A 288,358-nucleotide genomic window follows, 5' to 3' on the forward strand; every position below is an offset into this window, starting at 1 on the left:
TGTGAAATAAATGTAGAAGAAATGGCTGTAAAATTGAATTTCTGAGGAAAACTTCAGAAATGAGATTTAAAATGTTCAATGAAAACAGAATGGTTGAAATTCTTCTCGTGTCCCTGGGTTACCTCCAAGAAAATGCCCTTCAAGAAAAGTCACCATAAAGGGATAAACATGATCACTATCAGCAGATAAAATTTCCTGAAGTATAAGAAGGGCTTTGACCACAGCTAAGAGGTAGCATGATTATTGTTTAAAAAAAAAGTTAAGGGCTTTGTAGTAATGGGCCAAGATTAAACTCTGAACCCTCAGTTTGCAGCTGTTTGGGCAAACTATTTAAATTCATGAAGCCTATCTTTTCTATCTCTAATTTGAATTCCTGACTACCTCATAAACTAATTGCTAATTCATTTGTGGAATTACAAGTGTTTATCTATTGAGCTATTACCAGAAACCAGATGCCACACTGGGTGATAGAGATTCAGTAATAAGATACTGTGTTTTCCCTTAAGAATGTCATTTAATAGGAGCAGAGATAGTTGAATAAGTAAAATAATTACAATACACTGTGATGTCTGCCTTAATACCAGTAAGTTCAAGGTAGTATAAAGGAAAAAATGATCAATCCATGTCGGGCAATCAAGGGAAACTTTGAAAAAGAGATGAAGTTTAAGAATCATCTAATGTTTAACAGAAGAGTGGAGGTAGGAAATAGACGCTGAAGGCAAACACAAGAGAACGCTCCATGGCATAATGAGAAAAACTTAGAAACTTCAAGAGTTTCAGAAGCATCAAGTGACTCAGTGTGTTGATATATTTAAGAATCAGGAGAGGGCTGATGACCAGAGGTCTTAACAAAGAAAGGATGACACCCACGTCTCTGTATCAGGTGACTCAGTTGAGGTTGATGTCTTTCTGAGTGACTTCAGAGGAACAACATTAAGAGGAAGAGATGATAAAGACAAAGAGGCAACTTTGGGACAAGGCAACTGTGAGAGTTCTGTGAATGTTAGATGAAATGTTTTATAAACAGTTTAATGTATTGGTCTGGGGCTCAGAAGAAAGAAATGACTTGACAATTCAGGTCTGGAACCCGGAGCCTCATATGTAAGACCACATGAGCACTTGGATCTTTTCTTCCACAGAGCTTGGCCTCAAGAGAAAATGAGGACATCTGAGCTGTGGGATGTTCAGGGGGAATCGGTGCTTCAGTTTGGAGACTTGTGGGGAGGAGGGGTATACTTGGGAAACCCTGAAGCCCATCTTTAGAGCAAAACTGCCATTAAGGAAAATCTGCCCAAACCCAAAAGTACTATCCAAACTACTCAAGTTATTCACTTTCATTTCTATAATATTTTGAATGAACATAACATATTTTGAATATTTTGAATGAACATAGACCACAGTAGTACCTCTTAAAATCCCCGTCTCTTTCCAATTTTTGTCTCACTCCCATTTCTGTCTCTCTCTCATCACAAACTCCTTCAACCCTCATACACATCCTGAAAAGCCTTCCCCCACCCCAGTTCCTGCATCTCCTGTTCCTATCTCCCTCCCACTTCCTCCTGACTCTACATCACAAATTCCCCAAAGATGAGTCTGGTAAGGCAGAGGAGGTTTCTCTGGGGGGTGAGGGAGGAGAAGAAATGAAATCTGCAAAGTCAGGATCCTTTTAGAGGACAGAAGGAGGTGAAAGGTTGAATGGATTCATGCATTAATAATTCTGTTCTTGTTATAGTAGACTCAAAAGCCAGGGTGATCATCTAAATAAGTCATGCATGCAAAGAGGCTTTGCATGAGCACAGAGCACAGGGATCCTATTCCAGGGAGTGGGATGGAAACCAAACAAGAGAAGAAAGTTCTAAGTGGTGGGTGAAAGGTGTTGCCTAGAGAAATTCCCTGGGCTGTAGGGAATTGTTGCAGATAAGTTCTAATTATCTCTGCCACTGGAATGAAGGTATCATTAAAGGTCCTGGTAAGGCCTGGACATCACTGGAAGAGGTACAAAGTGAGAAGAAAATAAGAGTCAGGATAGAGCCTGGGGAGCAGATGGAAGGAGAAAGTCAATGAAGGGTTCTGGTTAGAATGAATCTCTCAGGAGGTGGAAGAGAACCAGGGCTGTGTGTTGTCCTGGAGATTAGGAAGCACTTTTTTTTAAGGAGACAGGGCCAGGTGTCCCATAATCATGGGACATGGGAAAGCAGGAGGTGATCAGCCAGGATGTTGAGGGAGTTTCTGTCTGATGACCTTCAAGTTCTCTGCAAGGGAGTTGGCAAGTTTGATAAGGAATGGAAAATATCCATTGGATTTGGCAATTGGGAGGTCACTGGCAACCTTAGCAAAAGCATCTTTAGTAAAATGATGGAGGCAAAAGGCAAACTGCAGTGTGTTCATAGATAGGGAAAGATGAGAAACTGGAGACATGAGGACAATTGTCTGAGGACAGGAGGTGGAGCAACAGCTAGAGGAGTTTGTCCCCTCCTCCTTCTTTCTCCTCTTCCTCTCTCCTTCCCTCTCTTCCTTGCTGATGGGCAAACCTTGGACCTCTTTATAAGCTCTTAGGTAGGATCTTATGAAAAAAGGTCTACAATTCCAGAAAGGAAATGATAGAGCAGAGGGGTGGGTGAGAACAGATGGAGGGATTCACATGGAACAAGAGAAGAAGGGATACTCTTTGACTTCTGAGAGTAGGGGAAGGAAGGTAGGAAAGTCAGATAAAGGAAAGTTTTAGTGGGAAAGTAGGGGGTGATCAGCCAGGATGTTGAGGGAGTTTCTGTCTGATGACCTTCAAGTTCTCTGCAAGGGAGTTGGCAAGGTCACCTGCTGAAAGTAAGGTGAAGAGGCTGGAGCTGGGTAGAGGGACATAGTGAGAGGTTTGGAATAGTGAGACTGGGATGGAGACAAGAAAACCACAAAGGGCTCAAGTGTGTGGGACCACACGGTGAAGATGCCTAGGATCTTTGAGATTTAGAGTCTATTTTCCCCCCCAGCTGCCCCTGGATGAGGTGCAGAGATGCTATCATGAGATGTATTTAAGGATGCCAGGTGGGTAGTATATAAAAACAGGCAGTTGTGACTTTTCAATGGAAAGAAAAAAAAAAAAAAAAGTAAAAGTAATGTTTTCACTTGGTGCCATTCATGTCAAGGCCATGAAGGTCTTCTAAAATGGTTGGTTTCAAGTTTGGACAGATAACTGTAACATCGAGGGGTGCCACTTGGTTTTTGGACTGTGACTGCCCTTATCATGAAAACCAAAAGTGGTAATCAACTCGCTTTTTGTCCTACTCAAGTCATGGGAGACAAAAGAATTCCAGCAGGTCCAATCCTCTTGCCCTTTTGAAAAACCTTCAATATTCTAGGAAGCAGTAGGACAGTGACTTTAGGGGAATATGCTTACAGAGTGTCCACACACAAGACCATTTCTTACAATTATTTCATGAAGGCAGAAATACTTTTTTTTTAGCAAAGAGATCTGAATTAAGATGAGGTAGGGAAAAGATAACAGAGCAAGAGCCAGAATCAACCAATGTGTCCTCTTTTGTCTGGCTAAGAAAGTGAACCAAACATCCAGCAGATAGGAGTCAGAGCAGGAGAGGGTCATGGTGGTGAATTAGACACACCCCCAGAAGGTGCTGAAGAGACTTAAAAGTAGGGCTGAGGCCATCAAAAAGAATGAAATAAGGCCATTTGTGGCAATATGGATGCACCTAGAGAGGGTCATACTGAGTGAAGTAAGTCGGACAGAGAAGGAGAGATATCATATGACATCCCTTATATGTGGAATCTAAAAAGAAATGATACAAATGAACTTACAGTACAAAAAGATACTCACAGACTTAGAACATGAACTTACAGTTGCTGGGGGGAAGGGATAGTTAGGGACTTCAGGATGGTCATGTACACACTGTTATATTTAAAATGGATAACCAGCAAAGGCCTATTGTATAGCACAGGGAATGCTGCTCAATGTTGTATGCCAGCCCGGATGGGAAGGGAGTTTGGGGGAGAACAGATATGTGTATATGCATGGCTGAGTCCCTTCCTTGTTCACCTGAAACTATTACAACATTGTTAATCAGCTATACTCCAATACAAAATGTTTTTAGTGTTAAAAAATAATAAAAATAAAATTAAAAAAATAAAAGAGTAAGGCTGAGGCTTCCTTGAAGCAGAAGAAGGTCTACTTGTGGACAGCAGTTATGTTTTGTCCCCAAACCCCAAGCTACACTTCCCTATGGATTTTGGATTCTCTAGTCAGCTCCCCAAATCATGTAAACCAATTGCAACAAATCTCTTTTCAAAATTGAAGTATAGTTTCAGGTGTATAGCACAATGGCTCAGTATTTTTATAGGTTCTACTCCATTAAAATGTATTACAAGATAATGGCTATAGTTCCCTGTGCCAAGCAATATATCCTTATTGCTTATCTATTTTATAATAGCAGTTTGTATCTCTTAGCCCCATCCCCCTAGTTTGTCCCACCCCCTTCTTTCTCACCACAGGTAACCACTAGCTTGTTCTCTATCTGTGAGTCTGTTTTGTGTGTGCATTCATTTGTATTATTATTTTTTAGATTTTACATGGAAGTGATATCATAGTGTATTTGTCTTTCTCTGACTTATTTTACTAACTGTAATATTCTTTGGATCAATCCACATTGGTACAAATGGCAGAAATTCATTCTTCTTTATGGCTGAGTAATATTCCATTATATATGTATATGTGTGTGTGTGTGTGTGTGTGTGTGTGTGTATCTACATGCCACATCTTTATCCATTCATCTGTTCATGGTCATTTGAGTTGCTTCCTTATTTTGGCTACTGAAAATAATGCTGCTCTGAACATTGGGGTACATGTATCTTTTCAAATTAGTGTTTTCATTTTCTTTGGATACATACCCAGGAGTGGAATTGATGGATCCTATGGTAGCTCTGCTGCTGCTGCTGCAGCAGCTAAGTCGGTTCAGTCGTGTGCGACTCCATAGACGGCAGCACACCGGGCCCCGCTGTCCCTGGGATTCTCCGGGCAAGAACCCTGGAGTGGGTTGCCATTGCCTTCTCCAACGGTATCTCTAGTTTTAGTTTTTTGAGGAACCTTCATAATGTTTTCCGCAGTGGCTGCATCAATCTACATTCCCACCAACAATGTACTATGGTTCCCTTTTTTCCACATGCTCACCAACATTTGTTATGTGTACACTTTTTGATGATAGCCATTCTGACAGGTGTGAGGTGGTATCTCATTGTTTTGATGTGCATTTCTCTAAAAAACATATTTCTTGATATCTGTCTCCTACTGGTTTTGTTCCTCAGGAGGAACTCTGGCTGATACAGTGTCTCCTTCAGATGGGTTGTGAAGATTAAATGAAGTAATGTGTTACTATCTAAGAAGGATCTGGTACAGTTCCAGGAACAATAAAAAGAGTTTGAAAAATGGTTGCTATCATAATGATTTGGAAAACACAAAGTTGAATCTAACCGACTCCTAACTTGACTCTTCATCCAATAACTTGGTCCAGAACTGTAGTTACTGGTCTGGCTCATATTACTAGTTCAAGGTAACCTTGAGCAAGCCACAGCCTCTAAGGACCCTGGTTTCCTTTTTGTGAAATGTGGACCGAAAGATTTTTGTTCGAACTGTTTCAGCTTTGATGTTCTTTGGGTTAGGTTGGACTCAATTCATTAGATTTTTATTAGGTTGCTCTACTTCCTCCAGCCACCAGACAAGATCTTTTTCATTGCTGTTACATTTAAGGCTGCTTCTCTACAAATGACCCTCTAATTACTGAGTGGTTTATGGACTGAGAATGCAAACTAAGTTTAATATTAACCTGAGCAAAGCATTTCTGTTATTTTAGCCTGTGATTATACAGCTCCTGTTTTACCCCAGAATTTAGGCCATAGGGGATGTAAAAAAGCATTCAATTTGGCCCTTGCCAGGAAGGAGCATAGGGGGACACCTAAAAATCAGATACATACTGTGAGAGAGCGTATATAGTCAGGTCTGAGCACCACAGGTTTTGAGAGAAAGGGGATGATAAGATCATTCTGATCCGGAATGGTCAGAAAGGCTTAAAGAGGCAGGGATTTAGACAGATGAAATGTCTATGAAAGAGATAAGAAGTTAAACCTCCCTCCCTGGCTGTGTGTCCTTATTCCAAAACTGAACGTATGAAGTTTGAGGAGCTCTTCATATCGTTGTTTGCCTTTGTCAGCACAGGTGATGGAAAGACTGTTGCTTCGTAACTTTAGGCTTTCTCTCCTACTCTCCCTGGAGTGTCCCATGCAAGAATGATCAGGCAGTGGGTGCAACAACCTGCACAAATTTATCTGTAGACCCCATGGCAACCCCATCATCCATGTATTCGTTTGGTCACTAAGTTGTGTCCGACTTTTTGTGACCCCATGGACTTCAGCACGCCAGGCTTCCCTGTCCTTCACTATCCCTGGAGTTTGCTCAAACTCATGTCTATTGAGTCAGTGATGCCATCCAACCATCTCATCCTCTGCTGCCCTCTTCTCCTCCTGCCCTCAATCTTTCCCAGCATCATGGTCTTTTCCAATGAGTTGGCTCTTCGCATCAGGTGGGCAAAGTATTTGGGGATCCTCTACAGGAGATTTTTCAATTAAAGTGGGGTCCATGCTTCTCTTGTCCACTGCATAAATATTTATGGACTGAATCACTAAAATCATCGCTCTCTAGACTAAAGGGACATAAAAGGGAAAGGTTTCCTATATGAAACTTTCAGTGGCATTAAAACTCTAAAGATAGTGATTCTTATATTTTGGAAATTCTTTGATTTTCAGTGTCAGAGCAATCTGGATTCCTGCTCTCCCTCCCTGCAAAATGTTGCTTAGACCCTACTGGTAGGGTTTCTTATCCCAAGAGCCATTGACAGAACTACTGCCAAAAGTTTACTGGAGCTGAACAAGAAAATCAGTGGGTGTGGATAGAAGAAAAGTTATGCTTGAATGACAAGCAAACATCAGAAGAATTAATTTTACAAGCTCACCTTTGAGATCAGATAAAGGCAGTTTGACTTTTTAAAGACAATATTCGCTTTTTATCAGCTTAACAAATAGCTCTTAGCAACACTGACAGTCATCTTTAATGGGCAGAAACAAAGAAGCCTCATTAACAGTTAAATTTAAACTATTCACTAATCTTAGTTTACTGCCTCTTTCATGATGATCTTTTGCTAAATGAGTCTTAGAAAAAGTACTTTGATGATGTGTGTAAACAAGCCAGAAATTCTCAAGACTGTGGTCTAATGAAAAGAAATAAACAGGGTTTACAAAATAATTCAGATCACTGAGTAGAGGCAGTGTTTGGGGTGTAAACACAGATTTCTACAAACAAGAATACTCATATAAGGATGGCTATAGAGACTGGAAGTGGAAAAAACATCCTCTGGATTCAGAAATGCCCCCTAGTCATTTGCAAAGTAATTCTGTCCATAGGTTATGAGGGGCTTCCTACGTGGCACTTGAGGTAAAGAACCCACCTGCCATTGCAGGAGACATAAGAGATGTAGGTTCGATCCCTGGACTAGAAGATCCCCTGGAGGAGGAAATGGCAACTCAATTCCAGTATTCTTGCCTAGAGAATCTCATGGACAGAAGAGCCTGGAGGGCTACAGTCCATGGGGTCGCAAAGAGTCAGCCACAACTGAGCAACTTAGCATGCACGCATAGGTTATGAACATTTATAGTCCATCAGATTTTTGCAAATGTTTACTGACCTCTGACTATCTGCAATGAATTGTTCTCAAAACATACTGCATCCAATCAATGCAATTAGTCATTACATTTTTACTGAGGGCTGGCCTATGAATCATCCGGGTACTGTAGTGCTCATCGGCTGTTCTCACCTGTCTAGACTCTGTGTATTCCCCCTTCTTCTGTTAACAACATCTGAATTTTCCTTTGGGGAACTATGCTCTCCCATTGGATACTACGTGCTTCTATGGGATTGATCCCACTCTCACAGCTCTAGGGGTATTTGGGTGATCACAACCTGCTCAGCTGTCCTTTGGCCACAGTGATTGAATTAGAGACAAACTGGGTGATATAAGCAGGCTAATGAGACTAAATTCTGGGCTTCTGGAAAACTTGTGCAAGAGAAGCTTTCTTCCCACAGATTGAAAGTTGTAAGGGTGTTGAGCTGAGGCCCTGCCCAGAAAGATACCAACAGAGAAGATGAAGAAGGAGACCAAGTGCTGTTAGTTATCTTCCACTTGCCCCTAGATCTCTCTCCTTCTCTCCACCAGCTGACTAAATGGACTCTGTCCAGCTCTCTTCCCCTCTGGCTTCAAGATGGGACTGTTGTCAGGAGATCAGAGATTAGGTTATTTATTTCCCAGTCTCTTTATGTAGGATCCTCTCAGGTTGGCTATCTCTACTGAAGGCTATGGCTCTATCAAGGGACCTGTTCCTACAGCTAAGTGGCTTCAGGTTCCAGTATCTGTACTTGCTTCACTTTTGTGGGCCTAGAGATGGTAACGAAGTCCCACTGTTAATTGTTACTTGCTCTGCTACTTCAATATCCCTTGTGATTAAATACCTTTTTTTTCTTTCTTGCTCAATTTCATTTCCAAAGATTCAAATGTTTCCAATTTTTTTAAACATGTTTTGTACCAAAAAAGGAATCAATACTTTTCATTCCACTCTTGTTAATGTGAGTCAAAGCCTTCTGAACTGTGGCCATTTTGCTATTTTTCTTTAGAGTCTTCAAAACTTTCAGTTTAGTTCAGTTCAGTTGCTCAGTCATGTCCAACTCTTTGCAACCCCATGAACTGCTGCACGCCAGGCTTCCCTGTCCATCACCAACTCCCAGAGCTTACTCAAACTCATGTCCATTGAGTCAGTGATACCATCCATCCATCTCATCCTCTGTTGTCCCCTTCTCCTCCTGCCTTCAATCTTTCCCAGCATCAGGGTCTTTTCCAATGAGTCAGTTCCTCCCATCAGGTGGCTAAAGTATTGGAGTTTCAGCTTCAGCATCAGTCCTTCCAATGAATATTCAGAACTAATTTCGTTTAGGATGAACTGGTTGGATCTTCTTGCAGTCCAAGGGACTCTCAAGAGTCTTCTCCAACACCACAGTTCAAAAGCATCAATTCTTCAGTGCTCAGCTTTCTTTATAGTCCAACTCTCACATTCATATGTGAATACTAAAAAAAACCATAGCTTTGACTAGCTAGACAGACCTTTGTTGGCAAAGTAATGTCTCTGCTTTTTTAATATGCTATCTAGGTTGGTCATAGCTTTTCTTCCAAGGAGCAAGCGTCTTTTAATTTCATGGCTGCAGTCACCATCTGCAGTGATTTTGGAGCCCAAGATAATAGTCTCTCACTGTTTCCCGTCTATTTGCCATGAAGTGATGGGACCAGATGCAATGATCTTAGTTTTTTGAATGTTGAGTTTCAAGTCAACTTTTTCACTCTCCTCTTTCACTTTCCTTAAGAAGCTCCTTAGTTCTTCTTCACTTTCTGCCATAAGGGTGGTGTCATCTGCATATCTAAGGTTATTGATATTTCTTCTGACAATCTTGATTCCAGCTTGTGCTTCATCCAGCCCAGCATTTCACATGATGTCCTCTGCATATATTAAATAAGCAGGGTGACAATATACTGACATACTTGACATATTCCTTTGCTGAGTTGGAACCAGTCTGTCATTCTATGTCCAGTTCTAACTGTTGCTTCTTGACCTGCATACAAATTTCTCAGGAGGCAGGTAAGGTGGCCTGGTAGTCCCATGTTTTTAAGAATTTTCCACAGTTTGTTGTGATCCAGACAGTCGAAGGCTTTGGCATAGTCAATAAAGCAGAAGTAGATGTTTCTCTGGAACTCTCTTGCTTTTTTGATGATCCAACAGATGTTGGCAATTTGATCTCTGGTTCCTCTGCCTTTTCTAAATCCAGCTTGAACATCTGGAAGTACTGTTGATGCCTGGCTTGGAGAATTTTGAGCATTACTTTGCTAGCATGTGAGATGAGTGCATTTGTGCAGTAGTTTGAACGTTGTTTGGCATTGCCTTTCTTTGGGATTGGAATTCAAATCTTTAGGGTTAAACTTAGTGTAATCTTTTGTTTCTATGGTTCATCTGATAACTTTGCTTTCTGAGGGGTCCAGATCACTTTGTTTTCTGTCAGAGATGGGGTGTCAGAATCATTGACAGTGGCAGAGGTAGAGAGTCGGGAGTAGAAGAAGGCGGCAGCCCTGTACAGTGGATAAAACCTGATTGGATTGAGCCATGTATGTCCTGCCAGGATCCTAACCAATCAAAGGATGTTATCTGAGTTCTGGATTCAGATGTACTTAAAGTTAGTGACACTTCTGACTTCTCAGTTGCTTGCGCCCTTTTTCCTAAAAACTGTTTGAATTGGGTTTTCTGCTGATTACAACAGTGCTAATACAGTTTGTTAGGTTCTTTTCATTGTATAGACTTAGTCAGGACTCGGCAAAAAACGGGAGGTGGCATTGGCATGGACTGAATTGGGTCTCCTCGCATTTATATATTGAAGTTCTAACCCCAATACCTCAGAATGTGACTGCATTTGGAGACAGATCTTTAAAGAGGTAAGTAGGTTAAAATGAAGTCATTACATGAGCCCCAATTCAATCTGACTGGTATCCTGGTAAGAAGAGATTAGAACACAGACATGCACAGAGGGAGAGTTCTGTGGAGATATAGGGAGAAGACAGTCATCTATGAGCCAAGGAGAGACCAAACTTGCCAACACTCTGCTATGAGACTTCTAGCCTCCAGAATTGATACAAAATAAATATCTGTTTAAGTCACTCAGTCTGTGGTGCTTTCTTATAGCACCCCTAGCAAACTAACACAGGCACCTGCAAACTAGAATGAGGCAAGACGGGTCTAGAGGCCAGTGACTCTCTCCACCTCTCTGAGCCAACATGGTCTCTTAGCTAAGGTATCTGTGTCCCTCTGTAAACTGGTCCCATTTACTTTTATCACTCACTGGCCAATATTTCCATATTTTCCACCATCCAGAGGAACCTAAATTAACTGGATTGACTAACTACCATTGAGGGTTTCTCTGGTGGTTCAGTGGTAAAGAATCTGCCTGCAATGCAAGAGATGCAGGTTCAATCCCTGGGTGGGGAAGATGCCCTGGAGAAGGAAATGGCAATCCACTCCAGTATTCTTGCCTGGAGAATCCCACGGACAGAGGAGCCTGGTGGGCTGCAGTCCATGGGGTCTCAAAAGAGTCGGACCTAACTTAGCAACTAAACAACAACTACCATTGATACTACTGGGACAAGACCTTTGCGGTGACCCATCTCATGGGTTTCTGGCCAGCAAGGGGTAAACTGCTCTTGGATCACATAACCTTATCTGGTTCTGCCAGCAGCTGCCATGTGTAGGGAACAAGTTCATGTTGGTTTCCCGCATAGAAAGTGGTGGGAAGGTCAGTTTCAGGGAGAAAGAGAAGTTGGATATAGCTGGTATTTGACAAGTCTAGAATTTGGTCTCCTGGACTACCGGCATTAAAAATTATAGGAAAACATAAATACCAACACCTACTGCTCAGATTTGGCTTCAGTTTTTACTATAATAGCCAATTCCTCATTTTGGTTACTCACAAGACTCACTTTCTTGACTGTCAGCTTTATGAGATACCCCAGAGTTCTTATTTAATAACCATGCTGCTTTGTTTGAGCTAGTCTGATGTGTTTATGACTTGAAGATAAAAAATTAAAGACTTGATTAAAATAATTTCCAAAGAGAACAGTAATTCTGTCTGGGTAAGAGGGATCTGTTAAAGAGTAAATGTGACTTTTACAGATCCTAACAGCCTATCAACTCTGTGACTATGCTTGGGTCTCTTCGCTGCTCTATACAAGAACGAGAAAGGATACTGAAGGACAGCTCCCACCTCCTAGTCATGCTGCTGGAGAATCGTAAGAAGGTATCTCATGAGGAAAAGACCCTGGTGCTGAGAAAGATTAAGGCAGGAGGAGAAGGGGACGACAGAGGATGAGATGGTTGGATGGCATCACCGACTCAATGGACACGAGTTTGAGCAAACTCCAGGAGTTGGTGATGGACAGGGAAGCCTGGCGTGCTACAGTCCATGGGGTTGCAAAGAGCTGGATACATCCGAGTGACTGAACTGAACTGAACTGACCTCATGAGGCCGTCTACACCCACCCCAGACAGGAACCGTTTTCTTCTAGTTTCTGGATGCCTAAAGAAGAGAATTTTTCCCCAATTTCCTGAGAGATTAACTTTTCCCCCTTCTCCACCAGCTTCCCAGCAGCTGTCTTTACTCACTTCCTGACACCACAGGGACAGAATCAAAGGGCTGCAGACTTCAGTTTCACAATTTGTAGAGCTGACACCATGTGTCTGGCAGCATGATTGCATTTCTGTCAGTAGTCATTTCCCTCTCTGGGGAGGTCAGAAGTGGTGTATGGGGGCTGGGCAGGGTGCAGGGAAAGCTTTCGGCGCACTCAGGCTCTCAGCACCACCTTTGCTGCCCAGGAGGCCCGCCTGGCAGAAAGGACACCATTCCCTTGTATCAGGAGCCTGAAGGTGTGGGAGTCTGAGAGGATGAGAGAAACTTGACCCTTTACCAAAGCCCAGTATTCTGGGACCAGCTGGTGGGGGTGGGGGCGGGCACACGTGCAAAGCTGTTTTATTTACTAGAGACAAAAAGTAAAAACCTTGAGAGACTTATGCTGAGAGAGCCACAAGATGAAATTTCCACCCTAGAAAGATTACTCTGGATTACTTTGAATGGAGAACGGTTTGGAGATGGGCAGGCTGGAGAAAGAGCCAGGCTCAAAGGTTGTTGTAGGAAGCCAGGCTAGAGGTGATGATGACCCCAAAGAACTGCAGTCCATGGGGATGAAAAGAGGAAGGCCCTGAGAAAAATGTAGCTATTCCAAGTGTGGCTAGGTCTGCTGTCCAACATCCCAGGAGGAGTGTGTGTACTGAAGTATATCAGTGGGGCCAGGATCCTTGGCTTTGGTATGAAGGGATGGGAGATCAAACCAGTCAATTCTGAAGGAAATCAACCCTGAGTATTCATTGGAAGGATTGATGCTGAAGCTCCAATACTTTGGACACCTGATGTAAAGAGCCACCTCTTTGGAAAAGACCCTGATGCTGGGAAAGATGGAAGGCAAAGGAGAAACGGGATAACAGGATGAGATGGTTGGATGGCATCACTGACTCAATGGCTGTGAGTTTGAGCAAACTCCAGGAGACAGTGGAGGATAGGCAAGCCTGGCCTGCTGCAGTCCACGGGTCGCAAAGAATTGGGCAAACGACTGAGTGACTGAACTGAACTGATATGTACAAAAATTCTCCGAACTATATTTTTACCCCTCCCGTTCCTGCTCCCCTCCATTTTAGGGATCATCTGAATGATGAATTCTGGAAGCCAGACTTATGTCTGGTGAGGTAAAATGTATTATTTGCATGTAAGAATTTGCTTTCTCCTCTCCAATACTTTGGCCACATGATGTGAAGAGCTGACTCACTGGAAAAGTCCCTGATGCTGGGAAAGATTGAAGACAGGAGGAGAAGGGGGGTGACAAAGGATGAAATGGTTGGGTGGCATCATCAACTCAATGGACCTGAGTTTGATCAAACTCCAGGAGATAGTGAAGGACAGGGAAGCCTGGCATGCTACAGTCCATGGGGTTGCAAACACACATAAAACAGAATAATTAAAATAGAATGTTTTCCTTTCGACATGACAGAGCAACTGAACAAAAACAACTCCTCCCTCCATTGATATTAGTGTGACTTGTTTTGGTCAATAAAATGTGAGCAAAGGCTTAAATTCTGCATGTATGGTTTGGTTCAGCCTTTTGCATTCCTGATTTTTGCCATATAAAGAGCCCTCTCCTTCCTGCGTCCTAGATAGGAGCAGAGAAGCAGATCTGAACAATCTGCAGGCTGAGGGCAACCAAGCTAAAGATCCATGAGCCAGAGGCCTTTGTTTTAGAAATCACGGACCTCTGGGGGATATTTACTACATAGCATTATTGCAGTAAAAACTGACTAACACAGAAATTAGTCCTTAAAAATGTGATGCTACTAAGATAAAAACTTGAAATACAGGGGATAAATAAGTAAATAATAACAGATTAAAAAAAAAAAAAAAAAAAACCTAAAATAGGTGTCTTTGATCTTGGGAATGAACCAGGAAGTAAGAAAGTGTTGGAAACTGGAAAAATGATGACCCATCTTATGAAGCAGTAAATATTCGGTAAAACTGTCAACCAAGATAACTTGAAGACAGAAAGTATATCTCATGAATGCATGGTTTTGGGTTGAAGAGATTTCAAGATAAGACTGTTATTAGCATGAGTTGGTTGCTTCTTTTGATAAGTCAGTTTTAAGAAGAAACTGACCTGCCTGCAAGCAGGAATGAAAGAGTGAAGAGTGACTCCATAAATTTCAAAACTTGCAACTTTGAAAACAGAACTGTTTCTTGTTTTCCAATAGAACAAGAAAAACTGAAAAATGTTTAAAGTCACAAAAGCTGGTTGAGATGCTAATAAAGACCCAGTCTCATGACAAAGATCAAATAAAAACTCACCATGATACTCTCTGTAAAACCTCTGAATGGATTAAAGTGGCCCCCAATACATTCTTTCATCTGAACAAAAGAGCTTATCGGAAAGAAATAAGGAGGAGGTTTCACAAATTTGATAAACTATCTGTAGTTAATTCTAGAGAGAAGGAACCTTGAAAATGATGTGGATATGGCTGCTGCCCTTGGAGCTGACTCAAGTCACACACTCAGAGTTTTAATAGGCTCCGAGAGAAATTTAAGTGCCAAAGCAGACTTGCCTGGATTAAAAGAGACTGTGACTTTTTTCCCCCCTAAATGATACTGTGACTTTCTGAACCATAATAAAAGATCTTAGGATAACAATAACATATCAACATAGGTTCATTAATTGTGAAAAATAGACCATATTAATGTAAGATGTTACCACACAGGAGAAACAGGGTGTTGAGTAAATGGGAACTCTCTGTACTAACTCAGCATTGGTGTAAATCTCAAACTATTCTCAGTTGGGCTTCCCAGATGGTGCCAGCGCTAAAGAATCCTCCAGCCAATGCAGGAGATGAAAGAGATGCAGGTTCAATCCCTGGGTCGGGAAGATCCCCTGGAGGAGGGCATGGCAACCCACTCTAGTATTCTCGCCTGGAGAATCTCATGGACAGAGGAGCCTGGCGGGCTACAGTCCATGGGGCTGCAAACAGTCAGACATGACTGAGCACACACACGCACTTATATTCTTGGTTAAGATTTGATTTTTTTAAAAAAGACCTTAGGGTCTCCAACATTCTACAGGCAAATAGTAGGAAGAAGCAGCTGCTCAGCTGCCAGGGAGGATGTATACTTCTTTAGATATGACCAAAAAGGATGATGGAAAACTACTCCCAGAAGGTGGAGCCAATAGCCATGAGAACAATGGAGAGAAGCATTAATTCCCAGGGAAGAGAACTGGAGCCTGATCCAGGAACAATCCCCACATTCAGGTTGGGAACTTGGCAACGTATGTCCAGTGATTTTAGAATTTTAGAATTAGGATCCAGATACAATCCTAGGATACAGTCCATGGGGTCGCAAAGAGTCGGACACGACTAAGTGACTGAGCACAGCATGGCAGCAAAGGTGAGAGAGTAGGTGGAGGAGAAAGTTGGAATGTCCCTCTAGATAATGATCAGCTCTATTTCCAAAATCAGGTTCAGTTCAGTCGCTCAGTCGTGTCCGACTCTGCGACCCCATGAATCTCAGCATGCCAGGCTTCCCTGTCCATCACCAACTCCTGGAGTTTACTCAAACTCATGCCCATCGAGTCAGTGATGCCATCCAGCCATCTCATCCTCTGTCAGCCCCTTCTCCTCCTGCCCTCAACCCCTCCCAGCATCAGCGTCTTTACCAATGAGTCAACGCTTCACATGAGGTGGCCGAAGTATTGGAGTTTCAGTTTCAGCATCAGTCCTTCCAATGAACACCCAGGACTGATCTCCTTTAGGATGGACTGGTTGCATCTCCTTGCAGTCCAAGGGACTGTCAAGAGTCTTCTCCAACACCACAGTTCAAAAGCGTCAATTCTTCGGCACTCAGCTTTCTTCACAGTCCAACTCTCACATCCATACATGACCACTGGAAAAACCATAGCCTTGACAAGATGGACCTTTGTTGGCAAAGTAACATCTCTGCTTTTTAATATGCTATCTAGGTTGGTCATAACTTTCCTTCCAAGGAGTAAGCGTCTTTTCATTTCAAGGCTGCAATCACCATCTTCAGTGATTTCGAAGCCCAAAAAAATAAAGTCTGACACTGTTTCCACTGTTTCCCCATCTATTTCCCATGAAGTGATGGGACCGGATGTCATGATCTTAGTTTTCTGAATGTTGAGCTTTAAGCCAACTTTTCCACTCTCCTCTTTCACTTTCATCAAGAGGCTCTTCAGTTCCTCTTTACTTTCTGCCATAAGGGTGGTGTCATCTGTATATCTGAGGTTATTGATATTTCTCCCGGCAATCTTGATTCCAGCTTGTGCTCCTTCTAGCCCAGCATTTCTCATGATGTACTCTGCATATAAGTTAAATAAGCAGGGTGACAATATACAGCCTTGACGTACTCCTTTTCCTATTTGGAACCAGTCTGTTGGTCCATGTCCAGTTCTAACTGTTGCTTCTTGACATGCATATAGGTTTCTCAAGAGGCAGGTCAGGTGGTCTGGTATTCCCGTCTCTTTCAGAATTTTCCACAGTTTATTGTGGTCCACACAAAGGCTTTGGCATAGTCAATAAAGCAGAAATAGATATTTTTCTGGTACTCTTTTGCTTTTTTGATGATCCAGCAGATGTTGGCAATTTGATCTCTGGTTCCTCTGCCTTTTCTAAAACCAGCTTGAACATCTGGAAGTTCACGGTTCACGTATTGCTGAAGCCTGGCTTGGAGAATTTTGAGCATTACTTTACTAGCGTGTGAAATGAGTGCAATTTAGAGTATTCCAAATATGACATCCACAACACATACCAGAAATGTTCTCAAATGACTAATGTCCAGAATTTTATATCAAAGTTTAATAATTATAGTCCCAAATAAGGTTCTGTTATTAAAAAATTCCTTGGGAATGAGACTGAGATATAGAATGCCAAGGAATATTAGAACCTCTTAGATAATTTTGTTTTTGTTTTATTTTTTTACTTTTAAAACCTCTTAAATAATTTTTATGCAGACCACACAAATCTTAATAATCATATCTCAACAGCATTTTTCTAATAAGCATCTTGAAGGCAATTATTAAAATAGACATCAGAGACAAAAATTAATTTTTCTATTTATATAAAAGATTAAAAAAATCACTTGTCCATTTTTAGAGCCATCAACTTGCACCCATTAAGGTGAATATAGAAAAAATTAAGACTCTTATTGAAAAATTATTTGAATAATTGCTAGCAATGGATAAATTAGTAATAATAATGATATTTATTTTGCTCTGATGTAAACTTTATATACTTAATTTCATGTTAAGCAATATTTGATACAACAAAACACCAACATAAAATAATTCAGACTTATCCATGGAGTTTGTTTTAATGGGAACAGACTTGTGTTCAATGACCACAAACCACTTTAACAGATTTTACTTGTTTATATAAGAGACATTTTTTAAAAGACATTTATTTTTCATTTTTCCTGGCATTAGCTAGGGACAATCTTGCCACAATTCTACTTTATAAAACTGGAAGAAAGGAACACTCAATTTGATGTTCATGTGAAATATAATTACCCACTTTTCTTCCTTTACAACATGTACTCCATAGACAGGATGACAAGGCAAGAGGTACATAATACACTGCCTGTCATTAATAACAAGTGTGCTCTTTTGAAATTATTTTACAATAGCATTTATTGAAAATACCCTTTACTTGCTTTTTGGACTACTATGGATATTATAGAACTTTAACAAGAATTGCCTGTTTCAAATCAAAAATATAAATAGGAACTTATTAAATAAATGAAATGACCAGGTACAGTCATAAACAAGTATTGTAAATTTCAATACATACCAAGTTTCATTTTTACCCATGACCCTTAAGGTGATGCCATGGGCAGGCTCTGGGTCCTATGCCAGGACTGCAGAGAGACACAGCTCCTTCACCTTGACCTGAAGAAACATTACACACTCTCCAAGGTTTTTCCAAAAGGCTGCCTACTAAATAAATCTTTCTTCAGTCTCCCAAGCATATGTGATCTCTTCTTCCTTTAAATCCATACAGTATCTGGCTTATCCCTACATAATAATGATAAAGCTAATAACAGCCCAAATCACACTGACTTATCCTTGGCAACTTCAAATATGCTTCATCCATGCTAAACTTACATTCACTATTCATCTCATTTCTTCCTTGCAGGCTCCTGCAAAGTAAGTACTGTTATTTCCACTATATAGATGAGGAAACTGGGCAAAGATTTGAACTTAGGATTTAACTCCAAAAACGGTGATCTTAACAACTCTTGGTCTGCATTTGAATTGTATGTGATTTCTGTCTCCTTCCCCCCATCAGCTGGGGAGTTCTTTGGGCAGGTACCACATGTGACCATCTCTGTATCACTTTATGTATCTTCACAGTGTCTTACACAGTAAAAAAAAAAAAAAAAAAAAAATTCAATTCTCTGTCTTCTAAAAAGCAGCTATTCTTTCCACATTTGTCTCTTAAATTGGAACATATGCTCAGTTGGTGTCCTGATTTACATGGTGATCTCTTCATTCTTTTCCTAAAAAGCTGTTACTAGCCCTTGGGTGTTTCCTACCAATATTATCTTAGGATCAATTAGTAATCAAACTTGGGTAGAAGTTTAACTACTGCAGATGCTTTCAAATTGTGGTGCAGAAAGGACTCTTGAGAGTTCCTTGGACAGCAAAGAGATCAAACTAGTCGATCCTAAAGGAAATTGACCCTAAGAGTTCATTGGAAGGACTGATGCTGAAGCTCCAATACTTTGGCCACTTGATGCAATGAGCCAACTCATTGAAAAGGACCCTGATGCTGGGAAAGACTGAAGGCAGGAGGAGAAGGGGACGACAAGAGAATGTGATAGTTAAATGGCATCACCAACTCAATGGACATGAGTTTGAGCAAACTTGGGAAGATAGTGAAGGACAAGGAAGCCTGTTGTGCTGCAGTCCACGGGGTTGCAAAGAGTCAGACATGACTTAGCAAATAAACAACAACGAGAAGAAGTTTAACTACTCAGAGAAAAGATTAGGTCACTGTGGAGTCACTAAATTTCTTTAGATTTCTGAACGCCATCTGAGTATTAATCAGAAATTAATCAGAAATTCAGAGGAGAAACCATCTGAAAGTGAAGGGGAAGGCAAACAGAGATAATTAATAGCATATTAGAAATAAAACATCATGAGTTCAATAGGTTTCTAGGGAACATGCAGATTATACTAAGGTCTTATGAGGAAGGGAAACTGCTGAATGCTTATATCTTTGTGATTCCCACACTGAGGTAAGACAGAAACACAGACGGTGGCCGACCAGGAGTCCAGCTCCTCCTGACTCTGTACATACTCCATCACCACATATCCTGGCAATGGCATGAGAATGCGAAAAATCACGTGAAAACGCTATAAACAGTCTTACAGGCAGGACATGAGTAGCCTGTCTACCAGCTGTAGCTTGAAGGAAGTCCTAGGAGAGTTTGGGAGTGATGTCATGAAGGAAGTCGTTATGTATAAAATGATATCAAGCCTGGGTACTTTTGTATCCTCTCTGTTTTGCTTTGGACATTGGTATTGTGGCCTGAAAGGTGACTCTGTAGATTATTCTTTCCACTAGCTTGGCTCGGCAAAGGAGGAAAGAGAACTGAAAGTAGCTGTGTTGGGGAAAGGGGTCTGAGTTTAATAGAGGGTTTGTATTTTTATAAATAGAAGAGACTTAAGAATGTTTTTATGCTGGGAAGAGAGAGTCAGCATAGAGAGAGAGAAGAGACTTGAGAATGTTTTTATGCTGGGAAGGGGGAGTCAGCACAGAGAGAGAGAGAGAGAGAGAGAGAGAGAGAGATACAATGTTAGAAATTAGCTAAAGGGGTAATTTAAGGAGTAAGTTCCTTGAAGTAGCCCCTGAGTGCTATATCAAGTTTTTGCTAAATAATTATTTTAGCCTGAATGGGGCTCAGGGCACAGAGGTATCAGCACTGATCTGGAGGAGGGCTGGGTTTACAACTGAGCTGAAGGAAGGAGTGAAGAGAGGATGCAGATATGGGTGTGTTCAGAGAGGTGTGGGGTTTGAGTTGGGAGAGAGAACACAATGACTTCTGAGTTCTTTACAAAGGAGATGAGGTTCACTGCCTAGACTGAGAGGGAAATAGGTAAGGCAGAGGGCTTCTGGAGATTGGGGAAGGTTAACAATAACTGTGAAATGAACAATAGAAGAGCTGCCTTGTGTTGAGGGCATAACTGAGGTTGCAGACCACTTGTAGTGTGAGCAGCCTGTATGGTGTTAGGATTTTCTTTACCTGGGGTAACTATTTGCGGTAAAGAAAGGGGAGAAGAGGCAGATTTACCAAGAGCTGAGCCATTGCTGGGCTTCCCAGGTGGAGCTAGTGGTAAAGAACCTGCTTGCCAGTGGGTTCAATCCCTGGGTCGAGAAGATCCTCTGCAGAAGGGCATGGCAATCCACTCCAGTATTCTTGCCTGGAGAATCCCATGGACAGAGTCTGGCAGGCTACAGTCCATAGTGTCACACAGAGTTGGACATGACTGAAGTGACTCAGCATGCATGCACATGTAGGCATTCCTATATAATTTTTTTCTTTTTTTTCCATTTATTTTGATTCGTTGGAGGCTAATTACTTTACAATATTGTAGTGGTTTTTGCCATACATTGACATAGTTTTTAACAATCCTGTTATATGTGTGGGTTAATCATATTTTCTCTCAAAGACTTTGGGTGGATACAAATAAATGAATATCCTGAATTGCATTTTGTAGCACTAAGACTTTGACTTGATTAGAATTATTGATAAGACAAGCTCTAACTCAGCTGTGCCCAGAAATTCCTTCTCACCTGTCACTCTCATCTTACTTATCAGGAAAGTACTCATCCTGGACTTCCCTGGTGGTCCAATGGTTAAGAATCCACCTGCCAACGCAGGGGACACAGATCTGATCCCTGGTCCAGAAAGATCCCACATGCCACAGGGCAACTAAGCCTGTGCGCCACAACTACTGAGCCCACACGCCATAACTACCAAAGCCTGCATGACCGAGAGCCTATGCTCTGCAACAAGAGAAGACACTGCAATAAGAAGCCTGAACACCGCAACTAGAGAGTAACTCCTGCTCACCGCAGCTAGAGAAAGCCCTTGAGCAGCGACAAAGATCCAGCGCAGTCAAAAATAAATAATGATGAATAAACGAATGAATAAAATAAACGAATGAATAAAGTACCCATCCTTTCACTCATTTCATATGTCTTCCACTTCATGAAGCTTTCCTTGACTGCCAGACCTAGATGTCAGTTCTCTCTCCTTTAACATCTCATGGCACTTTGATGATAATTCTCTTACGATACTTATACACCGCTTTCTGTAGTAGAGTTATTTGTTTGTTTGTTTGTTTTTGCTATTTAACTCCTGCACCATTAGGCTCTAAGCTCTCTGAGGACACTGTATTCAATGCATCCCTGTAGCATCTGGCAGCTGCCTTGTGCACCGTTGGTTTGAAATGAACACTTGAGGAAGTGGATGGATTATGAAGAGGAAATTCCAACTTTACAAAGGAAGTAAGTTAGGATGTGAATATTCTTTTTTTTCAACAAAGCTTCATGTTTTTGCTAAATAATTAGTTCTTGTAAGGCATTTAACGGGTTTCCCTAAGTGGCACTAGTGGTAAAGAACTCCCTTGCCAATGAAGGGGACATAAAAAATGTGGGTTCAATCCTTGGGTTGGGAAGATCCCCTGGAGGAGGGCATGGCAACCCAATCCAGTATTGTTGCCTGGAGAATCCCATGGACAGAGGAGCCTGGTGGGCTATAGTCCCATGGTGTCGCAAAAGAGCTGGACATGACAGATGCGACTTAGCATGCATGCACATACAATGCATTTAATATATAATTTACAAAATTTCAATTGAACTAGAAACACTTCAGTTTCAAATTTTTAACTGACCTAGAAACAATTTCTTTGTACAAAGTACATGTATGAAACCACTAACTTTGGATTATTTGCTAGCGCTCATGTTTTCGTTAACAGAAATTGTTGAAACTAAAGAGCTTTGTTTAGACTTTTCTCGTTCTCTTGGTTATTTGTGCTCGTCTTGGAAACTCTAGCTCAGCTTTTAAGGCCAAACATAATTCTCCAGAGTAGGAGAAGGTGTAAGCAACAGACCTCATTTTAGGATGATTCAGTCTGGGCGAGAGAGCACAACCTCTGGAGTCAGGTATTCCTCAGGTTCAGTCTCGTCTCCACTCACTACCACGGAGTTCAAGGAAAATTTTACTTCTCTGAACTGTGTCCTTACAAATTAATGGCAATAACAACACATCTAACTCACAACTGAGTGGTGAGAAGAAAATATATGTTAAGTACCTAATCACAACGCTCAATAAATGATATATTCCTTAACTCCTGAGCCATGATTGTGTCTGCTTCTTTCATGGGTGTAAGCAGTAGTGAAGAAGGAAATGGCAGCCCACTCCAGTCTTCTTGCCTGGGAAACCCCATGAACAGAGGAGCCTGGTAGGGCTGCAGTTCATGGGGTCATGTGACTGAGCACACACGCATGAGGAGGGTGGAGAAAGATGTGTTGGTAATAATGTGCTGGCAGTACACAGGTAGAAATGAAAAAAAAATTGGAAAAATGTTCTGAAAAGGTGCCTTGGTGAGAAAATTAGATCAATATCAGCCCTAGTCTTTGGAGATGTAGATCTTCACAGTGTGGCTTTATATTTGGCTTAAAGCATTTCTGAAAGAACAGGCTGTTATGCCAAAATGGGATTACACAAAGACATTACAAAACAAAACATACATTTTAAGAATTTCCTAAGATGTCTGTGTTATTGGTCCTGTATATAACTTTCTGTTCTTCAGAAAGAGAGGAGTCACATAGCAAAGGGGGTCCTCAAAGGATCACCTTACAGGATCTACACTGAGGAGTCCCTACAACTTTAGTTACGACATAGTAGAAAATGTCTCTGCTAATGACTTGAGCATTTTATTTCTTGGATCTGTGATCACTTATTATTTTAACCTTTCAAACCCAGTAATTTTAAAGCATTCGACTCAGCTGCGGTACTTTTATTGGCCTGGAAACGTTTTATTGCAGCTTGGCTGACATTTTCCCTTACTAATGTCATTAGCACTACTTAAAAATGAATTATGTAGGGGTGTACAGTACTACCTTTGTTTTGAGAAAATATTACGATTTTTATGAGCACATGAGGTGGGTCTCGTGGGAGTAAACATTAGCAACATATATCTTTCTGATTCTCCAGGCATGCTTACATTTCTAATAAGCACAAGTAGTTTGGCTTGGAAAAAGGCCTGGAGTTAGATTTATTTTTTCAAGATCATGTTGATTCTCATAACATCCCTTAAAGAAAAGTCCAGCTTCAGAGTCACTAAAGCTTAATTAAAATCTCCAGCACACAGTGTGTTAATATCCCTTACCTATTTTGGAGTTTTAGCTCCTGGTAATTATATGCTAACACGGGTGTTCAATAGGTCATTGAAACCAAATAAATGCAGGCATCTTTAAAGTCAGATATTATGTTCATCTACAACATTTTCATACTTAAAAAGTACAAAATAAAGGAAAAGGGATGTTGTTTAACCTTGGAGAACCCTGAAGGGATGGACAAAAACAAGCATTTTCACAGGAAAATAAACATTATCTGTGGAAAGAAATCCTAATTAAAGAAAATGGAAAAGCAAAGAAAGAACAAAATTCCTTAATATACAAATGCTTTGCTGAGTCTTTAATAGGTAAAGACTCAGGGTCCCAAACTGTGTTTCCTGGTTCTGTGAAAGTGCCTGTAGAACTTCCAGTTTCTGGGCGGGATTCTCAAAGCGACGTCCTGAGGGCAGGTCCATCTTCATCTGGGAACTTGTTAAAAATACAAAGTCTTGGGCCTGCTCAGGGCTCAGAACTGGGGTTCTTGAGGGCAGGGCTGGTGATCTGTGTTTTCACAAGCCCTTCAGACTCTCTTGGGCTTCCCCGGTGGCTCAGCTGGTAAAGAATCTGCCTGCAATGCGGGAGACCTGGGTTTGATCTCAGGGTTGGGAAGATCCTCTAGAGGACGAGATGACAACCCACTCCAATATTCTTGCTTGGAGAATCCCATAGACAGAAGAGCCTGGTGGGCTATGGTCCATAGCACTGCAAAGAGTAGAACACGACGGAAGCGATGTAGTACACACCACGCACTATATAAAAATGTTATAACATTTCTGGCTCAACTGCGGAAAATTTGATACTCATTCACAATATTTACAAGTGTATTCCTTTCAACATTTTTCTGTTTTATTTTCTGCTTTATTAGATTTTTAAAATATTAATAGCAAAAGTCATAATGCTTGTTAAAGAAGTCAGGCACTACAGAGATGTATATATGAATATAAATGTGCCATATCTCTGTTTCAAATAGCCTTTTTTCTTAATTTAAGTACAATATGTGTCCATTCTAAAACATTTAGAAAAGGTAGCCAAGCAAAAGAACTGAATCACGCACAGTCTCCCATTCTGAAATAACCCTAACCCCTGTTAATATTTTGGTGTAGCTCTTTCAATTTTCCCAATACTTGTATTTATTAAAAATGGTACCTACTTTTTTGCAATGGATCTTTTTTGCTCACTACTGTCTTCTGGGCATTCCTCTGCATCATTAAAATGGAAAATCTTGCATTTCCTAAAGCATGAAATCATGTATTTCCTAAAGCATGATATGTAATATGTGCCATAGTTGATGCATAAAGTGTTTTTTTTAGTGTTACATAAACACAGTTTAAACATTTTTAATGGTTACACTTTTTGTTTGTGAGTAACTGAAAAATACAACTCGTACATTGAGCCTGTAATTTTGCAGATACTGTTGCCTTTAGTAAGGCTAAAGAAGGTAGCACTGTGATCATCGACTCTTATGAAGATTATGTGGATTACACTGAGATCCTTAGTTGTGCCCATGAACGTTTCAAGCAACTTCTTGGACTCGATGACAGTGAGGCATTCATCCTATCAGGCCCAGTGTTCCCTTTCAATGACAAAGTTTTAACTCGCCTTGTCCAATCCCAAAATGAAAATCAGAGATAGCCTATCTATGTAATTTAATAAAAATCAGTATAATGCTGTATCCTAGATAAAAAGGAGAAACAAGAGAGAATAATTTGTATATAAGAATATATATTTTAGTGAATTAGGTGGCTGGTCTTGACTACTATGGTGGACCTAATGGGAGATTCAATGAGAATGTGACGTTGGGAGTACAGACACAAAGAGGCGAGTTTCAAGGTAACTCAAATACTGTGAGTGGCATGGCCATTGGAGATGCTGATTTTCCAAAATTGTGAACAACTTTTTGTAAAGTTCTGAACAAGATAAAGAATGGTCTTCCCTGATGTACAAAGTAGCTGCATTTCTGGAAAAATCAGTATATATTATATGAAAGCTGGGCAAAAAATTTTGCATTTACATGTTAAATGGATTTAGGTCTGGCAAAGGTAATTATGGGGCTTCCCTGGTGGCTCAGCTGGTAAAGAAGCCACCTGCAATGTGGGAGAACTGGGTTCGATCCCTGGGTTGGGAAGATCCCCTGAAGAAGGGAACGGCTGCCCACTCCAGCATTCTGGCTTGGAGAATTCCATGGACTGCATGGTCCATGGGGTCGCAAAGAGTCGGACACGACAGAGTGACTTTCACTTTCACTTTCTGGGTAATTATGGGCTCACACAGGAAGGAATCTGCCTGCCAATGTAGGAAGCCTGGGTTCGATCCCTGGGTTGAGATGATCCCCTGAAGAAGGAAATGGCAACCCACTCCAGTATTCTTGCCTGGAGAATTCCATGGACAGAGAAGCCTGGTGGGATACAGTCCATGGGGTCACCAAGAGTCAGATACAACTGAGTGACTAACACTTTCACTTTCTTTTTCAATCATTTCTCTAAGTTTTTATGAAGACATTTAGGGGGTTAACAAAGAGGTATTTATGTTCCTTGGGAAAAATTTCTTCTTCATTTCTCAAAGGACTGCTTAATGGAATTGCCCTCAAGTGTGTTCGGTGACCAAAGGACAATTCCTCCCATCCCCGCGGAAGCCCTGTGGTGGGGGAAAAGTTTGGTTGGAAGATCTGGTTTGTAGTTAATGTTACCCTTTTCACATAATTAGCTTTGTGATCTTGTGCAAGTCACAACCTCTGTAAGCTATAATTTTCTCACCCATAAAAATGTACTAAAAATACACTACCTCACCGAGCTGTGAAGATGAAATGAAATGATGTATGTGAAGGTGGCTTGTAAATGCTAAAGCATGATATAAAACGTCAGTCGTTGGTATTATAAGAGTGCAATATCTAGTCCCACCTTGAGAGATTTCAAAAGCACAATTCCCTAGCTTCACAGATACAAGTCGTTTTGTGCAATGAATGCAGGTAATTTTTGAATACCATATGGGGACAGTATCTAGAGAAAGTGAAGAGTATGAAAGGAAAGAAATGAATTCCAGTGAGAGTCTCTCTGTTTACAGCTCATTCCTTCCTGTGCCCTCCTCAGCAAACACTAGGGCCTGATTTGGCACTGCAGCAGCACTAATCCTGGGCTTTTGAGCTTTTCTCCTTATCATCAGATCTCACAGACAACATCAGGTTACCCAGAAGTCACATTACTGGTTAATCTAGGATTGGTCTGCTAGCTCAGGATTTCTGAGTTCAGGCTAGGACGAGAATTTGCTATTTCTGGCAGCCTATACACTGTTGGAAAAACGAATGATTTTCACTGAGACTCTGTTCTCTTTCCATATTTCAAATGATTCAAATGGTCTCTTTCTGTGAGTGGATTCAGGTGAGAATTACCCCCATGAGGTGCTTATCAGAAAATGGCGATGCTGACAAGACCCAGAGAGTATAGCCTAGAGTGAAAACGGCATGTTCAGAAGGGTAGGGGACAACGCTGAAGGCACCTGGCTTGGAGACGTATCTCTGACACTTAACCACCCTGGGCTTCGATTTCCCAGCTTCAAAGTCAGGCAGTTAGACCAAAACTGAGTCATGAGGTCTCCTACGTCTCTGCCCACATTTAAGATTCTATCATTCTGTGGGTCGGTTTAGAGATGAGGGGGTGTACCTTCCCAACCTCCTGCCATGGGCAGGAGAGGAAGTACTCCACTGGAGGGTCCCAGATGGGCCTTTGGGAGGAGTAAGGATTCCACTCTGTGACATCACAATGTCCAGCCCAGGCTCAACCCTGGCTACTGAGGAGAAATTATCTGCTACATTAAAGGTGGGACGCTACCTGATGGAGCTAGAAGGAATCAGCCAGCCATGACTCTGGTTCAGGTACGTGACATTTGCTAAACTCAGAACAAATTTACTATGTCTAAAGGAACAAGGGGCTTCCCTGATGGCTCAGACAATAAAGAATATGCCTGCAGTGCAGTAGACCTGGGTTCAACCCCTGGGTCAGGAAGATCCCCTGGAGAAGGGAATGGCTATCCAGAGGATAGGACTACGAGATAGGCGTGTCTCCAGACTTAGGAGTAACAGGGTAAGCACAGAGATGATGCACCAGTTACTTTCGGGCAATGTAAAGGATCCAAATGAGCAGATCAAATGCCACAGGAGCTCCCAGCAGAAACACAGCTGTGGCATCTTCTCCAAACAGCCAGATTGACTACTATGAAGACAGACCACAAGGACATTTTCAAGACGGTTGGTGCCTAGTCCTTTCCCCATCCATTGAGGGGTGTAAAAGAGGCAAGAGAACCTCAAGAGATCAGTGTAAAACTGCTTTCTAAAACAGTCTTCAATTAGTGCCTGGTGATGTCTATTCTTTTATCCAGGTATTCTTTTAATAGCTTCTCCCCAGAATGGGGAGAAGAATGATGGGAGTGAGTGCTAACTTGCTTCAGTCGTGTCCGACTCTGTGTGACCCTATGGACTGTAGCCTTCCAGGCTCCTCTGTCTTTGGGATTCTCCAGGCAAGAATACTGAAGTCGGTTACCATGCCCTCCTCCAGGGGATTTTCCCAATCCAGGGATCGAACCCGAGTCTCTTATGTCTTCTGCATTGGCAGGCAGGTTTTTTACCATTAGTGCCACCTGGAAAGCCCCAAATGAGTAAGATACTCTTTGTGACCCATGGACTATAGCCCACCAGGCTCCTCTGTCCATGGAATTCTATGGGGGAAGAATAACTAAATGAAAAACAAGTTAACTGAAAGAAGTATTTTAATAGAAGGTTGTATAAAAAATGCAAACAAAATAAAAGGGAGGGAAAAGATATTATGGATTAGCAATCAATATTGATTTTCAAGTCTGCTTTTGAAGTTTCAAGGCTTAAAAGGCAAAAGGTCACCCCTAGAAACAGTGAAAGAGAAGGACCTTCTGGTTGAGGAGAAAGTAAAACAGTTCAGTTGAGACTGTCTACTGCTCCTCCCCCTAAAGAACTCCCACTAGTGAAATTATCGCTGGGGAGGCAGACAGTTCTGTTTTCTTTACCTTGCCTTGGGGTTTTGGCTTCTAACTTATTTGTTTCTTCCTGGAGTCTCGAGGCCCTGGGAGCCTCTGAGTGACGGCAAATAGCTGCTCTGTTTACCAGGAGGGCGGAGGGTGGGGTGGGTGCCAGGCTCTGACTCATCTACATTGGCTGCCCTCGGCACACCACGACCCCAGAGCCAAGTGCAGGACTGTTCAGGCAGGCACGCTGAGATCCGCCTGCGAGATCCAAGTTTATTGCCATGTTCCTTTCCCAAGTGGAAGCAGCAGTCCAATGTTCTGACAGGTGATTAGTTGCCCGCCAGGGACCCCAAGAGGAACAGACAAGGCGGGGAGACCCAGTCTCTATCCACAGCACACAATTTTAACACTCTGGCCTCCAACACCCTGGGAATAAATATGTCCCAGCTGCAAAGCCAATATTCACTCGCTCTATAAAAGTAGTAATAATCTGAAGCATGTAAATAAATCCAGAGGCTCAGATAAAAACAAAATGTGTTTGCACATTGACTCTAGCACATATTCAACTTCCATCTAGAGAAGCCACTATGATTTTCACAATTAGATTATGACCCAACCTCAAGTCCTTGGAAAGTAAAAGCTCACTGGTCCAGTGTTTAGACTTTATTCATTTTATAGTCATTGAAAACTACATTTGTGCTGTGCAGTTGTTAGTCGTGTCCCACTCTTTGTGACCCTAGGAACCATAGCCCACCAGGCTTTTGTCCATGGGATTCTTTAGGCTAGAATACTAGACTGGGTTTCCACGCCCTCCTCCAGGGCATCTTCCCAACCCAGGTTTCAAACCTGCAAGTCTTACATCTCTTGAATTGGCAGTTCTTTACTACTGGTGGCATCTGGAAAGCCCTGAAAACTATGTTTAAGTTTAACCTAAAATAACATTCACAAAACACAGAATATTCTAACTTGTCTACATTTACATTTATTGACTATAATGTTCTCTGACCCTTGTGTTAGTCACACACCACAGACTTTTAGAGCTGGGGGGCAGGTAACTAGAAGATCATCCATTCCAATGTCCTAATTTCCAGTAAAGGAAACCAGCACAGAGAGGTTAAATATCTTGACTTAGGCCATTGAGCTAGTTAGTGCTATCTTGAGCCTAAGGCTTAAATCCTCTCACTCTCAGCCTGGCGGCCTCTTCAGTACTCCCTGCCCCAATTCATCCTGAAGGAATTTACTGGCTCCTACTTGAACTATTTTAATTTCTAAGTCAGGATATTCTAAGATAAGGAAATCTCCTTTTATCACCTTAGTGTGGTTATTAGTAAACTCAGGTACTCTAGGTAGGTGACACTATTCACAAAAGCTCTCCCAACCTTCAGCTCCAAACAAAACAAGCTTTGACCAAGCTCAAGAGAAAGCACCTAAGACCTCATTCAAAAGGCTGAGAATACAATGAAAATGAATCCAGGGAAGTGGATTGCCTACTCTGCCTTCTGACCTGATTCAGTTCAGTTTAGTTCATTTCAGTCACTCAGTCATGTCTAGTACTTTGCGACCCCATGGACTGCAGCACACCAGGCTTCTCAGTCCATCACCAACTCCTAGAGCCTGCTCAAACTCATGTCCATCAAGATGGTGATGCCATCTAACCATCTCATCCTCTGTTGTCCCCTTCTCCTCCTGTCTTCAATCTTTCCCAGCATCAGACCTGATTAGAAGTAGTCCATTTTAAAAAAAAAAGGCATTTATACAGTTAATGACCTTTTTGCTTTATAATAAATATACAAACTTACTGTGGCCTTTTCCAGTTTAGGTAGATCACTTTTCTTATGTGTAGTAGTAATAGTTGCTCAGTCATGTCTGCCAGGCTTCTCTGTTCATGGAATCCTCCTGGCAAGAATACCAGAGTGGGTTGCCATTTGCTATTCCCTTCTCTAGGGGATCTTCCCGACCCAGGGATTGAACCTGTGTCTCCTGTTTTGGCAGGCAGATTCTTTACTGTCTGAGCCACCAGGGAAGCCTTTGCTTATGTGTATGCATGTGTATCCTCTGTGGTATGTATGTGTGTACTCTGTAAATGCATGTGTGAGTAAACTTAATCTGGCAGGCATGGAGGTTTACACCATCCGTGGTAACAGACCTATCTTTATTACCTAGTTTGTCTCCTATATGAGCCTTTCCTGACTTAAACCATGAATTGACATTTTGTTTAGAGTTATTGATAATTTAGGAGCAATCTAAGGCATGTCCAGAGTTCGTTTTATGTAGAATTATCTATGTTTTGCTGCTCTAATTAATCTGTAAGTTTGAGTCCAGGCACTCCCTGATACAGATACTCAGAGTTTCCTCCAACTGAATTCATTGCAAGTTTATTAACATCAGCCTAAAGTCCCAAAATCTGAAAGAAAATGAAATGAAGAGTTGTTGAATATAAGCACAGACCTCATTTGTATAGCCACCAGCTCCAAAGACCCGATTAATATTTTCTAGGTCACTAGCTTGTTTTTTAACTCACTGAAATGCATTTATCCCATAAGGATCTTCCATAGTTTTCTGATTTTCCAGATTAACTGTCTTTAATAAAAGAGAATTATGAAATGATTACCAACAGGAAAGACGATTCCATCATGGCATAGGGTTTAAACAAAGCTGTGGTAGTATCTTTCAGCTTCCATATTCATTTCAAAAGTTGTGCAATAGATTGAGTAATTTTATACATCTTATCGCATCAAACGACAGGAGAAAGCTTGACTATGAAAAATGGAGGGATAAGAGGAGCTTTCGTTTCAGATTCTCCATTGTGGGTTCTGAACTTTCAAATGTCTCCAGCAAGCTGAAACACAGGTATGCTGACTGTACTTTTGAAAAGCTTTCCACCTGAGAAATGCATCCTGACAAGTGTTATTAACAGCCGTGGGAGAGAAAAAAGAGAAAGGAAATCTACCTCACCAGAGATCCTGAGACATTTGACTCTCTCCCTCTCTCTCTCTCCCCCTCCTTCTCTCCTCCCTCTCTCAATGCCGCCACCTGGGGAGCCTTGGCAAACGGCCACGCCTGGATGGCTGACACATGCCAGACACTCCCCTTCAACTTAGCCCAGCCCCCATACCCACTCTCCCAAGAATTGTGCAACGAGCCCTTTGTAACCCAAGGTCTGTGAAGTCTGGAAAGGAATGTGACCCAGAGCCAACAGGCGCTGCTGCCACCAGGGCCAAGAAGGAACTCTCCTGCTGTTTACCTCGCCCTTGGGGGAATCGCAGAAAGTGCAAGATGTGCTCTACAAGGAAGGAGAACGGAGCCCTTGGCAGGAGTGAGAAGCAGACACCCCAGGGCCCTCTGCCCTCGTCTCTGCCAGTGTCCAGAGGCGTGCTTTGGGCTGCTCTTAGGAGAAGACTCTGAATCAGTTTTGAGTCATTCCACTTCGTCCGGTTGTGCCTCTACTGAACGTTGTGAGTGGTAGGGCCCATTCCTCCAGTTCCCCAGTGTAGGATGAAGGGTGATTGTAATGGGTGTGTGTGTGTGTGTGTGTGTGTGTGTGTGTGTGTTACTCAGTCATACTCAGCTCTTTGCAAACCCATGGACTGTAGCCCACCAGGTTCTTCTGTCCATGGGATTTCCCAGGCAAGAATACTGGAATGTGTGGAATGTGTAGCCATTTCCTCCTCCAGGGGATCTTCCTAGTGCATGGATCAAACCGACATCTCCTATGTCTCCTGCATTGCAGGAGGATTCTTTACCCGCTGAGCCATTGGGGAAGCCCCACAATGTAGTATAGTTAACTATTATATTATTTTACCAATACTGTTTATAAACAAAAGGTGGTCCAAGAAAAACAAGACTTGTTAGCCAGTTGAGAAGACCACTCACTTGACAACTAGAATGCCAGTATTCTTCTGCTCCTTTCAAGCATGTTTAGAATGCAAAGCCATTTCTATCAGCAGAGGTGAAAGCTTTCCTTTCAGGTTAGAATCAGTTCTTTGTATGCTAGGAACTGACACTATCTTACTCCTCTCACCAGCATAAAACTACTTGTATCCTGTCCTTCCAAGGTGGTTATTACCCTTTCTTCTTTCTACCCCAAATGAATTCAGTGTCAGTTTCAATCAAATCTGTAGTTTTTGACAACGGACAATGTACTAGTATACCAGGCACAGTGGCAATAACAAAATACAATGTTTGCCATAAATTGGGTTCTTTTAACAATTAAGGATTTAGGTGAGGAGACGAGATATACACCTGTGAAGAGTTCAAAAGCAAAGAAAGAACTGCATAACCATGTGAGAAATGCTCTTGTGGACTTCAGAGTGCCCAGGACTTCAGAGAGCCCAGGGCAGAGGCAAAGTTGTCTCCAGGGTTTAGGTTGCTCATCACAGCACAGTTAGGACTTGAGAGAACTTTTGAAGAGAAATAGAACCGTGACTGATGCAAGCTTGGGGAGGAAGACAATTTTCTGGCACAAATTTTGGCCCCGGCCCAATGGGTCTTGTCCCGCTCAGCCCTCATCTCCACCCTCTCCCTGTGCTTTCACAACGCCTTCTTTGCATGTGATATGAACAGTTCACAAGGTTGCTTTGGGACAAGGAAACTGGAGTCCCGGAAACATGACACTCCAGAAAGGATGAAACCCACCCTCACAGGTGTTGTCTGTGAAAGGGCCCACCTGCCGTAACCTGAGTTGTGTTGCACTTTAATTATGGACCTAGGCTTCCTGACTTTATGCCCCAAGTCAACATGTTCTAAATCTGATTCATTATCTTCCCCCAAATCTGATCTCCTTTTGTGACTCCCATCTTGGCCCATGACCTCAGCACATTTCCAGCTATTCTGGCTAGAACTGTGGGCCACCAGGCCCAGGAGGTTATGGCTCCACATCTCTTTGGAATCCATCACTTCCTGCCGGTTCTGCTGGCAGCTGCCCTGGACCACCCTGTTTCCCATCATGTTTCCCGGGGTAAGTCATCTCCCCAGCTTCATTCCTCTGCACTCTGCTGGTCACACCTTTCTAAAATAAACACTAGAGTTTGTCACTTGCCAGTTTTAAAACAGTTTAGGTTTCCCACTATTTAAAAAAATGAGGACTGAACTCATCTTGGGCTTCCCAGGTGGTGCAAGTGGTTAAGAACCCATTGACCAATGCAGGAGACGTAAAGGACGCGTGTTCGATCCCTGGTTTGGGAAGATCCCCTAGAGGAGGGCATGGCAACCCACTCCAGTATTCTTGCCTGGAGAATCCCATGGACAGAGGAGCCTGGCAGGCTACGGTCCATGGGGTCACACAGAGTTGGACATGGCTATGGGGACTTAGCATGCATACACAAACTCATCTTGGCTTTCAAGAGGTCCTTCACTTTCTCCAGCCTCCCTGAGCTGCGCCTCTCCCCGGCCACCTGTTCACCTGGTCCTCCCCACCCTCTGCACCGGATGGATCCCTTTGCTTCCCTTTCTCCAGCCTGCCCAGAACTTTCCTACCCTCTGTTCTTTCTTATGCAGGTTTATTCTGATAGCTAAACTCCTGCACGAATCCTCCTCAAAGCGGTGACCACTTTCTTCCCCCATTACTTATGATCTTCTCATGACATTCTTATTATGTATGACCCTTTATGCTGAAGGAGTAAGCTGGGTGTGGTTGGAACACCAGGGAGAAGGGAGCAGAAGAATTTTTTAAGACAGGGATTAACATGTCAGAGAGGATTCCCAGGTGGTGCTAGTGGTAAAGAATCTTGTCTGCAAATGCAGGAGATATGCATTCAATCTCTGGGTTGAGAAGATCCCTTGGAGGAGGGCATCGCAACCCACTCCAGCATTTTTGCCTAGAGAATCCCTGGTGGGCTACAGTCCATGCGGTCACAGAGTTGGACATGCCTGTGCAACTGAGCACATAGCATGTCAAAAACTCAGAGGAGACAACCTGTCTCCTCTGACCAGCTCACAAGAGTTGGTGGAAGTCGAGTCTGAGTCAAGGGGAAGGAGCCGAGAGGAGATGGCTCTGGAGAAAGATGCAGAGGCTAGCCCTGCTAAGGAGCTGGGACTTTAGCTTGACATCAGCGGGCCACTCTAAAGGGTTATAAGCAGGGGAGGGATAGGATACTACCTGCATTTTAAAAGAATGTAGTGTCCAGAGAAAAGATGGGAATGAATAGAGCCTGGAGAAAGGAGTCTCAATTAGAATGCTGGCAGGGTAAACTAAGGAGGTGATGAACTGGGTCTAGATTAGTGACAGTGGGAAGAGAGGAAGACTGGGCTTCCGGGAGCTTTAGAAAGGAAGACTAATGAGGTCTGGTTGATTGACCAGGCCTGGATTACTTGGAGGAGAAGTGAAGAAAGATAGCCAGAAAAGGCCCAGCAGACACTGTCCTAGGTGCAGTACCACTTCCTGGTAATGCCTCACACCAGGGAGACTTCACATTATCCTGAAAGAAACAGGAGGCAACAAGGATTTCCTGGCCTGGGTAACCCTACCTTTTTTTTTTTTTTTAAACTTATTTTTAATTGGAGGATAATTTCTTTACAATACTGTGGTGGACTCTGACATGCATCAACATGAGTCAGCTCTAGGTATACATATGTCCCCTCCCTCTAGAACCTCCCTCCCACCTCCCACCCCATCCCACCTACGTTCTTGAAAGAGAAAACTGGAAGTGGTGTGGAGCATGGCCAGAAAGGAGAAGACTGGTCACAGACAGACTAGACAGCAGAGCTACTGAGGTGGGGTGTTAAATGCTGACAGCGCACAGCTGCTCAAGGCAGGGGGCCCTTCTTGGTGCTGGCAATTCTTCCTCAAACATAGTTTAATGGAAAAAAAAAAAGTGTTTTAATTGAAAAGTTATATGTGCTTGTTGTAAAAAAAAAAAAAAAAAGAAAAGAAAATTAAACAGTGCTACGCTATGAAAAACAATTCTCCCTCCCACCCCAGGCCCCAGTCCTTTTCCTCCATGGAGATTTTGCAAGTTTTACATACTCCCCAGAAAGGTTTTGTACATATACAAATGTGTCTGAGTATGTATTATGTGCATGCTCTCTGTGTACATATGTGTATATACAGATACACAGATCTACTTTTTAAAATGAGATTACTATACAGAAGCCTTGTGTGTGTTAATTGCTCAGTCGTATCTGACTCTTTAAGACCCTGTGGACTGTAGCCCGCCAGGCTCCCCTGTCCAGGCAAGATTTCTGATTCTCCAGGCAAGATTATTGGAGTGGGTTGCCATTGTCTTCTCCAGGGGATCTTTCTGACCCAGGGACTGAACCCTGAACTGCAGGTCTCCGGTACTGCAGACAGATTCTTCAGCATCTGAGCCACCAGAGAAGCCGAAACATAGGCCTTCCTTTTTTTAAAAAATGGGAAACTGTATTTCGTTATACCATTTTTATGTCAGCCTCATTCTCTTCAGTGTCTACTACGGCAATGCTCCTATGGTGATCTCACAAACCCCCTGCTGATTAACATCAAAGTCAAACTTGTTTTTTTTTGTTTTATTTATTTATTTAGTTAGTTATTTTTTCAGTGGGTTTTGTCATACATTGACATGAATCAGCAATAGATTTACATGTATTCCCCATCCCGATCCCCCCTCCCACCTCCCTCTCCACCCGATTCCTCTGGGTCTTCCCAGTGCACCAGGCCCGAGCACGTGTCTCATGCATCCCACCTGGGCTGGTGTCCTGTTTCACCATAGAAAATATACATGCTGTTCTTTCACAACATCCCACCCTCACCTTCTCCCACAGAGTTCAAAAGTCTGTTCTGTACTTCTGTGTCTCTTTTTCTGTTTTGCATAAAGGGTTGTCGTTACCATCTTTCTAAATTCCATATATATGTGTTAGTATGCTGTAATGTTCTTTATCTTTCTGGCTTACTTCACTCTGTATAATGGGCTCCAGTTTCATCCATCTCATTAGAACTGGTTCAAATGAATTCTTTTTAACGGCTGAGTAACATTCCATGGTGTATATGTACCACAGCTTCCTTATCCATTCGTCTGCTGATGGGCATCTAGGTTGCTTCCATGTCCTGGCTATTATAAACAGTGCTGCGATGAACATTGGGGTGCATGTGTCTCTTTCAGATCTGGTTTCCTCGGTGTGTATGCCCAGGAGTGGTATTGCTGGGTCATATGGCAGTTCTATTTCCAGTTTTTTAAGAAATCTCCACACTGTTTTCCATAGTGGCTGTACTAGTTTGCATTCCCACCAACAGTGTAAGAGGGTTCCCTTTTCTCCACACCCTCTCCAGCATTGATTGCTTGTAGACTTTTGGATAGCAGCCATCCTGACTGGCGTGTAATGGTACCTCATTGTGGTTTTGATTTGCATTTCTCTAATAATGAGTGATGTTGAGCATCTTTTCATGTGTTTGTTAGCCATCTGTATGTCTTCTTTGGAGAAATGTCTGTTTAGTTCTTTGGCCCATTTTTTGATTGGGTCATTTATTTTTCTGGAATTGAGCTGCAGGAGTTGCTTGTATATTTTTGAGATTAATCCTTTGTCTGTTTCTTCATTTGCTATTATTTTCTCCCAATCTGAGGGCTGTCTTTCACCTTACTTATAGTTTCCTTTGTAGTGCAAAAGCTTTTAAGTTTCATTAGGTCCCATTTGTTTAGTTTTGCTTTTATTTCCAATATTCTGGGAGGTGGGTCATAGAGGATCTTGCTGTGATTTATGTCGGAGAGTGTTTTGCCTATGTTCTCCTCTAGGAGTTTTATAGTTTCTGGTCTTACATTTAGATCTTTAATCCATTTTGAGTTTATTTTTGTGTATGGTGTTAGAAAGTGTTCCAGTTTCATTCTTTTACAAGTGGTTGACCAGCTTTCCCAGAGTGTCCTTTTCCTTGCACCCCATCCTCAGCTCCTCCTGCGCTGGCTGCTTTAAACTCTTCCTGGCTCCACCCTGGGGCACTCTCTCCTTTCACGCAGCTTTTTTCCAATCTAAAGTAAGAGAACTCCCTCTGCAGCCACACGAATTTAGCACAAGCTAAATTTTCTTCCATCACAGAGTCAACTGGCCAACCTGGCTTATCAGATCATATTTCTTGGGCAAAAAGATCAGTCTTTTCTCTAATCTATGAAGTGTGCTTCGAATTGTACTGATACAGGTGCAGCAAGGCGGGTTATCAACTCTAAAATGTCAGAGCCCCACTGCCAATCAGAGTTAAGCTCAGAGTAGTGGAGATTTTTCTTCTCAGAGATGATGCTTTGAATAAGGCTGGCAAAGGACTCTCCAGACACTTAGCTTTTAGAGGACACTGTAGTTGATACAGGCTCCGATCTCTTTCATTCGGTTGCTAGAGTCCCCAGGGCTCATAGGTATTCAATGAACCTTGGTGAATAGACATCTATGCCTGTAAGTATTATTCCTGATGGTCTTCATGTTATTTTGATTTTCAAAGACTTGGTGGGCATTTTATCCTCTTCTGCCCTTCACAGTGTAAACAGTAATCAGACCCTTTTTCCTCCCCAACTTGGATTTCAGTTGCTAAGTCACTTCAATCATGTTCAACTCTTTGCGACCCCATGGACTGTAGCCCACCAGGCTCCTCTGTCCATGGGATTCTCCAGGCAGGAATGCTGGAGTGGGTGACTATACCCTCCTCCAAGGGATCTTCTCAACCCAGGGATTGAATCCTTGTCTCCTGCATTGACAGGTGGATTCTTTACCACTAGTGCCATGTGGGAAGCCCTTCATCCTGTTCTACCCATCCCCAAAATCTGCCCATAAAGCCAGGATAAAATGCACATGAATAAAAAATTCTACAGGTGTGTCACCTGCTGATTCACCCATGGGACAGGCCTGGGCTTTCCCTTTGTTGGGTCTGCTCCTCAGCCTACAAGTTGCTGCTCCTTACTTCCTACCTCCACCAGCACTGTCAGGAAACACTACTGGGAGCCCCTAAACCAACCTTGTATAAAGGGGACTCCTCTGTCCCCTCTCTGGGCTGCTTCCTGTGAGTCCCCTTCTTTGGGACAACATAGGCAGTCCTAACAGTGTGGCTGAGTTGGGTAGGTCACAGCAAGCCTCGGTTCCTAGAGAAGAGGAATCAGAGGTTCCTCTTATGTCTTACCCAAGTTTACAGTCACGGGCTGAGTCATCTGTCCCCCAGGCCAGCGTTCCCCAGAGATATCAGTTCTGAGGGGGTGGGGGCAGGGCTGCGGGGGCAGGTGAAGAACAGTTTATCTCCAAGGCAGCAGCTGAGGGGCAGAAAGACATGCAGGCTACGCCAGATGACAAGGGAGGTCAGCACCCCTCTTGCGTGTCTGCCTCCACATATACTGATGTATGATAACTGGACCGTAAAGAAGGCTGAACGCCAAAGAATTCATGCTTTCAAACTGTGGTATTGGAGAGGACTCCTGAGAGTCCCTTGGACAGAAAGGACATCAAACTAGTCAATCCTAAAGGAAATCAACCCTGAATATTCATTGGAAGGACTAATGCTGAAGCTCCAATAATTTGGCCACCTGATTCGAAGAGCAGACTCATTGGAAAAGACCCTGATGCTGGGAAAGACTGAGGGCAGGAAGAGAAGCGGGAGACAGAAGATGAGATGGTTGGATGGCACCTTTGACTCGACGGACAAGAGTTTGAGCAAGCTCTGGGATTTTGTGATGGACGGGGAAGCCTGGCATGCTGCAGTTCATGGGGTCGCAAAGAATTGGACATGACTGAGTGACTGAAGAACAACAAAGAACAACAGCACAAACAAAGTAAGTGTTGCTAGAGATGCTGGAATGGGGTGGACCTTTCTTATGAGCAGAAACAGAGTCCCTTTAGTCTTCATGTTTCACTGGAAGGGCCTGGAAAGGGCTGAGATTTCCATCTGTCTGGAATTGAAGTGAATGACTCACTATGGACCCCATTCCCAACGGAAGTGGCTTTGGCTTATATCATGTATTCACAGAAACTCAGCTTCACTGTTAGTTTGCAGGGATCCACCCAGAGGATTCTCCACGGCAGGCCAACAGGCACGCATTTGGGCTGCATGGGATGACATTTCTAGATTAGATCCCTGGTCTGGCTCCCTTTGTTTTGTTGTTGGTTTGTTGTTTCCAGAGCCTGCAAACCTGATGACAAGAGCTGAGGGCAGCTGTGCTTATGTCAGGCAAGGCTCTGAGGACATTGTCAGATATTTACACAGAGAAACAGTCCTTGGTGGGAACAACTTGAAAAAAAAAAAAAACGTAAAATAACATTGCTTATTGTTTTCAAGATCATTCTACTTTAAAATTTTTTAAACATAAAAGGGGGGCTTCCTCAGTGACTCAGATGGTAAAGAATCTGCCTGCAATGCAGGAGATGCAGGTTTGATCCCTGGGTGGGGAAGATCTCCTGGAGAAGGGAATGGCAACCCACTCCAGTATTCTTGCCTGGAGAATTCCACAGACAGAGGAGCCTGATGGGCTACACTCCATGGGGTCACAAAGAGTCGGATACAACTGAAATGACTTAGCACGCACTCTCGCATGCACAAGCAACTAACACACATACACAAACATAAAGGATAAATGAACTTCAGGTGTTTTGAGAGCAATAGAGCCATTGTTGTGAAGGCAGCACACCCTAGAGGTGGATAAAGAATCTGGAAGGTACACAGAGACATGGTTGCTTGTCCTGGCTGCCAAGGACTCACTCATGCCCTTGGACAAATATCCACTTCACTGCTTGACTAGGGGATCTTGGAACCTATGCACCAACCGAGGCTTTGCTAGTAACTGTCCAGTGTTAACATGAAGCTCCTCTGAGCCTCAGAGGAGTCTCTTGGTTTATGAAATGGGAATAAGAACTCTTTCCCTGCCTGCCTGCCCCAGCTTCTGTGGCAGTCAAATGAATCTATGTGAAAATACTTTATTAACCGTCGAGTACTCCATGTTTCTTTCCCAAGTAGGGCATAATGTCTTTCGATGGAATTGAAAAAGGAGTTTGGGATGAGAGTGATGGAGAATGGTGAAAGGATTAGGGTTCCCCTAGGACACACAGGCAAACTCTGGGAGATAGTGAGGGAGAGGGAGGCCTGGCATGCTGCCTTCCATGGGGTCTCAAAGAGTTGGACAGAACTTGGCAACAAGACACACAGAGGGTATGGGGCATGGTTGCAGCTGGTACCAGAGATAGTGGTTCTGTGGTGCTGACATCTGCCTTAGCCATTGATGCACAGCTGGATGTTGGCTGGGGTGGTAAAAGGAATTGGGAGCATGGACAAGGGAATATATATTATAGTTACAGTATCTAAGCTGAAAAGGGAGAGGATGGAAGAGAGGAACAAGCTGATAGATTTGGGGAGCTGGGGGTACTAGTGAGATTGTTAGTACCACGAGCACAGGGAAGTGAGGTGGTGAGGTAGGCAGTAGTGGGTGAGGCTAGAGTTCAAGGTTTGTGACCTGGAGAACATCCAGGTATCTGAACAAGGGGTCACAAGGGAGGGTGGGCTGGCTGGGAGGACTAGGTGGGAGCTGAAGGACCTTCAGTCAAAGGTCAGTTACAGGACTTGGGGTGGAGAGAGTGAGAGCCGAGTGCCACGATCCTGAGGAACACGAGTGAGTTGATAGATCTGGGGACAGCCATGGGGCAAACAGGACCTGTGGACGGTAAGGACATCAAAGGTTGGGGGCAGAGTGTCTGGAAGGCTGGATGGAGAATGCTGCTGCAGCTGCTTCAGGGTTAGGGAGGCCCAGAAAATAGAATGGCCCCAAGGTGTGCTCAGATTTAAAAGTTGATATGCAGTATACATGAATTGGTCACCTTATGTACAGATAATCAAAAGTTGTAGGGGCACCTTGGCCTCAACAGGTAAACTAATATGTGTGTGTAGTCAGTCGTGTCAAACTCTTTGCAACCCTTTGGACTGAAGCCCTCCAGGCTCCTCTGCTCGTGGAATTTTCCAGGCAAGAATACTGGAGTGGGTTGCCGTGTCCTCCTCCAGGGATCAACCCTGCATTTCCTGTACTGGCAGGAAGACACTTCACCACTGTGCCACAAGAGCAGCCCGTGTAAACACACAGAACAAACTGTTTTGGACAACTCCTTTTAGCCATTGACATTGTAAGTTATTGTAGGCTCAACAGCATGTGGGAGTTGGTTCGCACCAGTGGATGAGGGATGCACATTGTCAAATTTTCTGGAATTTTGGCAAGCTGGGTGTTATGTTGGTAGCTTGAAGCAGACCTGGGAGGGAACAGTTATGCCAAGAAAATTTTCAAACACTTCACCACTAGGGCTTTTTCTCCCCTGGAAATCTGGTTGTTGAACATTTTCCAGTACACCACTGAATAGGCCTAATGAGAACCTCCAATCTGCCCAGCCTTACAGTCCTGTTGTGGGTTTAACTGTGTCACTAAAGGAGAAATGTCATAATGCCCAGCGTGTGTGGATGTGACCTTCTTGAAAGTAGGGTTCTGCCCATGTAATTAAGATGTCAGTTAAGATGAGGACATCCTGGAGTAATAGTTATTGTTGTTTAGTCGCTCAGTCGTATCTGACTCTTCTGTGACCCCATGGACCGTAGCTGCCACCCGCCCCCCACCCTCCTCTGTCCATGGATTTCCCAGGCACGGATACTGGAGTGGGCAACGTGGGTCCTTAATCCCACATGACTGTAGTCTATAAGAGCAGCCGCAGACACAGACACACAGAGAGAGGAGCACCGTATGAAGACAGAGCAGGGAGGACACTGTGGCGATGGAGGCAGAGACTGAGGCATGCCAAGGATGGCCCAGTGCCAGGAGCTAAGAGGATGCCATGAGCTTTGTTCCCTCGGAGCCACCAGAAGAAACTGACCTGGCCCACAACACCTTGATTTCAGACTTCAGCCTCCCAGGGCTGTGAGATGATACGCTTCCGTTGTTCTAAGCCATCCACTTTGTACTAGCTTGTTCAGCATGGCTAGAAACCGACACCTGCCATGCCATCCAGTCTGGGCACCAGACCGGTGGAAGTTCCCCAGTGAGAACTATGGAGGGAAGATCCCTGTTCCTGTGCTCTGGCTCCCAGGGAACCCCCCCTTCCCCCTCCCCCAGCCTGGCTGTCCTGCACTGTCATCTGCTCCTCCTTGTCAGCTGCCTCGGATTGTCGAGTGTGCTTTTTAAAAAAAAAAAAAAAAATTGTTTATTTTAATTGGAGGATAATTACTTTACAATATTGTGACAGTTTTTGCCGTACATCAGTATGAATCGGCCATAAGTACACATGTGTCCCCCTCCCACCTTCCTCCCTATCCTATCCCTCCAAGTTGTCACAGAGCACCAGCTTTGGGTGCCCTGCTTTATACATCAAACCCACACTGGTCATCTATTTTACCTATGGTAATACATATGTTTCAATGCTATTCTTGCAAATCATCTCACCTTCTCCTCCTTCCATTGAATCCAAAAGTCTATTCTTTATGTCTGTGGCTTCTTTGCTGCCATGTATGTGGGATTGTCATATCATCTTTCCAGATTCCATATATATGCATTAATATATGGCATTTGTCTTTCTCTTTCTGACTTACTTCACTCTGTATAATAGACTCTAGGTTCATCCACCTCATTAGAACTGACTCAAATGCATTCCTTTTTATGGCTGAGTAATATTCCATTGTGTATATGTACCACAACTTCCTTATCCATTCATCTGCCGATGGACATCTAGGTTGCTTCCATGTCCTAGCTATTATTGTAAATAGTGCTGCAGTGAACACTGGGGTACAGGTATCTTTTTCAAGCAAGGTGAAAAGACAGCCCTCAGAACGGGAGAAAGTAGTAGCAAACAAAACAACTGACAAAGAATTAATCTCCAAAATGTACAAGCAGCTTATGCAGCTCAATACCAGAAAAATGAACAACCCAATCAAAAAGTGGGCAGAAGAGCTAAACAGACATTTCTCCAAAGAAAACATACAGGTGCATAATAAACACATGGAAAGATACTCAACATAGCTCATTATTAGAGAAATGCAAATCAAAACCACAATGAGGTATCACCTCACACTAGTCAGAATGCCCACCATCAAAAAGTCTACAGACAATAAATGCTGGAGAGGGTGTGCAGAAAAGGGAACCTTCTTACACTGTTGGTGGGAATGCAAATGGATAGAACCACTATGGAGAACAGTATGGAGACTCCTTAAAAAAACTAGGAATAAAACTAGCATATGACCCAAGCATCCCACTACTGGGCATACACCCTGGAGTGTGCTTTTAAGTGTAGATGAGTTGTCTCCTCTTCTAACTGGTAACCAGAAGCTATAAATTCAAGGTAGCTGAGTGTGAGGCCAGAGCAGCCCTTTCAGACTGCAGTGTGCTCTTGCCTTTAAAACACTTACCCCACCTTGCTGGTTGAGGAACACCTGACTGAGATCTGGTGTTTCGGGACCTCCTGTGATGTGCCAGAGAGAGAGAGAGAGTGAAAGCGAGAGCGAGCAAGAGCGCGGGAATGGCTCCTGGCCTCTGCCTCCCCCAGCAGCAACCAGTAGGCACTGATGTGTTGGTTGTGGATTCGCTGCCTGGAGCTCTTGGGTCTTCTGCTCTGGCCCAGTCAATGGGTGTGAGACCTCTGAATTGCAGTAACTGCCCCTAAGTTTCCCCCTTCAGACAGAAACTTCAGAACAGATTTTTATAAGGTTATGTTTTAAACCCCCCAACTGCCTAGCTACTCGACACTATTGCAAAACTTCAGCTTCAGAAGAATGCAGCAAAAGGGTGGTGTCCCCTCTAGCCATGGCTTGCCCCACCCTGATATTTCCATGAGTGTTTTTCTTGGTGATTCTCAGAATCTCAGGTAGCTGAGGGAGCCGCGTCAGCGATGAGTATCTGTCTGTGCTTGTGTTCAGTCATGTCCAACTCTTTGTGACCCCGTAGACTGTAGCACGCCAGGCTTCTCTGTCCATGGAATTTTCCAGGCAAGAATACTGGAGAGAATTGTCATTCCCATCTCCAGGGATCTTGCCCATCCGAGGATTGAACCCGGATCTCCTGCGTCTCCTGCATTGGCAAGCAGATTCTTTACCATTTTGCTAGCTGAGAAGTCCAGGGATATTAAACAGAACTGGTGATTTAAGGTGAGGACTGTTTAGAAGCTGAAATTCCTGTTTACGGTTCATTACATTTTGAACACCAGAGGGCGATACAGTCACAGGGAATAGATGCTCGGCTGCATTTTCCTAATGTGAGATCAAATGTTGAAAATTATTCTTTTGACTGTTTTGCTCTGTCCCTAAGAAAGATACAGCAAAGGCTTTTGAGACCACTTTCTGGATGTCCAAGTCCTGACGCTGGGTCCTGGGACACCCACCAGAGGGTGCTGGGCAGGGTTACAGCTTCCTTTGTGGGGAAGCCCTTGTCACTGACCCTCCCACCCCATGCTGAGACTGTCCAGTCTGCTCTGCTCTTTGGGAGGGTGTGGATTGTGTCCCAGGTACAAGCTAATTCGTGTGGGGACCTGGCTTGTTACTTCCAGGGCCAGTCATTTAACTGGTTTCCTGAGTTCTACACTTAGTATCTGGCCCTGAAAGAGTGGAGAAGCCCGATAGAGGAGGCTAAAGGACTGCAGGGGTCCTGTGGCTCCCCTGGAGGCTCAGACAGTAAAGAATCTGCCTGCAGTGTGGGAGACCCAGGTTCGATCCCTGGGTCGGGAAGATCTCCTGGAGAAAGGGAATGGCTACCCACTCCAGTATTCCTGCCTGGACAATCCCATGGACAGAGCAGCCTGGCAGGCTACCCAGTCCATAGGGTCACACAGAGTTGGACACGACTGAGTGACTAATGCTCTCACTACTTTTACTTCATTAGTTGTTGCCCTGACAGTTGGTGGGACTTTGGTGGTGGCCAGCTGGTGATCCAGCTGGTGACCCAGGGTCTGTGGCCCTGGATCAGCTCTCACCAATCGTCTCTGGCTGCGAGGATGTTCTGGCAGAATGTTCATGGCTTCTGGAGCACTCTGGACAGTGGTGCAGGACTCATGGAAGAGTCTGGGAGAAGCAGGTGTAGAGCAGTTGGGAATGGCCCAGGGGAGGTTTGACAGGGGTGGTGAGGGCCTTGGAAGGGGTGACAGGGCTCAGCTTTGGGTCTCTGAGGCCTGTGAAGAGAGCCCGAGCTGCATAAGTGCCCACCTAGGCAGACAGGAGGGAGACAGCATCAGAGCCTATCTCATCCTGCAGGCTTAGAAGCCATGGATGTGTGTATGTGTGCCCCTGACTATATATCATTCAGAAAGGAGACTGTCTACTGGTGGTCCAGTGGCTAAGACTCTGAGCTTGCAATGCAGGGGATCGGGGTTTGATCCCTGATCAGAGAACTAGATCCCACATGTCTCAACTACAAGTTCATGTGCCACAACTAAGACCCAGCGAAGCCAAATACATATAAAAAGAAGAAAAAGAAAGGGGCCTGTCTACTTCCACCCACTGGGAGAGGCATCTCAGCTTTAGCTATTCAGTCTGTGCACCTTCCAAAGGCATTCAGCAGACAGCGAGACTGTGCTTAGCAATGACATGTTGTCAACTGTAAAGCACAGCTTACTCCACAAAACAGAAGAAGGTCATGCAGAACAAAAAACTAATGAGTTGATTACAAGTTAGTGGGTCCTAGCTGTTCATCTGAAAGACAAACCTTTAGCAAACAGAGGGGGAAATGGGTATTTACAATGCTGTTGCTGCTGCAAAGTCGCTTCTGTCACGTCCAACTCTGTGTGACCCCATGGACCATGGCCTGCCAGGCTTCTCTGTCCATGGGATTCTCCAGGCAAGAATACTGGAGTGGGTTGCCATGCCCTCCTCCAGGGGATCTTCCAGGGACTGAACCTGTGTCTCTTATGTCTCCTGCATTGGCAGGCAGGTTCTTTACCATTGTGCCACCTGGGGAGCCCTGTACCTACAAGAGAGGGCACAAAGTCATAGCCATTACCCCAGTGAGTAAGTTGAAATGTTCCTCTGCAAAATCCACTGTGGACACGAGAAACTGGTGCAAGTTCAGAGGACTGCCCTGCTTCCAGGCCTGTGGTTGTTGCAGGAGCTGCTTGACCACGTGCAAGAGGATTCTTGGCTATTTATGATTCGGTTTCTCAATTGAGCCTTTTAAATTAACAAGGATGTAAAAGGACAGATTTGGAAGTAGAGTACTTAGGTGGGGCCCTCGTTCCAGCTTCCTGCCCCTCAGGATTGATGTTCATGCTTGGGGAAAGTGACATGACCACAAGTAGTCAGTTGGCTCTTCCTTAAAACAGACACTGAGTGTCAGATAATGTATCTAACATGTGGAAAACCTTAGGAAATTACCAAGTATGATATAAGGGCAGTTATTAATCTCTAGAAGGAATCCTTAAGTATTTCTTTCTCTTTCAAATACATGTGTGTTACCTGTGCTGGTTGAGGCTTCATTTGAAAGTGGGTCTTATGGTGTTAGTGGTAAGGAATCCACCTGCCAATGCAGGAGATGCAAGAGACGAGGATTGGATCCCTGCGATGGAATGATCCCCTGGAGGAGGAAATGGCAATTCACTCCAATATTCTTGCCTGGAGAAGCCCATGGACAGAGAAGCCTGGTGGGCTACAGTCCATGGGGCTGCAAAGAGTTGGACACGACTGAGCAGTTAGTGGGTTTATTAGCGTTAAAGATATATCTATAGGCCAGTGCTAATGAACTACTACTTAAATGCAAAAAAAAAAAAAAAAAAAGGAATGACTACTATTCTGATAGCTGTGTACTCTGTTGGCTTTGTAGTCTGTTTGGTCACATTTATATGACAATGTGCAGAATAATCACTATACTGGAAACCATATTGAAGGGAAATTTTGCCTTGAGTAAAGGTTTTTATTTTTGTTTTTGTCCTCGATCTCTTTTAGCTAATTAACAAAAGAGACATCTTGAGCTAATGTGAATGGGGAACAACTACAGGCAACATCAAGGATCAACATTCTGCTTAGAGACATTCTGTCAAATAAACACTTCTGTTGGACTTGACGTCTCCTTGGTTTATCACAGCAAGTGCTTACTGTAAGTAAGCGACAAGGTGTTTAAATTTCACATCTGTGAAGCCCATGTTATGTTTCCTAGCAGGGTACAAGACACAATCAATACTTTTTCAGTAATACAGGTCTCAGATTCAGAGTTTTATTTAACCAAACAGATACTGTCCTTGACACTGAACTACATATTGAACCTCACTAAGGAACGGGCTTATTGATACTTCCTTGTTTAAAGCCATTACTCCAATTTTTTTTTTCATGAACTTTAAAACATACACCATCTGGCTCATTCACAGATTGATAAGCAAGGGAATATATTAATAGACCGTGAACTCCTGAAGCAAAGCTCTCTGGTGAGTTAAGAGCCTGGGATGTGACATCAAAGCCCAGGTCCACGGCTTAATAGCTGGTAAATTTGGGCAGTTCATCAGCCTCTCTAATCTTATATTCCTCCTCTGTAAAATAAGGATAGGAGTATACCCTCCTCATACTTTTGTAGGTTTCCAACAAAAAAATCTAACATGTAAGTTGCTGGCATCACCAGCACCATTACTACCACCTCTAAAAGCGTCACAACCCCCAGTACAATGTCTTGCACTATATGCATAGCATAGCTCATTCCGCTTACTGATAAATTAGAGATTTGGGGTGAAATCTACCAGGATTACACATTCAAATTATCAAAGCACTTTCAGCATACTCTGTTTCAATTTTAGGGGGCAGAGAGAAAGCCAACGATTGTCTTAACTGCTCAAACCCCAACCCTAGAAAATAATCATTAGATTTGTGTTTATGAAAGTTCCTAGTGTCATTCTTGGCACATCTATACTAGACATTTTATAAAAGTTCTAAGAGATAAAAAGGGTTCATATTTTAAGACTGTTTGTAGAGAAGAAAAGTGGATTAAAGTGACTTGCCCAGAGTCTACAGGAATGTTGTTTTTGGATAATTTTTCTTGATTTAAACTATGAGAAGCCAAATTTTATTTTCTGTTGAATCACACAGATGCCATTATTTTATCTAAGTGTTTTCTTAGGAAACCCAGGCAAAGGAAAATTCCTCCAGACAGCTGCTTGGTCAACAAGTGCTTCTCATGTTACTTAACTAAAGTTGTCAGGTCCAATGAATCTGGGAACCAGTCAGCACTAGCTCTTAATGCAGGCAACTCTACAGAACCACCTGGAGCCCTAAAAGTGCCTGAGCTGGGTCCACTGTGCAAGCTTTTGTGTTAGGTTAAAACTAAGAGATTTTTGCTTTGGGACACCATGGGTGGCACCTACACATCAGAATTCTTAAAACCTTTCCCACTGATTTTAGAAAGAGTTCCTCTCTAGTTTTTCCCTCTTTAGGTCTTCTATGGTTCTTTTTAAAACTGAAGTACAGTTGATTTACAATGTTATATTAATTTAGATGTATAGCACAATGATTAAGTATTTTTATAGACTATATTCCATTTCAAAGTTATTAAAAATAACATATATATTTCCCTGTACTGTACAATATATCCTTATTGCTTATTTATTTTATACATAGTAGTATGCATCTCTTAATCCCATACCCTTATCTTGTCCCTCCCCTTCTCCCTCCCTACTGGTAGCCATTAGTTTGTTCTCTATATCTGTGAGTCTGTTCCTATGTTGTTATATTCCTTTGTTTGGTTCATTTTTTAGATTCCACATACAATTGAGTAATTGTATTTATCTGGCTTATTTCACTAATCATGACACTCTCTAGGTCCATTCATGTTGTTGCAAATGGCAGAATTTTATTCTTTTTACAGCTGAGTAATATTCCATTGTGTGTGTGTGTGTGTGTGTGTGCACGCACACACACTACATCTTCTTTATCCATTTATCTGTTGATGGACATATAGATTGCTTCCATATCTTGGCTATTATAAATAATGCTACTATGAACATTGGGGAGAATGCATTTCTTAGAATTAGTGTTTTTATTTTCTTTGCCTTGCAGTGGAATTGTTCAGTCATATGGTAGTTCTTCTTATACTGTTTATGGGGTTCTCAAGGCAAGAATACTGAAGTGGTGTGCCATTCCCTTCTCCAGTGGACCACGTTTTGTCAGAACTCTACACCATGGTCTGTCTTTGGTGGCCCTACCTGGCATGGCTCATAGTTTCATTGTTAGACAAGGCTGTGGTCCTTCTTAGATACTAAGAAGCCTTAAGATATTAAGACACCTTCTTAGATATCTATATTCTTAGATATTAAGCCTTAGAAGAGCCAAGGCTGTGGCTCTTCTTATATATTAAGAAGAGATGGCAAGAATACACAGAAGAACTCTACAAAAAAGACCTTCATGACCCAGATAACCACGATGATGTGATCACTCACCTAGAGCCAGACATCCTGGACTACGAAGTCAAATGGGCCTTAGGAAGCATCACTACCAGCAAAGCTAGCGGAGGTGATGGAATTTCAGTTGAGCTATTCCAAATACTAAAAGATGATGCTGTGAAAGTGCTGCACTCAATATGCCAGCAAATTTGGAAAACTCAGCAGTGGTCACAGGACTGGAAAAGGTCAGCTTTCATTTCAATCCCAAAGAAAGGCAATGTCAAAGAACGTTTAAACTACTGCACAATTGCACTCATCTCACATGCTAGTAAAGTAATGCTCAAAATTCTCCAAGCCAGGCTTCAACAGTACATGAACTGTGAAGTTGCAGATGTTCAAGCTGGATTTAGAAAAGGCAGAGGAACCAGAGATCAAATTGCCAACATCCACTGAATCATCGAAAAAGCAAGAGAGTTCCAGAAAAAACATCTACTTTATTGACTATGCCAAAGCCTTCAACTGTGTGGATCACAACAAACTTGGAAAATTCTTAAAGAGATGGGAATACCAGACCACCTTACCTGCCTCCTGAGAAATCTGCATGCAGGTCAAGAAGCAACAGTTAGAACTGAATATGGAACAACAGACTGGTTCCAAATAGGGAAAGGAGTACATCAAGGCTGTATATTGTCACCCTGCTATTTAACTTACATACAGAGTACACCATGCAAAATTCTGGGTTGGATGAAGCACAAGTTGGAATCAAGATTGGCAAGAAAAATATCAATAACCTCAGATATGCAGATGACACCACCCTTATGGCAGAAAGTGAAGAGGAACAAAAGAACCTCTTGATGAAAGTGAAAGAGGCGAGTGAAAAAGTTGGCTTAAAGCTCAACATTCAAAAAACTAAGATCATGGTATCTGGTCCCATCACTTCATGGCAAGTAGATGGAGAAACAATGGAATAGTTGGAGACTTCATTTTTGGGGGCTCCAAAATCACTGCAGATGGTGATTGCAGCCATGAAATTAAAAGACACTTGCTCCTTGGAAGAAAAGCTATGACCAACCTAGACAGCATATTAAAAAACAGACATTACTTTGCCAGCAAAGGTCCATCTAGTCAAAGCTTTGGTTTTTCCAGTAGTCACAGATGGATGTGAGAGTTGGACTGTGAAAAAAGCTGAGCACCGAAGAATTGATGCTTTTGAACTGTGGTGTTGGAGAAGACTCTTGAGAGTCCCTTGGACTGCAAGGAGGTCCAACCAGTCCATCCTAAAGGAGATCAGTCCTGGGTGTTCATTGGAAGGACTGATGCTGAAGCTGAAACTCTAATTTTTTTGGCCACCTGATGCAAAGAACTGACTCATTTGAAAAAACCCTGATGCTGGGAAAGATTGAGGGCAGGAGGAGAAGGGGATGACAGAGGTTGAGATGGTTGGATGACATCACTAACTCAATGGACATGAGTTTGAGTAAGTTCCCAGAGTTTCTGATGGACAGGGAAGCCTGGCGTGCTGCAGTTTATGGGGCTGCAAAGAGTCGGACACTACTGAGTGACTGAACTGAACTCAACTGAAGTGATGGTAGTTCTATTCTTATTTTTTTGAGCAAACTCTGTACTATTTTTCATTGGACTGCACCAATTTTCTTTCCCACCAACAATGCAGGAGGGTTCCCTTTTATCCACATCCTTGACAAAATGTTATTTGTCAACAGCCATGTAGACAGGTGTGAGGCAACATCTCATTGTGGTTTCAATTTTCATTTCTCTGATGATTAGTGATATTGAGCATATTTTCAAGAGTCTGTGGGTCATCTGTATATCTTCTTTGGAAAAACATCTCTTCAGTTCTGCCCATATTTTTCATCAGGTGTTTGTCTTTTGATGTTCAGTTGTATAAGCTGTTTATATATTTTGGATATTAACCTCTTGTCAGTCACATCATTTACAAATATTTTCTCCCATTCCATAGGTGGTCTTTTCATTTGTCAATGGTTTCCTTTGCTGTGCAAACATTTTTAAGTTTAGTTAGGTTCCATTTGTTTATTTTTGCTTCTGTTTCTTTTGCCTTAAGAGACAGATCCAAAAAGATATTGCTGTTATTTATGTCAAAGAATATTCTGCCTATGTTTTCCTTTAGGAGTTTTATAGAATTTGGTCTTACATTTAGGTCTTTAATCCATTTTGAGTTTATTTTTGTGTATGGTGTTAGAGAATGTTCTAATTTCATTCTTTTACATGTAGTTGTCCAGTTTTTCCAGCACCACTTACTGAAGAGACTGTCTTTTCTCCATTGTATATTCTTTTTTTTTTTTTTTTCCATTGTATATTCTTGCCTCCTTTGTTGTAGATTAAATGACCATAAGCTTGTGGGTTTATTTCTGGGCTCTCTATTCTGCCCCATTGATCAATATATCTGTTTTTGTGCCAGTACCATGCTGTTTTGCTTACTGTAGTTTCAGAGTATAGCCTGAAGTAAGGGAGCTTGATACCTCCAGCTGTGTACTTTTTTCCTCAAGATTGCTTTGGCAATTAAGTGTCATTGTAGTTTCATGTAAGTCTTAGAATTACTTGTTCTACTTCTGTGAAAAATGTCATGGGTATTTTGATAGAGAGTGCATTTCATCTGTAGATTGCTTTAGGTGGTAAGCCCATTTTAACAATATTAATTCTTCCAATCCAAGAACATGGAGTATCTTTCCATTTTCTTTGTATCATCTTCAATTTCCTTCATTAATGTTTTACAGTTTTCAGAATATAGATCTTTTATCTCCTTGGTTAAGTTTATTCTTACATATTTTAGTCTTTTTGATGTGATTTTAAACCAGATTTTTAAAATTTGTCTTTCTGATAGTTCATTATTACTGTTTCAAAAAGCAACAGATTTCTGTATATCAATCTTGTATCCTGCAAATTTAAAAAGTTATTTATTCATTTCAACAGGTTTTTTTTGTTGTTGTTGTTGGAGACTTTAGGGTTTTCTAGAAATAGTACCATGAAATCTGCAAATAGTCACAGATTTAGTTCTCTTTCAATCTGGATGCCTTTTATTCCTTTTCCTTGTCTGACTGTTGTGGCTAGCATTTCCAATACTATGTTAAATAGACGTGGTGATAGTGGGCATCCTTGTCTTGTTCCTGACTCTAGAGGAAAGACTGTCAAATTTTCACAGTGATTATGATGCTAATTGTATTACTGGTCTTTTTTATATAAATGCTCTGTATTTTGTTTGAATTTTTGTTGTTCAGTCACTAAGTCATGTCCAACTCTTTGGACCCCATGAACTGCAGCATGCCAGGCTTCCCTGTCCTTCATTATCTCCCGGAGTTTGCTCAAACTCATTGAGTCAGTGATGCTATCTAACTATCTCATCCTCTGCCACCCCCTTCTCCTCTTGTCCTCAATCTTTCCCGGCATCAAGGTCTTTTACAGTGAGTCGGCTCTTCCCATCAGGTGGCCAAAGTATTAGAGCTTCAGCTCAGCATCAGTCCTTCCAATGAGTATTCAGGGTTGATTTCCTTTAGGATTGACTGGTTTAATTTCCACACTGTCCAAGAGGCTCTCAAGAGTCTTCTCCAGCACTACAATTTGAAAGCATCAATTCTTCGGTGCTCAGCCTTCTTTATAGTCCAACTCTCACATCCACACACGACTACAGGAAAAACCATAGCTTTGACTATACGGACTTTTGCTGGCAAAGTGATGTCTCTGCTTTTTAATATGCTGTGTGTAAGGAGAGACATCACTTTGCCAACAAAGGTCCATCTGGTCAAGGCTATGGTTTTTCCAGTGGTCATGTATGGATGTGAGAGTTGGACTGTGAAGAAAGCTGAGTGCCAAAGAATTGACGCTTTTGAACTGTGGTGTTGGAGAAGACTCTTGAGAGTTCCTTGGACTGCAAGGAGATCCAACCAGTCCATCCTAAAGGAGATCAGTCCTGGGTGTTCATTGGAAGGACTGATGCTGAAGCTGAAACTCCAGTACTTTGGCCATCTCATGCGAAGAGTTGACTCATTAGAAAAGACCCTGATGCTGGGGGGGATTGGGGGCAGGAGGAGAAGGGGACGACAGAGGATGAGATGGCTGGATGGCATCACCGACTCGATGGGCATGAGTTTGAGTAAACTTCAGGAGCTGGTGATGGACAGGGAGGCCTGGCATGCTGCAATTCATGGGGTCGCAAAGAGTCGGACACGACTGAGTGACTGAACTGAACTGAACTGAACTGCGGTTGGTCATAGCCTTTCTTCCAAGGAGCAAATGTCTTTTAATTTCATGGCTGCAGTCACCATGTGCAGTGATTTTGGAGCCCAAGAAAATAAAATCTGTGGCTGTTTCCATTGTTTCCTCATCTATCTGCCATGATGTAATGGGACTTGATATCTTCGCCTATACCCACTTTGATGAGAATTTTTATCATGAATGGATGTTGAATTTTATCAAATGCTTTTTCTGCATCTATTGAGATGATTATGTGATTTCTTTTAGCCAGGTCTTAATGTGGTGTATCACACTGATTGATCTGCAAATACTGGACCATCCTTGTATCCCTGGAATAAGTCCTACTTGATCATGGTGTATAAGCATGATTCTTTTAACATATTGTTGAATTCAGCTTATTAATATTTTGTTGAGGATTTTTGCATCTATATTCATCAGAGATACTGGCTTTAATTTCCTTTTTTGTAGTGTCTTTGTCTGGTTTTGGGATCGGGGTAATAGTAGAATGAATTTGGGAGTGCTTTATTCTCTTTTTTTTAAATTTCTTTGGAATAGTTTGAGCAGGATAGGTATTAGCTCTTCTTTATATGTTTTGTAAAATTCCCCTATGAAGCTGTCTGGTCCTGGGCTTTTGTTTCCTGGGAGTTTTTAAATTATAAATTCAATTTCACTACCAGTGATCAGTCTGTTCAGATTGTCTATTTCTTTCTGATTCAGTCTTAGAGAGTTGTATGTTTCTAGAAATTTGCCCATTTCTTCTAGGTTATCCAATTTATTAGACTATCATTGTTCATAGTATTCTATGATATTTTGTATCCTTGTGATATTATTGGTTGCTATGTTTTCCTCTATCATTTCTTATTTCATTTATTTGGGTCCTATCTCTTTATTACAAGCCTGGCTAAAAGTTTATCAATTTTATATTTGTCTTTTAAAAAGACTACTGTTGGTTTCACTGATATTTTCTTTTGTTTTTGTATCTACTTTATTTTCTCTCTGATCTTTATTATTTCCTTCCTTCTGCTGACTTTGATTTTCTAATTCCTTTAGCTATTAAGTTAGGTTGTTTATTTGAAATGTTTTTTGTCCTTGAGATAGGCCTAATCACTATAAACTTCCTTCTTAGAACTGCATTTTCCTGCATTCCATAGGTTTGGGAAGTTGTGCTTCCATTTTCATTCATCTGGAGGTATTTTCTGATTTATTTCCTCTGTAATTTCTTCATTGATTCATTGTTTTTATGTTAGCATGTTGTCTAGTCTCCATTTTCCCCCTAGTTTTCTTTCTGCAATTGACTTCAAGTTTCATACTACTGTTATCAGAAAAAATTCTTGATATAATTTCTATCCTTTAATATTTCTTGAGACTTATTTGGTGGCCTAGATGTGATTGATCAAAGAGAATGTTCCACATGTACTTGAAAAAAATGTATATTCTGTTTTTAGATGGAATGCCTTGCAGATATCTATTAAATCTAGTTAGTCTAATATCATTTAAGACCACCATTTCCTTATTGATTTTCTGTCTGGATAATCTGTCCATTGATGCAAATGGGGTGTTAGTCTTCTATTCCTATTGTAGTTTTGTCAGCTTCTCCCTTTATGTCCATTAATATTTGCTTTATATATTTAGGTGTTTCTATATTAGGTACATATATGTTGATAAATGCTATATTCTTTTCTTATATTGATCCCTTTATCATTATATAATGCTCTTCTTTATCTTTCATTAGACTTTGTTTTAAAGTCTGTTTTTTTCTGCTATGAGTATTGCTATCCCCAGTTTCTTGTCATTTCCATTGTTTAAATATCCATCTATTAAATATTGAAATATCTTTTTCCATCCTCTCATTTTCAATCTCTGTGTATTTTTATTTCTGAAGTGAGTCTCTTATAAGACAGATCCTGTTTTTTTCTTTTTTTCTAATCAGCCACCCTATATTATCTTATTAAAACATTTAACCCATTGACATTCAGAATTATTATTGCTAGGTGTTTACTTACTGCCATTTTGCTTTTGTAGTTCTGTTATTTTCTTCATTTAGTTTCTTTCCTTGTGGTTTAATAATTTTTTTTAGTGATGTGCTTGTTTTCCTTTCTCTTTAATTATATATCTGTTGTAGGTTTTTGATTTGTGGTTACCATCCCTCTTAGCCTTCTGTGATTCTATGCTTTCTTCATATTTATAGATTTAGGCACTTTATAATTTCCATCTTCTTTGTAACCTCTTTTTAAAAGGGACATTTTTTAACTTTGAAAAATTATGACATGTAATAGGAATTAACCAATTTGCATTCCGAAACAAGAACACTTGGTTTTACAGAAATGCCAGAATTGTTCTGTAATTTTGTTTGAGGTGCTGCTGGACTGGTAGCCAATAACCTCTTAATTTTACACAGTCAAAGGAATAACTTATCTTTTCCCTTTCTAAATTCACTTAACTGAATGAATTTCACCCAGATCACTTGTCCCTTTGAAAAGTGACCTGAATTCCATATAATAGCAATAATAACAGCAACAAAGTAGTAGGGTGATAATAACAGAGAGAGCAATAATAATGCCTTTGTTCATTGCACTGGGTTCTTTAGATTGGGTTCTTCAGATTTATTTTAGATTAGGCCTTCCCTGGTGGCTCAGATGGTAAAGAATCTTCCTGCAATGCAGGAGACCTGGGTTTGATCCCTGGGTAGGGAAGAGCTCCTGGGGAAGGAAATGGCAACACACTCCAGTATTCTTGCCTGGAAAATTCCATGGACAGAGGAGCCTGGCTCTGGGATCATGGGCTACAGTCCATGGGATCTCAAAGAGTCAGACATGACTAAGTAACTAACATTATTTGTTGCAACTACGTGCCCTTGTATATCACATGTTCAAAAAGAGTGGTGTTTGCATCTGCTGATATACGAAGCTTACATTAAACACCATGTACCCTAATGTTTATGACTCTTAGGTTATTTTGATTGAATATTAAAATTCATCTAGTACCTGTTGCAGATTCTGTGCTGATGATTGATACTAGCCATTTATTATAATAACCCTAACCCTATGTGGCAATTGAGAGAGGTATATAAAAGGTCTCCAGGAGCACCTAAGGGAATAGTGAAGACCCCATAAACAGAATGCACGTCTATGAGTGCTAAGTTGCTTCAGTTGTGTCCCGCTCTTTGTGACCCCATGGACTGTATACTGTCAGGCTCCTCTGTCCATGGGATTCTCCAGGTAAGAATACTGGAGTGGGTTGCCATGCCTTCCTCCAGGGGATCTTCCCCACCCAGGGATTGAACCCACATCTCTTTTCGTCTCCTGCACTGGCAGGTGGCTTTCTTACCACTAGCGCCACCTCGGAAGCCCATAAATAGAACACACAGGGAAAATGTAGTGTCCCATCCCCCAATACAAATACACACACATAGACTTCTCTCTCCAATTTTCTCACTTACAGAAAGGCCACATTGCTTTGTCTTGTAATATTTTCTAAATTCCCCTCTTCAAACTTCAATGATTATACTGCTTTTACAGTACATTTAGTGCATTTTGCATCAAGGAGTTATTGATGTGCTTCTCATGAGTTATGTCCTTTAACAAACATCATTTAAACTTCGCCATTTCTAGAAAGCCTCACTTGTTTAAGCGGAATTTCCTGCTATATCTTCAGATTATATATCAGAAGCCATACATATATAGGCATGTGCTGACATTCTATGTGTTAGAGCGCACCTCAGCATGAATGTTTTACTTCTTCAGTTTAAGTGCCCAGGCCCATTGAATATGCTCTTCCTCCTGCCTAGAGTATACTTGCTTCTCAAGTATACTTGAGAAGTATATGAACCCAGTCATTTGGTTCTTTTCAGATATCTGCGTGGCTATTTTTGTTCAGGGAAGCTTTTTCTGATCTTCCTTTGTACAGTCTTTTAACATTTACATGGTCTTGTAACACCTCTCCAAATTCTTATATTTATTTGAGCAATCATTTGAATAATATCTGCCTCTGTTAGTAGGCTGTAACTCTGTAAACCACAAACCCAGAGTCTGTATTTTTGTTTACCAGGGTATTTCTAGCATTTAAGCAATGACTGGATCTAGTAGGTAACCAACTGGTGAATGACTAGATGAAGAAAAACTATGTTTTCTCTCTGAAAAACAGCTACAGTTCTACTTCACCTAAGAGTTGCACAGTACTTAAAAAATTATAAACTTAGAGCTTTTGTCCTTGTAATTAAATGTTTCTGCCAGCAAAGGAAACCATAAGCAAAAGAAAAAAGACAATCTATGGACTGGGAGAAAATATTTACAAACAATGCTACTGACAAGGGCTTAATTTCCAAAATACACAAAGAGCTCATACAGCTTAATGTCAAAAAACAAACAACCCAATCAAAAAATGGGCAGAAGACCTAAATAGACATTTCTCCAAAGAAGACATTCAGATGATAACAGGAGCATGAAAAGATGCTCAATATTGCTAATTACTAGAGAAATGCAAATTAAAGCTACAATGAAGGATCACCCCAAAGCAGTCAGAATGGCCATCATTAAAAAGTCTCCAAATAATAAATGCTGGAGAGGGTGTGGAGAAAAGGGAACCTTTCTATATTGTTGGTGGGAATGTAAATTGGTGCAGCCACTATGGAGAACAGTATGGAGGTTCCTTAAAGAAATAAAAAGAGTTACCATATGATCCTGGGCATATATCCAGAGAAAACTCTAACTGAAAAAGGTACAAGCACCCCAAAGTTCATAGCAGCACTATTTACAACAGCCAAGACATGGAGGCAACCTAAATGTCCACTGACAGATGAATAGATAAAGACATGACATATCATATACATACATATGAATATTACTCAGCCATAAAAAAGGAATGAAATAATATCATTTGCAACAACATAGATGGATTTAGAGATTATCATAATAAGTGAAGTAAGTCAGACAGCAAAAGACAAATATCATATGACATCATTTAAATGTGTAATCTAAAAAAGTGATACCAACAAACTCATTTATGAAACAGAAATAGACTCCCATAGAAAACAAATGTATGATTACCCAAAGGGAATAGTGGGGTGTATGGGAGAGAGATAAATCAGGAGTTTGGGATTAATGTGCATACACTACTATATGTAAAATAGACAACAAGGACCTACATATAACACTGGGAATTATACTCAGTATCTTCTAATAACTTATAATGGAAAAGAATCTGAAGAAGGATACATACGTACATATGTATGTCTATATTGGCTTCCCACATATATATATGTGTGTATATATATATATGTATCTCAATACACACACACATCACTATGCTATACACTTGAAACTAATGCAATATTGTAAATTAATTAAACTTCATTTTTTTTTTTTTAAAAAGGACATTGTTCTTAACATGAAGTCATGCTGGAACTTCGGTATTTATTTCGAAATGTCTTTAGTTCCACACCACCCCCTCCCCCACATCCTCACCTAATTTCTTTGCATGATGATGAGCTGCTTCCTAAACTCTGGCTGGAAATCAGGATCTATGAGAAATAACCATTGTATCTGAGGAAAAAAAAAAAAAAACAGTGCTATCTAGAAGCGAGAGTGCTTTGAAATATTTGCACAAAATAGCACTAGGATTTGTTGTGTGTCATGCTAAGAAGCAAACTTAAACTCTACCTTCAATTTCAGGAGCAAGATCCCATTTTGTAAAATTCAAGAGTAACACCTGTCTCCTTTAACCCTTTTTCAATCTTTATGATCTTACTCAAAATCATATGGAACTATTTTATCATGTGATCTTTTTATGTTATATAAGAGTTTTAACAAGAAGTCTCTAATTCTTAAAACCACCTCAGTCAGCTCAATGCTTATTAACTAAAATTAGAGCAAAATGTTCAGATATGAAAATTGTTGGATTAATGTAGTGAAAAATTGTAGTTTTCCCCTTATTAATGTTACATGGTCCTTCCAGTAATCTTAAAGCAATTGATTAGCATTAGCCTTAGACCAAAGGCAAATAAAATTTAAAAGAACTCAACTTGACCCTGAATATCCAAAGCAACCTTCAGAAAGAACCACCAAGCTGGAAGTATCACACTCCCTGATTTCAAACTATATTATAATGCTATAGTAATCAAAACAGTATGGTATTGGCATAAAAACAGACATACAGATCAGTGGGACAGAATACAGAACCCAGAAATAAAGCCAGGCTCATATGGTCAATTAATCTATGACAAATGAGCTAAAAATATACACTGGGGAAAGGATAGTTTCTTCAATAAATGATGTTGGGAAAACTGGACAGCCACATGCAAAAGAATGAAACTGGATCACTATATTATACCATATGCAAAAAAATCAACTCAAAATGGATTAAAAAGATGAATGTAAGACCTGAAACAACAAAACTCTTAGAAGAAAATGTAGGTTTGGAAGTACCTTTTGACATTGGTGTGGGTGACAATATTTTGGATTTGACATCAAAAGCAAAGACTAAAACAAAAATAAGCAAGTGAGAATACATCAAGTTAAAAACCTTCTATGCAGCAAAGGACACCATCAACAAAATAAAAAAGCAACCTACCAAATGGGAGAAAGTATTTGCAAATCATACATTTGACAATGGGTTAATATCTAGAATATGTAAAGAATTCATACAAATCAATAGCAAAACAGCAAGCAAGCAATCCAATTAAAAGTGGGTAGATCTGAATAGGTATTTTTTCAAAGAAGGCACACAGGTGGTACATGAAAAAGTGTTCAACATAACTAATCATCAGGGAAATGCAAGTCACAACCACAGTAAGGTGTCACCTCACACCTGTCAAGCTGGCTATCATCAAAATGTCTATAAATAACAAATGTTGATGAACATGTGGAGAAAAGGGAGACCTTGGTGCACTGCTGATAAGAATGTAAATTGGTGCAGCACCTATGGGAAACAGTACCTCAAAAAACTAAAAAAGAACTACCATATGATTCAGGAGTTTCACATCTGGGTACTTAACTGAAGAAAATAAAAACATTAACTCAAAAAGACACCTGCACCTCCATGTCACAGCAGCATTATTTGCAATAGCCAAGATATGGAAACAACCTAAGTGTGTATCAGTGGATAAAGAAAACATGGTAGATAGCACTTAACCATAAAAAAGGAAATCCTGACATTTGTGACAACATGGATGGATGTTGAGGGTATCATGCTGTGTGAAATAATTGAGACAAATACCATGTAATCTCATTTACATGTGGAACTTGAAAATAACCTGAGCTCACAGATACAGAGATCAGATTGGTGGTTGCCTTAAGCAAAGCAGAGGCGGTGGGGGGGTAATGTAGCAGTGGTGACAGTTGGAGGTACAAACTTCTAGCTACAAAATAAATATAAGTCATGAAGATGTAACGTACAGCATGGTGACTATAGTTAATAATACTGTATTGCCTATTGACAGTTGCTAAGAGAGACGATCTTAAAAGTTTTCATCACAAGAAAAAAAAATTGTATGTATGGTGATGGATGTTAACTAGACTTGGTGATCTCTTAACAATATATACAAACATTGAATCATTACATTGTACACCCGAAACGAATTAAATATGTCAACTATATCTCAATAAAAAAAACTTAAAAGAACCCAGTTTGCATGTCAGGGGATAGCCCATTTTCTTGAGTGGAAGTTCTGGTGGAAACCTGGAGGCAGATTCATACCAGCATTTGGTTGAGCCCAGCACCAGCTGACTGATGATCCGATTAGATATACAGATACAGCATGTATTTTGGTATCACTGGATATGCCTTGTAATGGCAACCTTCAAGTTCATGCATGTTTTATTCTCTCTTTGTTGTGTCTTCCAGAGGGATAATCTATTGGCTGATAGAGTAGCAAATCAAAAGTAACTCGACGCCATTGATTCACTTAAGCTCGTGTGGGAACAATGGAAAGAGGCAGCCGTTTCCTTTGAAAGAGCAGAACAGGTATGAAATAGTTCCTTTCGTTGCTGCATTTCTTTATCTCTTTGCACACCTATTTCCAGACCAGTTGAAAACAGCAAGTGGTTCCTGTTTGAAAACACAGGATCAGAGTTATACGAACAGGTACTGGGGGTTATTTGCGACATTCCGAGTTGTCTCATCTTCAGGACACTGTTTATATAAGTACCAGTGCAGTCAAGAGGTAATTATTTTTCAATAACAAATTGTAATCACACTAGGGAGAGTTTATACTTTAAAACATAGGCTTAGCATTTTGGATGTGTGTTTAGCTTTAAGATACAATGCTCTCTGAATAAGATCTTGCTCCAATAAATGGATTTCTATAGAGGGTTTACAGATGTAATAAAAAATGGTATAACGTGTTGGTTTCTCCCATCACAGCCATCAAAAGTGTTTTTACTGTTTAATGATCTAATCTCCTTTGCTCAAATTTTACTTTCTCAGCAGTGAAGGGACACTGCCAAGAAAGGCAGAGTCTGATTTTTTTTTCCATTTTCAGAATTCACATATTAGATAGAGGTGAAACTTCTTTTATTCTGAAGGAAACATTTCATGTAAGCACGAAAATTTTAGGACAGCATTTGTAGGACTCCTCAAGTTAGTACCTTTAAAATATGTGCTTATTTTGAATTGGATGTCTGTCACCATTGGAGCATTTTAGCCTTCTTTCAATTGTATCTTTATCAATAGACAGGTGAGCTGAATGTGGTTTGGTAGTGAATGCTCAGTGGTCAGTGCTTTAAGAAATTATGATATTCATGGATTGTAATGCAGCTAGGTGACTCAGATGGTAAAGAATCAGGCTGCAATGCAGCAGACCCAGGTTCAACCTCCTGGGTGGGAAGATCCCCTGGAGAAGGAAATGGCAACCCACTCCATTATTCTTGCCTAGAGAATTCCATGGACAGAAAAGCCTGGTGGACTACAGTCCATGGGGCTGCGAAGAGTCAGACATGACAGAGCGACCAACACAAATGCAGCTAGAAAGTAATTTAAGTTCAGGAGATTAAGTATCATGTACCTATCATGATCAAAATTAAATTAATAACTTTGCATAACAATTTTTTCTTCATTGGATAGTATAGATGAGAGAGTATGAATAAATAATAAAGACTTGAATTTTGCATAGGAATATGAGCATTCAAAAGGCTAAGAGAAAGAACTCATAAAAATTATATTTTATATAAGGCATTAAACAAAGGTATGGCTTCATTATTTAAGTTTAAGGAGAGTTTTTAGCAGATGTTTGGACTATTGCCCTGTAGTCAGTAGGTTCTTAGCATAATGTCTTTATTTTCACAAATTGAAACAAATAAAGGTTCCAATGTATTGCTCTATTGAATTTGACACTAAATGTTATCTACATTAATAATATATGAAGAGTCTGGTTTCTAGCTTATCAAGGGCACAGAAACATAGCAGGTTGTTGCTTGACACAAAAAAGCAAACTTGCCGTCTTTGTGTTCCTTTATGTTTCAGTTGGTAGAATAAGCCAACTACTAACAACCCTGACCAACTATTGACCAACTATCTTTTCTTAGATGTTGTCTAAAAGAAAATAGTTTGATCTTTTGGGAATAGGGCAAAGAAGGTGAAACAGAAAATACACAAATTTCAAACTCTCTGTAACAACTCATTCTCAGTATTAATCAACCCACAACATAAAGCCATCAGCTACTGGATCTTTTTAATTTCATTTATTTTTTTAATTTATTTATTTTAATTGGAGGCTAATTACTTTACAATATTGTAGTGGTTTTTGCCCTACGTTGGCATGAATCAGCCGTGGGTGTACATGTGTTCCCCATCCTGAACCCCCCTCCCACCTCCCTCCCCATCCCATCCCTCAGGGTCAGCCCAGTGCACCAGCCCTGAGCACCCTGTCTCATGGATTGAACCTGGACTGGCGATCTATTTCACATATGGTGATATACATGTTTCAAAGATATTCTCTTAAATCATCCCCCCCTCACCTTCTCCCACAGAGTCCAAAAGTCTGTTCTTTACATCTGTGTCTCTTTTGCTGTCTTTCATATAGTGTCATCATTATCATCTTTCTAAATTCCATATATATGCGTTAACATACTCTATTGGTGTTTTTCTTTCTGACTTACTTCACTCTGTATAATAGGCTGCAGTTTCATCCACCTCATTAGAACTGATTCAAATGTGTTCTTTTTGATAGCCGAGCAATATTCCATTGTGTATATGTACCACAGCTTTCTTATCCATTTGTCTGCCGACGGACATCTAGGTTGCTTCCATGTCCTAGCTATTGTAAACAGTACTGCGATGAACATTGGGGTACATGTGTCTCTTTCAATTCTGGTTTCCTCGGTGTGTATGCCCAGGAGTGGGGTTGCTGGGTCATTTGGCAGTTCTATTTCCAGTTTTTTAAGGAAAAACTGTTCTCCATAGTGGCTGTACTAGTTTGCATTCCCACCAACAGTGTAAGAGGGTTCCCTTTTCTCCACACCCTCTCCAGCATTCACTGTTTGTAGACTTTTTGATGGCAGCCATTCTGACCAGCATGAGATGGTACCTCATTGTGGTTTTGATTTGCATTTCTCTGATAATGAGTGACGTTGAGCATCTTTTCATGTGTTTGTTAGCCATCTGTATGTCTTCTTCGGAGAAATGTCTGTTTAGTTCTTTGGCCCATTTTTTGATTGGTTTGTTTATTTTTCTGGTATTGAGCTGTATGAGCCGCTTGTATATTTTTGAGATTAATTCTTTGTCGGTTGCTTTGTTTGCTGTTATTTTCTCCCATTCTGAAAGCTGTCTTTTCAGCTTGCTTATAGTTTCCTTTGTTGTGTGAAAGCTTTTAGGTTTAATTAGGTCCCATTTGTTTATTTTTGCTTTTATTTCCATTACTCTGGGAGGTGGGTCATAGAGGATCCTGCTGTGATTTATGTCAGAGAGTGTTTTGCCTATGTTTTCCTCTAGGAAAACAACACAGATTACAGTGTGATTATGTTTCTCAACAAAGAGATGATTTGAAAAAAAACGAAATAGCCAGCTACCATGTCTTCTTGGGGGTGAGTTTCTATGTATGGAACTATTCGAGAGATGGAATCCGCCTTCTTTTTTCCACTGGCGAGAGGAGTGCACAAAGGGATGGCTGTGGGGCAGGGAAGGATGAATCCCAGATTGTTTCCAGGACTATTACAGCCCCCAAGTTAATCCCCTCTCTTGTTCCACACCTGGAATAATTTTAGGGGGCAACCTTGGGGGGAAAAAAAGGTCCAGTCAAAATTGAGAAATTGTGCATATTTGTGCTTTGTTGAAACTGATTTTAGGACAGTCTGTTGATTTATGAGCCATGGCAACTCTCTTATTTCATGAGATAGACGATGAAGAGTGAACACATTTTATTCCCTCAGTTGAAACTCTTTCTTTTGAGTACTGAATATAGAGAAAAATACATAAAGCAAAGGTATTTCTTTTATTTCTTCTTAGCTCTCTTGAATAGCTCTCTATAAATTTCCTTTATGAAAATGTCTTAACTCAGATTTACCACTGCTTCTTTTATCCATAGTAGTAATGTCTACATAACTGAATCTGTTTGGTTTGAATATCTTAGTGTGCGTGTGTGTGTGTGTGTGTACGTGTGTGTGTGTGTGTATATATATTTTGTTTGTAGAATAAGCCAACTACTAACAACTCTGACCAATTACTGACCAACTATCTTTTCTTAGATGTTGTGTAAAAGGAAATAGCTTGGGGGGAGGAGCCAAGATGGCAGAGGAGTAGGACGGGTAGACCACTTTCTCTCCTACAAATTCATCAAAAGAATAACTGAACGCAGAGCAAACTTCGCAAAACAACTTCTGATCGCCAGCTGAGGTCATCAGGCGCCCAGAAAAGCAGCCCATTGTCTTCGGAAGGAGGTAGGACAAAATATAAAAGATTAAAAGTGAGACAAAAGAGCTAAGGACGGAGATCCGTCCCGGGAAGGGAATCTTAGGCGGCATTGCTTGGAGTAGGGTCCGGGCCTGAGTGCCCTGAGGACAATCGGAGGGAGCTTCTGTGAGTTGCCAACTTGAACTGTGGGAGACCAAAGGAGAGAGAGTAAATTAACCGGCCCGGACACACTGCCAGCCGTTCGCAGAACAAAGAGACCGAGAAAATCCAGAGAAGAGCTCGCAGGCTGCGGACCGGCCCAGCCCCGCCGGAGGCAGGAGGCAGGGGGGAGGGGAAGGTCGCGGCGAGACACAGGGTGCAGGCACCCGACCGGCGCGGGCGGGGACTGGGGCTGGGGGCGCGGAGGGCAGAGGGCGCAGGCACCCGACTGGCGCCAGCGGAAACTGAGACTGGGTCCGTGGAAGGGCGTGGGCGCGCCACACCTGGGGAGAGTGCGCCCACCAAGCCCCTGGCTGCCTGGACCGCTCTGACAGGGAAGGCACAGAGAGCAGGCGCAGCTTTTCGTTCCGTGCTTTTGTGGAACACCCGAGGGCTGGAACCTCGCGCAGCGCGGGGCGCGCTCCCTATAGAACAGCCAGGAGCCTGAGCAGCGCAGACAGAGAAAGCAGCGTCAGCCCCTCCCAGCAGCGCCAGCCCGTCCCCGCGGCGCAAGCCCGTCCCCACAGCGCCAGCCCCTCCCCGCAGAGTGACGGAACTAGCTACCTGAATAAGAGTCCACCTCCGCCCGCCTGTGTCAGGGCGGAAATGAGGCTCTGAAGAGACCGGCAAACAGAAGCCAAATAAACAAAGTGAACCGCTTCAGAAGGGACTGGTGCAACAGATTAAAATCCCCGTAGAAAACACGGACTACACCCGAAGGGCCCTATAGATATCGAGAAGTGTAAGCTGGAACGAGGAGCTATCTGAAACTGAGCCGAACCCACACTGACCACAACAGCTCCAGAGAAACTCCTAGATATAATTTTACTTTTTTCTCTTTTTTTTATTTTTTCTCTTTTATTTTCCTTTAAAATCCCCTATTACTCCCCCATTACTCCTTAACTTTCATTTCCATAGATTTTTACGATTTTTTTAATTAGGGAAAAAAAATTTTTTTTTCTTTTTTTTTTTCTTTTCTTTTTCTTTTCTTTTCTCTTTTTTTTTCTTTCCTTTTCTCTTCTATTTTCTATTCTTCTTTTTCTCTTATTTCTTTTAAAGTCCTCTAGTACTCCTCTACTACTCCTTAATTTTCATTTTCAATACACTATAACCTTACAAAAAAAAAAAAAAAAGAAGAGAAGCCCTATTTTTAAACCGAAGATTATTCTCTCCCAATCTTGACTCTCTGTTTTCTACCTCAGAACACCTCTATTTCCTCCTTTCCCCTTCTCTTCCCAATCCAATTCTGTGAATCTTTGTAGGTGACTGGGCTACAGAGAACACTCTGGGCACAGACAGCTGCGTAGATCTGTCTCTCTCCTCTAGAGTCCCCCTTTTTCTCATCCTGCTCATCTCTATCTCCCTCCTCCCTCTCCTCTTCTTCATGTAACTCTGTGAACCTCTCTGGGTGTCCCTAACGGGGGAGAATCTTTTCACCATTAACCTAGAAGTTTTCTTATCAGTGCTGTATAGTTGGGGAAGTCCTGAGACTACAGGAAGAATAAAACTGAAATCCAGAGGCAGGAGACTTAAGCCCAAAACCTGAGAATACCAGAAAACTCCTGACTACATGAAACTTTAAGTAATAAGTGACTGTCCAAAAGCCTCCATACCTACACTGAAACCAACCACCACCCAAGAGCCAATAAGTTTTAGAGCAAGACATACCATGCAAATTCTCCAGCAACGCAGGAACATAGCCGTGAACATCAACATACAGCCTGCCCAAGGACACACCTAACACATAGACCCATCTCAAAACTCATTACTGGGCACTCCATTGCTCTCCAAAGAGAAGAAATCAAATTCCACGCACCAGAACACTGACGCAAGCTTCCCTAACCAGGAAACCTTGACAAGCCAATCGTCTAACCCCACCCACGGGGTAAATCCTCCAGAATAAAAAGGAACCACAGACCTCCAAAATACAGAAAGCCCACTCCAGACACAGCAATCTAAACAAGATGAAGAGGCAAAGAAATACCCAACAGGTAAAGGAACATGAAAAATGCCCACCAAGTCAAATGAAAGAGGAGGAGATAGGGAATCTACCTGAAAAAGAATTTAGAATAATGATAATAAAAATGATCCAAAATCTTGAAAACAAAATGGAGTTACAGATAAATAGCCTGGAGACAAAGACTGAAAAGATACAAGAAATGTTTAATAAAGACCTAGAAGAAATAAAAAAGAGTCAATTAAAAATGAATAATGCAATGAATGAGATCAAAAACACTTTGGAGGGAACCAAGAGTAGACTAACGGAAGCAGAAGATAGGATAAGTGAGATAGAAGATAAAATGGTGGAAATAAATGAAGCAGAGAGGAAAAAAGAAAAAAGGATCAAAAGAAATGAGGACAACCTCAGGGACCTCTGGGACACTGTGAAACGCCCCAACATTCGAATCATAGGAGTTCCAGAAGAAGAAGACAAAAAGAAAGGCCATGAGAAAATACTCGAGGAGATAATAGCTGAAAACTTCCCTAAAATGGGGAAGGAAATAGCCACCCAAGTCCAAGAAGCCCAGAGAGTCCCAAACAGGATAAACCCAAGGTGAAACACCCCAAGACACATATTAATCAAATTAACAAAGATCAAACACAAAGAACAAATATTAAAAGCAACAAGGGAGAAACAACAAATAACACACAAAGGGATCCCCATAAGGATAACAGCTGATCTATCAATAGAAACCCTCCAGGCCAGAAGGGAATGGCAGGACGTACTGAAAGTAATGAAAGAGAATAACCTACAACCTAGATTACTGTATCCAACAAGGATCTCATTCAGATATGAAGGAGAATTCAAAAGCTTTACAGATAAGCAAAAGCTGAGAGAATTCAGCACCACCAAACCAGCTCTTCAACAAATGCTAAAGGATCTTCTCTAGACAGGAAATGTAGAAAGGTTGTATAAACGTGAACCCAAAACAACAAAGTAAATGGCAACAGGACCACACCTATCAATAATTACCCTAAATGTAAATGGGTTGAATGCGCCAACCAAAAGACAAAGATTGGCTGAATGGATACAAAAACAAGACCCCTATATATGCTGTCTACAAGAGACCCACCTCAAAGCAAGAGACACATACAGACTAAAAGTGAAGGGCTGGAAAAAAATATTTCACGCAAACGGAGACCAAAAGAAAGCAGGAGTCGCAATACTCATATCAGATAAAATAGACTTTCAAATAAAGGATGTGAAAAGAGACAAAGAAGGACACTACATAATGATCAAAGGATCAATCCAAGAAGAAGATATAACAATTATAAATATATATGCACCCAACATAGGAGCACCGCAATATGTGCGGCAAACACTAACGAGTATGAAAGAGGAAATTAATAGTAACACAATAATAGTGGGAGACTTTAATACCCCACTCACAACTATGGATAGATCAACTAAACAGAAAATTAACAAGGAAACACAAACCTTAAATGACACAAAGGACCAGCTAGACCTAATTGATATCTATAGGACATTTCACCCCAAAACAATCAACTTCACCTTTTTCTCAAGTGCACACGGAACCTTCTCCAGAATAGATCACATCCTGGGCCATAAATCTGGTCTTGGAAAATTCAAAAAAATTGAAATCATTCCAGTCATCTTTTCTGACCACAGTGCAGTAAGATTAGATCTCAATTACAGGAAAAAAATTGTTGAAAATTCAAACATATGGAGGCTAAATAACACGCTTCTGAATAACCAACAAATCATAGAAGAAATCAAAAAAGAAATCAAAATATGTATAGAAATGAATGAAAATGAAAACACAACAACCCAAAACCTATGGGACACTGTAAAAGCAGTGCTAAGGGGAAGGTTCATAGCATTACAGGCTTACATCAAGAAACAAGAAAAAAGCCAAATAAATAACCTAACTCTACACCTAAAGCAATTAGAGAAGGAAGAAATGAAGAACCCCAGGGTTAGCAGAAGGAAAGAAATCTTAAAAATCAGGGCAGAAATAAATGCAAAAGAAACTAAAGAGACCATAGCAAAAATCAACAAAGCTAAAAGCTGGTTTTTTGAAAAAATAAACAAAATTGACAAACCATTACAAGACTCATTAAGAAACAAAGAGAGAAGAACCAAATTAACAAAATTAGAAATGAAAATGGAGAGATCACAACAGACAACACTGAAATACAAAGGATCATAAGAGACTACTACCAGCAGCTCTATGCCAATAAAATGGACAACTTGGAAGAAATGGACAAATTCTTAGAAAAGTATAACTTTCCAAAACTGAACCAGGAAGAAATAGAAGTTCTTAACAGACCCATCACAAGCAAGGAAATCAAAACTGTAATAAAAAATCTTCCAGCAAACAAAAGCCCAGGACCAGATGGCTTCACAGCTGAATTCTACCAAAAATTTAGAGAAGAGCTAACACCTATCTTACTCAAACTCTTCCAGAAAATTGCAGAGGAAGGTAAGCTTCCAAACTCATTCTATGAGGCCACCATCACCCTAAGTCCAAAACCAGACAAAGATGTCACAAAAAAAGAAAACTACAGGCCAATATCACTGATGAACATAGATGCAAAAATCCTTAACAAAATTCTAGCAAACAGAACCCAACAACATATTAAAAAAATCATACACCATGACCAAGTGGGCTTTCTCCCAGGAATGCAAGGATTCTTTAATATCCACAAATCAATCAATGTAATACACCACATTAACAAATTGAAAGATAAAAACCATATGATTCTCTCAATAGATGCAGAGAAAGCCTTTGACAAAATTCAACACTCATTTATGATTAAAACTCTCCAAAAAGCAGGAATAGAAGGAACATACCTCAACATCATAAAAGCTATATATGACAAACCCACAGCAAGCATCACCCTCAATGGTGAAAAATTGAAAGCATTTCCCCTGAAATCAGGAACAAGACAAGGGTGCCCACTCTCACCACTACTATTCAACATAGTGTTGGAAGTTTTGGCCACAGCAATCAGAGCAGAAAAAGAAGTAAAAGGAATCCAGATAGGAAAAGAAGAAGTGAAACTCTCACTGTTTGCAGATGACATGATCCTCTACATAGAAAACCCTAAAGACTCTACCAGAAAATTACTAGAGCTAATCAATGAATATAGTAAAGTTGCAGGATATAAAATTAACACACAGAAATCCCTTGCATTCCTATATACTAACAATGAAAAAACAGAAAGAGAAATTAAAGAAACAATACCATTCACCATTGCAACAAAAAGAATAAAATACTTAGGAGTATATCTACCTAAAGAAACAAAAGACCTATACATAGAAAACTATAAAACACTGATGAAAGAAATCAAAGAGGACACAAACAGATGGAGAAACATACCGTGTTCATGGATTGGAAGAATCAATATTGTCAAAATGGCTATTCTACCCAAAGCAATCTATAGATTCAATGCAATCCCTATCTAGTTACCAACGGTATTTTTCACAGAACTAGACCAAAGAATTTCACAATTTGTATGGAAATACAGAAAACCTTGAATAGCCAAAGTAATCTTGAGAAAGAAGAATGGAACTGGAGGAATTAACCTGCCTGACTTCAGACTCTACTACAAAGCCACAGTCATCAAGACAGTATGGTACTGGCACAAAGACAGAAATATAGATCAATGGAACAGAATAGAAAGCCCAGAGATAAATCCACGGACCTATGGACACCTTATCTCTGACAAAGGAGGCAAGGATATACAATGGAAAAAAGACAACCTCTTTAACAAGTGATGCTGGGATAACTGGTCAACCACTTCTAAAAGAATGAAACTAGAACACTTTCTAACACCATACAGAAAAATAAACTCAAAATGGATTAAAGATCTAAATGTAAGACCAGAAACTATAAAACTCCTAGAGGAGAACATAGGCAAAACACTCTCTGACATAAATCACAGCAAGATCCTCTATGACCCACCTCCCAGAATATTGGAAATAAAAGCAAAACTAAACAAATGGGACCTAATGAAACTTAAAAGCTTTTGCACTACAAAGGAAACTATAAGTAAGGTGAAAAGACAGCCCTCAGATTGGGAGAAAATAATAGCAAAGGAAGAAACAGACAAAGGATTAATCTCAAAAATATACAAGCAACTCCTGCAGCTCAATTCCAGAAAAATAAATGACCCAATCAAAAAATGGGCCAAAGAACTAAACAGACATTTCTCCAAAGAAGACATACAGATGGCTAACAAACACATGAAAAGATGCTCAACATCACTCATTATCAGAGAAATGCAAATCAAAACCACAATGAGGTACCATTACACGCCAGTCAGGATGGCTGCTATCCAAAAGTCTACAAGCAATCAATGCTGGAGAGGGTGTGGAGAAAAGGGAACCCTCTTACACTGTTGGTGGGAATGCAAACTAGTACAGCCGCTATGGAAAACAGTGTGGAGATTTCTTAAAAAACTGGAAATAGAACTGCCATATGACCCAGCAATCCCACTTCTGGGCATACACACCGAGGAAACCAGATCTGAAAGAGACACGTGCACCCCAATGTTCATCGCAGCACTGTTTATAATAGCCAGGACATGGAAGCAACCTAGATGCCCATCAGCAGATGAATGGATAAGGAAGCTGTGGTACATATACACCATGGAATATTACTCAGCCGTTAAAAAGAATTCATTTGAACCAGTCCTAATGAGATGGATGAAACTGGAGCCCCTTATACAGAGTGAAGTAAGCCAGAAAGATAAAGAACATTACAGCATACTAACACATATATAAGGAATTTAGAAAGATGGTAACGATAACCCTATATGCAAATCAGAAAAAGAGGCACAGAAATACAGAACAGACTTTTGAACTCTGTGGGAGAATGTGAGGGTGGGATATTTCAAAAGAACAGCATATATACTATCTATGGTGAAACAGATCACCAGCCCAGGTGGGATGCATGAGACAAGTGCTCGGACCTGGTGCACTGGGAAGAACCAGAGGAATCGGGTGGAGAGGGAGGTGGGAGGGGGGATCGAGATGGGGAATACGTGTAAACCTATGGCTGATTCATATCAATGTATGACAAAAAAATAATAATAATTAAAAAAAAAAAAAAGGAAATAGCTTGATCTTTTAATTGAGGTACATGACACTAAGCAGTGTTGGTTGACCAGAATCTAGCTAAGATATGCTCAAAAGAAAACAATGTCTATAAATTTGTGCATAGGGAGGAATTTCACTGGCTCAATCCAAGGAAGAATTAATTGACAAACTGTGGGAGACGAGGAGCTGCACATGTACCTGAACCCCATCTAGGTTCTATCTCCGTCTCTTGCCACGGCTTGTCCTCTGCAGGTCTGTTTCAATCTCTCTCATTTCAGGCCAGCCAACAATACCCAAAATTTACATTTGACAGATTTTTACCATGAGAGATTGTTCTACATCCAAAAAAAAAAGAAAAGAAACAGGGAAGGACTCTGACTTGGCTTGGGTAAGGTACCTACTCTTGGCCTAGTTGACTACAATGATCTCTGGTCAGAAGGCCTCAAAAGGCATTTGTTAAGTCAGCTTGTCCTGTGCTGTGCTTAGTCGCTCAGTCATGTCCAACTCTGTGACCCCATGGACTGTAGCCCACCAGGCTCCTCTGTCCATTCTCCAGACAAGAATACTGGAGTGGGTTGCTATTTCCTCCTCTCAGGAGATCTTCCTGACACAGAGATCAAACTTGCATCTCTTGCATTAGATGACCACCTAAGGTCATCCAAGTTGGCTTAGATGACCTATAACTCCATATTCTATGGTCTTAGGATTTGAATCATAGTCTTAGTGACTTCGGGATCTTGCTAGACAGTGAGATCTTACAATCTCAGAGACAAGTATAACTACTGTGGTTTATTCCTTGCCCACCAAGTCACACAGAAATCTCTACTTTCCAAATCCCATTCATTTATGGCAAGTAGTGTGACCTGTGAGAAGTCTGTCTGCCAGTTGTCTCCATTTCTGGGAGCAGTTAGGTGAAGTGTAGGGCAGAGTATCAGTGTCCTGAGTTTATATGTGAGGTGGCAGCAGGAGAGAGGGGACAGGAAAGGAAGTAGGGAGGGTGTCAGGCAATTTTTCCTTCAATTGTGAATACTCAGCTGGGCTATGGTTCCAAGAGAGGGCTGAGCTGCAGATCTGGAACACAGGGATGAATGACCCAGCCCCAAGTCCTGAATTATTTATCTTCTAGGGAAACTGTGATGGAAGGTGAGAAAGGTAAGGTGGAACAATAACTAGAATATGTGCTATGATTTACTGCATGGCTGCCAGTCAGTTTGAATATCAGCTAGATTTTGTTTGTGTGTGTGTGCTCAGTCGTGTCTGATTCTTTGAGAACCCTTGGACTGTAGCCTGCCAGGCTCCTCTGTCCATGGATTCTCCACGCAAGAATACTGGAGTGGGTTGCCGCTTCCTCCTCCAGGGAATCCTCCTTACACAGGGATCAAACTTGCCTCTCCTGCATTGATAGGTGGATTCTTTACCACCTGTGTGCCACCTGGGAAGCCCAGATTTTGTTTAGTGGCAGGCAAAATTAGAATTCCTCCTCCTCCTGTCCTTATGTGTACCAGACACTAGGGACCAGGGCTTCTCTGGCCTCTGGAAGCTCGACTTGCATGGACAGCTAACTGAAAGGAGACAGCATAGTCATGCCACCAGATAAGGCTTTATCCTTGGGTTGTTGTCCTTGCTAAGTCAGTTTTTTCCTCAGTGCCTTGGGGTCTACAGGATTTTTGCCTGAGGTCTCACTTTCTTCAGGACTGGCTTCCTTTTCTCCTCTCAAGAAGCTAGATGCTCACAAACACATTTTGAAGTTCTTCACACTGTTCTTAATTGAATTACTTAGGACCACAAGTGCTCACTGTGCCATGTTGGAATCTCAAGGGCCTCTAAGATCACTGGAACCCACCAGGCAACATCCAGAAGGCTCTGTTCTTATCTGTGTTGGTTCAGTCTAGTCTGGTGGGAGCAGAGCTTGAAGGCTGGCTTCAACCAAGCCCACCCTGGGATGTGCCTGTTTGGGTCTGCAGCTTCACTGTGGTCACCAGGGGGTCCTTGTGTTGAACATGAGAGTCTCCCCAGCCCTGACACCATCTCCTGAGCCCTGGCACATTCATTCATCCACATTTATTCACTCTTACAGCACTTGATGCACAAAGCCCAAAGCCGGAAGACAGACGATAATTTTCAAGGAACTTCTAGTCAGAAGAGCTTGCAATCTAAGTAGTTTTTTTTTTTTTTTTCTTGTTTTGTTTTTGTGATAAAATATAACAAAGTTTAATATTTTGTTTTAAAGTGCACAATTCAATGACATGAAGTAAAATCTCTGTGATATTTAACAATTACCATCGCCTGTTCTAGGTATTCATATAAGGGAATCATATACAATATTTGTCCTTTTGTGACTGCCTTATTTCACTTAATGTTTTCAAGGTTCATTTTATTGTAGCATATGTCAGAATTTCATTTCTTTTTATAGCTGAATAATATTGCATTGTATGTATATACCACATGTTCATTTATCTTTTATGAATAATGCAGCTATGAACATTGGTATCTTTTAAATACATTAACTCATTTAATTGTTATGACAGCTCTATGAATTTAAGTACTTTTTTGGTCTCCAATTTATAGATAGGGATAGTCATGTAGCTGGTCATGGCAAGACCTATATTCAGACCTATAGTCAGAATGCCGTGCATACTCTGAATTCTACACTGTGCCTCCTTTAATAGAAATAGTTCTTTAAAGTCAATATGTCCTTGGTACATTATCTGCATTATTTCTAAATCCTTAAGATAGCCTTATGATGTGGGCTTTATTATCCTTGTATTCCGAGTGAAGACATTAGGTTTGGCAAGACGACATGGTGGATGCAGGAATGCCCCAGCGTGCTTGCTGCTCCGTGCTTTCCCCACAGCCAGAAAACAGCAAAAGGTGGCTCCATGGGACATGGGGCAGCACAACCCCTCTATATAGACCACAGGGAGAGGAGCTATCTTGGATATAAACCCATGAGCACTGTGGGGGGACTCAGTACCCCATAGTTGCAGAGATGGTCTAACCAGGCTCTCAGATGAGACTAGGAACGTTGTGTTTTGTTTTGTTTTTGATACTTACAAAATGTTGGGTTTTAGTTTTTTGTTTAAGAACTCACACTCTAACAATGGCTACTCCAATAGTGTCAAAGTAAAGTAGATGATTATTTCCGTTGTTGGCTACATTTGGAAAAGATATTCTAAAAAGGACAAATTCTAACCAAAAAAATTTTGACAGAAAAAAAACTACATATGCCCGACTTGGGAGGATCAGTTTTTAACAATTCTAAGTTAGCTGGCTATTTAGATAACATCTTGCTTCTGTTTAGCCATGTGGAAAAGCCATATTCTATTTGCATGACTGCGTGTTGCCCTGAGGACCCTGACCTAAAGCTCTAGTGTTGGCTTTCCTAATCCTTTTCTCCCCTCCTTTTGCAGCTGACTTCAGAAACAATCTTCCCTTTAGAGATCTGGCATGCATAACCTTCACAGCCATCTCCCTCTTTGATTTTGCAGTTTGAGAAAATGGCATGTAACATACCTAACCAACGACAGCGGACAATGTCAACATCTGGAAAAGCTCTATATGAAATTCTTGGTCTGCATAAAGGAGCATCAAATGAAGAAATTAAGAAGACCTACAGGTACACAGGAAGTTCAATGATGGCATTTCCTGTACTACTAGTGATAGCTATGTTGTGATTGGTGAGTTTCAGAGACATAAGCTTCCTGCTGAGGCCTGGTAATCAGAGATTTGGAACTCATGTTCCATTCCCTGTTCTACAGCTGAGCAGTTGGGAACATAGAAGGATGATGCTGATTTTATGAAAGAACTCTCCTGTGATGCTGGAAAGGTAGTCTTGTGTTCTAGGCCTGTGTTATTAGAGAGAGAGAGACAGACAGACGGACACCGCGAATGACCAGGAGTTGTGGTTAACTGACATGAGATAGCACCACCAAATATGGCAGAGGATTTTAAAAACATAAAGGGGGGTTTCTTGCAATTGCTGTATTATGCTATGCTTTTCAAGTCTTCCATTTTGATCTTTCATATCTGATCTAGTTCCAACTCAGCTGTTTTGGGAAAAACTGAAATAACTTTTTCTTAAAAGCATCAAGGAATTTAAAAAAGGATTAAGTATAATTGTTTTGCAAAATTTGGAAATTACTAAAAATGAAAATAATAACATTTATCCATTATTTTACCTCTCCTGACGATCACTGAAATTTTTCTTCCAGTCTTTAAAAAAAAATCTAGATAATACAACCCCTACATTGTCCCCCCTCTTGGCCTCTGGTAACCACTAGTTTGTTCTCTATATCTGTGAGTCTGCTTCTTTTGTGTTATATTCACTAGTTTATTGTATTTTTTCATTCTTAAAATTTTTTCCAGATTCATGCCTTTTATATTTTAGAAAAACATATTTTTTTCTCTGTTCTATTTTTTATTTTTATACAATTTTTAAAGATTACTTTCCATTTACAGTTACTACATATTGGTGATATTCCCTGTGTTGTACAATACATATAGCCTAAGTTAAATTCAGCAGTTTGTACCTCCCACTCTCCCACCCCTATACTGGGTGCAAGTATTTTTTTGAATTAGAGGTTTTGGTTTTTTTTGGATACATACCCAGGAGTGAAATTACAGGGTCATATGGCAGTTCTATTTTTAGTTTTCTAAGAAATTTCCATACTGTTTTTCACAGTGGCTATACGAATTTATATTCCCACCAACTAATTAGCTTTCTTTTTAAAGAGGATCTATCATGAATATAGGTGCCATTTAATATTGTGATTTTTAATGCCTGTAGCCTAGGCTATTCTGTAACTTAATTAATGAGCCATTAAAAAAATATTTTAACTTATTTATTTGGCTGCATTGGGTCTTAGTTGTGGCATCTGGGATCTAGTTCCCTGACCAGGGGTTGAACCTGGGCCCCCTGCACTGGGAGTGCAGACAGTCACTGGACCACCAGAGAAGTCCCATGAGCTATCTTTTAACATGTAAATTCTTTTAGTTTACCCTATACTTAATATCCTTGTACATAAATGGTAATGCATATTTCCAATTATTTCCTAACTTACTGAAAAATAAAACTGTGCCTTTAGAAGAAAAATGAATCAAAAGACAAATGAAAGTTTCAGATTTTAATCAGTCATTTCTTAATTTGGCCTTGAATTAGGAAAACTTTTTTTTTTTTTTTGCTGTATGGAAGTTTAAAATCTTTAAGTAGGCAAATTTGTTAGTCATTTCCTTTATGGCTTTTGCATAATCTGTTGTGGTTAAAAAGCCTCTCTCTACTATAATATTATAAAAATATTTAACCATTATCTTCTTATAGTACATTTATAATTTTCCTTTTATATTCAATCTTTGATCCATTTGGAGTTTATTTTGGCATGAGAAATGAAGGTAGGATTCCAAATTACTTTTTTCCTAAATCACTAGCCCACCAAAATTTATTGAATTCTCCATTTTTATCTACTGATGGAAAATTCTTTGACTTTGGATTAGAACCTTCACCATGTGGTAAGCTGTGGGACCTGAAATGCCTTCAAGAAGCACATGTTGAAAAATAAATGACAGCTGTGAAAACTGCCATTTGGAACCAAATAGTTCTGTGAAATGGTATATTTCAATCAAAGTCAATATCAAACTTCTAATTTACTTCACTTAATGTGCTAGACAAGTCTTTGCTGTTTCATTGCACCCTAGAGCTGCCCAGGAGTGTGGCTGGAAGCTGTTCGGCTTCCTGTGTGTAGATGTCCTTGGTGAAGGTCATTAAACTTGACGTTTAAGGCTGTGGGCTGAGACATTGTGCGGGGGGCGGGGGGTGAGACTAGGAATCAAAGTAAATGCACAATAAGCATAATACCTACAAAGATGCTTCCCAAAATGAGAAAAAAAGTGATGTCTAACTGTAAGTTCTAGAGCTCACTTTACAAATGTGACTTTTAATTGCCTTTATTTTGTAAGCTGAAATTTCAGGTCATATCCTAATTAAGGCACTAATTATGCTGAGTAGTTTGCAAGTTTAATCATTACAACCTAAAGTCTCTTCATGTAATCAGTGTCTTCCTATTAATTTTGTTTTAATGTCATACAAATATTATTTTTTCAGCTGATTAGGATACTAGTATGCTGCCAAAAGTCTCTCCTTCTAACTAAATTACATATTTGTATTCTGCTTGTTATTCAAAATGTATGAGCAGGCTGAAAAATCCACTGAGAATAGTATTCTTATATTCAGGGATCTGGATCAAAGCAGTGACAATACAGTGAAATTAAAAGTCAGTGAAGTTTAATAAAATTACCAACTGTTGAATCTATATGCTGCTTCACCTCTGTTGTAATCCTTGGCTGTGCTCTTGAATAAGATTGAGCTAGAAATTTTACTTTGTTTTTGAATACATAATATATTCACCTGATTAACATGAGATCACGTAAAATGAAAGTGTTAGTTGTTCAGTCGTGTCAGACTTTTTGTGACTCCATGAACTGTAGCCCATCAGGCTCCTCTGTCCGTAGAATTCTCCAGGCAAGAATACAGGAGTGGGTTGCCATGCCCTTCTCCAGAGGATCTGCCTGACCCGGGGATCAAGCCCAGGTCCCCTACATTGCAGGCAGATGCTTTACTGTCTGAGCCATCAGGGAAGAATACATAAACAGGTATGTAAGAAAAAAGTCTCCTTCCTACCTCATGTCCCCCAGGTTCCCTACCCTGGGAAAACAATTCCTTGTGTACCCTTCTACAGAGAGATCTTATGCCTATATAAGCACATATAGAGACCTTCTGGTCTAGGCAAGATGGTATAGGCTTGTCTCTCCCAGTTCCTCATGCTAACCATGACAAAAAGCTTTGGAAATAACTCAAGAGACAAAAAAAGAGAACCTTCGAAAGGTAGAAGGAAGAAGAAAAGGTGAATTCGTTAGGGACCACAGGAGCAAAGGAACAACAGTGTGACGAGGCCTCGGACAACTCCACATCTAAGCAAAGGTAAGGCGGGCCTGGCCTCTCCCAACACCCGCCGTAGCAATGGAAGGCAGCCAGGTGGTCCTTCACTTCCTCCAAACCGAACGGGAGCCCTGCCAACAGCTCCAGGCAACCCCCACAGAAATGGCCAAGAGGACCCACTGAATGTCTCCCTAACAACAGCCAGAGAGAGGACTTTCCCACCCGCCTGAGACTCCTCTCTCTCACCAGAGACCCCACTTTACAGGGGAAATTACCACCAAGGGATTCTGCCACAACAAACACCCAGCCCAGGAAGTGTTTTTGTCCCTGCCCCTGGGGATTCTCTTTCCCCACCTAAAGACATGAAGGCACCCAGCCTGGAGAGGCCCCTTTCACTTCTTCATCTAGAACTGACAAGCACCAGCAGCGGCCCCAGAAGCAGGAGACAGACCAAGCTGACCAAAACAACACTATAGGGTCTGAAAATTAGATTGTCATTGGAACCACCAACCACAAAAGTAGGCTAGGACCTGCAAGCTAAACTCTAACAAAGTGACTGTCTGTTAAAGTAAAAAATTTAAATAGGACCCAGAGGGGCTTCCCTGGTGGTCCCGTGGTTAACAATCTGCCTTGCAGTGCAGGGGACTCCAGTTTGATCCCTGGGCTGGGAAGATCCCACATGCCACAGGGCACATAAACCCATGCATCACAACTACTGAGCCCATGCCCTGGAGACCACGAGCCACAACTGTTGAGTGAGTGCGTGGCAACTACTGTAGAGCTGGTGCTCCACAAGAGAAGCCACAGCAATGAGAAGCCCGCACACGGCACCTAGGGAGTAGCACCCACTCACCGCAACCAGAAAAAAAGCCCGGACAGCAACAAAGACCCAGCACAGCCGAAAATAATAAATAAATAAATAATGTTTTAAAACTATAGTGTTTTATTTAAAAAAAAAAATAGAAACCAGAGTCTCATAACACAATAGCCAAAATGTCTACATTAAAATCACTCATGGTATACAAAGAAAAAAGGAAATCCCAACTTGCATGAGAAAAGATAACCACCTTACTCCCACACAGAGATGAACCAGTTATTGGAGTTATCTAGGCATCCTAGAGTAACCATCAAAAAAGATTCAGTAAGCAATTGCAAATTCTCTTGAACCAAGTGAAAAAAAAAAAAAAAAAAGAAATCTCAGCAAAGAAATAGAAGTAATAAAAAAAAGAACCAAATGGAAATTAAAGAACTGAAAAATTATAGAAATAATACAACTAACTGGATGAGCTTAGTAGTAGAGTAGGATAACAGAGAACAGAATCAGCAGAGGACAGATCGATGGAATATATGCAACCTGAACAGCAGAAAGAAAATAAACTGAAAACAGTCACAGGAAACTGTGAGGCCATTAACAAAAGACCCAACTTTTATAGCACTGGTGTCCTAGAAGGGGAGGAGAAAGAGTGGCACGGAATGAGTATTCAAAGAAATAATGACTGAAAATTCCCCAAATTTGGCAAAATATACAAACCTAGAAATCAAGAGGTTAAGTACATCTCAAATAGAATAAATCTAAACAAGTTCATGCCAAGATATACCATAATTAAACCTTTGAAAACTAAAGACAAAGAAAATATCTTAAAAGCAGACAGAGAAACGACATAATACCTATATGGGAACAGTAATTCAAATGACAGCAGATTTCTCATCTGAAACAATAGTGACCAGAAAGAAGCGATACGACAGTTTTCAAATGCTTAAAGAACTGTGAATTCTATGTCTGGTGAAACTATCAGTCAGTCAGTTCAGTCGCTCAGTCATGTCAAACTCTTTGCGACCCCATGGACTGCAGGTGGCAAGGTTTCCCTGTCCATCACCAACTCCCGGAGTTTACTCAAACTCATGCCCATCAAGTAGGTGATGCCATCCAGCCATCTCATCCTCTGTCGTGCCCTTCCCCTCCCACCTTCAATCTTTCCCAGCATCAGGGTCTTTTCAAATGAGTCAGCTCTTCGAATCAGGTGGCCAAAGCACTGGAGTTTCAACTTCAGCATCAGTCCTTCCAATGAACACCCAGGACTGATCTCCTTTAGGATGGACTGGTTGGATCTCCTTGCAGTCCAAGGGACTCTCAAGAGTCTTCTCCAACAACGCAGTTCAAAAGCATCAATTCTTCAGTGCTCAGCTTTCTTTACAGTCCAACTCTCACATCCATACATGAATACTGGAAAAACCATAGCCTTGTCTGTATGGACCTTTGTTGGCCAAGTAATGTCTCTGCTTTTTAATATGCTGTCTAGGTTGGTCATAGATTTTCTTCCAGGGAGCAAGTGTCTTTTAATTTCATGGCTGTAGCCATCACCATCTGCAGTGATTTTGGAGCCCAAGAAAATAAAGTCTCTCACTGTTTCCACTGTTTCCCCATCTATTTGCAATGAAAGTGATGGGACCAGATGCCATGATCTTAGTTTTTTGAATGTTGACTTTTAAGCCAACTTTTTCACTCTCCTCTTTCACTTTCCTCAAGAGGCTCTTTAGTTCTTCTTCGCTTTCTTCCATAAGGGTGGTGTCATCTGCATATCTGAGGTTATTGATATTTCTCCCAGCAATCTTGATTCCAGCTTGTGCTTCTTCCAGCCCAGCGTTTTTCAAGATGTCCTCTGCATATAAGTTAAATAAGCAGGATGACAATATACAGCCTTGGAACCAGTCTGTTGTTCCATGTCCAGTTCTAATTGTTGCTTCCTGACCTGCATACAGATTTCTCAAGAGGCAGGTCAGGTGGTCTGGTTATCCCATCTCTTGAAGAATTTTCCACAGTTTTTTTTGGCATAATCAATAAAGCAGAAGTAGATGTTTTTTTGGAACTCTTTTGGTTTTTTGATTATCCAGCAGATGTTGGAAATTTGATTTCTGGTTCCTCTGCCTTTTCTAAATCCAGTTTAAACACCTGGAAGTTCATGGTTCATGTGCCATTGAAGCCTGGCTTGGAGAATTTTGAGCATTATTTTACTGGTGTGTGAGATGAATGCAGCTGTGTGGTAGTTTGAGCATTCTTTGGCATTGCCTTTCTTTGGGATTGGAATGAAAACTGACCTTTTCCAGTCCTGTGGCCACTGCTGAGTTTTCCAAATTTGCTGGTATATTGAGTGCAGCACTTTCACAGCATCATCTTTTATTTGTAAGAGCTCAACTGGAATTCCATCACCTCTACTGGCTTTGTTCGTAGCGATGCTTCCTAAGACCCACTTGACTTTACATTCCAGGATGTCTGGCTCTAGGTGAGTAATCATACCACTGTGATTATCTAGGTCATGAAAATCTTTTTTGGACAGTTCTTCTGTGTATTCTTGCCACCTCTTCTTGAGATCTTCTGCTTCTGTTAGGTCCGTATCATTTCTGCCCTTTATTGTGCCCATTTTTGCATGAAATGTTCCCTTGGTATCTCTAATTTTCTTGAAGAGATCTCTAGTCTTTCCCATTCTATACTTCAGGAATTAAGGGGAAAGAAAGACATTCTCAGAATAAGGAAAACTAAAACAATTAATCACTAGCAGATCTACTCAAAGAATGGCTAAAGGGTGTTCTTCAAAAGAAAGAAAATGATAAAAGAAGGAATCTTGGATCTGAAAGGAAGAAAGAACATGAAGGACACAGAAATACTGTTGTTGTTCAGTCGCTCAGTCTGATTGTTTGCAACCCCAGGGACTACAGAAATACGGGTAAATACAATTGACTATCCTTCTCATAAGTTTTTTAAATTATATATGATGATTGGTATAAAAATTATGTGTTCTTAGCCATTCAGTCATGTCCAACTCTTTGCAACCCCATGGACTGTAGTTTGCCAGGCTCCTCTCTCCATGTGATTCTGCAGGGAAGAATACTGGAGTGGGTTGCCATCCCCTCCTACAGGAGATCTTCCCAACCCAGGGATAGAACCCAGGTCTCCTGCATTGCAGGCAGATTCTTTACTGTCTGAGCTACCTGAGAAACCCCATAAAAATTTTATAGCACCGTCTGATATTCAAGACAATGACATTTAAAGTGGAGAGGATAATGGGATCTAAATGGGAGTAAAGCTTCTGCACATCACTCAAATTGGTAAAACACTGTTATCAGTAGACTGTGATAAATATATACCCAACCACTAAAAAGAGTAGACAAATTAATATATTGCAAAAAAAAAACCAAGTAAATCAAGATGGAATCATTAAAAATGTTCAAATAACCCCCAGGAAGACAAGAAAGGGAAATGGAGAAATGAGAAATAGAGGAAACAAGCAGAAATCAAATAGTAAAATGACAGACTTATGTATTAGTAATTATATTAAATGTAAATGGTCTAAGTGTGTTAAATTTTCCCTTTCTTGTTATACAAATGGTAGTGTACTATCATTCCTATCTTGTGTGTTGTATTCTTTTCTAATATATCTTGGAGATCATTCTAAGAAATGGTCAGTTCATAAAGAAGTTTCATTGTTTTCACAGTGCTGTATAGCCGTATGGTGAATGAATCATTTCTCTGTCAATGGATATTTAGGTTGTTTTCCATCAAGGCTTCCTTTATAAACCAACTTAGAGCTTCTCAGAGAAGGAAACAGAATGTTTTACATAGTCCCATAAAGGTAGACAGAGGTGGGAAGAGGAGAACTATTTTGGTTCTTATCCACTTTTCAGCTTTGCTAGGTCCCAATTCTCAATTCCTGAGCAAGTAGCTAATGGACTCAGCTAGGTCAGATGCTCACCCATGTATGCCTGGCTCAGACTAGAGATCTGGAATCACAAATCCCCACTACCACTTAGCAAGGACTGTGGGATCCAACTCTATGGGAAGGAGAAGCAGTAACATTCTCAAAGAGGGGTTACAGAGTTGGATGGGAAATTATCAATATCTTTAGCTCTTTATTTTTAAGAGATATCATAGACAGAAGCCTCACAGATCTCTCTCAGTCCCTTTCTGGGTCTATTTAGAAATCTTTATCCTAGAACTTTTATGTGAATAAACCATCTCCTTTCCCCATATCATTGTTTTTCCTGCATTATGAGTACAATCATGCTTCGTTAGTCACCTGATAAATTGGAGCCCCCAGCTCTCTCAAAGGACATCAAGGAGTATGACAAGAGGAAGGTTTCTGCTGTGTCAATCCACAATGTACCAAAGCTCTTGCCTCACTGAAATTTTTTGAAGAGATTACTTTTTCAAAGTGCATGGAGCCCTTTGTGGAAAAGCACAATGAAAGTACCAGGTACTATTATGAATGGACAGATACTCTCATTATCCTTAAAAGTCTGAAATTATCCTGCTATTTGGTGCTACTGTTCAAAAACCATTTATCTCACATAAGGTGAGTTTCCGTACCATGTCAAAAGTGCCACATCACAGAATGAAACTCATGCTTTGAGTCTTTTTTTTCAAACTTTGAACTTTTTACTTTGTATTGGGGGTATAGCCAATTAACAATGTTGTGGTAGTTTCAGGTTTGTGCCATGAGTCTTATCCAGGGCCTTCCTTATGAAATAAATCTTCTTTTGGTATTAGAGTGTAATAACTCCTAACAGTGTGAAGTCTGAAAAAGTGAAAAAAAGTGTGAGTCACTCAGTCATGTCTGACTCTTTGTGACCCTATGGACTGTAGCTCCTCTGCCCATGTGATTCTCCAGGCAAGAATACTGGAGTGGGTTGCCATTTCCTTGTCCAGGGGATCTTCCCAACCCAGGGATCAAACTCAGATCATTGCAGGCAGATTCTTTACCATCTCAGCCACCAGAATTCCAAGGAGTTTGAAGTCTAAGCCTTATTTAATCCAATTTTTCCATAGCTGGATCATGTCACTTGATCCCAACTGGGTTTCATAAGATGAAGAAAGATTTCCCCCATTCTCCCACTGCCTAAAAGTCTTTACTACCCCTTTTTCATGCTGTCTGAAGAAAACTTACTTGAGTTAATCTTTTAAAGTTCAGATACACCCAGAATGGTTAAGCACTTACCCATCTTTCTCATATTTGCTGTAGCTTTAAACAGACATGTTTTCCCCTCTTGCCTAATTTAAGCAGCATCTCTGAACCAACAACATTTTTGAGTTAGGAAGCTGGTGAAGGAGGAGACAGACAATAGTGAATAGAAAACTAGAAAATAGAGCCAGCTGGGCAATTTAGAGAATCTAATTCTTGAGTATTCACAATCTCATCTGTAACTTAAATGTTAGTTTTTATTTACACTGATGTGTACACTGATGTGAAGTTACTACATGTGTACTAACTTCACGCATGTGAAGTTAAATAAAAACAAACAAAATGGCCGAAAAGAAGGCTGATTGGTCTCTCTGGTGTTTATGGCACAACAGCGTACCATATGGTTGGCCAACTGGAGGAGAAATCAAAGACTGAGCTCTTTCTTAAGTCCTCAGAGAACCACAGAATCAGAATGATTCATTTGTACATTAGCACCCGGGTCTCTTTGTCCATGGATGAGCTTAATTTCTCCTTGTAGACAAGGTACCAAAATCTTGGTTCCCAAGGTAGCAGGGACTCAGTTGATTCTTCTGTTTCATTCAACTTCACACGGAACTTTTTGGAAATTGTCTTCCACCTCTGAAGAGGTGAGTTGCCTCAGTCTAGGCCGAAGTGAGGCAAATGGTGTTTTCATAAGAGGCAGGAAAGATTGTCATTTCCATAGCAATCTGTGGCAACCCCAATACATGGCGCTTTTACCCATCTTTATCAGCAATTACAGGTCATAACAGAGGTGCTTATGAATAAAGTTTAAATGTCAGGGGAGTGCATAGCTAATAGAAGAATTGTAAATATTTACAAGGCAAAGTGATGATTCAAGCTCACAAAATAAATTGAAATTAATCTCTATCAAGCACTAATTTGCTTCCTGAGTTCTAAAACCTTCCACTGAAAAGAAGAGTAGATGAGGCTATGCCAGAGTGATCCTCCAGGTTAGTAAGAACTTCCCTTCTCCCATAGCAGATCCTCTTATTTCTTCCTCTTAGTTGAACTTTATCTAACTTGATCAAGTTGAACTAACTTGATCCTCTTCATTCTTCATGCAGCATCCATTTTGATTATTCCTGGGCTCTAGAATCAATATGATCAATGATTTTTTCCACACTCACTCATTCACCCAATACCTATTTACTTTTGAATACTTATTATGTTATACTGTGAGATATGAATATACATGTATATTCATCTCTCAACATGATGGAATACCAGCTGAGCTATTTCAGATCCTAAAAGATGATGCTGTGAAAGTGCTGCACTCAATATGCCAGCAAATTTGGAAAATTCAGCAGTGGCCACAGGACTGGAAAAGGTCAGTTTTCATTCCAATCCCAAAGAATGGCAATGCCAAAGAATACTCAAACTACTGAACAATTGCACTCATCTCACAAGCTAGCAAAGTAATGCTCAGAATAATATTCTCCAAGCCACGCTTCAAAAGTACCAGAAATGAGAACTTCCAGGTGTTTAAACTGGATTTAGAAAAGGCAGAGGAACCACAGATCAAATTGCCATCATCTGTTGGATCATAGAAAAAGCAAGAGAGTTCCAGATAAACATCTATTTCTGCTTCAGTGACTACGCTAACACCTTTGATGGTGTGGATCAAAATAAACTGTGGAAAATTCTTAAAGAGATGGGCATACCAGACCACCTGACCTGCCTCCTGAGAAATCTGTATGCAGGTCAAGAAGCAATAGTTAGAACTGAACATGGAACAACAGACTCGTTCCAAATAGGAAAAGGAGTACGTCAAGGCTGCATATTGTCACCTTGCTCATTTCACTTGTATGCAGAGTACACCATGCGAAATGCCGGGCTAGATAAAGTACAAGCTAGAATCAAGATTGCCAGGAGAAATATCAATAACCTCAGATATGCAGATGACACCACCCTTATGGCAGCAAGTGAAGAGGAACTGAAGAGCCTCTTGATGAAAGTGAAAGAGGAGAGTGAAAAAGTTGGCTTAAAACTCAACAATCAAAAAACTAAGATCATGGCATCTGGTCCCGTCACTTCATGGCAAATAGATGGGGAAACAGTGACAGACTTTATTTCCTTGGGCTCCAAAATCACTGCAGATGATGACTGCAGCCATGAAATTAAAAGACGCTTGCTTCCTGGAAGAAAAGCTATAATAAACCTAGAGAGCATATTAAAAAGCAGAGACATTACTGACAAAGGTCTGTATAATCAAAGCTATGGTTTTTCCAGTAGTCAAGTATGGATGTGAGAGTTGGACCATAAAGAAAGCTGAATGCCAAAGAACTGATGCTTTTGAACTATAGTGTTGGAGAAGACTCTTGAGAGTCCCTTGGACAACAAGGAGATCAAACCAGCCAGCCCTAAAGGAAATCAGTCCTGTATATTCATTGGAAGGACTGATGCTGAAGCTCCAATACTTTGACCATCTGATGTGAAGAACTGACTCATTGGAAAAGATCCTGATGCTGGGAAAGAGTGAAGGTGGGAGAAGGAGACAATAGAGGATGAGATGGTTGGATGGCATCACTGACTCAATGGACATGAACTCCGGGAGTTGGTGATGGACAGGGAAGCCTGGCGTGCTGCAGTCCATAGGGTCACAAAGAGTTGGACATGACTGAGTGACTGAACTGAACTGATTTCTGTATCTATGTCTACTGATGGTGGTAGTGGTTTAGTCACTAAGTTGTGTCTGACTCTTGTGACCCCCATGGACTGTAACCCGCCAGGCTCTGCTGTCCATGGGATTTCCCAGGCAAGAATACTGGAGTGGGTTGCCATTTCTTTCTCTAATGTCTTTTTTCTCTAATGTCACTTTCCCTAATTGATACATATCTGTAAATACAAATTTTGTGTCATTTAAAGAGGTTAACTTATAAAGAGTTAGATTTAGTAAGGTTTAAAAGATACATATTAAACAACAAGCAAAACAAGGGAAGTTATGGTGTAGGGAAATAGATTAATTTGAGCATAGAATTCATATTAATCATTTAATGAAAGTGAATGCTTCATGCCATTATTCATTTCTGTTCCAAGCATTATGGTAGGTTCTGGGGGTACAATTCTAAGCAAATCATGGTCACTGATCTCATGTAACCTAATGGAGGAGATAAGAATTAATCAAATGATGACAAAAATGAGTGTATAATTACTGATAAGATAAGGAGATCTAAAGGAAGAAAGGATGGTTCCATGAGAGTACATAACAAAGCTGATGTGGATCAAGGATTAGAGAAGTCTTCCACAAGAAACTTAATGCAGTCTTAATTTTAGGACAAATTACACCAATTTTAGGACAATTTACACTGGCTTTCCTGTTGGTCAGCAGTAAAAGAATCCACCTGCAATGCAGGAGATGCAGGATCTACCCCTAGGTGGGTAAGATCCCCTGGAATAGGAAGTGGTAATCCATGTCAGTATTCTTGCCTGGAAAATTCCATGACCTGGCAGGCTATATGGCCCATGGGGCCATAAAGAGTAGGACATGACTGAGTGACTAAGTACAAATAAATACATGCATGAAAAGTATAAATGAATAAATCAGTATGAAAAAGCAATGCTTGTTTTCCTGGGTGCTTGAGCAATGGCTCTCAAGTCAAAAAACATAATATAGCAATTGAAAGAAATTATGTAGACATAAATGTGAAAGCAAGGGTACGAAGGTACAAAACTAACATTGTTTACCTCATTGGACAATGCTACATCTTTTAGGTACCAAAATGTTCCTTAAATCTGCTTTATGTCTATCAGTATTCTTGAAACAGAAGCATAAAGTATAAAAGTATACTTTCAAAGAAATTTTTTCTATAAACTTTAAAAATACATTTGTATATGTATTAAAACTATTGATAAGTGATGATATCACTGGAAATAGTTGAATAAGGTACTCCTAAAATCTGCTCCACCATAAAAACAACTAAAAATCTGAAAGATTTTTCAACTATCAAAACTATTAGAATCAACCTTTTCAGAACCTGGACACTGTACAAAAGCTTGTGGCAACTGGGGTGTACTTATTTTTAATTAAGTTGAATCATGGTAAGAATAGCGAATTTCATGGCATTTTAAATTATCCTAGTCCCACAACTTGCTCCTGAGCTCAGCTGCAACCTTGAAAATAAACTGCCTGCATTCATGGTACTCCTGGTACTAGAACAAGCAGGAAGGACTTCATTTGCAAATAATTGTCATTGGATGATCTGTCTGGTGGTTTTCTGGAAGACCTATTTAAGAGGTTTGTTTTATCTCACCTAAATCAAAACTTATCCAGTGCTAAAGTTGCCATGAAAAGTGTGTGTGGGGGGATTTGTTGAAAACATTTATGGGCAAATTTGTAGTCATTGCTGCCTGAGGTAATGATAACAGTTGGGGTAACAGTAGACTCACTAAAGAAACTTGGGAAGAAAGGCTGGGGAATGAGATACTTTGAAGGGCTTTGGAAAGCTCTGACATATTTCTGGGAATCTAGAAGCTACTCTCATGCTTAGGGCTCTGCATATGCTCAGAAAAGACCCAAGAAAGCCTTAGGGTCCCACTTCTGACTGACCTTGAAGAGGTGTGCAAGCAGGAAGTGAAGGCTATTATAAGGCACAGTTGTAAACTGCCTAGCTGAGTGCTGAAAGTGTGTCCTAACACACACACACACACACACAGAGCTCATCTGCAAAGACTGAGTGATTTTTGGTTCCAAATGTGTAAGAAAATCTGTGTAATCCTTAGCTGACCATCAAGCTAATGGAACAGAGACTTCAGTGGCCACACATGACAAAGAATACAGACTTTATAAAACTAGGTCAGAAATGTTACTAAACAACAACTACCGCAAGTTAACAACTGAAAACCATAGAGAAAGAAGAGAATCTGATATGTACAGTTGCCAGATTATACTATTCAAAATGTCTGGTTTTCAAAACAAAATATTATGAGCCACGCAAAAACAAAAAGCAAGATAATAAAGCCCATATGCAGGGTGAAAAATAATCAATAGCAACTGTCCCTGAGAAAGCTCCAAATTTGGACATATTAGACAAAGACTTTAAGTAAGCTAATATGTCAAAGGATAAAGAAAATCATATCTGAAGAACAAAAGGAAAGATGAAAATGGTATCTCATCACATACTGAATATTAATAAAATAACAAAAAGTATATAAATGAACAAAAATAGAAATTCCAGAGTTAGCTGAAGAGTACAATAACTAAAATGAAAAATTCACTAGAGACTTTAATAGTAGATATGAGCAGGCAGAAGAAAGAACCAACGAAGTTGAAAATAGATCAATTTCTCCACATATACCATCATGCAGACCAACATACACATATGAGTCCCAGAGGAGAGGAGAAACAGAAAGGGGAAAGAAGAATATTTGAAGAAATAATGGCTAAAACTTTCCAAAAAAGAAATAATCTACATATCCAAGAAGTTCCATAATTTCTAATTAGATACACTCAAGAAAATCCTCACTGAGATACCTCTTAAACCACTGTTCAAAGCCAAATAGTATGTTGAAAGCAATGAGAGAAAAATGAATCAGCATTTATAAACAGTCCTCAATGAGATCAACAACTGATTTCTCATTACAAACTATGAGGCCAGAAGGCAGTAGACTAATATATTCAAAAGCTGAAAAAATATGTCAACCAATAATTCTATATTTACCAAAATAATCCCTCAAAAATGAAAGAGAAATCAAGACATTTCAAGATAAATAAATAACTGTGTCATTAGTAGACTTCCCCTATAAGAAATCCTAAAAGGAGTCCTTCAGGCTGAAATGCAAATACACTAGTCAGTAACTTGAATCCACATGAAGACATAGTGGACACCAGTAAAAGTAACTTCATAGGTAAATATAGAAGACAGAATTAATCTGTTTGCAATTCCTATTTTTTCCCACCTGATTTAAAAAACAACTGCATATATCATACAACTCAACATCAAAGAAATAAACAACCTGATTGAAAAGTGGGCCGAAGAACGGAATAGACATTTTTGCAAGGAGGAAATGCAGATGGCCAACAGGCACATGCAAGGATGCTCAACATCACCAATCATCAGGGAAATGCAAATCAAAACCATAAGGAAATATCACCTCACACCTGTTAGGAAGACTGTTCAAAAAGATAAGAAATAACAACTGTTGGCAAGGAAGTGGAGAAAAGGGAATTCTTGTGCAGTATTGGAGGGAATAAAAATTGGTGTAGACGCTAGGGAAGTATAGTGGTTCTTAAAAAAATTAAAAATAGAACTACCATCTGATCCAGCAATTCTACTTCTCAATATTTATCTAAAGAAAGCAAAAACACTAACTTGAAAGGATATCTGTACCCATGTTAACTGCAGCACTATTTACAATAGTCAAGACATGGAAACAACCAAAGTGTCCATCAATGGATAAATGGATAAAGAAAATGTATATATTCAAGAGAATACTATTCAGCCATGAAAAAGAGAGAAAGCTTGCTGTTTCTGACAACATGAATAAGACCTTGAGGCCATTATGCTACGTGAAAAACTCAAAGACAAAAAATGTGTAATCTCACTTAAACGTAGAATCTAAAAAACCCCCCAAACTCATAGATACAGACAGCAGACTGGTGGTTATAAGAGGTGGTCGTTGGGGCTAGGTGAGGTGGGTAGAGATGGTCCAAAGTTACAAACTTCCAGTTATAAAATGAATTTAGTCCTAAAGAAAAATACAAAATAAAAAAGCAAAAAGAACAGGCTTAAATGTTTTAATAGAGATCAAATTGCCATAATTTTACGTTGTATGTGTATAATGCTTTGCCATTAATATTGTACAATGTGCTTAACTATTTACCATAGGGGGGGAAAAGCATCAAATAATTAGTAGCATAATAGCATTCCAACAAAGTTGTTGAGAAAGTGTTAGATAGCTTTGGAGCTAGTAACTCCTGTATATGTTAAGCAAAACAAAAACAAATTTCTGTCTAAAGCAGTCAAGCTCACAGAAACAACACAGAATTGTGGTTTCCAGGGAGGAGGAATTGGGAAGTTGTTTAATAGATACAGAATTTCAGTTTTGCACAGTAAAAAAAAAAAAAAAACCTCTAGAGAAAGAAAAAGAAAGAAAGATCTATGACTTGACATGTGAGTTTTAAAAAAGAAAACCCCTTCACAGATGACTGTTAATACCAGATGTTGAAAACCACTGATTTAACTGGTGGGCAGAGGAGAAATGGGCCTTCCCCGGTGGCTCAGTGGTAAAAAATCCACTTGCAATGCAGGAGACCTGGGTTAGATCTCTGGATCAGGAAGACCCCCTGGAGAAGGAAATGGCAATCCATTCCAGTATTCTTGCTTGGAAAATTCCATGGAAAGAGGAGCCTGGTAGGCTATAGTCCATAGGACTGCAAAGAGTCGGACACGACTGAAACAACTTAGTATATGTACATATGGGGAAGAGAAAGAGGAGATAATTAACAGTCCAATAGTTTGAAGGGGAGGTGAGGACAAAAAAAGTAGTTTCCTTTTATAAAAATGATGAGTGTGTTTGCTTGCTGAGAAGGAGCTAATGGAGATATTATTGAAGATACTGGAGTTGGGGGTAGGGATTGGTGACTGATGGACCAGGATTTAGGAAGGTGCACAGTTAAACAGATTCTAGAATACACTGGAAATTTTAATTTTAAAAAGGAGAGGTTCTTCTTTTCTCTAAATAAAAGGAGGAGGAAAAGATGAGTGCAATTATGCATAAGTATAGAAATAAAAGTGTATGAAGGAGTTTCTTTCTAATGACCTCTTAATTCCTTTGAAGTAGGAAATGAGGTTTCTTGTGGAGAGGGGTGAGGGAATGAGGAAGAGGAATCAAGAAGTGGCAAAAGCTTGAACACCTGCCATGGGAGACTTGAAAGGGAACTTACTGAGGTCAAGCAACAGGATTGGCAAGCAGCATGAAAGGCCAGCTGAGGTGGGAAGCTCTGAACCTTTACTGTCCCTGGTTTGCCTGTTTTTGCAATCCTCTCCAGCAATACTGGTCTCCCAGAAATAGGAGTGGAAGCAGTGGATGGCTAGAGTGTCATATCTTCCTGGAGGTATGTCAGGAAATCAGAGCTTTTAAGAAATTGAATATAATTGATTTGAGTATCACTATAAGAGTATGACCATGCATGAGGTTGAGTTTGTCTAGTTAAGGAAACTGACTCAGTGAAATGGACAGTCTAAAAGAATAAGTGTTAATCGTTTAGTTGAGTCCAACTCTTTGTGACCCCACAGACTGTAGCCTGCCAGGCTCCTCTGTCCATGCAATTCTCCAGGCAAGAATACTGGAGTGGGTTGCCATTTCCTTCTCTAGGGGATCTTCCCAACCCAGGGATCAAACCCACGTCTTCTGTGTCCACACTGGCAAACAGATTCTTTACCACTGAGCACCCGGGAAGCCTTAGAGGCCCAGAAATTTTCTGTACCTGAGCCAGATACAGATATACCCTGTATTATATGTAGCTCTCGAGTCCTGGGTGAGGTGGTAGGCTATGGAGGAAAAGTATTAAATATAGCACACAATCTTAGTGGCCCGCTGAAGGCTGTCAGAGGCCCACTGGTGTCCGAACTTAAGGTCCTCCTCCCCTAAAGTAGTATTTTTATGATTGGTATGGATAACTACTTCTAATGTTGGCCATATGTTATCTACTGTGTTTGCACAAATATGGTCTATTCTATTTTATTAAGGAGGGTAAAGAGCTGCTCTTAAAATTAGTCATAGAAAAAATTGTAATGATCAGAAAACTATCTAAAATAAGACTCTATCAAATGGCATTTGAACTTTAAAAACTTTTAAGTCTCACTATAAGAAACGACAAGCATAATGCCTCACGGAGTCAAGGAAAAATCCGGCAAAGGATCATTTTAAGTACAGTGGGATCAGTGTCTCAACCGCCACTAGGGGTCAGCACTGGACTCTCGATGTGATTCTGTTAGAGAAAAGACTGATTCTCTTAACAAGAAGATAATCAGTGAGATAAAAGATCACCACAATGAGATAACCATTATTATGTCATGCAACCTGTCTTGAATCGTGAATGTGACTGTAGATCCCAGAAAACTGGAGAAAACATGAGCAATCACTGGGGTGGGCTGCTCAGATATTCCATCTGTCAATATGGGGAAATCATAGCACTGTGTAATGTGGCCGTCAGAAGGCCCTGGGTGAAGCCTGGGTAGTCAAAGTACTTGAATCATACCCTTGCATCACATGGCAGCCGGTGTTTCGGAAACACTTACACAGTAGGGGTGGTACTGGCATCATTCTTCACTATTCTGTTCCTTGACTCTACACCAATCCTGGCCCAGTGGCTCCAGCTTCCTTGAGTCCCACTCACACCCTTGCTCCAGATTTCTCTCAGCAGCTTATTATACTAAAGTGCCTTGTGAGGAGGAAAACTGTACTGAGTGCCAGTGTCGAAATGGTTGTGGCGGTTTGAGAGATTTGGGGGCTGATCAAGGGGAAGGCTACAGTCATGAGAGCTAGTCACACACAGGTTTCGCTGGATGGTGCCTGAACAGGGCTGCATGAGAGGGGACGTCTCTGACGGCATGAGGCCACCCAGAGGCGTATGGCATGGGGGTTACCATCGGAAGGCAGGAGGCCAAGGGAACACCCAGGTGAGAAGAAGGTTGGAAAAGGGGTTACGTATCTAAGTGATGTCACTCAGGAGCAGAGTGGGGAGTCTCTCAGTCAGAGAGTTCCAAGGGCCACAGCAGCTTGAAGTCTCACAAACACAAGACTCTCTTATCAATGGCCAGCAGACATGGGTTGAGTCTTGCAGATATGTAAAGCATATAGGCCCTAAATGGCTAACAATCTACTTGTTTGGGTTATTTTAAAATTAACTGAGGGAATTCCCTGGCGGTACAGTGATTAGGACTCTGTGCTCTCACTGCCGAAGCCTTGGCTTCAATCCCTGGTCGGAGAACTAAGATCCCACAAGTCTCACAGTATGGCCAAAAGAGTTAATAAAAAAATAACTGATTGTGTGGAAATTTGAGTTTGGCACGGACGGGCTTTTGAGCTAATGGGTGTCAGTCTACAGCAAAGAAATAAACAATTAATTATACACAGAGGCCCATTTCATATAACAGTGGTAAAAAGCTCTTTATGGAGTTAACATACAGTTGAAAGAAGAGAATATTGCTGCTGACTAGGTCATGATATAGGAGAAGACAAGCTAAGAGGCTGAGCGGGACTCAATCTTCCGAGAAGGGAGAACAAACCTGGACACTGGCCCTACACGAATGGAAATCCTGCAATTCTATTTAGATGCCAAAGTGCTGCAGCTCAGGGGAAAGGGCAAAATGGAAGTAAATCATCTGTGGTTGACAATTACTTTGGTAGTCCCCTATAAACCATATCCGCTGGTATTCATATCCTTGTGTAGTGCTCTTGAATTTGGGCTGGATTTCTGACCTGATTTAACTTAATAGAATGTGATGGAAGTGAGGATTACCTAAATCACAACAAGGACTAGCAGCTTCTAGTTTTGACAACATTTGAGAAGTATGACAACTACCCTGACATCATCTTGATGTGAGGCATCTGACCCAGCCATGTGGAGAAGCCACATGGAGGGGAGCAGAGTTCCCAGCCAACAGCCCTCACTGAGCTTCCATCATGGCAGCACCAACTGATCAGCAGGTCAGGGAAGCCATCTTGGAAGCAGACCCTTCAGTTCCAGTCAAAGCCAAAAAGCAAAGAAAAAACTGTTCCCACACAGTCCAACCCAATAGGCTGGCAACAGTGTAGGCAAAAAAAATAAAATACTGGTTTAAGCTACTAAATTTTACTGTAGCTTATTATACAGAAATAGACAGTGGCAACACCACCCTCCTATGGACTGTAACTGCACTTTGAGCCGTTGGGGTGACTGAGAATGTCTCAAGTCCTAATATTGGATCAAGATGATCCCAGTTTTGTAAGATACTCCAGACATCTGAAAGTAGAACCTAAAAAATAACATCTTCTTAGTATTCCAATTTGAAACCTGAAAATAAGAGAAAAGTATATTATATGTATAAATGTATCCAAAGAAAGCTGGTATAGCTTAATAATATCAAAGGAAAAAAGTATTACTAGGGAAAAGAGGTGTATATTTCATAATAATAAAAGTTCAGTTCACCAGGAATATATAATAGTTGTGAATCTGTATGCTTCTCAGGAACAGGGCCTAAACTATAGAAAGCAAAAAGTGAACTATAAGGAAAAATATGCAAACCTACAGAACAGTGGGAGATTTCATTATACCTTGCTTGTAGAACAATAAAATGGCAAAGAATACAGAAGATTTGAACAAAAAGAATTAGAAAGAAAATTTATTGTCTTTATATGAAAAAAGCACTGAACAAGTACAGAATATATATTCTTTAAAGTATACATGAAACACATAAAAACTGAACACGTAATGAGACATAAAGCAAATCTCAAATTTTGAAGGATTTAAATCATATAGAATATGTTCTCCCACTGCAGGGAAATCAAATTGGAAAGCAAAAATAAAAAGATAGCTGGAAAATTCCCCTATGTTGTAAAATTTGGAGGCACAATTTAAAATAATTCATGGGTAAAATTATATGACAATTGAAATTAGAAAAGATACAGAAGTTAATATTTCATATTAAAACTTGTGGAATGTAGTTAAAGTAGTAGTTAGAGGGAAATTGACAGAATTAAATGCACATATTAGAAAACTGAGTTCAGCAATAAATAAAATAACACATAATTAAGCATATCCCAGGAACATCAGTTTCATTTAACACTAAGAAATCAATCATATTAATAGATTGGAAAAGAAAACACGTATCTTCTCAACAGATGCAGAAGAAAAATTTGATTAAAATTCAATATTCATTCATTCTTAGTGAATTAGTTAAAGAAGGAAAGAAGAACCCCTGCTTTAGTCATTCTTACTTGATATTATACTGGAGGTCTTAGCCAGGACAATAAGATAAGGAAAAATGTAAATGATATATGGATTGAAATGAAAAAAAATTCATTATTTGCTAATTATATGATTGTGTATATAGAAAATATAAAAACCATATTATTTCTTAAAATTAATAAATGAACATTAAAAGTTTGTAGGAAAAAAATCAGTATATAAAAATCTTTTACATCTACAATAAATTAAGAAAAATATTTTAGTATCAAAACCATTCAAGCAACTCAGCGACGCTCTCTCTGAGCCTGCCCATGTGCCTATTCACATGTACGGTACTCTTTTTCTCCTAACAAACACTTTGCTTGTTTCACTACTTTCCCTTCTTTGTGGGAATTCTTTTCTGCAAAGCCAAGAAGCCAGGGCCTTGTCACTGACCACTGGGCTAGTGGTTAGGATTCCGGTGCTCTCACCATCAGGATCTGACCTCAATCTCTGGCCCAGACTGAAGCCCTGCTTCCAGGCACTGCAAGTCAAGGCCACCAGAGATCACTTAGGACAAGGTAGCAATCAACCCCCAAACAGTCAACCCAAAAATCAAGGAATTTAAAATGGGTAAACAATAGGTGGTGCAGTGATAAAGAACCCGCCCGCCAGTGCAGGAGAAACAAGAGAAACGAGTTTGACCTCTGGGTCAGGAAGATCCCCTGGAGAAGGATATGGCAACCCACTCCAGTATTCTTGCCTGGGAAATTCCATGGACAGAGAAGCCTGGCAGGCTACAGTCCATGGGTTTGTAAAGAGTCTGACACAAGTGAATGACTGAGGAACACACACATAAACAATGGATGTAAATAAAAAACTCAGGGCGACGGTAAGTCTGAGGTGGCCAATTGGCTTTTCTAGGCTCCCTGACAAACCTCATTTATTATTTGAAGGAATAAAGCCTTCTCTGGCTGCAAGGTTAAAGCCCTCACAAAATTTTTTTTTATGTTTCACTGAATATTAAATTCTAGTTTTGTTAATTGAAATCCATATTGACCAAGACCCATTTTCCAGATACTTTCTTACTGTTTTGTTTTATTGCTGAAACGTTTAACTGAATTATTCTAAAGCTTATCTCAGTAATCTATTTTAGGATAGAGATTAGATACCCTATAAGCTACAACTAGGAGAAACAAAATTACATGTACATATCAGTGAACTGTGCGCTAATTAGAGCTTATGGTGAAAACAACGAAAGAGTGATTTTAGTTTCTGGAGTAGGAAATTTTCAGAGGCAGAAAAGAATTATACTAAGAACAGTCAATTTGCATCATCAACTCAATGGACAGGAGTTTGAGCAAACTCCGGGAGACAGTGAAGGACAGGGAAGCCTGGCATGCCTGGCATGCCAGGCTCCTCTGTCCATGGAATTCTCCAGGCAAGAATAGTAGAGTGGACTGCCATTCCATTTCCAAGGAATCTTCCTGACCCAGGGATCGAACCCAGGTCTCCTGCATTGCAGGCAGATTCTTTATTGTCTGAGTCACCAGGGAAACATAACTGACAAATTCATGCCAAAGAACATTTTGGAAACTGTTCACACTACTGATGTTTCAGTCTTTCATGGAGATTCTCACAGTGTCCCAGATTCTATGAAATGACACTGTAACTATTACAGATGAGCAAGCCAAAATCCAAACAGTGGACATTGATCCAGACTCTAGCAACTTACAGGCTTTGACTTTGTGGGCACACCAAAAATGTGGGCATCTGGGAGAAAAAGCAACATACAGACTCTTCTTGGAAGCCTGACTGTAATGTGGATTCTCATTCATGCCTCAATATTCAATGGTATGCTACAGTTAAAAGAACAATGTAAAGAAATCTATTGAAGAATCTTCAGCTGGAGAAATGTGAGCTGGACCTAAACTCAGGATAACATCACCTGACCAACAAAAAAGGCCTGTCCTCCCTTAACTTTGACTTTTTATGGACAAAATTTATCTGTCTGCTAGATTACACAACACTGGTAAAGACATAGTTCAAGCCTTGGCCACTAATGCTAAGTGAATCCCTACAACATTAAAACTTCATGAACTTAGCTTAACACACAACAAGGATCTTTTACAGTTGTTCAGTTCAGTCGCTCAGTCGTGTCCAACTCTTTGCGACCCCATGGACTGCAGCACGCCAGGCCTCCCTGTCCATCACCAACTCCCGGAGTTTACTCAAACTCATGTCCATTGAGTTGGTGATGCCATCCAACCATCTCGTCCTCTGTTGTCCCCTTCTCCTCCTGCCCTCAATCTTTCCCAGCATCAGGGTCTTTTCAAACGAGTCAGTTCTTCACATCAGGTGGCCAAAGTATTGGAGTTTCCATCTATTTGCCATGAAGTAATGGGACCAGATGCCATGATCTTAGTTTTCTGAATGTTGACCTTTAAGCCAACTTTTTCACTCTCCACTTTCACTTTCATCAAGAGGCTCTTTAGCTCTTCGTCACTTTCTGCCATAAGGGTAGTGTCATCTGCATGTCTGAGGTTATTGATATTTCTCCCAGCAATCTTGATTCCAGCTTGTGCTTCATCCAGCTCAGCATTTCTCACGATGTACTCTGCATATAAGTTAAATAAGCAGGGTGACAATATACAGCCTTGATGTACTCCTTTTCCTATTTGGAACCAGTCTGTTGTTCCATGTCCAGTTCTAACTGTTGCTTCCTGACCTGCATACAGATTTCTCAAGAGGCAGGTCATGTGGTCTGGTATTCCCATCTCCAGAATTTTCCACAGTTTATTGTGATCCACACACTCAAAGGCTTTGGCATAGTCAATAAAGCAGAAATAGATGTTTTTTTGGAACTCTCTTGCTTTTCTGATGATCCAGAGGATGTTGGCAATTTGATCTCTGGTTCCTCTGCCTTTTCTAAAACCAACTTGAACATTGGAAGTTCACAGTTCATGTATTGTTGAAGCCTGGCTTGGAGAATCTTGACCATTACTTTGCTAGCTTGTGAGATGAGTGCAACTGTGTGGTAGTTTGAGCATTCTTTGGCATTGCCTTTCTTTGGGATTGAAATGAAAACTGACCTTTTCCAGTCCTGTGGCCACTGCTGAGTTTTCCAAATTTGCTGGCATATTGAGTGCAGCACTTTCACAGCATCATCTTTTAGGATTTGCAATAGCCCAACTGGAATTCCATCTCCTCCGCTAGCTTTGTTCATAGTGATGCTTCCTAAGGCCCTCTTGACTTCACATTCCAGGATGTCTGGCTCTAGGTGAGTGATCACACCATCGTGGAAATCTGGGTCATGAAGATCTTTTTGTACAGTTCTTCTGTGTATTCTTGCCACCTCTTTTAATATCTTCTGCTTCTGTTAGGTCCATACCATTTCTGTCCTTTATTGATCCCATCTTTGCATGAAATGTTCCCTTGGTATCTCTAATTTTCTTGAAGAGATCTCTAGTCTTTCCCATTCTATTGTTTTCCTCTATTTCTTTGCATTGATTGCTGAGGAAGGCTTTCTTATCTCTCCTTGCTATTCTTTGGAACTCTGCATTCAGATGGGTGTATCTTTCCTTTTCTCCTTTGCTTTTGGCTTCTCTTCATTTCACAGCTGTTTGTAAGGCCTCCTCAGACAGCCATTTTGCTTTTCTGCAGTTGTTTAAAGGCTTGGTAATATTTCAGCGGCTCAGATGGTAAAGAATGCAAGAGACCTGGCTTCCATCCCTGGGTCAGGAAGATCCCCTAGAGAAGGGAATGGCAACCCACTCCAGTATTCTTGCCTGGAGAATTCCATGGACAGGGGAGCCTGGCAGGCTACAGTCCATGGGGTTGCAAAGAGCCACACACGACTGAGCGACTTTCACAGGACAGGAACTTAGCTTAATACATGACAGACATTTTACAGTTGTTTAAAGGCTCGGTAATATTTCAGCTACATCAAACTTAATCCTTAATTGACATATTTGATTAAACAGTTTGTTCTATCCAGTTATTAGAGTACCTGGCTCAAAAGGATAAGGCCCAAGGAATTTTAATGTCTATTAATGCATAATGGAAAAAAATTATTTAGAGCATGGATTCTTAACAATCACTGGGCTCGTATCCCCAGTGGCATTACAAAGTGCACTGACGCTGGTACCAAGGAGCACTGACCTTATAGTGTAGTGAACACAAGTATCATGGGCCAGTTTCATGCGTTACCTATTGTATTTGGAGAAGAATATTGGTTGCCTCGTTTCACTGGGAAGTATTTGGACTTTGATAACCTTACCCAATGACTGACGGATTGGGATGAGGCTACAGAGGTCCTGCTCTGCGGACCAACTCCTCACATTTGGAAATCCTGCTTATTGGGGACCTCCATTAACTATCATGAATGGACTATCATGCCTAAATCCTACTTTTTTTAAAAAAATGGATGCTCGATTTTCTGTATTATAACCAATGATGTAGAAACTTTCTACATATCAGTTAGGAACCCCTTTTTCTGGATGCCTAGTACATGTTGATCATTTATATTGGAAGGGGACCACCTATTACTATCCCCCATGAGAACTCAGGTATTATGGACCCAAATGTTATTTCCTACTTTGTCTGTTTCTAATATTAGCTTCCCCTGAGAACCTTTATGTAAGATTTTGCAAGGAACCAAAGTGCTACAAAATTTCATAGATAAATGTAATCATACCTTGATAGAACACTTTGCTGTTATTACTATTGCTGCCAAAAAGTTAATGGATATAGGAATTGATGTACAAAAACATACTTCTCATTCACGGTGGGACTTTTCTTTTTCTTTTTTTTTTTCAGTACCAATAAGTTTTTATTTATTGTATATTCCCAAGGAAAAGAAAGGGAAGGGAAAAGGGTCAGCGTGTATGTTACAAAATGATAGCAAATGGGAAAGGAAGTACCTGGCACAGCAAAATCAGCCATCAAATAAACACTGCCCAGATGGGGTCGCCAAAGCCCAAGGGGCTGTCTCCTGCAGTTCAGGAATGAGAAGAAGGGATGAGGGAAAGAACCGATGGGTACATGCTTTTCTACCCTCCCTCCCTCCCCATAAATTCAAGATTTCATACAAAGCTTTGGTTTCTAGCAGTAAACATGGAGTTACATTCATCCGTCTGCTATTAAACAATCTTGTGGCTACTTTGACCTAAGTTTCTTGCACCTACATAAAAGTTCCTGAGTGACTTGGATATACATTCATCCTTCCTTTCGTGGTCTCCCAGCCCCACCTTCTACATGGAAGGCCCCCTTCATTGCTCCTCTCTACCCTTGGATTAGAAATTAAAGTTGGTCTTGATCCATCCAAATACAGCAGTCCGTTTAGCATGAATCACATCAAGGAATGGACATGACTCGAGATTGGGAACAAGGGATGGAGAGATCTTAGCTTCTTCAGGATTTTTGCACAAATCACTTAATCACAGATACCCCACAAATTAAACGTATAGGTATATGGTCTATTTTAGGGGGCACAAACGTGGAAGAGGAGGGGATAGGAATCTAGTTTTTAGGACAGATCTTGTTTGAAATAGGAAATAGAGGAAGGGGAACAAAAAGAAAGTGTAGTTCAAGACCCCCCCCCCCCAACTTCAAGAAGAGGGGCCCCCAAGCTTATGTTTCAGATCTTTTTGCCTGGTGCAGAACATTTTGTCAAAGATGCTTTGGCTTTTTTTCTCAATATAAAAAGAAGTTTGTAAACAATGAAACCCCAGAAGAACATGGAGAAGACCAACACATTATATTTACACAAACTAGGCCACCTAGCAATCACCAAATCAGCTACTTGTGAAGTCCTACAAAGCCCAGACAAATAATAATAACTAGAGGGGGGCAGCAGTTAGGAGAGACAAGGATCAGACACACATCACCCAATGCGTTCTATTGCGGGACTTTTCTTTACTAAATCCCCTATGCTCAAAAAATTATTGCCTACTTGTTTAATCCCTTGTTTCTTGGATGATTTTTGTTTGACTATTTGGAATTGTGGTCTGACTTGCAGGATTAAGAAAACCACTCATGTTATTTTTGCCTTATTCCTATGCTGTTCAGCCTAAACAACCCTGAGGCCCACTGTTAGGGAAATTAAAATGGAGGAAGTCTTGTTAGGGCTTCAGAAGCAGGAGAGCAGGGCTCTGACCTGCTTCTGACCTGCCTGGACACAGCTCAGATTCCTTGTCTGCAAGCACACCAAGTCAGGTGCCACTTTAGATAAGAAAGGAATTCTTGGAATTACAGAGTTCCTGAGGGTCTGGACACCAACCCCCCCCCCCCCCCCCGCTTCCATCCCCCCTCCCCAGGGTCTAACGAAATCCTGTGACTCACAGGGTGAAACAAACAGCATTGTAAAAGTCATAAAAACCAGAGCTGCGTTTTTGTATGCAAACTGACGATGATATCAGTTTGTGGCCTGGGATTATAAACAGGACCCCACAAAACTGCAATTCGAAGTCTTACCTGTAGGGGGACGTACTGCTCTCGACCACTTCCCAGTTGGGACTCCAGATTGCTGTCAACGATCGAAGTCTGGGCGGATATCAGTCTAATTTGGTAAAGTATACTCTGTTGTTTTCGAGTTGCTAAGTCGTGTCCTACTCTTTCTTGACCGCATGGAGTATGGCCCACCAGGCTCCTCTGTTCATGGAATTTCCCAGGCAAGAATACTGGAGTGGGTTGCTATTTCCTCCTCCAGGGGATCTTCTCAGACCTAGGGACTGAACTCGCATTTTGCTTGGCAGGCAGATTCTTTGCCACTAAGCCACCAGGGAAGACCATATACTCTGCTACTTCTCTCTATCTCTCGCTCTCTCTTTTTTTTTTTCTATTTCTTTTAAGGACTGTGTATTGAAATTAAGCCAACTAACTGTCTATAAAAAATTGAAATTGTTTGTGTGTGTGTAAAGGTTTCTTTTGTTAACAAATCCTTCAAACCAAAAACGAAAGCAAAACTTCCAACAAAACAACAACCAAAAAAACACAAAAAAAATTAAGTTCCTAGAAATAAAGCTAATAAAATATATGCAGAGCTTAAATGGTAAAATGATAATGCTGTAGCCACGCGTTCCGGAAGGACAGTGCAGATAGTGGAGTGCAGTTTATTACACCTGCGGGTCCAAGGCAGAGTCTCCTCTTAGCCAAGGACCCTGACCAGTTTTTGTGAAAACCTTATATAGCCTAAGTGTAGGTGCACAAACCTACCCCCCAAATTCCCTGACAATCAAAGTTAACCCATTATTCATATGCCTTAAGCCTAAGTAGTTAACAGTGGACAATTATCAATAGGCCTGTGGTCATACCCCAATAAGCATAATAGAATGTATGATTCTATTCGGTTACACAGATAATTAGGGTATTCTTTTAGCGAAGGAAGGGGGGGGGGTGGGCGCCCTCGTTTTCCAGTTGGTATGTTGCTTCCATAGATACTGGGCAGAGAGCTCAAAGTCCACAGTCCAGCCCAAGATGGAGTCCTGCTGTCAAGATAAAGCCTGTTTTGTTTGCTCCTTCAATAAAGTTTGAGTTCTAAATAAGTAGACATACCATACAAATATCAACCTCTAAATTAATCTACAGAGTCAAATGTAATTGTAATAAAAATCCCAACAGAGTAAGTGTGTGTGTGTAAACTGACAAGCCAATTCTAAAATTTTTGTGGAAATATAGAGGGATCAGCATAGCCACAAAATTCTTGAAGAACAACAATGTGGAAGAATTTGTTCTTTAATATACTAAGACATATTTTAAAAACACCATACCTAAGACTGTTATTAGCTCAGAAGTAGCCAAACATACCAATGTAGCAGAACAGAGATCCTAAAATATAGGAAAAGGAATTTATCTTTTTAATAAATGGTGCCAGGGCAATTGCATATCTAGATTTTTTAAATGAAATTGTATGCTTACTTTCTAATACATTTAAAAATCAACTATAAATGCATCAATGAATTCTATGTGAAAGTCCAATCTATAAAAAGTTTAGAGTTGAAGGGTTTATAGGACCTAATTCCTAATTCAGGAAAAGACTGATTAATTCAACTAATTAAAGTTAAGAATTCCTGGACACACAGGTGGCCAAAAAGCACATGAAAAGATGCTGAACATTACTAATTATCAGAGAAATGAAAATCAAAACTATAATGAGGTATCCCCTCATGTAGGTCAGAAAGTGAAAGTGAAAGTTTAGTCACTCAGTCGTTTCTGACTCTTTGTGACCCCATGGACTGTAACCTACCAGGCTCCTCTGTCCATGGGATTTTCCAGGCAAGAGTACTGGAGTGGGTTGCCATTTCCTTCTCCAGAGGATCTTCCTGACTCAGGGATTGAAGCCAGGTCTCCCACCCTGTAGGCAGATGCTTTACCATCTGAGCCACCAGGGTTAGAAAGGCCATCATGAAAAAGTCTACAAACAATAAATGCTTTAGAGGCTGTGGAGAAAAGGGAACCCTTCTACTCTGTTGGTGGGAAGGTAAATTGGTTCAGCCACTACAGAGAACAGTATGAAGGTTCATTAAAAAACTAAAACTAGAGTCACCATATGATCCCGCAATCCCACTCCTGGGCATATAGCCAGAGAAAATGATCATTTGAAAAGATACATGCACTCCAATGTTCACTACAGAACTGTTTACAATAGCCAAGACATGGAAGCAACCTAAATGTCTAGCAACAGACGAGTGGGTAATGAAGATGTGGTGCATATATAAAATGGAATACTATTCAGCCATAAAAAAGAATGAAATGATGTCATTTATAGCACCATGGAGGGTGCTACATCATCTTCAATTGAAATTATCACACTACTAATGAGATGGATGAAACAGGAACCCATTATACAGAGTGAAGTAAGCCAGAAAGATAAACACCAATACAGTATACTAACACATAAATATGGAATTTAGAAAGATGGTAACGATAACCCTATATGCAAGACAGAAAAAGAGACACAGACATACAGAGCAGACTTTCGGACTCTGTGGGAGAAGGCGAGGGTGGAATGTTTCGAGAGAACAGCATCGAAACATGTATATTATCTAGGGTGAAACAGATCACCAGCCCAGGTTGGATGCATGAGACAAGTGCTCGGGCCTGGTGCACTGGGAAGACCCAGAGGGATTGGGTAGAGAGGGAGGTGGGAGGGGGGATCGGGATGGGGAATACATGTAAATCCATGGCTGATTCATGTCAATGTATGACAAAAACCACTACAATATTGTAAAGTAATTAGCCTCCAACTAATAAAAATAAATGGAAAAAATAAAAATAAAAAATAAAAAAAATTAAAAAAAACAGACTGGTAGAGAGTAGTAAGTAGAATTATTCCACTGCCTCAAAGGAGGTAGATCTTAGGAGCCTTTGGTAATTACAACTATAAATCAATATTGATCTTATCTGCCACTCAGTAAATTCATTATGCTTTTCAGTTGAAAGCTGTTATTGGATTTTGAAGTGAAAAGTACAGGTACTGATGCTGTTTCTAATATTAGTTATTACTCAGTTGCTAAGTCATGTCCAATTCTTTGTGACCCCATGGACTGCAGCACTCCAGGCTTCTCTGTCCTTCATCTCCCAGTTTGCTGAAACTCATGTCCATTGAGTTGGTGATGCCATCCAACCATCTCATCCTCTGTTGTCCCTGTCTCCTCCTGCCCTCAATCTTTCCCAGCATCAGGGTCTTTTCCAGTGAGTCAGCTCTTCGCATTAGGTGGCCAAAGTATTGGAGTTTCTGCTTTAGCATCAGTCCTTCCAATGAATATTCAAGGTTGATTTCCTTTAGGATGGACTGGTTTGATCTCCTTGCAGTCCACGGGTCTCTCGTCAGTTTTCTCCAACACCACAGATACATATGTATGTACACACACACACACACACACATATCAGTATTAGTTATATATATATATCAGTAACTAGCAATATAGTTATAGCCATATCAGACTAACAGTGATTAAGAGTATAGCAAGATTTGGAATTAAAGGCACACATTCTGATTGAACATTATTATCAGTTTTAAGTATAAAATGAAATTACAAGAAAGATCTTTAAAATGAATAGGCAATGTTGGCTTCCCTGGTGATTCAGCTGGTAAAGAATCTGCAAAGAAGAAGACCTGGGTTTGATCTCTGGGTTGGGAAGATCCCCTGGAGAAGGGAATGCCTACCCACTCCAGTATTCTGGCCTAGAGAATTTCATGGACTGTATAGTCCACAGGGTGGCAAAGAATCCGCATGATTGAGTGACTTTTACTCACTTCACTTCGTATTTATATGTACTTCAAGCATCCCTCTTTTTACTCTAAATTCCATATGTGTTTTCCTGATGTATGGACAATACCCAAGGAGGTGAGTCATTGATCGATTAACTTGACTGTGTGACTTTGGCAATTGTGTGAGCAGTTGTGTGACTTTGGCAGCTGCCTCTGTTGGCCATACTTTCTGAGGATTCCTCAGAGCCAAGAGCATCTGCCAAGAGGAGTCAAATGCTGCTGATGACCAGGAATTGGATTTGTTACAGATGGAAGTGCTCCAGCCTCTGAATTTGCCAACTCCATTGTTAGAGGAATGTGATAAATGGTTGTGTGCCTCTGCCCTTGTAAGCTGACAAAGATCCAAGCAGCTTAAAATGATAGGCTCCACTGGCTAAGTCTTGGGCAGTGGGCATCCATCTACAACTGAACCCTAGAAATAAGAAGTATATGTAAAGAGACATTTTCCAGGTGTTTTTCTTCTAGGGCAGAAATAATAGCCTTTGCATTTGGTTGTCCTGGAAACAATCTCTGGAACTGGCAAGGGGAAACGCTGCAATTGTGTTCCAGGGCATGGAGTGAGAATTCCAGGAATACTGAGCCATTAAAATGAATGTGCTTCAAAAATCCACTTGAAGCTTTTTGATAATGATTGTTGTATTATTGAAGTTTGAGGACTTCTTTCTTCCTTCCTTCCTCTCTACTTTAATTTGGTAGTGGGTTATTTAAGAGAGCAAACTCTAAACTCTTAACTATTAAAAAAGCATAAAATTTTTTAGCTGGAGCTTAAAAATGCTTAGGGAAAGAAACTACATGAGTAGTATGTATAATTTTTTTATAACAACAACAACAAAAGAATTACTTATAATCCCAGTTAAGTGTGGTTATAACCTTCCATTTTTCTCTTTACTTATTTTTCTGCTATATTTTCCCTATATAAAGGCATATTTACAATAGTCTGTGTGCATATGTACATGGGTACATGTATAATGTGTATATGTGCGTGCACACATCAAGGTCACCAAAGATCTCTATATCACTAAATCCAGCAATCACTTCTCAGTCGTCATTGCACATGACCTGTCAATGGTACTTGACACAAGTGACCGCTCTCTTCCTTGAAATACTTTGTTCACTTGGATCCCAAGATCCCATATTCTCCAAATTTTCCCTTCTGTACCATTGGTCTTTCTTTCTTCCTCTGTTTTGTGTTTCTTCCTTCCAAAACTCAGCCCTGCGACTTAGCTTGGATCCAACTCTCTTGGGAATCTTTTCCAGTTCCATGGCTCTAAATACCATCTACCTGCTGAGAACTCCCAAATGTACATCCCCCAGAGTAATTCTCATTTGAACTCCAGGCTCATATATCTCTACTCCATTACACTTGGAAGTCTAACAGGCATCTCAAAGGTGTTCAAATAGAACTCTGAATCCTAGCAAACCATTTCCTACCACTGAAAAAAAAATCTCTTGCCAACTTTTTAAGTTGTAACTCCAAACTGCCAGTTACCTGAGCTGAAACTTCGATGCTATCCTTGATTCTTCTTTTTTCTTTCACATCCCACACCCAATCCATGAGCTAGCCCCCAAAGTGTATCCAGGATCTGACCACTTCTAACTAATCCACTACCACACTGGTCCAAACCACCATGAACTTTCCCTGAAAGAGCCTCCGGCTTTTGCATTTGTCCTCTCCAAGACTTGAATGATTCTTCTAAACTTAAATTCGGATCATACCACTTTTCTTCTCAAAACACTCCAGGGGGAAAGAAAAAAAAAATACTCCAGGGGCTTCCCACATCACCCCGACCAAATGCCACAGTCCTTGAAATGTCTTATTAACATTTTCTATGTCTTACTTTTTAAATGTAAGAATATGTGGGAGGCAGCACAGTGCTCGGGGTCAGATTGCCTATGTTCAAAGCCTGGCTCTAGTTATTAGCTGTATGATGCTGGGCTTCTCTGATAGCTCAGGAGTAAAGAACCTGCCTGCAATGTAGGAGCTACAGGTTCAATCCCTGAGTCAGGAAGATCACCTGCTGAAGCAAATGGCAACCTACTCCAGTATTCTTGCCTGGAAAATCCCGTGGACAGCCCATGGGGATGCAAAATAGTTGGACAGGACTTAGAGACTAAACAACAAAAACATGACGTTGGGCAAGTTACTTAGCCTCTCATCTCAGTGGCTAAATTTCCTCACTGTAAAATGAGATTACTATAATATTAATCTCATAGAACTGTGGTGAAGATTAATGAATTAATATTTATAACATGCTTACAATAGTGCTGGCATGTAGTAAACATTATAAATTTTTTTAAAATGACAAAATTGGCATTTTTGTGCTATTAGCAGAAGATTTTTATCATAAATTCTGCACATAAAAAATGTCTCCAGTAAGAATTTATAGATACCCCAAACATCTCTCAAAAAATAAGGATGAAATGTGTTTGATGAAACAAATTTAAAATGAACTATAGGGTCAGAAAGAGTCGAACATGACTGAAGCGACTTAGCATGAATGCATGCATCCTTGTTTTATTCTTCTTGTTTATTCTGAGTCAGAGTTAGAATTTATTACACACCATGACTTATGTTTTTAAACATTTTGGTGCTTTTTTAAGCATCCTGATGCTAAATTGCTTATTCATTCACCTACTTCCTAACCAGCAATGCTTTAATTCCTAAAATAGGTGTTTGGTTTTGTTTTTTTTGTTTGTTTATTTTATAGATTGGTTTACAAGATACACTTTTTTTTTTTTGCTCTACTTATGCCTTTTATTAATGCATTGAAGTGAAACAATTCAATCTACACTGATAAAATAAACAAAAGCTTAAGGTGCATTCCTACATATACCTATTAAATATTATGGGTACAATAGGGAGAGTAAGTCACGTGGAATTTCCATAGAGAGTCATATAATTAATTGATTTTGTAGAGGAAAAACACTACAGACTCAATATTGAACAAGGCTTTTATCAATTTAAATCTGTCTGTGGAGGGAGGGGGAAAGAGTCCCTAGCCAGAGCCTGATAGCTCTGTTCTCTGATAGCTATGAGCCTCATAGCTCAGTTCTTACATCCATTTTACACTTTTAATACTTCATTATAACTGAAGAATAAAGAACACTCACAAACTACCCCCCCTCCGCACAACACACACACACAGCAACACAACATTTATTCATACCCTTCTGGAATTGCATTATGATCCACAGAGGACAGAAGGCCTTGGACTCACAAGAAAACTTCTACAGATTATTTCAAGTGGGAAGACCTCTTTGAAAAGAGGTCAGATACACATTTGAATAAAAGGTAAGTCACAGTATTTGTCCATAAAAACAAAAGGGAGTTAGGATTTGTGGAAAAAAAAATGTGAATCGGTCATAAAATTTATTCAAGGGTGTATAAATGAGAGATTTTTTTTAAACTTTTTCTTTTGTATTGACATATAGCGAATTAACAATGCTGTGAATAGTTTCAGGTGAACAATGAAGGGACTTAGCCACACATAAACATGTATCCATCCTCCCTCAAGCTCCCCTCCTGTCCAGCCTGCCACATGACATTGAGCAGAGTAAGATCTCTTTTTTTGACAGCTGAGTTTAACTTTTAGAATATATGGTGTGATGTTTTGTTAATTCTGGAAAAGTCTTGTGGTTCTAAACGAAATTGTGGTGTAAACTGGTCCTATTGCTGGAACTCTTAAAGGCCTCTGCATGTTGAGGTGGACTACACACGAACTTCCAGGCAAAAATAAACTTCACATATTTGCCAATAGCAAAATCTCTCAGACTCAACAACTATGCAGCTATGGAGAATTCCTTTGAGGATGTGAGGGGGAAAACAGTACCATTGAGCCTATACATTAGAAACACAAATTGACAACGAAACCTTGCTTAAATCAATATTATCGTGAAATTTATCATGTTGTGGTATTTACATGTATAAAAGATGAACAAATGAATAATGCCTTTCTAGAATATCATTGTAATTCCTGTTGAATAACACTTTTCCTCACTTCTTTTTAATTTTAAAAGAAAATTGGCCTTAAAACACCATCCAGACAAGAATCCAGATGATCCAGGGGCTGCTGAAAAGTTTAAGGAAATCAACAACGCCCACACAATTCTTACTGACACGTCAAAAAGAAACATTTATGACAAGTACGGATCACTGGGACTCTATGTGGCCGAGCAATTTGGAGATGAAAACGTTAATACCTACTTCATGCTGTCAAGCTGGTGGGCAAAGGTGAACTGGATTTTTTGTTTCCCTTGAAAAAAATTTCCTGAAAGGTCATGATATTATTCACTCTTTTAGACTCCATCCTAAAGAAAGCCTAACCTTAGTATATTACTAAACTCTTATTAATAAAAGAGCTATCACTTTGACTGAAAGCTGTTATGGTATTTAAGGATTGCTTTTGCTTTAGCTTACCAAGTGATTATAAAATACAGCAGGACTTAAAATACTTCTAGACATTAATTATGTTTGAATTTGATGCTTCAGGTTAATTCTGACTGCCCTCCCTACTCCCATAATGACTAAACTGACTCATTGCTAAAAACCAAAAATAATTAATTAGTGTGACAACTGTTTAAAAATTATTATGGGACAAATTTAGCTATGTACTTTCCTATCTATAGCACAGGTTACATCAGGGAACACAATGCTAGGGAGAATGCATGGAAATCATGTCATAGGTTCACGTGAAGCCTGATGTGGGGCAGTGGAGAAGGAAATGAGGGGGAAAGGTGAGAATTAAGTAGTGGAGGACACTGAGTTGGAGAGACAGAGAGGAAGAGAGAGGGAGAAAAAGGATATCTAGTCAAGAGAAAGGCAGCATTGTTAGGACTTAGTGCAATCAGAATTGACTTTTGACAGTAGTGTGATTTCCTAGGAATTCCTCAGATAGGCATGTTTGATGATAGTTTCATATTTGTTTATGAGTATTCAAGGCTTCCCAAGTGGCACTAGTGGTAAAGAATCTGCCTGCCAGTGCAGGAGCCAGAGGAGACCCGGGTTGACCCCTGGGTCTGATCCCTGGACCAGGAAAATCCTCTGGAATAGGAAGTGGCAACCCAATACCCCAGTATTTTTGCCTGGAGAATTCCATGGACAGAGGAGCCTGGTGGGCTACAGTCCTTGCGGCCACAAAGAGTCAGACACAACTGAGCACACACACACATACAAATATTCATATCCTTATCTTATGATTATAGTATATTTACATTTGAATCATACATATAGTCCATTGGCAGCTTTTTTTGGACAGTTCGTGTACGTATAGTAAGTTTACGGTTCATACATCTTGTGAAATCACATGAGCTCCCATGTAACATGAAATCACATGTTACAACTCAATTCACATGAGTTGTAACAAATCATTTAAGAAGCTGCAGATCTCCAGAGTCAGGAGTCATGCTCAGTAGTACTCTGATTGCCACCTGCTTCCACAAAAATAAATCTTGCTAAATTGAGTGGTTGTACATATGCAGGATGAGAGAGGATACCCCTGGTGGCTCAGACAGTAAAGAATGTGCCTGCAATGCAAGATACCTGGGTTTGATCTCTGGGTCAGGAAGATCCCCTGGAGAAGGGCCCCACTCCAGTGTCCTTGCCTGGAGAATCCCATGGATAGAGGGGCCTGACAGGCTACAGTCCACGGGATCGCAAAGAGTCAGACATGACTGAATGACTAACACTTTCACTGTCATGGGGAGAGCAAGTCTGCAGCCTAAAGTCTCCTTTGCCTTCTGCAGTCCTCCGAATTCCTTTTCTTGGGGATAAGTAGTGTTCCCACTGAAACCCCCTTTCTTTACTATTGAGGACTTGGGAGGGAGACAAATTTCTGCCAAGAGGACATGGAACTTGGAATGAGAATATAAATATTATCAATGTCATTTATGATGATAGATTGAATGTTTATATAAAATACAGGTTTTTGTGGGCTTACCTGGGAACCTAACCTCCAGATATGACATAATGTCAATGGGAAGATATGTCCAGAGTTATAGATAATTAAACACTAGTACCCAATTGCATATTGGAGCCTACCTGCATAAAAAGGAGAATCGATTCCCTTGTCCAGAAGTTGACAAAATTGATAAAAATTCATAGAGCTAAGCAGAAGCTGTTAAGTAGTGTAAGAGATACATGTGCTAAATTGCTTCAGTCTTGTCCAACCTTTTGCAACTGCCAGGCCCCTCTGTCCATGGGATTCTCCAGGCAAGAATACTGGAATGGGTTATCATTTCCTTCTCCGGGGAATCTCTCCAACCCAGGGACTGAACCCCCATCGCTTATGTCTCCTGCCTTGGCAGGCAGGTTCTTTACTACTAGCACCACTTGGGAAGACCAGTGTAAGAGATATACATAAAATAATTCCTGATGTGGGTCTTTAAAAATAAGGCTACAAAAAAATCTACCTTCCCCTCTGTTTGTGCCAAAGCCTCATTGCACAGTATCCATCAGAGTGCCCCAGCATATGATGATCATGTTTTAAGTATGCACTACATGTATGAATCAGTGTACCGATTTGAAAATGTGTATTTGAAAAACAATGAACACCTACTTGTATCTTATACTACACTAAGCTCTGTGAGGATAAGGCAAGGTTATTTCTGAAATAGGCAAGCAATCCGGCTGGAATAACTAAAGAACAAAACATGTATTAAAGGAAATTTTCAGAGAGAAGAAAAAACTTGGGGATGGAATAGGAAAAGCAAAAAAGGACAAGAGTAGGTAAAGAAGGGGGTAACATGTTGGGGAAACAGCTCCAGAACACTGCACAGGAGGGTCTTAGAGGCTGTTGGTGAAGAGGAAGCTTTTTTGTACTTTTCAGACTAATTTAAGAAATTTACAACTCTATGAAAATGCAGAGAATTCACAGCAAAAAAACTGTAGGTGTGAGGGTGTATGAAATCACTTCCAATTTCAAATACCATATTTTTAATAAAATCGTAAACTTATTTTGCTCAGTTAACAAAGGTGGCCTTGTTTTCACTGCAGATTAGGAGAGTGTAATCTTTTAATCTTTAGCTATGGTGAGTTTAATGAGGAAACTTTTTATATGCTTGTTGGGAAATCCTGGTGTTGTGCACTAGGAGGAAAAAAATCATTTGTTTATCTACTAATCAATAATCAATCAATACATTCATTCATTCAGTAGGTATTTCTTGTCTACCACACGCCAAATACTAAACCTGGAGGTAGAGAAGGGATTGAAAGATGACTAATATATAGTTCTAGCCTTCAAGAGGCTCATGGTCTGAGACAGAATTATAAACTGATCACTGTCTTAAACTTTTCAGAATAACTGAAAAGTTTTGTCTTGTCAACAAAACAAGACTATGGTGGACATTTGTATGGAGTGTGGTTGGGGCACAAAGGAGGGAGTAACTGTTCTGGTGCATGAGTGCTAAGTCACTTCGGTCATGTCCGACTCTTTGCAACCCCATGGATGTAGCCCGCCAGGCTCCTCTGTCCATGGGATTCTCCAGGCAAGAGTACTGGACTGGTTTGCCATGCCCTTCTCCAGGGGCAATTGTTCTGGGGGAGGTGAGCTTTCCGGAAAGATGTTGGAGAGGATTGCTGAGATAAACTTACACACAGAGTGGCTATCTGTTAGATGACTAGGGGGTGGGGCAGGGGATGTCCAGGCAGATGAGTCCACAGGGAGAGCAGAGCTACGGCAAATCCGGCAGGAGGGGAGCCATGCTGGTGCAGGGGAGGCACTGGGGGAGGCCAGATGACCACTAATAAGGAGCTCCAGCCTCTTCTAAAAGGCAAGTAGAGTTGCTGCATGGGTTCACGAGAACACGCATGTCAGAAAATTCCAGCAGCAATGTGCAGACTGGGTTAGAGGCAAGAGTGGCCACAGGTAGGTCAGTTTTGAGGCTACTGAAGTGTCCAGAGCAGAGATAAGGGAAAGTGAAAGTCGCTCAGTTGTTTCTGACTTTTTGCAACCCCATGGACTATACAGTCCATGGAATTCTCCAGGCCAGAATACTGGAGTGGGTAGCCTTTCAGGATAAGGGGCTCTGTTCTAAAGCCCTACCACTCAGGATACAGATGATGGGGGTGGAGGGGGGTGGTGCGGGACAAAGGTCCCGAGGAGACTGCAGGACTTGGTGACTGAGAGAATAACGTGGCGGCAGGGCTGGCTATCCATGGCTCTTCTTTGGTGAGAGTGGTTCAGTGCCCATGGTCAGCTCATCTGACCTGTACAGGGTATGTTTTCCGGTTTGTTTTGTTTGCTCTGCTCTTAATAATGATCACTGTGACTTAAGAATAAAGAAGAAAATGTCATACCTCATGACTTTGACTGCAAGTCACTTGTTCCTGGCTCGTTAGGCAAAACTTTATGAGAAATTTGTTTCCAAGGAAACAGAAAAGATAGTCCTCCACGGAATAAGGAATGAGGGTGAATATGCAGTTTGTGAGATGAGAACTGTGATGCCTCCAGATCTCTGGAGGTACACGGGCAAAACACTTGATTTCTGGGATCTCTTACACCCCTGTACCCCTCACCCCTGTTTTGCTTTGCCTCTCTTTCCTCTAGACTCTGTTTGTCATCATTGGCCTCTTGACTGGCTGCTATTTTTGCTGCTGTCTGTGCTGCTGTTGCAACTGCTGCTGTGGACGCTGCTGGACTAAGTCATCGATGCCAGAAGAGGACTTCTACGTGTCTCCAGAGGATCTTGAGGAGCAGATCAAGACAGACATAGCAAAAGGTGGAGTGAGACGAGAATAGAGTAGTGGGTGTCCCTTCACGTGCCTGGCCAAGCACCAGGTCCCATGGTGATGGTCATTGCCAAAGTGAGAGAGATGCAACGACCAAACTGGGGGAAGAATCCCACAGACTTTTTCCTTTGGTACCTGTTTTGAGGAAGATAAGAGGAATTTATCTTTACCAGTCACAGAAAAAAAGCACAAACTGACAGTGAAAGAAGTCATGAGATATGCTGATCACAAAGCAAAGGTTCATAGTCTCATTATGAGAGAGTGAACCATGGATCCAGGGAGGCTGGGTGGGAATCCCAGGGGTAGGACAGCCAAGGTAGATATTTATCCCAGGAAAAGCACTTCAGTCTGTTAGTTTAGGTTCATGCTGTGCTCAGTCATGTCTGGCTTGGACTATAGGCCACCAGGCTCCTCTTTCCATGGGATTCTCCAAGCAGGAATACTGGAGTGGGTTGCCATGCCCTCCTCCAAGGTATCTTCCTGACCCAGGGGTCAAACCCATATCTCCTGTGTCACAGGCAGATTCTTTACCATTGAGCCATCAGGGAAGCCCTGTTATGTTAGGATCTCTATTCAAATAGAAGGGAATGGACATCAAGAGAAGTCAGCAACCCTTGACTTTTCTTCTTTTTGATTACTTTAAAAATGCATTTGGGTAAAACTGATGGAGGGTAGCCTTCCCTGGAAATTCGGGTTCTTTCATATCCACACATTCAGAGCTAGCTTCGAACCAGCATCAAGCATGTCATCCTACAAATGGGACTGTTTGCTAGACCACCTCTGTGTGTTTATCAGTGTGTATGCATGGCCATGGTATATTCCTTGATTCTTCAAGTTCACTCATTGAACAAAAAAAATGTAAAGAAAGGTAAAATCTCTTAGAATTCACAACATTAGGAATACTCCATACTCTCTGGGAAATGCCTTTGTTTAAACAAACTGGAGTCAAACCTGTCATTGTCCTCTCTGTCTTGCAGTCATATGCCACTGTTTTCTCCTGCAGAATGGATCATTATTCTAGATAACAGGCTTTATCACTAAGTCACAGAGCAGCCTGGAAATAAAAGAATTACTTGATAATTAGGCAGTGATCCCTGGAGGAGGGCATGGCAACCCACTCCAGTATTCTTGCCTGGAGGATTCCATGGTCAGAAGAGCCTGGCGGGCTGCAGTCCGTGGGGTTGCAAAGAATCAGACATGACTGAAACAACTGAGCAAGCACTCGGACAGAGATGCAGGACGCACTTCTGTGGACTGATTCTTTTGATGACAATAAAGCAGAAATTCCATGACATGAGACAGAGCAGAGACTGTTTAAACGTTCTGAGGTACTTTTAATTTCCTATCAAATGTGATGCTAAGTAATATCCATTGTTACCCACCCTGACTCCAACTTAAAGGAGTCATGTGAACCTGGCTTGGTCTCAGACCATTTCAGGGTTGGGATATCAGAAGGGAAGTCTATGCCAGCTGTGACTCCTTCCTACAAGGACCAGTGGGTAGCCAGTGTGGCAGATGGGGTTTGCTCCTACCATTTTTTATTACTGCCCCTGTGGCCAAATTGTAGGCCCATGGTGAAATACAACTTTCTTTTGCTTAATTTGGGATACAAAAGGACACATATTTAATGGGGCCTACATACCAAAAAAGAGTAAGCAAGCTATATTACTCACGAATAGGTTAAACAGAAATATATATGTGTAAACTCTTCTTCAGGAAAGAGCCAGGAACTTTGGCGTGACTTGCTTAAGAATGATGAGCCCAGTGGACTTCCTTGCTGGTCCAGTGGTTAAGACTCCATGCTCCCAGTGCATGGGACACAGGTTCGATCCCTGGGTAGGGAACCTAAGATCCTCCATGGGTATGAAGATTAATGAGACCAATGATTTTTTCACATCTGCTCTTTGGAAGGAGATAAACTGACATTCAGCCCTGCCCATCAACAGAAAATTGGATTAAAGAATTACTGAGCATAACCCCACCCATCAGAACAAGACACAGTTTCCCCCACAGTCAATCTCTCCCATCAGGAAGTTTCCATAAGCCTCTTATTCATCAGAGGGCCAACAGAATGAAAACCATAATCACAGAAAACTAACCAAACTGATCACATGGACCACAGCCTTGTCTAACTCAATGAAACTGTAAGCCATGACATGTAGGGCCACCCAAGACGGATGGGTCATGGTGGAAAGTTCTGACAAAATGTGGTCCACTGGAGAAGGGAACGGCAAACCACTTCCATATTCTTGCCTTGAGAACCCCATGAACAGTATGAAAAGGCAAAAAGATAGGACACTGAATGATGAAGTCCCAGGTCAGTAGGTACCCAACATGCTACTGGAAAACAGTGGAGAAATAACTCTGGAAAGAAAGAAGAAACAGAGCCAAAACAAAAACACCCAGTTGTAGATGTGACCAATGATGGAAGTAAATTCCGATGCTATAAAGAACAATGTTGCATAGGAACCTGGAATGTTAGGTCCATGAATCAAGGCAAATTGGAAGTGGCCAAATAGGAGATGGCAAGAGTGAATATCGACATTTTAGGAATCAGCAAACTAAAATGAACTGGAATGGGTGAATTTAACTCAGACAACCATTATGTCTACTACTGTGGGCAAGAATCCCTTAGAAGAAATGGAGTAGCCCTCATAGTCAGCAAAAGAATCCGAAATGCAGTACTTGGATGCAATCTCAAAAACAACAGAATAATCTATGTTCGTTTCCAAGGCAAACCATTCAATATTACAGTGATCTAAGTCTATGCCCTGACCAGTAATGCTCAAGAAGCTGAAGTTGAATGGTTCTATGAAGACCTACAAGACCTTCTAGAACTAACACCCAAAAAAGATGTCCTTTTCATCATAGGGGACTGGAATGCAAAAGTAGGAAGTCAAGAAACACCTGGAGTAACAGGCAAATTTGGCCTTGGAGTACAAAATGAAGCAGGGAAAAGGCTGACAGAACTTTGTCAAGAGAATGCTCTGGTCATAGCAAACACCCTCTTCCAACAACAACAAGAGAAGACGTTACACATGGACATCACCAGATGGTCAATACTGAAATCAGATTGATTATATTCTTTGTAGCTAAAGATGGAGAAGTTTTATGTAGCCAGCAAAAACAAGACTGGGAGCTGACTGTGGTTCATATCATGAACTCCTTATTGCCAAATTCAGACTTAAATTGTAGAAAGTAGGGAAAACCACTAGACCATTCAGGTATGACCTAAATCAAATCCCTTACGATTACAGTGTGGAAGTGAGAAATAGATTCAAGGGATTAGATCTGATAGACAGAATGCCTGAGGAACTATGGACAGAGGTTCATGACATTGTATAGGAGGCAGTGACCAAGACCATCCCCAAGAAAAAGAAATGCAAAAAGGCAAAATGGTTGTCTGAGGAGGCCTTACAAATAGCTGAGAAAAGAAGAGAAGCTAAAGGCAAAGGAGAAAATGAAAGCTATACCTATCTGAATGCAGAGGTCCAAAGAATAGCAAGGAGAGATAAGAAAGCCTTCCTCAGTGATCAGTGCAAAGAAATAGAGGAAAACAATAGAATGGGAAAGACTAGAGATCTCTTCAAGAAAACTAGAGATACCAAGGGAACATTTCATGCAAAGATGGGCACAACAAAGGACAGAAATGGTATGGACCTTACAGAAGCAGCAGATATTAAGAAGAGGTGGTAAGAGTACACAGAAGAACTGTACAAAAAAGATCTTCATGACCCAGATTACCACGATGGTGTGATCACTCATCTAGAGCCAGACATGCTTGAGAGTGAAGTCAAGTGGGCCTTAGGAACAAAGCTAGTGGAGGTGATGGAATTCCAGTTGAGCTATTGCAAATCCTAAAAGATGATGCTGTGAAAGTGCTGCACTCAATATGTCAGCAAATTTGGAAAACTCAGCGGTGGCCACAGGACTGGGAAAGGTGAGTTTTCATTCCAATCCAAAAGAAAGGCAATCCCAAAGAATGCTCAGACTACCACACTCATCTCACATGCTAGCAAAGTAATGATCAAAATTCTCCAAGCCAGGCTTCAACAGTATGTGAACTGTGAACTTCCAGATGCTCAAGCTGGATTTATAAAAGGCAGAGGAACTAGAGATCAAATTGCTGACATCTGTTAGATCATCAAAAAAGCAAGAGAGTTCCAGAAAAACATCTATTTCTGCTTTATTGACTATGCCAAAGCCTTTGACTATGTGGATCACAACAAACTGTGGAAAATTCTTAAAGAGATGGGAATACCAGACCACACAACCTGCCTCCTGAGAAACCTGTATGCAGGCCAGGAAGCAACAGTTAGAACTGGACATGGAACAACAGACTGGTTCCAAATTGGGAAAGGAGTACATCAAAGCTATTGTCACACTGCTTATTTAACTTATATGTAGAGTAGATCATGTGAAATGCTGGGCTGGATGATGCACAAGCTGGAATTAAGAAAGCCGAGAGAAATATCAATAACCTCAGATATGCAGATGGCACCACCCTTATGGTAAGCAAAGAGGAACTAAAGAGCCTCTTGATGAAAGTGAAAGAGCAGAGTGAAAAGGTTGAGTTGAAACTCAGCATTCAGAAAACTAAGATCATGGCATCTGGTCCCATCAATTTATGGCAAATAGAAGGGGGAACAGCGGAAACGTTGAGAGACTTTACTTTCTTGGGCTCCAAAATCACTGCAGATGGTGACGACTGCAGCCATGAAATTAAAAGATGCTTGCTCCTTGGAAGAAAAGCTATGACCAACCTAGATAGCGTATTAAAAGGCAGAGACATTACTTTGCCAACAAAGGTCCATCTAGTCAAAGCTATGGTTTTTCCAGTAGTCATGTATGGATGTGAGAGTTGGACCATAAAGAAAGCTGAGCACTGAAGAATTGATGCTTTTGAACTGTGGTGGTGGAGAAGACTCTCGAGAGTCCCTTGGACTGCAAGGAGATTAGACTAGTCCATCCTAAAGGAAATCAGTCCTGAATATTCATTGGAAGGACTGATGCTGAAGCTGAAACTCCAATACTTTGGCCACCTGATGGGAAGAACTGACTCCTTGGAAAAGACCCTGATGCTGGGAAAGATTGAAGGCGGGAGGAGAAGGGGATGACAGAGGATGAGATGGTTGGATGGTATCACCGACTCAATGGACATGAGTTTGAGTAAGCTCCAGGAGTAGGTGATGGATAGGGAAGACTGGCATGCTACAGTCCATGGGGTTGTAAAGATTCGGACACAACTGAGCGACTGAAAAGAACTGAAAACTGACATCAGGTCATGTCGGGGGTCACTGGGATCTCCTATAATATCCGTCAGCCCAGTCCATCAGTGGCAGAGAACAGGAAGGAGCAGGGACACAGAGCACTGTCATTGTCAGCCAGTGTGTCATCCTCATCTTTTCCTTTATAGCGTGGAAACCAGAACTAGATGAATTCAATCTAAATATCACAAATCCAGTGTTCCACTCTTGTCTGAAGAGCCACAGAGTCTTTCCTTTTTAAATTAGACAAAAGCTCCACCCAGTCATTTCAGCAGACCTTCTCTGTAGATTTCCTTTCTGGAACAGAAACACATTCTCAGTGCCAAATTCCACCCAGGTTTCCTTCCTACAGAGCTGTTGGTGATGAATTTATGTGTCAGTCACTGTTCTCGGTTCTGATACTCCAGAGCTACCAATTCCATTGAAAACGTCAGATTACAGACCTTTTCATGAACCCATTTGACTGTGTTACCATCAGCCTTAACAAAAAGGAAAAGCTCTATCCTATTCTGAAATATTTTAATGCACAATTATTCTAGGTTTTCGAGGGCCAGAAACTTAACACAATCTGTACAGTCCTTTTGGAGAAAAAAACAAAAATTACAAATACAAAATTAGATCTGAAGCGAGTATTTATCATGAAAAAAAGAAATTACAAAAAAATAGCAAGCCTTAAAAACTCATAAACATCTTAAATGTCACAAATTTTGAAAAATAGCAATAGTTTAACTGCCTAGCATATCTTTATAATGCTCCCTGCTATACTTTCTGGGTAAATCTTCTTTCATTGCCTCTTTATTTAATAGCAATTTCATTAACATCATTTACTGTAGGGGCAATAGAAAAATAATTGTCTTTCCTCTAGCATGTTTGTTCAAAATTTGTTTTTTATTATTGGTAGATTAGAAAAATTTCAATTTTACATCTCATTATTGATAATGTTTTCTAACTTTTTAGGGATGTTGTCAAATTTAAGAAAACTCCTATTCAACTTATTTCATATTTAAGATGTAAAATTTGGAAGAATTTTTCTACAGACCAAGTTTGAATACACATTTGAAACCCTATTGCCCCTCCATCACCCAAAGCTTCCAGGGTCAGAGCACACTGGATACATTCATAGAGTGTGACACCATGTCTGGTGTGGATCTTCAAGTCTCTTAAGCAATTAAATTCGGATGTTGAGTTACAGAAGTTATCTCTAAGGCCATTCCTATGCCAGTATGACTAGCAGTAATTATACAGAGTTACTACAAACCACAAAAACATACGCCACAGTTTTGGTCAAGGGTAGTGGTATAGGGTGGCATTTGCTAGTAAAGAGGAGAGATTTACTTGGGTTATTGTGTCTGTTTCATCCATGCAAAAGGGTGTAACCCAACTTCTACCCTTAAGAAATAAAGCAAGGAAAGAAAAAAAAAAAAAGAAAGAAATAAAACAAGGAAGTTCAAAAGAGTGGCATCTTCAATAGTCTCTGCAAACTTTAGAACTTGTAGACTGAGTCCCATCTCTTTCTCAAAATAAAAATAAAATCCCAGTGGGTTTCTAGGAACACAGGGAAATTCTATTATTCTTATCAGTCAACTAGAAGGAAAGAGAAGAGAGACAGTATCTTGGTGGGTTGCCCATCCCTCCCTTTTGTCTTGGAAAATATAAAGCTTGAAAGATAAAGGTAATGGATATCACAAATTAGAAGTTCTATTTTGTGAAATTTTGAGCACTTTATGTAAAACAAGCTCATCTAGACCCTATACTCCTCTGTTAGATGAAGGATACAATGAAGTCAAAATTCTACCAGCCAAGAGGGCTGCGGAGACCATCCTGAGACAGAACACCTTTCCGTAGGCCTGCGTGTGTGTGTGAGAGAGAGAGACAGACAGACAGACAGACAGACAGACAGAGACAGAGAGAGAAAGAGAAAGGAAGGAAAGAAGAGAGGAAGGAGGTATAGAAATAAGAGCATAAATGGAAACCTAGCATCGCTAAATACCCTGGCAAAGAGAACCAAAAATACCAAAGATAAATTCAGTTTTTTTTTTTTTTTCCAAGCACTGGTCCGAAAACGACCAATTAAAACCCTAAAATTTCCTTGTGGAATCATTTCCCTACTTTTTTTTTTTTGAAGGCAAGGGAATAAGGTATTTAAGGGAGAAGATGTTATAGTGTGCTGACCTTGGATCTAAAAACGTGAGAGTCAGTGCAGAGAAAAATCTATTGACTGCTTAGCTGCTCCTGCCAGTCACCTGGATGAAGCCCAAATAAATTCACAGCCACTGAGCTAAAGAGGCCATATGGCTTGTAATTAGACTCACTCTCAGCCAAGATATTGAGACATTTATTACATTTACTATTCAGCATTCATCGCACTTTACTGCCCAGTAAAAGGGCACCAAGGAAGAGATTAAATTCATCCTTCCTCTTTTCACCAATCCCACTCAATCTCAATCCCCTTCCTAACCACCCCCCAATCCAAAGGATCTGATTTCTAAAAATAATTTTTGGAAAATAACTGTGGTAACTAGTCCAAAGCCCATTGCTGATAAAGCCTCTGCCTGCAACGAGGAAGACCCAGGTTCGATCCCTGGGTCAGGAAGATCCCTGGAGAGGGAATGGCTACCCACTCCAGTTCTTGCCTGGAGAATCCCATGAACACAGGAGCCTGGCTGACTATAGTCCATGGGGTTGCAAAGAGTAGGACACAACTGAGCAGCTGACACTTTCACTTTCTATATGAAAATATCAAGTAAGCATCACTGAGGTCCGGGCCTGGGACAAGCAGGACAAGTGAGTCAGCGCAGAATACTGCCCTAGAAGCAGTTCAAAGTGGACCCAAGGCTTCTTCAAACTTTGCCTGCTAAGGTTCAGTGAGCAAATTTACTTGACAGGTTTATCAAGATAGTCTTTCAACCACAAACATTTATTGAGCACTTTTTGCTAGGGGCTAGAGCAAAGAAAGATGCCTTCCCTGTGGTCTTAGACCTGACAGTCTAGCAGAGGAGATGGGAAGACAAACAATAAAGAAATAATCACACAAGGAGCTAGTTAACTTAGAGGTACAGTAAGTCTGCCAGAGGAGAAGCGCGGGGACTGTGACAGTGAACACTAGGGGTCTGACCTGGATGCAGGTGAGGACCGCTTCCCAGAGGGAGCGACACGTACAGCTGAAAACTTCAAGGAGGAGGAGGAGTTAAGGGGTAGGAGATGATGGGGATGGAGAATCCTAGAAGAGAGGAATCTTTTTTTTTTTTTTTAAGTATTTTATTTTATTTTTATTTATTTATTTTTTTATAATTTTTTTTTATTTTTATTAGTTGGAGGCTAATTACTTCACAACATTGCAGTGGGTTTTGTTATACATTGACAGGAATCAGCCATGGAGTTACATGTATTCCCCATCCCGATTCCCCCCTCCCACCTCCCTCTCCACCCGATTCCTCTGGGTCTTCGCAGTGCACCAGGCCCGAGCACTTGTCTCATGCATCCCACCTGGGCTGGTGATCTGTTTCACCATAGATAATATACATGCTGTTCTCTCTAAACATCCCACCCTCGCCTTCTCCCACAGAGTCTGTTCTGTACATCTGTGTCCCTTTTTCTGTTTTGCATATAGGGTTATCATTACCATCTTTCTAAATTCCACATATATGTGTTAGTATGCTGTAATGATCTTTATCTTTCTGGCTTACTTCACTCTGTATAATAGGCTCCAATTTCATCCATCTCAATAGAACTGATTCAAATGAATTCTTTTTAACGGCTGAGTAATATTCCATGATGTATATGTACCACAGCTTCCTTATCCATTCACCTGCTGATGGGCATCTAGGTTGCTTCCATGTCCTGGCTATTATAAACAGTGCTGCGATGAACATTGGGGTGCACGTGTCTCTTTCAGATCTGGTTTCCCCGGTGTGTATGCCCAGGAGTGGTATTGCTGGGTCATATGGCAGTTCTATTTCCAGTTTTTTAAGAAATCTCCACACTGTTTTCCATAGTGGCTGTACTAGTTTGCATTCCCACCAACAGTGTAAGAGGGTTCCCTTTTCTCCACACCCTCTCCAGCATTTATTGCTTGTAGACTTTTGGATAGCAGCCCTCCTGACTGGCGTGTAATGGTACCTCATTGTAGTTTTGATTTGCATTTCTCTGATAATGAGTGATGTTGAGCATCTTTTCATGTGTTTGTTAGCCATCTGTATGTCTTCTTTGGAGAAATGTCTGTTTAGTTCTTTGGCCCATTTTATTTGGCTGTGGGTCTTGTAGTTGCAGCACGCAGGCTTAGTTGCCCCCAGGGAAGTGGGATCTTAGTTTCCCGCATCCCCTGCAATGGAAGGTGGATTCTTAGCTACTGGACCACCAAGGAAGTCCCAGAAGGGAGGAATCTTGATACTGGCACAGTGTCTGGCACACAGTGTCCCTGTATCTTGTGGACAAGAGGGTAAATGGAGCTCTAGATGCTGGGCAAGGCGGGGATAGTCATATTAGGCTGTTCTATTGCATAGTTTTTATCAAGAAATAGAATGAAGTAGAAGCTATGCAGAGATCACATTTGCAAATAACCCCAAACTGGGCTACGTCCAGACAAGGGTTCATACCATCAAAGCAAAGTGTGATAGGCAGAAAACAGCTGGAATCCTGGAGAGTTTGCTAGACAAGAGCAAGAGCTGTAGGATTTAACTAAGAAGAGGGGAGAGGAAGTTGAGAGAAAACCCAGAAAGTTCTGGGGAAGAAAAGCAAAAAGGTGGTATCAGTCGCTCAGTCATGTCTGACTCTTTGGGACCCCATGAACTGTAGCCCACCAGGCTCCACTGTCCATGGAATTCTCCAGGCAAGAATACTGGAGTGGGTAGCCATTCCTGTTTCCAGGGGATCTTCCCAACCCAGGGATCAAACTTGGAGGTGAAATATCATTCAACCTTAAAAAGGAATGAAGTATTGAAAAATACTATAGGGTGAATGAACCCGGAAACATTATGCTAAGTGAAAGAAGCCAGACGCAAAAGGACAAATACAGTATAACCCCAACTACATGAAATATCCAGATAGATAAATTCATAGAGGCAGAAAGCATATTGGCGTTTGCCAGGGCCTGGGTTGGGGGGGTAGGGGTGAGGAGGAACAGGTAACAACTGCCTAATATGTACTGGGTTTCCTTTGGGGGAACTGTTTTGCAACTAGATAGAAGCAGTGAATTATATATTTAGTATATTATGAATGTACTAACTTGTTCACATTAAAATGGTTAATTTTATGTTATGTGAATCTCACTTCAGTTAAAAAATATCTGTAGTAGAGGAGAGGGGTATACCAAGAGTTGACTACAGAAAGAAGCTAAACACCCTTTCTTCAGAAAAGGAGATGGTTCTTTGTTTCCTGCAAATTCACCCATGAGGCAAGGAGCAGAGGATACCACAAAGCATCAATATTCACAAGTGTGGGGAAATGGGAAAGTTGATCATCGGCCTTCATGCCAGTTACCTTGAGAACGGTACACTGTTAGTGGTTGAGATAGGAAAGGGCTTTGAATCAGACAGTCCCATTTCAAGCCCCAACTCTGTTAGTTACTGGAGGAGATTTGGGGGGTAATTTACTTAACTATTTCATCTGTTATTGTTTCTACTTATCCAGCATATACAAGCTAATATTATGACCTGATTATTGCCATTACCTTTCTTTGCTTGCTGTTCCCTCTTCAGAGGTAACTGCTATCTTAAATCATTTGTGATCATTTTCCTTTTTAAATCTCAGTATTACTGAGATGTTTACTTGACATACAACACATATGAGTTTGAAGTGTCAGTGCAGGATTTGAAGGCTTTCGGGGTCTGATTTAGCCTTTTGTTGTTTCTACTGGCTCTTACCCAGTGTTCACTGTTTCTATTTCCAACTTCCACTCACTCTCCCCCACTTCTCTCAGTCTCTCTCCTTCTCTTTCCCCTTATCTCTCCTATCTGTTTTAACTATGAGTTTATTTCTTGCAATTTGTGGGGGATGCTTTAAGGCTTGGGTTGAAGGTTGGGGTCATTCACTTCTGCTCAGTGCGTTTGCACTGGACCATTTTAAACTAAATTTTCAGCTTGAGGTTTCATGGAACACAAAGGTATTATAAGTTTGGCCTGCCAAATTGTGTGCTCATTGAGTTGTCAATAATCATCTTTAAAAAGGCTCTTCCCTGCTTCACAAAAACTCAAGACCAGCACATTTCCTTGCAGATTCAGGAGTATGGTGATTTAGACACCATATAATCATTCAGGATACTAGCTTTCTGTGGACTTGTGGCTTCCCTGTTGACCCAGAGAGTAAAGAATCCACCTGCCAAGGCAGGAGACCTGGATCTGATCCCTGGGTTGGAAAGATCCCCTGGAGTAGGAAATGGCAACCCACTCCAGCATTCTTGCCTGGAAAATCCCATGGACAGAGGAGCCTGGTGAGCTACAGTCCATGGGATCGCAGAGTCGAACACAACTGAGCAACTAACACTTCACTTTTACTTTTGTGGACAACTTCCTATTAGACTCCTCACCTAAGCAAGCTCTGGGTTTTGACCTCTCTCCCAGCCAGGGCCATATTTGCAACTGTCCCCTGCACAACTCTAGGAAGTACTTTTCATGCAGACTTACATGTAGTCTATATGACATGGGTGGTGGCCCTGTCCTCATGCCCACAAAATGGTAAAAACTAAAGCTCAAGTTCACTGGTTTTAGAAAATGGCCTTGAAGTGAAAGTTGCGTTTAGTGCTTTGGTTTTAAATTTTTATAACTGATAGAACTTAAATGAACAAAGACAATATAAGTCCTCCCTTTTGAAGGCCTTTAAAAGGTAGGATCCTCAATATATCAGGAATTGAATTGGCTTGCCAATCATCACTTCAACAAAAATATCTACCACTTGCCCCCATTAAAGGAGACATAACATGCTAAGAGGATGCTTATTGGTTTTCTTTGTTTATTTTTAGATATGGACTTCCCAGTTGTTCTCCAGCCCACAAATGCAAATGAGAAAACACAGCTAATCAGAGAAGAACCTCGAAGTTATTGTACAGACTCTTAATATTGAGCCCACTGAGGGTCCACAGTACCTCCTCTTGGTTCAGCCATGTCTCCAGGTGGTCTTGTTGGGGGAGGGGAGGGGACATGAAATGCTGTGAACTTTTCAACATTTGTATTTTATCTTTAGGTTAAGGAAAGATGACTGCTACATAATTTTCTCAGTATGCAGATTCACTCTTTGAATAGAATTCCTAATGGAAACACACATTCCATTTTGATGAATAAAGGCCTGAAGAGTTGTTTTATGCTCCTTGCCTGAGGTTAGACAGTGGCATTGGACAGGCTTTTTGAGCCTTCCCTTTATATGAGCCAGACCTCAGTCCTCATAGACTAAAGTTGTATTCTGAAACCAAAGCCATTTATCATATATTTAACTAAATGCAGTATTAACATCTGCCTTTAAATATCATCAGCAAAACATACATGAGAATTTAGGAGGAATTTCTTGTGTGTGTAGAGATTTTTCCTGTCATATACAATATGGCCACAGAAATATTTCAAGAGGCAGGAAGAAATTATTAGGTAAAGACAAATCATATTAAAGTATAGTTTTGAAAGATTACAAATTATCACTTACTGAAAACTAACAAAACCAGGAAGAAAGAAGTTTTCTGTGTACTTTTAGATGGGCATAAAAACCATAACAGAACTTCAGCCCTGTGAAATGTTGTAAATGATCCCAAAAAATCATTCTGGGCACAAAACAGCCCCAAACAATTGTGTTTGACAATTTTAAGTTAAAATATTTTTTGTCCAACAGACTTAGATTAGCCACACTAAGAAAAAGAAACACATGAGGTAAAGGACAGAATTCTAAATTCTATAATTTAAATTTAAAGGCCTATCACTTATCCCATTTTCAGCTGGATTAATAACAGTGACCAGAAAATACTGCCCATGTTGAACATATATGCTCAGAGGTCATCTCTGCATTTACTTGATTCTTATATTCATCAGGTGGTAGAAGCCATATGCTCTTTCTAAAACAGTAAGCAGCAAGTGTTTATTTTTTCCAGATCTTTCTTAGTTCTTAATGTAATGTTGCATTTTTCAAGATCTTGTTATGTTTTTACATAATATTGCACGAAATGCCATTTCCTTCTTTGTTTCTTATTCTACCCTTCCCCCCACCAAACTACAGTTAATTAAAGTTAAATATACATTGTAAGTGAGAATTGGTGTTATAGCTCTGACAGTTCTGACATAATTAAAACTCTAACTCTTGTGTTACTGGAATTTTTTTTTTAATCAACATAATTAAGTACAAAGGGCCCCAGTTTGAAATTTAAGAACCTGGTTCTAACTAAGCACTCACAAACTAGCCTTGTGACCAAGTGAGATAAGAATGATACGGCTAATCGCTCTATGACTCTGTTTTCATATCTTCTCTGTTTACCTTCCAAATTGTTGCAAGACCAAGTGAAACAGTTGAAGTGAAAGAACTCCAAAAAGTCAAGTATTTAACAAGTTTAAGATGGTTTTATGAGTTTGTATGTGTTGATACACAGAGACAAATGTGATGAGACTTCTGTATATAAACTCTCTCACCCAACAAGACCCATGAAAATACCCAACACTAACAGTCCAGTGACCAGCAGGTGCTCAGAACTGTACTCAACACATGAGTAACTTTCCATCTGAAGGGAACAATGAGATGAACAGCCCCACCTGTGAGTACCTGGAGCCACTATTTTCCTTCCTGAGGTCTCTAAGCAAAACAGCACTCTTGCTGTTGAATAGTAACTTACAAGTCCCAAAACTCATCTTCTCTTTCTCCCCCTGATCTCACTTTTCCTTCTCACAGAAAACTTTCTACTTCTACCCCAGCTTTCCCAGAGAGCCAGTACAAGAGTAGTTTTGCTGAAAATAGGTCATGAATTAGAATCCTGATCAGATGTGGAATTAAATTCCTGGAGGTGTTCTGGCCAATGTTTCCCACATAGGGCTAGTTTTTACTTACAGTGCTGCATGGCAAATGTAAGCACATAGATGTCTGTGAGTGAGGGAATGAGTTCTACAGAATGCCCCTTAGCTACACAGGCACAAGGACCAACTCTCCATCTGAGGAGGGGCCACATAAGCGTCGTGTGGAATTGCCATCTGGAATCGCCTGCTGCTATTATGAATCCACAGCATCTTAGCAGAGAAGCATCAAGGAAAGAAGGGACATGCTGACTGTGATCCTCAACAATGATCCCAGTTCATGCAGGGTTAAGTGAACTGCCCACTTCAGTGGCTCACAACCTAATCCTGGCCTCCAGGCGATAAGAGTAGGGGGTTCCATGAATCAACCATTTACTTTTTTGCTGTCTTACATTTGTTGTTGTTCAGTGGCAGAGTCGTGTACAACTCTTGTGACCCCCATGGACTATAGCCCGCCAGGCTTCTCTGTTCATGAAGTGAAGTAAAGTGAAGTGAAAGTCGCTCAGTCATGTCCGACTCTTTGTGAGCCCATGGACGTCACACAGTCCATGGAATTCTCTAGGTCAGAATACTGGAGGAGGTAGCCTTTCCCTTCTCCAGGGCATCTTCCCAACCCAGGGATTGCATTGCAGGCAGATTCCTTACCAAATGAACCACAAAGGAAGACCCTCTGTCCATGGGATTTCTCTGTTAGTTTGGCAGTCAAACCTCTGACCCAATTTTAGATTTTTTTTTTTTTTTTTTTAATTTCAGCAGCCTGCCACCCCTTACTTCTCATGGGTGAGAAGGCAAATGTCCACTTCCAGGGCAACAGTCCTCAAAGCAAAGAAAGACCTTTATTTGACAATCATGAGTCCTCCTCTCCAAAACCCCTCTTCTTCTGGCCTGAGGCCCTCCTTAAAACCTAAGTAACATTCATCTTCATATTATTCCTGAGCAGTTCTAGACCACAAAAGGCCAGAAATTTAGATTAAGTCATGAAAAACCAGCTTATGTAAAGCAAAGTTATTTCCAAATTGTAGGTGGTTCACATTAGCAGTGATTTCAAAACTACATCTTAGGGTCAGCGTTTGTATCTGTATTCTGCACCATGCTAAAATATGAAGAGACTGCTAAATACTTCTTGACTAACTGATCAGTTCTCATAACATAGACCATTTCTGAGAAAAGCCTTTCTCCAAAAGGAGACCTAAACATGCTCAGTGCCAGATGAAGGGTTAAGTGTGGTAAAACTTTCTGGAATTTTCATGCTATTCCAGGGCTGTCCTCAAGAAGCAAAACTGAATTCCTAGAATCAAATCAGCACTTACCAGACAGTTATTAACACATTCTGTTCATTTCTAGGCTGTCAACTGAGCTTTCTAATAGCCAAAAAATCTAATTATCAATTTTTCTCATACCTGAAAGCGCCCAGGCACATCCTTATTCCCAGGTCCAGGAAGATGGATCTTACCTACGAGGTTTTTTTTTTTTTTTTCTTACTTCTGAGTAATCTGCTCTGGTACCCAAATATCTCCACTCCTGAGATGCTGTCCAGATTGATGAATCTCAAGGTTTCATCTACAGTATACTTTCTTTTCTGGTGAAGAATAGTTGCGGGAAACTTTTAGTACAAATATTCACTCTGGGAATGAGATTTCAACATTTTCTTAATTGTGTTTAGAATGATCTATTTGGGTGTGTATATACATTAACCATTTGGAGGAGGCAATGGCACCCCACTCCAGTACTCTTGCCTGGGAAATCCCATGGACAGAGGAGCCTGGTAGGCTGCAGTCCATGAGGAAGCTAAGAGTTGGACATGACTGAAGTGACTTAGCAGCAGCATACATTAACCATTTACTAAACTGATATTTTCAGAATTATAATCACAAAAAAAAAAAACAGTATTTTAAAGCTAACCTAGGTAGCTTCATAAAAGCAACAAACGAAAGCCGTAAGCAATGAAAAATACTGCCTGTGTATTAAGTGTTACTCAGTCCTTTCCAACTCTATGCGATCTCATGGATTGTAGCCCACCAGGCTCCTCTGTCCTTGGAATTCTCAAGGCAAGAATACTGGAGTGGGTTGCCATTCCCTTCTCCAGGGGATCTTCCCAACCCAGGGATCAAACGTGGGTCTCCTGCATTGCAGGAGGATTCTTTACCTTCTGAGCCATCAGGGAAGCCCATATATTGATTAACTTATTATTAATGGCATAATAATTTTCTAAAAAATGGCTTCAAAAGTTTCTTTAATGTATTTAGCAAGGAATTTATTTTCTAACTCGATATACAGCAAACTAGGAAATTTAATTTTTAGTCACCAAAATCTGAAAGGTACACGTTAATCTGAATAAGAGGATAAAGTCTTAATAGGAAATAAAAATGATTCACTTCCTTGCTTATCTCCTGCTTTTCTTAGTTTCATCTCTTCTTCTTAACCCATCCCATCCCCCAAACTAAAGGATTTGAAAGGAGGTAGAACGTATTGGTTTTTAGGATCACAGGTGTGTTTGAAGACAGATGGTTCATTCTTTCATAAATTAAAATTATAAATTAACAATAATAACCAGCAGTCATGGTGCTCCTTGGTGGCTCAGTGGTAAAGAACCTCTCTGCTGATGCAGGAGACGTGGTTCAATCCCTGGGTCGGGAAGATCCTGTAGAGAAGAAAAACGGCAACTCACTTCAGTGTTCTTGCCTGGGAAATCCCATGGGCAGAGGAAGCTCAGGAGCTACAGTTCATGGAGTCTCAAGAGGCAGACACGACTTAGCAACTGAACCTCAACAACAGCATTGTGCTCAGTACCTGACACTGGCCCGTATTAGCTTTATGTATTTTATATTTATATAGTAACTTAATGCTCTCAACAACCTATGGGACAAGTACTATCAGCATTATTAGTCCCCATTTTTCAGACTAAGAAACTAAAACAGGTTAAGTAACTTGGCCAAGATCACCCAGTTAGTGAGGGGTAGAGCAGGCTGGTCGTGGAGTCCATGATCTTAATGCCACACTATATTATTTACAACTACATTTGTCCTTCAAAACAAACCCTCTGTACCTCCCTATCCACCTCCTTCCCAGAGTCCTTTTATTCAAAAGAACACTCATTCCTGTCACTTCTTTTATCATCTACCTTTCTCTTCAACTGCCCTTTGCTGTTCAAGAAGATTCCTCTAGAACAGGGGTCCCCAACCTCTGGGATCTAATGCCTGATGATCTGAGGTAAAGCTGATGCAACAATAATAGAAATAATGTACACAATAAATGAAATGCACTTGAATCATCCTGAAATACCCACCTCCCGCCCCAGACCATAGAAAAATCGTCTTCCATGAAACCAGTCCCTGGTGCTAAAAAGGGTGAGGACCACTAGACTAGTGAAGAGCCTTTACTGAAATTCCAGTGACTTCCTCAAGTAAACCCTCAAGGACTCAAAATCCTCAAATTCCTAAGAATTAGCAATCCTTTATTATTTCTTCATAGTACAAAGGAAATACAACTTAGAAAAAAATAACTTTTTCTAAGGGAACTTTATCTGCAACCATTTAAAATAAATATGTGTGTCTCTTGTGCAACTATGTATATATTCTGTAATAATTTGTTTTACTTTTTGCCCTATGTCAATTTTCCATTTTATGCTCAACATACTGGATCAACCTTTTTTCCCTCTGGTACTCACAACTGCTGAACCTACTCTATGTGTTATTTATAATCAATATACTGTCTGTCTGCCCTTCAGAACGTGCGCTCCATCAGAGCAGGGATTTGTGCCTGTTTTGTTTACTGTTGCATTTCCAGCACTAGAGCAATACAATACCTAACACATAGCAGAGACTAAATAAATGTTTGTTAAAGGAATATGAATCTCTAAATGAAATCTCCCCGCAACACCCTCCCAGACTCCCACCTTTCAAATCATGCCTTTGGGAAAGACACTGTGTGAACAAGATGAGAGCCCTCCTCCCCCTGAGCGCGAAGGACTAAACGAGTTTGCAGAGGCTTGTGGAGCCCTGGGATGTGGCTGGGTTGGTCTTGCCATCTCCCTTTAGTACAAGTGGCTCCTGTTAACCTCCTCAATGGAGGTGGGGAGCTGGGGGCTAGTCTCATTAAGATCTTTAGATGTAGTGATTTGGCATATAATTCGGGGTTTAGTGTGGCTTAATAATACAGCCAATTCTCATTATCACAGATTCCAGGTTTGCGAATTTGCCCACTTGTTATTATTCAGTTCAGTCACTCAGTCATGTCTGACTCTTTGCAACCGCATGGACTGCAGCACACCAAGCCTCCCTGCCCATCTCCAACTCCTGGGGTTTACTCAAATTCATGTCCATCGAGTCAGTGATGCCATCCAACCATCTCATCCTCTGTTGTCCCCTTCTCCTCCTGCCTTCAATGTTTCCCAGCATCAGGGTCTTTTCAAATGTGTCAGTTCTTCACATCAGGTGGCCAAAGTATGGGAGTTTTAGTTTCAGCATCAGTCCTTCCAATGGATATTCAGGACTGATTTCCTTTAGGATGGACTGGTTGGATCTCCATGCAGTCCAAGGGACTCTCAAGAGTCTTTTCCAATACCACAGCTCAAAAGCATCAATTCTTTGGCACTCAGCTTTCTTTATAGTCCAGCTCTCATATCCATAAATGACTACTGGAATGACTATGGAAAAACCATAGCTTTGACTAGATGGACCTTTGTTGGCAAAGTAATGTCTCTGCTTTTTAATATGCTGTCTAGGTTGGTCATAGATTTTCTTCCAGGGAGCAAGTGTCTTTTAATTTCATGGCTGCAGTCATCACCATCTGCAGTGATTTTGGAGCCCAAGAAAATAAAGTCTCTCATTGTTTCCACTGTTTCCTCCTCTATTTGCCATGAAGTGATGGGATGACCTTAGTTTTCTGAATCTTGAGTTTTAAGCCAACTTTTTCACTCTGCTCTTTCACTTTCATCAAGAGACTCTTTAGTAGTTCTTCACTTTCTGCCATGAGGGTGGTGTCATCTGCATATCTGAGGTTATTGATATTTCTCCCCGCAATCTTGATTCCAGCTTGTGCTTCATCCAGCCCAATGTTTTTCATGGTGTACTCTGCATATAAGTTAAATAGGCAGGGTGACAATATACAGCCTTGATGTACTCCTTTCCCTATTATTCATTTATAACCCCCAAATCAGTACTCACAGTGCTTTAGTTGTCACTTGCAGAGACACACAGAACAGCAAAAAATCCCAGCTGCCCAGGGTACATGTTCCCAGCAGAGAATGACAAGATAACATTCTTATTGTTTCAGCTCTCTTACTGTAAACAAGTATCACTTTTTTTGGTGTGTGCTTTCTGTTTGTAATCTCATTGTTTAAAATTCTTAAAAGCACAGAGCTGTCTACTGTTTCTAAGTGCCAGAGGTTATAGTGTGCCTTATAGGGAAAATATGTATGTTAGATAAGCTTCTTCCAGGTATGAGTAATAGTGCTATTAGGCATGAGTTCAACGTTACTGCATCAAAAATATGCAGGTGTCTTAACAGAAGCATAAATAAAACAAGGTTGTGTATTAAATAAGGTGTCTTAACAGAAGCATGATTAAAACAAGGTTGTGTACTGATCACTTAATGATGAAAATGTTGTGAGCAGAGGCTCACAGGAACTTAGCCCTGTATGTCCCCAGGAGCAATGGTTCAGTATTCACTAAACCAGTGTTTGTGGTGACTTCACAGACCCTAACTACCATGTATAACAAGAATCAACTGTAGCTCCCCTGCAGTTATCCAGAACAGTTCCCTTTCTGACCTTGGAAATAGCACCTCTGTGGTTTCACACAAACAACCTTCTTGGAGACAGTAAATATTTACAGGAAGCCATGGATGAGGACTCAGTAAACCCGAATTCAACTCCATTCCCCCAGTCTGGAGGGTCATCCTGAGGAAATTATTTAACCTTTCTTTGTAGGGTCTTGTGATCTGTAGAACGGTCTCCTTAATTAAGAAAGGAAGAATGTGAAAGTACTTTCAAGCGGATACGTGTAAGGTATTTTTCCAATTTGAACAAGAGCTTTTCAGATCTCAGGATATCTTGGCATGATTTTCATGGAGCACCACTGTTAACAAATTTTAGAAACTTGATCATTGTGATTGAGAGATAAGAAGAGAGTTCCTTTTAATAAATGGAACACTTTGTTACTCCCAGAACATCCCGGTTATCATTTGTTCTCGCCTGAGGTCAGAAACTGCCTTTCAACCTCTTTCCTCCCAGGAGCAGTCCAGCATCCAGTCACTCTAACTTAAGTGTCCAACTGGTAACAAGTAGTGCCAAGGAAGGAGTCCTGGATGGTGACTCAGGAAAGCTGAGATTTCATCTGCCATTGTTCAACTTTGTTATTTCACAGCTTTGGGCACCAGTTCCTTCATTTAAAAGCAACTTTCATTAAATGCTGTCCTAGATGACAACTATGGGAAGGGGCTGATAGAAGATGAGATGGTTGAATGGCATCACCGACTCAATGCACATGAGTCTGAGCAAACTCTGAGAGATGGTGAAGGACAGGGAAGCCTGGGGTGCTGCAGTCCCTGGGGAACACAGAGTCAGACATGACTTAGCGACTGAACTGAGCTCATGGGACTGGCTGCCCCACACGTATTTGGATGTGGTCAAACAAAACAATACCAAATGGTATAGGAAAGAAAGCATGTTTCTCTTTTCTCACTATCTCTGTATTGGTTTGCTGGGGCTACCAAAACAAAATATCACAGGCTGGCTGGCTTAAACAACAGTTTATTTTCTCGGAGTTGCAGCGGCTAGATCATCAAGATCAAGAAGTCAGCAGGTTTGATTTCTTCAGAGGCCTCTCTTCTGGGCTTGCAGATGCATGCTTTTGTCATGTGTTCACACGGTTGACTGTGTGTCTGGTGTTTCTCTGTCTTCCTAAATCCTTATCTTATAAGGATATTAGTCATATTTGATGAGGGCCCACCCTAACACCACCATTTTAATTCTCTCTCTAAAGGCCCTATCTTCAAATAAAGCCACATTCTGAAAGCCAGAGGTTCAATATGAGAAGGGGAGACACAAGTTAGCCCACAATACAGGTCATCCGTTTCTCAAAATCATGCCAGATTTCAGTTTCCCTTATATTTAGACCGTGAGTTCTTTATAAAGCTCTATGTACTTGCTTTGTTTTTTAGAAATTCCTAATTAGTTTTGGTTTGCTTTTTGAGAAAAGTGACATGGCTTTATCATATCTCCAAGTTCTTACTGTGAAATAATCCATTTCTTTCATCAAAGATCATCTTCCTAGAATCCCCTGACCTCTTTTGTTTTTCGTAATTTGCCTGATTGCTTTATTGACTTGCTGCATCACCGTCAGCCTGGGATGTGTGGGCCTCTGATCTTTGAGCAGCTGCCTCTGTGCCTGAAACCTCTTGGGGAGACCTGTGGGGAGAATGGTTCTGTCTCTGCAACCTTCTAGATTGTGTATATGCTGAGCTGTTATTTTTCTCCATCTTGGGACATGCATCCATTCAGACTCATTTGCTTTCCACAATCCCAGAAATTATTGAAAACCTGAGGTTTGCTCAAAACCTGCTTTGTTTTCCATGTGTGACTTTTTCTTCTTGCATATCTTTATTATCTTTCACTGGGACCCTACGAAGGAGGGACGTAATCATATGTATCCAACCTTTCTCATTGTATCCTCAGACGACTGGAAGAGAGGCATGTCTCTGCGGCCTCTTTTATAAGGACACTGATTCCATTCATAAGGGCTCAGTCCTCACGACTTAATCACCTCCCATAGGCTCCATCTCCTAATACCATCAACTGGCATTAATTAGGTTTTCAACATAGGAATCTGGGGCCACCCTGCAGCACTGCCCCTCACACGGGTAGGGGCTCTGGGGACATGAACGTTACATGATAGTAAAGCCACACCCGACAGTAACTCCCTAAGAAAAGGGAGAAAAGAAAAAGGGCAGGGGTGAAGAGGAAGGGGGGGTGGGGGGCGGTGTCTCAGTTTTAACACACGAGTTGGGAGTTTTTCCCCAAGTTGGGAGTCAGACGGCGTCCAGCGAGCCATAGCCGGGCGGTCTCTGTGCGCACGCGTAAAACAAAGCGCCGCCAACGACCGCCTTCACGTCCCGCTCCCTCCATTGCGCATGCTCACTGTGATCTCTTAGTCAAACGCGCCCTGGTTCTTCTGTATTGAGTCTCAGCGGGCGGGGCCCAGAGCTCGGCTGTCCCTTCGATAGCTCAGTTGGTAGAGCGGAGGACTGTAGTTGACACTCTAACTGAGAGATATCCTTAGGTCGCTGGTTCGACTCCGGCTCGAAGGAGACATATGCACTTTTGTCGAGCCTCCTTTGATTTATCATCCTTTCCATGCAAGGATTTCTCTGATAATCCATTACGTTCCAGAAAACAGGTGAGAGCTCTTTCGCGGCAGCTTTGGTCTATGGCAGCTTCCTGGGTGTGGAATCTTTTGCGAATCCCAGAATCGGGGACATGAAGTCCAAGTTCCGAGAGGGGCAGAGTCAACTCTTCGCGGGGCGGCTGCCGCGTCAAGGCTTTCTGCTCGTTTCTAAAGCGTCTGTGGCGTTTCCGAACCCCTGAGTCACAAAACAGCCACGCCGCGTCCCCGGGGCCAGGCCCCCAACCTTGTCTTCAGAGCACAGACGAGGTCGGCGAGGCGAGGGCTCGTGGCGGCCGCCGTGAGGATGTGGGAGGTCCGCAAGGGGGATCCTGTACCCCCGAAACGAAAGCACACGAAGCCTAGAAACCCGAGTCAAAGTTACCAGGATAAGTTGAGAGTGTGTTCTTCCGCTCCCTTCGATAGCTCAGCTGGTAGAGCGGAGGACTGTAGACGAATGTCCCCGGCCATCCTTAGGTCGCTGGTTCGATTCCGGCTCGAAGGAGAGGGTCTTAATTTTGTTACTTTGGCCTTAAACTATGAAGTAAGGTCAAGAATGTGGTCAAGAATATTTATCTTCTCTTGTAAAAGCTCTGATCTCTCTCTAGAGGAAGAGATAACCAGCCGTGGCCAGCGGTGGGGGATTAGCTCAAATGGTAGAGCGCTCGCTTAGCATGCGAGAGGTAGCGGGATCGATGCCCGCATCCTCCAGTTTTGCTCTTGGTCTCCGGGTGGTAGTTTTTCTTTCGATTCTCATTGGAGTCTAAATAGCTGAAAGTTAGCCGTAGGGCAAGTGAGAAGTTAGGCGAGCTTTTGAAGTTACCGCTACTAAAACTTCCCAGACAAGGGCTAACGGGTGCTTGCAGAGGTAAATTTAAAATTAAAAAAAAAAAAAAAATTTAGACCCATTTACTTTGCGTAGTTCACGAAATTGTTTCTTTTTCTTTCCAAAAATGGCGACAGATTGCAGTCACGTTTGCCAGCACTCAGAGTCTTTTGTGATTGATGGCTGCACTTAAAGGGACCCATGTGAGCCTAAACTGCCCATCGTTAGGAGGAACCGACAGAGAAACAAACAAACAAACAAATAAAAAACCCCAGAACTTGGAAAAGGACGCTCGCTGGCTACTTTAAACTTATGTTGAGCCCGGGAGGCGAGGACTGTTCTTGTTCATCTCAACTGCTAATGGTGGGATGCCTGGCTCTTGGCATATCCAAGACGGATACGATAAAGCAAGGGGTACCTGAGGACAGATAAGGAAGTGGGAAAGCCCCTGGACCCAGAGGCTTCTTGTTTGAGGATTCTAACGTCATTTCCCACCTGGGAAGTAACTTTGGAGAATTAACTAGAGACCACCACCAGGCAGGACTCAATTGGGCTGCCCTAGGGTGTAGCCTGTTTGGTTAAACAAAGATGTGACAAAAACAAACACAGATACACACAGTCACTGAAAGATTCAGAAATTTAGCAGAACACACAGAAAGCCTTTCCTGGTAATAAAGTCTTTTCATCCTAATTTCCTATACGATAGCCATGAAAAAGCTGCGCAAACCATACTGCCAGTTCTCAACACAAAATATAAACCTTCTAGACAAAGGCAGAAATAATACCTTTTGTGAGGATTAACAATTAAATGAAAATACTTTTGTTTATGTCCATTTTAGGATTCTAGACAACCTGTATATTTTTGTTACCAGTGGGTACAACCTGCTATTTTTCATTGGCATATCTTTCATTTTCTAGGGCAGCTTCCATTTTTAATTGTTTTCAGTGAAGTCTCTTAGTTGGATGTATAATGATTTACTTAAACTCTATCATTATTTTTGTGGAAACAAATTTACAAAATAGGAAAAAGAATCCTTTTATCAGATGATATGTCCCAATTTCTGGTTGGGATGATAGGGGTTCTAGCTGGCTGGCTAGAGGAGCTGGAAGTGAAACTATAAATAACTATAAGAGCAAGAAATGGGTAATAAGTAAAGGAATAGGAAGGAATGCACCCCAAAGCCAAGTGGAGAACACACATTTGGGGCAAGTGAGCTGGGTGAGAACTCAAAGTCTTAGGATCAGCAAATCAGGTGTAGGATGGAATTCATATAAAAAGTCTGAAAGTATAAGCTCAGAGGAGGCACTACTGCTGAGTGGTTAATCACATGGGCTGTGATACCTGACAGACTTTCTTGTCTTTGTCAATCCCTAGCTGGGTGACCTTGGGCAAGTTGCTTGACATCCTGGTGCTTTAGTTTCCTCATTGCTAAAACAGGGATAATAATGGAATCTACTCTTAATTAAGATATAACATATAAAGCCCTTACTGCAGTGCCTGGCACATAGTAATCACACAATGAACATGCACTGTTATCAGTGTATGTTATCTGCACACCATAGACGGAAGGACTGGAGGGGATATTCTGAAGGTTTCTATGTGTGTTTATATGAATATATATGGAAGTGAAGGAAAGAAATGCTTGGATCTCTGGTGCAGGAAAAGTAAAACAATTCTAAAACTATAAAATTATGGTTAAATAAGTTATGATATGACCATGTAATAGTGTAGCCTTTGAAATTATATTCATTAAGAACGTCTGTTGACTTTCAGTTCAGTTGCTCAGTCATGTCCTACTCTTTGCAACCCCATGGACTGCAGCACGCCAGGCTTCCCTGTCCATCACCAACTCCCGGAGCTTACTCAAACTCATGTCCATTGAGTCGGCGATGCCATCCAACCATCTCATCCTCTGTCGTCCCCTTCTCCTCCTGCCTTCGATCTTTCCTAGCATCAGGATCTTTTCCAGTGAGTCAGTTCTTCACATCAGGTGGCCAAAGTATTGGAGCTTCAGCTCCAGCAGAATATTCAGGACTGATTTCCCTTAGGACCAATGGCTTGATCTCCTTATAGTCCAAGGGACTCTGAAGAGTCTTCTCCAACACCACAGTTCAAAAACATCAATTCTTTGGCACTCAGCTTTCTTTATGGTCCAACTCTCACATCCATACATGACTACTGGAAAAACCATAGCTTTGACTAGACGGACCTTTGTTGGCAAAGTAATGTCTCTGCTTTTTAATATGCTGTCTAGGTTTGTCATAGCTTTTCTTCCAAGGAGTAAGCGTTTTTTAATTTTATGGCTTAGGAATTGACTTAGGAAATGTTAGTAATTGAATGTTAAGTGAATAAAGTATGTACAGAGCAATATAAACAAGCATAAATTATCTGCAGGAAGCACTGAAGAATGCACTAAAATGTTAATACTAGTGATCTTTGAGTAGTAGGATTACTATTACTTTTTCGTCCTTAAAATTTAAAAATATTTTCTAAGTTCTATACTAAACATTATTTTAATTCAAAGTATGACAAATTAAAAAAAATAACAGCTAGCATTTATTGAACACCTCCTACAAGCCAAGCACAGTTCTAATTACTTCACATGTGTTAACTCATTTACTTCTCTCATAAAGAAAACACCAGGCCCAGATGCCTTCGGCAGTGATTCTACCAAACATTTAAGGAAGAAATACTAATTATACACAGACATCCAGAAAACTGAAGAAGAGCGAGTGTTTGTCTAACTTATTCCATGAAGCCAGCATTATCTATCCCAAAACCAGGCAAAAATGTTACAAGAAAACCACAGACCAATATCCTACATGAATACAGATGCAAAATTTTTCAACATTTTAGCCAATTAAATCCAACAATATATAAAAGGGAAAATACATCATAACCAAGTGGGTTTTTTCCAAGAATACAAGACTAGTTCAACATTCAAAATTAAATGTAATTCATCATAATACTAAAGAAGAAAAACTACACGGTCATTTCAGTAGATGTAGAAAAAGCATTTGACAAAATTCAACATCCAGTCCTGATTTTTCAAACTGTCAGCAAACTTGGAAGGGAGGGAGAAGGGAACTTCTCCAACCTGGTAAAGGGCATCAGTGAAAAACACATTTAAAATAACACAGTAATATGAATGCTTTCCTCTTAAGATCAGGAAAAAAGCAAGGAAGTCTATTCTGAGGTCTCTAGCTGGTGCAATATAGCAAGAAAAATGAAATAAAAACCTCCAGATTGGAAGGGAAGAATTAAAACTATCTCTATTCACAGATAATTAATTATTTAAAATACTGATTATAAGTAGAAATGATAATAGTTTATATGGTTTGGGGTTAAATAAAATATATTAATAAAATTAATTTCATTGGTTTGTGTTTTTTAATGTGGCTACTAAAATTTTAAATCATATAAATGGTTCATATTTATCACTCAAATCTTTCTTTTTTTCTTTTTTGGCCACACGACATGTGGGATCTTAGTTTCCCAATCAGGGATTGAACCTACACCCACTGTGAAAGTCTTGGAGTCTTAACCACTGGACCATCAATGCAGTCCCACTTAAATCTTATTTCTACTGGACAGTTAGGTCAGAGATGTAGGTAGGAGCCAAATCATACCAGGCCTTAGTGATCACAGTGAGGATTAATGTCTTTATCCTAGAGGTAATATGACCATTAATGGGATTTAAATAGAGAGTGACACATGAGAAACAAACTGCAGAAGGCAAGAGTGAATTCAGAGAAATCAACTGGCAAGCGAGGGTACGGGGAGGTGAGACTAGACTGTGTACACTGGGAGTGGCGCCAGCTGTCCTTGACCTTGGGGCCAAGGTAAGGTTTTCAGACGTGGCCACTGGGAAGGCCTTAGGCTAAAGTGTTTGTTACTTGTTGGGACTGTCACTGTTTATTTCTGGGAGGTGAAGTATGCCAAGAAATGTTCAGAGGGGAGTACAATATGTTAGTTTTCTAACATCTCCTCAGAGATATTTATGATGAAGTAAAATTCATAAACAACAGATTTGGAAAAGGAGTAATTATCAAGAAGGAAAAAAAGCTTTCAGCCAAAAGTTTGCAAACTGTCAGTGAAAGAAATGCCATAGTGTTAACTTCTGTTAAGTACTTTTCAAGTGAGTTAATCTTTTTTAATTTTAGATTTTATACAATATTTCTTTTCATTAAAAAATTTAAAATGACATATCCAAGCTGCCTATTACCAGAAGAACAACTGAATTGAAAAGGTTGATGATATAGACAGAAGAAAAATGTTAAGTATTTTTTAGATGTCATGAGTTGAGTCCTTGGTGTAAGAAGAGAGAGAGAGGGAGGGATGGATGGATAGATAGATGGATGAATGGGTAGATCAATATTGCAGGGAAGAATTAACAATCTTAGTTTTTTTGTTTGCAAAATATTAAGCATTGGGCTTTGTCCTGGCATGGGATTAAAGTGATTTTCAGGAGACTTAACTGGTGCTGTACTTGGACCTGAAAGTCTCAGTCCACTCATGACCTAGTGTTCCAATCTAATGAAACTTTTCTTCAGCAATCCCCTACTCTATGCCTCCATATCTAACCTGTCTGGTGTTTCTCTCCCCATTTTAATGATTTAGTCAGCCACCAACTTTCTCATTTCCAGTGGGTAAAAGAAGGAAAAATTCTTCTTCCTTTACCTTAGAGGAGGAGCTGGAAGCAAGATCAGCCTTCTAGTTGCTCTTGTTTTCTTTTCCACCAGGGCTGCACCCCACCTCACTGCTTTGCTTCAAACTGTATCTGTTTTTACTTCCCTGTAACTCCACCTTCCATCTGTTTTGTTTGATGAATGACTAGTTCCTTGAGCTAAGCCTATGTCATTTTCAAGTACCTGAACTTGCAATCATCTATGTTAAAGAGACAGAAAGAACACATGAAATGAACTGAATTCATTTCATGAATGAATGAAATGAAAGAACAAATGAAAGGGTAAATAAAATGCTGAAGGCATTCTGGAATCCTCGGGAAGGGTAGCATTCCTGATATGAATCTCTGGTAAGTAATACCTCCTATTCCCAGAGTGCTCTGTCTTATTTTGCAAGTTGGAATCAAGAGTTGATGTGGGGTACCTGTGTCTTTTTGCACTATGATTTCCTCAGGGTATATGCCCAGTAGTGCGATTGCTGGGTCATATAGTAGTTCCATTTTTAGTTTTTTAAGGAACCTCCATACTGCTTTTCATAGAGGCTGTATCAACTAACATTCCCACCAAGGACATGCGGACACTGATGCAGAAGGGGAGGGTGGGACAAATTGGGAGATTAAGATTGACATATATACGCTACCATGTGTAAAACAGGTATCTAGGGAGAACCTGTTATATAGCACAGGGAGCTTAGCTCAGTGCTCTGTGATGACCTACAGAGGTAGGCAGTGGGAAGGAGTCCAAAGAGGGAGGGGATATATGTATACACAGAGCTGACTCACTTCGTTGTATAGCAGAAACTAATACAACATTGTAAAGCTATTATATCCCAATTAAAAATGCAAAAACAAAAGGATGATGTTGTTTTTCTAACTATTCTTGAGTTAGAGGAATTTCACATCACCCTAACCAGAAAGTAACAAAATCCACCAAAAAAGGGAGACTCAGTTCCTGCCAGAGTCTTCATATACGTTTCAGTTTTCCCCAGAGATTTTAGTATTGCATGTTCTAGGGCTGGTGTCCAATATGACAACCTCCAGCCCCATATGGTTATTTGAACATAAGTTTAAATAATATTCAGGATGGTGGCCCAATGGTCAAGAACCTGCCTTACAATGCAGGGGACATGGGTTTGATCCCTGGTTTGGGAACTAAGATCCCACATGCCCTGGAGCCACTAAGCCCATGAGCCACAATTACTGAAGCCCATGCCTTAGAGCCCATGCTCTTCCACAAGAGAAGCCCATGCACTACAACTAGAGAGTAGCCTCTGCAACTAGAGAAAGCCCACATGCAGCAATGAAGATCCTGTGGCCACAAAGACCCACTGCAGTCAAAAATACATAAATTTAAAAAAAAAAGATTAAAAATTCTCTGCGACCCCATGGACTACGGCATGCCAGGCTTCCCTGTCCTTCACCATTTCCCAGAGTTTGCTCAAACTCATGTCCATTGAGTCAGTGATGCCATCCAATGATCTCATCCTCTGTCATCCCCTTTTCCTCCTGCCCTCAGTCTTTCCCAGCATCGGAGTCTTTTCCAATGAGTCAGCTCTTTGCATCAGGTGACCAAAGTTTTGGAGCAATTGGTATCCTGCAAATACTTTATTTGTTGGGGTGGTGTAGCACTAAGAGATTTTCGAACCTTATTTTCTCCCTAAGATGAACACACTGAGATCTGCATTTGATGGATTCTGAAGTCTGAGCCCATCTGGCCTGGTAGCTAGCAGTCAAGAGTCTTCCCTTTCAGTCATCACCCCTCAGTGCCAAGTCCACTGCTGGGTGTACACTCAGGTTTTTAGGGACTCATCTTGCTTCCTCTGAATTTGGGGGATTTGGGAAACTTCTGGAGGAGCTGAGAGCCCACGGTGGTTCTGCTTCAGCTTCTCAATGTGTCTAACCCTTGCCGCAGTGTGGCAGGACTCAAGAATTGGGGGACACTGGTGCTTCAAACTATGGCAACTTCCTATGTCATTACCCGTCTGGTTTGAACCCCCTATGCTAGGGTGTGTGTGTTGGGGGGGGTGGAATGGGGTAGGGGTAGGAGAGGGTAGGAAGCCATGCACCACCTCTCTGCAGCCAAGGATACCATCAGGAGACTAAGTTGGTTCTTACCTCTCTGTGGAGGCCCAGGCCCACCCTAAATCTCAGAGTCCTGAAGCTGACTTCAGTTCTGATTCAGTTCCAGAATTTTCCCCCATCTCTCAGACTGAATGATATGGGAGGACACTGAAAGCTTCTGGTTCCTTCCTGGAGCAGAGTGTCCCACTCGCTGCTTACATGCCCACAGCATGCATGGCTGGTCTCTGAGTGGGCAGGAGCCAGGCATGGAGAAAAGACGATGAGGAGGGGAAGGCAGTTCTTATCCATCAACTTAGTTCTTCTTCCTGCAGGCCTCTTGCTAGTTTTCCTCTGTAGCTTCCAGGGGCCATTCTAAGACGAAAGGCAGACAGCAAGAAGGTGGAGAGTGAAAGCAGAGAGTGGAGCTCAACTCTCCATCAGAGAATGCAACTGGGGATTCTCAAAGGCCATGCAGTTTCAGTGTTTTTTCCTACACACGGTGCTAAGTTAAAGATAGGTTTATGAAAAAGATTTAGAGAACTGAAATCCAGCCAGAGTGAGATCACTTTCCCAGGATCACCAGGCCAGGTGGACGTGGGCGCTGGCCCTCCTGACTCACTGTGCAGCCTCTCTCCGAATCCTCAGGGTGGCTCTGGCTCTGGCATCTGAGTCACCCCCGTGGATTCTACTCTCGCAGCCACCAGAGTCCATTTCCTCTTCCTTCCCCACTGCAGTCCATCACCCGGTGCTGCTGTCGTGACCTCTCACCTGGGCTACTGGCAACAATGTTCTGTCTGGTCTTTAGCAGGGTCACCTTCATGCTGACCCGGCTGCGTGAGATACCCCAGCTGCTGCTGTGAGATGAACCTAACCGAGGCATAGCTCTCTTGGGGAACCGTCCCTGTGAGACACTCAACGGCTCCCTGGGGTCTAATTTATTGTGTGTTAAAAACTGCAGCTCAGTATTCACAGGCTGCCAGTGTGCTGGCAGCATGTGTGTGTTCCAGCCCAAAGCATCACAGGCTCTGAGCAGTCCTGGCTCCCCTGGCCGTGCCTTTGCTTGGAAATCCCACCTATGCCCCATAGAGTGGCATACCCACCGGTGTCCAGGTGCCTCAGTGGACCCGCTCCACCCATGAAACCCTCCTGATTCCCCTGAAATTCTGTACTGCGGTTCTGTGTATATTCATCTTATCTCTACTAATTGTTAAACTGAGCACCTTGAAGACAATGCCTGGTATCTTGTTTGTCTTTCAAGACACATGATAAACACTCAACGAATATTTTTCGAAAGAATGAATTCCTCTTAAAGGGACAGGCTTGCCTAGAGTGCATATTGTTAAAGTGCTTTTCCTAAAGTTGTAAGGACTTTTACAGTATAAACTTCATCTTTCTTAGCAAACAGTTCTTATATTATGCTCAGACCACTACAGCCCATGTAATAATAAACACAGTTAACTGCCTAGGCTAGGTGAACTGAATTAGCTCAGTAAAAAAAGTCACCAACTTCCTTCTTCACTACAGTTGCTAAATAGATATTGAAAGGAGTAACAAAATTCTTCAAAGATCCCTGAAGCGTTTATGAATCCATATAACTTATTACTAGCTAATAGAGTTTACTAGATTCTCAATAAGCTTTTGGTGCACACAGCACTAAACGCACACATAACCAGTCACAAGAACCTGCTTCTTACTGGTAGTTAAGTGCACACTGGGGCTGTGTTAACAAATGTTTTCATTGTATGTGATTTTTAAAATCAAGGAAAAATAAAGCAGCAAATTCATTACATAAAAAAATAGACATGTATTTCTTATTTCATTTTTTATCTGATTTTAAATGTTTGAATAAAACATAAAGGAGAAATTGTTGTTTAACAAAATCTTGGCAAATATCAGAACTGATACTGATGAGTTAAGAGCAAACCAATAATGATCAGAAATGACCAGGCAAACTATCATTTTAAAAAATCAACTTGGTAAATAAGACCAGGTATTTCTGGTCTGGTGTATTTCAGACCAGACAAAACCCAGGTATGGAAGCAGGACTCTGTCTTCACTTGCATTGAAAATGGTGCTGGTATCTGTCCCCCATTATATGGAAAATAAAATAAAATAATGGGTCTGCTACCTCATGTGCCACTTACTACCTCGTTACTGATTCTGGGAGCAAATTAAATTTACATTTTTAAAGACTGTCAAAGTTTCTTTGTGTTTTGGGTCATGTGTATGGGTGATGAGGTATGGGATTAAAGAGGAATAGGAAAAGGGGAGAGAAAGGGGCATACTAGATGTTTTTGTTTTTTGGGTTTTTCTAAAGGTTTTTTTGGGGGGGGGGAATAGGGACCATTTTTAAAGTCTTTATTGAATTTTTTACTATATTGCTTCTGTTTTATGTTTTGGTTTGCTGGCTGTGAGGCATGTAGGATCTTAGCTCCCTGACCAGGGATTGAACCCATACTCCCTGCACTGGAAGTTGAAGTCTTAACCACGAGCTGCCAGGGAAATCCCTAGAGTGTTATTATACAACTTAAAAAAAAAAATTGAATCATCAACTGGTGTTTTTAGATCTTTTAGGATTTTGTGAATAGTTATATGGTGAAAAGATTTGAAATCAGTTTTTAAGTTGGAACTTTTCCCATTTCACAACCCTCCCAAAAATGAAATATTTACCACCAAGCAAGTCTTTTTTAGTTGCTTACCCTTGTGAAGCCAGGATAATGATATTCAAGACCTGTTCTGTTTGTTTTCACCAAAGACAGTGTGATCATGCCACTTTTGGTGACCTGCTTCCTAAATTCTCAAGGCAGACATGGCATTGGTTTCACAGTGAGACTCCTGAAGGGCATTCTCCTGGTCCTGGAAGCCCATCACCAAGTCCTTACTGAGCGCTCGCAGAGGGCACAGCTCGGCGACTCGGCACCAACATATGCATTTGTTGTTGACAACTGTCAGCTTCACCTCTTCTCCTTATAACCCCGTCTAAATGGGGTTTGTAATCCTCCCTCCCACCCACTCCCTTCACTCCCTGGGGAGGGAATGCTGGCCCCTGTTCTCTGTCACCTGTCAGAATCCATCCTCCTGTCACTGGCATATATGGACAAGTCAGTCTGATGCCACGTGACCCTCAGCTGCTAAAAACAGCTCGAGCGCCACTGTGAACCTGGGTCTGAAACAATGTCCTCCGCCGAAAGAAACGTAAAGGACACTTGATCACCCAATCCTTGGAATTATTTCCAGGTATCACTTGCAGAAGCTGTTTGGAGCAGCCTTTCCCTGGCAGAGCACACAGGGACGGCCAGGAGATGAGCGCATCTTTGAATTACAAGTCTTTTTCCAAAGAGCAGCAGACCATGGATAACTTGGAGAAGCAGCTCATTTGTCCCATTTGCTTAGAGATGTTCACCAAGCCTGTGGTCATCCTCCCCTGCCAGCACAACCTGTGTAGGAAATGTGCCAGTGACATTTTCCAGGTAGGTTTGTTGGGAATGCAGAGGGTGGAAAAGGTTTCCCTCGTCTCCAAACCCAGTGCTTCACTTTGAGGTGAATTTCTTTAGAAAGCTTTAGAAGGTTGCATTTGTTAAAAAAGAAAAAAAAGAAAAAGTTTTTTTTAAAGTGATTTGCTTTGTGCTTTGCTGTCAGCCTTCTGCTCTCAAATCTAATTTTATTTCAATACTAAGAATCATATTTGTTTAAAAAAATGGAATCTGTTTCAAAATCTTGGGCAGTAAATGAATTACTGCCCAAGACATTAATGCTGGAGTTTCTAGCTGGAACTTCTGGTTATGAAAAAGCAGCTTGTGCTGAAAACAGCCCATTGCACTGGACCGTGGTGGCCCACGTTTTCAGACCACTTGCTCATAAGGCCCTGCGGGGTGATCTGGGGCAAGCTGAAGACAGGAGTTGATATTGTTTGTAGTGACAGAGGGGGAGAGAAAACCTGAGGAGAGCTACCTATGGCGCTACTCAATCCCTCTTTTCTTGCTTGGCAAGAACAGGCCTCTAACCCGTACCTGCCCACAAGAGGAGGCACCACCGTGGCCTCCGGGGGCCGGTTCCGCTGCCCATCCTGTAGACACGAAGTGGTTTTGGACAGACACGGGATCTATGGGCTTCAGAGGAACCTGCTGGTGGAAAACATCATTGACATCTACAAGCAGGAGTCCACCAGGTATGGTTCGTCTGTGTATCAGACATGCTCGACGCTTGTTTTTATTGTTTGTTTTAGCGGGTCACTCTACTGAATGCTTATTCGCCAATCATGAGCTAATTGTTTTATGGGGAAATGTTTTTCCGAGTCAGTCTTTCCCAGTGGGAGTGAGAGTTCCTCTTGGGAGGAGAGGAGGAAACTGATGCCGGTGCCTTTGTATCGATTTAAGAATGAAATAACTCATTAACACTAATCTAGTTCAGATGGTGTTATTGCAAGAGGCATAATACTGCCCCCACCCCCAGCCTTGTGCTGTGTGTCAGTCGCTCAGTTGTGCCTGAGTCTTTGTGACGGCATGGACTGGGGCCCACCAGGCTCCTCTGCCCATGGCATTCTCCAGGCAAGAATACTGGAGTGGGTTGCCATTCCCTTCTCCAGGGGATCTTCCTGACCCAGGGATCGAACCCAGGTCTCCTGCATTTGTAGGTAGATTCTTCACCATCTGAACCACTAGGGAAGCGCAACTTGTACCACCATCCCTTGTAGATGTTTCCGCATGTCACAGGTCCTTCACAGCTCCGGAGTCTACACAGCCAAAAAACTAGAGCACAGAACTCTACAGAAAATGAAACAGAAATGGCATCTTCCAAGATCAGCCCATTTATTAGTTTAGACAGTCTCACTTTAAAATTACTTAGAGGATAATAATAAAAACAAAACCCTCTAACAGAGTTAGTCATGGTATTGACTCTGGAAAGTAGCAAAGCAAGGCAGACTTCCAGGCTTTAGCAACTTAAGAGTTTGGAGACATGGGAGGAAAAAAAATATGGAGCTCAGGTTATGTTTCCCTATTCTCTAGGTTGTTCTTACTGTATACTCTTGGCATGTACCTGCTTATTGACACGCAGCATCTACATCAGTCATTTTTTATTTTTTTGAAAAGGGCATTTTTATTCACTGAATCACACTGGCTATAGAATTCCTTTCCTAGAGACAGCACTGCAGGAGTCCATTCCTAGAAGGCCTGGTGTGAAGGGCCCTTTTTCAACTGTACACAAGTTAGTCTGGTCCACAACGCTTGATAGCGATACTGGGACCATCTAGAAATGACCTCACTGTGCTTCCTCGTAGGAGACACAGATTCATGGAACATCTGCCGGGCTCGAAGAGCCTGGGGCTCTTAGAAGGAAAGCTGTTCCATAAATAGAACATATAATTATTATAATCGCTATGGCTATTCATTTCTGCTTAAGATTCAAAACTAAATTAGATAGTGCCACAATATAGATGGCACTGGAAGAATTGCTGATGATAGACTGAGTCAGCAAGTTCCCCGGCTTCCAAAATCTCTTGAGAAGGAAAGCACCACTGTTATAATTAAGATCTGATCTCCTTTTATTTCATTACTTTAAGATACATACATCTATCTACTTTAAGATAGGTACACTGTCTCTTAAAAAGTTAGTCGACCAATTAATAACCAACTGATTCTTATGGCTGTTTATATAACATCTGATTCAGTGTCTGAGACAGTGCCTTACACAGAATAGTTGCTCCCTAAGTGCCTGCCAGATGACCAAGCGACACCATAAATTTTCCTACACATTCTACTTACTGCAATAGTTTTCTGTTTTGCTGTCTGCCACAGTGAGAGTTTGAATGATGTGAAATAATAACTGTAACTGTTACATAATCCAGAGAAGAGGAGATGTTAGCATTTGTAGCATGAGTAAAGCAAGACACAGGCTGGTTTTAATTTTAAAGTCAGTGAAGCACACCTGCCAAAAAATGATGTGCAGGTGGGCAAATTGTATAAAAACAATGAACCAAATTTCCAGTATCGAAACTCAGAGCTGAGTAGACTATTGGTGCTTTTGTGATTCTCAAATTCTTCTTATGCTACTGCTTCTTACCTCAGACTTGCTTTGGGGGCATTTTTAATTGGTAGCAGAACCACCAATTGTGCACAGGGCTTGGGCACATGTTTGGACATAAACACAGTTCCTGAGGGCTGGCAGCTTTACCAGCCCAGAACCCTAAGCCTCAGGGTACAAGAGGAGACTCTGAAATCACTTGGATATACAGAGTGAGATAAACCCTGGCCCACATTGGAGTGGAGGCAGAAAGGGCAGGTGCTGGTCAACTCTGGCCTCCCACAGAATGGCTAGAAATTGTAGATCTCGACAAAGCCTGGCCTTCTTTTTTGGGGATGGGAGGCCCTCTGTGAAATGCAGCATGTGGGATCTTAATTCCCTGACCAGGGATCAAACTCATGCCCCCTGCAGTGAAGCATGGAGTCTTCCATGCTGGACCATCAGGGAATGCCCAACCTGGCTTTCTTATCGAGCCTTCTACCGGGTGCTGAACTAGCCGCAGTTTGGGGGTAGAGGTGGGGTGATGAGAGAAGGAACTAATTTCACCAATATTAATAATGAACATGATTAAAGTGAAAGTGTTAGTCGCTCAGTCCTGTCTGGATTTTTGTGACCCCATGGACTGTAGCCTGCCAGGCTCCTTTGTCCATGAGATTTCCCAGGCAAGAATACTAGAGTGGGTTGCCATTCCCTTTTCTGGGGAATCTTCCCAACCCAGGGATCAAACCAGGTCTCCTGCATTGGAGGCAGATTCTTTATCATCTGAGCCACCAAGGAAGCCAATGAACATGATAATTAACTTTAAAATACAGTAAGCCAAACTAATTATGTGTTGAATATGTATCAGCCACTGTTCAGGGTGTTATACATATGAATCATGTATAATTCTTTAATTTTTACAGTCTTGTGAGATTGTGATTATTATTGTTGTTGTTCAGTGGCTCAGTCCTATCCAACTCTTTGTGACCCCATGGACTGCTGCACACCAGGCTTCCCTGTCCTTTACCATTTCCCAGAACTTGCTCAAACTCATGTCCAATAAGTCAGTGATGCCATCCAACTATCTCATTCTCTGTTGTCCTCTTCTCCTCCTGCTTTCCATCTTTCCCAGCATCAGGGTTCTTTTCTAATGAGTTGGCTCTTTGCATCAGGTGGCCAAAATATTGGAGCTTCAGCGGTAGCATCAGTCCTTCCCATGAATATTCAGGACTGATTTCCTTTACGATTGACTGGTTGGATCTCCTTGCTATCTGAGAGACTTTCAAGAGTCTTCTCCAACACCACAGTTCAAAAGCATCCTTTCTTCAGCACTCAGCATTCTTTATGGTCCAACTCGCATATCCATACATGAATACTGCAAAAATCATAGCTTTGACTATATGGACCTTTGTTGGCAAGGTAATCTCTCTGCTTTTTAATATGCTATCTAGGCTGGTCATAGATTTTCTTCCAAGGAGCAAGCGTCTTTTAATTTCATGGCTGCAGTCACCATTTGCAGTGATTTTGGAGCCCAAGAAAATAAAGTCTCTCACTGTTTCCACTGTTTCCCCATCATTTGCCATGAAGTGATGGGACCAGATGCCATGATCTTAGTTTTCTGAATGTTGAGTTTTAAGCCAACTTTATCACTTTCCTCTTTCACTTTCATCAAGAGGCTGTTTAGTTCCTCTTCACTTTCTGCCATAAGGGTGGTGTCCTCTGCATATCTGAGGTTATTGTTATTTCTCCCAGCAATCTTAATTCCAGCTTGTGCTTCTTCCAGACCAGCATTTCGCATGATGTACTCTGAATATAAGTTAAATAACCAGGGTGACAATATACAGCCTTGACGTACTCCTGCCTCAATTTTGAACCAGTCCATTGTTCCATGTCTGGTTCTAATTGTTGCTTCTTGACCAGCATACAGGTTTCACAGGAGGCAGGTCAGGTGGTCTGGTATTTCCATCTCTTGAAGAATTTTCCACAGTTTGTTGTGATCCACGTAGTCAAAGGCTTTAGCGCAGTCAATAAACCAGAAGTAGATGTTTTTCTGGAATTCTCTTGCTTTTTTGATGATCCAACAGATGTTGGCAATTTGATCTCTGGTTCCTCTGCCTTTTCTAAATCCAGCTTGAACATCTGAGAGTTCACGGTTCCTGTACTGTTGAAGCCTAGCTTGGAGAATTTTGAGCATTACTTTGCTAGTATGTGAAATGAGTGCAACTGTAGTAGTTTGAACATTTCTTGACATTGGGATGAAATTCTTTGGCACTGCCTTTCTTTGGGATTGGAATGAGAAGTGACCTTTTCCAGTCCTGAGGCCACTGCTGAGTTTTCTGAATTTGCTGGCACATTGAGTGCAGCACTTTAACAGCATTGTCTTTTCGGGTGTGAAATAGCTCAGCTGGAATTCTATCACCTCCTGTAGTTTTGTTTGTAGTGATGCTTCCTAAGGTTGTAGTGATTATTATTATCACCTTATTAAAAATTTTAAATATTTTATCCTGGTGGCTGAGTGGTAAAGAATCTGCCTGCAATGCCAGAGATGCCTCCTGCACAGGAGACATAGGTTTGATCCCTGGGTCAGGAAGATCCCCTGGAGAAGGAAATGACAACCCACTCCAGTATTCTTGCCTGGAGAATCTAGTGGACAGAGAAGCCTGACAGGCTACAGTCCATGGGATTACCAAAGAGTTGGACACGACTTAGTGACTAGACAACAGCAATGACAACTCAAAGCAATTTCTGTGCGTATACATAATTTTAAGCATTCCAGTAGCACTGCAAGGCCTCTAAAGAGAGCAACATTCCCGGCCCTACCATCTCTCAGCCGCTAAGCCTCACCTCCCAGAGTCAGCCATGTTTGTTTCTTTCCGTTTTTCTTCTGCCGTTTATCACCTAGAGCCCTGTGTCCACTACTAGTAGCTCCTCTCCCTGGATTTTTCCGTTTTAGACATTACTTACTGACTTCACTGAAGGCAATGAGGGCTAAACCCTTTCATGGTTAGGCTTCACTTTCTATGATACATTTACTTTCCCCTGGGATGAATCCCTTGTTTCCTAGATCCTTTGTCATCTCCTTTATTGGTTTACTCTATTGTTTTTGTGGAGCACATCCTTAAGTAATCCTCTAAAGTGTACAAAAAGTCCCCCTTTCAGCCCTCCCCACACTCTCACCTTCCAGGTGCCAGGGCTCTGCAATCCCAGGGCCTTTACAGGGAAACTTGTAAAACTGAGGCAGTTTGCTTCCTGCTTGCTTCTCTCAAGAAGGCTATCAGCAGAACCAAGATGCTGTTCAAACAGGTGACTTCTCTTTGTCAGATGTTCACAATTTCCAGCATTTGCCTGCCATCTCTTCTTTGCTGTCACCTTGCTCATTTTTTGTCCTTACTGATTTCTACCTTTTTATTCCCTTACTCTCATTTTAGTGGGATTTCAGCAGGAAATGTAAATAAGCAAATGCCTATGTTATCCTGGCATATTTAATTAGAAGACCCCTAGTCCAATTTTCAGATATGAGGAAAGGCTGAGCCTGAAACAGTTGAAGGAACTTGCCTAAGGCCCCGAAGCCCACCACATGGTGAAACTGAACTGGGCTTAATTAAGCTTTGAGATCAGTTTGACTCTAAAGGTGATGCCTGAAATGTCAGCACCAGAGGCCCATCCTTCAGGAAACTCCAGGATGGTCCCAGAAGCCCCAGAGAGCAGAGGGGGCAGGCTACAGACTCCCAGAGACCAGTCTGCATGGGACAGTAGGGAGGACACAGCTGGCATTTGACTCTGAGTCCTAAACCACAGCGAAGAGCTCAGCCACGCTCACCTCATGAAACTGCCTTTATATCTTTATTCTATGCACCATGTCTGTCCCAAGTCTGTTACGTGTTGTGAGGTGTCTGAATGTTTTCCTTCCACACCCAGGTGTAAGTGGAGGATGCCCCTCAGGCTGTGCAGCCACACTGAACAAGAAAAGCCTAATAAGGAATATTTCAGGCAGTCCTTGGTCTGTATTGCCAAAAGTCATCACAATCAACAACTACATGAACAGCCTGTGGCTGTTTCCACATTTTCAGCATTGCACACACTGCAAATGTCTGAGCTCTACAACACTGTCTCTGGTCAGAGCTGCTGACTTCGGAACAGCACATGGGACAAAGGCCACCTTTGGGAAATATCTCGGCAGAAGGGCATCAGCAGTACCATCTCCGATGAAATGTGCTTCAGACTCTCACTGACACTTATTCCGAGGTGGAGAGACACAGGAGGGAAGGTTTTAGAGGTGGTGAGGCCTCTGATGATGCAAAGACCAAATCACCACTCCTAGTCTCTAGCTAACCCCTGGAGGCCTTTGTCATCTATTCTTAAGATATTTATTTATTTGGCTGCACCAAGTGTGAGTTGTGGCACTCAGGATCTTTAGTTGCAGCATGAGGCTCTTAGTTGAGACATGTGGGATCTAGTTTCCTGACCAGGGATTGAACATGGGCTCCTTACATTGGGAGCACAGAGTCTTAGCCACTGAACCACCAGGGAAGTCCCACCTTTGTCATTTAGAAATGTAGTCTTCAAGATGTTGTCTGGTCTCTTCCTTGGTCACTAAGGGGAGTCAAGTGACCAAGCTCTCCCCATTGTTCACATGCCTTCTCTAGAGGAGCCGTGTTACTTTAGAGCATGGGGAATACTGGCAAATTCCCTTCCACCTCTCACTCAGACATCCAGCAAATATTTACTGAGTGCCCACTCTATGCAAGGCACTGTTTTTGGCACTGGGAACCCAGCAAAAGAAGACAACCCATGACCTCTGCCCTCTTGGAGCTCACGTCCCATTGGCGGAAACAGACAGATAATAATAATATATATAATGGGATAGCGCATACGTGCTCAGTCGCTTAAGTCATGTCCAACTCTTTTGTGACCCCATGGACTATAGCCTGCCAGACTCCTCTGTCCATGGGATTTCCCAGACAAGAATATTGGAATGGGTTGTCATTCCCTTCTCCAGGGGATCTTCCCAACCAAGGGATTAACCCACGTCTCCTGCATTGCAGGCAAACTCTTTACCACTGAGCCACCTGAGAAGCCCCATAATGGGACAATACTCAGTCATTAAAAAGAATGAAATATTGCCATCTGCAGCAACATGGATGGACATAGAAAAATACTATACTTAGTGAAGTAAGTCAGATAGAGCAAGATATTTTATGTTATCACATATGTGGTATCAAAAAAAATAATATAAATGAATCTACATACAAACTATACCTTTACAAACTGGAAGGAGACTCACATCAGACATAGAAAACAAACTAATGGTAACCAGAGGGGAAAGGAAAGGAGGAGGACTAAATTAGGAGTATGAGATTAACAGATACAAACTGCTATACAAAAAATAGATAAGCAACAAGCATTTACTGAAAACCACAGGGAATATATTCAGTATCTTGTAATAACCTTATCATGGAAAATAATCTGGAAAAAATACATATAAAACTGAATCACTCTGCTGTACATACCTGAAACTAACACAATACTGTAAATCAAGTATACTTCAATAAGATAAAAATTCAGTCCCAAATCTGAGATGCTTCTAAATAATGTGTTAGGGAAAATGAGGAAAACTTTTGAACTTGTATTTAAATTTTTCAAACACTTGTGAAAACTATTAACAGCCTCGGGCTTTGGATAGGTCACATCCAAATTCCAGATTTCGTATAAGTAGGCTCTACTTCCAGTAGGCTGGACCCCCCACCATGGTCTCCAGAGGGAGCCTAAAACACTATAGATGACGCAATTTTGATCTTGATGTAACACCTAAGCCTCCCTGATGGTCAGGAGAGCATACGGCTGTGTGAACTGGGCTCCTCCAGGTGATTCTGCAGCCAACAGTTTATCCTTAAGTACCAATGACTTGTCACTGCCCTTCTCTGCCTCTTCATAGCTTGATCATCGTCTCACTAGCACATACAAACCCAATGCCCATTATTACCTTGGCAGCTCTGAAAAGTTTTGGTTGGTGCTGACCTATTGGGAAAACTGAAACTTGGGAATTATCTGTGAAATTTGCACTTCCGGTTTACCACCACATCCCAGAACAGCATTTTGCATTTTCCTTTTTGCCTCAAGTATTCAGTATAATTGTTCACATCCACTGAGCACAGACTACCTACTCTTAACCACTGCTGAGTCCTCAGGAAGTTTAATTTTCTGGGCTAATGGTAGGAGGGGACCCAAACAAATTAACAAAGCACTCGCTGACCTTTCTTCTCTTACATACAACTACTTCCAACCAGCACGGAGGTGAATGATCAGACATCTAGGCTTCCCCAGCCCAGACCTCTCATTCCTCCTGCAGGGGCCAGAGGCCACAAGGGTGGGGAGATGGGCCTCAGAGCTAGTGCACACTTAAGATTTCATTTTCAGCTGCCTCCTCTTCTTTACCTGGATTTGTAAAATGTCTTTTGAGAGACTCGTGAATTTGGTGCTGAAGCGGCGCCTAAGAATCCAGTGTTCAACTTGCAGGAGTTGCATTAGCTGGTTTTTAAATCTTGAAATCAGCCATGGAGAAGCCCTCACACCACAGAAACTGGCAAAAACTACAAGTCAGAGTTTCCATGTCCTCACCCCCAGGCTGGTTAAGTTGGTTAATTTGTCAGGATGCTGCTGCTAAACCTGTAGGGAATTTGGAGGGCTCTGAGCACATGAAAGGGGCCCTGGTAGTTGCTGGTGTAGGGTTGCTGGGGGTACGTTGGGGTTGGGGAGGGAGGTTCAGCCAACCACGCTCAGCTATGCCACAACCTGAGCTGATTCATCCACCTTACCTCCTCCCAGACCAGAAAAGAAGTCCGACCAGCCCATGTGTGAGGAGCATGAAGATGAGCGCATCAACATCTACTGTCTCAACTGCGAAGTGCCCACCTGCTCTCTGTGCAAGGTCTTCGGGGCGCACAAAGACTGCCAGGTGGCTCCCCTCACTCACGTGTTCCAGAGGCAGAAGGTAACACGCCCTCCTGCCCCTCCTCCAAAGCCCCTTCCAAGTGTGATTGAAGGAGAGAGGCCCACAGGCCGGAGCAGAGGGCCCAGAGGCTGCGGGGGAGGGGAGAGCACTGGCAGAGCCGAAAGGACTACTGCATGCCCGGGAGGGCAGTGGGCAAGGTGGGGTGCAGAGGGTCAGGAAGGGGTGTGGAGGGGAAAGGTCGCTATTTTTCCACCATTAGAGGTTGCTGAAGATGCATACTATTCTGGGGTCCAGTCCCAGCTCAAGCTGCTCAAACACTGAGGTTCAGCCCATAGGAAATAAAAGGATAACTTCTTACTCCAGTCTAAGAATATTTTTCTTTGTTCCTCAACCAAAGATTCCTTTGGCCCTCCTCAAGGCCTCTTCTCCCTCACTCCTATCTGGTGTAGTTACAATGACTGGCATTTTGTTAAATGTTTCCTTAGGCTAGTCCTCATGCCTGGGTTAAATTGACCCCCTAGGTCAGCCTGGAAGGCCCCCTTTGGGTCTGACACATGCCACCCTTGCACCCCCCACTCCAGGGCCTCAGCATCACCCCCTCATTAAGAGCAATTTTGGGGTGTCTCAGCTTATCGCTAACCTGCCAGCCTACGGCCCACAGGAAGGTAGGAACTTACCCATTTGATGCAAATGAACGAGGGGTTGTGGGCTCAGAGAGCTGTGACCGAGTCTTAGCATCTAGGATTTGAGCAGCTCCACATCTCGGCTTCTTCCTCTAAGAATCACAGATTCCACAGTAGTGTTTTACTGAGCAAATATAGAACTGGAATCAAATTTGGAAGTCAAACCTTTGGGCAACACCAGTTACAACCAGTGAGTACTAAACTGCTAAAGAAGCAGGATTGAGTAAAATAGCTGTACAGTTATTTATTGTCCCATCCACTTATGACTTACCCGCCTTTTCCTTTTACCTGCCCCTCCCCAAAGTCACAGCCTATTAGAACTGAATGGTACCTGGGTCACACCATTCCCCTCAGAGCCCTGAGACCATGAGGGATGGACAGAGGTAGGCTGACAGGACTTCTGTTCTGCTCCTGTTTGGCCAAAGCAGCATTATTTGATCCATTGGGATTATATATTAGCTCCCATTTGGAAAAAGGGTTCTGCAGCTTTAAAATGTTTTACAACCACTGTTCTGGTCCAGTCCTCTTACTTTATGTGTGAGACAAGTAGGGTCCAAACTGATTACATGGTTTGCCCAACACCATAGAGAAGCTAAAGGCCGAATTGGACCAAGCATGTAGGTTTCCTGAGTCCCATTCATTCCCTAAGTATGAACAGTGAAATTGTTTCAGGTCAAAAGAGTCTGAGGGGAATTTTAAGCTGAAAAAATGTTTTCCCCTAGAAACAGTGGAATGTTAGTTTCAAATCTGTAATGACTGAGTCTAATATATGAGTATTTGTTTGCATCTAGCACAGAGAAGGGTGTATCACAGGTATTTGGTGAATAAATGAAATATTTCCCTAGTAAAACTAATCCTGAAGGCTTCCTGGTGGTCCAGTGGCTAAGAATCCACCTGCTTGTGCAGGGTACATGGGTTCAATCCCTGGTTGGGGAAGATCCCACATGCCGTGGAGCTACTAAGCCCATGTGCCACAACTACTTCTCACGCTCTGCAACAAGAGAAGCCACTGCAATGAGAAGCCTGTGCACCACAACAAAGAGTAGCCTGCACTCGTGGCAACTAGAGGAGGCCTGCATGGAGCAACAAAGACCCAGCATAGCCAAAAATAAATATGTAAATCTTAAAAAAAAAAAAAAAAAAAACTGATCCTGAGCTGCGCAATAATTCAAATAATTAAAGGTTCAAATAATTCATGTTGGACCCCTGATGTCACATATTGGTCTCCATTCAATTTATAAACAGTTCTTAGAATTATTTAGCTTGATTGTGCTATTCGCTGTCTATGGCCTATAATTCAGTGTTCTTAATGTTTTTGGCAGGGTCACAGTCTTCATTAAGAATTTGACGAAAACTGTGAAGCTTCTTCCCAGACAAATGCATTTATACACCCATCCTTCCAGGATTTTATTTATAAGATTAGGAGGTTCTCAGATCCTCCAGCATCACTGTTCCTCACTAGGGGGTTCCATGGACCCTATATTGAGAACTCATGAGAACAGTACTAAGGTGAACCCATAATCAGTGGGGGACTAGAAAGCCCCTAAAATCTTGAATCCCTCTTTTCTTTCCATTAGTCCGAGCTCAGTGATGGCATTGCTGTCCTCGTGGGAAGCAACGATCGGGTCCAGGGGGTGATCAGCCAGCTGGAGAGCACCTGTAAGACGATTGAGGTGAGTCAAGTAGCTTCAAGGGAGGGTAAGCCACGCCTAAGCTCCTTAGGTTTTGTGGTTCCCTCGACACAACCGTAGAAATCCCTGCTCCAACATTTCAGTCTTTCCTTATGCAATGACCTCCCTTCTGCATGCGTGCGTGCTAAGTTGCTTCAGTCATGTTCAACTCTTTGCAACCCTATGACCATAGCCCACCAGGCTCCATTGTCCATGGGATTCTCTGGGCAGTGGCTGCCTTGCTGTCTTCCATGGGATCTTCCTGATCCATGGATCGAACCCACGTCTCTTATGTCTCCTGTGTTGGCAGGTGGGTTCTTTACCACTAGCACCACCTGGGCAGCCCCAACCTCCTTTCTGATGTGTCTCTAAAATATTCACCTCCTGGCACAGGAAGAGAAAATACCCCGTGAGGCAACAAGGCAGATTTTACCACATTGATCAAGGTGGTGGTTACATGTGGTGCTGTTTCTTGGACAACCCCATTTTAAAGGGTTAGCTATAGGAAATAGCAATTTTGGGACTTCCCTGGTAGTCCAGTGGTTAAGACTCTGAACTTCCAATGTAGGGGCTTTGAGTTCAATCCCTGGTCCAAGAACTAAGATCTCACATGCCACATGGCATGGCCAAATTTAAAATAAAAAATCAATTTCCAAGTAATGACAATGAGTATTGTTAGAGCAAAAGTTTTTTGTGGGAATCCAAATGGTCTTAAGAAATGCTGTTTGGTACTTTAGAAAAGTCATGTGCAGATCTGAGCTGCATGGTGACGTTGTTTAGTCTCTAAGTCGTATCTGATGTTTGCAACCCCACTGACCGTAGCCTGCCGGCCTTCTCTGTCCATGGGATTTCCCAGGCAAGAATGCTGGAGTGGGTTACCGTTTCCTTCTCCAGGGAATCCTCCTGACCCAGGTACTGAACCTGCGTCTCCTGCATTGGCAGACAGATTCTTTACTGCTCAGCCAGCAGTGAAGCCCAGTGTTCCATTTACCTGTATTCTTAGAAAATGTGTATTGCTATATGCATGTCTTTTAATTTTATAAATGGTATGGTGTCATAATTCTCATTCTGCTTAATATTTTTTTAATTAAGCATTATGCTTTAAGATCTATTCACATTTACATTCATTCCTTCAGTTTTCTCCTGGGAAAATAGAGCAAAGTATCCATTTTATAGAGTTTAACCATGAGCAGTCAAATAAGCATAAGCATAATGCTTAGCACAGTGCCTGGCATATGGAGAGTGCCTGATAAATACCCTAATCTGACCATTTTATTGCTTGAAAGGTGAATTCTATCAAAAGGTAAAGGCCTGTTCCTAGATGACTTCAGGACATCATCTCATTTTAGATTTACATATCATTGAAGTCAGTATCCTCTCTTCTCCATACTCATATTCCTGAAAAGACTCATGATGGATTTGGAACTGGTTTATAGAAGGAAAGTTTCCTCTTGGTGAAGAGCTCAAAGAGATTTTGAAATGGACAAACTATTTTTTTTTTTTTCCTTTTCCCTTATTCACAGAAAAGGCCAAATACAACTTTATCATTAGGCCATGAATCAGCACTTGGTGTGGTACCACCCTGAGTCTTGAGTGTATAAATAGGAGTGTGTTGCTTGTTTGCAGTGAGTTCATCTCTATACAGAGAGTTCATCTCTATACAGAGAAGGTCTCTACTCAGACCTTCATCAGAGACCTCCATCAGGGGAATGGGCTTTCTGTCTGGATGTTGAGGCTAGAAAACAAAAACAAGAAAAGCCCTGGGTGTCGCACTGCCGTTGAGAAAGTGCAAAGGTCTTAGCTCCATTTAGACAGCATCAGAGGACACTGAGGACGAGAAGAGATGTGACAGCAGGTTTTCTTCCTGGAGGCTGGTTAGTGGCACAGAAGGAAGCAGCTGGTTTTTCTTTCATTGCGAACAAGATGAGAAGGAACAGGTTTGGAGCTCTGCCCACAGGAAGGAGTTAGTGTCAATATCAGGATGAACTTTCTGGCAATGAAGGTCAGCATTATCACCCCTCTTATTCCTAACAAAAACAGTGGGTGAATAGACACCCTTTTACAAGTATTTTCACAGTTCCCTGGAGGAACATGTGTCATCGTCCCCCTCCAGGCTTCAAAATGAGTCTGCAAATTGGTATGTGTGTGTGTTAAGTCACTCAGTCATGTCCGACTCTTTGCACCCCCATGGACTGTAGCCCACCAGGTTCCTCTGTCCATGGAGTTCTCTAGGCAAGGGTACTGGAGGGGGTTGCTATTCCCTTCTCCAGGGGATCTTCCCAACCCAGGGATCGAACCCAGGTCTCCTGCATTGCAGGTGGATTCTTTACCTTCTGAACCACCAGGGAATTGGTAGGAGGTTTAAAAGTGTCCATCCCTTTTATTTGCTTAATTCACTTCTGGAATTTTAACTTAAGATGAAAAAATGGTATATAAATGGGGCAGAATGTCTGTATTCATAAATAACTCCAGATACATTCAGAGGGGGAAAATGGCAGAAACCTGAAGTCTAAGAGTAGTAAATAGTGGAACTACAAGTGATTTTCAAGGCCTCCCTTACATATTCCTGTACTTCTCATGTTTCTAAAATGAGCCTGAGATTTTTAAAATAACCAGTAGAGTAAGGGGAAAAAGAATACATGAATGAATATGGCTCAGATAAGCACACTTCTTTCAGATCAGTTTAAGTGGCTCACTTGGAAATGTACGGGTTGGCTCAGAGCCCCAGGAGATCTTAGACTTTATGATTCCTACCTGGGCTCCAAAATCACTGCAGATGGTGTCTGCAGCCATGAAATTAAAAGACACTTGCTCCTTGGAAGAAAAGCTACAACCAACCTAGACAGTATATTAAAAAGCAGAGACATTACTTTGCCGACAAAGGTCCATCTAGTCAAAGCTATGGTTTTTCCAGTAATCATGTATGGATGTAACAGCTGGACCATAAAGAAAGTTGAGTGCCAAAGAATTGATGCTTTTGAGCTGTGGTGTTAGAGAAGACTCTTGAGAGTCCCTTGGACAGCAAGGAGATCCAACCAGTCCATTCTAAAGGAAATCAGTCCTGAATATTCATTGGAAGGACTGATGCTGAAGCGCCAATACTTTGGCCACCTGAAGTGAAGAACTGACTCACTGGAAAAGACTCTGATGCTGGGAAAGATTGAAGGCAGGAGGAGAAGGGGATGACAGAGGATGAAATGGTTGGATGGCATCACCAACTCGATGGACATGAGTTTGAGTAAGGTGTGGGAGTTGGTGATGGATTGGGAAGCCTGGCGTGCTGCAGTCCATGGGGTCGCAAAGAGTTAGACGTGACTGAACTGACAACTGATGCAAATATCCTGCATTTGAAGAGGCCTTGAGTGCTGAGACAGTTACAGACGGCCCTACCATGCACCTGGAATCACTAAGGTGACAGTCTGCAGAGCCAGGACCACCCCCCAGGCCCACCAGCAGGGCAGCACATAGTGAGGCACATGAGGGTCTCCCCTGTCAAGCAGGTAAATTCTGTACCAGGGCCGGGGTCCCAGAGTGTCTCTTTCTCCTGTCCTTCCTGGTTTAGTTGTTTCTCTTTCTGGTTCCGTTCACCACCTGCCTGGAAACATCTTCTGAGAAGCCGTGCTGGCTCCCAGCGAAAGGGTGGGGCAGTGTTGTTGAAGCATTCTCTTTTCTGATTGATGAAGAGCACACAGGGACGGAACTAGAGCAGCCCTAGGGGTGGGCACCATCCTTCCCTAATTACACACCCTCTCCCTGTGGGGCCCTGACACCTGCCCTTTGAGTGTAGCCCATTCCTTGTGATGTCTAATTTTGTCCCTAATCACATAATGTCTTGCAGGGTTAGGCTGGGCAAGCACCCAGCCTAGGACCAGCCCCTGAGATGCTGAGCTTAGAGTCAGACCCACTCGGGATTCTTGTTACGCTTTACAAATCACATGTGCCACTGATGTGAGCTTGAGTGGCGACGGGAGTGGCTTTGAGATGGACTGCGGTCATGAAGGGCAGTCTGAACTGAGTCGTGGGGAGTGGCACTCCCTTTTTGCTGTGGGCTGAAGGTAGATGAAGGAACCGTGGTCTCTTAGTCCTCCTGACTCTGAGACATTCTCAGAGCTCGCGATGGCAGGTTGTTGGAGGGCCTTCTGGGCTGTTCTAGACGAGCCCAGCATGATCTAAAGCTGCATTTACCTCTCTAGACCTGGAGCTCTTCTGGGACGGACTGGGACAGGGAGGGGGCTGCTGGTGGGGGTCGAGAATTGCACTGCCTCAGGAGCTCTCTGCTTCCAGAAACATGTGCTTGACTTTCATTCCTCATTCCTGGAAAATGTTCCTTCCCTCTTGTCTTTACAAAAGGCAACCCTCCTGTTGTTCTTTGGTGCTCAGTTTTGTCCCACTCTTTTCGACCCCTTGCATTGCAACACACCAGGCTTCCCTGTCCTTCACCATATCCCGGAGTTTGCTGAAACTCATGTCCACTGATTTGATGATGCCATCCAACCATCTTGTCCTCTGTTGTGCCTTTCTCCTCTTACCCTCAATCTTTCCCAGCATCAGGGTCTTTTTTAATAAGTCAGCTCTTCGCATCAGGTGGCCATAGTATTGGAGCTTCAGCGGCAGCATCAGTCCTTCCAATGGATATTCAGGGTTGATTTCATTTAGGATTGACTGGTTTGATCTCCTTGCTGTCCAAGGGACTCTTAAGAGTCTTCTCCAGCACCACAATTTGAAAGCATCAATTCTTTGGCGCTTGGCCTTCTTTATGGTCCAACTGTCACATCCATACATGACTACTGAAAGGTCACAGGGAAACCAACAGAGCAGGCTATTTGCACTAGCCCTCCCCAGGCAGCCAGGCTAGAAATAATCTTGTTCCGTGTGAATGCCCATCTAGGGGAAACAGCTAAAAATATTTGATCTTGAGCTTTTCCAGTATCTGAAAACCACCACCTTTAATAAAATCCTCCAATGATTTTGCAATGACAAGAAATCCATTATATCCAAAACAGTGATTTTTTTTTCTCCTTTTTTTGGCCATACCACACAAGCATGTAGGATCTTAGTTTCCTGACCAGGGACTGAACCCGTGTCCACTTCATTGGCAGTACAGAGTCTTATCCACTGGACTGCCAGAGAAGTCCCTCCAAAACAGTAGTTTTACCTGAACAGCTTTGAGACATTGTCCATGCAGCTACAAATATGAAGTAATGAATATAATAACAATCATTTTAATAAGCAGGCCAGAATTTTTAAAGCAGCCTAACAGATGCTTAAAGAACATATTTCAGAGGTGTGAATTTTAGCTGTGCCACTTAATGATATAACCTTGGGCAAGTTACTTCTGCTTCCTGTCCCTCACCTGCTTCAGTGGTACAGGAGGGTCAATAAACTCCTTATAGTGTTGCTGTGATCACTAAGTGGGGTAAGAGGCACATGCTGGGGGCTCCCAAAGTGTTACCTTGTATTGTTCTCACACCCCGCGTGGAAAGAGCACACTTCACCTAATGATGCTAATAATCATTTGAGCTACTGGAGCATCTTTTAAGTGGTGTTAGAGTAAGGCTTCAAGATCTTGACCAATTATGATGGCAGGGTGAAGCAGCTCCCTGCAGTGGGAAAAACTGAAAATGAATGGAAGTAGGTATTAACTCTACGCTTTGGGGCTTTGTGATAACTTGAAATATTGGCGACAGAGGGAGGCTGGGCCCCTTCCAGGAAAGGTGCCAACTCTTCACAGCAGACTGGAGTGAGTGAAACAGCTGCTTGGCTGGCCTTGAGCTGGTCTTGTGGTTTCAGTGACTCGAGGGGCTCAAGTCAGGGCTGGTACACCTGACCCTCAGACATTGGAGGGTTTCTCAAGGATCTTATAAATGATCTGGACTAGCCCAGAAAACCTCTAATGCCAGGAACCCCTTAAGTTATAGCATAATTATTCTTCCAACATGAAGTGGGTGGCAACATCATGTGGTGGGAAAGAGTCTAAGTTTGAGAGTCCTGAGACCCCTGGCTATTGAACAGAGTTCTTTTGCTAATGCTGCACAGAGGTGCTGAGCTGGTGGGGGAGAGGCTGAACACCAACCTATGTCCCTTGAGAGGTGGTGGTTTTCTAATTTGTCTGCCCCGTTTCTAGGGAAGCCTGTCAGAGACCAGGGTTATCATCCTATAGTTTGAATTCATGGGGCTTCTCTCATGTGTTCATGACTAGAATTGGGTTTTACCAATGAGGGGTTGGCCTTGAATTCTTCAGGAGAATCATCCTACTTTAATATAGTTTTTTTCTTGAGCATGATTAACCTACTGTCTGATTTGGGGCAGGTGTCGAGGGGAGAAAGAATGAAACCCTGTTTGGCTTAATGAAGGTAATTTGGAGGTACTGTATGTCAAATGAGGCTAGGTGGACCCCTCCAGACCCAGAGCCGCTGTTTTGAACAAAGGTGTCTGGAAAGTTGAGGAATGTGGTGGAGATATGAATGGGCTGGGTCGAGTCACAGTTGCTCAGTGACAAGTGGTGGGCTCAGAGCTTATCTTCAGCTCTATTTTGGTCACAGAGTCATGCGCCTTACATGGCAAGAGCAGTAGACACAATTGTCTTAGGCTTTCCTGTCATGGCCATGGCACAGTCCCAAGCTGGGACTGACATCACTGGGCTAGAATGTATAATTCACATTTCAGTGCTGTTGATGATCATTCTGAAACTTGCCCCACATAGAAAAAAGTGTTTTATGTATAAAGAGGCACTTCACAGTCTGAAGACTCCAAAGATCTCCACATTTACCCAAAGTTGTAGAGCCTTTGGAACTGCAGAGTCAGAAGGGACCTTAGCAATCATCTAAGCCTGTCTCTTACTGTACAGATTAAAAAAAAAAAAAAAAAAAAAAAACTGTCCTGAGTTAAATGTTGTCCCCGAAATTGCCTAGCTATTTTTTTTCCTAGCTATTTTTTGCTGTTTTCTTTTGAGTGTTGAATGAAGAAGAGGTTTTGAGCATCCACTTAAATACATGCCTTTGGAAGAGAACACAGTATTGATAGAAACTTGTGAGTGAGGGCTGAGGATTCCTAAATACAAGTCATATTTCATTCATCTAGTTGTTCAGACTGTGTTCCTCACATGTACATTATATACCATATTCTGACACATAATGCTTTGAAATAGTGATGAGATAAACAGAAAAAATGTTCCTGCTCTCAAGAAGAGTTTATTCCAGAGGAGGAGTTTAGACAGTAAGACAAATAAGATTGTTTTCAGAGAGGAATAAATGCCAGGGGAAAGGGTGAGCCAATGAAAAGTTTTTAAGGCCCCCTTAGACAACCATTTTGCCTTTTTGCATTTCCTGTTCTTGGGGATGGTCTTGATCCCTATCTCCTGTACAATGTCACAAACTCCATCCATAGTTCTTTAGGCACTCTGTCTATCAGATCTAATCCCTTGACTCTATTTCTCACTTCCACTGTATAATTGCAAGGGATTTGATTTAGGTCATACTTGAATGGTCTAGTGGTTTTCCCTACTTTCTTCAATTTCAGTCTGAATTTGGCAATAAGGAGTTCATGATCTCAGCCACAATCAGCTCCTGGTCTTGTTTTTGCTGACTGTATAGAGCTTCTCCATCTTTGGCTACAAAGACTGATTTTGGTATTGACCATCTGGTGATGTCCATGTGTAGAGTCTTCTCTTGTGTTGTTGGAAGAGGGTGTTTGCTATGACCAGTGCATTCTCATGGCAAAACTCTATTAGCCTTTGCCCTGCTTCATTTTGTACTCCAAGAGCAAATTTGCCTCTTACTCCAGGTATTTCTTGACTTCCTACTTTTGCACTCCAGTCCCCTATGATGAAAAGGACATCTTTTTTGGGTGTTAGTTCTAGAAGGTATTGTAGGTCTTCATAGAACTGTTCAGCTTCAGCTTCTTCAGTATTACTGGTTGGGGCATGGACTTGGATTACTGTGATATTGAATGGTTTGCCTTGGAAACAAACAGAGATCATTCTGTCATTTTTGAGTGCATCAGGTACTGCATTTCGGACTCTCTTGTTGACTATGATGGCTACTCCAATTCTTCTAAGGGATTCTTGCCCACAGCAGTAGATATAATGGTCATCTGGGTTAAATTCACCCATTCCAGTCCATTTTAGTTCTCTGAGACCCAAAATGTCAATGTTCACTCTTGCCATCTCCTGTTTGACCACTTCCAATTTGACTTGATTCATGGACCTAACATTCCAGGTTCCTATGCAACATTGCTCTTTACAGCATCAGAGTTTACTTCCATCACCAGTCATATCCACAACTGGGTGTGGTTTTTGCCTTGGCTCTGTCTCTTCATTCTTTGTGGAGTTATTTCTCCACTGATCTCTGGTAGCATCTTGGGCACCTACCAACCTGGGGTCATCTTTCAGTGTCCTAACTTTTTGCCTTTTCATACTGTTCACGGGATTCTCAAGGTAAGAATAATGAAGTTGTTTGCCATTCCCTTCTCCAGTGGACCACGTTTTGTCAGAACTCTCCACCATGACCTGTTTGTCTTGGGTGGCCCTACACGACATGGCTCATAGTTTCATTGAGTTAGATAAGGCTGCGGTCCATGTGATCAGATTGGTTAGTTTTCTGTGATTGTGGTTTTCAGTCTGTCTGCCCTCTGATGGATAAGGATAAGAGACTTATGGAAGCTTCCTGATGGGGAGAGACTGAATAAGGGGAAACTGGTTCTTGTTCTGATGGGCGGGGCTGGGCTCAGTAAATCTTCAGTAAATTTTCCAGTAGTCATGTATGGATGTGAAAGTTGGACTATAAAGAAAGCTGAATGCTGAAGAATTGATGCTTTTGAATTGTAGTGTTGTAGAAGACTCTTGAGAGTCCCTTGGACTGCAAGTCCATCCTAAAGGTAGTCAGTCCTAAATATTCATTGGAAGGACTGATGCTAAAGCTGAAACTCCAATACTTTGGCCAGCTGATGCAAAGAACTGATTCACTGGAAAAGACCCTGATGCTGGGAAAGATTGAAGACGGGAGGAGAAGGGGACAACAGAGGATGAGATGGTTAGATGGCATCACTGACTCAATGGACATGAGTTTGAGTAAACTCCAGGAGTTGGTGATGGACAGGGAGGCCTGGCGTGCTGCAGTCCATGAGGTCGCAAAGAATCAGACACAACTGAGCAGCTGAACTGAACTGACTGAGTGAATGAAAAGTTAATGATAAAACCTAATAATGCTGCTTTGATTGGCAGGCTATCTACCTACTCTTTAGTATATGATCATCTATTGTTGATTTTTTTCCCATGAAAAAGCACCCCTTTGCAGTCACACATCTTATTTTTTCTTATTTCCACTAAAATATAAGAATGGCTAAAAATTAGAGCCTGTCAATTTTAACATTTCTATAAAGGCAACATCTAAACAATGTTTTTAAGATAAATATTGTAGGTTACCTACTCGCTTCTAAAGAAGCAACCAAATGACTACTTAATTTTTTTTTTCTTTTCATCTAGATGTTATGGCATTGGTTAGAAACAGTCTACCTATCATTTTACCATTTCCATGTGAGCAAAACAGTCTTCCCTTTATATCCTCACCCCTTTTTGGTATATTTTACCCATACTGACTTCTCTCTAGAGACGGGATGGATTTTTTTTTTTTTTTTTTTTTTTTGTGGCTGCCCCACGTTGCATGTGAGATCTTAGTTCCCAGACCAGGGATCAAACCTGTGCCCAAAGCAGTGGAAGCACAGAGTCTTAACCACTGGACCACCAAGGAAGTCCTGGGATGAATTTTTACTTTCATTAAGGTATTACAGACATCTTTAATTTGTTCTTCTATATAAAGAAATATAAATGTTACTGTCTCTGGCAGAGCCAGGAGGAAGGTCAAGTTGCAGTCAGAGGCTTTGCATCAGAATATGCTTGGAGGCCAACACCTAGTGTATTTATAATGGAAGTTACTTCAATTGTTAAACAGACTCATGCAGAAACACATGTGTGTGGGCGTACATGCACGCACACACACACACACACACACACACACACACACACCATACCACACTACACTATACTCATAAGAACCACAGCCATCATATCTGAAAAAGTGAAAGTGTTAGTTGCCCAGTTGTGTCAGACTTTATGTGACCCCATGGACTCCTCCACCAGGCTCCTCTGTCCATAGAATTCTTCAGGCAAGAATATTGGAGTGGGTAGCCATTCCTTTCTCCAGGGCATCTTCCTGACCCAGGGATCGAACCTGGGTCTCTCACATTGCAGGCAGATTTTTTAACATCTGAGCCACCAGGAAAGTCCAGAATATTTGAAAAAGTAAACTTGAAAGTTCAGAAAGTATATGTCTTGATTCAGTTAGTGCACAGAAAAGTAGGGGAGGTACCCAGCCTGGAACTGGGCTTAAAGATACATGTCTTTTTCCTCAAATAAACAAAAAGCTATGACAAAAACAAGGAGAAATGTTTGAGATGGGGACTTTTTTTTTTTGTGCAGGAGAGATAAACATGGTTGCTATCATGCTTTTGCAGGTAACAGCTGTCCTTTAAAGTGTGCTGTCTGCCAACATTTTGATAATGCAGAGGTTCACATGTTTTCCATTCCATTTTTAGGTTGCTAGAAAGACTCTGTTGAAAGCATTCCAGGTCCACTTTTACAAAGGCACAGTGGATATGACATCAGAGTAATCACTATCAGTAGCAAGGTGGCCTCTGAGAGTGGTTTTTTGTTGTTGTTGTTGTTTTTCCATAGCATATATACCTGTTCCCTAATTGCCTCAGGGGGCAAGTTGATAAACTGAAGTGTTTGGTGTTCACTGACTTTCACAGCACTTTGAAAGTCTCATAGCCCAGAAAAATGGAGGGTTGACCATGCTAATATCTCATGTGTTGCTTCTACCTCAGAATATGTGTAAAAAATAGAATTTCAACTTCATAGAGTATTTCTATTTCTCATTTGAATATGACATTAGGTTAACCTGAACATCTTAAGTGGATTTCTAAAATTTTGTAAGTATCAATTTCATAATTCCAAAAAATAAGCATGTGTTTTTCCCATTTCAGAAACAAAGTTGTCTAACTCTTACATATTTTACATAGAACTATATAAAGGCACATTCATCAAGAGGAAAAGAAAAAAAAAAAAACAGAAGTGAGGTTTCCCTCTTAGAAAGTAGAAAATACAATAATTTTCCTCCCATCCACCTGAACACTGGGAAAGTATGACAAGTTTTTTGATCTTACAATGCCGGATACCTAGTAAGCACTTAGGGAATCTTGTTAAAAGAATTATAATGAATATGCTTCTGAAACAATTTGAGTTTTTTGCCTGTAAAAGCCTACTTTCAGCTTTCAGCGTGGTAGCTTTGTGAAGAGGCATATATTTAGTTCATAAGTGGTTCACATACATTTTTTTCAAATTAAAGCAAATCACAGCTATTTGGTTGGAGTAGCAAGGACCCAAGAGTTCAGAAACCTTGGCTACATGTGAGGCACCAATGCTAAATGGCAAATGACTTGAGAAAGTGACTCAATTCTGTTAGGTCTCAGTTTCCCCATGAGTGAAATGATTGGTTTGGAGCAGGTTACTTCTGAGAGTCTGGGCTTCCCAGGGGGCGCTAGTGGGAAAGAACCCACCTGCCAATGCAGGTAGACATGAGGTGTGGGTTTGATCCCTGGGTCAGGAAGATTCCCCTGGAGGAGGGCATGGTGACTCACTCCAGTATCCTTGCCTGGAGAACCCCATGGACAGAGGAGCCTGGCAGCCTGCAGGCCATAGGGTTACACAGAGTTGGATACAACTGAAGCGACTTAGCACACATGTACTCACTTCTGATAGTCCACATAGCTTCAAAATTCTACAACTGAACGACTCAAATTAAGGAAAATGGAATCTAAATTTCACAAACACTGACATCATGCCTACTGTATGCTAGGCAATATTATGAGTGTTTTACACCATATATAGTCATATAATAATAATAAAGTATACACTGTGCATGGGGTAGCATTTTGGATACTGTAAAGTATAAGCAAATGATAGTTGCTGTTAAAATGACAGTAATTTTATTAAAGGTCAATATACCACAAATCATTTTTAAAAAGCAGACTAAAGGGCTTCCCCAGTGTCTCAGTGGTAAAGAATCCACTTGTCAATGCAGGAGACATGGGTCTATCCCTGGTCCAGGAAGATTCCACATGCTGTGGAGCGACTAAGTCCATGAGCCACAGCTACTGAGCCCGTGCACCTAGAGCCCGGGAGCCAGGACTAGAGAACCCACCATGATGAGAAACCCGTGCACCGCAACTAGAGAGTGGCCCCTGCCTGCCACAGAAAACTACAGAAAAGCCTGCACAGCAACAAAGACCCAGCACAGCCAAAAATAAATAAATAAAATTATTTAATTTTTTATAATAGCAGGATATTAACAGAAATAATATAATATAGAAATAAAGTAGTTGTTCCATTTAAACCACTCAATGTTAGATGGCAGACATAAGCTATCTAATTTTTATCTGACTAAGAGAATACTTAGTCAGTTATTTGACTAAGAGAATCCCACCTGACTGGGATTCTCAGGTGGCTTAGTGGTAAAGAATCTGCCTATAATACAGGAGACACGGGTTTGATCTCTGGGTCGGGAAGATCCCCTAGAGAAGAGCACGGCCACCCACTCCAATATTCTTACCTGGAGAATCCAGGAGCCTGGTGGACTACAGTCCATGGGGTCACAAAGAGTTGGACACAACTGAGCAACCAAACCACCACCACTACCATACTTAAACTCATTCCAAAGCAAGATACAAAGCTATTACATAAACCACTACCACTACAACACTTAAACTCAGTCCTGTCCACATTTAAAACCATGTCTATGAAATTCTCCACTTATAAAACACAGGATTGAAAAACAATCCAGGGGATTTCCTGGCAGTCTAGTGGTTAGGATTCAGCATTTTCACTGCCCTGCCCTGGGTTCAGTCCCCAGTCATGCAAGCTGCATGACTCATCAAAAAGGAAACAAAATCATCCATCCACTTAGCCAGTTTGATTGATTTGGGATAGTCTTAAGCAGCAAGTATGATAAAAATGGGATTTTCAACACATGAACACAGTAGATATGTATACTGAAAGGATAGCCTAAGGGGAAAGAAAAAAAATTATCCTACATAAGTAAAGTTTCTTTTCTCCTGAAATGTCCACGTAATTTCTCCACTCTTTGAACACTTCCTAACATTAGCTAACCCAACTAACAGGAATGCTGCAGAAAACAGAAACAGGAACTCTGTGAGAAGTTTGATTACCTGTATGGCATCTTGGAGGAGAGGAAGAATGAAATGACCCAAGTCATCACCCGAACCCAAGAGGAGAAGCTGGAACACGTCCGTGCTCTCATCAAAAAGTATTCTGACCATTTGGAGAACGTGTCAAAGTTGGTTGAATCAGGGATACAGTTCATGGATGAGCCTGAAATGGCAGTGTTTTTGCAGGTAAGTATCCCTCTAGCCCCAGAGGAAACAAACCAAGATGGTGGGTGCTGAAGAAGGACTGTCATTGAATTTTCAATATTTTCTGTACATCTCACTTAGATTTATCTTCTCAACTAAAATATATGTGCTTATATCTCCATCTGTTTAAACTATTTCACAAGCATATATTTAAGGGACCATGGCATTGCTTAAATATAAGAGGGATCTGGTAGAGAAAACAGTAGTTATTTACAGCATTTAAAAACTAAGCTATGAGATGTTCAAGAGCCAGCAAAGGAGAGAATTCAATCTCAACATGTCTTTGATGAAAACAATTTAAGTAGGCTTGTCTTTTGTTTGCTTCCACAGAATGCCAAAACCCTGTTACAAAAGTAAGTAATTTTCATTTTGTGAAAAAAAGTGTATTTTTTCATTTTTACCCAAGGCTGTCAAACTTTACACAGTGACAGAAAGTGGGAACTTGTCTTTTCACAGAATTTCTGAAGCATCGAAGGCATTTCAGATGGAGAAAATAGAACATGATTATGAGAACATGAACCACTTCACAGTCAACCTCAATAGAGAAGAAAAAATAATACGTGAAATTGATTTTTACAGAGGTTTGTTATTCTTGTGACCATTTGCCCAAAACTGCAGGTGTGTGAAAGTGGCAGAAGGTTTTGGTGGGAGGAAAGGGGGATTCAGGATCATCTCCAGAATGGATGTCGACAACTTCACAAGGATCATAATCCAACATGAAGCTCTATTTCTTGACAGAATCAAACAGTTTGGATGGTGTTTATTTAGCTTTGCCTATCACAGTGCTTGTTATCATTCTGTTATAGGGCATTAACTCTGGGTCATCAAATATTTAATAATCGATGGTGATGACAATATCTCAACTTCAACCGTACACAACGTATTAGCCATTATGATAATGATGTAAAGTGTCATCAGCTGTAAGGTTAAGGATGAGATAAAAATAAAACATGGAAGACACTTGGATTTAGATACTGGACCATTAGCACTTTCACTAGAGGACGAGAAAAGTGAGTGAGTCATAGAGTAAGTCACACCTGGAAATAAAACTGAGTCTATGTGATCAGATGTACTCAATGAGTTATAAACACATCCCTCTCATCTGGCCCAGAAATGCCACTCTTGGAATTTGATCCTGATGAGATCATTGAAAAGAGAAGCTCAGTTAGATGATAAGGCTCCTTGGCTAGACCACTATAGAGACATGGATTTATATCAGTGTCCACAGATATAACTTTAGAAGTAAATCTTCAGGATGGATCTTCTTTAAAAATTACTTAATATTGTCTATCATTAATATTGCCTGAGGAAATATTAAAATCAGTGGGTTAGAGTGGGATGAATTGGGAGAATTGGGGTTGATATACATACTCTACTGATACTATGTATAAGATAGGTTAGCTGAGAACCTATGGTATAGCAGGGAACTCAACTCAGCACTCTGTGGTGACCTAAATGGGAAGGAAATCAAAACAAGCGGGGACAGACATATACTTATGGCTGATTCACTTTGCGGTACAGCAGAAACTAATACAACATTATAAAGCAGCTATACTCCAAAAAAATTCATTTTAAAATAAACTGCATTGAAGACAGGCAAAAAAAAACAAAAAAAAAACAGTGGGTTACAAAGAGTCACAGTGTTATCTGTGGCAAAAATCATCCTTCACTGAACAAAGGAGGTGAGAAATTAAATAGGACCAGGGTTTTGTGTGTCTTCTGACATAAGGTAGAGATTTGCTTTTCCATTTAATTTGACAGAAAAAAGTAAGTGACAGTCCCAGCCCTCCAGGAACTGGCAGATGTGACAAAGCATGAGAGATATGGGAACAGGCTCTGGGGGTCAGGCGGATGGTGCATGGTGGTCGCGAGGACCACACTTTGAACTGGGGAGGGGAGCAGGCAGGGTGGCGATGACTGAGACCACTTGCACAGCATCATGTCCACATTTAAGTGCAAGTGCAAGCGCCTTGCTGCTGTCGAGTGTCTGATGGAGAGGATTTCCATAGCCCTGACCTTAATCTGAGCTACAAATATTGGCCAGTCATGTTTCTCATGGCCGCAGTGGTAATTATAACAGTATGAAACCGCATTACCTTATCAGAGGATGAAGACGAAGAAGAAGAGGGAGAAGGAGAAGGTGAAGAAGAGGGAGTAGATGTGGAAGAGGTGGAAGACCTCCGGACTGAGTCGTCAGGGGGAGATGAGAGTCCAGAGAAAGGCATGGAGCCCTCTCCACCGACCTCGGAGCTCCAGGCTGCCCCTGAGGCACCCCCAGTTTCCTCTCCGGACCCCCCTCCAGCCCTGCTACCTGCTGTGGAAGCCCCGGTGACACAGGTAACTCAGTTCTGAGTTCCCTCTTGCAGGACATGCAGGTGTGCCTCCTTGCTTAGCAGCTCAAACAATTTATTCTACCTCAAGGAAAGGAAACACTATGCCAAGCGTTTGTGTATGGAGGACACGAGATTTTAGGGCCATCACAGTGTCAGGGAGAAAGTCTTCTAGGGCATTCAGCAGGGTCTTTGTGGTTATAACCAGTTGACAAGACTCAGTTTCACATAATTTTCCCACCCTCAAATCTGAGGCAATCTATGGCAATTGTGTATGTGTGTCTTAACATGTGAATTCAGAGAGATGAGAGCATGGCATTGACTCTTAGTATAGATACAGGGTATAGGTTGAGAGATTAAAATGGTTCTATTTTCAGAACTTTGAATTTTCTGTAGGTAATAAAGAAACTAAATAGAGAAACCATGCTAGTTTCTGTCTCTGTTGCTTACCCTGAAACAGAACTATAGCTTTTCGTCAATGGGCAAATAAAGGAAGCTGAGGTTTCCTATTTCTCTGGCATTTGATGAAATGATGTGTTGACAGAATTGTTTTTAAAAATTTCTTAGGAAATTAGCTCATCCCAGACACTGTCTGTGGCTGTCCTATGACTGACTTTATGTTTTCTAAGATGTCACTTTGACAGGTCCCAACCCGTTGAGTTTGTGGGCAATGAAGACTTATATAAAAAAAAGTCTGGGTTTCAAAGTGGATTGGAATTATCTATAGAAACAAAACTGCAAAGAAGGAACTCAGAGATGGAATTATATCTTATGCTCTGTCTCCATAGGAAACTAAGCTAAAAGACTATTTATAATTCCCGGAATCTTGAAATTCTGGGTGTACCAATTGCACTGAAATCGAACGGGATGTGATAATTAAATGACAGCTGGGTTTGATCAACTAGATTTCAATTTGGAGTTTGAGAAAAGAGGTTTTGGGGGACCCATGTATAATACAAAAAATTAATTCTGGTCAATAGTTTGCCATTCTGGTCAATAGTTCTTCCATTATCTGCTATTTTATAAGCAAACTTTGTTCTAGGCCTCTGCTCTCTACCTGACCAAGGCCACAGTCTAGTGAGACAAGCCCAAGAAAGAAGAGCGGGCACAAATAGATGCTGAGATAAGAATGCTGGCTGCATTCCTTGCCCTGAGCCCTTGGAGGGTGGGCTGAGCTGAAACACGCAAAAGATCGGGCCCACACACAGAGAGCTATCCCTTTGCAAGCCTGAAGGGAACTAAAATCCACTGCTTTTCTCTTTTTTTGCTTTTGAATTTACCCATCCTGTGAAGGGGGAGGTGGTGCCCACTGGCTCCCAGCAGACCACAGAGTCTGAAACTCCAGTCCCAGCAGCAACGGACACTGCGGATCCCTTGCTTTACCCTAGTTGGTATAAAGGCCAGACCCGGAAATCCACCGCCAACCCACCTTCCGCCCCAGGGAGCGGAAGTCTCGGGCGCGTAGGGCCTTCAGCTTCCGAGGATGCGCGTGCGCGGAAGGTTGAAGGGGCGGAAGCCGCAGCCAGGGAGAGGGCAGCAGTGAGTGGTAAGGATGCTAGCTCACCTGCAGCTACTTCTCAGGTTAGTGTCAATGAATGCTCTGGGGTCTGAATGCTCCCTGCGCCGCCTGGTCCCGCTGGGATGACAGCAAAGAGGAAGGGCTTCTGAAGGGGCGGAGAGAACCTGGGGCCTGGGGGATAAGGGGAACAACTCATCTACCCCAAGTTGGCTTGTTTTTCAAAGCCTGACATGAAGTGAAAGAGACACCAATTTGACTTCATTTTGCCCGTGCGTGGCGACTTCACACCTGGTTGCCCAGGGGCGGGAGTGCAAGCGGGCCTGGCCCCTTGGCATGCAGGTGAAAGCTGCTTGTCTGCAGTGACTGGCTGGCGTCCCTGGTCCTCCTCTGCACTGGCCACTGGCCCTTGTTGGGCCTTTTATGCGTCCTCTTTTAGCTTCCAAAGACTAATCACTTGCTTCTGTGTCGTTCCCAACACCCAGCAGGCACGTTTGAGTCAAGTTCTATGTCGGCTCTGGAAAATAACCTCTGATTCTTGGGTTTTGGTTTTGGGAGTGTGCTGGTGAAGGCTGGACAAAGATAGTTTTGGCTTAATTAAACTGGTGCTTCCTACGCATGTGCTGCTGGAAGCAGAAAAGCACATCGACTTCCCTCCTTTGGAATTTTTTAAGGGGCCCTTTAATGCCTCTTTTTTTTTTTTTTTTTTCCTTACCAAAATGCAAGTTTGAAGTTCACTTCTTTTTTCTAACACTGGGATAGATGTTTGCATGGTTCAAAGATTCCATAGAAGAAATCTTCTACAATTTCTTCACAAGGAAGAATGTTCATGGTTACTCCATACCCATGAGTATTCTTAAATGACGTGTGGGTGTTGCCCAGACAGGGGCTAACGGAAAAAATATGCTCGAGTTCCGTGCTCCTGGGTCATCAGGTGATTTCAACAACAAATAGCATTTTTTCAAAAATCATAAAATTCTTCCTATCTTAACTATCTGCTCAAGTGAACCTCGATTTCCATGAGGTAATAAATGGAAATGATTTTTGGAAAATTCAAAGATGGACATGCTTTCGTGCCATGTATTTATTTTCACGAATGAAAAATGACAAAAAAAGATATGTTTGGTGTGAGGAAACCTTTGAAGGTTGTTTTAGGTTGTAAAAAAAGTGGAGTAGAAAGTTTTCTAAAAGATGGATGGGAAGTTTATTTCTGGAAAGTTTATGGGATTCCCTACATACTTAGTGGACATTGAGTCAGGCAGAAAAACAGTAATACAATAACCCAAGATAGGAGCACAATCGAAATGAAAATGAAAAATCCATCTGAATGAGGATGAAAATATTATTTGTGATAATATCAGTGAAGCTTTCTTCTTGTTTTCTCACAGGAGTTAGGAATCTGCCTAGCACTTGTGGCTTTTCTTATACTTCACTACATCTGGCGTCAGATTCAATGCTTGATTTTTACTTTAATGGGTAGGAATCTTTTCTTTTCCCTTGACTAACATCTCATGTAGCTCTTCCATAATGTTTCTCTTCTGTAGGCCCAGAGATGACTTTCTCCCCCAATTCTGAGGCTCTGCCAATCTAAAAAGAACCAAGTTCCCAAGCACTACTCGTGGCCTCACAGCCCCTTCCTGAAGAGAATCACTCCGTCATCTAATCCTGCGTGGAAGGGGATCCTGACTCAGAACGAGACTCATTGGGCAATTATTCAGTAATCCAGTGGGAGTGGACCCTCCATAATAGCCACAGAAAGTGTTAGTCACTCAGTCCTGTCCGACTCTTTGCGACCCCATGGACTGTAGCTCACCAGGCTCCTCTGTCCATGGGATTCTCCAGGCAGAACAGCCATTAGAGGAGGCCATTTTCCAAAGGTGTCCAGAATGCTGTGAGTAGTCTGTGCTCTTAGATGGATGACCAGCAAAGGCCTCATACAGGACTATGCAGGTTTCCATCAGTTCAGTAGCAGCATGTCATCTGCCTCACCAGAGAGGTACCCAGGTGGGCAGGTAACTGCTTTGGTGGGCAGGTGGACCAGGGGACTTCTGGTTCTCTCTGCACCCTCAGAGTCCACAGTGTCTCTCCTGAGAGAGGGGAGCCCAGGTGCAGTCACATAGGGGGCATTTTGGCCAAGTGAGATCTGAACGAATAAGGAGCCAGAGGGCCAATGTTCATTTACTGGCTATAACAAATTAGAACCAAAGAGAAGTCATAAAGCCAACAGAGAGTATACTATTTTTGGTATGTTGTCTCATAGTCAAGCCTTTTCTTGATGACTGTTAGGAGGTTTAGGGACTAACCATCTTACTCCTTTCGTAACCTTTTGAATGTTATCAGCATCATGAATCATATTTAAAGATTTAAACCCCACGTACTTTTGAGTAAATGACCCTGCTGGACCTGAGACCCAGTTCCCTGTGCCCGTAGCTCAGAAGTGATCCAGGGTGACCGGAGCTGAAAGGGCTCAGCTATTTCTGGCTCGCTGACTTTTCCCGGGTTGACACTGATTCTTCTGGAAGCTCCCCTCCTAGCTCCTTTCTGCCTCATTAGCTGTCTACTCAGCGATGGCAGTAGGCCCCCCATAGGTCCCTGTCATGCCTATAACTGTGTGTGAATGGCACCTACCCCAGTGTCTAATAGCCATAACCTGTGTATTATAGAATGTTCTGAGTGTCTTTGTCAGCTCAACGGCATAACTCCTCCTCCTGTCATTTGTGATGAACAGCAGTGGGAGGAAGTTATTGGCCATGGGCTCAGTGGGACAAATGGGGAGGGAGAGAAAAGTCCGTGCATAACTGGAATATCCTGAATAACTGTGGATCTGAATAATTGTCTGAAGAGTTCAGTTTATATTCTGAGAGTTCAGGTTTGGGAGTTTGTTGCCATATGTCCTTGTAATGCTTCTCTGAGGCTGCGGGGGGAAAGTCATGCTTCTTGTCTGCTGTCCATTGGAGCCCATGTCATGGATGCTGTCATTCACATGCCTGTCGTGAGGGTGAGGCAGGGGGGTGGGGTTGTAGGTATAGGGTATGATGAATTGACTTTCACTACTGCCAAGAACCTTGGGTAGTACTTGGTGTTTGAGAAAGAGCCTTTCACCTAGAGAAGGGCACCTGTTTATGATGGAGGACTACTCTTTGATCCCTGCCTGAAAGGGGGTATGGACAGATTAATAGAGACCTCAACACAGCATCAGATTCCCCATCCCTGTGAAGGTTTTGCAGGCCTGATTCACCTTCAGTGCCTCAGAACTCAACTCACTAGATATTTGTCCAATGCAAGGTCTTATGAAAACTAAAGTTAAAGGTATAGAAGTTGGCGGAATTTAGATAAAGGTATATAAATTGGTATATTTAAATGGGCTCTATATAAGGTGGTTACAGCTCTTATTTAATTATATTGTGGGATAAACAAGGCTTCCTTGGTGGCTCAGAGGGTAAAGAATCTGCTTGCAATGCCCGAGACCCAGGTTCAATCCCTGGGTCAGAAAGTTCCCGTGGAGTAGGAAATGGCAACGTGCTCCAGTATTCTTGCCTGGAAAATTGCTTGGACAGAGGAGCCTGGCAGGCTACAGTCCATGGGGTCACAAAGAGTCAGATATGACTGAGCGACCAGGCATGCAATGCAAAGTTAGCTTGTTAGAATTTCACACTTCGTTAGTCTTTCCGTGAACATCTCCTTGATTCACTGGTGGTCTTATCTCTTTTAACCCATCCTGGGAAATAAGGTGGCCTTAGAATGACAGAAGCATCTCAGGCTCACTTGCTAATCTGTAAACTCACTTGAGCCCCATCAGCAGAACCACAATCCATTTAAGAAGGAAGATGTTTCCTGGTTCTTGCCTCAGGGACATTCACACAGTGAAAACTACCCTGTTCTTGCTGTCTGTGATTTCTGATGCCATAGCATGTACATTCTCTCTTCACCTAATGACATAGGCAGATTATGTGTTAGAAACTGGTGATGGCAAAAACCGGACGCCAGCTCTCTGCATGGGTGGTGACCCGGGATTCTGCTCTTTGTTAGATCAGAGGCACACTGTTGCCTTCCCCACCTTGGTTCTCCAAGAAGACTAACTGCTCAGCAAGGTTTGAATTCAGGCCTGTGTCACACTGTGCAAAGGTCCTATACATTAGCTGGTCTTTAGCTGCAAAATCACCCTCAAAGTTCGCACCCTTCTAGACCCTGCCTGTTGTACACTCAGACAACACAAAGAGTTTGGTGGCAATTATATCTGATCTACTTCCTGTGTTAATTTTTAAATATTTTTTTAAGAAACTGCACCATGCCCCAGTCAACCTCAGAAGACAGGGCAATGATAAGTGGGGAGGGCACTGTGATCAGGTTGGCTGCGCTTGAAAAGCAGCCTCTATGAGCCTCATCTACACTGCTTACATGCTAATTGCACCTGAGTGTTAGCACAGGTTCCACCCCCATGCCCACCAGGACAACTGGAATTTTTATTGGGAATATGTGTGGCAATTAGATTTTCCTAGAAGCAGGAGCAGCAACACTGAAAGCCCCTCCACATTCCCCTTCACCCTTCCCAGTGAGGTTTAGTGACTGTGGTTGGAGAAATTTGTCCAAACCACTTGATGGGAACAGGGATATCCGGAGAAATGTCTCCCTGCTTGGTAGATTAACTTGGCAGCTGCTCTGGCTGACACTCGAGCTGGACCCTGGCAGCTGCCTCAGGGTCAGAGGACCCCAGCCCCACACACATACACACACACACGCACACAGAGAGCCATTTGCTGTGAAGATGGGGTTTTTGACATTAAAAATCTCTGCCATTTCTGCCTCGTAAAGAACCACAGCTCACATATTTCACCAGAGCACGAAGCTGTAGTTGTCAGGGACCCTGAAAGCTTTTACCATATCATAGCTATTCGTAGTTGCAAGATTAGAATATCCACTTTCCACCGCACATTCCTCAAGCCTGAAAATAGATGAGCAAGTTGGTTAGAAACTGTGCTAAGGCCTGGGGCTCAGGAAAGATCTATGAAATCAAGAGGAAGGACTTCAGTTCAGTCCCAACTCTGGGCACTTAATTTCTTTGAGCCTCAGTTTTCTCATGAAGAAAATGAAACAACTGCTTGATGAAAGGATTCATCTATTTGCACAACATCAGAGAGTGAAAAATCTGGTACTAAAAATCTTATAAATTGTTTCAGGATGTTTTCATTGGGAGGGTTATGAACTTAGACCTGACAGATCATTCTGGCAAATGTAATAATAATAGATTTAGATAGCCTACTACATTTCCCCAAATGTATTTCTTGCCTTGAAGCTATTACACAAATCCCTAATTCCCAGACTATCTCCACATCTCCTGGACACCAATTTAGCTGAATGTTTACACAGCTGTGATTACCCTTTCAGATTCCATAAACCCCATAAAATCCAGGTCTGAAGTCTACCTACTGGTGCTTCAACCTCATGGCCCAGTAGAACAAAGGACTTAGAATGTACACAGTAAATGTAGTCACAGAAGATTAGATGAATGAAGGGATGAAAAATAGTGTGATTTTTTAAAATTTACCTTTTTTAATTGTAAGGTTCAGTAGGTTTTGACAGGTATGTAGCATTGTGTGGCTACAGGCCACAGTAAAGCTATAAAGTATTTCTATCCTCATGTGCCATTGCAGGTAATCTCCTTCTGGCATCCCAGCTGCTATTTTGCTGGTCATTGTAGTTTCACCAGTTCTAGAAGATCATATAGGTGAAAACATCCAATATACAGGCTGTTGTGACTGGTTTTTTCACTTGGCATATCATTCTTGAGTCATCCATTTGGTTGCATGTATCAGTAGCTCATTTCTTTATATTCCTGATTAGTATTCCATTGTATGGAGGTTTTCCAGATTTCTTTTTTAATTGGAGGATAATTGCTTTACAATGTTGCCTTGGTTTCTGCCATAAGACATGAATCAGCCATAATTACGATTTTCCAGATTTCTTTCTGTTTGATTTTTGGTTTGATTTCATTGTGGAGAGAGAATATTGTCTATATGGTTCCAGTTTTTTTAAAATGTACTAAGCTAACTTGGTGAATGTTCCATGTGCTGTTGAAAACCTTGTATTTTCTGTTGTTGCTGGGTGGAATGTTCTATGAATGTCCATCAGGTCAGTGAGTGTTGTTCAGTTTCATTATATCCTCACTGATTTCCTATGTACTTGTTTTATCAATTACTAAGAGAGGAATTTTGAGATCTCTGACTGTAATTGTGGATTTGTCTATTTATCCTTGCAGTTCTATCAGTTTTGCCTTATGTGTTTTGAAACTCTGTTTAGGTACCTATATTAGCATTGTTATATTTTCTCGAAGAGTTTATCCCTAGGAACGTGTTAAAAAAAATAACTCTTTGTGTCTGCCTGCTTGAATGGGTTCACATATACTATTCTTTAAGGTAGGGTAGAAAAGTTAGAGGACAGATGGGGGTAGCCTGGAGGAGGAAGGTACTGACAAAGCTTAACCTGTTCTAAACAGCTGGCCACAAGAAGACTCACAGCCTAAATCCAGCACGCCTGTCTCCCCTTCCTCCCACAGCCAGCAACAAGGCCTAGCAGAGCAAGGTCTTGACAGCCGAGGTGCCTGATGCTTTTAAGTGACTGGGCTCAACTTTACAATCTGATGATTAAGGTCTTTGGGGCCCTATTTTTAGTGTAGATGTAAATTGCTTTATGAGCTAAGATGTCTGTACATTTTAATGACATGCTTCTGTCCCAGTTCACTCCTTGTGCTGTCTACACCAGTTTCCACAGGACTGCAGAGCCCCCCCCCACTCCCCCCACAGCATGGGCCAGGGCCTTCCAACCCTGGGCTTGTCCTCTTGGCTGACAAGTTTCCCCACCCAAGGACTGACAAGAAGGTGCAGGTGGTCCTTCCTCCTGTCCTGAGGTTTGTCAGATGCTTCCCTTAGCATATATCATGATTTCAGAGACAGAGCATCGGGGACAATGTGGGTGACCCACACCTTTGGATTCTCTACCCTAAAACAGCAAAAGCAGTGTGTGGAGGGCAAGTCCGGAGCAGGAAGTGTCTCCAAGGAAAACCAGCCCGTGGCCATCTTAGTTCCCAGCTCCCGTTCCATAAATGTTGTCCTTTGAGGTTATAAAGGTGCTCCTCCAGGGAAAAAAAAAAAAAAAACATTTCTTGAAGAGGGAAGAAAAGAAGAAAGAAAGAAAGGAAGAGGGAAAGAAAGAAACATGGTACTAGCCAAGATTCTCTTCTCTTCTTGAAGCCCAAGGTTTATTTCCTAGACTCTCAGAAACCAATACATGTGTCCCCAGACCTGAGATCTTATCAAATTTCCCTACCTAAGATTTAGTCTCCTTGAAAATATCCATATTTTCTTAAACTGGGATGAACAGTAGCCAGTGTTCCAAGGAAAAGCAGGTATGTGGAGCTGTGGGTCCCCACAAGATATCACATGCAAAAAGATAAAGTAATTTTCATGCAAATAACCTTTGAGACCAAATCATTCAGTCCGATTTGGGTAAATATCAAGTCCACCTGCCACTAGGGACTCAGTGGTGAGCGATGCCTGAGGCAAAAGCTTCTTTCCTGCATGAGATTAATTTCACAAGGTACCAGAGAATGTTTTAAAAAATAAAGCAGTAGACCAAGAATATGATTTCCCATGAGTGTGACTACAGGTCCTATGTTCTTTGAAATGATCTATTTAATTTTCCAAAACAAACTGAAATGAATGAAAATTTAACTATGTTCTCTAAATTTAATTGAGGGATTCAGGGTGTCAAATTATTTTCAAACAGAAATCTCTACTGAGAGCAACTGCTTGTGTTATACAAATTAGGAGATTCAAGCTTATGAATCAAATCACTGATAAGCCAGGCACCCTGACTATGCTGGAATTTCACTTGGTAAAAATAGAGAAAAAATGATCAGCACTCAGGCCTACATTTACTGCATAATATTATCCAGGACTTGATATTCCTGGAAGTTATAAGAAGTTCTGATAATGAAATGCAAGCACTTTTACATAGAAAAAATTTTGGAGAGAGGAAGGATTTTATTTAAAGAAGTAAGTTTTAATGAGACTATTACATTAATATTATTATTGCTTTTTCATTTGTATCCTGCAACTGCACTTTTCTCTTTTTTTTCCCCCCTACTGGGAAAGTGATATCCTAGCAAGTGTCAATTTGGGGGCTTTTCTAGAAGGGGCTTCCCTGGTGACTCAGACAGTAAAGAATCTGCCTACAATGCGGGAGACCTGGGATCAGTCCCTGGGTTGGGAAGATCTCCTGGAGAAGGGAATGGCTACCGACTCCAGTATTCTTGCTTGGAGGATCTCATGCACACAGTAGTCTGGTGGGCTACAGTCCATGGGGTCACAAAGAGTCAGACATGACTGAGCCACTAACACTAGAAGAGAAAAAACAAAATCTGTACTAAAACTGTAGGCTATATTTCTCAAGATCAAATAGCTTCCTTAGTAATAGTCACTTGAATAGGAAGCTGAAATGGATGTATCTGTTTTAAAGAGGGACATGTAATGTAAATTACGTGTGAGCAGTGTAATGAATGGAGAAGGCAATGGCACCCCTCTCCAGTACCCTTGCCTGGAAAATCCCATGGACGGAGAAGCCTGGTAGGCTGCAGTCCATGGGGTCGCTAAGGTTCAGACACGACTAGGCGACTTCACTTTCACTTTTCACTTTCATGCATTGGAGAAGGAAATGGCAGCCTACTCCAGTGTTCTTGCCTGGAGAATCCCAGGGACAGGGGAGCCTGGTGGGCTGCTGTCTATGGGGTCGCATAGAGTCAGACATGACTGAAGCGACTTAGCAACAGCAGCCGTGCAATGAATTCATTTCCCCTGGCAACATGTGCCTGCAGTCCCACAATTCCATGAAAAGAGTAACATAGGCACCTGGGAGAGCTTTCTGGGGGAGTTGTCATGACAAAGCTACTTGAGTTTTACTTCTGTAGTTTTTTTAATGTTTGTTATTCTGTTCTAACCTAAGGCCCTTATTAGTGCTGTGCACCCTGTGGATTTTTCTCCCTTTATTTATGTATCTCAGTGATTTCCATGAAATGCCTTTTCCCCACTAGAACCCACAGGGAAAGAACAAATCCACCACTGTTCAAAGCATCTGAAAAACCAGTGCCGTGTGGCAAAGGCTATAACTAACGTGCACATTGCTCTATCCTGTGCAAAGTCTTTCACAGATTCTCTCATTTAAACCTCATAACAACCCTGCACCGTAGGAATTTTTTAACTTCCTCACTTTTAAAATTTGACATTGTTTCTGTTATTTTTTCATAAAATTAGTTTTGTTGAAGTATAATTGATTTACAGTGGTGTTAACGTCTGCGGTACAGCAAAGTGATTCAGTTATTATAAAACTTCCTCATTTCTAAGTAAAGGATCACAGAGGGTGAGTGACTTGCTCCAAATTATGGAGCAGCTGGGAGCCTGGTGCTCAGTGACCCCTTGTTCACCACCACGAAGTGCGTGCCTGCAGTAGAATGGAGGTCACACCCACATCTAGGGCAAGTGGGTGAATCCCCACTTTATCAGGGTTGATGTGATGGAAGCAAAAACAGTGTGACCAAGGGTTCTCTGCATTGACTCACCCCTCGCGACACTGGCACAGACAGGTCAGTTCTAGGCACCTACTCGCTGCACCCGTCCTTCAGTTGCTGAGCCCCCTCCGCCCCATCTCTGACTTGTGGGGGTGGAGTCAGCCTATCTCTCATGCTCAGCAGCTCTGGCTGCCTCTTTTCCCTTTGGGGTTCTGATCTCAGCACTTTATCTTTAGAGTTACTCTGAGCCAGTTCCTCAACCATCCTGTGTTTTCTCGTCCATGAACTGGGCATAACAATACCATTGACCTCCCATGGCTCTTGAGGAAGACCTATTGTTTCCTTCACACAATGCAAAGAAGTCCTATCTGTGAGGAGTTGATAATCTAATTAGCATCCTTTGTAATAAAGTTCTCCTTTCAGAAAGGCTGAGCACACACACTCTGCTGGACACATAATGGCAGGTCCATGCCTGAGAAGAAGGCTGACTGTAAATGTCTGCAAAACTGTGACATCGACATATTCACTTCTCCTTCCTGCCCCCCACCCCAACTCCCTCTATTCCTAGAGGCCGTGTTTGAAACAGCCCAAAGTCAAAGTCCACCAGTCAAAGTACACCAGACATCTTCCTCCAGGTTAAGAAAAAGGAGTGAATTTAATTTCTTCTTGTTTCATAGACCTGGTTTCTGATCTTCCCTAACTGAGCAAGACAGAGGCAGCTAAAGGCAGTGAAGCCCCCAGATCCGCTCCATCCATCCCTTCCATCCCTCAGTGCTCACAGCTGTGAATTCTCCTAAGGGGAAAAATGCCCTTTAGTGAATGTTTTCCTCCCAGGGCTCCTGGTGTTGAGGGAGGGGAGGGTGTGTCTTCTTTATCCTTTCCTCCAGCGTCCACGGAGAGGGTGCTGTATATTCACAGCTCTGTGCTGCGGTCCTGACCTACCTCAGTGCTCTGCCACTGAGCCGTAAAGACTGTATCCCTGTGACAGAAATGCCCAGGATAGACCTGCCCAACCGAGTTTCCGGGGCTTAGGCTCTTGGCTGTGAGTCACAGACCAGGCCCCAGGCACTTCCCAGCCCTTGATGACTGGCCCAGGCTCTTGGCTGTCCTCTCTTTTCCAGCCTGGAATCCATGATGCTTAAGCTATCCAAGGCCCGAGGTTCAGGAATGCTGAGTAGGGAGCAGCCAGTGCTTGGGTTTAGTCCCTCTGAATAAACACTCTAACCCTGCCCTCAGCATTCCCCCTAACACCTGTTTGCAGCATCTGGCTCTGACTCTCTGACTCAGCCCAGCAGGTGCAGGACAGACCCTGGTGGTCACCCACCCAGCGGCCTCCAGTCTAGCCTTACCCTTCCCACTGTCATTCTTTTAAGGCAGATGGCTTTCATTGTAGAAGGCCAGAGCTTCCTCTGGATTGGCCCAGAAAGACTGGCTTTTAACATGCAGTGGTAACCAGATCCTTCCGTCAGGTAGAATTTGTGATTGCCATTCGAAGCGGCAGAGTGGAGGGAGCCGTCCAAGGGTGGGGTCTGGACACAGTGTCCTCGCTGCCCGCCCCCCTCCTCTTCCCGGCCGGGCATGTGACTGACATACAGCAGCCAGCCCGCAGGGTCAGGCAGGACAATTTCTAGGTAAAGTGGTATCTGGCAGGAGTGGACCTGAAGCTGTCAGCATCCATCAGTCTCTTGGTTGCAATTCAATGTATCTGATCAGTTAGTATCGCTTGGATACGCCTGAGGGAATGGAACATGGGACAGGTACAAGGTAACGGATCAGAATCGTGGGTGCTACAGGAGATGGTCATTTGGAGAAGGGCTGAGGCTGGCACCTACGGAGGCCCTGGGAAGCTGAGAGGCAGCCTGAGGGCACTGGTCACTCATTACAACGACCTGGTGCAGCTCACTCTTTTACTTTAGGCCAGCAAAAAGTAATTCCTCTTATAAACATGGCTACCCTGACTTATGCCTGCATAAACATTAGGAAAGCATCTGTTTCGTTTTGTTCAATCAAGTGGACCAAGGCCTGTAGGTAAAGGCACTCATGCTCAGTCACTAAGCCATGTCTGTCTCTGCTGTGACCCCATGGACTGCAGCCCACCAGGCTCCTCTGTCCATGGGATTTCTCAGGCAAGGATACTGGCGTAGATTGCCATTGCCTTCTCCAGGGGATCTTCCCAACCCAGGCATCGAATCTGCATCTCCTGCATTGGCAGACAGATTCTTTACCACTCAACCACCTGGGAAGCCCAGTATCACTAAGTAAATTTCCACTATTATGCAACCAATCTCCGGAACTTTTTCATTTGCAAAACTGAAACTCTGCACTCATTAAACAACATCTTTCCATTGTCTCCTTCCCCAGCCATTGGCAAGCAGCATTCTACTTTCTGTTTAGATGAATTTGACGACTCTAGATAGTGGGGTGGTACTGTAGCTTTTAGTGACTTGCTTATTTCACTCAGCATAACATCCTCAAGGTTCGCCCATGCTGCAGCAGGTGTCAGAATTTCCTTTCTGTTTAACATTGAGTGGTGCTGGAGAAGACTCCTGAGAGTCCTTTGGACAGCAAGGAGATCAAAACAGTCAACCCTAAAGGAAGTCAGCCCTGAATATTCATTGGAAGGCCTGATGCTGAAGCGCCAATACTTTGGTCACCTGATGCAAAAAACCAACTCATTGGAAAAGACCCTGATGCTGGGGAAGATTGAGGGCAGGAGGAGAAGGAGGCGACAGAGGATGAGATGGTTGGATGGCGTCACCGACTCAATGGACATGAGTTTAAGCAAGCTCTGGAAGATGATGAAGGACAGGGAAGCCTGGCATAGTGCAGTCCGTGGGGTTGCAAAGAGTCAGACACGACTGAACAACAACACTATCCCATTGTATGTATATGCCACATTTTGTTTATTTACCCATTGATGGACACTCAAGTTGCTTCCTCTTAGCTGTTGTGATAGTGCCACTGTAAGCATGAGGGTACAAATATGTGTGAGTTCCTGCCTTCAGATCTTTGGGGTATATACCAAAACATGGAATTGCTGGATTGTATGGTAATCCCATGTTTAAATTTTGAGGAACTGCGATGCTCTGTTACACCATTTTACATTCCCACCAACAGTGACAAGAGTTTCTTTTTCTCCATGTTCTTGCACCTGATTCTTGATGTCTGCAATTAATTAAAGTCTTTTTCAAAGTACCATGCAGAATTCAGGCCAAGCCAACACTGGCCATAGCCTGGAACTGTCCTGTACTCAGGGACAGATTGCCCACAAGCCTCTGGGAGAATGCATGCTCCTCAATCTCCATCAGCAAGAAATGGCGCTAGATGATAACATGAGAAGGATGCTGCCCACACATCACTCAGCCCTGAGTAAAAGCGCCTCTCATGACCCTCCCCTTCTATGCAGGGAAAAGATACTCTAGTACCATAATCTGACACTGCATTAATTCCCTTTCAAAGGACATTTGATAGCAGCAGCAAATAAATCAAAGGAAAATAAAAGGTTTTATGTTTCTGAGTCTGGTTCATGAATACCCAGAATTTCTGGTCAAGTTCATCTGAGAAAAAGAGTCTTTCCTTTGAGCAAAGGTGTATCACCCCCTTCTGCTGGTCTTTTGTGGATCTTGACTGAACTGGGTCTCACAGTTGAGATGGAAAACTCTGTCTCCCTATTCTATCTCCTGGTTTTATTTTATTACTAAAACTCATACTTCTTATCTGAAGCCCTGTGCTGACAGAGCAGTGTTAAATGATGGTTGTAGGTTTGTTCATTTGTTACCTGAGGAAAATGTGTGAAATTTAGAAATAATATGGGACTAACAATCCTTTCTTCCCTTTGTCATGCACCTTGGACCAAACTCCAACTCAGGACAAACTCAAAAGCAGGTAGAGAAGATCAGTGCTTATCATTCTCTGTCCTTTGTTCAGATTCACGGGACATCAGTATTCCTAAGAAACAGCACTTCCTGTGATGAAGGAGAGCCAGCATTTGGAAAACTAAAGGAATGCATATATAAAATTCTCTTGAGGAAGGCTGTAGGGAAAATGTCTGCTTATGATTGAATGCGTGCATGCATGCTCAGTCATGTCCAACTCTCTGTGACTCCATGGACTGTAGCCTGCCAGGCCCTCTGTCCACGGGATTTTTCCAGGCAAGAATATTGGAGTGGGTTGCGATGCCCTCCTCCAGGAGATCTTCCTAACACAGGCATCAAACCTGTGTCTCTTCCATCTCCTGCATTGGCAGACAGGTTCTTTTACCACTGGCGTCACCCGGGAAGAACCTATGATTGAATAGACTGTGCTTATAGAAAGATTTCTAAAATTTTAACTCATTCTTCCTTTATGAGAGAGTCATATATAAAGTCAGGCCACATGGAGATACACTGGACTGGGTGATGGATAGTCATGATTACAACATGCCAAAAGAACTGAAACATACATGATGTCCAGTTCTGAAAAGATGAACATCCCCAATACAACTGTCTTTCTTTACTGAGGGTCCGGCTGTTGTGTATCATTCCTCACAAATAGTCCCCAGGTGATTCTGCCTGGAAGAGGAGCCTCTTCGCTAATATGAGAAAGAAGAAAGGAAGGAAGGAAATGACATTTATGAAGCACTTAATATAAGTAAGTCATGTGCAAAGTGCTTCAGGTACATTATTTATTCAGTCCTTACGACAGCCTTGTGGGATAGGGTACATGCGTGCTAAGTCACTTCAGTTGTGTCCGACTCTTTGTGATGTATGGACCATGGCCTGCCAGGCTCCTTTGTCCATGGGGATTCTCCAGGCAAGAATCCTGAAGTGGGTTGCCATGCCCTCCTCTAGGGGATTTCCTGACCCAGGGATTGAACCCATGTCTCTTATGTCCCCTGCATTTGCAGGCAGGTTATAGGGTGTCATCTCTGTTTTACAGACGAGAAAACAAAAGGCTCAGAGAGGTTAAGTGTCTTGCCCGAGTCATATTGCTAATGAATTGTTATTCTGGGATTCGAAACCAGGCTCAGTCTCTTTGCATAAAACTTCCTTGCTGAGATGGTTGGGGACCCTCAAATTCACATAAACAAGACCAAGGAGACAGTGTGATCACCTACAGATACTCAGAATAATCTCTGCTCTTGGCCCCCACTCTGGCACCAGCCTTTCTTCCCTGAAAGATAGCATTTGTCCATATTGTTAGAAGGAAAAATCTAATAACTGACTGAAATGTGAGGGTGTTAAAACAGCGAACCCAAACTATTTGATACCAAGGTTTGAAGGTTGTAGGGTATTAACTGCTAAAACATTTTAAATGGAAGATAGATTTTCCATTGGGCTTCCCGGGTAGCACCAATGGTAAAGAATCTGCCTGCAATGTAGGAGACCTGGGTTCAGATCAGGTGTGAACCTGCCTGGTTCAATCCATGGGTCAGGAAGATCCCCTGGAGAAGGACATGGCAACCCACTCCAGTATTCTTGCCTGGGAAATTCCATGGACAGAGGAGCCTGGTGGACTAAAATCCATGGGATCGCAGAGTTGGACACGACTAACACACAGATTCTAATCTTGAATATAAAAAAGCACAGAAATACGAATTCCAAAAGCCATCTCAAATAGCTTGCACACCCCCAGCAGTGTCACAAAGATTCTGTCCCACACAGACTATACCTTACACAGCTAGTTTCACCCTTTAGATATTTCAGGACAACTGTCACAGAAGTTTCCTCTAGATTAGAAGTTGCCTTCAAGAAAAAGAGGCTACACAGTGAAGCCTGATGGTCCGTTCATCTATGCAAAATTCACTGTTCATTCATACAGAATGGCTAGAAAAAAAGTGCTTTACATATCAATGATGTGCCCAGATCACTTGGGTTTTTTGTTAGGATTCATGAGAGTAAGGGTGACTCTGATGGGGACGAGAAGAGTTTGGTATGCATAAACAGGTTCTGTCAGTTCAGTTGCTGAGCTGTGTCCAACTGTTTGCAACCCCATGGACTGCAGCACACCAGACCTCCCTGTCCATCACCAACTCCTGGAGTTTACTCAAGCTCATGTCCATCGCGTCAGTGATGCCATCCAACCATCTCATCCTCTGTCGTCCCCTCCTCCTCCTGCCCTCGATCTTTCCCAGCATCTGGGTCTTTTCCAATGAGTCGGTTCTTTGCATCAGGTGGCCAAAGTATTGGAGTTTCAGCTTCAGTATCAGTCCTTCCAATGAATATTCAGAACTGATTTCCTTTAGGATTGACTGGTTGGACCTCCTTGCAGTCCACAGTTCAAAAGCAGCAATTCTTCGGTGCTCAGCGTTCTTTATAGTCCAACTCTCACATCCATATATGACTACTGGAAAAACCATAGCTTTGACTAGATGGACCTCTGTCAAGATGATGTTTATTCCACCTTAACTTCAAGGACATCCAGGTAGCTAGCCCATTACCAACAGAATCTAATAACAGCCTTTTTAAAAAAGAAGCCAAATCACACTTGATGTCTCAGCTATTCCTTTATAGAAAACTACCTGCTTCAGTTTTATTCTAATAAAAATAATATGATGCCATGGCTAATATGATTTTATGGCCCCCCTTAACTTTTTATCAGGGAGCAACATCACAGGGGGAAGGGTAATCCTAAAGCCTTAAGGACTTGGGATAATTTTACTGAACTTGAAACATTACCCCCCAATATATCTTTAGGGCAAAATCAGGTAAAGTGTAGGACAAGCGCTCATTTTTCACTTGAAACTGTTTTGAGTGGCAACAAAACAACACACTCACTGAAGTCGTGCTTTGCCTGTGCCGGATGTTGTCCAATCATATAGCAGCTTCAAAAAATCACCCTGGGTGTCTGGGTTGAATGCATGTGCCCACCTCATTGCTTTAGTATCAGCAGCATTCTAATCTCACAGGGTAACTTTACCAGTGAAGTCATCAGAATATGTTAGATGTTTCTCCTAGGAAGAACTGTGTTTGTCATACTTTCCACGTAAGGAGTTTGTGTTTTTACAACACACTGCATTTCAGCAAGACTTCTTTATGAGTATCCCTGATTCTACTAAACTGTTATTTTTTAAACTCAAAGCATACATTTCACTTTCGAGACTAGATTCAAAATCATAACTTATGATTTGTCTGGTATCTATAAAAGATACCTCATTAGAAATGTTTATGTTAGTAGATTTTATTGCCTAGAGAAAGGAGTCCTTTCTCAAAACCTGCAGTTTTGCAAAATTTACTTATATATTTTTCACATGTTTTTAGAAATTCTTAATTTAGCAGTGGAGAGATTTATGTCATGTGATGTAGCAAAGTCATTTAATTTAGGATTTTATCTTAGCCTTTTCTAAATCCAAACTCCTGTTAGTTTTAATATGATTTTCATCTCAGTAAATCCTATACAGGTCGATTTAAAAAAGAGTAGAATAGCCTATACTCTTTCCCTAGAACTTTCCTCCACTGCATGCATTACTGTTACCCCTGCGTGTGAAATCCTTTCATGGCTCTTGGCCACAGCCAAGATAACCTGAGCTTGCTCTCCATTCCTAATAATAATTATGTCCTATATAATTATTATTATCCTTTCTCCTCGGTAGAAGAGTGACTGGACCAGCTTGAAAAGGACTGGCCTCTTTTCCCTCTGATGCAGGTTTTCTTCTGTTGCAGACTGGATTTGAGAACTCTCCCCTCCAGAGACAGGCTGCCACTTCAGGGAGCGGGAACGGAGCTGATTCTGAGCCAGCTCGCCACGTCTTCTCCTTTTCCTGGTTGAACTCCCTCAATGAATGATATTCATTCCAACTGCTGCACCTCTGTCTGCCTGGCTGAGATGCTCAAAGGCAGCAGGGACCCAGATGAAACTAGGATCATGTAGATGATGAAAGGGACCTCTGAATGACATTTCTACCAAAAATACCCTTTAATTCCAGATGACTTAGCTAACACATTGAGGGAGAACAATGCTCTGAGAAGAAAGTTGCAGAAAAGCATTGGGGAAAAAAGGAACTTGATCTTATGCAAATTTTTTATTGTGTGGGAAACGTTATGAAGGGTGTGTAGGTGTGGTATGTGTGTGTGTGCATCAGTAACAAGTGGCAAGCGTTGAAAGAAGTGGGCACTACACTCGTCTCTAATAGGTACTGGCTTTTGTTCTGATATCATAGTAGCTGTTATTCTCTTTCCTCTTTAACAGTGCAGGTGGTCAGTGAAATTCAGTGTTAATTCAGAAGTGACCGATTTATCAATATATGGACAAAAGGTAAATCATTGACCAAAGATATGAGATGCTTCACAAAGCTTTTCTCTTTTCCACAACAGATGTCGCTGGATGGACATCCAGAAATGTTCTTTGTCTCTGGTGACACTTTCCTAGTCCAGAAGGCAAAGGCCAAGGACATTTCTTGTGACATTTTTCTAATCTTAGTTTCAAATATGCAGATATCACGTACTTTACCTGAAAAAGACTTTTCAACAGGAACCGTCTACTGTCTCATGTATCCACTGAGGCACCAATCTGAACTATAGAGCAACTGCATGTATTTAAATATATATATACACACGCAATACATATTATACATGTACATATATATGTATTTAAATCATGTGTTGTCCCCCCATAACACCTCATTCAAAACATAAGTTTTGTAAAGTTAAGTTTTAACTTCACTCTGTATGAACTCTTAAATAAATGCTGTTTTTAACAACTTAGTCTTACAGTGATTTATTGTGTTCATATCATTGTATTAATACATTAGTCAAGTGAATTTAAAGGGTCTCAAGGGAATAGGCATCTTCGTACATCCAAATTGATTTTGAAATATTAAACACTCGATTGAATTTTTAAAGTTATAACTAAACTACCAAAGGCAAGTGCATTGTAAACTGTATTAGGGGTACTGTTTGATTTTAGAAGTGCATAGAGATAGTTTATATTCCTAAGAATTAAAGAGATTAGTGTTGGCATAGGCATAAATGAGGTGTTTGTAAAGTTATTAAAGTCGAACTGTGCTTTATAAGAAAAATGTTCCCGAGGGGCACTTTATAGCAACTACATTTAGTTGTTCTAAGTGGAGAGGTTATTGTTTCTCCTATTAGAAGACAGCAATGGAAAATAGCTTAGAAAAAAAAATACTTAACGGTACCAAAGTAATAGTTCGGTAAAGTGAACCTTTCTCATAGAAAAAAAACAACGCAGCATTTTGGCCCTCTAACTGGAGGGAAGCCTTGCCACAGCCATTAACCTCTTTTTCCTTTCTTCCTTTCCTGTCCTCCCCAATTATGTCACATCTTATGACAAATCAGGGGGTTTCCCTGGTGGCTCAGGTGGTAAAGAATCTGCCTGCAATGCAGGAGACCCGAGTTTGATCCCTGGGTTGGGAAGAACCGCTGGAGAAGGGAATGGCAACCCACTCCAGTATTCTTGCCTGGAGAAGTCCGTGGACAGAAGAGCCTAGCAGGCTACCATCCATAGGATTGCAAAGAGTCAGACACAACTGAACGACTAACACTTTCATGAGTGACTAATACTTTCTATAGTTAATCAGGGTTGAATGTTATTTCTGTTATGAATCAATATTTCATTTATAGAATTACCAAGCCTCAGAACTGCAACAACTTTCTAAATTATTGAACTCAACCTCAGAGGGGTAATCTGAGGTGCAGAGATGAGTCCAAGGTAGTTGCAGGATTTGTGTGAGCCACTGACATATGTTTATGGTTTTAACAGAAAATAAAAATGCCAGGAGTTTTGTTTATTCTTGTGTTGATGTCAATTTGTAGGAAGTAAGGAGCTCAGTTTTCCCCTGTGAGCATTGGAGAGGAAAAATAAAGTCATGATTACCTTTGCAGCTTTTATTAGAAATATAAATATTCAGCATTCTCTTACAGAGCCAAATTGATCAAGGATTGGTAAGATGTTTTATTACTGAAACGTTTACAAGGAAAAGCTGGTTCAAAGAGCTTACATATTTTTGTCTCACCCACCCTAGAGAATGATATTCTTTTTGGCTCAAAACACAATAAAATCAGTATGGTGACTTAGGTCTACTTCTTCAAAACATTTTCCCCTGGGTCTATACTCTCTATAAAACACTATTAAAGACACCTGGAAGTAGAAACTAGAAGTACAGGACACAAATTACATATTGTCGTTGTTACTGTATATGAATACACTGTGTGCATGCTAATTAAGGAGTCTGGGCGCTCTTGCTGTACATCCTCTACATCTCAATCTATATAAAAATAAACAGATGGTATCAGAGCAATGCTATGGTATAGAATACTGTATTTTTATTTTTTAATTTTTAGATTTTTAAATTCACTTTTGTGCTAAATACAGAATCTTTTTAGCCAAACGCACCGTTTCATTTCCCAGCAATGTCCAACAGTTTCCTGTTGCTATGAGCTTGCTGCGCTAACTGATCGGCCTTGGTCATTTCCAAGACTTCTCGGAGGAGGTGGAAGGTGAGATCCAGGGAGATGGGAGGTTCCTGGGATCTCCTCTTCCTGGCAGCCGGCGCCTCCTGGCGGCTGCCGAGGGCGTTCTCTGTGCCGCGTTCGGCGGGATCCGCCGGGCTGTCGAGCGGGCGCCGGGGCTGCAGCAGCGCTCTGAAAAAGTTGGCGGCCACCTTGTCCGGAGAAAGGCGACTGTTGCTTCTGCTGGCGAGAGGCGAGGCGGCAGGAGAGAGCGGAGCAGCCCGGGTCTCACCGAGGTTACCCAGGCGGAGGAAGTATTCCTCCCCAACGCGGAGTAGGGTGGGCAGAGCCTGGGGTTCCTGGGGCTGCGGCGGCGGCTGGAAGAAACTCAGGGGCTGGGGGTGCTGCGATGCTTGCCGGGCACCCGGGATGGGCCCCCGGCTGAGGAGGGCCCTGCATGGCGGGGAGGGCAGCAGAGCCACCAGCAGGACACCCACAGACACGAGCAGCGGCAGTCGCATGTTAGGGGGCGCTAATTGCGGTACAGAGGTGGGCAGAGGGCGGAATGAGAGAGAAAAAAAGAGAGAGTTGATCAGAGTTGAGCTCCACTGGGAGTCTTCCCGCAGGACGACACCCACAGACCCAGCTCCAGGCGCGGCTGGGGCGCTGTCCGTGGTGCTGAAGCGCCCGAATTAGGACTTGCAGGGCTAGAGTGAGACCGAGAAGGGGAGCAGCTTGGAAGGGCAGGGTGCGGCACCAAGGCTCAGTCCCGCGCCAGGCTGGAGCGACTCTCCTTACGAGACTCACTTAGGGAGGGTCCCCGAGTCTCCTGTCTAACGATTCCCCCAGACCAATTTTCCGGGCTCTAAAGAAGACCTGCAAATTCGTGGTCTCAAGGACTCTAAACATTCTTCCCTCCCCGCGACCCCACCACCACCCTTTCCGGATGTTTCAGCATTTTTCTCCGAACTGAGAACTGCTGCCTTTCCCTCTCTTCCCATCCCTGCCTTCGGTCTCTCGGTGGTCGCGATGGGTGGGGGCTCGTTTATACAGACAGCGAGGAATAACTGCCAGTTCAGGTAACGCTGAGCAGCCGTCTAAGTTTGCTTTTAGTAGCATCTCAGCTACTACCTATCGGAAACTTGTGGCACGGGCCCGCAAAAAGGCGCGCGCGCGCACACACACACACACACACACACACACGCCTTGGAACCGCCGGCAGCGCGGCGCACAACCTGGCAGCTCAGGCAGTGCAAAGTTGGAGGCACAGTTCCGTCTAGGCGCTCCCTACCTTCCGAGGTGCTTCTGCAGGTGAGCAGGGCGCAGCGCTTCTTTGCAGAGAAAGTCTCTGGGGCTTTTTTTCAGGGGTTCTCTTCCCTTCTCCTTTCTCTTCCCACTCTGTTCTTTTCCTCTTCTCTTTCTCTTCTGTCTCTCCACAGACGTGGGCTCTAAGTTTCTCCACACCAGAGCCTGGAAGGGGATTTTATAGTGTCGACCCTCTTCAGAAACCACGCAGCATTTGCCTAATAAGCTGACGCTCTCTTGACAGCTGGATTGCGCGCTGCCTCTGCTCCTGCATAAATCATAGGGCCCTGCCCGGGAAATAGGGGCAGAATTTTTGCTATCTCAACACTGAATCTCACATCCAATTATATCAACAGATATTTATCGCCTCCTTGATGACGTCAACGAGCCCTAAAATGGAAGGGCTTCTTATGACTTGTCCATTGACAAAAATTCTTGAATGAGATTTCCCAAGTGTGAAAACATACTGGCCTCTTCTTACTAGGAAAGGCCAAATGGAAGGTCAGAAAAGAGAGTGAATGGGAGGGGAGAGGAGGGGAAGAGAAGTCTATCAACACACAGTCCTGTGATAGGGGGTAACTCTGGACATTCCCCTCCCTTCTCCCACCTAACTCCTCTGACCTGTTGTGTCAGGCAATACCTCAGCATCTGAAAATATCCCTCTGCTAGAGACAAAATGTCCCATTACTTTTCTGCCTGGAAAAGAATGAAGAACAAGGAGATGGGATTGCAGGGCCATCCAGCTTTTAAAGCTCTAGATGCTTTATCCTCCCAAGAACAGATAAAGAAATTATGAGTCTGCAGAGGTAAGACCAAGAAATCTCTTGAAACACTGCTCAAGTTTTTTAAATGATGCAAGAGCTACTCCCACGATGAAGAGGCACAAAGCAGAATCAGCGAGGAGTGCAGCAAAGATTTTAAGGTTTCCCAGAATCTCACTGTTCCTCCTTGGTCTCTTCTCTCAGAATCTGAAATTAACTGTGGACTTTTCTGTCCCTAAATTAGAGAAAGGGCCAGTAAGAGTAACTGAGTTAAACAATCTTTATCTAGTCTCCTTAATGCAAGCCCAATGACAGAAGCATCCATTCTAACTTCCCATTCTATATTGGGAAAGACTTAAACTGCTTGATTATAGGGCTGAATTTATCAGTTACATGTTTTTCACTGATGAATGCTGAGCCTGTAAAAATGATAACCTCATTCATTTTACTTCCAAATACTATTAACATCCATGACAGTGCCCATACTGTACCCAGGTTGTTGTTGTTTTAATTCTTTTCTTTTTATAAATTCAAATGCTCTCTGGCACTACCACAGAATTGAATGCCTATAAAACCACACTAATATTTCAAAATAAACTGATATCATATAGGTGGGAGGTCGTTAACCTCTAATTCTGCAATTTTTTGTTTGGTGTTTAGTTGCTAAGTTGTGTCCGACTCTTCGGTAACCTCGTAGACTGTAGCCTGCCAGGCTCCTCTGTCCATGGGATTTTTTGGGTAAGAATACTGGAGGGGGTTGCCATTTCCTTCTCCAGGCGATCGTCCCAACCCAGGGATTGAACCTGCATCCCTTATGTCTCTTGCATTGGCAGGCAGGTTCGTTACCACTGAACCACCTGGGAAGCCCAATATATTCTGCAATTCAAAATGCAATTCCAAACTCTAGTGTCTATGATTCAATTCAGTGTCTAGACAACCATCAAAGTTGCTTATCAGAAATTTCCTGTTCCTCATTTCTGGTTCCCTAGGCTTATTCCTTTGTAGCTAACCTGACAAATCATACAGTGCATATTTCAACTCCGATTTTTGAGTCTATACTAATTTATAATTGCTCCAAGAAACAAAAGGAAGGTAAAAAGACGAATTCTGGCTGTTTCCAGAGAAGTCAGTGCATAGTTGGATCACTGCACTACGCAATGCACTTTTGACATAAGAGAACAGAGAAAGAAATATGTCTTCTGGGGAAGATGTGAGTTGTTACAAAAGATCATAATTATAAAAACTAGTTGAGCTTGTAGAAGAAAACTGTGTTTTATGTTGGTAAGAAAATAATCTTTCTCTGTCCCCACTGACATATTTCAGTTTGGGTATCAATCTGGAGGTAAAAATATGTTTGGAAGGGGAAGTTGAGGTAAACGAATACAGAAGTAGAACCAGGAAAGGGAAAAACCACAGGTTTAGTTGGGAAGACCTGGGAGGTTCCTCCAGAGAGAGTGGAAGTGTTGGCTGCTCGGTCATGTTTGATTCTTTGTGACGCCATGGACTGAAGCCTGCCAGGGGATTTCCCAGGTAAGAATACTGGAGTAGATTACTATTTCCTTCTCCAGGGGATCTTCCCAACCCAGGGATTGAACCCATGCCTCCTGCATTGCAGGTGGATTCTTTACCATCAGAGGCACCAGGGAAGCCCCACAGAAGACCCAGCTTATTCCAGGCTTGGACTGGCCCCAAACCTTTTGAGATCTCTCTCCTCTTTGGCCATATGGAGGATGCTGTTTTAGTATAGCTCCCTCAAAACTGTTGAATCCTTGCTGTGAGATTTTCCCTGAGCAGATAGTTGGTTGGGAACAGTGGCTTTCACTAGGGGTGAGGAATAAAAGGCCTAGATCTCAGTGCAGGAGTTGTGCAGAGTAATCCCTACTCACCACAATTTAACCAAAAGTTAGATCTCACCAAATCACTGAGCATTCACATCAGAAATGACTGGAAGAAAGCATTTGGTTTTAATGAGAGCCAGAAAGGTTAAGTGACTTATGTGAAGTCACTCAGCTTGTGATAAAAGTCAGAATTAGAACCCCGTTCCCTTGACTCCCTGCCTGTATTATCTCCATAATATCACAATACATTTTGAACTTCCTTTTCCAGTAGAGATACAAGAATAAATTAAAAAGAGAAGATGAATCTAAGTGAAGCAACATGTTCACACACTAATCCTGAGTTACCTTTTCTCAGACTTTCCGTATATTAACAAACCACCTAATTCAAGAGAGCACAAAGGTGCCCTGAGCGTGTTGATGCCCAGGCCCCAACCTCTGTGCACGCACTGCAGTGTACCGTTCAGCTGAATCTCATCACTGTAACATGAGGTCTTCAAATGCACTGCCAACTTAAGATGCATTAATTTGATTTTTCCGCCTTAGTTTACCTTGGGAAAAAGAGATCTTTTGATAAAGTACAGAGCTTATGTGGTTCTCAAAATAATGACACAAATGTGTGGTTGCAGAAATAACATACTGCAAGAGGACTTACATATACAGAAAACTAAATAGCCAAGTCTGTAAAAATTACCACTGACAGATTCAATATTACATGTAGGAATAAATTCTTCAAAGGAGTCACTGGAGAACCAATTTAAATGCTTTCAGAGCCTAAAAACAAGCCAAGAAACATGGGCACAAAATAGGGATTACTTCATGCTTCCAACCATATTTTTCAATAAGAACATATTATAGGGTATAGTTAAATTTTAAAAGGCATGGCACAGCAGTTCAATGCGTAATGAAATATTAGGAATAATGGATACCTGCTGAGCATACTTCTGCCATCTGCATCTCCCTGACATTGAGGAGATCCCAACACATGCTTCTATTAGAAAAGTTCATAGCAAATGAAGACAATCTCCAGATTTGTTAACTGAAACATTTGCTGGAATGAATCTACCATCTCCAATGACAGCCTTTAAAAATGCCAAGGGTGGATACGTAGTTTGGTAAATTGTAACTTCCATAGGTAGCGCTAGGGAAAGGACCTCAAACAGCACAAGTATCTAACTGCTTCACCAGTAACTGTAACTTTTATTAATCTCTTCTGATTATCAAAGCCATTCATCCTCCTTACAGAAGACTTAGAAAAACTGGAGAAGTATAAAGTAGAATACAAATCCCTCACATTCCAGAATATATAGTCTCCATTTATATTTTGTTGTTTCCTTTGAGACTTTTCTCTGAGCACATACATGTTATGTAACTGGGTTAAGACTGTGTTCCTAATTGTAAATTTCTGCCTAACAACAACAACAATTCCTCCTCCTCCTCTTACAAACTTAAAGTTAACTGGCCAGTTTCCTCAGTAACCACTCCCTGTCCTCGGCTCCCCTTCCTCAGCCCACCTTTTGCAAGCCCTTTACAGCCACTTCCTCTCCCATGCTTCTTCAGACACCACTTCATCGTTCCTGCTCTCCTCATCTCAGAAGATTAATAATCCCTCCCACCTGCTTACGGTCTTTACCCTGTTCTCTTCATTTGGGGTTTATGCTACAGTTTAAATGAAGTCTCAGGGCAGTGTCTGGGGGTGTGTGTTGGTAAACATGAATGCATTTGGGAAGACCTCTCGAAATGCAGTGTGGAGAGTATATTGGAGGGGCAAGAAAGTGGGCAAATGAGTTGTGGTCTTTGGGTCATTACTGCTGGGCCCCTACAGAATGAGCGTCACACGCCAGTGGTGGCGGGAGCTGTACGAGACAGTGGCAGGGCCTCCTATGGGTCCTTCCAGGAGCCCAGGACACTAACTGTGGGCAACCACACTCCTGTCCCAAGGCTGGTGATGCTAAGGCTTCCTTTCATTTCCCTATCAGTCAACAGATCTCTAAGCAGCCAGAAACCGTCACTGGGTGCCTTACCTCCTTCCCTCAGAAAGTGGAATGTTACCATTCCCAATGTTTGTTACCTGGCCCTTTATTTTTCCAGAAGTTGGGTAGATGACTCAGAGCACTGGAAAGGGGACAGGTTTCTGCTTCTCCAACAAGCCCTTGTCTTGATAGACAAGACTGACCTTTCTATTTACATCGTAATACATTAGATTCTCTGTTTCAGGCTCCAGATAATGGATGGAGGGCAGTGAGAGGATGTGTGTGAACTTTCTGTCATGAAGGGCAATTTGCAGGAACTAATCATCTTACAATAGTTGGTCATAAGAAAGAAATCCATCAACTCAGCATTCTAATTAGGTATTTATATTCATGAACATTTCTTGACTCTAAGGAAATTTTTGCCAAAGATCCCTCCTAGGAATGTTAACAGTGTTACAATGGGAGAAAAATGAGGGGATGTTTAAAGTTTTGTGTGTGTGTTTTTTTTAACATTTGTTTTCATTTACTTGGCTGTGCCCAGTCTTAGTTGTGTCACCTGGGATTTTTAGCTGTGGCATGTGAAACCTTAGTTCTGTCATGTGGGAACTGACCAGGGATGGAACCCGGGCCCCCTGCGTTGGGAGCTTGGAGTCTTTAGCCATTGGACCACCAGGAGGTCCTGATTTACAGGAAAGTTAAACACATTTTTTACCGCAAAATTTTCTAGTGTTTAAAAAATTTTATTCTGAAGTGTAAATCCCCAAGTCTTCAGCCTCTGCCAGGTGTATCTGACCACAGAGCATGTTCATTCATTGTGAGACAAGTTGGGAGATGCAATAAATGAAGACATTTTATGAGTTCAGCTACACTTTCTTTCTTTACCATCCATATTTAAGTCCATGATTAAAGCTGCTAATATTGTACTTCTTCTAGGGGGATAATTTCAAATGACACATTTCACCCTTGAAGAGAGCGTTTCAGGGTATGGACACAAGTCTATTTCCAGTATTTCTGAGGATCACCTGCCAGAGGAGGGGTCACTTTACAGAAAGGAGTTGCTGAGCCCTCCCTTGCTACTCATGCAACAAACAGTTGCACGCTTGCTGGTCAGGGGAAGGAGTTGGTCTCTACAGTAATGTATCCCAGGGAAATCTGTGAGCCCACCTTGCAAAGGAGGACCTTTTTCGGGTGTGAAAAGACAGAAGTTTCCTAGACAAATTGCAGTTGGTGATTTCAAGTTTTTTCCAAAAGGAAATCTGATTACTCAAGAGGCAGTAGGCAACAAGAGCTGCAGGGGTAGACAGAGACAGGCAGCCAGTATTCAGGAGCTGTGGATATCAAAGATGTTACTGGCTCTGGTTTCAGACCTTTTGTGAACCTTGCTACAGGCTCTATTCATCTCCAAAGGCTTCGTCAACCATCTGTGGAAAACGTGATAGCTTCCAATATGAAATCTACAGTTAATTTTTCATGTGTGTGCTTGTTAATCTGTCTTGCAGTTTGTTGTGAGCTCACTTTCCACTTCTTTGTAACTCCTAGTACACTGCTTACACAGGGTGTGTGTTGGTTCTCAGAGACTGACTATGTATAGCCCACCTAAGAGAAAGGCTGAGACTTTCCTGGTGGTCCAGTGGCTAAGACTCCACGATCCCAATGCAGGAGGCCTGGGTTCAAACCCTGATCAGGGAACTAGATCCCACACACTGCAACTTAAGACCCCAAATGCTGCAATGAAAATCCCACGTGCTAAAACTGAGACCCATCACAGACCTGTCACAATGTTTAAAATAAACATTTTAAAAAAGAGAGAAAGGCTACCTCAGTTCAAGGTGGTCTCATAACTCTAAGTCAACAAGCCCTTGAAAGGAGGGTTGTATGAAACCTATGTGTGGGAAAGAAAGGATCTGATTTGTTATGCTCACTGTTCTCTTTTGCATAAAATGTGAAAATGATCTGAACAACAGCATTCTCAGGATAATGGAAAAGATTTAACAGTCTCAAGCTGCAGTGAAGTTTAATGTTCCTATTCATATAAAGTTAAATATAGATACATATTTGAGCTCCATTTCATTTTCCAACTTGTTTTCTTTGTACTTTAATTCTTAATAGCTGTGAAGTTCTGCCTTGTGCTAATGTACTTTTATCTTCCCTGCAACAACAATAATTGCAACAAAGGAATTTTTTTTAATTTTCAAAGAGAAGTAAAATTATATAATCTGATAGATTTCTTTTATAAAAAGAGTTATGCAGACTTTTGAGGCATAATACCATATCTGATTCCTTTTTATAAAGTTATTCATTTGAGTATCTTTATATGAAGATTTCACTAAGAAATAAGCCTTGCAAAAAGAATAAAGCATTTACCTGACTCTCCTTCCTAAGGAAATACGCCAGATTTCTGAGCATGGTAGCTGTCACATTACCTCAATACAGTTTTTACTCTATTACTTCTAAGCTGGGTGATCTTGGACCTTTATTTAAAACTTCCAAACTTATTTGTCAAATCATTCTAAAATGCCAGTTTCTCTATTTTCTCCTTTTAGGGTTGTGGAGTGAACTGAGACAGAATATAAGAAGCATTCAATGAACACTGCGCGTTTGTTGCTAGGCTAATGACCTGGCTGCTATTTCAGTTGAAGACAGTGTTTCCATCCAGTCTCAGCTCCTCAGAGCCTAGAACTATGTCCAATATTTATTAGGTTTGATACAGGTCTATTAACAAAATAAGTATAATCACTAATTTCTTCTTCTAATACTGGAGATTTTTTGATATCCAGGTGATCTAAAAAAATTTTTTTTAATTAATAGACAATACTGGAGGATTTTTGCTATTCAGCTGATTTAAAAAATTTTTTTTTAATTAATAGACTTCATCTCCTAACAGCAGTTTCAGGTTTATAGAAAAAATTGAGCAGAACATACAAGGAATTCCCATACACTCCCCTCAACCCTCCTCCTGTTCAGTTCAGTTGCTCAGTCATGTACAACTCTTTGTGACCCCATGGACTGCAGCACACCAGGCCTCCCTGTCCATCACCAACTCCTGGAGTTTACCCAAACACATGTCTATTGAGTCAGTGATGCCATCCAACTATTTCATCCCCTATCGTCCCCTTCTCCTCCTGCCTTCAATCTTTCCCAGCATCAGGGTCTTTTCAAATGAGTCAGTTCTTTGCATCAGGTGGCCAGAGGGGTGGCTGGCCTGAAGCTGAAGCTTCAGCATCAGTTCTTCCAATGAACACTCAGGATTGATCTCCTTTAGGATGGACTGGTTGGATCTCCTTGCAGTCTAAGGGACTCTCAAGAGTCTTCTCCAACACCACAGTTCAAAAGCATCAACTCTTCGGTGCTCAGCTTTCTTTATAGTCCAACTCTCACATCCATACACGACTACTGGAAAAACCATAGCTTTGACTAGACGGACCTTTGTTGGCAAAGTAATGTCTCTGCTTTTTAATATGCTGTCTGGATTGGTCATAACTTTTCTTCCAAGGAGTAAGCATCTTTTAATTTCATGGCTGCAATCACCATCTGCAGTGATTTTGGAGCCCCAAAAAATAAAGTCTGACACTGTTTCCACTGTTCCCCCATCTATTTGCCATGAAGTGATGGGACCAGATGCCATGATCTTAGTTTTCTGAATGTTGAGTTTTAACCCAAATTTTTCACTCTCCTCTTTCACTTTCATCAAGAGGCTCTTTAGTTCTTCTTCGCTTTCTGCCATAAGGGTGGTGTCATTGCATATCTGAGGTTATTAATATTTCTCCCGGCAATCTTGATTCCAGCTTGTGCTTCATCCAGCCCAGTGTTTCTCATGATGTACTCTGCACATAAGTTAAGTAAGCAGAGTGACAACATAGAGCCTTGACGTACTCCTTTCCCTATGTGGAAACAGTCTGTTGTTTCATGTCCAGTTCTAACTATTGCTTCCTGACCTGCATACAGATTTCTCAAGAGGCAGGTCAGGTGGTCTGGTATTCCCATCTCTTTCAGAATTTTCCACAGTTTATTGTGGAAAAGTAATCTCCTCCTGTTAGATTCTATTATTTAATATATATTTTTATTTTTAATTGTAGTTTAATTGCTTTACAATGTTTTGTTAGTTTCTGCTGTACAACAACATGACTCAGCTCTAAGTATACATATATTCCCTCCCTCTTGAGTCTCCACTCACCCATCCCACCCCTCTAGGTCATCCAGAGCACTGAGCTGAGCCCCCTATGCTATGCAGGGGTTCCCCACCAGCTATTTTACATGCAGTAGTCTATACATGTCAATGCTACTTTCTCAATTCTCCCACCCTCTCCTCCTCCTCTGTGTCCACAAGTCCTATTATTAACATCTTGTACTGATGTGGAACATTTGTTACAACTGATGAACCAATACTGATACACTATTTTTAACTGAAGTCCACAGTCTAATTTGGGTTCACTTTGTATTGTACATTCTGTGAGTTTTGACCAATGCACAATGGCACATATCCATGGTGACTACATCACACAGAATCATTTCACTGTCCTAAAAATTCCCTGTCCCTATAGTTTTGCCTATTCCAGAATGATATAAGGCTGGAATCATACAACATGTACCCTTTTCAAACTGGCTTCTTTCACTTTGCAATATGCATTTCAGGTTCCTCTCAGACTTTCAAACAAAGGTACATTTTTTATTTAGAAAGAGCAATATTCCTTGGCTGAGGACTCTCTACTTAATAAATAAATGTCTGCTGGCTTAAGGATTATTTCCGTGTTGAAACTACTATTCTTAACCTAATCATTTACTGATTTAACTGAAAGTAGGTGCACTCACAGGGGGACTCTGCATCTTAAAGAGGGGTTAAAAACAACCATTAACATTGATAATTAATATAAAAATACAAGGGTATATACTTCTCTTTTCCATTGCAAGATCAGTAAGTCCCTCTCTTCCTGGTGGGAGTCTCCATTACCTGACAAGTGGCTATGGACCTGTCAGGGTCTCCAGATGAGACCTGGATAACAAGGCAAAATGACGGAGGATTCTTTTTTTTTTTTTTTCTCTTTACACCCTAATTGCTTCTGGGGAACCTTACTATCATTTCATTTGTAGTCTCTGCTCTAAGATCAGGCAATAGCAAATAATCACTCATAATACATTTAAAAATCTCTTTTATTCATCTTACCTCCCTCCCTGATCAAGCCCTGGAGGATTCCCCCTTTTCCCAGATGGGAGAGAGGGTGGGTGGGGGTAGCACCAGCACAGGCATGGCCAGCTTCAGACCAGCCTGTTCCACCAGATACTCTGAGAAGCCTTTCAATTTCCTTTTACATTTTCTTAATGTTTACACCTTTCAAGCACAAACAGTATGTCTCTCCACTGGTCTAAATTTAGAAAATGCACAAATCTATTTGGATCTTTCAGTGCTTTCTTAAAAGCCATCTCCCTGGGCACTTGAACTTCTCATAGGGCTTTTTCTGTGGAGACAAGGAATGAGGAGGCTCTTCAGCAAACCCCTGAAGCTGGGTCGTCTGGGTTTCTCTCTAGGGTTGCTGTTTCCCTCCTGTCCCACTTCCCTGTCTAATCCCGGGGGGTGGCTCCTGACCAGACAGCACAGTGCCACAGGGACCTCCATCTCTAATCACGGTTTCTCTTGTTTACACTTCTAGAAGCACTGCCCTCTTCATCTCTAATCCTCACTGGAACCCTACAGGGAAGCAGATGTTATTACCACATTCCATAGATGCAGAAGCGGAAGCTCAGAACGGGCAAGTAACTTGGCTGATGTCCTCCAGCTGGTATGTGGAGGGATCCTGGGATCCCCAAGAGCTCCTCCTCTCTACCCTATTCCTCTTGCTCAGGACTCCCAGGAGCTCTGGGAAGGGGTGGGGTGTCGACACATGCTTCTGAAGGTACCAGCACCACATTTATGCCCTGTTCCTTAGCTGTCTCCTTCCTCCGCACTAGGTGCCAGGTGTGACTGAGGAATATCACACTGTTAAGGCACACATCACACAAACGAGAACACTACCCAAAATGCCTAAGCTCAGCGCGAACAGTCTTAGAAACTTACCCAGGCATTACACACAGGCATTCTGCTGTTTGCTTTTGGTTTTTCCTCCTTAATTTTAATCCTCACACCTCTTCTTTATAAACTATGCCAAATATTCCATTCTGTCCATCCTTTGCTGTCATCCCCAGAGCAATTCAGACAATCTACTACTAAATGGCAACCCACTCTGGTATTCTCGCCTGGGAAATACCAGGGATACAGAAGCCTGGAAGGCTATAGTCCATGGGGTTAAAAAGAGTTGGATATGACTGAGCACCCATGCACACACTAAAAAATGTGCTTACCCGGGTCCTCAAGATAGGTCCCAACCTCTCCATATCTCTGGGCCTTGAAAACTTTTGTGTAGTTTCTCATTCTATAGTGGAAGTTAGAGGTTGATGTTTATGCTTCACATCAATTTCTAAATTAATATTTGCTCTATCATCCTGCTAATTGATATGTACCTTTACTGAAATTTCAAATCAGTGTTTTGAAGTGGGAGGAAGGCAGAAAGCAACTTGCAAATTCTGTGCATAATGAAGTAAGGAACAAGCTCCCATAATGAAGACAAACAATTATACAACATTTGCATGATTCTTTTTTCTCACAACATGAGACAAGACACGGTAGCTGATTAGCACGCTGCCTTTGCTGCAAGTCTTGCTTCTTCTTTCCCCACCATTTGGTAGGATTCTCAGAGCCAAGAGCAGGTCACACTGCTTGGTCAGAGTTTTCTGATATCCTGGGGCCTGCTGGGCAGTCAAGACCACCCTGCCAACTTCAGCCTAATGCAGACTTCTTACTCTGTGACTACCCTGGGTTGTGTCCTGCAGCTGATACACATGTGCTCCAAGTGAGGCCCCCATTCAGGTTTCTAACCACTGAACTCAACTGGCCAGAGAGGACTGAGAACAGTTCTCACTAGTCCTGAGAGTATCTCCTGAGCATCTACTATGTCCCACCCCTGCGGTTGGTGCCAGAGATAAAAATGAACAATGAAAACCCCTGCTGCCCTTGACATATTCACTGCCCACCAAGGAAGACATGTTAGCAACAATGACATGAACGGTGAGTGCAGACAGGAAAGAGTCCCAAGGCACCGTGAGAGGTCAGTCGATAAGGGTGAGCTCCAAAGGACTCTGAACTGGACATGTGATCCTGGGCTAATGGAGAGTCAGTGAGACTTTAACAGGCAGATGACAAGGAAAGATGTGCATTTCAGAGAATATACTCAGGCTACCTGGACCTGATGGATATCATGTAAAATGATTATGATAATGAATGCTTAGGGTGCCTGCTGTGTGCTAGGCCCAGCACTGGAGAAGACACCAGTGAGAAACCCTACCATCAATGCAGGCAAGCTTGGATCTGTCCACAGTGCCTCAGAAGCTGTCAGACAGCCTGTCAGAGAGTCTTCTCCAATGCAAATCCCAGCCCTATGACTTCCTAGTTGTGTCACTGGGTAGGTCATGTAACCTTTCATGCCTCAGTTTCTTCATCTGTGAAATGGGGCTACTAGTAGAACTCACCTCACAGAGTTATACTGTGAGGATTATTTGAGTTGTATGCAAAGTCCTCAGCGTGGCTCTGAAACAGGAAGTGCATAGGATTTGTTCTCACTGTCTCAACTACCACAGGGGCTCGAGGTGGAAGCCATGGCCTGGAGAGACATTAAATGTGAGAAAAGGCGGGGTGTGGGACAGAGGGGGAAGTCCAAATGAATCTCATCATTTTGTCCTGGGCAATGAGGCAGATGGTAAACACAGCAGGATAGTCTGGGATGGCAAGATTAACTTGGGAAATATTGATACTGAAGAGCCAGGGGATGTTCAGGTAGGAATATGCACGTGGGATATGAGCCTGCAGGGGAGAATGGGCAAGGCTGGAGAGCTGGAATCCTCAGTAAGAGGTAGAAACTGTGGCTTGGAATGGCCCAGGGGGAGTAGGACGAGACAAGGGACCCGAGAAGACCAGGATAAGGGGCAGCTGGAGATCATGGGGGAGACTGACAAGGGCTAGTTCAAGAGCAAGAAGGAGCATCCAGCAAAAAATGGTACCGTGAGGCCAGGCAAGGGGTGGAGCTGAGCTCTTGAACAGAGGAAGCTAGAAAAGCAAAATGCTGCACAGAAGTGCCACAATGTAAGGACTGAGAGAAATCCAATCAGTTTGACAGCCTTTTGGTGGCTGTATCAGTCAGGGTTTAGTTAGCAGAAGAGAAACCACACTAGTTATTTCAACAGAGAAAATTTAATATAATGAATTGGGTTAACAGGAGTTAGAGAGAGCTAAAAAGGTGAAAGGGAACATGGAGAAAACACAGAGACTTTTAACTACAGAAGCAATGACCTCCCTGAGCACTAGGGAACCAAGGGCAGAGATGGGAGTCACTGGGATCCAGAGCCTTGGAGAAGAGGCCCCTCCAGAGCTGGGTGCTGCCCCCTCTGCAGCTCAGAGGAATCTCAGGGAGCTGGACTCAGAGGAAGGGTCCCACTTGGCTGATGCCTTAGAACCTGGAGGGTGGACCCAGAAGGGCAGGAGCTGGGACCTCTGAGGACGAAGTCAAGACGGGGCTCTGGGGTGCTGGTAGAAGCAGGACCCTGGACCCCACTGCCACATCTGGGATGTAGGGCTGCTGCTGTGGAGGTGCTAACCCAAACAGCAAGCAAACAGGAAAGAGCACACCCTTCCTGTGACCCTATCTGCTGGTCTCCCTCTAGTACTCCCCCTCACCAGGACCCAGAATACAGAGAAGAAAGAATTGGCCGACTCCTGGCCCCAGGTTCCCAAAGCAGCATCTACAAAGGTGGTTTGAGGCAAAGCAACCAGAGTTATTATTTGCACAGAAATCCTCCCAAGGGTAAGCTAGTGTTTACAGGAAAGCCATCTAGCAATGAGTTGAGAAGCAGAAATCAAGACAGTAAATCAAGACCATTTTTCCAAAACATTTTGCGGTGAAAGGAAAAAGAGAATAAAGTGGTAGGGAGAAGTAGATGCAATGTTCAGGATGGCTGTTTAACTATTTGTTAAGAAGGACTTGAACCCTAGAGCAGGCTTGCAGAAAGGTGAGAGCCCATGCTGGTGACTCAAAGCATCTGAGGGGACAAGAGGTGGATCTCGGCATAGAACTGGAGTGGGGTGGAAAGGGGGAGTGAGGGGACTGGCCGAGAGAGAAGCCAAAGAACATGAACTTCTCTGAGAGGTGAAGAAAGATACTGTGCCAAAACCAGACAAACCAGAACACCCCCTTTTTAAGTGATGTGCTGGGTCTACTACTAAGTGATCCCAACAGAAGGTGCCCTCATCTCCTGGTGCACAGAATCTTTCTGGTCTCTGCATGGATCCTCACGCAGGCCTTCTCTAACCACCCTATCTGTCTAAACTCTTCACCTGCTCTCCTCACATACTTGAAATCCCCTTTCTGCCTGTCCTCCTGAGCACTCATATTCCATCTACCTTAATTATTGGGTTTATTGTTGTCTCTTCAAAAGAGACACTGTGGCAAACACAGTTTTGTTCACTGTCATAATAACCTAAAGTGAAAACAACGCTTGACACAAAATAGCCACTTGATAAATATGTGTTGAATACATGAATGGATGAAATCCCCATGCAAGCACTACTGAAACAAAATAGATTGCTCCAATCAATCAACCAGGGTTCAGCCACTATCTGTTGGGCCCTAGTGGGGATACTGAGAAAGGATTCGGAGGATTCCCTTCTATCACAGAAGTTATAATGTTTGAAAAAATGAAGCAACTTAGCCCACATGGTGACAGAAGAATGACTGAACACTGGCCGCCATCCTCCCAGGCTGCACTCTCCCCTGCAGGCTAGTCTCCAGTCATCTGTCTCTTTCTTGGACCCCTGGAGACTCACAGTCCTCAGCAGTCTTTCTGCTCCGCAGTCCCGGGTTCACTGCCTTTAGCTGATCAAGGTCATGGTTCCACAGGGCTGAGTTCTCAGCCCCTCCTGGGAGCAGGATTAGAGGGTCTGGGCCCAGCCGTGCAGCTCTCACACACCTGACGCCCGTGCGTGTTTTGAAAGCCTCATCAGAGCTGACTTTGATGGGCAGCAGAAGCCCTGCAGGCAGCAGGCTGCCAGGACTGTCAGCCCCACTGGGGTGACGGGGGACGGGGGTCAAATCACCACCTGTCAAGGTGTTAGAAGAGACCTCAGACAGTTTTATGGATGCAGGGGATGAAAACCCACATCACTGAATGAGTGTGTGCTCTCCCTAGACTAGTCCCATACAATTCTGCTGCTTCCTTTCTGAACAAACCCAAATTTAGTGTGCCCAATGCAAGTGCATACATACAAGCACCACACAGAAATGCATAGACATCACACACCTTCACAACCCACAGACACAAGCAAGGCACTTGAATCACACACACACAATTGCAAGGCTTATTCTCAGCCAGAGAGTTTTGGGAAATAACTAACAGGATGAATGAATGAATGACACTAATGTTTTATCTGTAATCATTTAACAGGATGGAGCACAGTAGCCACCTACTATCAACTCTTCCAGTTTTAAACACTTATTTACTGATACTGGAGTTTAATTTCTTTTAAGAGAAATTCAAAAGTCTGGAGAGTAAAGGGTTCCTCCCAAACACTTTTGCTGTTACTACCATTTATTATTTCTTTTAAAAAATCCAACAATTTGTTGAGGACTTACTCCTTTAAAGAAAGAGCTCTCTGAGAAGAATGGTAGTGTGTTTACTAATAAAGTATGCTGAAACAACAGAGTTAATGGAAATTACACTGGACTGGGAGTGAACAGGATTCCAATCCTGTCTTTTTACTATTATTAGATGCAGTTGTCGGCAAACTACCTCTTCCCTCAGAGTTTTGATTTTCTCATTTATAATCCGGGAGGTGTGGTGGAGAGTCTTTACTTAAATATAATACACTGACCCTCCATGTGCATCTACATTCTGTCCTAACACTTCCTAAAATATTAAAGAAGGAAAAAGGCTAGACACTTTAAGCATAAAAACCCATTGTGGAAACAGGACATCAACAAACTTCCAGGAGATGGAGAAAAGACTAATGTGACTAATCAAACAAGTAGAGGAAGCCACAGACAAGAGCAAAGAAAGAAAAACATACAGTCATCTGTCTGTTAAACCTGGGATTCTGGAACATCAGTTGTTAATAAAGGGTTGGAGAAATCCACAGACTGATTCTCAGCTATGGGGGGACTCTTGCTTTACACTCAGGGGACATTTGTCAATGTTAAAGACATTTTTGATTGTCATGACTGGCATCTAGTGGGTAGATGATGATGAACACCCTTTGATGTCCAGTACGGGTATCACACAAAAAATGGTGAAGCCCCAGTGTCAAAACTGCCAAAGTTAAGAGACTCCACTCTAGACTCAAGAGTTAACATCACACTTCCAAATGCCCTCCTTACTGGCAGACTGCACTGTGTCCTCCGGAAGTTCATGTGCTGAAGTCCTAATCCCCAGTACCTTAGCATGTGACTGTATTTGGAGATAGGACCCTACAAGAGGCAATTAAGGTGAGACTATTAGGGTGGGCCCTAATCCAATAGGACTGTTGCCCTTATAAGAAGAACAAGGAACACCAGGGATACACACGCATAGAGGAAAAATCATGAGAGGATACTGGGAGAAGATGGTCATGTGCTAGCCAAGGAGAGAGAACTGGGAGAAACCAAACCTGCCCACACTTTGATCTGGGATTTCCAGCCTCCTAAACTGTAAGAAAATAGATTTCTGTTGTTTAAACCTCACGGTTTGTGGTATTTTGTTATGGCAGCCCTAATAAACTAATATACCCAATATACAATAATGAGAAGATTCTTTTCCAAAGAAATGGGATGCCCATAGGGAACAGACCTTCACTCTGCCAACTCTGGGTCCCTAGGATTACTGCCTACTTCCTCAGATGACATGAAAAGGAACTGCCAGCCTGCAAGCACTGCCTCCTGCCCATTCACCTGCTCCTCCCTGCCCCATACACAGCTCAGGATCAGCTTATCAATGGTTCTTATACATGACAGAGCCGCCAAAGAGCGCTGAGCTTTTGAGGAAACTCTACAACACGAGAGAGAGAGAGACCAAGATAAACAAGCAGAACACATAACTCTGAAAGGAACAGAGTTTGGAAACACAATTTAACTTCTAAAAATTCTCTTAATTAATATTACTAGAAAGAGTAAAAATGTCATTGTGTCAACAAAATACAAATAGCTATCAAAGATGAACTATTATAAAAATAAAAATATGACTCTGAAATTCAAATAGATTATGAAGTCTAATAAATGGCCAGATAGCAGAACAAAGAGATGTTAAAAAAAAAAAATGAGAAAAGGAAAGATATATAGAGGATGAATCCAAGAGGCCTCACATCTAATCTATAGACTGACACAAAGAGAAAATCAAGAGGAAGAAATCAAAGAAATATCATACAGGATTTTCCAAGAGTCAAAGGACATCAGTATACAAATTAAGATGCCAATCAAGAACCCGAGGCAAGGAGGTACCTAAGTCATGTACATGCACACACATATGCCTCTAGACTCAGTGTTACAAAAGCCTGGGACATCAGTAATAAAGAGAAGATAATAAGATGATTCAGAAGGAAAGAGAAATTTTAAAGAAATTTTAAGAGACATTTTAAAGGTACCTCTAAAAGACAAGAGGTCCGACCAGCAGGAGACCTCTCATCGTTGGCTACAATGGATCTGAAGACAGTAGAGCAAAGGCCTTCAGATTTCTGTGTGGAAATGGATGTCAACCTTGAATGTCATAGTCAATCCAACAAATAAGGATGAGGGAGCAAAAAGCCATTTCTAGAAATGCATAAACTGAAAACACTGCATTTCACAGCTGTAAGCAGTACTGCCTGGAGAGCCCTGGTCCTTCAGAGTGCCCTCTGTGAAGCTCTAAGTCCCCTCCAGGGTCTGGGATGTAGCAGTGCTGGATAGGACAAACCAAGTTCAGACCTGGTTCTGCATGGGTTCTGGCCTCCAGGGTATCTTCTCTGAAATTTCCTATGGCCTCCTCTAGAGCCTGGGGTCACCAAGAGCCAGCAGAACCCCTTGCTGGGGCATCCTAGCTTAGACCAGGGTCCACGTGGGCCCCAGTTCCTTTTGATCCCCATCCTCTGTGCTCTCCGACCATCTACCCTGCACATAAGTTCACCAGGATGCCCTTACGACTCATGCCGTGGGGTTTCTTGAGGCTCTGGGCGGACCTTGGTTCCAAGCAGGCATCCGGGCAAGTGGATTGAGCCTGCTACCCAATGTTCTGTTTCTTTCACAGAACCATATGAGATTGGGCCCTGTGGCAATGGCACTGACGATGGTTTTAAGTGACTCTCCAACATCAAACATGGGACAAGCTAGAGGGTCAGTACCAAGGACCTTCGGCCTGAGCTGCATGGGGGTGCCATGTCTCCATGCTTGCCTGGCTTTGTTTTGTGGTTCTGCCTCTGAATTTAGCACCCAAAGGCAACCAAGGGTGACAACAGGCATTCTTTATTCTGTGTGACCCCAATGATGTTCTCTCCTGCCTTTACTGATGTGAGGACGTCATGTTTTTCCAGTCAACTGAAGCCTTCCTGATGAGGAACAAACATTCCTGCACCCAGTGAGGCCACTCTTCTCATTTCTCCTATAGTCCTGTCCTTTGATGGCAGAGAATAGAAGGCAGGGTGCAGTTAACATTAAAATAATCACTTTCTAGGAATGCAGTGATTATTGCAGAAGGAATTCAAGAGAAGAGTTGGAAGACATATTATTCTATATTTATGTTATAAAATTCCAAGTGGTAAATTCAGCATAACCAGGAAACAAATTATTATTCACATTTTCCTGCATACTCTGGATAAGACTTGAACCTTGTGGTCATCAATAAAATACAGCAATATTCATGAGTGGCATGATGGATGCCACTCACAAGTAATGATTACAGCATTATAAGTAATGATACAACCAGCATTCAACAAATGGTGTTACATTAATGCACAAATACAGATCTATATTGTTTCAATGCAAATAGGTTCTCAAGAGCTTGGCACTGTGAATACTCAGTCTTGCTAGTTTTTTCTTAAAGTGGAAGATAGCTAGGAATAGTGCATTTGGCAATAAAGAACACAGAGACAAAGAAGAATCTTAGCACACACTGACTGAACATTAAATATGTAAATATCTCACCTCTATCTAACATTCTAAATTACATCCAACAAAACACTGTACTCCACATGTTCTTCGTAATGCTTTAAAAATCTGATTATTTATGTAGAAAGAGGTCCCACCAAAATGATTTGTCTGAGACCTCCCATATCTAGGAGCAGTTTTGAGGAAATTATTTGAGGGTTGATTTTAGCCTATTAAGTAAATTAAAACAAACAAAAACAGAAGTCCTGGGATCCAGGAAACAGGAGATTCAATCCAGAAAAGCAAACACAAGTCTCAGAATAACAAACATGAGCACAAATCTAGAAATCAACCAGTGTAGCTCAGGAGAGAATAGAGGGTTCCTGGGGAAAAGGGAGAAACTCCTGGAAAAACAAAATGCCATATAAGAGAGGTGACATGATCACAGTTTTCCTCCTGGCTCTATAGTCAATCACTGTTACTTAACCACACTTACGTGAAGGGTTGATTGATTTTAAGCTTTTATAAACAACCTATAAGTAAGGCATGAGACAATTATGATCATAAAACAGAATGGAAATGTCATCGACTTTAGTAACACAAACATAAAAATTCAAATGATAGAAACTGGGAAGCTCAAAGCAGTGAAGGGGGAGGGGCGGGTGCCAGTGGCCTCATCTTTCCAAGTGTGAAGTCAAGGATTATGGCCTTCAATATCACTGATGAACATAGATGCAAAAATCCTTAACAAAATTCTAGCAAACAGAACCCAACAACATATTAAAAAAATCATACACCATGACCAAGTGGGCTTTATCCCAGGAATGCAAGGATTCTTTAATATCCACAAATCAATCAATGTAATACACCACATTAACAAATTGAAAGATAAAAACCATATGATTCTCTCAATAGATGCAGAGAAAGCCTTTGACAAAATTCAACACTCATTTATGATTAAAACTCTCCAGAAAGCAGGAATAGAAGGAACATACCTCAACATAATAAAAGCTATATATGACAAACCCACAGCAAGCATCACCCTCAATGGTGAAAAATTGAAAGCATTTCCCCTGAAATCAGGAACAAGACAAGGGTGCCCACTCTCACCACTACTATTCAACATAGTGTTGGAAGTTCTGGCCACAGCAATCAGAGCAGAAAAAGAAGTAAAAGGAATCCAGATAGGAAAAGAAGAAGTGAAACTCTCACTGTTTGCAGATGACATGATCCTCTACATAGAAAACCCTAAAGACTCTACCAGAAAATTACTAGAGCTAATCAATGAATATAGTAAAGTTGCAGGATATAAAATTAACACACAGAAATCCCTTGCATTCCTATATACTAACAATGAAAAAACAGAAAGAGAAATTAAAGAAACAATACCATTCACCATTGCAACAAAAAGAATAAAATACTTAGGAGTATATCTACCTAAAGAAACAAAAGACCTATACATAGAAAACTATAAAACACTGATGAAAGAAATCAAAGAGGACACAAACAGATGGAGAAACCTACCGTGTTCATGGATTGGAAGAATCAATATTGTCAAAATGGCTATTCTACCCAAAGCAATCTATAGATTCAATGCAATCCCTATCAAGTTACCAACGGTATTTTTCACAGAACTAGACCAAAGAATTTCACAATTTGTATGGAAATACAAAAAACCTCGAATAGCCAAAGTAATCTTGAGAAAGAAGAATGGAACTGGAGGAATCAACCTGCCTGACTTCAGACTCTACTACAAAGCCACAGTCATCAAGACAGTATGGTACTGGCACAAAGACAGAAATATAGATCAATGGAACAGAATAGAAAGCCCAGAGATCAATCCACGGACCTATGGACACCTTATCTCTGACAAAGGAGGCAAGGATATACAATGGAAAAAAGACAACCTCTTTAACAAGTGATGCTGGGATAACTGGTCAACCACTTGTAAAAGAATGAAACTAGAACACTTTCTAACACCATACACAAAAATAAACTCAAAATGGATTAAAGATCTAAATGTAAGACCAGAAACTATAAAACTCCTAGAGGAGAACATAGGCAAAACACTCTCCGACATAAATCACAGCAAGATCCTCTATGACCCACCTCCCAGAATATTGGAAATAAAAGCAAAAATAAACAAATGGGACCTAATGAAACTTAAAAGCTTTTGCACTACAAAGGAAACTATAAGTAAGGTGAAAAGACAGCCCTCAGATTGGGAGAAAATAATAGCAAAGGAAGAAACAGACAAAGGATTAATCTCAAAAATATACAAGCAACTCCTGAAGCTCAATTCCAGAAAAATAAATGACCCAATCAAAAAATGGGCCAAAGAACTAAACAGACATTTCTCCAAAGAAGACATACAGATGGCTAACAAACACATGAAAAGATGCTCAACATCACTCATTATTAGAGAAATGCAAATCAAAACCACAATGAGGTACCATTACACGCCAGTCAGGAGGGCTGCTATCCAAAAGTCTACAAGCAATAAATGCTGGAGAGGGTATGGAGAAAAGGGAACCCTCTTACACTGTTGGTGGGAATGCAAACTAGTACAGCCGCTATGGAAAACAGTGTGGAGATTTCTTAAAAAACTGGAAATAGAACTGCCATATGACCCAGCAATCCCACTTCTGGGCATACACACTGAGGAAACCAGATCTGAAAGAGACACGTGCACCCCAATGTTCATCGCAGCACTGTTTATAATAGCCAGGACATGGAAGCAACCTAGATGCCCATCAGCAGATGAATGGATAAGGAAGCTGTGGTACATATACACCATGGAATATTACTCAGCCGTTAAAAAGAATTCATTTGAACCAGTCCTAATGAGATGGATGAAACTGGAGCCCCTTATACAGAGTGAAGTAAGCCAGAAAGATAAAGAACATTACAGCATACTAACACATATATATGGAATTTAGAAAGATGGTAACGATAACCCTATATGCAAATCAGAAAAAGAGACACAGAAATACAGAACAGACTTTTAAACTCTGTGGGGGAAGGTGAGGGTGGGATATTTCAAAAGAACAGCATGTATACTATCTATGGTGAAACAGATCACCAGCCCAGGTGGGATGCATGAGACAAGTGCTCGGACCTGGTGCACTGGGAAGACCCAGAGGAATCGGGTGGAGGGGGAGGTGGGAGGGGGGATTGGGATGGGGAATACATGTAAATCTATGGCTGATTCATATCAATGTATGACAAAAAAAAATAATAATAATAATAAAATAAAATTAAAAAAAAAAAAAAAGGATTATGGCCTTATGGTAAATTTGGAAATAAAGGAGTATATTTTTGAAGCTACAAAGTTATCTCATGAAGAAACTAAAACAAAGAAGTAATAAGACTATACTGGGAGGATGGGGAAGGACAAGGTAGGTGTAATGAACTAAATACTCATGTATCAGAGCAGCGGATGCAAGATAATGTCTAGAATTGAATTCATCAAGATAATACTTTTTAGAGAATGGATCAGAGGTGCTGTAGGAATAGGAAATTTGTTTTTCATTATAAATATTTTATTTTAAAACTACAGGCAGGCATTTCATTGATAAAAAGTAAATTTTAAATGTTTTGATGACTGAACAAGATGATTTCTAACGTTCTTTTCATATCTAAAATTCAAGGGAACAAGCTCTCAAATCTTAGTCCACTCAGGAAGAACCCTGGGATTTTTCCCTTCAGAAAGGCTGACTATCTGATCAGGAGCCAGTCCACGCCACTGGGAATCTCATAAATGCTGTTTTGATAAAGGTCAAATTTTCTACTCCTGACTTTATCTTCTCAACAGCTCTAGGAAGCAATTATTAAAACCATCTGCATTTTAGACATGAGATGCAATGAGACAAAATTAATTGTTCTGAATGACATGAGCTTTAAATTGGTAGACTGTTACTGAATGCATGGCCTCGTTACTCCAAATTCTTGTCTTTCCCACTGTATTAAACTTCTTGTGCAGAAAGAGAAGACTAAGAAAAATTCACTGTCCAAGAGTCAATCCCCCAGTGAGACGTTTATATAAATGCACTGCCCTGTGAATAGAGGTTATGTCCTTCGGGAATCTGATGGAGGAAGCCCCTTCTCTATTTGGGCTCATGAACATAGGAGATCCATGAGCACACTTCACTAAGGTTTCAAGGGCTCATTAAAGGACCTGGAAACGTCCATCCTAAGTGACTGGCTCAGAGAGTAAAGAATCTTACCGCAATGCAGGAGATGTGGGTTCAATCCCTGGGTCGAGAATATCCCCTGGAGAAGGGAATGGCAATCCACGCCAGTATTCTTGCCTGGAGAATTCCCCAGACAGAGGAGCCTAAAGGCCTACAGTCTATGGGGTCACAAACAGTCAGACAACTGAGCGACTAACACTTTCTTGAGTGACCGGCACCAACATAGTGTACTGCATTCACAGGGCACAGGCTATGATCCTTTGGACCCCCAACTGCAGCATTTTCCCTGCTCTTTGGACCAAGCTCTTTCCTGACATCTTTTGCAAGTCCCAGTCATGGTGAGGTACTCCTGCACTTCCTTCTGATGTTGCAGTGAGGAGACTACTTCCAGGACACGTGGCTGTCGGGAGGGGAGGACTCCAGGAAGATGCTGCCTGGGATGCTTCTCATGCTTGCCAGAGAGAACTTCCCAGTAGCTGTCTTCCCAGGGAGTGCTGGGCCACGTTACCTGCCTCTGACTCCTGCTCAGTGCCACAAGGCGGCCGAACTTCTAAAGAGGGTACATTTCATGTTAATATAGCGACAGAGTCCTTGACCTACAGAAACACCACGGGAAACTGGAGAGAGCTGGTGTAAATTTCCACTGAGAATTTGACAATCTAAGTGGCTCTGCCAAATTGAAAACTGCAACCTCACAGCAACTTTGTAAACTCATTATGATCCCTCTGACCCCTCCTCTTCCCTTTGCTCCTTTCTCCTCTCCCAATCCTGGCTTCCCAGAGATGGGCTTCACAGGGTCCACCCCCTTGGGCCAAAACATGTTGCCCCTTCCCTTCCCCTTTGTCTCTGAGCTTCACTTAGGAGATGGGCCAGTGAACTATATAATACCAGATGCTATGTATTCCTGTACTTTGCCTCCCAATAGCATGTCTGCATTCTCCAGGAGGCCATCAGTGCCTGTCTAAGTGCTTGACAGATGGAGAACATGTGGGCTCCATGGCAGGTATACTGATGTCACTTTGAAGCAAGTAACTCAGAACTCCTCAAATCCCCCCAAAGCAGCAACACCTGATGGCTGTCCTCGGGCTCACTAGGAAAGACATCAGCCCCTTAAAAGTCCAACTGTCAACTGTGCTTACTGCAGTAATAGAATATTTTTCTTTTGGCCTCTACATATTTCTTAATACTATATTTTAATATTATTTCAGTCTTGTACTCAGGTTTTCTTGGGCTATAGTGAGACCTGATTTACCAAAAATTTACCAAAATTACATTATTTAGCAAAACAAACTTAGTGTTGATAGTGATCACCTCTTCAGTCCAAAGAAACAAGTGTACAAAGTTACTTTGACATGTGGACTTACATTTTTAATTTTTAGAAACATTTAAAAAATTCATAAAGGGAATACATTCAAAGGCTCAAATTCAATATTTAAAACAAGAAACAAGGAGATAAGTATCAGGAAAAGAACCACTTACATTATAAGTCTTAAAGAATGGTCACATTAGACTCATATACTCCAAATGATAACAACACGTTTTAAATAAACACATAGGCTCTGTCTTTCAGTGGCTGGGATATGTAAACTTAGCCTAAATTTCTTGAATGGATATGCAATAAATCTATTTATAACATTTTCTCTGTCCTACTTAAGTTATGACTAATCCTAAACAATTAGAGAGTCAGATGGCAGAGTATTTAAAGCAGCAAACATTCCAAACAAACAAAGGGTCATTTCTACTGAAAGCTGGAGATCTGAGCCCCTGTAGATATATGTATATGGGACAACTCAGGAAGAGCTGCAAATGGAAACTGCAAAAGGAATCTCCAGAATGCTGCAGTCTCAATGTAAGGGAAAAAGGAGGTGCCTTAAAATGTGGGTGGTATGGTCATCTTGGGGCAGGGGCCAGGAGGACTCTCCACTTAATAACTTCAAAAGCAACTTTCACAGTTTTATGTGTATCTCATGAAATTCTACCATGTGAACCTTTCTCTTTAAAATTTTGAAAATAAAAACCTTTATCCAATTGTCTTTTTAATTATGCCAACATCACATCATTAAAATCTCTCAACCTCCCCCTCCAAGATAAATCTTTTATAAAGAACCCTAAGACTATCATTTCACTAACATTTGAAAATATTTTCTCAGCATTGTCCAACAGTGTTCAAAAACCAGCCTGATATATATAGAGCCTCCTTTGTGGAATAACAAGATTATTTTTACCATTTTCTGAATCTCACAAATCTGACCTGTCACCAGAGAACTTCTAAAAATATCAGGATGATAATGATATCCTTCGTCAGTTCCATCCTAGCTTGTGCCTTCATTACTAGCATTGGGTTTTTATGTATTTTCTGAGAGCCCTCTCTGATCACAGCACTCGTCATTTCACTGCTTCAAGATGTGGGACAGAATAGCTATCTTGGGAAGGTGGCTGATTTCCGCCCCCTGCCCCCCACCTTTAAAGACAAGGTGTTTCTGCAAAACAGTCAGTTCAGTTTGCTTTCTGCCTATCTCTTAAATCACGTGTTTGAGTTGGAAGTGTATTGCAAAGGATCCTGGAAAACAAATGCTGACTGAGGAGGAAGGAACTTGTTTTTTCACTGCAGCCAATTCAATTCAGCAGCAGCATTTATCAAGCGCCTACTATGCACCAGGAATGTAAAGATGAATAAAATACTCTTTGCCCTCAAGTAGCTCACAGCTTACCAGGATAGACAATCCCAGTAACAAGTAACAACAAGCTGTGACAGGGCAATAAATCACACTGCTGTCTGTATAAACATATGAGAACACCTGTAAGGGAGCAGCAAATAGTACTGAGGGAAATCAGAAAGGAAATGTAATGCAAAACCAAAGGATATTTCACAGAGAGATCCCAGCAGTCTCTTGGTGCTTGGAAATGTGTCTCAATCTTGATATATCTGGAGCTGGAAAAACATCGTCTCTTAAGAGTTATTAGCCCCACCTGCTTTTGGGGTAGAATTTAGAATATATTCTTGGAGGTAGATCCTCTTCCATTTGTTCTTGGTTCATTTTTGGTGAGTCTTTAGTCATGCTTAGAGAGAAGCATCTACTCATTGGTCTTGCAGAAGCCCTGAACAGCAGGAGCATTTCAATAGCAGATACTTCATGTGGAGGATGTTTATTATTCTAAAAATGACAAAAGCTATCTTCAGATTAGGCAGGGATGCATCAATGATGTTGTTGACTATGACAGCATCTATTCCGTTGTCAACAGGTCTTCCCTTACTTTGACTACAGGAAGACAAGATATAAAGGAGATCCAAGCATGGGGAAGAACAGGTCTTGTCCCAGTGGCAGGAGGCTAGGGCCAGAGGAGCTGGAGAAACAGCAGGGACTGTCTTCCGTGTTCACAGGGACATGACAATGGAATCTAGTAAGACTGATACTATCTTGTTTTAGATTTTTCTTTCTCTGTAGGAACATTTGTTGAACACCATTACCTCGTTTTGTGTTAATAAGCACTGGAGAATGAAGAGAAGGTTCTATATCCATTCTCTGGGGTAAAGTGAACTTAAGGCTGTAGCAAGATCAAAAAAATTTTTAGCAGATGGCCAGATGTGATCATGGAGAAGCTGGTAGAGAGGTGGAACTCTGGCAGCTGCCTGGTCAAGTGGCAAGGGGGAGACCTGAGGTCCCAGTTTTCCTTTTGAAAAATCTCAAGCAAGCCTGCTGCTTTCAGCCCTGTTCAATGTCCCTGCTTTCAGTGGTTCCAGGAGTTTCCTGTTCTAAGCCTTCCCAAAGTTCCATTTCAAAATTGGCTTCTTTTTCTCTTCCTTCTTGTTGGCTTCTCCCCTTCGTAGACATGAGGTTTTCAACTGTCCCTAATCCACTAAGCATGTTACTGCCCTTCTATTTGCTTTTTAATTGCCTTTTTTTCTCCCTCTTTCATCACATTTCCCTTTCTCTTGTTCTTATATATAGGTTCATGCATTTTAAAGGCTTTGCTATGAGGATTTGCACAGGAGCGAAGATGAGTGCAAGTGTTCAATCTATGGGTTTTTTTCTCGGTTATACTTTATTTATCTATTCATTAATATTCCACCTAATTGAAAATAATATGATCTTGCATCTTGCTTAGAATTAGTACTCCACTCAACTCCCCAAAAAGGACTTATAAAATCGAGACCCTCAGGCATGGAATGAACTATTATAAAGGTCAACCTATCTAAGCTCTTGTCAGATATTTAATCCACGGAACTCCTTCACTGCCCGATAAAAGTTTAATTTACTGAGTGAAACAGCATAAAGCTAAGTTATTTGCTTATCATCATGCATCATATTTAGTAACAATAGCTGGCACTCACGGTACACTTTCCACATGCCCCACTTTGTGCATTTATGCCTCCCAATGATCCTATGAGGGAGGTATTACACTCCATTGTATCCCCCCACCACCACACACACACCACTTTTCAGAGAAGGAAACTGAGGTGTAGCTCAGGTTCCACTCATTTTCCAAGAGCTTGTAGCTTGCACATGACAGGCAGAGCCTAGTTTTGAACCAGCTTTCTCAGATTCCAAAGCTTACCCTCTCAGCTGTGACGGTTCCCAGACTTAGGACTGTATAACCCTTAAGGAACTTAACTGTTTCTGCAGGGTGACTGGTGTGCGCTTTCTACTTTTTTCCACTGGCAGTTTCTGTCACTGATGTCATTGTCCTTGCTTACTGTTGCCTGCATTTGGGTCCTTAGGGTTATGACCTTCATTGGTCCCAGGCTGACTCTGACCTATATAGATGACTTCCTTTAAATTGAAATGAGCCCAGGAAACAAAAAGGTAATTTCAAAATCAACTTGGACCAAACAATGAAAGTAAATTTGTTATTAAAAAGAAGTGTGATAGATACACTTCTAGGTAAACTATCCATGGCACTAATCACCCATTATATCAAGTCACTATCATTTATATGCTCAGTACGGTTAAATTAGAATCCTGACTGAACCAAAGATTTTGACTTGGATGAGTTCTTTTGGGGAAAATAACCACACATTTTTCCTGTCAATAATTTCAGTGGCTGAGGGCACGTTACTGGAATGGGTAGATACAGTAGAAACTACCCAGAACCCAAATCAGAAGCCCAAGAGCTGAAATGCAGCTCTGTGTCTATTATTATTAACTATATTAAGCACTTTATATAAATACCAATTTTGTTTTTGTAGAAAGCTTTAGATGAGTCTTATAATTACCACTATTCTGATGAGAAAAGTGAAGCCCTGGAATGTTAATAATCTTGGTGAATCAGGCAGGTATTGAACAGGAGAGTCAGGAATTGAGCTCTATCATTCCAACTCCAGAGTATGTATCTCTATTTCACCTAAGTTCTCTGGACTACAATTTCAGGATCTATAAGAGAACCTAACACAAAACAGTATTTTGAGTGCAGCTGAGACTATACGCACAAGTGCTTGACACAGAGGAGGGGTTTCAGTTCAGTTCAGTTGCTCAGTCATGTCTGACTCTTTACGATCCCATGGACTACAGCAAGCCAGGTTTCCCTGTCCATCACCAACTCTCAGAACTCATTCAAACTCATGTCCATTGAGTTGGTGATGCCATCCAACCATCTCATTCTCTGTCATCCCCTTTTCCTCCTGCCTTCAATCCTTCCCAGCATCCAGGTCTTTTCCAATGAGTCAGTTCTTCGCCATCAGGTGGCCACAAGTACTGGAGCTTCAGCTTCAGCATCAGTCCTTCCAAAGAATATTCAGCACTGATTTCCTTTAGGATGGACTGGCTGAATCTTCTTGCAGTCCAACGGACTCTCAAGAGTTTTCTACAGCACCACAGTTTAAATGCATCAATTCTTCGGCACTCAGCTTTCTTTATGGTCCAACTCTCACATCCATACATGAATACTGGAAAAACCATAGCTTTGACTGGACGGACCTTTGTTGGCAAAGTAATGTCTCTGCTTTTAATATGCTGTCTAGGTTGGTCATAACTTTTCTTCCAAGGAGCAAGTGTCTTTTAATTTCATGGCTGCAATCACCATCTGCAGTGATTTTTGGAGCCCAAGAAAATAAAGTCTCTCACTGTTTCTATTTTAATAAACGCTTACTCATCAGACTGTTTGAAGAGTTTCCAACAAGTCTGTAAGAAATACTTGTTGAATATCAACAGGAGGCAGACAATGGGAATATGTCTAAGCAAAGGGAAGAGCCCAATGTCTGAAAACTCACATCTTTCTAAAGCATCCCTAGGATGCCTGGGGATGGCCCCACTAGTTCTGACAGTTGCACTAGTCAAGGAGACAGGCTCAGAAACTCGGAACTGTCAGTTCATTTAATTGTGCTGTGATCTGCAATGTTGAGTGTGGCACAGTGTTGCCCGTGACGTCCTTCATCTCCACCACTATTGCTGCAAACCTTGCCTGACAAGAATATAAGATAGCAGAATTTTCTCTGGGACTTTCTATGAATGTGTTCTGAGAATAAATCCTGCCATGGGGAAGGCAATTTATCTACGTGAAGACTACAGTCTCCTGACATCCAAAGTGTGCTAGACATTTAAACCCTAGGAGAAAGCCTCGGGAAGCTCTGCCCCCATACAAGGTCTTCCAACATCAGAAGGACTTAAGGGAGACATTTTTACTTGTCTGGGTATTTGGGAACCACGATCCAGATTTGGGATGGCATTGGGAGTCCCACAAGAAACTGAATGCCTAGGTTCAAATCACAACAGCTCCCATCAACAGATCTCGCTAATACCCCACTGAAGTGAAGTCGCTCAGTCGCGACCCCATGGACTGTAACCTACCAGGCTCCTCAGTCCATGGGATTTTCCAGGCAAAGATACTGTAGTGGGTTGCCATTTCCTTCTCCAGGGGATCTTCCTGACCCGGGGATCTTCCTGACCCGGGGATCTTCCTGACCCGGGGATCGAACCCAGGTCTCCTGCATTGTAGGCAGATGCTTTACCGTCTGAGCTACCAGGGAAGCCCTAATACTAGGGGCCCTTAAACCAGGAAAGGCTCAGCGCACCACACGAGTCTCAGAGACTGGAGCAGACTCCTTAGAGGTCCTTGGTATTTGATCTCAGTCCCACAGTGGAGGCTGAAAATAACTTCACAGTCACACGTTTGTGAAGAAAGGAAGGCCTGGGGCAAAAGGGATTTGATTCATTGCTTTCCTGATTGTTTCCCCATGGAGCTTATCCTAGAGATACCTCTCTGGCAAGAAGCCATTCAGACTTTGAAAGGTTTCTATAGCAAGTGGGGCTGCAGAATGGTTCAGTGAACAGGGTCCTTCTAAGCTGAGGGCTGAAGGCCTGAACTGCAGTCTCAGCTCTGTCACTGATGGAATGCTTCAGACAAGCTGCTTAATTTCTTTGGGCCTATGTTGGCTTGTTTTTAATTAAAAATTTTTTGTTTTAATTTTTTTTTAAATGAGAACATAGGCCTGGGTTTTCTCTCTGGATCCTTCTAATCCTAAATGTATCTGATATTATCTATTATCCTGACAGGAATAAGCTGAGCTAACAGAATCATATGACTTGTAGGGAACAGTCCATGCTAATATTACAGTCAAATACTTCTTGTTTCTCTGCTGAGTGTTTGATGGAACTATGAGTTATAGGCTGGGGTTTCTGAATTCTATCTCGGCTTCCCATAAAAAAAAAAAAAAAAAGATGAGAGCTATGGCCTTTAAGTTGTTGAAAAGACCTATTTCTCATCCTCTAAGTAACTCTGACACTATGTACCGCAGCCTGACAATTAAATTTCTCTCTTTCTCTTTAAATTTCAACCAATGGATATGCTACACTGAGAGTTAAACTGTTGTGATGTGAAGACATCTCTTTTCTCTCATCAGAGACTAAAAAGCTGTCAGTGCCAGTTTCCTTATTAGTAACCAGTATGTCTGCTCAGACCGTGCCTCACAGTTTATACCAAATGAAAACGCTCTCTCTGAGAGCAGAGGAGCAAACACAGCTGAGGAATGGAGTAGAGCAGAGGCCCTAGCAGCTGAGATCAAAAGTGCTGCTCACCTCACCAAGACAGGGGAAGAGGAAACCTTCCTGACTGGTGATGTACACACGGTGCCTTTGGGGGACATTTTCTAAGGCTGTGTCTTGGAACTGCCCAGCTCAAACCTTGGTCCATAACTGTTTTACCCCTTCGTTAGGCAACTCTGTTTTTGAATCAGTGCAAGTGACAGAATCTTCTCTAAGGGCGCTGCCTCTAGTTTCACAACATAACCAAAGAACCCTGTTCTTCCCTGCCACTACATGGGAAACACACCAGGTACCAAGAACATTCCAATGTATCAATATGACTGGTATGCTGCAGAGCAAGAGAGTCTGGTCTGCATCCCCCAAAGACTCAGAAGCCTGTAAGTAAACAGGCCTCAGAGAAACCTGCTGAGGGTCATTTGTCATGAGAAGACCAAGAACCCTGGACAGGTGGCCGTCAGTCCTGTAGAGGATGAAAAGTAAGAAGGACACCCAAAAGAGAGTGGTCACAGAATTCCATGTGAACGTCCTGGAGACACAGGACGTGGTAACGGAAGTGAAGTAAAGAAGGGGGAATGAAACCTGCGATCATGGTCAGAGAGAGCCTGGATCTGAAGGGCAAGGAAGTGAATGGGGCCTCCAGCAAAGCCTGTATTTCATCTGGGCGTTTTTGTCATCCTCCTCAACTCCCTCTCCTCCCCAGCAATGGGTCCCTTGTTCTGCAGGCTTGGGTCTCTTCAAAGGGCCAAGTAAGTGATTTTCTGCCTCCAAAGGACCCTATATTCCTTGATTGTCCCTTTACACGAGAACCAGAGTCAAACAACATTTTTGGATATTTAAGTGACAATACCTGTTTTACTGTTAATAAAAATATACTGATGAGTTAAAATATGTCACCAGACTTATGTACCCCAATATTCACTGCAGTGCTATTTACAATAGCCAGGACACAGAAGCAACCTAGATGTCCATCAACAAACATGGATAAGGAAGTTGTGGTACATATATACAATGAAATACTAGTCAGCCATAAAAAGGAATGCATTTGAGTCAGTTGAACTGAGGTAGATGAACCTAGAGCCTGTTTTACAGACTGAAGTAAGTCAGAAAGAGGAAAACAAGTGTCATATATTATCGCATATATATGGAATCTAGAAAAATGAACCTATTTGCAGGGCAGGAATAGAGGCACAGACGTATGGACAGCAGGAGAAGACAGAGGGTAAAAAAAGGAAACCATATCAAAAATGAAAAGACAACCTATGGAATGGGAGAAAATGTCTGAAAATGATGCAACTAATGAGGGCTTAATATCTAAAATACTTAAACAGCTCATACAATTCAAAATCAAAAAAACAATCTTATCAAAAAATGGGCAGAAGACCTGAACAGACATTTTCTCAAAGAAGACATATATACAGCTAACTGGCACATGAAAAGATGCTCAACATCACTAATTATTAGAAAAATGTAAAACAAAACAGTGAGGTATTACCTTACACCTGTCAGAAGAGCCATCATCAAAAAAAAAATCTACAAATAACAAATATTCATGGGGATGTGGAGAAAAGGGAATACTTGTGCACTATTGATGGGAATGTAAATTGGTGCTCCCACTATGGAAAACAGTAGGACAGGAGCCTTAAAAAACTAGTACTACTACTACCATATGATCTAGCAATTCCCCTCCTCGGTATATATCCAGAAAAAAACAAAAACACTAATTTGAAAAGATACATCCAATCCCAATGCTCATAGCAGCAGTATTTACCATAGCCAAGGTATGGAAGCAATCCAAGTGTCCATCAACAAACAAATAGATAAAGAAGATGTGGACAAATGGAATATTACTCAGCCATAAAAAGAATAAAACATTGCCATTTGCAGCAATGTGGGTGGGCCTACAAAATACTATGCTGAGTGAAGTCAATCAGACACAGAAAGACAAACACTATATGACATCACTTACATGCAGATCTAAAAAACAAAACAAATGAATGCATATAGCAAAAAAAGAGAAACAGACTGATGGATACAGAAAACAAAGTAGTGGTTACCAGTGGGGAGAGAGAAGAGGGGAGGGACAAGACAGAGCTATGGGACTGGGAGATACAAACTACTATGCATAAAATAGATAAGTAGTAAGATATATTATACAGCACAGGGAAATACAGCCATTATCTTGTAATAACTTTTAATGGAATATAATCTGAAAAATTATATTGCTGAATTATATTCAGTAAAAATACTGAACCACTACGATGTACTCCTGAAACTAAAATATTGTAATCAACTATACCTCAATGAAAAATACTGTATTGTATACTTAAAAATTTATCAAGGGTAGATCTTATATGTCTTCTCACAATAAAATATAAATTTTAAATTAAAAAAATAATATTCTTCTGTCATAGCCTGGTAATTATTTGTGTTAAGTACTTCATTTTTTTTTTTTTTACTTCAGGAAAAAATACATCCAGAAAAGTGCACATAAGAGAAGCACAGAACCTCATAACTGAACCACCATGCAACCAGCCCCCAGATCAAGAAATAAAAATCATCACCAGAAGCTCTCCCCCTCATCCTTCCTTTAAATTCCTGGCATAGGTTAGTTTTGCTGGGTGTGTACTTTATACAACTGAAATCACACAGTATGTTCTTTTTTATATCTGTGTCAGTTCCCTCACCTCTGTTTGGGAGCTGCATCTACACTGCTGGGCGGAGCAGCAGCTATTCTCATCACTGTACCATACAGCACCCACTGTGAAAATACCACCCTAGATCCATTCTGCTGCTGCTGGGCGTTTTGGTGGTTTTCAGTTGGAGGAGAAGGGGGTGACAGAGAAAATGATGGTTGGATAGCATCACCGACTCAATGCACATGAGTTTGAACCAACTCCGGAAGATGGTGAAGGACAGGAAAGGTTAGTATGTTGCAGTCCATGGGGTCACAAAGAGTTGGACATGACCGAGTAACTCAACAGTGAACAACAAGTTGGAGGCTATTTCAAATAGTACTTCTCTAAACATCTTGTTCCTTTTTTATGATACATAGCAAGTCATATTTTTTAGTAATGCCTGGCAGCACAGTAGGTGGTCATGTATTTATACATTTTTCCAGGTTCCATTCTAGAAATCTCAGTAAGAAAGTATTTGCTGTGTGTATTTAGGAATCCATTAGGGGAAAAAATAGGATGGTTTGACATTCACATCATCTCTCCATAATATTTTGGCAGTTTGTTCTCAAAAATCAAGCAGCAACAACTCAACTTACGCCACGGTCTTGCTTTCTGTGGGATCCTGGCATTCTCCCCTGACAGCCTCTTCCTCCTCCTGACAACAGCTTGCAATCACCTCAGTCATGTCATCTATTTTCAGCTCATATAAAAAAATTTCTTTCAAAGATCCTTTTTCCCAGTCTGGTTTTTTTCTTCTTTAAAATTCTTCGGTGATTTTTAAATTAATACATATATAGATCCACTAGTTCAGCCTAATGGCCAATCTTCAAAACAACAGTGACAATGTTTTATGCGGATGTAGGGGAGAATAGTGTTTCTTTCTCCTCAAAGGAGACCCTGCGCTCTGTATTTTAAAATGGAAATCAAAATAAGCAAATTCAGAAAAACTACTCCCAGGCTACGTGTGTGGTGGAGGGGGTGGGGCAAAACACACCCCCCCCCCGCCCCCCACCCACAAATTCTTTGGAGAAGGAAATGGCAACCCACTCCAGTATCCTTGCCTGGAAAATCTCATGGACACAGGAGCTTAGTGAGCTGCAGTTCATGGGGTCGCAAAGAGTCAGGCACGACTGAGCGACTAACACTTAACATCAAGAGGTAGAATTTGGGTGGATTGTGACTGGTTTGACAATTGAGCACAACAGAAGTGATGCTATGTGACCTCAGGGCTGGGTGATAAGTGGCCATGTGGTCCCCACCTGGTTCTCTTGGAATGTCCACTTTCAGAATCCAGCCACCATGCCATGAGATGCCTGAGCCAAGTGGAGAGGCCACGTAGTAGGTTCTTTAGTCAACAATGCGAGTGAGCCCAGGCTTTGAGTCATCCCAGTTGCTCTGGGGTTCAATTACATCTCCCGAAAAGATATGTTGAAATCTAACCTCAAATACACCTTAGAATGTAACCTCATTTGGAAAAAAAAAGTGATTGCAGATGTAATGAGTTAGGATGAGGTCATATTAGAGTGGCTCAGAGGGTAAAGAATCTGCCTGTGATGCAGGAGACCCAGGTTCAATCCCCGGGTCAGGAAGATCCCCTGTAGAAGAGAATGGCAACCCACTGCAGTATGCTTGCCTGAGAAATCCCATGGACAGAGGAGCCTGGTGGGCTACAGGGGTTGCAAAGAGTTGGACATGACTGAGTGACTCACTTTCGTATCAGAGTAGGAGAGCCCTTAGCATGTCCTCATCAGAGATGAGAACACCACAGAGATGAGGACACCATGCAAAGACAAACACACAAGGAAGATGGCCATGTGAGGACAGAGGCTGAGACTGATATTATGCTGCCACAGGCCAGCGAACGCCTAGCAGCTTCCAGAGGCTGGAAAACACAAAGAAGGCTCCACCCCTGGAGGCTTTGGAGGGAACATGGCCCTGTCAACACCTTGACTTCAGATTTCTAGACTCCAGAGCTGCGAGAGATTACATTTCTGTTGTTTTGAGCCATCCCGTTTGTAGTACCTTGTTACAGCAGCCCTCAGAAACAAACACACACAGCTCGGGTACCAAACACGTGAGTGACAAAGCCTTTGGTGATGCCGTCCACCAGCCGATCAAGTCTTCGGCTGGGGCCCCAGGCTTGTAGAACAGACAAGCCATCCCACTGCGCTCTGAATTCCTACCCCATAGAAAATGCAGCCATAATTAAGTGGTTGTTATTTTATGCTTTGAAGTTTGGAGTATTTTGTCACATGCTAATAGTCAGTGGAGCAGGGGCCATTAGGGTTTCAGAGATGGCAGCCCAAGGCCTCAGCATACTTTGCACAAAGGACAGACCAATCATTTCTGCTCTGCAAGTGTGCTGAGCATCAGAGTGCCCGTCCCTTTCTTCCCTTGTCAGAAACAACAGGTACTGTGAGCTGGGCAATGCTGCAAAATTCCACAGATTATCTCATTTAATCCTCCAACAGTCCAGTGAAGTAGTCCTGTCATTAGAGCCATTTTAACAACTGAGGGCACAGGCAACCTGCCCTAAGTCCATACTGTAGACAGTATGGACACTTAGGGAGATAGCACCTAGAATCCAGGTTACTACAGTCATTGGAGAGATGGGCGTGACCTAGCTGGCTTCCAGGGCACAGTGACGTCAATGTTTATTTGCTTACTTAATGGATATTTCTCGGGTTCTGCAATGTGTCGCTATGTTAGTTAGGAAGAGCACAGTCTAATGGAAGATACAGACATGCAAATAGATTTTTTTTTTTTTAGATCAGCCCAAAGTTGAATTACTTCAAAAGAAATTGTTGTAATTAGGAAAATAAGAGAAAAGAAAGCAAGTAAGAAAAGGGAAACTGGATTTTCCTGACTGATAGAAAGAACCCTGAGGTCAAAGGAAGTTAAAGTTCTTCACTAGAAGACAGAAGTCTGGGGGAGAGCAAGCTTGGGAATGTGAGATTCAGCTGTGACCTGGTTCTACAGATCTGAGCTGTGCATCATATACTCTCAGTGGCCCAGGGCATGTGATTAGATCAGACCCAGTGCAGCTGGAACAGAAACGCTCACAAGCCCATCCAAATGAGTCTCCTTTGGGATTGCATTCCCTCCTAACTCCCACAAGCAAATGAGCCCTTTGAGGTTCCAGAGGAAAGGGGAAAGGAGGGATAGACAGAAATAATACATTCAGAGGGGAATGTACTCTCCCAATGCTCAGGGCAGTCTGGCCCCCACACTCCCTCACAGTGGTCACCTGGGTAGATGGGCAGAGAGACAATGTCCAGACCCAGGAGGATGCCTGTCATGGGTGGCCCTGACTGTCATCCAGCCACTCGAAGAGTGAGGATGCTGCCCTGGTTCGGGAACCTGGCAGAAATAAGTACAACGAAGCCCCTGGAACCTGAGCTCAATTCACTGGATTTTGTCCCCTCAGTCCAGTCACGACTGTTTTAACCTTTCCGTCGAGTGGAATGTTCCTTCAGCAACTTAAAATAGTTTCAAAAAATGTTTCACAGAGAAAAGAAAAGGCCAAGGTTACACAGTGTTGGCTCATCCATTTTGTGAACTAAGATGAGAACTTTGATTTTTATTTCTGATATTATTTTATTACTGTTTTAAAGGGACAGAGTGAAAGGCATTTGGGGACCTTTGGTCAGGGTAGAAGGGGCCTGGCACCAGTCCAGGATTTCCACAGACCCTCCATCACATCCTCCCACTAGCTGTCTGTGAGGAATGGGGAGACTGGAGCCCCTAAAAGTCAAAGCATTCTTTGCTTCTGCTCACGAGATGCAATTCAACTCATTCCCTACAGGTTGCAGAGTGAGGGAGTCATATTTCTGTAAGAACACTTAGTGTCTGCTTTTGAGGAACTTTTATTACCTCAATTACTTTTATTGTGACCAACCAACATAAATCCAGTACCACAACTGGATCACACCTGGAAATGGCTTTAGAATTTTCCCAGTTCCCACTAGAAGTTCTCTAAAGTGCTTACTGATTTTTGCCTTTTCTGTGTATGAATCAATTGAACGAAATGGAGGACAGTCAATAGAAGTCCACTAGGAGGAAGACCTGAGACTCCTATCACAGACAACAGCAAGCAAGAATATGACAGATGAAGGATATGGTGTCAGTGGTAGGGTGGTCAGTGACTTCAGAGCCAGACCTTGTGGGTTTGAATCTGCGATCCAGGCAATTTAGAACAATTACTCAATCTCCCTGGACCCATTTTCCTCATTTGTAAAATGGAGATAATAATAGCATCTTCCTCCTAGGGGAGTTGTTACCAAAAAATGGGTTAATACAGGAAAGGCCCTTTAATAACAAAGCCATAATGGGTTTGCTATTATTGTGTTCCTGCAGAAAAGGAAACAGAAGAGCAGGATAATGTGAAACCACTGAAACCCTGAAGGACAGAAAGCCAGAGCCAGCTCCTGGGTCCTCCTCCAGAAATCACCTTGGCCATCAGCACCTGAGGTGGTTCTCTCCAGGTGGAAGCACACTCAGCAACAAAGAAGTGCTCTTAATACTTGTTCTCAAGTCACCATAAACCATGGGAAGCCATAGAAAACCAAGGGGAGAACTGCTTTCATTCCTGTATAGGTATTGTATATTGTGTTGGCAAGACTCTCTATGAGGTATACTTTGTAGGGCCAATTAATCAAGGATTATTTCAAAACCACTTGGGAATAAAAAAAAAGTCAAGGGACTGGCTAAGATTGAATGGATTTGCCCCCCTGTCAAACTGCTTGATGTAGAAAAGTAGGGTGAGTGTAAAATGAGTAAGAAGAGGTGAACCATAAGGGTTATGGCTCTCTAATCCTGTAGCAGATGGGTCCTTAATCAACAGTAAGTGTTCTTCCATGGTGATGTCTTAGACCTCTGCCTTTAGGATTATGCATCCCTTAAAATCTATAACCCTCCTCCTAGCACAATGCCTGACACACAGCACTTTTTTTTTTCCCTTAGAAAAGAATGACTGGATGGATACATGCATGATGTACTAGATAGACAGAAGGATGTCAAATTTCTTCAGATACCTAATCCATTTGAAAAATAACTATTTAGTTTTTCTCAAGTCCCCAAAATCTTAATTATGGAAACTTCTAGATTTCACCCAAATCACTTTTCTCTACAGACATAGACTTCTTGTGCATATCATTATACCACAAATTGTCTTTTCAATTTCCACTAAAATTTTATCTCTCACTTGATGAGCAATTTTTGTACTAGCTGAGACACCAGCTGAAACTGTTTCACAAAGTACTTTTTTCTTCTTTTTGTGGAAAATATATGGTGAATTGCTTATATTCATAGAACCGGGTCACTGCTGAATTTCACATTTCACTGCTTGATTTACCCCAAACTTCTGTTTTCTAGTTAAGAACTAGAACTGTCTTCAACCTCAACTTTCTCTTTCCTTCTATCAGCAACATTAGGTTACTCTTATTTTAAAATCTTTAAAAAAAAAAACACAGAAAAATCTAATTCTTTTATATCTTGAACACACCATGATATATGGCAGTCTGGGTAGGTAGTTAGGTGATCTCAGCACCTGAGGGTCTTAACCACACATACCACTCTGGAAATGTGACACATTATAGAACTTGCTCCCAACTTCAGGCTCCATGATGTAATAGCTCAACTTGCAGACCACCTCCACTCACACTTCTGTGATTTTTCTCACCATAAACAAGACACCACATTAATAACAAATCTCGCACGTTCAAGCATCTGAAGAGTGCGACATCAATATCATCAATATTTCAAAGCACTTCCTATAAAGTAAGACAGTAAACAGTTCAGGGGTTTTTGTACTCCAACATTTATTCAGTGGTTGCGAGAGACCCTATGTTTCTTCAGGTAGTATAATATAATATCGACTGGAGACAATATCACTTACTTTAAGACTGTGAAATGAAGGTAGATTTTTGGTAAAGAGTGATGTCAAATAGTGTCTGCTATGACGTAGTGTGTGCAACTCACACATGTACATCCCTGTTCTGTGGGCTTATCTTTCAGCTCCTATTCCAAGAACGTTCAAAAACCAATCTCTTGGATTTCTGGACTCGATTTTGAGATGTGAGCAGATAGAGCACTACTTACTTTTCTGGACTTCCTTTGCTTGGGTTACACCCTGGGAAATATTCCAGGTGTTACCATCAAGTAGTTTTGAATCTATCCAAATACCGTTTACAATAGCTAGAACATGGAAGCAACCTAGATGTCTATCAGCAGAAGAATGGATAAGAAAGCTGTGGTACATATACACAATGGAATATTATTCAGCTATTAAAAAGAATGCATTTGAATCAGTTCTAATGGGGTGGATGAAACTGGAGCCTGTTATACAGAGTGAAGTAAGTCAGAAAGAAAAACACCGATACAGTATATTAACGCATATATATGGAATTTAGAAAGATAGTAATGATGACCCTATATGCGAGACAGCAAAAGAGACACAGATGTAAAGAACAGACTTCTGGACTCTGTGGGAGAAGGTGAGGGGGGCATGATTTGGGAGAATAGCATTGAAACATGTATATTACCACATGTGAAACAGATCATCAGTCCAGGTTCGATCCATGAGACTAGGTGCTCAGGGCCAGTGTACTTGGATGACCCTGGGGTGGGAGGGGGGTTCAGGATGGGGAGCACATGTACACCCACGGCTGATTCATGCCAACGTAGGGCAAAAACCACTACAATACTGTAAAGTAATTAGCCTCCAATTAAAATAAATAAATTAATTTTTTAAAAAGATACAGTGATTATCTCTAAAGATACTTCTTTGCTGCCTGGAAATAGATTGAGTTTAAATTTCAAGTGTGCTATTAAAACTACAAATCCTCCCATTAGGAAATCTCCTTCAAGACTCTCCTTCCACAATGGAAGAATGTTCTTTTCTCTTCCCCATTGGCCTTTGCTCTATTTTCATCTGTCTCAGCCCAGTCCATGCCTCATTAAAACCATTTCATTGTGGACTGATGAATGAAACAAATGACATGTGAAAGAACCTCTTTTCTGACAATTTCAGCTTCATAAAAGGCAAAATTCTCTTTATTGATAACAATGCCTGAGTTGGAGCAGGGCTCTAGCTTTTCGAAGCCCTAGGTTTCACGGGCATTCTCTCCGTGGAGCTCTCGGGTTCGCAATTATCACCATGAAGTGCTTGTAATTATCTGCTCAGGCCCCAGGACTTCTGAGACAATCCTGAGTCTCTCTTCAGGGCATTGGAAGTAACTAGGCTTCTAATTACCACATTATGCATCTTTGAAATGAGTTGAAATCTTGGATTTTATTCAATTAAGAAAATATGTCTGGAGCCCACTTGGAAACCGAACACCCACTCATGCAGCTAATGGCTCTGACCCAATGGTAGCTAAATGGCAGTGTTACTTCTCCACATATACCCGTTAATGCTGGTCACTTGGCCCAAATCAGTTGAGCAACAATATGAATCAATTATTAAGAGGAGAGTGTAATAAGTCCTTTCTTTTTATGAAACAGATACCCTGACATAATAGTTGAGGGTTTACAGCATCCTCTGAGATTACAGCAATTTTCCCAAGTGGTGTGAATATCAGTATGCCCTGAGGACATGTTAAAATTTGCTCTTTAGATCCATCAAATCAGATTTTCCAAGGGATGCGCATACCCAGGAAAGTACAAGAAGCACCAGTTTCACCACAGTCTTTATCCTAAAAGATGATCACAAAAACATAGTTCAATTTTATGTCAAATATTTATGAAGAAAATATTGTGTCCTTCCTGCTAGATTCTCTGACAGACACAAAGAGAAAAAAAGATAATACATGACAAAATATTTTTTCCTATGTATCAGGTGCTTTTCATATTCACCTCTAAATATTCATAATATATGAGGTAAACTGTAGATTTCCATTTTACAGATAAGGGAAACAGGGCTTAGAATAACGAAGTCATTTGCTCAAATAGCTAGTGAATAATGGACCCCAGTCATCCTGGTCCATCTCATTCTCTATCCACCACCTCCACTGCCTTACATTTCTCATCATGAGGTAAGTTATGCGCCCAGAGCAGAACACAAGGCAAAATGTCAGAGCCCAGTGAGAGTAGACATGCAAGTTCTAATGGCATTGAAGCAAAAGACCATGTTAGTGTGACCTGGACCAAGTCAGGAAGACTTCAAGCAAGAAGCGAGGTGGGGAGAAGAAGACAGCACATTATACCTGGCAGCAACTGGGGGTTAGAGGGACAGCTTCTGTTTTTTTTGTAGAAATGAGACCCACAGCATCTCCCATCACTGGGCAAGTGCTGGCTTGTACTAGGGAGACTTGGTGGATTCAGGGAACTCTTCAGAGACAGCCACCCAGACATCTTCCTGCCATGTTTCTGGGTCCAGGTTTTCTCAACCACGGCCCTGACCTTGGTCTAACAGACCTGGCTCAGCAGAGCATTCAAAATCTCTGAACTCTGCAATTCTCTCTAAAGATGCTGCTCAGCCAGGTCTCTTTGTAAGCTTTCAAAGACAGCCTCTGGCTCTCAGGTTAGCCTTTAACTGCTTGTCAAAGGCCCTGGTTTCTCACAGAAGGATTCCCATTGCTTTCTCAGCAGGGCACTGGAACAACTAAATAGTAACCAGTTGACTCCACTGCCTCTACAGACAACTCCGTTTCATCCCCTAATTTTCAAATGCTGAATAATTGCTCCCACAAGGGGGTCTCCCTCACTGGGGGTTTTCCCAAGTCACCTAAACTGCTGAAGGCTAGCACTTGGGGCCCACCCTGTGCCAAGGATCACCCATGCCCTAAACATCACTCAGAATGTTTGTGAGTTTCAGGATGTTTCTCAGACCTCTGACTTCCAGGCTGTGAATAAGCCTATTTCACAACCGCATCTGACACCCCATTTTCTCAGACTGCTCTGGTTTATCACCTGTACTAGTTTGGGTCCTCTAAGGATGGATATGCAGGAGATCTGTAGAGAGAAAGGCCTGTGAAGGTAAAGGGGAGAAGCAGAAGGCAGGAAGGGCCTTAGACCACAGAGCAGGTCTGTACTTGAGAACGAGAAGGGAAGGGACGGGACTGGGCAGGTAAAACCTGGGACTGGGTACGGTCAGCTGGGCTGACTGGGGACTCCTGGTTGGAGAGGACCTGCCATCTCTCAAGGACAGACCTGCATCACTACCCTCACTGTTTTCGGCCAGCGGCTGGGAGTGGCCCACGCTTCTTGGCCTGGTGCGAACATGGTGGGGGTTCGAGCGAGCAAGCAGCTGGGGCTGCCAAGCAACACGGCTCCCTCCAGCTCGACTGAACAGAGCACTTTCACATGTGCACTGTAACACACTACGGAACAAACTGTGTCTGACCAAGGTGTTAATGACTGATAATGGCTTAAGGCATTGGTCACCCTTAAATAACATTCACCTTCTGATAGCTCTGCACAAAGGAATGACAATAACAGAGTAATTTTAAGATACGCAGCAGGACCAACATGGGCTTCCCTGGTGGCTCAGTGGTAAAGAATCCACTTGCAATGCAGGATTGATCCCTCAGTGGGGAAGATTCCCTGGAGAAGGAAATGGCAACCCACTCCAGTATTCTTGCCTGGGAAATCCCTTGGACAGAGGATACTGGTGGGCTACAGACTATGGGGCCGCAGAGAGTCAGACACAACTTAGCTACTATATACAACACACAGCATAATAGCAGGACCAATGGAAAAATAATTTGATGTAATTGAATCTCCTTTTGCTCTCATCAAATCATACTACATAGGAAGCTCTTCTGTATGGTATGTATGCCCTTGATAGCCTCATAAAATGAAATATACCATTTTAGAACTCAAAAGAAAATGATTCAGTTTGGGAGTAGGAAATGAAATGCTCAAAATAAAGTCCATTTCTGCCTCCCTATCTTGGGTTGAGAGGTGAATAGTATTTAATATCAATATTACAACTGAATAAAGCAATTTTTCCACCTGCATTTTTAATAACCAGGAAAAGAGTAGTGATGCCAACCTGCACGGACTTTTAAAATTGGAAGGGTCCTATAAATCATGTTCATTGTACATCAGTCTCCTGTCTGCAGCAAACCTCTGTGCAATGTTCTCATCCCAAATTCCCAAGAGGCTCATTGCCCTTGGTTTGCATACCTCCAGCAACAGAGAACTCACTACTTCCTGAGGTAGTTCATTTTTAAAAAGTGACTGAGTCAGCACTCTTTGCCATATGTGGCCATGGTTTTTCACATATTATCTCATTATGTCATTATCTCATAATGAGTCATTATCACTAATTCATTGTGATCAGGGAGGAAGTTTTTGTTTCCATATTTCTAGGGAGCCTGAGACAGAGTGGTAAGTGATTTACTTGGAATTCAACTTCAAGTCGGATTCCCTTACTCAGCCACAAATGCCTTAGAATATGAAGACTCTGTCTCTAGTTTCAACTTTTACTGATTGTGGTTCACACAGAACAAGCCAGATATTATCACACACATGATGCCCACTGAAATATTACTTGAGTCAGGCCTTACATTATTTTAATATCCAGGTTACAAACCCTGATTCTTCAATTATTCCTCAACTGCATCGTCCACAGATGCTTCACCAGACATGCTCACTCAGATGCACTCAGGATTCTCATACCCCTCTCGATGTGATGTCCACTAAACTGAGCAATCCTCTAGACATGTTACCACGTGTGCAATGTGGCAGGAACCATCACCTCCCTTTCTCCACAGACTATACTTCTGTTTATGGAAGCACATACCACATTATTGAGTCAACAGACTTATAAGCAACTAAAGCCTCTAGGTTTTTTTCCACACAGGCAGCTATTAAATTGTATCTCTCCCATCCTGTATTGGCATGTGTTTTTTGGATTGTATTTATTCTCCTTAACTTTAAGCATATTAAGAACTAGTCCACTGTTCTAGCCTGTTAAAATTCTTAACCCCTATGGTACCATGTGAAATCATGTCATCTACAAAGCAGTGGCTGTGAAAGAGCATCTGAGTAATAATGAACTCTGTAGAGACCAGCCTGTCTCACCACCATCTATTTATGGGACCTGGTAAGACCCTGTTCCCTCCTTCCACTTCTTCTCTTTGTCATAATGCTTCCCTCTCCTTTCTGACTCATGGCACAGTCCCTGGATGAGAAGCATCAGACCCATCCCAGTCTAACAGAATCAGAACCTACACTTTAACAAGATTCCAAGTGATTTTGCGTGCACGTCAAATTGTAGCTGCTCACTTGCACCCTGAGCAAGTGACTTCACTCAGCTTCCTCATCTATCAAAAGAGGGAGAAGGGTAAGAAGCGAAGCACCCCAATAGCACCTAAGTCCTGTAATCCTCTGCTTCCTCTTACTTCCTAAGGTGCCATGAACTTGTTCCCAGAATCAGCCTGACGTTGCACCATTAAGACAAGGGAAAATTGATGACTGATATAAAGATGTGTCTCATCCCTTTCAATATTAATAGCTGTAAATGAGAATCTTTAGCTCTAGAGAAGCAAGGGGCTGGTTCCGCTGCCTTGAGTCATTTGATCTCTGTCCTAATTGAATACCAGACTTAACTAAGTTCCAGAAATATGGCAGTAGCACAAAGACCTATGCCACAAAAGGGCTCTGAGGGTGTCTTATCTGTCTGGGGCTAAGGAATGCTCTCATCTTTCCATGGGAGTAAAAAGGCTCCTTCTGAATCAGTTGATGAGAGTTCAAGTTCTAGCCAGGGTACTCATCTGTAAATTAGGGGTAGTTTTTTCTTGCTGTGAGGTGTACATGTGATTATTTCTGTGACATGCTTAGCCCAGAAGAACTTGATAAACACTCAGTATTAACTGTTATTCTTTTATCTCTAACACAGGGATGCTTTTAATTATTCCATGGGGTTGGTGTATGTACTAAATGATGTGTACAAGCATACACTGTAAATGGTTATAAATTACCCAACACTTGTTATTTGCTGACTTTTTTGATCATCTATAACATAGATGAACAATTACTGAGAACAATTACTGAGCAAAGCTGTATAGGTATCTATCACCTGAAAATCAAAAGGAAGCTAAAAGGAGAAGAGAAATAAGTCAGAGAGAGGCAGGGCTCCAAGTGAACTTGTCACCCATAACGTTACTACACATCAAATCAATATTTCATCTGAGCAGATTAGTTAGGATTCTAGAGACAAACAGAACCAATAAAAGATAAAGAGAGACAGACCAGGGGTAGGGGTGGAGACAATAAATGAAAAAGAATGAGAGAAATAAAGATTTATTTTAAGGAATTGCTTAATGCAATTTTGGAAGCCAGTTAAGTCCCAAATCTACAGTGGAGGTTGGTGGACTGTAGACCCAGGGAAGAGCTGACATTGCAGCTTGATCCAGTCTCACTCTGAACACAGAATTTCTATATCCTCTGGGGACCTCAGTCCTTTTCTCTGAAGGCTTTCAACTGAGTTGATGAGGCCCACCCACATTATAGGGTAATCTGCTTTACTCAAAGTCTACCAATCCAAATGAAAGTCAGTCAGTTCAGCTGCTCACTTGTGTCTGACTCTTTGAGACCCCATGGTCTGCAGCATGCCTGGTTTCCCTGTCCATCAGCAACTCAGGTAACTTGCTCAAACTCATGTCCATCGAGTCGGTGATGCCATCCAACCATCTCATCCTCTGCCGTCCCCTTCTCCTCCTGCCCTCAATCTTTCCCAGCATCAGGGTCTTTTCCAATGAGTCAGTTCTTCTCATCAAGTACTAGACACAAGTACAGGAGCTTCAGCGTCAGTCCTTCCAATGAACACCCAGGACTGATCTCCTTTAGGATGGACTGGTTGGGTCTCCTCGCAGTCCAAGGGACTCTCAAGAGTCTTCTCCAACACCACAGTTCAAAAGCATCAATTCTTCAGCACTCAGCTTTGTTTATAGTCCAGCTCTCACATCATACATGACCACTGGAAAAACCATAGCCTTGACTAGATGTTACCTTTGTTGGCAAAGTAATGTCTCTGATTTTTAATATGCTGTCTAGGTAGGTCATAGATTTTCTCCAAGGAGCAGGCGTCTTTTAATTTCATGGCTGCAGTCACCATCTGCAGTGATTTTGGAGCCCAAAAAAATAAAGTCTCGCATTGTTTCCATTGTTTTCCCATCTATTTGCCATGAAGTGGTAGGACCGGATGCCATGATCTGAGTTTTCTGAATGTTGAGTTTTAAGTCAACTTTTTCACTCTCCTCTTTCACTTTCATCAGGAGGCTCTATAGTTCTTTGCTTTCTGCCATAAGGGTGGTATCATCTGCATATCTGAGGTTATTGATATTATTCCTGGCAATCTTGATTCCAGCTTGTGTTCATCTAGCCTGGCATTTCACATGATGTACTCTGCATATAAGTAAATAAGCAGGGTGACAATATACAGCCTTGACATACTCCTTTCCTGATTTGGAACCAGTCTGTTGTTTCATATACAGTTCTAACTGTTGCTTCTATACCTGCATACAAGTTTCTCAGGAGGCAGATCAGGTGGTCGGTATTCCCATCTCCTTGAAGACTTTTCCACAGTTTGTTGTGATCCATATAGTCAAAGGCTTTGGCATAGTCAAAAAAACAGAAGTAGATGTTTTTCTGGAACTCTCTTGCTTTTTCAGATCCAACGGATGTTGGCAATTTGATCTCTGGTTCCTCTGCCTTTTCTAAAATCAGCTTGAACATATGAAGTTCACGGTTCATATACTGTTGAAGCCTGACTTGGAGAATTTTGAGCATTACTTTGCTAGCGTGTAAGATGAGTGCAATTGTGTGGTAGTTTGAGCATTCTTTGGCATTGTCTTTCTTTGGGATTGGAATGAAAACTGACCTTTTCCAGTCCTGTGGCCACTGCTGAGTTTTCCAAATTTGCTGGCATATTGAGTGCAGCACTTTCACAGCATCATCTTTTAGGATTTGAAATAGCTCAACTGGAATTCCATCACCTCCACTAGCTTTGTTCATAGTGATGCTTTCTAAGGCCCACTTGACTTCACATTCCAGGATGTCTGGCTCTAGGTGAGTGATCACATCATCATGATTATCTGGGTCATGATGACCTTTTTGGTATAGTCCTTCTGTGTATTCTTGCCACCTCTTCTTAATATCTTCTGCTTCTGTTAGGTCTATACCATTTCTGTCCTTTATTGTGCCTATCTTTGCATGAAATGGTCCCTTGGTATCTCTAATTTTCTTGAAGAGATCTCTAGTCTTTCCCATCCTATTGTTTTCCTCTATTTCTTTGCACTGATCACTGAGGAAGGCTTTCTATCTCTTCTAACTATTCTTTGGAACTCTGCATTCAAATAAGTAGATCTTTCCTTTCCTCCCTTGCCATTTGCTTCTCCTCTTTTCTTAGGTATTTGTAAGGCCTCCTCAGACAACCATTTTGCCTTTTCGCATTTTTTTTTTCTTGGGGATGGTCTTGATTACTGCCTCCTGTACAATGTCACAAACCTCTGTCCATAGTTCTTCAGGCACTCTATCAGATCTAATCCCTTGAATCTATTTGTCACTCCTACTCTATAATCGCAAGGGATTTGACTTAGGTCATACCTGAATGATCTAGTGGTTCTCCCTACTTTCTTCAATTTAAGTCTGTATTTGGCAATAAGAGTTCATGATCTGAGCCACAGTCAGCTCCCAGTCTTGTTTTTGCTGCTGTATAGAGCTTCTCCATCTTTGGCTACAAAGAATGTAATCAATCTGATTTTGGTATTGACCATCTGGTTATGTCCATGTGTAGAGTCTTCTCTTATGTTGCTGAAAGAGGGTATTTGCTATGACCAGAGTGTTCTCTTGACAAAGCTCTGTCAGCCTTTGCCCTGCTTCATTCCGTGCTCCAAGGCCAGATTTGCCTATTACTCGTTATCTCTTGACTTCCTACTTTTGCACTCCAGTCCCCTATGATGAGAAGGGCATCTTTTCTGGGTGTTAGTTCTAGAAGGTCTTGTAGGTCTTCATAGAACCGTTCAACTTTAGCTTCTTCAGCATTACTGGTCGGGGCATAGACTTGGATTACTGTGATATTGAATGGTTTGCCTTGGAAATGAACAGAGATCATCCTGTCGTTTTTGAGACTGCATCCAAGTACGGCATCTTGGACTGTTTTGCTGACTATGAGGGCTACTTCATTTCTTCTAAGCGATTCTTGCTCATAGTACTGGATATAATGGTCATCTGAGTTAAATTCACCCATTCCAGTCCATTTTAGTTCATTGATTCCTAAAATATCAATGTTCAATCTTGCCATCTCCTATTTGACCACTTTCAATTTGCCTTGATTCTTGGACCTAACATTCCAGGTCTATGCAACACTGTTCTTTACAGCATTGGAATTTACTTCCATCACCAATCACATCCACAACTGGGTGTTGTTTTTGCTTTGGTTCTAGCTCTTCATTCTTTCTGGAGTTATTTTGCCACTGTTCTCCAGTAGCATATTGGACACCTACTGACCTGGGGAGTTCTTTCAGTGTCCTATCTTTTTGCCTTTTTTACACTGTTCATGGGATTCTCAAGGCAAGAATATGGAAGTGGTTTGCCATTCTCTTCTCCAGTGTACCACATTTTGTCAGAACTCTCCACCATGACCCGTCCATCTTGAGTGGCCCTACATGGCGTGGCTCATAGTTTCATTGAGTTAGACAAGGATGTGGTCCATGTGATCTGAATGAAAAGCTCATCTAAAACAAATACTCTCAAAGCAACAGCCTGACTGGTATTTGACAAAGTATCCAGGTACTGTGGTCTAGCCAAGTTGATACATGAAATTAACCATCACACTATGTTTTAGGCAAACACCTGCTCAACACAGCTTTTATTATATCCTTGCCTTCTTGCTCAATAGACCTCTTATTTTATCAGAAAAAGCAACCGATTGCTTTATTCTGCCTGTCCACTGAAACTACATCGAGGCACTGATAGGTTCTATTTATTTATTTTCTACAAGAAAAAGAAGACTTCCAACTTTATGTGAATTACAACAGCAAATTCTGTCACATGAATGTGATGTACCAGGCAATTTTCACACATTCTCCACAATAACAACCCACAATTCTGAACATTTGCAACTATTGGCTACTTCACTGATGAGACACAAAGGTTTCTAACAGCTGTAATACTTCACCCAATATCATAAGTGAGCTGCAATCAGGTCAGTTCAGTTGCTCAGTCATGTCCAACTCTTTGTGACCCCACGGACGCACGCCAGGCTTCCCTGTCCATCACCAACTCCCGGAACTTGCTCAAACTCATGTCCATTGAGTTAGTGATGTCATCCAGCCATCTCATCCTCTGTCATTCCCTTCTGCTCCTGCCTTCAATCTTTCCCAGCATCTGGGTTTTTTCCAGTGAGTCAGTTCTTCACATCAGGTGGCCACAAGTATTGGGGCTTCAGCGTCAGTCCTTCCAATGAATATTCAGGACTGATTTCCTTTAGGATGGACTGGCTGAATCTCCCTGCAGTCCAAGGGACTCTCAAGAGTCTTCTCCAGCACCACAGTTCAAAAGCATTGATGCTTTTGGTGCTCAGCTTTCTTTATGGTCCAACTCTCACATCCATACATGACTACTGGAAAAACCATAGCTATGACTAGACAAACCTTTGTCAGCAAAGTAATGTCTCTGCTTTTTAATCTGTCTAGGTTGGTCATAGCTTTTCTTCCAAGGAACAAGGATCTTTTAATTTCGTGGCTTCAGTCACCATCTGCAGTGATTTTGGAGCCCAAGAAAATAAAATCTGTCACTCCTGCATTGTTGCAATGACTGCACTGAGTTGCAATGGTGAGCTGCAATAAGTGAGCATCTGAATCAAGTTCTGTATTAATCCAAAGCCTTTGCTCATTCCAATGTGTTGTATTGCTGATGGCAAAGATATCTTAATACAGTGATTTTTTTTATGACTTTTAAGCTGGAACAAATAGTTCTGCTAACTTTTCTTCACTTTCACTGTTTATTACATCAGCATTTAACATCAGTTTAGGTAACAGAACAGACATTTGCCATTCTCTATATGTGATGATTCACTCTAATAATCTAGTTCCCTCTTTTTGAACTGATTTGCCTTCACCAACTAGTTATGATAAATCTATCAAGAGAAAGTTATAGATGATCAAATTTACGATCAGTTGCAAAGGTACCTTCTTATCCTTAGAGGTCACTTACTGGAACCAGCCTTCAAGAGGTCAACATAGCCCCTCAGTGCCATGCTGTGTCCAAAGACAGTCTTTCTAGGAAAACTGGGGTTAATTGTCCTGCGATGACTTTAGTAAATATTTTAAAGACCTGATAGAGAAATGAATCACCAAGAAAACTCGCTCAACTCATAAAGAGAATTTGACCCAAATATAACAGACTGATAAAAAGAAAAGGGATTTTAAGATAATTATATAATGATCTTCACCAGCCCAGGTGGGATGCATGAGACAAGTGCTCCGGCCTGGTGCACTGGGAAGACCCAGAGGAATCGGGTGGAGAGGGAGGTGGGAGGGGGGATCGGGATGGGGAATACGTGTAACTCTATGGCTGATTCATATCAGTGTATGACAAAATCCACTGAAATGTTGTGAAGTAATTAGCCTCCAACTAATAAAAAAAAGAAAAAAAAATTAAAAAAAAAAAGATAATTATATAATGATCTTATAACTATTGCTACTGCCCCCTAGTAATGTAAAAAAGCTGTCTGCACAGATGTTTTGTCTTTAGTGTGGAGCCCATAACAGTCGTGTTCTGTCACTTTAGGTAAGATCCTCATATCCCTTTAAATCTCAAAATGCCCATCCCACAAAATTAAGAGAACTAAATGAGATAACACAAGTGGAAAGGGGCTTGAAACTGTAAATAAAGCTAGTCTAAGATTAAATTTTTATTTAAAATTTTAAAACCTGACTTGGGAGCACTTGAGTAACCTGAACAGTTTAATGACCAAAAGTTGAGAATACCCAGTAAATGGTAGTGCTATATACACAATCATCAATACCACGTCCATGGTCTAAATAGTTCCCCTATCTCACTCATGTCCAGCTTCCTTAAAACAGGATGTGAAACCCCTACATTTACGGTGCAGAGCAGAAAGATGTACTACAAAGAGCAAGCACATCTGACAGCTCACAGAAAGAAAATTGATAAAGGCTCCCCATGTTTGTCAACAGTTCTTAAAATCTACATGATATGACACTCAACTGTGAAGCTTAAAAAACTTTTCTAAATTATCAGTAATAATGACATGTTATAACCAACCACTATAAAGAGAAGAGTTAATTGTCTTTCAATTCTCCCTATAGAAGATACTGCAAAACTGTAATCATAGAAGAGATGGTGAAGAATTTACAGCCAAGAATGAAGGGGGAAATTTCTATATCAATGTGTCAGGCACTTGATTTTGTGATATTTGTTCTCAACAGCTCTTATAAAATCTGTACTTTGCTGTGATCTCTTGGTATAACTAATTCTGTACCTAATTTTGTATTTTTTAATTTTGTATTCTTTTCCTTAATGAGAAATATCAAAATTATGTAAGCTTTACACCCTTCAAAACTGAGTTTTACCCTGACTGTAAATTCTCAAGTCAGAAAGAATGTGATGAAAGTAGTGATTTATGGGGGCAAACAAGGAATTAATGTTTAAATCCTATCCAAGTTTTGATTTCACAGTAATTACTTTTATATTAATTACCTTAATTTGAGAAATACAAAGTAATCTTTATACAAGAACTGTCTTAAAAGGGTATTTGTGTCACACAATATGGAGGTTCATAACATTGTATGGAGGCAGTGACCAAAACCATACACTGGAGGCAATAACCAAAAAAAAAGAAATGCAAGAAGGCAAAATGTTTGTCTGAGGAGGCTTTACAAATAGCTGAGAAAAAGAGAGAAGTGAAAGGCAAGGGAGAAAGGAAAAGATATTCCCAACTGAATTCAGAGTTCCAGAGACTAGCAAGGAGAGATAAGAAGGCCTTCTTAAGACATACAGATGGCTAACAAACACATGAAAGATGCTCAACATCACTCATTATCAGAGAAATGCAAATCAAAACCACAATGAGGTACCATTACACGCCAGTCAGGAGGGCTGCTATCCAAAAGTCTACAAGCAATAAATGCTGGAGAGGGTGTGGAGAAAAGGGAACCCTCTTACACTGTTGGTGGGAATGCAAACTAGTACAGCTGCTATGGAAAACAGTGTGGAGATTTCTTAAAAAACTGGAAATAGAACTGCCATATGACCCAGCAATCCCACTTCTGGGCATACACACTGAGGAAACCAGATCTGAAAGAGACATGTGCACCCCAATGTTCATCGCAGCACTGTTTATAATAGCCAGGACATGGAAGCAACCTAGATGCCCATCAGCAGATGAATGGATAAGGAAGCTGTGGTACATATACACCATGGAATATTACTCAGCCGTTAAAAAGAATTCATTTGAACCAGTCCTAATGAGATGGATGAAACTGGAGCCCCTTATACAGAGTGAAGTAAGCCAGAAAGATAAAGATCATTACAGCATACTAACACATATATATGGAATATAGAAAGATGATAATGATAACCCTATATGCAAGACAGAAAAAGAGACACAGATGTACAAAACAGACTTTTGGACTCTGTGGGAGAAGGTGAGGGTGGGATGTTTCGAGAGAACAGCATGTATATTATCTATAGTGAAACAGATCACCAGCCCAGGTGGGATGCATGAGACAAGTGCTTGGGCCTGGTGCATTGGGAAGTCCCAGAGGAATCGGGTGGAGAGGGAGGTGGGAGGGGGAATCGGGATGGGGAATACATGTAACTCCATGGCTGATTCATGTCAATGTATGACAAAACCCACTGCAATGTTGTGAAGTAATTAGCCTCCAACTAATAAAAATAAATGGAAAAAAAAAAGAAGGCCTTCTTAAATGAACAATGCAAAGAAATAGAGGAGAACAATAGAATAAGACCAGACATCCCTTCAAGAAAAGTGGAGATATCAAGGTAATATTTTATGCAAGGATGGGAACAATAAAGGACAGAAACAGTAAGGACCTAATAGAAGTGAAGAGATTAAGAAGAGGTGGCAAGAATACACAGTAGAACTATACAAGAAAGGTCTTAATGACCCAGATAACCACGATGGTGTGGTCACCCATCTAGAGCCAGACATCCTTGAGTGTGAAGTCAGGTGGGCCTTAGGAATCCGCATCACTACAAACAAAACTAGTGGAGGTGATGGAATTCCAGTTGAGCTATTTCAAACCCTAAAAGATGATGCTATGAAAGTGCTGCACTCAATATGCCAGCAAATTGGAAAACTCAGCAGTGGCCACAGGACTGGAAAAGGTCAGTTTTCATTCCAATCCCAAAGAAGGGCAATACCAAAGAATGTTCAAACTACCACACGACTGCACTCATTTCACATGCTAGGAAGGTAATGCTCAAAATCCTTCAAGATAAGCTTCAAGGGCACATGAACTGAGAACTTCCAGATGTTCTAGCTAGACTTAGAAGAGGCAGAGGAAACAGAGATCAAACTGCCGACATTCGCTGGATCATAGAAAAAACAAGGGAACTCCAGAAAAATATCTACTTCTGCTTCACTGACTATGCTAAAGCCTTTGACTGCGAGGATTACAACAAACTGTGCAGAATTCTTAAAAAGATGGGAATACCAGACCACCTTACCTATCTCCTAAGAAACCTGTATGCAGGGCAGGAAGCAAGAGTTAGAACCAGACATGGAACAACAACTGGTTCCAAATTGGGAAAGGAGTATGTCAAGGCTGTATACTGTCATCCTACTTATTTAACTTATATGCAGAGTATATCATGTGAAATGCCAGGCTGGATGAATCTCAAGCTGGAGTTAAAATTGCTGGGAGAAATATCAACAACCTCAGAAATGCAGATGATTCCACTCTAATGGCAGAAAGTGAAGAGGAACTAGAGTCTCTTGATGAAGGTGAAAGAAGAGGAGAGTGAAAAAGTTGGCTTGAAATTCAACATTCGAAAACTAAGATCATGGCATCTGGTCCCATCACTTCAAGGCAAATAGAAGAGGAAAAAGTAGAAGCAGTGACAGATTTTAGTTTCGTTAGGTCCAAAATCACTATGGACAGTGACTGCAGTCATGGAATTAAAAGATGCTTGCTCCTTGGAAGGAGAGCTAGGACAAATCTAGACGGCATATTAAAAAGCAGGGATATCACTTTGCCAACAAACGTCCGTGTAATCAAAGCTATTGTTTTTCCAGTAGCCGTGTACAGATGTTACAGTTGGACTATAAAGAAGCCTGAGTGCTGAAGAACTGATGCTTTCGAATTGTGGTGCTGGAGAAGACTCTCAAGAGTCCTGTGGACTGCAAGGAGATCAACCCTAAAGGAAATCAACCCTGAATATTCATTGGCAGGACTGCTGCTGAAGCCACCTGGCCACCTGATATGAAGAGCCAACTCACTGGAAAAGACCCTGATGCTGAGAAAAATTGAAAGCAAGAGGAGAAAGGGGCTGCAGAGGATGAGATGATTAGATAGCATCACTGACTCAATAGATATAAATTTGAACAAACTCCGGGAGATAGCAGAGGACAGAGGAGCCTGTTGTGCTACACTCCATGGGGCTTCAAAGAGTTGGACATGACAGTCACTGAACAACAAGTTCAATAAAAGTCACTAAATATTAATTGGAGAAAAGCTTATAGTAAAAAAAAAAAAAAGCAACCCCTGGTGGTTCAGATGGTAAAGAATCTGTCTGCAATGCAGGAGACCCAGGTTTGATCCCCGAGTCAGGAAGATTCCCTGGAGAAGGAAATTGCAACCCACTCCAGTATTCTTGCCTGGACAATCCCATGGACAGGGGAGCCTGTCGGGCTACAGTTCAAGGGATCGCATAAAATCTGACACCACTGAGCAACAAACACTTTCACTTTATAATAAATGCTATGCCACATTCTAGCTTCTCATTTTTAATAAATAATAAAGAACATATATTTATTTGAGCTAATATGATTGCATTATGAATTAAGAGAAAGATAAAATACAAAAATTAGCAAAATGAAAACTACCTAAGGAGACAAAAGACCTGTATACAGGAAACTATAAGACACTGATGAAAGAAAACAAAGATGAGATAAACAGCTGGTTCTCGGGTTGGAAATACTATGTTCTTGGATTGGAAGAATCAATATTATGAAAATGACTATACTATCCAAAGCAATATTCAATGCAATCACTATTAAGTTACCAACGACATTTTTCACAGAACTAGAAAAAAATTTTCATAATTTGTACGGAAACACACAAAAACCCAAATAGCAAAAGCAATCTTGAGGAAGAAAAATGGACCTGGAGGAATCAACCTTCCTGACTTCAGACACCAAGGCTGTATGTTACAAAGACAGAAATATAGACCAGTGGCACAAGACAGAAGGACCAGAGATAAATTCACACAACTATGGACTCCTTATCTTTGACAAAGGAGGCAAGAATATACAATGGAGAAAAGAGAGTCTCTTCAATAAGTGGTACTGGGAAAACTAGACAGCTACATGTAAAAGAATGAAATTAGAACACTTCCTAACACCATATATGAAAATAAACTCAAAATGAGTCAAAGACCTAAATGTAAGACCAGAAACTATAAAACTCTTAGAGGAAAACATGGGCAGAACACTTTGACATACATCACAGCAAGATCCCCTATGACCTGCCTCCTAGAGTGATGGATAAAAACAAAAGTAAACAAATGGGACCTAGTTAAACTTATAAGGTTTTGCAGAGCAAAAGAAACCATAAACAAGATGAAAAGACAATCCTCAGAATGGGAGAAGATATTTGCAAATGAAGCAATTGACTAAGGATTAATCTCCAAGTATACAAGCAGATCATGCAGCTCAATGTAAGAAAAACAACTCAATTAAAAAATGGGCCAGTCCTAATGAGATGGATGAAGCTGGAGCCCATTATACAGAGTGAAGTAAGCCAGAAAGATAAAGAACATTACAGCATACTGACACATGTATATGGAATTTAGAAAGGTGATAACGATAACCCTATATGCAGAACAGAAAAAGAGACACAGGAATACAGAACAGACTTTTGAACTTTGTGGGAGAATGTGAGGGTGGGATATTTCAAAAGAACAGCATGTATACTATCTATGGTGAAACAGATCACCAGCCCAGGTGGGATGCACGAGACAAGTGCTCCGGCCTGGTGCACTGGGAAGACCCAGAGGAATCAGGTGGAGAGGGAGGTGGGAGGGGGGATCGGGATTGGGAATACATGTAAATCCATGGCTGATTCATATCAATGTATGACAAAACCCACTGGAAAAAAATAATAATAATAAAAATTAAAAAAAAAAAAAAATGGGCAAAAGACCTAAACAGACATTTCTCCAAAGACGACATACAGATGGCTAATAAACACATGAAAAAATGCTCAACATCACTTATTATTAGAGATATGCAAATCAAACCTACAATGAGGTATCACATCACACTGGTCAGAATGGTCATCATCAATAAATATACAAATAATAAATTCTGGAGAGGAAGTGGAGAAAGGGAACCATATTGCACTGTTGGTGGGAATGCAAATTGACACAGCCACTATGGAGAACAGTATGGAGATTTCTTTAAAGAGAAAAAAAAGATAAAACTACCATATGACCCAGCAATCTTACTACTGGGCATACACCCTGAGAAAACCACAATTCTAAAAGACACAGGTACCCCAATGTTCATTGCAGCACTATTTACAACAGCTAGGACATGGAAGCAACCTAGATATCCATCAACAGATGAACAGATAAAGAAGTTATGGTACATATGTACAATGAAATATCACTCAACCATCAAAAGGAATAAATCTGAGTCAGTTCTAGTGAGGTGGATGAACCTAGAGCCTGTTATACACAGTGAAGTCAAAAATAAAAAACTATCATATATTAATGCATTTATAGAAACTAGAAAAATAGCACTAATGATCCTACTTGCAGGGCAGCAATAGAGACGCAGACACAGAGAAAAGACTTGCGGACACAACAGGGGAAGGATAGGGTGGCATGAGAGGAGAGAACAGCATTGAAACACATACATTACCACATGGAAAGTAAAGAGCCAGTGGGAATTTTCTGTATGACACAGGGAGCTCAACCTGGTACTCTGTCACAATCTAGAAGGGTGGGATGGTGTAGGGGATGGGAGGGAGGTTCAAGAGAGGGGACATACGTATATCTATGGCTGATTCATGTTGAGGTATGGCAGAAATCAAGATAACACTGTAAAGCAATTATCCTCCAATTAGAAAAGTAAGTTGCTCTCTCAAAGAATATGCCATCTAGGTAGAGGTGAAAAGACAAAAATCACAAATTATAATGAGAAGGTGGAATGGCAAGATATAGGGTTATTAAACAATATGACACTATTGTGATCTATTTATATGTTTTATTTTTGTGCTTTATTTTTAATGTGCATTTAACAATCTTACAGGCATGCTACCAATGTAATAAATAAATACAGTTTGCATAAGTAACTAAATCTGTCTGCCATGAGTGTGGTTACTTCCTTTGATATTTCAAATAATGTAGAGTTTAGTTCTTTATCTTACCAGTACTGCTACATAGTCAATGAATGCTATAAGGAAACACAGGATGCAAATTACACAATTGTTCTAGCTGGGAAAAAATATGGCTAATTTGACTTTCCTAAGCTCTTTCTCTCATCTGTTCTTTAAATCTGCAAAAAGAAACGACTTAATATAAAATTTCCATAAGGAAAGACCAAGCTCTCCTTCAGAGGAAGTAGAGAGAGTTTAAGCTAGAAAACAAAGTCTTTGCATCTGAAATCTTTAAGAAAATAACATTCTCAATTCTTCAAGGTATAGAGATGAAAGTAAAAAGGCACCATTTGAGCAGGAAAAGTATTCTCATGTGAAACTGCCTGAATAATTCACCCAGCATCTTCTTCAGATCATTACTATCTTGGAGGTGAACACAAGAAAAAAAGAAGACATAGGTTCATCAGGGAAGAGAGTTCTACCTTTATAAGCTATGTGGTCACTTGGACTCCAAATGCAATGTGTATCCTAACTCTAGAGGATATTCTTCAGTGCAGTTCATTTGAAAGTAAACATAAATATCACATGACACTCCATAACAATGAAAAAAGAAGCAAACTAAATTTTGAATAAATACCTCTTCTTCTATTTCAGTGAGATAGCAAATTTGGGCCTATTTCCTTGTCCCCACTCTTTTCTACAGAGATCCCTTTCTTCCAAGAAATTCAGGAAATAACTCCAAGGGTAGAGGTGGGCATGCACACACTCACACAGGAATCATCAGAAAGCGAAGGAACATACTTAACAACACAAACGGAAAGGTGGAAATATTTTTGCCTGTTAAACTTTGACTTTCATTTCTTCATATACTCATCAAAGGGCATATGGGGATACTAAGTACAGTTCTGGGAATGCAAAAATGAGGAAGGCACAGTCCCTCAAGAACGCAGGCTAATGAGAGAGACAGATAAATAATTACAAGGCAACACAATTACTGGTGTATATCAGGGATATGTGAAGAACTATGAGGGGATTTAAAGAAAGGGAGACTCTACGTGCATGTGTTATGTTGCGTGCATGTGTGTGTGTGTGTGTTTATGTGTGACTCTTTGCAAACCCATGGATTGTAGACCACCAGGCTCCTCTGTCCATGGGATTCTCCAGGCAAGAATACTGGAGTGGTTAGCCTCTCCCTTCTCCAGAGGATCTTCCTGACCTAGGGATTGAACCCAGGTCTCTTGCATTGCAGGCAGATTCTTTACCATCTAAGCCACCAGGGAAGCCCAGGGAAATCATGGAGGGCAACATAAACATGTGAGTTCAGTTTTATAGTGTTAGTAGAAATTCTAAAATTATGAAGTAGAATTCCTATTGTAGGAATGCTAGTCCAGTCTCCATAAAGACACCCAAACTTTAGTTGGAAAGAATGGAATCAACATTAAATCACTCCATGGATGCCTAAACAGTTAGACATAAATGCCCAATACAAAAGAAGGCACAAGTATTAGACACCACATCCTCCTCTCAGAGAGACACAACTAAAAGTCCCAATAGTCATGCAGTGTTCATAGAGACAGGAAGCAAGGAAGAAGAAATTCAGCTACCATATACTAGTTCATCCCTGCTATTAAAAAAACCATTGAGTCTGTGCTGTGCTGAGCTACTCAGTCGTGTCCAACTCTTTGTGACTCCATGGACTATAGCCTGCCAGGCTCCTCTGTCCATGGAATTCTCCAGGCAAGAATACTGGAGTGGGTAGCCTCTCCCTTCTCCAGGGGATCTTTCTGACCCAGGAATAGTACCAGGGTCTCCTGCATTGCAGGCAGATTCTTTACCAGCTGAGCGACCAGGGAAGTCCATCACCGAGTCTAGTTTTAGCCAAATCCCTGTCTCGCTGGCCTGGTCTATCATGTGGACTCAGTATCAAGCCACTGATTGAGCTTAATGATTCCGTATGAAATAGGAATTCATCTATTTCAGTGCAGTTCACATCCAGTTGTATTGCTTTAAGGAAACATCTGGTATTGACTTAACATGATGCCTGTTAAATCAAAATCGATATAAATTAATTAACTTGAGAGTGTTGTCTAATTTCCTCATTGGTATTGATGCTGGTTTTCCAGTAGCAAATGCTTTGGAGTGAAAAACACTCATCTATGCATTTTTCCTAAGTTTCCCCCACTGTATTCAGTTTTAATTTGTGTGACGAGTTTCACCTCACAAAGTGCTTCCCTCCTATTTGCCTCTTTCCAAACGCACATTGAGGTCTGTTTATATATTAATTTCTACTAGAATCACAGACGTCTCCTCCATCAACTCTTCTCCCCAAAGGACTAAAACGGCCTCTTGAGTGGCTATAAATGTCTCATTAAAAACACTTAATTAAAAACTGTGTCTCAGTTAGAGTCAATCTGGTCGGCACTCTTCATGCCAAAAAGCCAAGTCTTTCAAGCTGTGCATTTTTACTCTTAACCTTCCAGGGTAGCTTTAGAATCTCAATCAATTCTTTAAAAAATGCAAATGTCCTTTTCCCTTTGGCTTAGCAGTAGCCACTGGGAAATACGCATGTATAATTCCTTCCTGGCTACACATGAACTGTCACAATTATCGAAGAAGATACTCCAGGGCACATCAGCTTCCTCCAACCTGCCATTGCTGGCCCTTGAGCTTTCAGCCTCCCCTTGGCCCAGTCAGGTGGATAGTGACAGTGCCTCTGCAGGTACGCCTGTTCACAGGATTCATCTTAATCTGTTCTCCTGACTCTAATTCCACTTCTGCTGCTGGGCTCCCTGTCCACAGTACCCCTGTCTCCCACCTACTCTCCACTGTCTCATTAGGTGCTCCGGGGCCCTTCCTAGCCTGCCCTAGACAGCCTTCCAGGTTCATCATCTGCATTCCCCTTAACATCCCACCCCGGTACCCAGTCTATGCTCCAATCATGGCATCACCAACAATCCCAAACATACCACGGGGCTGTGTGCCCCCTATGCCAGTGAACACATTCTCTCTGCCTGCAGTATCCCTGGAGCTCTGGGGATTGCCCTCCCAGCCTTCCAAACTCTGTTGAGAAGCTATCTCCCCTGTGAAGCCACCTCTTACTGCCCTCCCCATCCTGGGCTGATCTGAGACTTCCCTCCCTTACTCCTAAAAGCATCGCGGGTCCTTCTTTATCCTAGTATTTATCCACAGTATTTAATTATGAGCTTCATAACTATCTCCCCAGTAGGCTATGAGCTCCTTAAGAGTGAAGATTTTTTTTCATCCTTATATTCCCAGCTGCTAGAACCTGACATCTGGCAAGTAATGAAAAAGTCTTCATGGGATGAACAGAAGGTGATACACACAAATGTGAGAAGTGTGGACTTTCCAGCTCTCCAAGCCCCCTGGAAGCCCGTGAATCCCACACTGCAGAAATGGATGACCACTGCTCAGAGGGGGCCTAAATCCCCAGCCAAGAAAAGAAACCTAGAAATGACACCGTTGTTCGCAGCTGCCCTCTCCTCAGTCATCTCTACGCCTAACAGCACATGAGCATGAAGCATGGGGGCAAACAGTCCACGAAAGGGCCCAGAACAGGCCACTGTGGCATAAAAATCATTTTTATCTGAAGGCACTTGAATTCCTGAACCCCTTTAATCTGCCTAAAAGCAGAGTTTCCTGAAAGAATGCAAAAGAATGTATAAATACTCTCTCCAGAGGTAACCAAGGAAGACTGACTCTTACCACCACAACCAAATACATTCATCATCAAAAACAGAACAACCCTCTCACATCTCCTATCCCCCTAAGGGTCCATTTATCTTTCCAAAAATGTATTTTTTTTAAAATGCCCTCTGCTCCCTGCCCTTCCCTATTAAGAAGTCATTTATGTTTCTATAAGTGCCCTTCTCCCTCTTACCTTACTTAAGACGGTAAATAAAGCCCCAAATTCTAACTAGCCCCTTGAGTCACAATTTTCTGTGTACTCCTACCTATATACTCACATGAATAAAAAGCTGTCTTTTCTCTTGCTAATTCATCTTTTGTCAGTTTAATTCACAGGCCTCCAAACACTGAACCTAAGAGCATAGAGGGAAAAGTATTTTGTCTCCTACGCATGCACATACACATGCCTGTATTTGTGTGTATCTATACTTATGTGCCTATATACACATAACCACATGGACAACTGCTCATGTCTACAAAGCAAGGGAAAGAATAGATTCTTTCTCCCACTGCCTTTGTGATTTTCAGCTGGCGGCACCTCAGGGTGTTGTTGTTTAGTCACTAAGTCGTGTCCGACTCTTTGCAACTCAGTGGGCTACAGCCTGCCAGCTCCTGTGTCCAAGGGATTTCCCAGGCAAGAATATTGGGGTGGGCTGCCATTTCCTTCTCCAGGGGATCTTCTCGACCCAGGGATCAAACCCACATCTCCTGCATTGGCAGGTGGATTCTTCACTGCTGAGCCACCTGGGAAGCCCCACATCTTAGGGTGAGGGGATTTTAAACTAAAAACACAGGGAAAAATAAAACAACAGCAAATGACTGAATGGGGAAAAAATGCCCTCAACTTTGCAACAGTCCCAGGTTCTCTGTGGTCAATGCATTGGTAGAGTTCAGATAAACCCAGTCAGTGGAAAATCCCTATGTCTTATTCCTATTTCCAGCCTCCTCCCAAATAAGCCCTTTTTTCAGCTGTTAACTAACAACATTGACCTTCCCTGTCAACCTTCATGTAAAGATGCTAGTAAGCAATAATTGTAACGTATAGTTCGGCCGAGGCAGAAAAGGAGAGACGACCTCAACGGAAGTAGGTTACCTTTATTCAGGCAAGGAGGGGCAACAGTCGACCTAACAACCAGGCTGAGAGGGATCAGGGAGGCTCCATATTTATAGAGAGGTTTGTGGAAGCTATAAGAGAAACATTAATCAGGCGGGATGTTTTGGGAATTCTCTGGTTGTGATGGCATTTGTAGTTGGGCAGGGGGTGATATGTCTTCTGGGCAGCCCGTGGTAAGTCCCAGATAGTTACAACCGGCCTGGAGCATCAGGGCGGGACCTAAAGTTCTGTTCTGTTTTCTCTGAAGTTAGGTGATTCAGCAAGGGCCTTTGAGACTGTTGTTTTCTTTTTCTAGGCCCAAAGACTCCCTCATTAATAATGTAAAAGATGGTGAAACCCAGGGGAGAGAGAGAATCAATCAAAAGAACAAAATTTTCCCCAAATTGAATCACTTCCTTGAATGAAAATGCCTGAATGCCTGTTCTCCACTCCTAAGCCTCAGGTATGACCTTCAGTAGCACCTTCAAAGCAGGCTCCCCTCAGTCTGGACAGGTGCCCACCAGCAGCATCAGAGATGAGAGGGAATACCCAACCCCCACCTTCAACCAGAAAGTGCCAGCGTTGTTCTGTTTCAAAGTTGGGCTCCTACGGAAGATTCTGTTTCAAGGCAGAGTTCTATAGCTAAAACAAAAATAAACAACTCCAGTCCAGAAAACGAGGCCATTGCTCTGATGAAATTCCATCTGGCTTTTACAAAAATAAGAACGGCCTAAGACTGGCCTAGCAGGATGGGAGGTAACCTGTAGCTCCCCCTCAGTCTCATGTAGGAGAAAGAATCCAAGTTAGAGACAAGAAACCAAGATCCAAGTCGTGTCCTGCCGTGTGTGACTGCCTCTCCTGCAAGATTCCTGGGCTCAGGAGGGCAGCGACCCTGTCTGTACATCATGGAATTCTCGGGGCCTCACACGGCGCTAGGAGATGGCAGCCATTCGATGCCCACTTGTACATCAAACAACTGAACAGTTTCCTGTCCTTGTCTGGGGAATTCTGGATTCTCACCTTGCTAAAGGAACTCTCTAAGCTTTAGCATTCTCACTGACAGAATAAACATAATTAGAATACCTCTCCTGTTGACTGTTTTAAAGAATGTCAGATCATTCACATAAAATGCTCAGTCATGTCCAGCTCTTTGCAACTCCATGGACTGCAGCCCACTAGGCTCATCTGTCTATGGAATTTTCCAGGCAGGAATACTAGAGTGGGCCAATGCATAACACAAAAAGCTGTCCAGTACACGCTATCTATTACTTTTACAATTACTATTACTATACTATTACTATTATTCTCCTTAAAACACTTAAAAAAAAAAAAAATAACTCTTAAAGGCAACTAGATGGGGGCTGGGTATCCTAGGCAAATTCCTTAAATTCTCTAAGTCTATAGTTCCTTACCTTAAAACAAGAGTAATAATGCCTTCCTTCCAGGGCTGTGGTAGGGATAAGTAAGGCAGCATAGATATTCACATAGGGTACTTTCCGTAAACATTTGCCTACTGTCAATCAACATGTTCAACTTGGCAGTGGTAATGTTAACAGCTTTACTCATGGAGTATATTCTATGAGTTTCCATAGATCGTTCAGTCCTCATAAGGAAAGTATTATTAGCCCCATTTTATGATGCAGAAACTGAGGATCAGAAAGGAGGCTCAGAAAGGTGAAGAGACTTCCTTGACATCACACAGCATTAGCCAGCAGAACAGTGGGACTGAAACTGAGATACATCTTGGTCAGGGTGGTCCTGCCCCCACAGCCCCGCCCTGCCTGTTCTTGTGCGCCTCCTACTGTAGCAACAAACATCGCCCCATGTCCCTACCTCCTCTCCTGGGCTGGGGGCTCCCTTCCCTTCTTCTCCACCTGTATAACCCCTCAGTCCTTGTATTAGTTTCCTAGTTCCTGCCACAACAACATGCTACAAGCTGGTTGGCTGAGAATGGGAATTTACTGTCTCACATCGTGGAGGCTGGAAGTCTGAAGTAAGGTGTCTGCAGGGCCATGTCCCCTCTGGAGGTGAGACAGGAAGACCCCTTCCAGGACTCTTTCCAGGTTTATGTAGCTCATGGCAGTGCAATTCCAGTCTTCTCATGGTGTTATCCTTGTATGGGTGTGTGCCTTTGTGTCTAAATCTTCCCCTTTTAATAAGGACACATATTGGGTTAGGGCCCACCTCATCCTAATGACCTCATTTTAACCTGATTATCTCCTTAAAGACTCTAGTCCAAATAAGACCACATTCTGAGGTTAGGACTCCAGTGTATCTTTTGGGTCAAATTTATTGCCACCTCCTGGTTCAGCTGGGCTGGGTGCCCTTTCCCCTCTGCTTCTCTGGTGTACTGTCGAGTCCTTGTCACACTGTATCATCAAGTCCACTTGTCCATGTGGATCAGGGAATCAGTACTTTCATCTCCAGAGCTCCAGATCCTACTCAGCCCAGTGCTGGGCACATCGTAGGCATCAGACGCTTGTTGATGAATGAAGGCAGATGGTGATGGATTCTGCCAGCTGTGCCGCTGGCCCCATTGCCTGCCTTCGCCACAGGATTACAAGGGAACACATGGTCAGCAGGCTTGAGTGACCTCTGTCCAGACTCTAGCCTCAAGGACAACTAAGTGAGCTGGCAGACTTAGTCCATTTGTCTCTCATACCAGCCTGATCCCGACAGCTGGAAACTTCAACAAAGACAGAGACCCACAGGGTGAAACTTCAGGGCTCCAAACCTTTGCCCTGAATGTCATCTTTCAAGCTAAGTGCACGAACAGTTGCCAAAATGAAGGAAGATTTTTTTCTGGTTGTTTTCCTCACTGACCTTCCTCTGAGCCCTGTAAACCTCTTCTTGTAGACAAAGATCCCTGAGGTGGACAGCAGCCTCACTTCTCCAGTCGCAAGGGAAGTCGCAAGGCTGTCGCTGTCACTGCTTCTCCACGTTCACACTTCCTGCATGTCAAAGGCCACTTGGAGCTGCCACCCAACGCTCCTGTCATGGCTGGAGCAGTCAGGAGCATTGCTTGGTGGCAGGCCCTTTGCTTCTGTCTGTAGCACCTAGCCTTCTCAAAGCAAGTTTTAAAAGAAGACCACTAACTAATCTGCCTGCAATGCAGGAGACCCGGGGTTGATCTCTGGGTCAGGAAGATCCCCTGGAGAAGGAAATGGTAACCCATTCTAGTATTCTTGCCTGAAGAATTCCATGGATAGAGGAACCTGGTGGGCTTCAGAGTTGCAAAGAGTCGGACATGACTGAGTTACTCACAGTTCACTTCAACCTTCCACCTGAGCTATGATAATAATGCTGTAGGTTCCTTTGGAAGTAAGCCACAACCGTCCTTCAGTAGCCGGCACTCCTGTATTGACCTTTTATCCCCAACTGAAAGAACTGTGAAACAGGACTGTCGTCTCCATGGGGCTGCTCACCCAAGGGAGCCCAGTCAGTGAATGCTGTGGTGGATTCACTCTTTTGTTCCTGAAGTGCTCTGGTGGGCTCGGGCAGCATTATGCCAATTTGTTTCATACACTTCCTTCTGATGTGCTCAGATTCTTCATGGTGAAAGCAAAGTGCACAGTCAGGTTGAGAGGAACAATGCAGCACAGGTGAAAAGGTGCCCATTGAGGAAGAATCTCCCCTTCTCCCATTCTGCAGAGATTCTTTAATGTTCATGAGGGCATAACTTCTCCATCCTTATGGACTTTGCTTTCTTCCACTGGTCATTTTGGTAATAAAGGCCAGCTTTTCATTATGTATCATTTTATTAATAATAATTGTGGTCATTTATTGAGCACCTGCTAAGTGCCATGAAGCCTTCAGAGTAGTCTTAGCTGGAGCACTTAGGCAAGAAAAAGAAAAGGCATGCACATGGGAAAAGAACTAAAATTATCTCTTCAGATGACATAATTGTATATATAGAAAACCCAAAGACTCTACAAAAAAACTGTTAAAACTAATAAACAAATTCAGTAACACTCCAGGATACAAAATTAACACATGAAAATTAGTTGCATTTCTATATATTAACACTAAATACCTGAATAAGAAATAAACAATTCCATTTACAATAGCATCAAAAACAATAAAATGCTTGGGAATAAATGTAACCTGGAAAATTAAATATGTATGCACTGAAAACTATGAGATTGATGAAAGAAACTGAAGAAGACACAACAAACAGAAAAATATCCCATGTTGGTGGATCGCAAGAATACTGTTAAAATGACCATACTATCCAAAGTCATCTAGAGATACAATGCAATCCCTATGAAAATTCCAATGGCATTATTTACAGAAATAGAAAAAATAACCCTAAAATTCATATGGAAACACAAAACACCCAGAATAGCCAAAGCAATCTTGAGAAAGACTAACAAAGCTGAGGCATTTCACTTCCTGATTTCAAACTATATTACAAAGCTACAATATCAAAATAGCATATTACTGTCATAAAAGCAGATATATAGACCAATGGAACAGAATTAAGAGCCCAGAAATAAGCCCACACATATACTGTCAACTAATGTTTGACAAGGGAACCAACAACACTCAATAGGGAAAGGACAGTCTTTTCAATAAATGGTGTTGCGAAAATTGTACAGTCACATGTAAAAGAATGAAACTAGACCCCTATTTTACACCACTCTCAAAAATTCACTTGAAATGAATTAAAGACTTAAATGTCTGAAATTATAAAACTCCTAGAAGAAAATATATGGGAAAAGTTCCTTGACATCTGTTGTGGCCAACAATTTTGTGGATGTGATACCAAAAACATAAGCAACAAACACAAAAATAAACAAATGAGACTAGATCAAACTAAAACGCTTCTGCACAGTAAAAGAAATAATTGACAGAATGAAGACACAACATACAAAATGGGAGAAAATCATATATCACATAGGAGTCAATATTCAAAATATATAAGGAACTAATACAACCCAATAGCAAAAAAAAAAAAAAAATTAAGAAACAACCAATGGACTTGAATAGCCATTTTTCCAAAAGATGACATACAAATGGCTAACAAGTACATGAAAAGATGTTTAACATCATGAATCATCAGGGAAATACAAATCAAAATCACAGTGAGATACCAACTCACATGTATTAAAATGGCTATTATCAAAATGACAAGAGATAACAAGTGTGAAAAGGATATGGAAGAAAGGAAACCCTTGTGCACTGTCAGTGGGAACATAAATTGGTGCAGCTGCTTTGGAAAGCAGTATGGAGTTTCCTCAAAAAATTAAAAATAGAGCTATCATGTTATCTAGCAATCTTATTTCTGGGTATAGACCATAAGGAAATAAAATCACAAACTTGAAGGGATATTTGCTCCCTCACCATATTCATTGCGGCATTATTCAAAATGGTAAGATACGGAAATAACCTAGGTGTCCATCAACAGATGAATGGATAAAGATACACCCACACACACACACATCTCTGCACACACACAAATATACAATGGAATATTACTCAGCCATAAAAAGAAGGAAATCCTGCCATTTGTAACAACATGGATGGACTTTGAGGGCATTATGTTAAGTGAAATGAGTCAAACAGAGAAAGACAAATACCAAACAGTATCACTGATATGTGGGGTCTTTTTTAAAAAGAAAAGCCAAACTCACAGAAACAGAGATTAGAATGGTCATTGCCAGGTGCTGGTGGTTGGGGGAATTGAGGATATGGTAGTCCAAGGATATAAACTTCCTGTTATAAGATGAATAAGCTCTATGGTGACTATAGTTAATAATACTGTATTATCTACTTGAAAGCTGCTGAGAGAAAATCTTAAGTGTTCTCACCTCACACAAATATATTGTAACTATGTGAGGTGATGGATATGTTAATCAGTCTCATTGTGGTAATCATTTTATAGTATATAACTGTATAAATCATCACATTGTACATCTTAAACTTACACAGTGTGATATGTCAATTACACCTCAATAAAGCTGGAAAAGCAAAGCTTTCACAGCAATCTTCTGAATAGGCACCTTGTCCACATTATCGGAGAAGAAACTGAAGCTTTATCTGCCAAATGCTCGAATGATGGCAGATCCAGCATTCCAGCCCAGGTAGGCTCATCTCACTTCCGGCATCCATATTCTTGACTCAATCACCTTCAATATCCTCCAGTCTTCAGATAATCAAAGTTAGAAATAAAACTTTGAACTGAACGAACCTTAACTTTGTACTCTTTCACTTCTAGCATAGAGCACATACACTTATCTTCCTGACATAACTGGAATCTTCCTCAATCATTCCCCCCACTCCCTGCTGCCTCCCTGCTGATGCAAACAGTGGGATGAGGCAAGGAGGCCACCTGACTGGAAGCACAGAATGAAGCAGCTCCAGAGAGATGAAAATAACCTCCCTGGAGCCCAGTAAACCTCCAGCAGATTGGGCCCCGTGGGGCTCTGCGTACAGCCCCACCGTGACAGATGTGCCTCGGGTTCCTGTCCCCACACTTTCTACAGACTGTGCAGGAATGACACAGTTCCTGCATGCCTCCCAGGCAAGGAACCCAGCTTCCACCAGCTGAGCAGAGACTTCCTTCGGAAGTCATTCCCTGTGCCAAGGCCACAGGCCCTGCTAGACTGGAGTCCAGGGCTTGAGTCCCAGGGCTTGGCAGGAACTGAGTAAATAAAGAGAGGAAGCTAAGAAAGGACCTTGGCTGTGCCTGGAGACAAGACCAAACACATGTATTTTCTTCATTTTAATTCACTTCTAAATCCTTCATATGGATAAAATGAGACTGTTTTGGGAACATGTACAAAGGTGGACTTGTGCTATTTCTTTTTTTTTTTACTTGTGCTATTTAATGTTGACCCTGCAGGAGGAACTGGAAGTACTCAGGGGGGAGGAGAAGAGCCTTCAGCCCTCTCCACTGTTTAGAGTGTTCCCTCGGCTCCCATTCCTTTTGGGAGGAAGTCTGGGCATCGTGCTTGGTACAGCATGGATCCTGTTCCAGTCCCAGGCCACCCTCACTCCTGTGCTTCCAGCGAGCCTCTCAGACACCTTGCTCTCCTGTCTCCTGCTCATCTTTGCATCTCTGCTTACTCACCACCCCCTCCTGGAGATATCTCATCTCCCCAGAGGTGCAAGTCAGTACATTTGCTAAGTTCTTTCTTAATGCCTCTACTCGCCACTGAAGCACTCGTGCCAATGAAAATGGCTCACTGGTAGATGGAAAGCTCCCTGAGGGTGGGGTTCGATGGATGACTACTTTGCATTAAGTTGATGGCATCATGTTGAAAACCTGAACTTACAAATGAATGGAGTAAATGACTACAAGGTATTAAGCTTGATTTATTTCCTCTTCCATCTTCTCTAAAAATAGATTCCTCTTGTCTTGTTGACAAGGTCTGTCCAAGCAGGATGTGTCAAGCCAAGGACCCAAGGGTCCTTTGAGTTTTGACTGTACCCCATTAACAATATAATCCATAAACCTGGGCCCAAGCTCCATTCATCAGACATCAAAGGCCAAAGCTGCCATCATCAGTAATAGGGCTGGTCTTGCCGTCAACACCAGGGAATGAGGAGAGTGATGCAGGCCTAGCAATCCAGGGGCACCAGCAGCTGCACCAGCTCTGACGGATTGCCTCTGGAGGACCAAAGAGCATGTCTAAGGGGACTCCTATGCTGCAAGAAGAGAACTCTGCAGCTATAAGGCTTAGCTCCTGTGGTGGGGTGGAGGAGGGAGATCAGATCAGTAGTGTTACATTACCATTTCAGATATAAATTTGTCATCTGGATCAAAGATGTACTCCATATTCTTAATGAATAAAAACATGTTGCCAATTAACGCTGAGCTGCTCAGGAGAAGTAAAATCAACAAAGACTCCTTTCAGTACTAGAGCAGGGGTGGAAACCTGTCTCTTTACTGTTAAGGTTAATCTGATCAGGCTGAGGATATTTTGGAGCTTTCTGCCTCTAGAGTCACCTGAAGGAGGCTTCAGGCAGTAGCAGTGATGTGCCAGGAAGCCTAATGGCAGCTTTTGCTCCCACACAAACACCAGACAGGAAGACTCACACCCAACATCCTCCCTAACCCTTAGGCCTGGAGAAGACATCTGGCAGGCTGTTCACCTAATTCTCAGCAGCTCCCCTTGCCAGACTAGGCATACCAGGCATACTTGTAATCTGGCCCATCCTCCTGTCTATGGTGGCCTAGTCTGGGCCAGAGCTGGAAATTTGGAGTCAGGGTAAGTGTGTCCAGTTTCAGTCTGGGCTGTCCCCTGGAACAGAGGCGATACAAAGACCCAAGGGCTGTAAATACAGTCATTTTCCGCTAAGTGGCCTGAGAAGTAGAGAAAGCCAGTGCAGAGAAAGGGAGCAGGAAGTGTCTGTAGACAAGAGAAAATAGAGACAAGAGAGGGGCTTCCTGGGTCCCCTCACCTGACCCTCTCTGCTCCCTCTCTCCAATGCTCTCCCCTCCGGCCCTGGACCCCTGTCCACTGGAAATGGATGACTGGACACTCTCAGACCCCACGGAGCTCTCCTCCACCTGACCGGCCCTCCTGGACTTGGCTGAATGCTGGCTGGGACGGCGCTGATCTCAGCACAGCTTCACTCTTCTCGCCCTTGGTCATGAGGCACGTTCCACCTTGTGTTCCCAGCAACTAGACATACGCAACACACATGCACTGAGTGAACAGATGTCACCTTCTCTGAAGGCATCTCAGGGAGACTGTTCATTCACTGGCTTCCCACACACCATGGGCATTCTTCATGAGTATTCCCTACTGCTGCTTCTGGACACCACTCCTCCTCCCTTGTAAACCCAAAAAGCACAAACAAAAAACCAACAACTCCTCTTTGACATCACAGTCATCCACCCATCTCAATTTCTTTCTTCAAATCAATTTTTCCCCCTCCTAACATGGGCCCTCTTCAGCCCATGGTCTGATTCCATCCAGCAATAATTTCAGGGTTTCATGGAAGCATTTCAGGGTAAATTCAGGCATGGCCTGGCAAAAACTAAACTGTCAAGTTGAGGGTAACTGTATGGTTGAGACTAGACGTGCTAAACAAAGAGGGGACTTGAGTCAACCCTGCTGAGTTTGACTCATGTAAGCAGCTAAAATAGAAGAGTCAGCTTTGAGAGGAGGAGTGCCTCAGTACCCCCACTAAAATTGAACTGAGTGGACATTACAGCTTTTGGTACCTAAACAAGAACTTACTTTGCACTGTGAATAACACCCCGAGTACTTTCTATTCGATCAGCGGCAAGACAGAACAAGATCATCCATCTATCCCATGGTACAGAGCCAGGATAAGAAGATGCCTTGGGAATGATGATGGGGGTGCTGGTGGGAGTGATCTAGTCTCCTCCTGTAAGGCTCTCATGACCTCTGTGTAGTTTAAACAAGTAAACCCTTCTGGGGAGATGTACTGCAAAGAAAGTTGCAATTATACACACATGTAGCTGCCTGCACCTCTCTTCAAACACCTTTTATTTCTTGATCCCTATGTAACATGACAGTTGTGCATGCGGAAAATAATTTGGAAAGGGAGAGCTTCTTCCTCCAGAACCAGAAAGCAGGTCAGCAGGGAATGGATCCCCTGCCTACAGCAGAGGTTCAGGCAGGGGTGGAGGGAGGGAGGTTGGGGCGGGGAGTCAGTGGAGGTGGGCGGGGCACCCGCCCATCTTAGCAGGCAGGGTGTAATTGCATGTGCTTTCCCAGGGCCTTAGCACCATTCCTGAAAAAGTGGTGTGTTGGAATGGGTTGGCATTTGAGAATCAGCCACTCTGGTCCCCAGTTGCTGCCCACTGCTTCTTGGGTGAGAGGAATCACACAGGTGGTTCAGAGAAGACATTTCTCCCAGGTGGCCCTGATTGATAATATTACAGTTTACACAGGGCCAAGCAATATGCCCTCACCCTTGACCAAATTCAGGTTCCTCCAGGCAGCTCCAGTGACAGGTGAACACAGGTCCGCAGAGTCACACCCACCCACCCACACACACACACACACACACACACACTGTTCTTGCCCCGCCCTCCCCACCTGGAGCAGCTCCAGCCTGTGGTACAAAGAAGCCCTGGATGCTCACAGGAGGATGGGATGGCAGTGATGTTTCCTCTTGCTCATTGGTCTTGGTAGTTGCTAAACTCTCCAGCTCAAAACTTACATATCAAAATCAAATGGCAAAATTCTCTAAATCGTGTACATCTTACTTTCCATGTCATTATATCATATGAATTATGTGCCGCTGTATAGCTCAAAAGCAGGTAACTGACCCATAAAATCATTAATGTTCCAACTGTCCATCTTAGGAAATACCAACCAAAGTAGAAACAATACTCTGCATGAACTTCCCTTTTCAATTTGCATCCTCACCCAGACATCTGACCAAGCACATGAGTGTGTTTAAACCTATGCTGGTGGCCACATTGCAAGCTGACTTCAGATGAGCCATTACTAGGCCTGCCCTCACTGATCTTCTCCCAGACTCTGTGCCCTCACTTCCAAGCCACATCTCTTGGAAATTCCACGCACACTCTCCCACTCCACTCCTCAACATATCTGCTAAGGAGAGGGCCTGGTCCCTTTTCCTGAAAAACATACAGACTTGTCAGCAAATATAACATGTCTGACTCCAACAAATGACATCTTTCTGGCCTAAACTGTTTCTAGAAAGCTTGAGACAGATTTATCAGACGGTTGCCAAAGTCTGTGCTTTGCTCAGAAGCAGCAAAACGTGTCCTGACTGAACCATTTCCAGCAAGACGCTCTAGTTATTCATAAACCTGACAGATGAGGGGCCATTCAGGCGAGGCTGGATAGGGAAAATGCCACTGTTGATGGGAGAAAGGGGAAACCAACAGGAGCAGCAAGACTCCCCTCCTCAAACAGGAGAGTGGGGGGACTAGACAGGGCCTCACAGTGGGTGCTTGGAAAGCTCGGTTTTATGTCCTATTCAAGAGCTTTTGACGAGTTAATTTTGATTTAAACTAATATCCTCCCAGTTTTAGATTAAAATAATCTACACAGTAATATTCATTTTATTAGTAGCATTGTTTATAAACATGAAAAGCTAGAAGTCTATGCAGGAGACAACATAGCAAATAAAACAACTCCACTCAATGGACTATTAGGACATAATTAAACAAGGATTCTGAAGGAATCCTTGAAGGAATGTTATATTAAGGAAAATGCTTAGAATACAATGCTAAATCAAAAGGCAAAGGGAATAAAGGTGTGCATAATATATGTCATGATTTCACATTTTAAAATAACTCTTAATGCAAAGAAAAATAGAGGCTGGGAGATCATCAAAATGTAAACGGTGGATACATTTAGGTGATCGGATTACAGTTTCTTTTTCTTTCTACATACCTCTGTTTTCCAAATTTAATGAACATTACAACTTTTAATGACCTTATTTTGTTATAAATATGTATTTGAAGATATAAGTAAACCATCTCAAACGCCACACTATAAAGATCACAGGGAATCAAAAGACGCATTTAAGAGAATTACTATATGAAACCAACCTGTGCATCTAAGGGAAGGTGAGGGAAGGCTGAAGTGAGTTAGAAGCTGTTCATCTGATGGAAGATGAAGAAAACCTGCAGTGACTTAGACGCTCCTGGAAGCCCTCTGGGGGGAAAAAAAAAAAAAAACACCACCATGGGAATTAGGCTGCCCTTCTCCTTTCTCCCTTCTCCCTTCTGCTTTACCACAGGGAAACAAAGGGTCAAACAGCACTTGTCTACTGAGAACTAGAAGCTGTACACTGAAAGGCTGCCTTCGCTCGGTGCATTTTTTACTTTGATATTTCCAGATTTGAAACTCTCAGGAACTTAGAGTCAGACCTCGGGCACCTTTAATATCCTAAAAGAACTAGAATTCCAGGAGAGGTGTTTAATCCATTAGAAGATTGCATTCCTGCACACTATCACCTCTCTGTGGCAAGGAAGCAACTTAATTTTATTTATTATTGCAAATTCAATGCCTAGCACAGGACTTCCTACCAAAGGGTAGGAAACATATTTGTTCAAAGAATGCTTTTAAAATACTATCTTTTCTTAGAAACGGGGTTAGCCTAGGCAGAAACTGAAGTCAGTTCAAGGTTACCAAAAAGTAATTATATTGTGGTATTTGGTTTTTAACTTCCTATGACTATATGTTATTTAGACAAAAAAAATTCACTATTTGAATTATTTAAGAATTGGTCAAATTAACGTGTTTTGTCATCTTTAACACAATGGTTTGCACACAAAAGAGAATGAAGCTGACACCACCATCCAACTAGGGCAACTTCCGTGGACGACAGACAGACTGCAAAGGAAGCAACAACCTGTGGAACACCACCCCTGTAAACCCAAAATGGAATGATGACAACAGACCCTAACCACTCCCAAGAAGCCTACCTGTGGGCCAGACATCTGGTTCCGGGACTAGAAGGAAAACAATGGCAGCCGCTTTGCAACCTCCCAGCCAACAGTGAGACCATCATGGCGCCCAGTCTCCCATGATGCCTTGCTCTTAGGCCCTTCTAACAGGTGCCACCTGGAAGCCCAATTCAAAGTTGGTTTACAACATCATTGGTTTCTAGCAATAGTTTGCGGGCTACACAGCTCAAAGATTTAAGTGACCGTTTTCTATGCTGTCAGCTCTTCAGCTTTCTGCCATCTCCTCAAAGAAGGGCTCTGTTGATTCTGCAGAATGAATATGAAATAAAGATACTACAAATGCTTTAAATAGGTGAAGTTCCGGCAGGTTTTGCATGCTCTCTCATTTAGTATCAGACCCTCTAACTGTCAGAGAATCAGAATTGGGGGGGGGGGGGGGGAGACAGAAAAAAACCTTTACGGAAATAGGATTCTTGAGTTTAGCCATACAGTAGGGTAGCTTCTCCTCTTTCTTTCTTTCTTTTTCTTTCTCCTCTTTCTTTCTTTCTCCTCTTTTTAAGATGCTTTAAAACAAATCAACCTGAATGCAGAAGACAGAGTGGATAGTCTTTTAAGCATTCTCCATCTTCAAGAGGTTGGCCACTCATGAAACTCATGAGTTTCAGGAGGAAATTGTACCTTATCATTTAATGGCCAATTCAATTCTAACAAACATTTCTAAAACATCAGACACATATTTTCATACAGATGATGACCTGATAGCTTTCTCATCCACGTAAACCTACTGGTTGATTTTTATCTTCTAGTTATTAAGTACCTTCCACCCTTCCTCCAACTGTTTTGTTTCCTTGGATCCTTTCATTCAATCCAAGTCCCTGTGAATGCACACTGTGTCTTCTGCAATGAAGAGGGTTCTCTTCCCCTTAGATCATATAGTCCTTTAAAAAAGGAGGATTATTAACCACTATATCTTGGTCAAATTCAACATGAGGACTTCCTTGGTGGTCCACTGCTTAAGAATTCTGCCAATGCAGGGGACACAGGTTTGATCCCTGGTCAGGGAAGATCCTACATGCTACAGGGTAACTAAGCCCATACACCACAACTACTGAGCCAGTGCTTCTAGAGCCAGTGCTCTACAACAAGGGAAGCCACCACAATGAGAAGCCTGCATGCTGCAACAAAGAATAGCCCCTGCTTGTACAACTAGAGAAAGCCTTCGAGCAACAACGAAGACCCAGTGCAGCCAAAAATAAATAAAAAATTTTTAAATTCCAATGTGGGAAATTACATTTTCCCTCTCCCCAATTTTCCCTGTCATTTTAATTAGAAGCACTATGTAATATCCCACTCAAAATAAAACCTGTTGTAGAGAGGGCTGCCTCTAAGGGGCCTGCCTTTTCTAGTACAGAGGAGACGATGTTTCAGAGACGTGTGACTAATACTCCAGGGGCAGGAGCTGAGAACATTGGGATCCTTTGGGAGTAGAGGTAGCTCCAAAGGATCAAATTGATTTTTATTTTATGCCTGCGGTAGACAATAAGACAGATTTTTCCCTCCAGCGTTTTGCAGCATCTTCTGAGATTGAGAATCAAGGCAAGCGCTTCCTGGTGATACTGTGTGGATGACGCATTCCATGGAGCTGACTCTATGACACCATGTCATCCTGTTCTCGGTTAGAGCAGGCTGATGTGCCTGCCCCGCACACCCCAGCTCTGTGAGTCACTGTGTGATAGATGGTCCAGGAAATGCAAAACGATGCTCTTCTGAAAACTTACGATTGAAAAATTGAGGCTTCCGGCCAGGGAATGTAGAGAGAAAAAAGTAAATTCTCAGGAGGGGCAGGTTCTCATTTCTGTTTTTCTTTTCACTGTTGTTTAAGTATGAAATCCTACAAGGGACTGTAGTTTATAAATAATTGTTGCTAGTGGTTTTTCTCATTGATGTTTTATTGCCTCAAAAATGAAGTTTAATTTTCCACTAACTAGAACTTTTTGTTCTGAACAGCTATGCCACCCCATATCCTAAGGAGTTTAATCATCAAAAATGACAGACTATCTATGTGTACATTGTGAACACTGAATACAATTGGCTGTATAAGCTCCACTTGTGCCTGAAGAATCCTGTAATACAAAACAATCTGATACATACAAACTTACAGTGGATTTGAATAATGATAAAACAAAATATCAAGGATAATCTGCAAAGAAAAAGTTAAAATTTAGTCTTATCCAAATAGTTCCAACCCAAGGAGGGGGGAAATCATGTGATGGACCTCAAAACAGTGGGAATTCAAAGTTTAAAATCTTTTCCTCTTTTGTCTCTACCTCCCAAATGTCAGTAAATAAAAGAATTACTAAACCAAAGACCCAGTGAACAAAAACTGCAGAAAAAAAAAGAAACAGCAGAGATTAATGAAACCAAGATGTTAACAAGAATAGAATCTCTTTCTGGCAAGGCTGACCTTTCCAGCCCAGCACACAGTACTTCTTACTCCTGTAGCTTAAGATGCAAGGACATTCGGACAAATTAACAAGAGCCCAAACCCCCAGGGTTGTAAAGCAATCACGTAGAAAGCACACACTAAATACTTTCCCTTGCCTCAAAATGACTATCCTTCTCCTGCTAGAAATGCACCGTTAGTGGGCAGGACAGTGTCATGTCAGACTTTGGATGCTATGGGCTTGGTTTGGACCAACATCTGGTTAAATCCCAAGGACATTTGCCCCATGAAGGTGACACTGTGGGTTCCATGGAGGAGAAATCACTCCGTAGTCACTACAATAGACAAAGAAAGCCCTGGAATCACTGTTGGATTTGAAGGTCAGCCAACCAGGCAGAACCTAACAGACCTTCTGGTCCCAGACTCTCTAACACACCCCAAAGGAACAGTAGTTCTCTTTGGGCCACACTCCACTTGTCTAAATCACATGGAGCAATGAGGTTCACTCCAGTTCTCTTCACTGGATCTGGGGCTGAGAACTCAATGGAGTTTCCAGAAATACTTCACATTACAGGTGCTTTCGTGTTCGACAGTTCACTCCCTTTGGTTTCGTAGCCAGAGCACAGGATGCCCAGATGGGAAAGTAAGAATCAACTTTGCCTTTTTCCCACATTACTCAGGGAAAGCCATGGGAAACTTCAGTAAGGGTCCCAAATGGGTTCAAAATCAATGTCCTGGGGAAAAAAAAAATAGTAGCAATTGATGCTAGGAAAGATTGAAGGCAGGAGAAGGGGATGACAGAGGATAAGATGGTTGGATGGCATCATCAACTCAATGGACATGCGCTTGAGCAAGCTCCAGGAGTTGGTGATGGACAGGGAAGCCTGGTGTGCTCCAGTCCGTGGGGTTGCAAAGAGTTGGACACAACTGAGTGAACTGAACAGCAATTTTTAAAATTGTCAAAATTTCAAAATTATAATGATGTTCATCTTGCCTTTCCTTACAAATTTTAGGGTAATCTTTATATCCATAAAAATTTTTGCTAGTATTTTAATAAGAATTGGCATTAAACATTTCATTCAGAGAGAATTGACATCTTTACTATGCTCAGTCTTCCAAACCATGAACATGATTTTTGTTGTTGCTGTTTAGTCACTAAGTCATGTCGACTCTTTGCAACCCCATGGACTATAGTCTGCCAGGCTCCTCTGTCCATGGGATTTCTCAGGCAAGAATACAGGAGTGGGTTGCCATTTCCTTCTCCAGGGGATCTTCCTGACCTAGGAATTGAACCCATCTCTCCTTCATTGGCAGACAGATTCTTTACCACTGAGAATGCCAAATTCTATTTGCCAATATTTTGCAAAAACTTTTGTGTCTCTATTTATGTGAATATTGGTCTACAATTTTCTTCTTCTATTTTGTACTGTCTTTATCTGGTTTTTAGAATCAAGATAATATTGACTTCATAAAATGGACTGGAAATGCTTTCTTTTTTCTGTTGTGAAGAGATTGTGTAGGGTGTTAGTTCTTCTTTATTTTTTTTTCCAGCTCACTGTATATTTATTTATCATACAAATATAAGAAATCATAATACTCATAATATAATAACTGTTCATTATAGAATAATTATACAAAATAATGTCTTCTTTAAACATTTTTTAGTATTCTCCAGTGAAAACTTCTGGGCTTGGAGATTAATTTTGAGAGGGTTTAAATTATGAATTTAAATTCCTTAATAGTTATAGGAATATTCAAGTTGTCTATTTCATATTGGGCGAGTTGTGGTAGCTTGTGTTTTTCAAGGAATTGGTCCATTTCATTTAAATTGTCATATTTATGTCATAATGTTCCCTTATTACCCTTTTGATAGCCACAAGGTGCTTAGTGATATTCCCTGTTTCATTCCTTCTATTTTGCATCTTCTCTGTTTTTTTTTTTCTTTGTTTATATCTTGCTGGATATTTGTCAATTTTATTGGTCTTTTGAAAGAATTGATATTCTGTAATAACCTAAATGGGAATATTTAGGTTGTGGGAATTTGAAAAAGAATAGATACTTGTATATGTGTAACTGAATCACTCTGCTGTAACCTGAAACTAACAGAATATTATTAATCAATGATAATCCAATATAAAATAAATTATTTTTAATTTTAAAAAAAGATGAACCAATTTTTGTTCCACTGATTTTCTCTACTTTTTAAAAAAATTTTATTGATATCTGGTCTTTATCATTTCCTCCCTTATGCTTGTTTCCCACTTATTTTGTTCTTTTTCTAGGTTCTTAAAGTAAGAACTTAGATTATTGATTTGAGACTTTTCCTCTTTTCTAATGAAAGCATTTTAATGCTATAAATTTTCTTTTCAGTAGTGCTTTAGCTGAGTCCCACAAATTTTGATATAGTGAACATTCATTTTCATTCAGTTCAGTTTCTTTTTACTTCCATACAATCAATATCGATGGATTACCTAGAAATGTATTGTCTAGTTTCCAGGTACATGGAGATTTTGCTGTGATCCTTCTGTTAGTGATTTCTAGATTAATTCCACTGTGTCCAGAAAGTACATACTATATGACATCTGTTCTCTTAAAGTTTTATGGCCTAAGATGTGTTTTATTTTGGTATAGGTTCCATGAACACTTGAAAAGACTATATACACTGATGTGGTTGGGTGAAGCTTTCTATAAATGTCAATTAAATTTTGTTGGCTGATAGTGCTGTTGAGTTCTTCTATATTCTTGCTAATTTTCTGTTGTTCTATCAGTGTTAATAGAGGAATATTGAAGCTTTCCAACCATCATGGTGGACTTGTCCATTTCTCCTTTTAGTTCTATCAGTTTTTGCTTCATATATTTTGCAGCTTTATTGTTTGATGCATGCATCTTTAGGATTACTATCTCTTCTTGGTGTACTGACCTCTCATCATTATATAATATCCTTTTATGACATTTTATTTGCTCTAAAGCCTACTTTATATGATATTAATATAGCCACTCCTAACTTATTTTGAGTAATGTTTACATAATATATCTTTTAACTTTCAACCTTTCTGTAGTGTTATATTTGAAGTGAGTTTCTTATAGATAGCATATGGTTGAGTCATGTTTTTTCTAAATGAATTCTGCCAATGTCAATCTGATAACTGATATTTTTAAACCCTTTACATTTAATATAATTATTAATGTTATGACTTAAGCCTGCCATTTTATATTTTGTTTTCTGATTGTTCTCTCAGTTTTTCATTTCTGTTTTCTTTTCCCTATCTTCCTATGGGTTATAATAAATCTATGTTGTTTTTGAATGTAGCTCTATGTACAGCTTTTTTGGTGACGTCTCTGGGTATTGTATTATATATAGAAAACCTGTATTTCTACTGACACTATGGAGGGGCAGGGAGGTGGTCTCATAACCACTGGGCAGTGACGGAAGTCCTAACTCTCCACCCGGTCGCCTCCGACCCACTCCGGTCAAGGGACTTCCTTGTTGTAGTGAGGGGCGGGTAGGAATTTTTTCTAGGGTAGGTGAAGGTGACTTATGGGTTTTCTGCAGTGTTTAGCTGGGGTGAAGGGGTTATTGTCTACATGTTTTCTGTCTTCCTAAGTTTCTCCTTTCCTGATCATTTGGCTAGAGAGAGCAGACTTATCCTGTGGCTTTTTTTTGTCTGAACTTGGTGGTGGTTCTGGGTTACCAGTTCATTAAGCTCCAAGTCTGGGATTTATGAGACAAAAAGAAAACCCAGAAAATTGACCATTATGTTGCTCATTGGGCTCTGAGGTTCCTAGCTGGTCTGCCTTCTTTTTTTCATCTTTCAAAACCTTGTGTTTGCTTTATATATGTTGTCCAGGATGTGGGATTGTACTAAGTAGATGAAATGGGAAAAAGTATGTTTACTCTTTCTTCTCAGAAGTGAAAGTGTTTTTTCCTTAGCTATTTAGTGAAGAATTTAAAATAATAGGAGAACTATCACCACAAGCATTTTGAGAAGACAAAGCATCAGCTAGCCATTATATTCTCAGATGAATATATTTATTATCAGATAAATATATAATCAGTCATTTCAGTTCAGTTGCTCAGTTGTGTCCGACTCTTTGTGACCCCATGGACCCCATGGACCCCATGGCCCTAGGCTTCCTTGTCCATACCAACTCCCGGAGCTTGCTCAAACTCATATCCATTGAGTCAGTGATGCTATCCAACCATCTCATCCTCTGTCGTCCCCTTCTCCTTCTGCCTTCAATCTTTCCCAGCATCAGGGTCTGTTCTAATGAGTCAGTTCTTCGCATCAGGTAGCCAAAGTATTGGAGTTTCAGCTTCACCATCGGTCCTTCCAATGAATATTCAGGACTGACTTCCTTTAGGATGGACTGGTTGGCTCTCCTTGCAGTCCAAACAACTCTCAAGAGTCTTCTTCAACACCACAGTTCACAAGCATCAGTTCTTTGGTGCTCAGCTGTCTTTATGGTCCAACTCTCACATCCATACATGACTACTAGAAAAACCAGAGCTTTGACTAGATCGACCTTTGTTGGCAAAGTAATGTCTGCTTTTCAATATGCTGTACAGGTTGGTCATAGCTTTTCTTCCAAGGAACAAATATCTTTTAATTTCATGTCTGCAGTCACCATCTGCAGTGATTTTGGAGCCCAAGAAAATAAAATCTGTCACTGTTTCCATTGGTTCCCCATCTATTTGCCATGAAATGATGGGACCAGATGCCATGATCTTAGCTTTTTGAATGTTGAGTTTTAAGCCAACTTTTTCACTCTCCTCTTTCACTTTCATCAAGAGGCTTTTTAGTTCCTCTTCACTTTCTGCCATAAGGGTGGTGTCATCTGCATATCTGAGGTTATTGATATTTCTCCCTGCAATCTTAATTCCAGCTTGTGCTTCATCCAGCCCAGCATTTCACATGATGTACTCTGCATACAAGTTAATAAGCAGGGTGACAATACTCCTTTCCCAATTTGGATCTACTCCATTGTTCCATATCCAGTTCTAACTGTTGCTTCTTGACCTGCATACAGATTTTTCAGGAGGCAGGTAAGGTGGTCTGGTATTCCCATCACTTGAAGAATTTTCCACAGTTTGTTTTGATCCACACAGTCAAAGGCTTTAGCATAGTCAATGAAGCAGAAGTAGACATCTTTTTGGAATTCTCTTAATATATAATAGCTATCATAAAATTTAAGTTGAACATGTATTTATTCTGAGTCCTCTCATCAGAAAACTGAGCTTCAATTTAAGGCAAAGAAAAAAAATTTTTTGTAATGTGGAATGGTTCTTTTAATAATTCAAAAGATTTTCCATTGCAATCTTGATATTACAAGTGTTATGTGAAAGTATATTTGTATCAGATTAGTAATAAATTTCTATTTCTGCTTTATTGACTATGCCAAAGCCTTCAACTGTGTGGATCACAATAAACTGTGGAAAATTCTGAAAGAGATGGGAATGCCAGACCACCTGACCTGCCTCTTGAGAAACCTATATGCAGGTCAGGAAGCAACAGTTAAAACTGGACATGGAACAACAGACTGGTTCCAAATAGGAAAAGGAGTACATCAAGGCTGTATATTGTCACCCTGGTTATTTAACTTATATGCAGAGTACATCATGAGAAACGCTGGGCTGGATGAAGCACAAGCTGGAATCAAGATTGCTGGGAGAAATATCAATAATCTCAGATATGCAGATGACACCACCCTTACGGCAGAGAGTGAAGAGGAACTAAAAAGCCTCTTGATGAAACTGAAAGAGGAGAGTGAAAAAGTTGGCTTAAAGCTCAACATTCAGAAAACTAAGATCATGGCATCTGGTCCCATCATTTCATGGCAAATAGATGGGGAGACAGTGGAAACAGTGTCAGACTTTATTTTGGGGGGCTCCAAAATCACTGCAGATGGTGATTGCAGCCATGAAATTAGAAGATGCTTACTCCTTGGAAGGAAAGTTATGACCAACCTAGATAGCATATTAAAAAGCAGAGACATTACTTTGCCAACAAAGGTCCGTCTAGTCAAGGCTATGGTTTTTCCAGTGGTCACATATGGATGTGAGAGTTGGACTGTGAGGAAAGCTGAGGACTGATAAATTGATGCTTTTGAACTGTGGTGTTGGAGAAGACTCTTGAGAGTCCCTTGGATTGCAAGGAGATACAACCAGTCCATCCTAAAGGTGATCAGTCCTGGGTGTTCATTGGAAGGACTGATGCTGAAGCTGAAACTCCAATACTTTGGCCACCTCATGCGAAGAGTTGACTCATTGGAAAAGGCCCTGATGCTGGGAGGGATTGGGGGCAGGAGGAGAAGGGGATGACAGAGGATGAGATGGCTGGATGGCATCACCGACTCAATGGGCATAAGTTTGAGTAAACTCCAGGAGTTGGTGATAGACAGGGAGGCCTGGAGTGCTGTGATTCATGGGGTCGCAAAGAGTCGGACACGACTGAGCGACTGAACTGAACTGAACTGAGTAATAAATGCTTGAATTTTGTTTCAGCTTATAGATAAAGCAGTTTCCAGATTGAATTTTACAAGTAATACAGGCATTTATTGGCAGTTGGCACAAAAGCAATCTGTTGTCTTAGCTAGATGAAGTCCAGACTCTGTCTTAAATGCTCTGACCACACCTTGCATTAAAAAAATTTAAAAAAAAAACATAAATCTGTCTGCAGTGGGTGAGACCCGGGTTTGATCCCTGTGTTGGGAAGATAGCCTGGAGAAGGCAATGGCAACCCAGTCTGGTATTATTGCCTAGAGAATTCCATTGGCAGAGGAGCCTGGTCAGCTACAGTCCCTGGGGTCGCAAAGGTTTAGACATGACTGAGCAACTAACACTAAACCAAACCAAAAAAAAAAAAAAAAAATAGAGGCAAAATTCAGTTAACCTCTCATTCAACCTCAAATGACCAGAATTTTCTAAACTGTGGGAACACAAGAACATATTGTATTCAAGTCTCAGGCACCAACTCCACATGTGAGGAAGGTAGGCTTTCTACTTTCTTGTACCCTTTCATGCAGAATTGGAAAGTTTCTCTAAAATATTTTGATCAATCCATGTATCTTAAAGACCAGAAATTTTCGCAAAAAAATTCTAAAACCATTGTACAAAATAGCAAACTGTTAATTTCACCAAGGAGAACTCATTTGTAACATTAACAAAATGTCTAGTCCCATTTTGATCCAAGACGGCTGGAAGGGTTGAGGGGCTGTTTGTAAAATGTGTTGTTTCATTAAATATCAACAAACCATTCTAGAAACAAGCATGCAGCCTAGGTTAACTGCCCAAATTGGAATGAATTCCAAACAACTCATACACATACACTTATATGTCTAGACTGAATCATCTGAAACATAAAAACATAATGCACACGTTGTTTTAAATAACTTACCCTCCTTATTCCTAACAACCCACTTAGAAGGAATAGCATATTTATATGTCAGTGTAGGATGATCTCTCCACACCAAAAATTGTGAAGCACATTACTATTTTTATGCTCTTGTAAAAACTAAGTAAGTATTTATGCCCCCTTTCTCATTTTTCATGAAAACATCCACTGGCATCACCCAGCCCATCATAAGAGAATGCTGATTCAATTGCTGAAACATTGCAGACAAAGTAAGGACAGAAGGAAGGGAGAAATAGTGGACAATACATCTCATAGTTTTTCCAGAAGTAAAGCAGCTGGTAACTACCCGGGTGTTACACAGTCACCTCTTGTAAGCTTCTGGAAGTCATTACTTTTCTGGAGCTTATATTAGCATGGAATAAGCACAGCATTTTTTTTGAAAAGCTGTTTTCAGACTCTGTTGTTTTAACTTCTATTCTAGTAGAATAGAGGGAAGAGTTGATAAATCTCCCCAGCCCACTCCCAGGAGGGTGGTTCTCCAGTCGTGGACCCCATCCCAGACTTGCTGAGTCAGAATCTCCAGAATTAAGGCCCATGACCAGCATTTGTAACAACCTCCCAGATAACTTGGGAGATATCTGCTTTTGTGCCTTGTGGAAAATCACTTTAACAATTAGTTTAGTAGCAACATAACACAGAGAGGAAATTAGAGCTCTCTGGGGAATATTGAGTATAAACAGAATGATCAAAAAAGCTCCAGTCATGGTGAACAATTAAAGGGCAGCCACCACAGGCAGTCCTAGGGTTCAGACCAGGAGTATCACTGCCCACCCAACACCAAACTCATGCCAACTTCTGGTCACGTCTGCTTTGTTGAGCCATAAGGCGAATGGCCATATAGGAAAAAACTTGGGGCTTTTTCCTTTCAAATTCCTTTCTTTTTGAAATAAGCTTTTTTTTTTTTTCAATTGTAACTTACCGAAACACTTTAGGTCTTAATGAAATGTCTTAACATGGAAACATGACATTTAAAGAAAAATCTATTAGTCAAAAAATGTCATTAATAAAAGGCGTTCTTTCTGAAGTTGACACTAGTTATTTAATTGATCAGCACCAAAAGCTAACATCAATCATCAAAGGGACATGGGTAGCACTGCAATCAGGGACAGAAAGGAGCAGTCTGGAAGAAATGTGTGGTATAAAGCCAAATATATGCAGAATAAACAAATACCTGTGCTCTCAAGAAACAAAAAAAATGAGCCTTCATAAGCAAATGATTGCAAGCAGGCAATGGTAATGTTAAAACTGTTTTTATAAGAACTGTTTATATTCTCAATGTTTTCCAACTTCTTGCACTGCTTTTCCTATATGTAGAAATTTCACAATTTTGCAGGTAAAAACAAAGCAATATTTGACTATATAGTTTTAATATCCTAAAAAACCCCAGAATGTCCAAGAAAGGACATAGATTTTAAAATATATATTTCCAGAGAATATATCGCAGCACTGGGGAAAGTTCTTCATTAATATACTTTTTTTTAAAGAAAAGCAGAGATATGGAACTATATTTCAGTATGATGAACTTGATCCTAATTGTATAAGCATATGAACCCCTGTGTTTATTTGAGAGGTATTAAAAAGACTAAAATGAAATATATCTAAAATTTTAACAGTTAACTCTGGGTATTAAAAAAAATGAGCCTTCATAAGCAAAATGATTGCAAGCTGCCATTATGCCATTCACATTCTGTTGTACTAACTTTAGGCTTTATAGAAGATATTTCAAATACTAACAACTGAGACTTCACCTGTTGGCGAGTCATAGCTTGCAGATACAAATCATGCATACATCCTGTTCCTAATTAAGAAGGAAGATTGTCATGTGTCATTGGAGACAACATAACAGACAACTGCTTCTGCCATGTCAGCTCTTGCATCCATCAAAATGTTACTGAGAAATACTCATGACGATAGGACAAGGTTATATATACTCATGAGGCTAAGGATGATTGCCAAACACACACGCAGAGGACATTGTTTGCTACATAAAATCTTTACTTTCAAGTTATTCCAGTGGTATATATATATAGCAAAGAGAGGGTTTGGGATTCAGGAGGGAAAATGCAAAAGGTATTCGAGCTCCAGAGTTGCT

At 41.7% G+C, this 288,358-nt stretch overlaps 3 protein-coding genes and 4 non-coding genes across 9 annotated transcripts; 5 read left to right on the forward strand and 2 right to left on the reverse strand.

The window, feature by feature from the left end:
• Positions 1-38,776: 38,776 nt before the first annotated feature.
• DNAJC5B (DnaJ heat shock protein family (Hsp40) member C5 beta) lies at positions 38,777-130,487 on the forward strand. Of its 3 annotated transcripts, XM_061122822.1 has the most exons (7): positions 38,777-39,395; positions 47,504-47,654; positions 61,987-62,106; positions 76,741-76,868; positions 112,339-112,552; positions 116,865-117,036; positions 129,269-130,487. In XM_061122822.1, the coding sequence occupies exons 4-7, from the start codon at positions 76,750-76,752 to the stop codon at positions 129,361-129,363; spliced, it is 600 nt and encodes a 199-aa protein (XP_060978805.1). In that variant the 5' UTR covers positions 38,777-39,395; positions 47,504-47,654; positions 61,987-62,106; positions 76,741-76,749; the 3' UTR covers positions 129,364-130,487. The 3 variants fall into 3 exon arrangements, with proteins under 3 accessions (XP_060978805.1, XP_060978806.1, XP_060978807.1); XM_061122823.1 differs by lacking the exon at positions 47,504-47,654; XM_061122824.1 differs by lacking the exons at positions 47,504-47,654; positions 61,987-62,106.
• Positions 130,488-139,327: 8,840 nt separating this feature from the next.
• On the forward strand, positions 139,328-198,024 carry TRIM55 (tripartite motif containing 55). The gene is made up of 11 exons (XM_061122825.1): positions 139,328-139,681; positions 150,476-150,708; positions 151,234-151,406; positions 160,064-160,229; positions 162,451-162,546; positions 175,777-176,010; positions 176,359-176,381; positions 176,485-176,609; positions 178,133-178,365; positions 179,652-179,939; positions 197,074-198,024. Exons 2-11 carry the CDS (start codon positions 150,541-150,543, stop codon positions 197,194-197,196), a joined length of 1,629 nt encoding a protein of 542 aa, XP_060978808.1. The 5' UTR covers positions 139,328-139,681; positions 150,476-150,540; the 3' UTR covers positions 197,197-198,024.
• Positions 139,499-139,592, forward strand: TRNAY-GUA (transfer RNA tyrosine (anticodon GUA)). Its single transcript has 2 exons — positions 139,499-139,535; positions 139,557-139,592. It is a non-coding gene; the product is annotated as a tRNA-Tyr (tRNA).
• Positions 140,083-140,171, forward strand: TRNAY-GUA (transfer RNA tyrosine (anticodon GUA)). Its single transcript is given in 2 exon segments — positions 140,083-140,119; positions 140,136-140,171. It is a non-coding gene; the product is annotated as a tRNA-Tyr (tRNA).
• Positions 140,305-140,377, forward strand: TRNAA-AGC (transfer RNA alanine (anticodon AGC)). Its single transcript has one exon. It is a non-coding gene; the product is annotated as a tRNA-Ala (tRNA).
• Positions 198,025-199,769: 1,745 nt separating the features above from the next.
• CRH (corticotropin releasing hormone) lies at positions 199,770-200,342 on the reverse strand. The gene has a single exon (XM_061122826.1). It carries the CDS (start codon positions 200,340-200,342, stop codon positions 199,770-199,772), a length of 573 nt encoding a protein of 190 aa, XP_060978809.1.
• A 30,599-nt stretch (positions 200,343-230,941) lies between these two features.
• Positions 230,942-231,014, reverse strand: TRNAC-ACA (transfer RNA cysteine (anticodon ACA)). The gene has a single exon. It is a non-coding gene; the product is annotated as a tRNA-Cys (tRNA).
• Between the last annotated feature and the right edge of the window lie 57,344 nt (positions 231,015-288,358).

This window comes from Dama dama, chromosome 21, assembly GCF_033118175.1.
Source record: "Dama dama isolate Ldn47 chromosome 21, ASM3311817v1, whole genome shotgun sequence".
NCBI lineage: Eukaryota > Metazoa > Chordata > Mammalia > Artiodactyla > Cervidae > Dama > Dama dama.

What these genes read in the sequence shown, in the direction of transcription:
- DNAJC5B (XM_061122822.1), top strand. Translation starts at nt 76,750, where the DNA reads ATGGCATGTAACATACCTAACCAACGACAGCGGACAATGTCAACATCT. An exon ending in GAAATTAAGAAGACCTACAG is followed by an intron (nt 76,869 to 112,338) that starts GTACACAGGAAG and finishes TAATTTTAAAAG; the next exon opens with AAAATTGGCCTTAAAACACC. An exon ending in CAAGACAGACATAGCAAAAG is followed by an intron (nt 117,037 to 129,268) that starts GTGGAGTGAGAC and finishes GTTTATTTTTAG; the next exon opens with ATATGGACTTCCCAGTTGTT.
- TRIM55 (XM_061122825.1), top strand. Translation starts at nt 150,541, where the DNA reads ATGAGCGCATCTTTGAATTACAAGTCTTTTTCCAAAGAGCAGCAGACC. An exon ending in GCCAAAACCCTGTTACAAAA is followed by an intron (nt 176,382 to 176,484) that starts GTAAGTAATTTT and finishes GTCTTTTCACAG; the next exon opens with AATTTCTGAAGCATCGAAGG. An exon ending in TGAAATTGATTTTTACAGAG is followed by an intron (nt 176,610 to 178,132) that starts GTTTGTTATTCT and finishes TTACCTTATCAG; the next exon opens with AGGATGAAGACGAAGAAGAA.
- CRH (XM_061122826.1), bottom strand. Translation starts at nt 200,342, where the DNA reads ATGCGACTGCCGCTGCTCGTGTCTGTGGGTGTCCTGCTGGTGGCTCTG.